This window comes from Phocoena sinus, chromosome 12 (genome assembly GCF_008692025.1).
Source record: "Phocoena sinus isolate mPhoSin1 chromosome 12, mPhoSin1.pri, whole genome shotgun sequence".
Lineage (NCBI taxonomy): Eukaryota > Metazoa > Chordata > Mammalia > Artiodactyla > Phocoenidae > Phocoena > Phocoena sinus.
Window position 1 is genome coordinate 8855034 of NC_045774.1, and position 254358 is coordinate 9109391.

Consider the following 254358-nt stretch of genomic DNA (forward strand, 5'->3'; position numbering starts at 1 on the left):
GAACCAAGGGGCACAATTCAGTATCTCCCTAGTGGCCCTTTCAGGGCCCTCAGCACCAGGCCTCCCCTAGGGAGGTCCTCACCAGGGGCTTGGGATCCTCCCAGGAACACACAGTGAGGCCCAGACCCCCTCCCACTTAGGCCATCCCCAGGTGGCTACCAGCTGTCCCCCTCCCATTTAGGTAGGGCCCAGGTGGATGCCAGCCTTCAGGGGCCCCTAGGGGACATGATTTGCTCTTTCAGATGAGATGAATATTCTCAGCCCTTGGCTTGTTTTTGGCAATTGAAATGACAAGAAGTCTTTTTGCAAGAGTTTAGAAGAGACGTTTACTCTTGTATATCACCTACCCAGCCAGCTGAAGTTCTATTCATGACCGCATTTCTGGATATGAACTCCCAACCCCTGGAGAGCACAGTCCTCAGGGTGTAATGTACTGGCTTCAACCCAGATGAATGCTTGGTTGACCCTAAGTGGTTCTCTTCTCTAAACTGAGTGAAAGGTGATGTCTAGGGCCCCCGGTGAAGCTAGAGAACAGAAATCTGGAAATACCAATTAGGGACAGAAGATGAGGTAGGTCAGAATGAGCCTGACGTCCTCAATCTCAGTTACCTTAGGAAAGACTGTATTTGTCTGAGTTAGAACTGCAAACTCAACGAGCTAAATATTTGCATCTTGGTGGGCTGTAATGGGCAAGAGCTCATTTCTGTTCCCAACAGCTCTGCTCCGTTAAGTACCCTGTAGAAAACAACACTCTACACCTTTGCAGCTCAGCAAACACACTTCACACTTGAACAAGGGTCTCTTGCCTACTTGCGCAGAAGCCAAGTAGATCTTTTATTCTAGCAGAAGAGGGAGAAAAGAAACCTGCCTTAAGTTTTCAGTAAAATTCACACAAGCACAGAATTCTGAACTCGGGAAGAATCTGGAGAGCATCCAGTCCAATTTCCCTAATCCTATCTACTCCTTGGGCCATTGGTCCTACAAGATGCTCCCTTAAAATAGGATTGAGGGCAAAAAAGTTTGGTATTTCCTCCTCTTGGTGGCCCACCACGCACAACACATTAGCATACTGATGTTTCCAGAAAATCCTACAGTAAAGGAACGTGTTTTCCTTTCGTCAGTGTGCGCGATTACTGGGGAAGTTTGGCCCACGCCTGGGGAATACTTAGTCCCGTCTCCATCTATGAGTTAGGCTGAGCAATTTGGTGACAGATCTGGGGTAAGCTCCTTCATCTCCCAGCTTGCACAGCAGTGCTCCTCGCCCTACGCCGCGCTGCCTCTCCACGAGGCCCGGGACAGTGACACACCCAGCCAGGTACTCTCACTGACCTAGAACCCGTTCACCGTTAATACAGTCTTGTCACTACTCATTGAAAGAGTGCTGTGACCCAGCCTTTACCAAGGACTTTCCATTCAAGTCTGGTCTCAGTTCTAACTCTGCCATCCAAGGGTGCCCACAGGCATTTGTTAAGGACATGCATACTTCATAAGTTGTAAATGAAATCTGAACTGTTTCCAAGAAAAATGCCTGGGTTTTAATGCTGGAATCCTGCTGATTGGCCACATCCCTTACCTGTAACCTTGGAGCTCCAAAGGTGCACAGCATGGAGCCTCTCCCAATGGAGCCGGCCAGGCACCAGATCTGGGCAGGGCTGAAGCGTTTAGGAGCCCAGGCCCCTGGGAGAGCACTTCGCTGCTTCTGTGACAAGAGGGAACAAAGCCTGGAGCACTTCATAGCACAAAGCAGCCTAAAGGAGAGCTCTGTGTAGGAAGGTTTGGGTCAGGCCCCTGACTCTTCTACCTCTAGCAGCTCTTCGTCTGGCCCACGTGAGAGGTTTGAAGATCAACTCTTTTCTCCCCTTAGGAGGGTGGCTGGTGTGGAAAATTCTGGGCGTACTGTCCTTTCTGGTTCTTCTCTTTGGGCTGAGCCCCTTTCTCGCACACCCAGGCAGGTCTTTCTGCTAGCAGCTCAGGCTCTCTGATGAAAAGTCAGCTGTCCTGCAGAGTGGCTTTCTTCTCTGAATTCTAACTCACTGAGTTTCTTGTCACTTCTGAGACGTCCTGGTCCGGGGTCTGGACAAGATGAACCTGGGTCCTTGGAGCACCACATCCCTCTTGGGAAACTGACCATCAAGGAGAAAGTAAGTGAAGGGCAAATGTTGAGGACAGCTCTCAGCCTCGCCCTGGGCTCTGGGTCTGGGCATCATTTCCCGGGGGAGGGCGGCTTTCCAATCGCCGGGGCTTGGAGGCAGGGAGGTGTCAGTGCTGTTGTTCTCTGTCATTTACGAAGCTACACAGGAGCCCTTTTCAAAGAGGAGTGGTGATTTGGCTGCTCTGAGATTTGCTCCTGGCTTTCTCTCAACACGCCTGGCTTGGAGCAAAGTCACTTAGGAATTTCTACCTGATTTCCCCATCTCTAAACTGGGACCAAACCTTCCCACAAAGGGCTTGTGAAGAGGGATTTATGATGCCACAAGGGCATACTTTCCCACTGTGGTTTGCAAAACTTGCTGTTTTTATGGGGTTGCGGTGTTGGTGTCATTTTTACCTTTGCTTTGGTTTTGGGTACTAATACACAGCCAGACAGCCTTGTGTTGCACCAGTTAGACAGGAGACCTTTAGCTACCTAAAGTTAGCTGAGTCTCTACAGTGTACTGAGGATAAAAAAAAAGTACCAGGCTCCAAATAAAAGTCTCTTGGTACGGATGCACTTGTATCTGGCTAGTTTTAAAAAATTATTATGCTTTCAAATACAGGTTTACCAGTCCTTCTTTCCACACAGATCACATTTTTCAAGCACGAACTTGAGAGACCAACACCATGAAAACACAACATTAAGAGACAGGCTGGCGTGCCCCGTGCTGCAATCCCCCTGGAGGGCAGGTCGCTGCAGGGACCCCATCAGGAGGAGTGTCACCATCACTGCTTCTAGCCGCTGGCGGGCAGAATCTACCCAGTGAGTTACATGCCAGGAACCGAGCAAGTTTGGGGAATGTGACGCTCTCAAGAGGTGGGTGTTATCTAGTCTGAGGGCTTCCTGGGGACACGGGCGGAGAAACCTGGCTGATCCCCTCCAAGTCTGTTGCACTCACTCTCTCAGCCTCCCAGGAGTTCAGCACCTGCCAGGAGGTATGGGTGTTGGAAAAGAGGATGCTTATGAACTCATCCCATGGGAGGGGAGCCCTGAAGCAAGGGTGAGACCCACTGGGGTGGAGCTCCTGGGAACAGAAGGAAACAGAAGGGCTAGCGGAAAGGAGGCCAACTCCACGTGGCTGAGTTGGGGGCAGAAATCCTGAGGGTTCAGTAAATCCAACGTTCTGCAGTTTTTAGAGCAACTACCTCCCCCATTGGCTTGGGATCCGTGTCAACAAATGAACCCTTTGGCGGTGACGGGACCTTCTCCCACACTGCTGGACACCAAGCCTCGGCTGGGGCTGGTTATTCTAACGGAATGAGTAGAGACAATCTCTTCCTGTCAGAGAAATGTTTTCTCTTATGATTTAAAACAAAGGAGTCAAGCTTCACTACTGGCAAAAAACCATAATCCTGGGACTTAAGAGCCTCCTGTAGTCAGTACAGGCTCTTGAGGAACATGTGACCGGGACTCACAGGAAGGACCCCGTGGGGCTCCAGCACGGAAAGAAATGAGTCACTCGAGGACAATCCTGCTTACAGCGGGAATCCATCACACGTTTGTGTCGCAAGCACTGTGGTGTCTGGGTCACTCACCTTACCAGGAGAGAAAGAAAAAGTAACACTGGTAAAGCCCAGGTTTCCGTGATACCAGACGTGAAAAGAACGGGATTCAGGGATGCAAGGATTTCTCCTCTTGCAACAGGGACTGCACCACTACTGGGTCGATGCAACACTGTGACAGGAGGTTCATGGCGGGCCCTCAAGGTGACACCTAGGGAGGGAGGCAGGCAACACCGAATTAATCCACGTGAAAGGAGAAACCACAAGACCGTCTGAACAAGCTGGAGGCCCAACTGAAAAAACGTGCAGCGACCCCCGGTTCCCCGCGCACACAATGGGGAATGGGGTCAGGACTGGCCACTTCTTCCTACTTTGAAGAAGAGTGGAAGAGAACTCATGAGGTTCTCTCTGCACCCTGATGGCTGAAGATGGGGTAAATGACTAAGGTAACCGGCTTGACTAAGAGGAGGCAACTTGATCAGTAGCTTGAGATACTGCTATGCGGCCAGCCTTTAATATCCAAACTCCCCCCATTTTTTTGGTGGGGGGGGGGCAGAGGAGGGAAGGAGCACAGGCAGTGAAAATGCTGCATAATCCTGGGACTTAGAAAGTGCCTGGAACAGAGCAACAGCTAAATGGCACATGGGCTACCGGAATTTCGGATCCGCCAAAGGCACAGATATTTCACATGGCAAAGACAAAAATGCTATGCAAAGTGTGTGCACGCTGTCCTGAAGGTGACTGAGGTTTAAGAAATTCCTCAGGCTTATTTGTCCTTAAGATAAACTCAATTAAGTTCTCTGCTATAGTTTTATAATTTCCCATAGAGCTTTTACTTTGCCTCAACAGCAAGGTTTCAAGGAACAAGGCTTGAAACTGCACTGAAAGCTCCCATCCCTATGGAAGGGAAGCTTCAAGAGAGTGGCTTTAAGGTCACCTAAAGCACAGAGAACGCACTCCCTATAGAGGGAAGCGATGTGGAAAGCAGGAAACTAAGAAAAGGGAAAGCAGAAGGGATGAGGTATAACTATTTTCACACCTGACTCAGTTTCCTGCCGGGGTCCTGCTTCTGTGCTGGTGTGCCTGTTATCATTTGAAGCTATCGTTCTAACAGGAACTTCAAGCAGATTTAAGAAATGAGTCCATTCTTCACGTGGATGGTTTCACCTTCTTTAGTGGACTGAGCAACTCTTTCTAAGATATGCAAAGAAACAAATCCACACAGACCTGCTCCTCTGGGATGCCTGGGTGAGTTAACTGTTCTATCTTCTGACAAGAAAGAGCTGTCGACAGGGTGAGCTCACCTGCTGATGGGCGAGGGTGGCCCACCTACATTGCCTCTTTTCAAGGGAGATGACTAAGTGTAAGTGGCTCAGAGCTCATTACAGGCAAATCATTACGAAACACCAGAGTGAGAAGCTGGGAATAAACTAGGCCTATTCATTAATGTGGCCCAGAAATCTTCAATTCTATTTCAGGATCATTTTTTTTTGTCTGTGGAATCCAGGAATCATTTCAACCTCTCAATGCTTCAATTTTCTTCTGAAAGGAAAGGAAGGCAAAAGGTAACCACTTCACAGTGCAGGTTGGAGAGTTACCTGTGCATTCTTGAAAAACTGCAATGCAGTCTCCACGAGGCAGTCATTTCTCTTCTACAATGAGTTTTGGGGACCAGGATGTGAGAGCTAAATTGATTCCCTCTTCTCTTAACACTACCGGGAAAAGAATGCTGAACGCCAGAATAAACATAGAATGCATCCTTTTCAAAATAAGTCTGTAGAAGGAAAGGGATTTGCCAAGTTTTCTTACTTAAAAAATAAAACACTTCTGGAGACACCAACTCACACTGAACGGTCCCAAAGCTGACCTTGGGGCTGGGCTGGTGGAGAAGGTAACCCCACTCCTACACATGGTCCTTAGCACCAACCAACACAGCCTGGCTGTTAGGGTCTTGGTCCCTTAATTTTGGGGGGAGGGGCGGAGGGGGTTGTTCCTGATCAGGTTTCCCTGCTACCTGATTTAAGTGATGAAGATACAAGCGATATTAACTGGAAGTTCACAGACTTTCACAATAAAACGAGACACATTTAGATTCGCATACGAAATTGGGGTTAGCTTCATATGGTTATTACTATTTAAAGCAGATTTATAGTCCTATGATTACTTTAAAACTTAATGAATGATTAGAATTTGTTAGAGATGACAGTCGTTTTTGGTTCTCTTTCTCCCAAAGCCTGAGTGACTACGTGTCTATTTTTTATCCCTGAAAAAAGCAAATGGGTGGTTCTGTAAATGCACGTGGGAACTATGGTGTTTACAAATGCGCCTCCTATGACCCCCAGTCCCTGCCTCCCTCCCACGGTCAGAGGGAATTCTAGGGTGGAGCAAGGAGGTGCACTAAGACTCCTTAGTAATAACAACAGTTGACAGTTATATTAGCACTTGTAGTGGAATTGCTCAAAACCCGGTTTTATTAAGTTTGCTACAAATTTAAAAAGGTGTTGATGCATCTAGCACCTCAGATCTTGTAGGTGCTATGACAGAAACACCGTGAATCAGATCCTCTTTTTTTTGGATGGATCATCAACATTTATGTAATCAGAATACACTGAATGATATGGAACAAAGTTCAATGTTTCTACCACGACAGTGTTCACTGCAGCACTATTTACAACAGCCAGGACATGGAAGCAACCTAAACGTCCATCGCCAGATGAATGGATAAAGAAGATGTGGTACACACAGGGAGATCAGCTCGGTGCTTTGTGACCACCCAGAGGGGTGGCAATAGGGAGGGAGGGAGGGAGGGAGATGCAAGAGGCAGGGAACAAAAAAAAAAGATGTGGTACCTACATATAATGGAATATCACTCAGCCATAAAAAGGAACGAAATTGGGTCATTTGGAGAGACGTGGCTGGACCTAGAGACTGTCATGCAGTGTGAAGTAAGTCAGAAAGAGAAAAACAAATACCGTATATTAACGCATATATGTGGAATCTAAAAAAATGGCATAGATGATCTTAGCAGAAATAGAGACACAGATGGGTCCTCTTTGAAAAAGCAAGGAAAAATAAAACAAAAACAAACACAAACTCATACCAACTCACCAAGAAAACAGCACAACCTCTGACCTCGCAGAAAGACCAATGATGATAAAGATCTCAGGTGTCAAAGCAACCCCTGGCAGTAACCCAGGGATCGGAGAAGCAGCTGGAGGGTGGGTCATGCCAATGGAGAGCGGTGATTTCTTCTCAAAGGACTCAAGACCGCATCTGAATTCTGCACACAAGTAACTGGTTTGTTTTTGATCTGTAAAATTTTATTAAGCAATAGCTGACAACTCTTGCAACTTCAAATCATCAGGAAAAAAATAAGGAGATTAATCCATTTCAGTAATAAAGACAGAAAATACTTTGGACAAACCACGCCATTTTGAATGCAAACCATTAATGCCTTCTAGAATACCTCCTGCACAACCTAATAAACAAAATACGTAAGAAGAGAGGAAATAAGGGTGAGCTCATTAGAATGCAAATCAGAAATCTCAACAGATCTTGCTTGGAAAGTAAAACAAAGCAGGATGCTGAGTTAAAAAACGAACAAACCAACATGAGAGGGATCAGGCACACACAGCAGTGCGCCACTCCCAAGGCAGGGACAAGAACATGCTGGTGGTCTGGTTTGGTCTGGGACCTGTGCACCTGCATCGCACACTTACAGTTGGGGGGGCGGGAAGGAAAAAGAAAATGCCAGTAGTAATAAACTCAGAAATTATATCCAAATTTACAGTACCAAAATAATGCATTTATAAACAAATGCAAAAGCAATACCCCTTTGGTAAATAACACAGTGCCTTTTTCAGTCAAACGCATAACCCATGCTTTTCTACAACACGAAAGAAATTTTATCTACAATAAACGAGATCTTAGAACCCTCCCCCTCCCATTTAAAAGAACATATAAACAGAAAATATAGGTACAAGTAAAGTTACAAGAAAATTGCACAAAGAAATGAAAACCATAACCCTTCAGAGCTTCATCAGCCAGGGACAAGGAAATACACAAAAGGTGAAGAGTTTTGAGTTGTGTGCTATGACAAAATTCCAGGAACTCAAACAACATTTGGACACATTTTGTTTCAGCTAACTTTGCTCACAACCACTGACTTGGCCAAACGATAGATGGCCCACAAGGGGACACAACGGGTTCCTTCTCGAGAAAACCTTCTGAACGCAACGCTTGTGCAACACTGCACTGCACGGCACGCTCCAGAACTCGAGCCGGCCTAGGCATATACTCCTTCGTTCTTTTTTCAACTCACTCTTCAGGGCAAAGTGGTGACTTATTTTAGGGCTGTTCTCTGGGGTGTCCACCGAGTAGGGCACACTCATGGAGAGGCTTCTCTGTCTTCCCTGGAATCGGTGCTTTTGTATAATTTTACGAGAACAAACATGATTCCAAATGCATTCGTTTCTAGAGGTAAACCTTCCAAAGATATTATTTTAAATGCACTGGTTTACATTCAGTAGGTAGCTCATTAATACAGGGAAAAAAAAATTTCTCTACAAAGGGCAATGTCTTGAAACCTTCCTTCCACGTTTGTAAAATGCAATTGATGAAACTGTTACATTTTGGGCCCTCAAGCCATTCGAGCTGGTCGACAGGAGTTTAGAAAATTGTCCAGGCCATCCTTTCTTTTACAGACAGACAAACGCAGGCCCACGGTCACCCTCCAGTTTTGTGGCAGAGCTGGCTTGATCCCGGGGGTCTCCTGACTTTCGTCTATGATTACACGTCTTCGCATGCCCTCGTGGGGCACTCGATGAGGAAGCAACAGCCGTGGATGAAAACACTGCAAACCCTCTGACCTATCCTGCCACGAGAGCGCTGACATCTTCCTGCTTTCTTGGTACCGGTTTTTCTTAGGATATACATACATTCAAATGGGCATATGCTATACTCAAAGCTGCGCCTTTGGTCTGATGAGGTAAAACCAAATTTAAAACTGGTTCTCACGTCTGTTAACACACCGCTTCCCTCAAAAAGGCCTGGATTCTGTATGTGGTTGGCTATTTACTGCGCTAATGTTTTTAACTTTACAGATTCACTGAGGTATCTTAATATTCGTAAGTTGCTATTAACGGACGCTAAATATGTAGAATTCTGCTGCTTACAGTACTGACTTTGGTAGCATTTAATAAATTGAGACTGACCGAATGGAAGCAATTTTTAAAGTAAGTGAAAACGTCACCATTAAGTGAAAAGACACGCGTTGCCACGGCCGCAGACGCCTGTCTGACTGGACTGGGGACTATGTCTTCCTTCAGGCCAGGGCCGCAGAGCTGAGCGACCACGACCACCACTCATGCAGAGACCGCCGCTCATCCAGAGGCGGGTCCAAGGCGGAGGCCTTTGTCCCCAGGTGGGGAAAAGGTCCTTTGGGGAGTGAGCTAAGAATTCAGGAAGTTTAGGTAATTGTTTGTGACACACACTCACTTTCTCTTCACTCACGCATCTGGAGTCTTCATTCCAAGGATTTCCCTCTGTATTTTGCTCTTATTAAGAAAAGTTCTAAAATGTGGTCTTTACATCTCAAAAACCAGTCAGAACTTGAAGAACTGAAACTTACTACTATAATTCCTTTCTTGTGCTACTCTCATTCTCTTAAGTCTCATTTCATTTCACCTTTTATTTTCATTAAAAATAAAGTTTTCAACAGAAGGGGAAATAATATTTTAGGATACGTTATCTCAAAGAAATCTTCTCCTTTTATATAATTGATACCACAAAATAAAAAAAAAAAGAATTGCTTTTAAAGGATCAATAGGAATTTTTCCCAATCAGAAAAAGTTACAAATTGTCCAGTAAAAAAAACCTTCTATCACATCCTTTTTATTTCTTGCAGCAAAATATACTGCCACCAAGTAAGTCATTACATACTATTTTTCTAAATAAATAATAAAGTGGGCATAACTCACCAGAACATAGTAACAAAATAATTCCTACGAACACTATGAAAGCAAGATAAATAATTAACTTTTGGACACTAAAACAGGGGAACTGCATTTAAATTATTTAGAAGTAGGCTATAACCATTATTGCACAGCTGATAATAAGCACTGAAACATCGTGTTAAGCTACAGAAACTCATATAAAAGAATCATATAATTCTGAATACATTGCTAAATTCTTTCTGGAAATATTTACCCACCAAAGAATCTGGTTCAATATTTTAAAATATAAAGTGGGACGCTCTGGTATTAGCTGGGAGATGTCCTTCACCATCTTTGAAACCTCACCTGTGTTTCTTCTGGGTCTGAAGAAAATGGTAAGTGATGTCATCTTGCACTGGGCCTGTTTCTTTTCTAATTTTTAAACTAAAACAGAAGATTGAAAACAAATTTTTTTGGGAAAATAACGTTTCTGCAGTATCTTCCACCTGTTTGTTTTCAAACAAAATCCAAATTTAGGACCCTAAACTGGTAGACAGTTCTTGTGTTCCTGCCCTAAAGAGCATCACAGATATCAGTAACTGAAAACTATGAACTGGGTCTTATTATCAGGGCTGAGTATTGCCCTCCGTGGAGGGGGAGGTGGGAAAAGAGAACCTCTGGATTTGTTGTTGTTGTTGCTGAAATTAACAAAGAATAGTCAACCAACTACATTAAGTACTGTAACTTTAACCACATCCTCCCAGTGGTTTATCTCCTCAGTAAACAGTCTGTAAGTTAATAAACAACTTTTTTTTTTCTAGAAAAGCTTGTGGGGCTCTTGTCAAGAGTTGATCATAACTCTTATCTTTTCATACCCTGGCAAATGCCTAACATTTCTTTTGCTGCATTTCTAATCTGTTGGAAAACATCTCTAACCAACTGAATTTTAATACAGCCCAAAAGAGGAAAGGAGTGCTTTCAAATCAGTGTTGTCAGCATTTTTAGAAAGAGCAAGTGTATAGAACAGTGTTACCTAATGGGGAAGACACCGCCTCCGGCACGGTTCCCAGGTTCAACAATGCGAGGGGAGAGGGAGTGAAGCCCACTTCTCAGCAGCGGGTCTCTTAAGGAGCCACCACCGCAGCCCAGAAAATCGCTGTCCCACACCACACTACTCGGGGATCTTTCTCCCGAAGTCAATCAGACTGAATGATCGCTGACCCAACGGAATTCTGACGTATTAGGAAACTAACGGAGGCTTCAGTGTAAACCTCCTCTGAAGAGGAGCGTGGCCCTCGTACTGCTTCAAGTCACACGACGTGAGCCACCTGCGTGAACATCTGCAGGAGATCCTTCCTCGCCCGTCATCCTTTCCCCTACGAGCTCACGAGCAAATCGTATTTATACCTGGTAATAGCACCCCCATAAAACGCCTACTTTTCTTAGTCAAACACAGTGCATTTGCCAAAATACCCCTCATTAATCAAGTCACCTCTGGGGGAATAACATAATATGCGTGAATTAAATGTTGTCCCCCCAAGAGAACCTGTACCTTCAGGATTTTTTGGTTGTGTTTTTCTTAACAAGTTTTTTATATTTACACTAGTAGTGATGTTGGAGGAATAATAAAAGCTAGATGTTGTGGAGAATGAAAACAATGCACACTCCTTGTCTAGAAGAACAGCAGGTGAGAAGGCAGTCTAACCTTCCCTCTGAAGGGCCCTTTGTCCCGTCACCGACATAAGCAAACCCAGTAGGACATTCCCACGGTGACCACGCCTCCTAACCACCACCAGATAGGTGCCTTGCACCCTTGGCTTGCAAACACCGCTCTCCCGTATTTTACTTTTGTTTAAAAAAATAAGAGAAGAAAAAAAAAATAAAGGATAATAAAAACCCAAACAAACAACAACGAAAGGTCAGTGCCCTCCCCTGGGCCTGACACGACGTTTCCAGTTTTGCCCTTGTCTTCTGGTCCCCAGGGCACCAGGCCGTGCAGGCTCCTCCAGCGTCTGCGATCAGACTGCTTTCTCCTCCCCACACCAGTCTCTTCATTTGAGGCGCTGGGTCACGTTGGCCAGGGCAACTGCAAAGGCCTGCACAGCGGAGAAGGGGTACTGGAAGTCCAGGATGTACGCGTTGCCGTCAATCCTTCCAAACTGCATCACCTGGGGTGAGGGTGGGGCGGGGAAGCAAAGACGTTAAAGGAAAACCTCCTTGTGGCTCCTGATAGAAGCAGACAGCGCGGCCTGTGAGATATTTCTGCCAACAAAAGCGACTCTGAAAAGCTTCTCAATCTAACTATGAGTTTGTCGGAAATAAACAGATGGAAGAACATGTTAAATCGTGCAGTGGGGAGGCCACAAGCAAAACTCAGAGCATGGAAAGCTCCGCGGGTCAAAGGAAGTGGTTTCTCCACCAAGGAAACAGAAGGAGAAAGAAAACGTAGAGAAAAAAATCTACAGGCTAAAAGAGGCTTAAGAGAACCACCACCTGTGATCTGTCAGATGTCACGCTGCTCAGAGAGGGACCAAGCAGAGCACACGTGGTCCCCCTTGCACTCCACCTCCTGCACCTGCTTTCCTGTCACCCCACTGCTTACTGTGACCACACTGTATCATGTTATTATATGATGTTACATGTATTTGTTTATGGTCTTTCTTCCATTTTTGTAAACTCCAGGAGGACAGAGATCTCCCTCCCTCTGTTTTCCTCAGTGCTCTAAATTTCAGCACTCAGAACTGGGGTTCCCAAACTCTCTGTAAAGGGCTGATGATAAAATATTTTAGACTTTGTAGGTCATATGGACTTTGCCGCAGCTACTCAACCTCTGCTGCAGGGCAAAAGCAGCGCAGACAGTACTGAAATAATGGGCGAGGCTGTGTTCCAGTAAAACTTTGTTTATATAACGAGGCTGCAGGCTGGATGGGCCTGTAGGCCGTAATTTCCCAACTCCTGGCCAAGAGGATTGCCAGGCATATAGCAAGCGCTCAATCATCATTTCTTGAGCGAATTAATGACGATGAGATTTAAATATGAGTGGTGAAGGGAATTTCCGGGATGGTGGAGAAGGGCAGTCCCAGAACGACAGCTATGCAGTGGGACCACAGCAACAATTCCAGGTTGGCGCAGGAAGAACTGACAAACTACGCAAAGCGCTCAAGTGCACCAAGAAAGAGAACTGGGGAAGGACTTAATAACAGAAACACAGAAACACAAGCAAATGAACACTGGGTAATTATTACGTCTCGAGTAAAAAGCCTACACGATAAAAAAGGAACTGTAATGAAACCCTAATACATGGCTCAGAAATGAACCATATTCAGTGGCACAACGAGGGGACCAATGACTACTGATTTACCTGCGAAAAGGGGGAAGGGAAAGTTCACATGTTGGGGGGCGTTGGGGTGAAGAAAATGAACCCCTATGGTGCTCAGGAAGAAGTCATTACATGCCGCCCCAAACTAAAAAATCAAGAGATAGAAGTAGGAATGTGTTCTTCGCAAGTACGGTGGCAAACACCAGAAGCAGCACACAGACTTAGTTGTTAGAGCTGGCCTCTGGAGAGCAGCTGTGGGCAGTGGGCAGGTGCCTGCTATTTTCCTCATGGGTCTCACAGAACCATCTGACTTCAAAAAATCAGGAAATGCGTTACTTTGGGGAGAAATAAAGAAAAGATAGCAATAGGCACACTGAAAATTACAAGCCCGACCGGCCCCAGCTAAGAGTCATCAGCCGTTTCCCACATTTCCCATCTGGCCTTCGTAAAAATGCTCCCGATGGCCAAAGTCCAGAGACCTGTCAGGACCAGAAAGTGGCACTCTGGCCACACCCCAGCACATGGCTTCTTACCTGCCGCCCCTCCAGCTCGATCTGGAAGTTCTTTGCCGACTCCTGGGTCACCCGCCCCCCGAAGTCCAGCTGGTACACCTGGGTGGCCTCGTTCCAGAGAGGCTGCTTGTTGGCCATGACGTACACGAAGCCCTGGCTGCCCAGCCGCCCGTCCTCTTTCTCGCTGGCTTTCCTGCACTTGAACTCCTCCAGCTCGCTGGCCGCCCTCAGGCTCCTCTTGCTCTTCCAGCCCTTCTTGCTGCCCTGGCTCTGGTTCATCAGCTCGTCCCCGCTGACGAACAGCTCCGGCTCGCTCTCCGAACTGTCCTGGAACTCATTTGTCTTATTCAACTTCTTCGACTTTAGCTGGTCTTTCTGACTCTTCACTTTCTTCTTCTCTCTCCCCAGGCGGGGGCTGGAGATCAGGGAATTAAAATCACTCAAAGTCCGAGCCTCCTTCTTCACTTTGCCTTCAGTGATGGCCTGAACATTTCCCTCCTCGGCCCGGCTGTCCAGCCGCTTCCGGTTCTTCTTTCCGAATTTCTCCGTCCGCTGGGGCACTGGGCTCTCCGTCAGGGAGAGGACTTCCTGGAAGTTGTCTGCTGTCTCTACCATCACCTCTGTACCCAGGTGGGTTTGAAGGTCCGTGGGCGGCGGGGACACGAGGGGCTTCTCCACCACCAAGTGCGCCTTGGGGGGAAGAGCGCCCTGGGGGTTCTGCACGGGCGGGCACGCGCTGTAGGAATTCCAAGGGTGCAAGGCGATGGGTGGCAGTTGTAAACTCGAGCAGGCGCTGCTTCCCGGATACATGGGGGGCAGGGGGCAGTAGGAGAGGCTGGGCGGGTAGGCCGTTTGAAGAACCACCGCGGACTCCTGTTGCGCAAACTGTGCTGGGGCCAGAGCGTCTTTCGGGGAGCAGGGAGCCTGCACCCCCGTCAAAGCGGAGGTGTTATAGCCTCCCGGATAGGGCACTCCCATGCCATAGCCTGTCTGGAAAGTGGCAGTAGGGCTGGCGGGAGGCTTGGGGGAGACGAAGGGCACTCGGGACACATCCAGGTGCTGGCTCTGACCTACCATCAGAGGGGACAGCTTCAGGGGGTTGGGCACCGCGGTCTGTGCTGTCCTTTCCTGAGGAACCCAAACATCCTCCCCCAGCACGGGATCCCACTGGTAGGGGGGCGGCCGCTTCACGGCCACAGCGGCTTCGCTCAGCTGGGGGTGCCTCAGCGGCTTCTCGGCCTGACAGTGCTGGGCCAGCGCCTCGTCCTCTGTGAAGGCCGAGTTGACGTAGTCAGCGCGCTCGCGGGCGCCGTCGCCCGCGCTCAGGAGGCTGTAGGACGACTGGGAAGTCAGCGGGGAGGTGCCGGCCGCGTGCGCCAGGCCGGCGCCCGGCTGCGACCCCGCGCCCGGCTCCGGCCTCCCCGCCGTGCCCGCGCCGCTGCACTGGCTGCAGGTGTACAGGGCGGGCGGGGGCCGCGCCGGGAACTGCGCCGCGCCCTTGGGCCTGGGCGGGTGCGGCGGCGGCCGCGGGGGCTCGGCCAGCGGCGCCGCCTTGAGCGCCGCCTCGCGGTTGTTCCTGCGCAGCGTGGCGTGGATGAGGCCGCCGTCGGGTCTCTGCCCCGCGCCGCGGCCGGGGGCGCCCAGCGGGCCGAGGTCCGGGTAGGGGGGCGGGTCCCCCGGGGGGATGGAGTAGCGCGGGACCGTCAGGCGGTTCAGGGTGGCGCTGGTGCAGGGCTGCGAGACCTTCTTCTCGGTGGCGGTGAGCCTCAGCGTGGCCGAGCTGCCCGGGCCCGGGAGCGCGTAGGTGTTCTGGGAGCAGAGCATGCGTGTCCGGGGCCGGCACACCTCCTCCACGTTGCCGCTGCTATCGAAGGTGGTGATCCTCTCGTAGCCCAGGGGCGGCTGGTAGTGCGCCGCCGTGGGGTAGGGCGAGAAGTCGCCCTTCCTCAAGCACGTGTCCAGCGGGGGCGGCGGGGGCGGCGGGGGCGGCGGCGGCGCCGCGGTGGTGGGGGCCGCGGGGATGGTTCCCGGGTAGGGGGGTGGGGGGTTCATCTTGGCCACCTGGACCTCCTGGGGGGCGCTGAACACCACCGCGTCCCCCTCGGTAGCCAACTGTGGCACCGGCCGCAGGGCCTTGGCTGGCTTCTGCAGGTGCTCGTGGTCTCGGTCCCCGTGGTCCAGCACGGACAGCTGGATGGCCCCCTGTGCTGGCGGCGGCAGGGACAGCTGAGGGGGGTTGGGGATGACGCGGCTCATCTCCACGCCCCCGAAGATCACCTGGCCAGGGCTGGAGTAGCGGCTGGCCACTGGGTACTGGGCGGCGCTGTCGCTTGCGTGCTCGGCTGCGCCCACGGCTGTGGTCTGATTGGTCAGGACGTCCAGCTGCACATTCTGGTTGGCCAGCAGGGACTGCACCAGCCCGATGCTCTGCGTGGGGGACATCGCTTGAGCCGAGCTGTGGATGGGGGCGATGGGGATGTTCACGGTGCAAGGTGGGTTGTTCTCGGGCACACCAGATGCTCCTGTCACTGAAAGGAAATTAGAAAGATGAACTGCTTACAAACAAAACACTGCCATGAAACTGGGTCAGAATAAGGAACACACCTCTACTCATCCAGTCCTTCTGCATACAGAATGCAGTCGCTACAGAGGAAGGTGTGTTTGCTTAGGGAAAGCTGGACAGTTCACACAAGTTACACAACACTTCCCTAAATGTTTCTAGGAGGACACACAGGTAATCCCAGTGGGTTCTTCAGGGCAGCCTGCAGTCGTCCGTAAGCTAAGGGCACTGCCAGAGCTTTTCAATAAATACCTCTGAACCTTCTGAATTTGGTACCATGTACCTGAATGGCACCATGGCAAACGATTAAGTGTTTAAAAGACGCTTTTAACTTGTGATATTCATAAAACGGCCCCCTCTTTTGTGCAAGAAGAGGGCCCTGGTACAGTATGAAACTCCACTGAGGACTCAGTGCCTAGGCTTCTTTAGAGTGGATTCATCCAGGGTCACGGACTGGTTAGTGTGGGAAGTGTCATGCAGCAGGTGTGTGTCTGAGATTTGTACAGCAATTAAGTTTCTGTCAATAGAACCATGGGAAATGCAGTAGAGAAACCAATGAAAAGACTCCTCTAGCAAATCTGCATGAGGGGAAGGGTCATTTCCTAATTTAGCTGCTTTTTAGCATTTCAAATGGTATATAAGGTGAGCCCCACTGAATAACCCCTGTAAATATATCCTATTTGTTCACAGTGGGGATTTAATAAAGTGTATATTTGAGCATTGATCTGCAGACCACGTGCATGTGCTCAGAGCCACTGTCTGAACTGCCCTGTCTGAAGTGCTCACCGAGCACGGCAAGCTGGCTCATGTGGGCCTCTAAGTGCTGTGTGGCAACCAGTACCCGAGCAGGAAATAGAATTTAACAGGCTAATTGCAGAGGCTGGCTGACCGTTCACCAGAACTTCAGAACGAAACCAGCTGGTTCATGAAAAGCTAAGCCCACCCTCAGCGCCTGTAACAGACTCTCCCCTTCCGGGGGGTCCTCTTGTGAGAGGTAACTATCTCCTGGCTGCACCAATCTGGGCCCTGTCCCAAGTTTTCTACTATTCCTGTTCAGCTTCCTCTTCCAGATGTTCTCTCCTTGGTACAGAATACTGACGACAGGTGTCTTCCCCACTGAACGAGACGAGAGTCTCTGTCGCGTCACGAAGCACCGAGTTTAAACTCTGAGACCAAACGTTCCCTCCTCCACAGGGAACCACAGATGATTACAACAGCTGAGCGTTAGAGAGAGCTCTGTCAGTCACGTTCTGGGAGAATGGAAGGCGATAAGGAGAAAGTGTAAAAGATACTCCCAGATCCAAGGCTGTGAACTAGCAGGGCACAGGCTACACGCTCAAGGGTGTGCAGCCTCACCAAACCGCAGGCTAACACGGTTGCAAGACCTTGCCCATCAGGGCCGCGTGAGTCCAGAACATCTGCTCCACCCATGAGGAGAGGTAAACCGTCAGAGGACCAAAGGCGGCTACTGTCAGAAAGCACAGTCATTTTACAGGTAAAAACCTGGGCTGAGAGAAGGCAGACAACTCCCTCACGTTCAGAGCCTGAGCTGGGATCAGTGTCTAGCCCATCCCATGGCAAGACTAGAGCCCTTCTGTTTGAGAATGACCAGGTACAGGAAAAGTCAGTGGCCCATGCAGGGTTCCTCTGGCTCAGAAACCAGAAACTTTCAGAACCTTGCTTGGTTGTAAGTAGAGGAATCTCTGTGTTTATAAAACTGTTGCAGGTGGACTTTTTTTGAGAATAGTCACAGACAATAATTGGGAGACTAATTAGAATTCATTCTAGTCTGTTAATCAAAATAGGACCCCCTGACTAGAAAGCACTTAAATGAACCTAAGATGCTATAGATATTTCAAAGTCTGTAAACTGGGATTTTAAAACCTTGTACCAGATTTTACTTTTAACTCACACCAGGCTTCTGTTCTATGCATGGAGACCTGCACTGCACTTAAGAGAGAGACGTTGAAATGCACAGGTTTTCCGCCCGGGAGACGGGGCATGTTTGAGAAACTGGGCTTCGTGGGCTTAGGGTCATCTGCCTGACGTCATTCTCTAAGCAGGGACAGAGAGGACGAGGGCTGGCCTAGGGTCCGTGAGACAGGGTTTCGTTTCTGATGTCTGATTGGTCCCGTTAACTTCTCTTTATGCAGGCACGTGACTAGGAGGATCACCCTGAGGGTGAGACGCGGTGGCAGCAGCGCTCACAGCCACCTCCACCTCCATCGTCCTTACTCTGGCAACTCCCCTCCTCCCCAAACTAGTGACAGTATGTGACCTTTCTGCCGTGACACCTCACATGCCTTCCAACCTTACTGAGGCAGCAGGCACAGGCTGACGTGCTGTAATCCTCAACTACTACCACTCTGTCCCCCAACACGACCCACTAAGAGAGGGTGTGGGCTCGTGACAAACCAGCTGACATGCGTGAACACACCTGGTAAATCATCTTCATCTTCACTGAACACATTTGGGTTGAAGACAGGTAAATTAACAAAGTCCATGGAAATCTTCCGAACCTCCGGGAGATAGATGGTCATCTGCCGCGGCTGGAGATGCAGGAGGCTGGTTTTATAGATTACTGGTGGGGAGGAGGAGGAAAGCACGGTCAACAGAGACACGCAGAGGGCAGCCAGGGTGCCAGCAGAGTCCCTCACGGGGAGAGAAATGGGGCTGCGGTGTCCCTGCCCTCAGAAGACAGATCTGTGCGGGCGGGCTGAGAGCCTGAGGGCAGCTGCGCATCTCCCCCTGGCGCTCGACCCGCCACCCCGGACACAGTGCAGATCCAGTGACAACAAATTCTCGGTCTAGCCCGCCCACTCTGCCAGTGGTTTGTCTACAGAACCACACATTTTAAATGTTAAAAACTTACACTCTTTTTTGGAATGAGCTGGGAATGATAAATATATATATATTTTAAAATCTCATTTGCAATCAGAAGGATAATTTAGTGAAAATAGTTGTGATAACCAGAGCGCCGAGCTCAGGGGACTCTCGGGCAATCAAGGAGCTGTTTGAAGGCAACTATGACAGAAGGGGTGACGTGACTCAGGTAGGAATGAAATGCCGCTTTTATTCAGGACTGAATTCTTATCTGACTGACTTTCTGTTTCAATTTCATGATCAGGATAGACACGGGGAACTGCCACGTGCTTCTTTAAATGCTGAGGTTTACTTTGATTAATGGGGACATTTAAGAGAAGGCCTAGATTGCAACTCAAATATTTAGAGACGAAATAAGCTGGAAAAAGTAACGCATCTGAATTTAAGTTTCACGGTAGATTAGAATCAGGATGAAGCTGCCCCGTCAGCTTTCCCTTTACACTCTTTCCTGTGACATATGTAGAGTTGCTTTAGTTATTACTATTTTAAGTTTTGTGTTACGATAAGCCACACCCTATCTCCACAGCTCTCACCTCCAACAGCCTGGTGGCTGGCTGGCCAGCAGCCCCAGGACGCAGTAGACTTCCCTTTCTGAAGGACCTCTGTAAGGTGCGTGCTTGGACTGGCGTGGGCTAAGATGATTTTTCCAACCCAGCAGTCCTTACAGGTCTTTTTCATCTCCCTTGCCCACGGAAGAGAATATGCATTTCGGCCTAAAAACTCTGGATGGCCATATAGCTTAAGAATTAATGCATTCATTAAAGTGCTATTCTTTGTCATTCAGATTGACAAAGAGAAATAAAATTAAAAATCTCAGGAGGGATTAAGAAATAACATCAGTTGCCTCCAGAGTGGGGGAGAAAAACCTAGGTGGCTTGGGGGGTGAGGACGAGACAGCTTAACTATACTCCTTTAAATCTTTTGAATTTATTCCATATTTTTAAAATTAAGAAATGTAAAAAATTAAAAATAGAAAATTTCACAGGCCAGATCATTCTAATAGAAAGAAACAAATTATTATCCAATTATCCAATATAAAGTAACCAACAGCACTCACTTTTTTTTTTCTTTTAATAACCACAGGCCAGGCCATACAGACTTCTTGCTTTCCATCCACACTGGTAAGCTTACCAGAGTATTTAATGGGGTGCCCATATGTAATATACCTTCTAAAATCCAAGAGTTAATTTCTTCTCTCTAGTAGAATCAAATGGAAAATTCTCTTCGCTTGACATATGGTACTAGCTAAAACCCTCTTTTTAAAAAGGTCAATGACTAGGACAGTGATTTCACCACAGTCATACAGAAGGCTTTGGTCTCGGGCACTCAGATTCCTCACACTGCGGCAGCACGGGCCTCAAAGGCACTATGGGCCCTCCCATCTTAAGGTCTCGTTGACCCACTCGTGGATCTACTCAATGTCCAAGAAATAAGGGCAGACAGAATGAAAAGATCCAGTAAGTAAATTCTTTCATTCCTTTTTTCAATGTTTATAGTCAGCAGATGGCTAAGTTCTCAGCTTACTGACATGGGGATGGTCACAACCCTCACACAGTGGTATAAGAACCCTGTGTACACCAGCAGTGCACTGCTGAATTACTGAAGAACAGGCTTTTGTGGTCTTCAGAGGGTGTCCAGGTTGTGGAAAATACCCTAAGAGATTTCTTTGCATTATGTACAGGGATAGTCTACTCTTATTTCCTAAGTCAGTTTTATATTTTACCTTTATTCCTCCTCTTCTTTAAGCTGAATAACTTCAAAATGAAAAATCCACCTGCAGCACTACTTAATAAGCCTCTGAAGATACATACACAGCAACATATCTTTTAACGTCTGCTTTGCAAGAATTATTTATTTTAAAGGATCTGTGTTTGAGACAGCTCTAATAGGCAGATTCAGAATTTAAAAACAAAAAAACAAAAAACATTTTTAGTAGGTTACACAGAGCACATTCAAGATGGGGCCACCAGCCATAGGCTGGCCAAGGCGGCCTTCTGGAGAGGTGTGTGCATGTCAAATGATCAGGCCACCCCACAAGGTGGGGGACAACACAGCCGCTCAGCCCATACAGGGCTGTGCCATCAGGAGGAAGCCACTTGGAAAAGGACCTCTGTCATTTCCCTCCCTCACTGTCCCAGAGTAAAAGTGACACGTTAGTGCTACTCACTCAAGTCGGGTACCGAGGAGGACGCACACTCTGGGTTCTCGCCCAGCTCTGTCCTCCGTTGGTTCCATTTTCCCCGATGTCTCAAGCTTCCAACAGACAGGATATTTATCTGGTACTTAGAAATGAAATCTACAAAGATTTACCACTAAGAACTGAACTAACAGTCGGCCCCTGTGTTCTAATAGCCTCCAGTACTCTCCTCTCGACTTTCTTCAGAAGTTTCTTTTGCCTCAAGAACCTAAAGACACTGGTACCAAAATCTGCCCATGGTAAAAGGCCAGAAATCAAACTAACCAGAAACCTATCAGAGCTTTTGGTTATTTCTGTCATTTTTATCAGTCAGGGCTTATAGAAAAAAATCAAAGCACCACTGGCAAAAAAAAACCCGATTCGAGCAATAATTCTAATTTTTACAACATCACGGTGGCTAACCTGGAGGTAAAGCACATGCTAACCTTTTGGTGTCGTAAGAGCTAGTGGTTTACTTTAGGCCACTGGAGGTCGAAATTGATTTCTCAGCCTGAGTTCCGACTGGGATGCATGCAGTGCTTACCTGCACCGAGGTTGGTTGGCAGGAAAGCAGCCAAGCCCACGATCTTAAATTTGGTTCCCCAGATGTTAGACGTGACCTGAGCAAGATAGTTGTGCTGTGGGGGGGGGGGGGAAAGAAGAAAAACCACAATCTCTTTCCATATTTTCTATCAATCACTTAAGAAGTAAGAATGCCAACACTTTTTGCTTAAAAAGTCACTGGTGGGCACTGACAGAAATATTCATTCTCTGTATCATGCCACCGTTTTCAATACCAGACGCCGACTACAGCATGCCAGGCCCTGTTTTTAAGTGGTGGCTCACGGGCTGTGATTCTCAGGTCTGGGAGTGAGGGGCGGACGGTGTCCCCGTGTGCCCGTGTGTGGGTAGCTTAGAAAGGTCACAGAAGTGACGTGGGCACATTTTTCTTCACCTCTCCTTTTGCCCCGGTCACTGATCTATTACACAAGGTACCAAGCTCTGACTCCATTCTTAGCCTTGATATTTCTCCCAGAAATATCAGTTGCATTGATACCACTATGTCCTGAGACCACCCAATTATGTTTTTTCATTCAATTAAATTTCAAAAAACTTAAAAAGTTATCACTGTGCTCAAACCACACATATGTGTAGGGTGTGTGTGTACGCACGTGCAAGGGCAATAATACAGATGAATAAAACCTAGCTCCTCAGGAAGAGGGAGCCCTCCAACACTGCTGGCAGAAATGCAAACTGTGCGGCCACTGTGGACCCTCCAACACTGCTGGCAGAAATGCAAACTGGGGCGGCCACTGTGGGAAACATGAAGGCTCCTCAAAAAACTAAAAATAGAACTACCATATGACTCAGCAATTCTATTTCTGGGTATTGTTCTGAAAGTGAAACTCCCAAGACACTAATTTGAAAAGATATGTGCACCCCAAAGTTCATAGCAGTATTATTTAAAATAATTAAGACGTGGAAGCAACCTAATTACCCATCAATAGATGAATGGATAAAGAAGCTGTGGTACGTACGTACACACACACACACACACACACACACACACACACACACACACACACAGGAATATGACTCAGCCATAACACAGAATGAAATCTTGCCATTTGTTAACAACATGGATAGACCTAGAGGGTATATGTTAAGTGAAATAAGACAGACAAAGGCAAATACTGTATGATTTCACTTATATGTGGACTGTAAAAAACAAACCAAATGAACAAATACAACAAAACAGAAACAGACTGTGGAGAACAAACAGGTGGTTGCCAGAGGGGAGGGTGGGGGGGATGAGTGAAACAGGTGAGGGAGATTAAGAGCTACAATTCCAGTTATAAAATAAATAAATCACAGGGATGAAATGTACAGCATGGAGACTACAGTCAATAATATTATAATAACTTTGTATGGTGACAGACAGTAACTAGATTTATCATAGTGACCATTTTGAAATGTATAAAAGTATCAAATCACTACATTGTACACCTGGAACTAACAGTGTTGTAGGTCAATTACACTTAAACCTCCCCCCCCCCCACACACACATACACACAGGCACTCGAGAGCTCATAAGCTAATGGAGGAGATCAGGCTTGTAATTATTTGCAGACAGAGGGTCACTGAGCAATGTTATAAGGGAGCTATAAACAACATGCTTTGGGGTTACTCTGGCTGAGTCAGGGAAGGAAGGCTTTGGCATGGAGGTGAACTTGTATCTGGAAGCGTGAAGGCAGAAACAAGGGGGAGGAGACGAGAGGATGGGCCCGAAGACCCAGAGATGGAGACGCAGGCAGGACAAAGGCACAAAGGTGGGAAGAGACCAGTCAACAGCGAGGCTGCAGCCCCCGGGGTGAGGGGGACCAGGAGGGAGACAGGCAGGCCAGACTGCGGGGCCGCAGCTGGGGCTGGGCTCCCGCAGACACTGGGAGTCACTGGGGGGTCAGGAGCAGTTTGAGGGAGCAGAGGTGGACATGAGGATATGTCTCAAGCAGAGCTGCCTGGGAGGAGGTTCTCGTGGCAGCAGCAGGGATGCCCGAGGTGGGAGGGAGGCCCAGCAGGATGAAGAGGTGGCAGGGGTACCGAGGGGGGCAACCAGGGCTCTCCTCCAGGGTGCCCGAGTCGGGCACTGCCGTCCCAGGCACGGAGACGGTCCCGAGGGCTCAGCCGCTGTCATGCATGCACGAAGAGGGGTGCGTGGTGGGGCTCAAGACACTACCTGAGTGATGTCTTCAAAGGGAAACTCCCTCCGCGTCAGGCTGGGCGAGCCGATGGACGGCTTGCGCATGGGCAGGCGAGGAGACCGGGATATCTCCTGAGCCGCACGCGACAGCTTGGGGGACTTCCGAGCCTCAATGTTGATCCTGCAGAGACGAGGCCACGGGTCAGGCACCCACCGGCGCTCCCGGACCCTCCTCACTTTCTAGCAGCCCCCCGTGGTGTCACTCTCTCCGAGGCTGGGCCCTTAATTTAATCAAGTCCCTCCCACCTGCTTTTGCCTTACGAACATGACGAAAGAAGGACAGAATCGTATATCAAATAGCATATATTTAAAGTATACTGCGGTTAGATGAAGCGATTCATTTGTAAGGAACCCCTGAGAATTAACTTTTACTTCCTATTGATGAAGAGTATGTTTAGAAATGCCTTCTGCCGGGGATTTACAAAATTAGTCCCGGGGAAAATGGTGGGTGGGAAGAGTTATTTCTCACCTTAAGACCACAATGATTTCACAATTCCTAATACATAATGTTTGGAATTCAACAGACTTATCTAGCATTTCACCACCTGCAATATTTAAATTAGATCTAAAGTTTGTCTTCAGTTCCTATGCTTATGACATGGGGAACATACGTGTTTAATGCCAATCTACCCCGAAGAGAGTATTATAAAAATGAACATGGTAAGGTTGATGGCGTTCTATGAAGGAAAACCATGAAGCCTCACATATACTGCTTGAGAGCTTGATAAGATATCTAGGGCTGAGGGAGACAGAGCTGGTTAAACCTCCGTGCGAGGACAACCAGCCTGGCTGCCTTGTGCAGGGGATTCAACGCTGGGAAAGACGGAAGGAAGGAGGACCAGCTCTGGAGACTGCCGCACCCAGGAGCTTCAAATGGACATTCACACGTGAAGGATTTGACTACTTATGTGTTAAATGGCCTCTCTGCTTAAGTAACGGGAAAAGCGGAAACACTGCAGAAGTGTAGGAAAGTTCATAATCTAATCTGCAAATTAACAAGCTTAGAATAAAGATGAGAAAAGAAATCAATCAGGTTGCTAGAGCAAATGGATATCTACGCGGGAAAAAACCCAAACATTTACCCCTAACTCATATTTACACAAAAATCAATCTGCGGTATAAAATTCATCTGAGAGTGAAATGTGAAAGCTAAAACTTTACAGAGCATCCAAAAGAAAACAGAAGAATGTCTTCATGACCTTAGGGTAGACACAGATTTCCTCAACAGGACAAAAAAAAGAAGAAATTCACATATTAGATTATATGATAATCCATATATCTGCCAAAGGACTCACAGTTAGAAAACACAAGATACCCAAATGGCCAACAAACATGAAAACTTGCTTAGCATCATTAATCACTGGAGATAACTAGGATTAAACTATTGGGTTGGCCAAAAAGTTTGTTTGGGTTTCCCATAAGATCATATGGAAAAACCCAAACGAATTTTTTGGCCAACCCAATACAACCAAATACCGCTTCCCACCCACCGGAATGCATACAATTTTTTAAGTGACCTTCAACTGCGGGTAAGAATGGGAGCAGCGAGAGCTCTCATACACTGCTGGTGGGAATTTGAAATGGCACAGGCACCTAGGAATGCTGCTTGGCAGCTTCCCATAAAGTTCAACACACGTCTACCCCATGGCCCTGCAACTCCCCTCCTGAACAAGTGCATATGTCCCCAGAAGGTCTTGTATAAGAACGTCTACAGCTGGATTTGATTCATAATAGCTCCAAACTGGAAGCTACCAAATATCCATCAATTGGTAAATGGAATACATTATAGTATATTCGTAACAAGGGAATTTCATAGGGCAAAAAAAGAGAAACTGTTGATATACGCAACGACATGCATGAATCAAAATCATTACGTTGAACAAAAAAGCCTAAAAAGAAAAAAGAGCACGTATTGTTTGACGCCATCTATATGAAGTTCAAGAACAAGCAAAACCAACCTACGGCAATAGAAGTCAGAATGGCGCAGGTATCGAACAGGAAGGGCCCAGGGAACCCTCCAGGGTGATGGAAATCTCATCTTCAACTGGGTGGTGGATACATTGGTTTATCAACTACACCGTGCTGGTGTGTTTAAGATCGGGCAGGACTCTATCTGTAGGTGAATTATACCTCGGTTTTGCACAGCATCACAGAGGGATCTTAGTGAAGATCTGGTCCACCCTTTAACTTCCATAGATAAGGAAAGTGGTGTCCAGGTCAGGGAGCCAGGATGGGGCATGTGGGGTTTCTTATCTACAACACCGTAGGCCCTTCCACCTCCTCTCAGCTTTCTGCCACTCCTTAGGACAAACTTTAGGATCTAATTTTTTTTAGTTCACTATTTTTTCCCTATTACAGAATTATAGGCATGTAATTCTGCACTTTCTTTAACACATTACATACACCGCAAAAACATTTTTCTTACTTTTCTCAAACTGGAAGGTAAAACAAGCTCCCTGGCTATGGCCACCCCATGCCGCCCACCATCAGTGCTAACCACCCCTGGAAGTTCTGCGGGTTTAGCAGACTTGCTACTGGATGTCTTTTTCTATCCCAAAGGCAAGGATGAAGGAAGCTGTGATTACTGCGGGCAGATCTTCCAGATGAACGGCGACGACGCCCTCTGGCTGTGCTCTTCAGCTGCTGGTTTCAGTGGGATTCTGCTGCAGACATAACAGACACACCTTCGGAGACACAAAAAAAGGGAGCGCACCCCTAAAGACAGAAATTACCTTGGGAGTTTGGGTGATTTGCTAGCTCGGGAGATTTTGGGAGACTTCTTGGCAGCCCAGTCATCACTCAGTTCAATGTCACTGGAGTCTGAGCAGTTGCAGCTGTCAATCATCGTGGAAATCAGGCTGTTTCCATAGATTTCATCTGGTAAGACACCAACCAGCAAAATTTAGGGGAGTAATGTCAATTAGACCCTAACAATGGTCATTACTAGAAACCAGAGGACAGACTGACTCTGACAGGCCATCAGTTTAAGTCTAGAGGTTGAAACAGAAAGGAGCAGGACATGGTTTTCCATCTACCTTTTTATGCTCTTACATTTCCTAAGCAAATGTAGGCACTTCTACTGCTATCAAAATGGGCATGAATTTTAATGCCTCTGGAATGTACAAAACAGTCTGGCCCTGTTTACTGTGCGGAAGGCTGGAGCCAAAACGGCTGTGCTGTTGCACCTCATGACACACCAGGCAGCCATCTGGGGCCACACAGGCTTGCGGCGGCCCCGGAACCCACGCCAAGCAAGGGGCTTGCTGACTCAGTGACTCCCCTGAGGGCGTGCTGCTGGCCTGGGACCTAGGAAGACCCCAGTTGGTTCCAGGCCTGCTCTGGACTAAGACCCATGTCAGGTCTATTTCAGGGACTCCCAGAAGTTTACGTCTGGATGCCAGGTGGTCTTGGAAGTGCCACAAGGTTGCCGGTGGGCCTTGGCTTTTCCACCTGCAGGAGCTGCTGGCTTGCTTCGAGCAATGGCTGGAATGAGACCCACGCAGTAGAACATTCGGCGGTAGCTGTGGGCGCCGCTGAGGTGCCTGTACCGGGGTCAGCTGGCCATCAGGCAGAAGGTGATGTGCACAGAGCAGGCTGTCACCAAACCGCAGAGCAGATGAAGTTCACGTTCAACAACCTCCCCAAATCCCTTCTCCTTTGCTGCCTTCCTCACCCCCTCACCCCCCAAAACCCCCCGAAACCCAGCTCTGCCCTCACTGGAAGTACCCCGTGCTTCAGAATCACTTTGCTGACAACGCCTCACCCCTCCAGGCTCCGAGAGCCTTGCCAGGTAATAGAAAAAGGCACGTGAACTAATTTATAGAACGTGAGTGATCAGATCGTTCAAAAGGGCTGTTTATACTGGAAAGGATGAGTCTGTTAATCCAAACTCGGCGCCGAGTTTCTGAGCATGTGGAGGTGACATCTGTGAACAGGGCCCTCTCGGAGGCCACGGGAGGCAGAGCGGAACGACTCGGCAGGGAGGCTGCTGACGCCCAGCCCGTCACCACCTCACCCCCTGAACCTGCTGCCTGCATCAGGAGGCACAGCTCGGGCGCCCAGCGAGCCAGAGTGCTGTGCACCTGAGCTCCACCGCGCCCCGAGCAGTGCTTCCTACTACTTCACTTATAATGCGTCGCAAATTATCCCTGGATCAAAGGACGTTTGGCCATGATTCAAACAGGCAGGTGACCTCACAGAACACTTTCGCGTGTTCACGAGCACAGAGCCAGTCCACAGACCTGAGGAAGTTCAGTAACACAACTCAACGCTGACCTACACTTGATAACCACTGCTATATACCATACCATCTGCTCGTTTCCTTCACTGAAGTCTTGGTCTGTTTGGGCTGCTGTAACAAAATACCACATACTGCGTGCCTTGTAAACAACAGAAATTACTGTCTTGCAGTTTTAGCGGCTGGAAGTCCAAGGTCAGGGTACCAACATGGCCGGGTTCTAGTCATGCCCTCTTCGGGACCGTAGACTGCTGACCTCTCACCATGTCCTCACGGGGCAGAAGGGGCCAGGGATCCTCCTGCAGGCTCTTTTATAAGGCACTAATCTCATGATTATAAAGGCTCTGCCCTCATGACCTAATCACCTCCCCAAGGCCCCATCTCCTAATACCATCTCACTGGGCGTCAGAATTTCAACACCTGAATCCTTTTTTGGATGGGGGCACAAACATTCGGAACTACTTTATTAGCTGTCTCCCTAGTGTGTAATTTTGCCATAATAATGAAAAATGAAATGGGAACATTAGAAAGGACATAATAAAACATGAGGAGTGAGTAACGAAATTATAAGGACTTTATTGTGAAATACAAAATATGTGAATGCATTTAAGATGTGTATCGATTCATGGCAGCACTGTGCAAATAACGATTTTGTAGGTTGTACGTAAGCACTTGTCTTCCAAGTCTTTTGTTCATAAGTTATTTTTTTTTTTTGCTTGTTTATTTGTCTCCTCATTTGACACTGCACTTTTTTTCTTGCCAAATTTCTTCCTTCATTAACAGAGATACGTTGGGACTTCCCTGGCGGTCCAGTGGTTAAGAATCCGCCATTCCACTGCAGGGGGCACAGGTTCGATCCTTGGTAGGGGAACTAAGATCCCGCATGATGCATGGTGCGGCCAAAAAAAAAGAGAGAGATACTGGTTTCCAAATACTAGGCTGCGTATCTGTGGCTGAGCTTTGTGTTGCACTGGAAATGCCCCTACACTGTTGTTCGTGTTCTTGGCATACGGTCCCACGTCCGCTGATAGATGTTCCAAAATTCTATGAGAAACATGGGTTCAGCTCTGCACCTTTGAGGCCCTCGGCTTCCTTCTCCTCCAACGTAGTGTGTTTCAAAATAGGAAACCAACTCTCAGGGCAAATCATCGTCATCTGTTAGCCCAATAAAGCCATCAGTAACGTTGCTAACTGGGAGAAATGCTAGTGCATTTCAACCAGCCGAAACCAAACTGTCAAACCAAAGTGTCAATCAGTTATTTTATTTTCCACAGCAAAGGTGTCTATGGCAAGAGGCTTGTGGCAAAAACACCGGACGTGGGCTTAAACAACAGAAATTTATTTTCTCAGTTTGGGAGGCTGGAAGTCCAAGATAAAGGTGCCTGCAAGGCCAGGTTCTGGTGAGAGCTCTCTTCCTTTCTTGCCGATGGTCCCCTCTACACCGTGTCTTCACAAGGACTTTCCTCAGTGCGTGCATGTGTGTGTGTGTGTGTGTGTGTGTGTGTGTGTGTGTGAGAGGGAGAGGGAGAGGGAGAGGGAGAGGGAGAGGGAGAGGGAGAGGGAGAGGGAGAGGGAGAGGGAGAGGGAGAGGGAGAGGGAGAGGGAGAGGGAGAGGGAGAGGGAGAGGGAGAGGGAGAGGGAGAGGGAGAGAGAGAGGGAGAGGGAGAGAGAGAGAGAGAGAGAAGAGAAGAGAAATCTCTTCTTTCCCTTCGTCTTACAAGGCCACCAGTCTTACTGGATCAGGACCCCACGCTTACAACAGCCTCGTTCCACCTTAATCACCCCTAAGAGCCCGAACTCCAGAGTCCACAGCATCCCACCCCTGCTGCCCCGCTCAAATTCATGGCAAGCTCCCATGCAAAATACACTCATCCCATCCCAACAGCCCCCAAAGTCTTATTACCTCATACCAACATCAACACTCTCATCTAAAGCCCAAAGTCTCACGTAAATATCATCTAAATCAGATGTGGGTGAAACTCAAGGTACAATTCACACTGAGGCAAAATTCCTTTCCGGATGTGAACCAGTGAAAGCAGACATGTTATGGGCATCCAAAATACAGCTGTGGGACAGGCACAGGGGAGGGATTCCTGCTCCAAAAGGGAGGAGAAAAAGGAAAGAAAGAAACGGTGATGGTTCCTACGCATGTCCAAAACCTAGTAAGGGGAATTCCATTAGACCTTAAGGCTCAAGAATAATCCCCTTTGGTTCAATACTCTGTGTCGCCTCCGTGGTATGCTGGGCTGGGGTTCAAGGCTCTGGGCTGAGGCCGTCTTGCCTGTTGAAACTGCGGCAGTGGCCCTGCTGACCTTTGAATTGCCGCTGGGGTCATTCTCCCTCTTGAAGAACAGAGTACGTTCCTACAAACAGCTCTCTCATCCCATCCCGGCAAATCCAAGATGTCCAACAGCCTGCCTTCACCTCGTCCTGTGTGGAAAGGCTGAGAATTTTCCAAATCTTCAAGTTCTGGTTCCTCTGTACTTAACAATTCCTTCTTCAATTCGTCCTCCCCTTTCTCGTTTTATTCGACGCAGTCCCGACGAACCAAGCCACTCCTTCCAAACCACTTAGAAATCTCCTGGGGTAAATAACCAGTTTCACTGGCTTGCAAGTTTTATCTTCCACAGAACACCAGAACACATTTCAGCCACGTTCCCTGCCGCTTTATAACAAAAGTCACTTTCCTCCAGTTTCCAATAACATGCTCCTCACTCTGCCCGAGACGTCACCAGAGATCGCCCTAACTTCCATATTTCCAAGGTGTCCCTCAGAACTCCTCCAGCCTCTACCCAGGACCCAGCGCCAAAGCTGCTTCCACATCTTCGGGTATCTGTTCCAGCAGCACCCCACTTCTCAGTACTACAGTCTGTATTAGTCAGGGTTCTCCACACACGTACAGGAAAAGGGAGTGAGAGGAGGGGAACTGGCTTGTGCGGTAATGTTGGCTGAGAAGTCCCAAGGTCAGGGGGCCAGCACGGCCGTGTCCTTGGCTTGCAGACCCACACCTTCTCACTATGTGCTCCCATGGCCTCTCCTTGGTGTGTGCACATGGGGGGGGGGTTAGTGCGTGCGCACGCAAGGGAGAGAGAAAGACAGAGAGACAGAGAGAGACAGCACGTGCGCGAGAGAGCGCGTGAGAGAGACAGAGAGAGGGAGAGAGAGGGAGGGGGAGGGGGAGGGGGAGGGGGAGGGGGAGGGGGAGGGGGAGGGGGAGGGGGAGGGGGAGGGGGAGGGGGAGGGGGAGGGGGAGGGGGAGGGGGAGGGGGAGGGGGAGGGAGAGGGAGAGGGAGAGGGAGAGGGAGAGGGAGAGGGAGAGGGAGAGGGAGAGGGAGAGGGAGAGGGAGAGGGAGAGGGAGAGGGAGAGGGAGGAGAGGGAGAGAGAGAGAGCTCTCCCTCCTCATATTCTTAGAACGCTATCAATCCTATCGGATTAGGAGCCCACCGTTATGACAGCGTTAATTACCTCCTAAAAGCCCTGTCTCCAAAATACAGTAACCCTGGGTTAGGGCTTGAACATGTGAATTTGGGGGGCACACAATTCAGTCCATCGCAAGCTCTAAGGATTCCTTTTGAGAATCCTTTGAGAACTGGTGGATTTCTGCTAAAAAAATTATTGGGATTCATGTTATCTATTATAAAAACATACAGCGGTAATTCTGAGGAACACATCTGTTAAGTTGCTTGGAGAACATCTACAACAGTGGATCACAAACTTTAGAACATAACAATCACCTGCACACCCATTAATCTGCAGATTTCTAGGCTTCCCTCCAGACCTGCTGAGTTAACCTAAGGGGCAAAAGCCCAGGAATCTCTATTTAAGTAAGTATTCCAGGTGACTTACAGGGAGGCGGCCCATGGACCACACGTGAGAAACAACGATGTGCAGGTTTGAAAGAGTTAATCCGCTTCTCGCGATGAGCAATTCCTGGCTTCTCCTAGTCAGGGAGCTTTTCCTCCTCTGCACCCGTTTACGTTCACCATTCAGCTCGCAATTAGTCATATTCTGCCTGTGATACGTCTTCTATTTTTGTCTCAAGGTATTTAAATCTTGACTTTTTAAATGAACTTTTCGAGTGTTGTCTTGCCGTCCAAAAGGGATTATAAACTCCTTGAAAGCAGAGACGCCTTGGCGTTGCTTCACAGCTGCAGGAGATTCAAGGACCGTGTACAAAGTCGGCACCAAACACACCTTATTGAATCGCTTTGCTTTACAACTTTTAACTTCTTTTAACTACAAAAATAAAACATCTCCTCCCCCCACCCCCCGGCTTCTGTCCTGTTCTTCAGCAGGGAATCCATGCACCCAGGGAACAGAAGCAAGCTCTGCACTCAAGTTCCCCTCAAGATGTCACCTGAGCATAGGCTCTGTGAAGTCACGTGCCCGGGAGGAACCTGGGAGGCAAGAGCGCCCGCGAGAAGCCGGGACGCGTGTGCCGCTCAGCCCTTCTTCACACGTCCCCTCGTCGGGCACGCTCATCATCAACAGCTCTCTTCTTTCCCATCCCCTGAAACGCATTTTCCTTCCAAGTTCACGTCCACTGCTCGCCTGTTCTCACTTTGCCTCCCTGCCTCCACCTGCCTCCTCACCAGCCTCCACTCCTTCTACTTGCTCTCCCTGCTCCTGAAGACAAAACTGACTAAGGTAAGTACAGCTGTACTGCTTTCAATTTTATACAGTAACACTGGTAGCAGAATGTTGCCACAGATGCTGAGTGAATAAAGGAAAGCAGACAGAGGTGGACTGACTATATAAAACACTAGAGGGGCAAGGAGGCTGAGAAGGCCCACTGCGCTGTGACAGTAGGATGACTCTGGTCGTCCCACGACCTGTGGCTTTGGGGACATAACGAGGGACAGAGCCCAGCCTAATGGGCAGGAGCGTGAGTGGGAGACGGGAAGTGGAGAGAATAAAGATGAACTAATGGAAACAAACCCAATTCAGCTCGTGTCGTTTCAAGGTCAGGTGCGTGCCAGGCCCTGGGGGGTACCACGATGACTCAGTTCCCTCCCCGCAGGCCCCCGGGATTCGGGGGCCAGACGGAGCCCTGGCATGACAACCACCGCGGGCCCTGAGGGACACGGCGACGGGCAAGACTCCACAGGGAGGCGGCAGCACCTTCGGGCCGGCAGGTCCTGCTGGCGGGGACACGCAGGCCATGCCAGTCACCAGGTGGGGGCCCCGGGCTAGCACACACGGTACCAACAAAAAGAACACGGCTCCTTCCCTCGAGGCTCCCAGAGAGAAGTACGCAGAGAGCACCTGGACACACCAACGAGTCATGAAGACCAGTCTAGGAGGGTTTCTGGAAGGCAGGGGTGGTTCACCATGCCAAAATCTCTACGGGTGAACAAGCAGTTTTCCTTGGAGGTCGGCTACAAAGCAGTTAACGGTGGATTAGAGAGGAGCAGAAGCAAGGTGCTAGCGGGAGGCTGGGGGGCAGGCTGAAGGTCTGACAACTCCAGTTCTATCGTTCCCTCTGGGGGGCGGAGACAGCACCTCACTACCACTTTCCGATGGCCTCCACCAGCACACGAAGGTCCTCAGTGAACACCTGATGAGTAACCGACAGAGGAAGTCGCCATTCCCAGAAGGCCTATGCCAGCTTCCCCCGACTGGAGCCCGCGCTGCCTCTACAGACCCGGCCACACTGAAGCCGTACAAAACGCTGTTAAAAACCCATCAGAAAGTACATTAAGAGAGTCATTAACTTTAACGGGATTTTGGAAATGGAGCAGCGTCAGGGATGCTCCTCGCCAGCCCAGACAGGCTCACGTTTCATCCATAGGCTCCCCCTCCGCACAGTTCGCCAGGAAGGCTATCCCACAAACACACCCGACAGGGCTTCAGTGCCTCCGGGGGAGGGGGCCCCACCTGATCTGCCATCTGTCCGCGGGTCCATGATGACGAACTCGGGCCGCAACTTGCTGATGCGCCTCCCCTTAAGGATGGGCACGAGCCCGCCCAGGTGCTCCAGGTAGAGTGTGTAGCAGGGGCCGCCCACCTCGGGGTCGTCCTCTGTGCGCTTCATGGTGCAGTGCAGACGCTCGCTGCCGGTCGACGGGTAGCTGACGAAGTCTCGCATGTTGCTGGGGTCTGGAATTGGGGGCTGGAGGCAGGACACAGAAGGAAGCGAGTGTGGGCACCACCGACACTCTGCACTGGCTGCAGCTCAGGAAGGGTTAACTATGTGCCGTGAAACAGGGACTCGCAGCTCTGGGTGTGTGTCAGAATGCCAGAGGTTAGGACTCGGCGCTTTCACTGCTGGGGCCTGGGTTCAATCCCTGGTCAGGGAACCGAGATCCCACAAGCCGCATGGTATGACCAAAGAATAAAAAAAGAATCTCCTGGGGGCTTTTAAAAAATACCTAAGCCAGGATCCCACCTCAGACAATGAAACTGGAATCTCCAGGGGATAAGCCTGGGCGTGTGCATTTTCTAAAAACTCCCCCAGGCGATTCCAACGTGCAGCCAGGGTGGAGAATCACTATTGCAAAACCAAGATTGTAAACCAACTAGAAAAAACCCATCATAACAGGTTCTAAAACTCTGACGTTTTAGAAAAAAAGAAACCAACAAGCCAATCTGATACTTAGAAGCAAAGGTTAAAAAAAAAAGAGAATACAGAAAAGAACCTAAGGTGCAGAGGGCCAGAGGCTAAGGAGGAAACCCACCCTTGAACAGCAACTGGCAGCTATGTTCCACACACTCCCACTGAGAACAGACTAGTTTCTGGGTTACAACCCGTATAAAGAACAGCTGACAGTGAGTGCTGGCAGGGGTCAGCTTCCTCAGCACAGTGGTGAGGAAGGCAGGCCCTAGGACTGAACTGAGCTCAATCCCGACCATTCTCGTAACTATCGATGGAGCGAGTTACCTGACTTCTAGGAACACGTTTCCCGCTGTCTCACGTGGGAACAATGCAGCATCTGCCCGCAAGTCAGGACTGACCGTCGGGAGGCCACAGCGGTCAGGCTCGGAATACTGCCTTTACCACAAGAAAGCTCACGTCCATCACACAAGGCGAGTCCCCCATGGACACTAACGCTAGGGACAGACAGCACACAGGGAGGACCACGGCAGAACTCTGGGGAGCCGCATGACTTCTGTGGTCCTGCTCTGGGCCTCTCGCCCATCTCCCTGACTCCGCCCTCCTCCCGGCGGCTGGTCCTTCCGGGGCAGGCAGGCAGCCAGCAGGGTGAAGAAGGAGGAGGGGGAAGGCTTTACCTTGATGGTGGGGATGAAGGCAGTGGAGAGGTAGGAGCAAAGGCGGGGGGGCAGGGTCAGCTTGCTGACGTCCTTGTCCTCTCGCAGGGCGCTGGCAATGGCCTGCTGGCACAGCAGCTGCAGGCTGGACACCCGGTGCTCCACACGTACCACGTACAGGGCCGGTCCTGACGCCATCAGCAGCCGAGAGTCCCGGTGTCCCCAGCAGATGGAGATGATGGGGCGCTGCCGGGAAGGGAAGGGAGACCATGCGTAAGCTTTTGCTCTTGTGAAAAGCAAAGAAAGATCATGCTCTCTGTGTCAAGCAAAATAAAATGATCTAACAGATTTTTAGAATGTTGGTTTTAAAAAGCACAGTCGAGGATATTAAATCCTACATTATAAAAAGTCGAAATTTTCAGGCTTTCCCTGGTGGTGCAGTGGTTAAGAATCCACCTGCCAATGCAGGGCCCACGGGTTTGAGCCCTGATCCGGGAAGATCCCACATGCCGTGGAGCAACTAAGCCCGTGCGCCACAACTACTGAGCCTGCGCTCTAGAACCTGCAAGCCACAACCACTGAGCCTGCGCACCCAGAGCCCGTGCTCCGCAACAAGAGAAGCCACCGCAATAAGAAGCCCGCGCACCGCAACAAAGAGTAGCCCCCGCTCACCACAACTAGAGAAAGCCCATGCGCAGCAACGAAGATCCAACGTGGCCAAAAATAAAATTAATTAATTAAGGAAAAAAACAGTCGGTATTTTCATTGAAAAGTAGTTAGATCCCCAGGCCAGAGCACAAAGCACCAGAATAGTGTTACCAAGTTCTTTTACATGTATTATCTCATTTAATTTGGTGACATAAAACCTAACCTAGCTCCGTATAATGACATCTCTGCCAGGAGATGCAAACAGCCTGCGGTACACAGTAACCCGTATTCCTTACTGAGGCTCTGGCTACCTGGATCCTCAAGTAACAGGGGTAGTTTCCAAGGCTTGGAGAGGTAGGGAGGAGGTAGACCAGATGGCCCTTCTCTTTTGTCCCTATAAGGAACATTTCAGAGTCAGATCAACGTTGGATTTGAGTCACAAGCTCATGACCCAGGGAATAATACAAGTCTCGTACTTTCTCATGAGTAAAAAGGGGGCTGTGAGGATTAAAGGAGATGAAAGAAATCAGAGTGCTTCTGGGACTCATCACAGGTGATAACCCACAGATATTCAATCACTGTTATTCTCAGCCATCCTTGAGCCGATGCGGCAGGAAAGGGGAGAGAGAGGGACACAGTTCCTGTGGCAGCTGCTCTAGGGGTTTGTGGTCATTATTTGCTTTGAAGAGGCAGGCTGGAATCCAAATATGCAAGTTAGAAACTGGTTGCACTGGGAAAAAAAATCCGAAGCTCAGGGGTGCCATCTAGGAAAGATTAGCCAAGGAAGAAAGGAAGAGGTGGAGGGTCGTGATGGAGAAGTAGCGAGAGAATTTGCTCATTCTGATCCAGACAGGTGGAGTTCTAATTTAATGAAGTCTTGAGGGGTTTCAAAGATCAGATCTTTTATAGGAAACAGGGAGAGAAGTTTCACAACACTTTAGTGACAGGCATCAAGATAAAAGAAACACATGAAGACACTTGCTTAAAACAGCCTCCAGGGTCAGCTAATCCTGGCTTCGAATTCAAAACAAAAATGCAAGGCTGAAGATAACTTCATTTCCATCATGGCAGGCCGCGCAGCCGCAGGGTAGGACCACAGCCGCAGTCCCCTGGAGGAGGGTCATAGGGCCTGGAGCTCGGTCTGGGGGCTTCAGAGTACTTCCAAGAAGGGCCTCCTTATAAAAGGATCCCTCACAGAGGGTAGACCCCCACAGAGGAAACCGTTAGGTTAGAGCAAGACATAATCACTGCCGAAGACACGGCAGACGACACATAAAAAATATACGAAGAGAGTTTCTTCAGTATGACCGACCCCCCGTAAGTGCAGTTTAGGACAAAGCTCTATTGGTTGCATAATCGTTGATCTTAAAGCTGCAAACCGCCCTGCGAACCCCCACGTCTCCGAAGATAATACTTACAACCTACAGCTCAAATCATGAAGAACCGTTTCCAATGAGCACAATCTGACTTGGTTGGAACTGGCTGCAAAAATACCAGACACTTCTTTCTTCCAATTTTCCATGAGTTTTGAATCCATCTACCTGATGTCCCAGTGGTCACAATGCAAGAACACATATATTCATCCTCTCTTCCCCTCCCTCCTCCTGGTTTGCTTTTCATAGTAATTACCTCTGTGCTAACAGCTGATTACATGTTTTGGGAGGGTCTTCTATAAGATTATTGTTATGATAAGTATGCTATAGCTTTGTAAACAGGAACTTAAACCACTTTATAGACTTTCAAGTCTATAAACAGATAAAAATCCTATCTGTTATGATTACAGGTATAATCACTACCCATCTTAACAAAAATTAACAATCAGGTCTTAAAAACGAACTACATTCCAGTTGCACATTAAGGTATCTTAATAAGCACCCGTATTGTCTCATTTAATCCCCTCAACTCTGCCACACAGGCATCATTATTCCCAGTTAACATATGTGGAAACTGAGACTAAGAGAGCTCTGTAACTCACAGCTGCTCAGCAGGAGAGCGCATTCTCACCCATCCCCCAACCCCACTGCTTATGCTCATCTTACTGCAGCGCGCTGCCTGTCAACCACAAATACAGTCACGAGCCCCGATTCTCCCCACAGTTCTCCCCTTAATCCGCTTGGTCAAGGCTATTTTACTCAGAAACAGACCCAACAACGGATGTGTAGAAAAGGCAACAGATAAGAGGAGAAACGAGCTGCATAAACCACGAGGGGACAATGACCGGAATAACTCATTGTGGCAGAAAAGAGCCCCCCGGTCACATGGGCCCGCGCTCGGCGGTAACCCAGCCACGCAGCGCTGCCGCTGCCGGGTGAGCGCGAAGCAGCAGAAGGTGGAGGAAGGGCCGTGCCCTCCACACCCGGCATCGCGAAATGAGGAAAACTGAGAATTCTCAGCAAGGAGGAGTGAGAGGACTGAAAACTAGACCCGGGAAAAAAGAACTGGAATAATTTGGCCTGGAGAAGTGATGCCTGCAGGGTCTCCAAGGACCTGTTATCTGGAGCAAGGTGACCAGGAAACCCCCTTTTCTAAGAGCAGGACAAGACCACTACCACTAGGAATTTCTAGTACAGTACAGTACGGTACAGCATTCACTTACTTGCCCAAGTCAGTGATGATTTATTTATTTCAGCAAAGGGGGAGATCACACTCATTGAATTTATTTTTACAGCATATGCCCCACGTAAGATAATAAAGTAGCAAAATAAATACTGGTGCCTTTGCCATAATAAATCTTAAAGCTGTATTAGAAAAGTAAGGAAAAATTTACAACTAGTGAAAGCTGATACTCTTGTCTGAAGATTCTGAGGTATCACTGACATGGGGAAACTGACTGTCATAGTTACCATTGAGTCTGAGGCCAGTAAATAGGGCCACGACCTCTCAGGGTCCCTGTAAGTCCTGTAAGCCCGTAGGAAGTCCTGCTACCTGGGATCCAATGCACAGCATGGTGATTACAGTTAACAATACTGTACAAACACCTAGAAGTTACTAAGAGAGAAGACTTTACATGTTCTCACCACAGAAAAGAAATGGTAATTATGTGACATGAGGGAGCTGAGAGCTAACTACACGGCAGTAATCATACTGCCATACATACGTATAGCAAATCCAGACGTCGTAGACCTCAAACTTACAAAGTGTCCATATCAAATATATCTTAATAAAACTGGAAATAAATAAATAAGAAAATGAACACACACAACAAAATCCTTTTATACCTTGCTTATACTTTTACAGTTTTTTACATGTCATCTTACTTTTTACAAGTCTCATTTCCTGCCGGTGCTCATCTTCCTGTGCTGTTTACTGGTGCTCCAGCCTGCAAAGCCCTCAGTACAAGCGTGCCGTTTTCTCAGAAAGGACAGGAATCAAGGCGGTGGTAAACACACGTGCCCGCAGACACAGGGTAGGGGCGTCCCGATTCAGCGGCCCCAGCCCCTGGGACCCGCTGCTGCAGGTAGAACAGGAATCCCCTGCTCACTGCCCCCGGCAGAGCGCGTCCAAGCTCATCTTCCCCAGGCACATCCCACCCACCAGGATTAGCTGCAGCGGAAGAGAACCGTGTCAAACATTCTCTTCCAGCGAACCTGGGAACACGCGAGGGCGCACACAGACGCGACTCCCGCAGATGAATGTTTTTGTTTTTGAACAGCTGCCATCTGCTAGGGAGAAACTCAGCTGTAAATGTGTGGACTTCATCGCTTTCTCAAATTGCACAAAATGACTATTTTTAGAACCGATGGCTAGAACTTAATTTGTGTAGGTATTCGGCATGTAAATCTAAGGCAAAAGGGCAAGACTACGAGCTGCATTTCGGGGAGTATCCGTGTGGCGGGAACCTGGTGCTTTGGTGAGTTTGCTGGCCCGATGCCAGGTGTCCCTGGGCCGGAGAGGTACGAGAGGAGCGGCCAATGGACAGTCAGGCTGTCCCTCTCTCTGTGTCAGACGCCAGCTACTTACGAGGAAAGCAGGTTAGTCTGCTCACCCTACTTCCGCTGCCACAGCATCATGGAAGGTTAACGGCCTGTTTCAACCCCTCATGGCACGCGAAGAGACACTAAATACCTCGCGACCTCATCTCCTGCTGCTACACGATCCGTGCCATGCATCCGTCCAATCACGTACTCGCCTCCTGAGCTGTCAATCGGTCAGTCAGTAAATCCCTGTCAAATGTGTGCAGTGGGCCAGACACATGCTGGGCGTTTGGGGACTGACGCGGAATAAAAGAAGCTCCCTGCCTTCACGGAGCTGACGCTCTGAGGAGGGACGGGGAGAGAGAAGTGCCTCAGGCTCTGTGACAGGGACGGACTACCTGACGGTGTCAGCTAGTGAAGAATGCTACGAGGTAACAACGGTAGGATAAGGGGCTCGAGGCAGAGCAACGGGATCGTTTCAGACAGGAGAGCAGAGAAAGCTTCCGTGCGGGAAGTTCCAGCAGAGCCTGAGATGAGTGAGTTGGTGACGCTTGTGGCCGGACCTGAAAGCTTGCTCACCACACCACCGTTTCTGTGTGCAGCAGTGCACTGCGTGGAGTCCTCGGAAAATTCAAAAGGGAATAAAAAGCGGGGTGTCCGTTCCATGTTAAAGATAAGCTCTTCAAGCAGGATTAGAGTCAAGAGACAACAAAAGGGTCAAACCAGCTACACTGGCCCAAGAGAGAGAAAAAGAGGCCATCCAGGTATGCGGCTGCTGGCTGATGGAGCCCCGGGACGAGGAGTGAGACCCCGGGAATGTCAGAGGGGTCTCCTGTCTCCCAATCGCTTTCCCTCCTTTCTGAGCTCCCCTAGAAAGAAGGTGGGGATCTCTGTCTTAGAGGAAATGCACTTCAAACGTTTCACAGCCCCTGGTATAGGGGGTGTTTAATGTTTGTACAGGCGGGTACACAGGAGGAAAGCCTTCCAGCAGAGTTCACTTTTAAATAGACCAAGGTGGTGACTGTTCACCGTAAAACTGTGTTGGCTGGAGCCATGGACAATTTTGAATATTAAGTTACGATGACCTGGCCACCAACTAAGCTGCAGTAATAAAAGCTAGCTCAGGATTCAGTAGCCCCAATCTCCGTTTTGAAAGAACAGGCCGTTCTTGTATTTTATAAGCAGACAGCCCCGAAGGGACTTTCTCGGCTACTTACGGCAAACAATGGGAAAAACACACATGTGGCAGCTTTGAGAGAACAGGTACAATTAATTCTCAATTAAAAAAAAGGCAAAAATAGTTTTGCTAAAGAATTCTCCTTCAAGAGCCTGGAAGTCTATGGCCGTAAATGCGCTCCATCACTTGATTTTTCGGTTCCCACACCTACCATCTTCCTCTTTTAATTTTTTTACCCAAGTATCTTACATCAACACCTGAACCTTACAGAATATAAGGCAACTCCACCAACTTGCCTGTATTGCAAAAAAAGTTCATAAAGCTAAAACACACACACAAACCAACCAACCCACCCAAAAAACCCAACCATCCAACCAAACAAAAAACACACAGACCTGAATTACCGAAGCCTGTGAACTTCAGTCAGTGGTGCTAACCCTCAAAATCTGTGGTCAAAGGATCAGATATGCAATTACATGTAGATGGTTACAGATAGCACCGAGTGTGATCAACTCTAGACTTTTAAAATTATGACAGGAAGGAAAAGTAAATAAGTTACAGTGTATTTCCTTCTAGGAGCTTCAGCCACAGGCATTGCTGTCATGAGTAACTCAGGAGAATGAGTTTTAAAATGAGGCTGCCACAAGTCTGTGCTGGGCAACGGCTTTGTACGCAATAACCTACAATCTCATTAACTTGGAAATAAATTATCCGATCTAAACTGCATTTAGTTCTTTTTATAAACAGCCCAATAAATTGCCTAACTTCCTTCCTGCTATAAAAACGTTCCTGCCTTTGGACAACTTGAATGGCACAGTACAGACATGTGATTCTAGAATCACTACAGACAACAGTTAAGTTGGTGCTACATATAATCAGTACTGTACTTGGTTTTTAATAGCATCATTATTTAACTTTATATTATGGAGGCGATCTTTCCAAGGGTTGAAACAGACCCTCAAATGAACAAAGAGTCAACAATTTATTAAAAAGCTGAGGCACTGTGTGAATAGCTTTCTCCAAAGGAAGGTGAGCCAAGCCCCTCTCTTATCCCTGAGCCACAAATGGTTTAAATTCAGGGCCTATGTTAATTTCATGGGATAGTTGATGAGAACTTTTGCAATGGTTAAGGCCGTCGAGCTTCTACTACATTCTAAGCACAGTGAAGGTCAGAAAAATGAACAAACCGTGGCCTCTGACTTTAAGAAAATAAGGCAAATAAACAGAAAAGTGTAACACGTGCCAGAGGTATTAAGCAATGCCCTGGCAGTAAGGTAACAATTACTGTGTAAACAAGGTAATCTCTCCTTCAATCCCAAATCCATAGGGACTCCAATATCCACCTTTATTTTGCCACACACCTTGGCCTCATGCTAACGGCCTCAACTCTGCTCCACTTGAGCTCTTCCTGGGTTCGCCTCATCACCTAGAACTACTTCACTTCTAAAATAGGAATCTGCATTTCCTATCCAAGCACAGCTTCCCGTCCTGTGTTTATCACTTCTTCCTGAACATGCCTTATGACGACTTTATATTACTTGCCAGTCTCAGGTCATAGAGCAGATGCTACCCACCAAAGTTCCCTGGCTGCCCATTTCTATACCATCCTTCGCAGTTCCCTGAATTCCTTCCAGTTTTGGTCTCTCTGCTACATGAATCTCTCCAGTTCCTCATTTCAGGCAGCCTGTACCACTTCTGCCTCTCGGGGTTGCAGAGGCGGCCTGGGCAACGTTGACTCTCACTTTAAAACCACGCTGTCCTGCTCTGGCCGGCGCTTGATTTCAGCTTGCTACCTTGAAGGGCTCCTGCATCGCGTTCTATGCACCAGCACCCAGAGCTCTGAGCTCAGGGCCAGCTGCGTAGGAGCCCCTCAAAATATGTTTGCTGGGTGCTTGAACAAACGAACAGACAAATACGCTTATCTGCCCGCAGAACATATTACGCTGTCAAAAGATACATTTAAATCCTATGACAACTCAGCAACCAAAAAAACTAGCAATCCAATGAGGAAATGGGCAAGGGTCTCGAACTGACATTTTTCCAAGGAAGATATACAAACGGCCAACAAGTACAGGAAAAGATGCTCAACGTAACTAATCCTCAGAGATATACAAATCAAAACCACCACGAGATAACACCTCATGCCCATCTGGACGGCTATCACCAAAAAACCAGAAAATAACAAGTGCTGGCGAGGGCGTGGAGAAGCTGGAATCTTTGTGCACTGCTGGGGCGAACGTAAGATGGTGCAGCCACCATGAAACAGTATGGCAGCTCTTCAAAAAGTCAGACACAGAATTACCAGATAGCCTAGCAATTCGACTTCTGGGCATTTATCCAAAAGAACTGAAAGCAGCAACTCAAAGAGATATTTGTATATCCCTGTTCGCAGCAGCTTTATTCATAACAGCCAAAAGCTGGAAGGAAACCAAACGTCCACTGATGGATGAATGGATAAACAAGATGTAGTGCACACATACAATGGCATATTATTCAGCCTTAAAAAGGAATGAAATTCTGACACAGGCTACGATGTGGATGAACCTCGAGGACATTCTGCTAAGTGAAGTAAGCCAGACACAAAAAGACAAACACTGTATGGTTCCACTTATATGAGGTACGTAGAACAGTCAAATTCATACAAACAAGAAGGTATAGATAGTTTCGGTTTTGCAAGATGAAAAAATTCTGGAGATTGGTTACAAAATAATGTAATACACTTAAAAATGGTTAAGACAGTCAATTTTATGTTATGTGCATTTTACTACAATTAAAAAAAGATACACTTAAATAATTAATGCCTGCACCTAATTACAAATTTCCCCAAATCTGGTATACCTGTCTCTCTGATGAGCTGGGTAAGGTTAGGACGTAAGTCCCTAGTTTATTATCACCCCCATCAACCATCAACTCACTCTCAGACTCCACTCCACTCCACTCCACTGTAGTGGAATTCTGCCTTCACCATAACTGATCCAGACCAGAAATGAGGCGGTCTAAAGCTTTCTGGGAGATACGAACAAATAGAAAGGGGCCCACATGTGCACACTTCCTTAAACACCTTTAAGCTTTTTTACTTACTGTTTAACAATAATTTAGTTTAACTGTAAAAGTACATTACTGGCATAACAAACAAAATCAGAGTAAATACATGTAAATTCAGCATTTACTTCTCTGCGAGTTTCTGATTTTTACTTCAGAATGATGATAAACACCAGCTCACTCTGCTTACTCACTGTGCACTCATTTGGGAATGGAAATGGGTGTATTTTGGTTAACAGGCAAAAACTTCTTTTTCCCTTACTTCTTCTGGTCTATACCCCATAATTTAATTCAGGTCAACAAAAGATTAAAATCTGTCAAAGATAATCACAGTGAGTAGAATCAGCTCACGAGCATTTAACGGAGGGTGGGTGCAAACTAACACGTCAGAGGCACGGCCGGGTGTCTGGCACACATCCTTACTTGCACAAGCGTGTCCAGTGTAAAGATGTGCTCCCCGCGAACATTGTAGAACTTGACCATGGCACTCTTCAGAAGAGGGCCATTGGGAAGGTCACCGAGCTGGGTCGGGCGCTCCATGCCAGCGACTGCCAGGAGGTCTCCCTGCGTGCACCACTGGGCCACCACCTCTGAAATCAGAAAGAGGAAAACGGTCAGCACGAGGGTGGGACCCTTGCTTCCCTGCAAAGACGCTCTGGCTCGGTCAGAGTCTGAATTCATGACTGAATTATTTTTCCTTGAAAGATAACAGAGTGTGCACCCCAAGATATGCCACATTGGCATGAGAATTACGTAGAGCTGAAGGTGATGGAGAAGAAGCAGATAGAAGAAAAGCTCTCTCCCTTCCCCCTACTTGCCTAAAAGCAGGACATAAATCTGTGAAGGTGTCTACCCATCCCCCACCAGGAAGGACAGAAATGAACCACTGGTGACAACGCTAGACCATTATCAACACCAGGGGACTCTGCATAACAAACTTTACTAACTGGCCCTTATCTTCCGTTAGCTCCCCCATATAACTACCTGCCCACAATGTGCTGTCCTAGGAACTTCAAGTCTGCTCCTTGTCACTTCTCCAAAAAATGTACTGTTCTTTTGTTAACATGCTATCTAAACCCTTTGAGCTACTCATCTCTGTGCTTCCACAGGTAAACACGGTGCAGGTGTTGCTAAGCTTCTGTGTGTTTTTCTCTGGTCAATCAGTTTTTTGTCAGTCTAACTTACAGGACCTGGTCTGAGAGCCTAAGATGGGTAGAGGGGAAATAGCCTTTTTCCCCCCTCCCCGCTACGTCCTCAAGAAAGAGGAAAGTCACAATAAAGGGTAAAAACCCCAAATGAGGTGAAGCAGTTTACAGTTCACTGTGTGATAAGCAGAATTCCCCGAAGCTGGGATACTCAGCAGATCTTTCTTCAAGGCAGAACTTCCTCAGCAAACGTCAGCAAGGCAAAGTCTCCCCAACCCCACGAGTCTGCGGTGAAAATGGAGTGGGCAGGGGTGGGGGAGGACTGGCCGTGGAGACCACGAGGGGCCCAGCACTGTAAGCTTTTGTGCACATGACACAGACTGCAGTGTTGGTGACAAGCTGGGGAACACCAGGAGTCACCTTTCTTCGCTGGAAAAGTTCTCTGATGAAGTTTCTTCGAGACAGTAAAGAAGAAATACTAGACCCTTTCGCTCTACAGATCTTCCTTGGCTTACAACAGGGTTACATCTGGATAAACCCATTGTAAGTTGGAAATGCATTTAATACACCTAACCTTCCCAACACCATAGCTTAGCCTCACCCACCTTAAACATGCTCAGAACACCTACATTAGCCTACAGTTGGGCAAAATCATCTCACACAAAGCCTATTTTATAATAAAGCGTTGAATATCTCACGTAATTCACTGACTACTGTACCGAAAGTGAAAAACAAAGTGTCCAGGTACAGAGTGGTTTTAAATGTATCGGGTTTTGACCCTCGTGATCGTGGCGCTGCCTGGGAGGTCCGCTCACTGCCGCTGCCCAGCATCACGAGAGAGGATGGGATTGCATGTCACTAGCCTGGGAAAAGATCCAAAATCAAAATTCAAAATACGGTTTCCACCAAAGGCATATCGCTTTTGCACCGTCATGAAGTTGAAAAACCCCAGGTTGAACCACGGTAAGTCAGGGACCGTCTGCACCTTGCCAGTCAAACGACCGATCTGTCCGTGATGGGACAGGTTACCGCAGATGGAAGAAGCTGCGGTGAGCCATCTTTGATGGCACCTGGCGACCTGTTCCCAGTATTTACTAACATATCCCATAAAGCGGTGAACAAAAATAAATAATTTTTCAAAAAACGACTGCTGTCCATACCACACGTAAGGCTGAAATATTCTGAAACCAAGACAGAAGAGAGAAACTGCCTACGTGCAGCACCTACTGGATGACACCAATTTACTGAAACATCACCTAACTTTCTGAAATTGGGAAGACAGTGCAAAAGCATCTCGTGTCATGAGGGCATAAATGATTGAAAACATCTTGAGATCAGACTGAGATTTCTAGTTAGGTCATCACAAGAATGCTAAATTTGCCTGTATTTTTAGGATAAAACTCAAGTCAAGAACTTTCACATTTGGGAGGGGTACTTTGGGTCACCTCCCCAAGTCACCTCACCTTCATGTTCCCAATCCTCTCATGCCCATTGTGGGAATGTGTTAGAAGGGCTGCTCCAATATAATTTAGTTTGATAGAGAACAAAAAAATACATCCAAGGAATAAAAAATAAAGTTTCCATAGGTAGTTTCCAAGATGGTGAAAAATCTGAAAAACTCACCCTACAAATAATACAAAGGAACTGAGTGGTAATTATGATATTTTCGGTCAGACACTTGGTAGAGAACAAAGTTCAGGACGGCAGAACTAGAGGCAGGTACTGATGCAATTAATAAACTTGGTTAAAAGGTTTAAAAACAGAATTTTAGAAGAACAAAAGTAGAGCTTGGATCACTAAATATATGAGAGAATTTATGATGACTACCTTTTTGTTTTAGCTCCATGAAAGACAGAAAATTCAGAGAATAATTTACAGAAAAGTCCAAGGAATTTAAGTTCATCATCATCGTAAAAAGAAACGTACTCAGCTCCTAACGGGTCCATTTGTGATAATAAAGAAGGACGTCTACATGTCCCTCCGGAATTTATAGGCTAAATAATTCCTTACAATTATAGTTTTGAAACAGCAAATGGGACACTTAAAAGAGGGAGTTTAACTTGTTTCCAAGAATATCCAATAGTTCTGAAACAGAATTAAGTGCTTGTGGGGTGTGCAGGCAGGTACGATGCATTCCCGCCAATCAACAGTTAAGTATGTGGACTTGATTCTCCATATCCCTGGCATTCCTGAACAATTCAGACAAGAAGCAACACGGCCAGGACTCTGGTCTGATGGCCAGTTTCGAAGGACAGCAGCAAGCTGAACTGAAGGTTCCGGTTTGCCTCCCCACCGCCGGGCCCCGCAATGGCTCCCATTCAGGTTATAGCAGGTCCCTTAACCTCGAGGACCAGAAGTAGCCCTGGAATTTCTACACTGCACCATTCAACCCTGAAGAGACAGAACTGTTTTTCCAAAGAACTCCTCAGAGGCACAACCTCAACGGTATTCCTGAATTGCAAAATTCAGAACACTGCGAATGCTTAAGGGTGCCTGTCTTCCCTTGAGACAGCGTTTCATTAACGTCCCTCAGGAAGGCATCAGCCCCTGACTGCTGACCTTCACACCGAGGCCTCGGCTGTCTTGTGTGTCACCTGCTGCCGCAGGCACGGCAGGTGCTGCCGCCCAAAACTCGCAGTGCTGGCTGCAGGCAAGCGGCCCACACCCGAGAGGATCGCTCCTGCCGTGGGGGAAGAAGGGCAGGTGAAGACGAAGGGGACTGTCAGGAATCCCTCCTCAAGGTGAGACCACATAGGAATCGACTTGTCAGCTAAGCAGAGGAGTGAACAGACTCCATTAAGCCTGGAAGAGGCCACTGCAGAGGTCGGGGGTCAACAGGCCTGGCTGTGACGGCCAGCTCGGAAGGCTGGCCGCTCGGGCTGATCCGTACCTTTCAGCCCCGACTGGATGACAGTAGGAGACAAGTCGTCATAGTTGTTCATCAAGCTGATGTCTCCTGAGGTGAAGCTGACGGTGAGCAGCGGCTTGACGTTCTGTACTGGGATGGGATACGCCGCCGGGCCATCTGCGGGGACAGAAGCGCCGAGTGAAAACGAGGCAACAAGCACGTGACCGGAATCCAGGCCCGCGTGCTGCAATCCTGCGGAGGGCCTCGAAACTGCCCAACAGTGCAGACCAGACTCTGGGCTGGGACATTACCAAGTAAGGCAATGCTGCACGGCACTCAGGAACTACACGGAGCATCCGGGGCGCTTCCCGGAGCCCCCTGGAATGAGAGGCGCTGGGGGCCGAAGCCCCAAGGGCACCGAGCGGGGCTCCCTGGGCTCTGTATGCCGTGCTGAGAGCGTGCATGCAGAGTTTATTAACCCCTGTGGTCACGGGTTTACATGGTTCTGATGATGTGCAAACGTAAATTATTTTAATGTCACGTGACGTATAAGGATGGTGCGAAGAGGGCCAAAAACATTTTCTTAATCCTGGTCCAATGTACAGAGAAAAGCTGCCTTTCAACACTGAACACACTTTCACTGAACATTACAGCCACCATGAGCTCTCTGCTTTTACCAGAAGAGACCCCACATCTGGAGAGAAGGCCAAGGTCGGATGTGGCTCACACCCAGTGCACGGCCAGCAGAAGGGAACCCTGCTTCGTGCGTGCGAGGAGACGGTGCATTAAGGAAGGAGCCGTGAGGGATGATGCTCTGTATTCTCCCACCCAGGGCGGGCCAGCCTGATCTCTGCTCGCTCACAGTGCTCAGCCCCGCCTGTGGAGGATCCCCAGTTATGACTCTCCTTTGCTTCACTTTTAAGATGCTGCAGGTACCTACCTCTGTGCTCAAATTCCCTAGGCCACCAAGAAACACCCTGCTCTATCTGAATGGTAAATCCCAGTCATCCTCCAAACTGGCCTCTGCTTCTGAAGAGGGCAACAGGTTAGCGTAGTAGCCAGGAACTGCGTTCTGCTCCGAGACTTACTCTGGACTTGCTTTAGCAACTTGGTCTCTGGATCTTGTTTCTTCCCCTAATAAATGTGGATAAGCAAATATGCATTCAATCTAGCAAAGTTCTGTTTTAAAAGGATGCCGAGTCCAAGGCTGAAAGACACTGGTTTCATTGCCACGAGGTGGAGGATGGATCGGCACTTCGCTCAAGGCTGGGGCCCCACGAGGTGATGGATTTCCAGGAGCGAAGAACGCTCTCCCTCCCGACACCCACCAATCCTGAAACACTACCGCCAATCTACACTTTTTTCACAGGGTCTGAAACAATCTCTCATTACCCGTCTGAACGCTGCCTTCTCCCTAACGGCATGAATGGCAATGTATATGTGTACGTCTCTGGGAAGCATGACACTTTATCACGTCTGGGACAAGAGGGAGAAGACTCCAAGTTCCAGTGAGGGCAGATGCTGATGGGGGAGAAAGTTAAAAATACTCTCCCTGGACCAGCCCTTCACAGGCTGAACATGCCCACAGTCACAGGGCAGGGTAGACCTCGTCCAGCGTGTGCCTTCAGCCCATTAAGGGCACTCAGCCAGCCGTGTGAGCACAGCTGCCCGGAAGCCCTGCAGCAGGTGACCACGGGGAGTCTCTTCCTTCCACTATTCGTAACATATTCTCCTTTTAAAAAAAGAGGTTGGAGCAGGGGATGGGACACTGGGGAAGAGCCAGAGCCCTGAGTGGACCAGTGCTGAGGGCCGACATTGGTGATGGCCAGCGTCGACACCAAAGGCTTCTGCTTTGGGGGCTAAGACACACTGCAAGGGGTGAAGGAAGCTGGAACCTGAAATTATCCCCACCAAGGGTCTGAAACAATCTTTCATTACTGGTCCAAATGTTAAAAAACTCTGACGTCATCTACTCTAATGTCACTGTGAGGCCTGGGGGCGGGGGGTGAGGGCGGCAGGTTCACCTAAACTGAGGAAGCCCAGACCTTCTGCCTGAAATAAGAAAGACAGGGGCATGGATACCAGCCCAGTGTAAACTGGCCTTCACTACGGGCAGAGCTAATCCTTTCCTCGCACAACTAAAGCTACGGGCTTTAATAACGTTAGGGATTTGAAACACCACAGATTAGGGTATAAGAATAATAGCACAGCATTTTTCATCGTCAGCTCTCTCTACTCTCACTAAGCAGCTAAGTCCCACGACACCCCAGGGACATGGAAACGGCCATAAGTCTTGTTTTATATCTAGGAAAACCTAAGCCAATGGAGCTTCATCAACCTGACCAGTGATTCTGCAAAAAGGGATGGCAGAGAGAAGACGGTCCAACCAAGAACAGAGATTAGGCCAGTTCTGCCTTGCACTTCCGTTGAGAACCCTGCCCAGTAGGTTAGGGAGCCGTGCGCACGGCGGGCCTGTCCCTTCCCCTGCGGATGGGTTCATTCTCCTTCCACACTCTTGTCCCCACGGAGCCCGCGAGCTACCTTGGGGCGGGGAGTAGTCATCGGAGTCGGTGTCACTCTCGCTGCTGTCCTCCACTAGGAAGGCGGGGTAGTTCCAAGACATGCTGAGGATGCCGTCTGACTCATGCAGGAGGACGTGGGCCAGCATCCTGCCATGGCAGTCCATGACGATCACCTGCCCGTCAGCCGTGCCAAACAGCACCTGCAACCAAGGACCAGGACCCGTGACGGACGGGGAGGAAGGTCTGTGGTTTCTGGCAAAGCTCACCACCTTGACTTGTCCACCAGGACTAAAGAAAGAGACCAGGTAAGCAACTGAGGAAATACACAGAGCAGGAAGTGGCGGAAGCTTAGCTGGCCTGTTACTGGAAGAATTTCAGTCCTCTATTAGTGAGACGTGACTAATGCTATAATAAATACATTCATTATGTTACGTGGACGTTTTCAAACACCAGCAAAATCACTGTTTCACCTTCTGTGGGTTGTTTTTCTTTGTTTTGCTTTTTTGGTTGAAGGAGGAGGGCTAAGAAGAGGATGATATTCTCTTATTTTTCTTGAAAAAAAAAAGCAGCAGCAGCGGTTCATTGTTAAAAATCTCTTAAAGAAAAACTGTAAGTGTATGTAGGCATGTTTGTCTCACGTTCTATTTCACTGAGACTAATAATGGTGTTGATGTATTTAAGTAATAATGTTACAATGAATTCATGATATTAACACATTCATTAAGTGCTTACTTTGGGCTACGCACTTTTCTAACCAGTTTACCTCACTAACTGTCAAAACAATCCTGGGAGGTAAGCGCCAGTACTGCCGGCATGGAGCTGAGACAGGCCTGACGCCTTGTGTGCTGAGGGCCGCTCCTAGGGCCCCCCCCAGTCACCCGGCCCGCAGGCAGACACACAGCCAGGGCTTAAGCACAAGCATGCAGAGGGAGACTGGGCGGCGGCAGACGCCCTCCATCGGAGCGTTAGAGGAGCTGCTCGTGGCTGCTCAAAGGCCCCCCCCCCCCCCCCCCCACGGGCGTCATCCCACTGGACGACCCTGAGGGGACGCTTGGGGCCTGGGAAGCAGGACCTCCCTGAGGAGTACACCGTGTTATCTCTTGCTTTGTGTGCTAGGCTCTGCGGTTTCTGCATCTGCCGGCATTGAAATCTTGGTATCTTTTGTGTCTAATGACATCTGTCTATCCACCAACAACTCATTGGGAGAACCATACCAGGATCTATACAAAGGGAAAGTTATTTAAGACTTTTAGGTCCATACTACTTTTTGCTTTCTAGATTTTGACACTGAGCTCCTTGAGGGCCAAGACCGTCCACAGCTGTACCCCTGGCACCTAACAGAGCTTTGGGTACAGTAGGCACTCAATAAGTATTTACGGTTACACGAGTGAATTAAAGTCAGTGACAATCAATAGGCAATTATCCTGATGATTACAAGAGATTAATTGCAAGGGAAGATGTATTTCATTTCAGCAGTAATATGCTCACAGAATTTAGAGCTGCTTTAGATAAACCAATTGTCCATCAAATATTCCTTTAGGGCTTCCCTGGTGGCGCAGTGGTTGAGAGTCCGCCTGCCGATGCAGGGGACATGGGTTCGTGCCCCGGTCCGGGAAGATCCCACATGCCGCGGAGCGGCTGGGCCTGTGAGCCGTGGCCACTGAGCCTGCGCATCCAGAGCCTGTGCTCTGCAACGGGAGAGGCCACAACAGTGAGAGGCCCGCGTACCGCAAAAAAAAAAAAAAACAACAAAACTTTAAACATGATCTACATTTTTAATGATTGTAAACTTAAAAAAAAAAAGAAGCTAAAACAGTTTTCCCCCAAGGCCAGTGATGAATCATCATCGAACGCTGCTTAAAGGAAAAAACAGATAACACATAATAGGAACACAGTAAAAATCATTTCAGAAAAAGCTGAATTCTTGGCTGCCAACAGAGAAAACAAACAGTATCCACCAGCATGTCCACAAAGACCTCATGTGACACGGGCAGAGAGAGGCAGACACTGGAGCAGTGGGTCAGAGCCACTGAAGCCCTGGCAGAGGCAGACACTGAATATGCTTCCTGAGCAGTTTGCAGAGAAGATAAATATGGAACGTGACCTCCTGTAACTTCAACTGAAATGTACAATTTACATATTTCAGAAGAAAAAGACGTGTGGGAACCCCACTGTAAGGCAACATCCCAGGAAGCAGGCTTTTCTTCTCCCCTTTCCACATCCTCACCCATTTGTTCAAGCATGTCTGAAGGGCAGCCCTGTACCATGGTGTACATGAAGGGGTTATTTCATCACCTGTGACTTTGTTTCTCCTAAACGTAGCTCATTAGCAGGCAAGAGCAAACAATCATTCTTCTCAAGTACCCAGGATTAAAACGTATCAACCCCAAACAAGTTCCCAGACCCCTCCTGTTATGGCTCCCACAGTCTCCACTGGCTATTCTCATATCTGACTGTGGGATTATTTCACTTGTCTGACTCCCATGCTAGGCTGCAAGCTTCTGAGGACATGGACTATGTCTGCTCTGATCGGGGCAATCTCCTCAGGGCCTGTCATATCCGATGACACATGGCAGGGTTTGTGAAGGGAAGGAGGAGATGAAGCATCTTTTGAGTAACACTCACATTTTTCCATTTTGGAGAAGAACAGACACCATCTAATTCCTGAATAAAGGCCTGGTGGCTTAATGAGTTTTCAGTGTTCAACATCACAGTAAAGCAAAAGAGGACAAAAAAAAAACCAGCTGCCAAATCCCCCATCATTAATCAACTCCGACTACATCTCTCTGGAGAGATAATGCACTGTTAAGATCAGAGAGAAGGAAAAAGGCAACCCTAACAGTCGGGTTGTCAAGCAGTGATGGAGGAAGTTACTCTGTTTTGGAACAAGTGTGTCAGATAACTGAAGAACACTGATATGACATAAAATCAGATTTTCAAAAATCTCCTCTATTACAAGTTCTTTTCATGCCTAATCATTTCCAATGAGATAAAGCTTCTATGAGCCAAGGACTTCAAGAGAACAAGACAGAAACGTCTAATAATAATAAATACACACGCTGGCAAATGCATCCATCTCTGCAGCTTCCACTCCTTAATTCTGGTGCTCTGGACAGAATGGTGCCGGCTCCTTTTTCCCAAGCTCTGTCTCCTCTTTTAGGCTTGGCCCCAGACCTCCTTCCCTTTCTAGGAGGTCAGACTCACATCCACAGCCTCAAGGACCCCATTCAGGGCTGGCTTCCTGCCCAGGCCATTCCCCTAAGCTCCAGACTCACAGGTCCAACTGCCTGCCAGCCGCCTACCCCTGGATGTGTCGAAGGCCAGGCCCTTCCGAATCAACATGTCCCAGATGAGATTCATAACCTCACCCATCGCCTGACCCCCACACACAGCAGGTCCCCTGCCAGCAAAGACTGTGGCTTTATCTCCAGTGTCCAGTATGGTGTCTGATACGTTACAGGTGCTCAGATGAGGCTTTTGGGGCCCCCTACACAGAATTAACCTCACTCTAACCATGGCTCCCACAACACTGTTTTTGCATGTCTGTCTTTCCCATTAAACCATGAGGTTCTTGAGGGCAGGCCTGCACCCCCAGGTTCTCCCATGCTGCTTGGCATGAGCGGATGCCCAGTGACTATTAGCAAACAAATTTCTGCCCAAAGCTTTGGCCTTTGCCCAAATTTTCCTACAAATGAAGCAACAACTTCTTTCCTTTCTTCTTTAAACTAAACCAGTGCTCAAATCCTCCCATAAAATTGGCCTCCAAAACACTTTCAGTTATGGATGATATAAATTTCTGTCTCATATTTTTCCTGCTGTTTTCTCTACTGGACTGCAGGCTTCACAGAGGGGCAGGGACAATGCTCCCTCTGTAACGGGTGCACTAAGAACCAAAGAAGGTGGCAGAAACCTGCTAGTCCTCAGGCCACACCAGTTCAACGGCGGTCCCTCAGGGACGGGGGACACTATTGCAGGGCAGTGCTTAGTATCAATGCAATGTTTAAAAAATTGTGGTATCCACATATAATCTCTCCATTTAAATGTACTCCATTCTAAGCTAGTTTTAGATGTAATTATTTTAAAATGTAACACAATTATCACCAGCAATTAAAAACGAACCAAGCCACAGACCAAAGGAGGTAGGAAGAAGACAGCAAATCATTCAAAAGATTTATGTTTTGGAACCAGTGATGACATATATCACCAGTGATTTTACCTTTGGAGACTGGTACGCATCTAAATTCTCGAATAAAGACCGTATCAGGAGATTTCAACTATAAAAATATGTGCTTCTATAACTGTTCACCTTTTTTGTAGTAGACTTTAACCAGTAGCATTGGAACTAGCTACAAAAGGAATTGACTTTGCCCCATTTATTTGCTTTTGTGATTTAAAGCTGGGGGAGAGGATAACAAAGTGATTACAAATTCCTACTACAGGTAGGCCTTATTTTATTATACTTTGCAGATACTGTGTTTTTTTTTAATAAATTAAAGGTCTGTGGCCACCCTGTGCCAAGCAAGTGCCAGTTTCCCAACAGGATTCGCTCACTTTGTGTATCTGTGTCATAGTTTGGTAATTCTCACAACATTTCAAACTTTTTCATTATTATATTTTTTAGAGTGATCTGTGACCAGTGACCTTTGAGGTTACTATTGTAATTATTTTGGGGCATCACAAACCGTGTCCACATAAGATGGCGAACTTAACTGATTATTTAAATGGCAACAACGGATCTAGAATATGACATAAACTTAGTTGATAAAGCAGGGTTTGAGAGAACTGACTCTGATTTTGAAAGAAGTTCTACTGTGCATAGAATGCTATCAAACAGCACTGCATGCTACAGAGACATGGTTCATGAAAGGAAGAGTCAACTGATGGGGCAGACGTCACTGCTGTCTCACTTTAAGAACTACCACAGGCACTCCAGCCTTAGCAGCCACCAGCCTGACCAGCCAGCAGCCACCAACACGGAGACAAGGCCCTCCACCAGCCAAAAGGTTACGACTCACTCAGATGATGGTTAGCATTTTTTAGCAATAAAGTCTTTTTTAGGGCTTCCCTGGTTGCGCAGTGGTTGAGAACCTGCCTGCCAATGCAGGGGACACGGGTTCGAGCCCTGGTCTGGGAAGATCCCACATGCCGTGGAGCAACTGGGCCCGTGAGCCACAACTACTGAGCCTGTGCATCTGGAGCCTGTGCTCTGCAACGAGAGGCCACGACAGTGAGAGGCCCGCGCACTGCGATGAAGAGTGGCCCCCGCTTGCCGCAACTAGAGAAAGCCCTCGCACAGAAACGAAGACCCAACACAGCCAAAGATAAAAATTATTTTTTTTTAAAAAGTCTTTTTTTTAATTAGGGTATGTTCATTGTTCTTTTAGACATAACGCTGTTGCACACTTAACAGACCACGGTATAGTGTAAACATAACTTTTATATGCACTGGGAAACCTAAAAATTTGTCTGACTCACTTTACTGCAGTGGTCTGGAACCAAGCCCACAACATCCCTGAGATACGCCTGCAGTAACTTCAGCTCCGTTGGTGGCAAATGTCTAAATGCACTACTGTGGAGGGAGGAGTGAAGGGACAGGCCGTGATGTCCCTTTGCTCTTTAGAAGGAACCTTCTGTCCTGAGATGCCACCAAAGTAAAACTTTTGTTTTGAAAAGACCTCCCTGTTGGGTTTCAGAACACTAGCTTGTAAATGTGCTTCAAGGCCAGATTTGAGTATTTTGCAACTAAGGAAATAGTCATTGAAATCAGACAGTTGTAAAGGACAGAATTGTTCAGTTGATTAACAGAGTATTTCCTGGTTCAAAAAATAAAGATGAAATATAATTTCACAATTGACTGTAACATGCATTTCTAAAATGGACATTTTAAGACTTATTCTGATAAATATGGGAAAGAAATCTCACCCAAAATATAGAATAAAAATTTGTATCTTTGGTCCAAACATGTAATTTTGAAGCCATTTCATCTCCTCACTGCAGAATAACTGCTTATAAACTAACCCATAAAGATGAGAGACTACGCCAAGTTCAAAGATTTTCAGAGAAGGAGATATTCTATCTGCCTCAGGTACTGAATTTAATGTTAGATAATTCCCATTGCTAGAACGTTCTTCCCCAAATCCTTCAGGCTCCATTTTAAAGTTTGTTCACCCTTTTAAGACACCTACACATGATTTCTGGGGGTGGGGTGGGGAACAGAATGACTAGAGAACTAATTTAAAAACAGGATACCTCCAGAAGGATACACAGGTAACTGGAAACAACAATTACCTCTGGGGAACAGAAGTGGGTGGCTTGAGGACAGTGGGGAAAATGGAACTTTTCATCATATAGCCTTTTGAACAGTTAGAATTATATACCATGTGAATATACTATTAAAATATATTTACTACACAGGGAATGAGGTAGAGAGAAAAGTTTCAGGAGCACAGCTCCATATCAGATCTCTGGAGCGGGGTGAAAACACCCAGGCCACTTACCACGTACGTGGTCCTTGGATTGGGAAAGAGGTGCTAGGTGACGCTGAAGTCTGCTTAACCTGTTTGGTAAAGACAGTCTTAAATCTTCTGGGGAAACATCCTTTTCTTTGCAAAGAACTCAGAACTGGGAGTTGGCTGGCTAGGGGTCTGGTTCTATTTTGACTCCTAAATACTTATGTAACTTCGAACTGATCGTTTACCTTCCTGAGTATTTGTTCTCTTCTGTCATCTAAAAGAGGTATATTAGATGCGCTCTCAAATCCTTTCCTGTTTCAAAATGCTCCAAATCTTTGAAACATATCTAAATACATTTCTCAGTATACGGAAACAGTAATTTCCTCCTGTGGCTACTAATAAACTTCAACAAAAGGGCTCAGAGGAAACGATTTCCTGGTCAGAGGACAGTGACGGTCTTCCGACTCAACGGTAGCTGTCAGGGTACACGGTGATGAGGGCAGACCCAACAGCACCTGTGACTGGTGTCAAAGATCAGCGAAGCCGGACACTAGTCAAGGAGGTAAGGACAGATTTTTACCCAGTAATCACTACTGCAATAAGAAGGAGGTGAACCCAACTTCCACTAGTGCAGACATGACTGTGCATTTTAAAGGGAGAATGAGAGAACAGCGAGGGAGGCAGGGGCTAGAGCAGAGCCAGGGAAGTGGAAATTTTGCCAAAAGTGGGAGGTGGGGACTGTCAGTGTCATTAGGCCATCTGGGTTTTGCTAGTTAGGGTCCAGAGACTGGGAGACAGGGGCCCTAGTTTTAGGTGCTGTAATTCTTCCGGCAGCCTCGAGCTTTCCCAGGCAAGAACATGGGAAGGCTGGAGTTGTCATCTTTAGCTACACAGCCTTGCGTGGACAGAAACTATGCTAGTGTTTGTTCAAGACAGAGAGAGAGAGAGAGAGAGAATGAAACATTTGTGATGTGAATCTAGTTTTGACAGGCCAAGGCTGAGGCCCAGTCAAGAAGAGTGGGGCCTGCCTAGCATTTAGTCAGGAGAGTGTCTGTCACTCTTAGTGACACACATCACCTCCCTCTAAAATGACACCAGGATGTATTCAATGCCAATGGTAGGGCTGTCAGAGCAGCAAGGCATTCGAGGTTTAGGAATGCCAAAGGGAACCCTGGGAAGCTCAATCCTGTAGTGCAGCCATCCGGACAAAGACCGCCATTCTTGCAAGGGCTCTGCGTCAGAACCAAGGCCACTGCCATGCTGTGGTATTAATATAAGCATATGAAGACAATATAACACTAAACTGACAAGAAATTGACTTTAAAATAATTTAGACTACCAATTTAAAAAAATACATATCTTTTTAAAAAAATTGTGGTTAAGAATACTTAATACGAGATCTACACTCATAAATTTTTAAGTATACAATACAGTTTTAAGTGTACAATATCATTCACTACAGGCAAAACGCTGTGCAAAAGATCTCTAGAACTTGTTAATCTCGCATAACTGAAACTTTATAGCAACTGAACTTCAATTCCCTGTTTTCCTTTCCCTCCAGCCCTGGGCAACCACAATTTTACTCTCTGCTTCTATGTGTTTGATTATTTTAGATACCTCATATACATGAGATCATGAAGTATTTGGACTTTAGTGACTGGATCATTTCACTTCGCATAATGTCCTCAAGGTTTTTTAATATATTATTTAGCCTTCCTTTTTTTTTTTTTTTTTTTTTTGCAGTACGCAGGCCTCTCACTGTTGTGGCCTCTCCCGTTGCGGAGCACAGGCTCCGGACGCGCCAGAGCTCAGCGGCCATGGCTCACGGGCCCAGCCGCTCCGCGGCACGTGGGATCTTCCCGGAACGGGGCACGAACCCACGTCCCCCGCATCGGCAGGCGGACTCTCAACCAACTGCGCCACCAGGGAAGCCCCTAGCCTTCCTTTTTAAGACAGTATTTCACTGTATGTGTATATTTCATTGTAAGAATATATGACATTTTCTTTATCTTTTCATTCACTGATGGACATTTAGGTTGTTTCCACATCTTGGCTATAGTGAATAATGCTGCAATGAACATGGCTGTGCAAATACCTCTTTAAGACCCTGTTTTCAATTCTTTTGAATACACAGCCACAAGCGGGATTGCTGGGTCATGTGGTAGTTCTACTTTTAATTTTTTGAGGAACTTCCGTACCTGCAACGTTTTACATTCTCACTACAGTGCACAAGGGTTCCAGTTCCTCCACATCCTTGCCAGCACTGTTTTTTCTTTTTTTAAATAACAGCCATCCTGACAGGTATAAGGTGATATCGGACAGTGGTTTTGATTTGTATTTCCTGATGATGAGTCACGTTGAGCATCTTTCATATACTTGTTGGTCAATGTAAGGACTCTTTCGAGGTCAATGTAAGTCTATTCAAGTCCTCTGCCCATTTTTTATTCTGGCTTTTCTCTTTGTTTTTCTATACTTTATTAATTTTTCATTATTTTTAATTTTTTTTGCTATTGAGTGGAAGGAGTTCTTTATATATTTTGGATACTAACTACTTACCACATATGTGGTTTGCAAATATTTTCTCCCATTCCACAGGTCGCCTTTTCACTCTGTTAATTGTTTTCTATGCTGTGCAGAAACTTCCTAGTTTGATATAGCCCTACTTCGCTAATTTTGCTTTTGCGGCCTATGCTTTTGGTGTCATATCCAAGAAATCATTGCCAAGACCAATGTCATGAAGTGTCCCCTATGTTTTCTTCTAGGAGTTTTACGGTGTCAGATCTTGTGTTTAAATCTTTAATCCATTTTTTAGTTGATTTTTGTATATGGTATAAGGGTCCAATTTTATCCTTTTGCATGTGGATATCCAGTTTCCTAGAACCATGTATTGAAGAGACTACCCTTTCTTCACTGTATATTCTTGGCACCCTTGCTGAAGATCAGTTGACTACATATGGGTTAAATTTCTGTTCCACTGGTCTCTATGCCATTGGTGTTTACGCCAGTACCGTAACGTTATATTTGGTATAGCACTGTAATGTACTTTGAAATCAGGAAGTGTGATTCCTTCAGCTTTGTTCTTTTTCACGACACTGTTTTGGTTAGTCTAGGACCTTTGTGGCTTCATCTGAATTTTAGAATTTTCTCCCTATCTCTGTATAAAATGCCATTGGGATTTTGATAAGGATTGCACTGAATCTGTAAATAGATTTGAGCACTATGGACACTTTAACCATAGTAAGTCTTCCCGTCCATGAACACGGGATGTCTTTCCATTTATTGGTGTCTTCTTTAATTTCTTTCCTCAATGTTTGATAGTTTTCAGTGTACGAGTCTTTCACCTCCTTAATCTAGTTTATTCCTAAGCATTTTATTCCGTTGGATGCAATTGTAAATGGGACTGTTTTCTTCATTTCCTTTTCAGAGAGTTCATTGCTAGTATATAAAAATGCAACTGATTTCTGTACACTGATTTTTGGATCCTGCAATTTTACTGAATTCATTTATTCTAACAGTTTTTTTGTGTATGTGTAGTCTTTAGGGTTTTCTACATATAAAACTATGTCATGGTTTCTATTTGAATGTCTTTTCTTTGTTTTTCTTGCCTAACTGCCCTAAGACTTCTAGTATTTTGTCAAATAAAAGTAAAGAGAGCAGGTATCATCTTGTTCCTGATCGCAGAGCAAAAGCTTTCAGTTTTTCACCACTGAGTATGATATTAGCTGTGGAATTCTCATGTATGGTCTTCGTTATGTGGAATTAATTTCCTTCTATTCCTCGTTTAGAGTTTTCTTATCCTGAAATGGTGCTGGATTTTGTCAAATGCTCTTTTTCTGCATCTATTGAGAACACGGTTCTTATCCTATATTCCGTTAATGTGGTGTATCACATTAATTGACTTATAATGTTGAACATCCTTGCATCCCAGGGGTAAATCCCACTTGACTGTTGTGTAAGATCCTTTTAATGTGCTGTTTAATTCAGTTTGCTAATATTCTGTGGAGAATTTTTGCATCTATGTTCATCAGGGATATTTATCTGTAATTTTCTTTTCTTATAGTGTCTTTGTCCGGCTTTGGTACCAGGGTGATGGTGGCCAGATACTATAAAACTCTTAGAGGAACACATAGGCAGAACCCTCCTTGACATAAGGAGAATAATCACAGAAATATCTTTTTCGATTCATCTCCCAGAGTGATGGAATAAAAACAAAAATAAACAAATAAAATAAAAAATAAACTCAAAAGCTTTTGCACAGCAAAGGAAACCACAAACAAAACGAAAAGACAACCCACAGAATGGGAGAAAATATTCACAAATGATGCTACCAACAAGGGATTAGTCTCCAAAATTTACAAAGAGCACATGCAGCTCAATGTCCAAGAAACAAACAACACAGTCAAAAAATGGGCAGAAGACCTAAATAGACATTTCTTCAAAGAAGACATACAGATGGCCAAGAGGCACATGAAAAGATGCTCAGCATCGCTAATTATTAGAGAAATGCAAATCAGAACTACAATGAGGTATCACCTCACACCAGTCAGAATGGCCATCCTCAGAAAATCTACAAACAATAAATGCTGGAGAGGGTGTGGAGAAAAGGGAACCCCCCTACACTGTTGGTGGGAATGTAAATTGGTACAGCCCCTATGGAGAACAGTATGGAGGTTCCTTAAAAAACGAAAAATAGAGCTACCATATGATCCAGCAATCCCACTCCTGGTCCTATTCTCTGGAGAAAAACATGGTTTGAAAGGATACATGCACCTCAATGTTCACTGCAGCACTGTTTGCAATAGCCAAGACTGAAAAAAAAAAAAAAGATACAAATGAACTTATTTACAAGACAGAAATAGACTCACAGACTTAGATAATGAACTTACGGTTACCAGCACTGAAGGGTGTGTGCGGGGGGGGGGGGGAAGGAAAGATTGGGAGTTTGGAATTGACATGTAGACACTGCTATGTTAAAAAAAAAATTAAGAAACAAATTAAGTTCATTAAAGTAAAAAAAAAAAAAAAGTCTTTTTACCCATTTTTGTTTCTATCCTCACATAAAAATAGCAAACAGTATGTGACACACTATACCATGTATACAATTATTATTAAAATAAACCTGATATGGTATTTAAAATGAAAAAAGTAAACACATCTGTTAGGTCCGCTTGGTTTACAGTGTTGTTAAAGTTCACTGCTTCTCTATGGATTTTCTGTCTGGTTGTTCTATCCAGTATTGAGAGTGGAGGAGTGAAGTCTCCTACCATTACTGTACTGCTATTTCTCCTTTCAGTTCTGTCAGTGTTTGCTTTACATGATAATTTAGTGTTTTATATACTTAGGTGCTCTAATGTTGTACGCATATATATTTATAATTGTTATTTCTCACTGGTTAATTGACCCTTTTGCCTTTATGTTTTTCCTTATCTCTTGTGACAGATCTTGACTCAACATCTATTTTGTCTGATATAATTATAGTCTTTTGGTTTGTTCTCTTCGGTTATCATCTGCATGGAATATCTTTTGCCAACCCTTCACTTTCATCCTATATATGATCTTAAATCTAAAGTGAGCCTCCTATAGGCAGCATATAGTTGTATCTTGTTTTTTTTTTCATCCATTCAACTACTTTGTGTCTTTTTATTAGGGAGCTTAATCTATTTACATTTAGAGTAATTATTGATAGGGAAGGACTTATTACTGCCATTTTGTTAACTGTTTTCTGTCAGTCTTTTAGTTCTTCTGCCCCTCTTTTCCTCTCTTGCCGTCTTCGTGTTTCATTGATTTTTTTGTATTCGTATGCTTTGATTCCTTTCTCTTTTTCTTTTGCGTATCTTCTATAGGTATTTTCTTTGGTTACTATGGGGCTTACATAAAAGAAATTATAGTTACTCTACTTGTAATTCTCCCCTCCCACTGCATTTTATGTTACTGATGTCACAATTTATATATTTTTATATTGTACATCCACTGGCATAGTTTTATAATTATAGTTATTTTTAATAGTTGTCTTTTAACTTTTATTATAATTAAAAGTGATATATCCATCACCGTTACAGTAACAAAATAGTCTGTATTTGTCTATACCTTTATTAGCGAGTTTTGTACTTTCATACTATTGTTTATCATCCTTTCCTGTCAACTTAAAGAACTCCCTTTAGCATTTCTTGTAAGGTAGGTCTAGTGGTGATGAACTACCTCAACTTCTGTGTGTCTGGGAAAGGCTTTGTCTCCTCATCACTTGTTAAGTACAGTTTTGCAAGGTATAGCATTCTTAATCGGCAGGTGTTTTTTCATTCAGCACTTTGAATATATAGTCACACCTCCTCCTGGACTGAAAGTGTTACGGCGGTTTCCTTACATGAGACAAGTTGCTTTTTTCTTGCTGATTTCAAAATTCTCTTTGCCTTTGGACTTTTGACAATTAGATTATAATGTATCTCAGTGTGGATTTTTGAGTTCATCTTATTGGGGATCCATGAGGAGTCCAGAATCTGGATGTCCATTTCATTCCCCAGATTTGGGAAGTTTTCAGCCACTATTTCTTTGAATAAACAGTCTGCCCCTTTCTCTCTCTTTTCTTCTGAGGCTTCCATAATACATATATTGGTCCATGCGATGGTATCCCACAAGTCCCTCAAGCTTTCTTCATGCTCTCACTTTTTTTCCCTCCTCTGACTAGATAATTCCCAATGGCCCAACTTCAAGTTTCCTGATTCTTTCCACTGCTTCATGTAATCTGCTGCTGAAACCCTCCAGTGTACTCTTCATTTCAGTTGTTGTACACCTCAGCTACTTAATTGCTAATTTTTGAAAAACATCTGAAAGCCTCGCTTGGTTCATGCTTTGTTCTCTTGAACTCACTGAGCATCTTTATGACTGCTGCTTAGAATTCTCTGTCAGGTAAATTATATATCTCCATTTCATTGGGGTCAGTGTCTGGAGATTTATCTTGCTAGTCCAAACCACTGTCTTTGTTCTTAGTGGCCTCAAGGTGTATAGAGTATGCTGGGTCATGTCAGTGCTCTAATTCAGAAGCCAGTCCCTTGGGCAGTCCTCAGGAAATCTGAACATTGGATACATGGTCCAATTCTCCCCGCCCCCCAACCCCCCCACCCAAAGTAGAAGCTGGAATCTGGGCTTTTTTTCACCAGCTCATTCTGTGTTGGGCCAGAAGGAGGGGCTGTGTTGAGGGATAGTTCAAACTGCCACCTCTGTTCTCAGTGGCCCCGGTGTTCAATCAGCCCTTTGAGACAGATGAGACAGAAGCCAGTGGCTTAGGCTACACCCAGGAAAAAAAATCACAATATTGGATGTATGATCCAGTTCTTTCCTTCTCTTCCCAGGGAGAAGCTGGGAGTTGTCTCCCAATCATATGGCACTTTGCCAGGGGTGGTGATTACGGCAAGAGGGTATCTCAAATTTTCCTACCAATTCTGATGTGGCTGGTTTCACACACACTTGGGGTGTGGAAGCCTCTCAACTGGTTTCTGGATTTCTCACAAAGGGAACTGGTCTGTGTATTACTGATTTGGTGTGCCTGTTGAAGAAAGGAGGGTCCAGAGCTTGCTATTCTGCCATTCTGCTAACATCACTCCTGCCCAACATAGTCTTTAAAGGGTGTATTTAATAACAGCCATTGTACACAAATAACTGCCTCCCGTCTTTCATTCTTTTTCTTTTTCTTTTTTTTTTTTTTTTTTGCCATACGCAGGCCTCTCACTGCTGTGGCCTCTCTCGTTGCGGAGCACAGGCTCCGGACGCGCAGGCTCAGCGGCCACGGCTCACGGGCCCAGCCGCTCTGCGGCATGTGGGATCTTCCCGGACCGGGGCACGAACCCGCGTCCCCTGCATCGGCAGGCGGACTCTCAACCACTGCGCCACCAGGGAAGCCCCCGTCTTTCATTCTTAACCTGAACGGCCAAATGTAAATTTCAAGGAAGATTTTCTATTTGGCATATTTTATAATTTATCTGTACTGAGTGTTCCATATAGTGATCCAACAATGATCTGAGTCTGGAGATAACAAAGAGCAATTTAATTTTTAAATGACTTAATTGCCAATGTCACTCAACCAAAACAGCATAAAATAGTACAAACAGTAGTTTCACCTGTTTTTGCTAAAGAAAATCTATTTTCTCCTATGAAGAGCTCAGCAGAATATCCAGAACACACACGTACAAACAGAATCCAAAAACGTTTAAACTGTATTCACAGTAGTGTAAAGATAGCCACAATGGGTGGGAGGCCATCTCCTGATCTCCTTTCCTGAGCATGTTTCCATTATTTTCCTTCATCGTTACTCACATCCTCCTTGCCTATTTTGGCAAGAAGCATTCCTATATATGTTCAGTTCAAGGCTTTAAATAAAGATGAGCTTCCCTTGTACAGTACTTTTTTAGTACATGCACCACTAAAAACTCATGGGAAAATCTAATGGGAAGAGAGGGAAGAGAATCACTTTTTCCACTGGTTTAGATTACATCTGATTTCAAAGCTATGTTTCCACAAGCCACTAGGCAGGAGCTGTACTCCACAGGTCCTTTAACCTACTTACAGTTCCCTCGCGACTGAGGGTCTTCAGAATAAGAATGGTTCACTGAGTTGTTACTCTAGTGAGTTTGTGGATTAAAAATAATAATAGTAATAAATAATTTGAGTACAAGAGCTTGTGTAAGAGATTTCCATGTTCTTCTCTCACTGTGTTAGCACAATGGCTTTCAAGTCTTTCCAGGAAAGCTAAGACCTATACAGTTCCTATAATTACTACCTAAAAGGACTAGATGCAGGCTCCCTGGAGAGGTGGGGGCAGCACTGTGGGGGGCAGTCAGCTGAGTCACTCCAAAAACCAGCACTTACACAGCCAGCAGAGCAGAATATTTTCTTATGGTGAAGAAAAGACTCCTTGCAAATAACAAACTGTGACTCTTTTTATTTTGGTTTTGTTAAGTCTGACTTTTTTTTCTATCAATGATCGGGCCTCATCTATGAGACAGTCATTTCCTGTATGTCAAATATCAGTAAATTACTTTTCATTTATAAAACTACGGTGGCAACACCACATTTTTAGCTGAGAAAGTAAAGATTTATGCTGCTTTTTAAAGTTTCCTTTATAAACCATTTCCTATCTTACAGTGCAAGACAAAGAAAAACTTCAGAATGAACATCTATCTTCTTGATGTAACAGATGCCCTCCTTTAAAGCCATGGCTAATCCAAGCCCCAGATAAATCATTTACTTTAATCTGACAAGACCTTCTTCAAAGTAAAGATAAGAGGTGGTATGACAGATAACAGCACTGTGGTTATGGAAGGAAATCCCACATTTTGAAGAGATTTATATTGAAATAAGTATGGGTGAAAGGACATGCTATCTGGGATTTGCCTTAAATACAGCACAGAAAAAAAAGAATAAAGGGATAAAATAGCAAATGTGGTAAAATATCTGCGTTCTTTACTTTTGACATGTTACTGAATTTTTTATAATCAAAGTTTTAAAATTTATAAAATTAAAAAACCCTACAGAATCATTTATTACTTAAAATACTTCAAGGGAGTCAGCAAATCTATGAGTTCTATGTTGGTACTTCATAACCTTATATTTCAGAATTAAATGAATAATTACTCTTTTCAACCGACTAATGTGTTAAAGCTTTAAGCGTATATTAGTACCATAACAGTTCCTTTTTCACCAATTCATGTCTCTGGAAAGATGCTGTACAGTAATGATTTAAATTTTTTTATTTTTAAAATTATTTGAACTAAATGAATTAATCCTGCACTGAAGTATCGCCTTTAACGATCCTGCTACACCACTCAAGTCCTGACTCCAGTCTACTCCAAATGAGAAATAAAGGTCATGTTTCTTACGAAGCGTGTACATAAAAACAGCTTTCATTTCATCGATGTCACAGAGGCACAAGGGGTGCTTTTAGAGATTTTCCTTGTTGTTGTCGTCCACGTCACGGCACCGACTGCATTTAAAGTTGTTGTAAAAACGCTGGTGGATCACTGATCACATCAGCAGACACTGGATCAGGAGGGACCACATTTTGTGAAAAACTTACTTTCAGCTGATGAGAGGAGGCTTGGAATCTACCATTTGTATCCAAAAGCAAAAAGAATAAACCTCTCTTCCTCGGTTAAAAACAACGAAAACAACACACCAAGATGGAGGCCAGAGGAGAAGATTTCACCCCACTCACATCTGCGTGTACTAAGACTTGAAAATTGGAAAGCCTTCTCTTGGGGCTGTTTAAGACATACCAACCCCAGACCCCTTCTAGTTTATTTGAAATCATGGCTTGAAGTGTCTAAGAAAATATCAAGTCTATTTAAGTATTTAGGACTCCCTTTGAAAAAGGTTTTAGTATCTAGTACCAGGTTTTAAGCTTCGGTATATAAACAAACATTACCTCTACTCGTGGAAAACTAAAGTCTGGACATTTAGCAAACAGATGTATTAGGTGAAGAATTCCCATTTCACACCAAACTGCCTTCTAAACGAGGCCAATTTCTACAGAATATTCTTTTAAATAGGAAAGACTTCCTTACATGGATACTTCAAGTATAATTATGATTACAAAAACTCAGTTCACCTACATTTTAAAATCTAGTATATAAAGTGAAGAATACCTGTATCTCTTTAGGACTGTTAACCTCAGTAGCAAACACTTAAATATTCCAGCTATGTGACAAATGTTTGTTTCCTAACAGAACATTCCAAAGGAGAAACTACTGGTTATTCATTATAATTGAAGGTCAAGCATAATATGTGTCTACTGAAATAATAGGTTTCACTTGTAAGACTGTGTCTGTAAATCCTTTGGAGCAGAAAATTTGTTTTCATAGTCTACTTCCCTCTCTTCTATTGTATAGGATCGTTCTCCTGTTTTTCTTTTTTTTTTTTTTGCGGTACGCGGGCCTCTCACTGCTGTGGCCTCTCCCGTTGCGGAGCACAGGCTCCGGACGCGCAGGCTCAGCGGCCATGGCTCACGGGCCCAGCCGCTCCGCGGCATGTGGGATCTTCCCAGACCGGGGCACGAACCCGTGTCCCCTGCATCGGCAGGCGGACTCTCAACCACTGCGCCACCAGGGAAGCCCCGTTCTCCTGTTTTTGAAGTTCATCATCATCACACAATAACCTCTGCTGTATAAGTTAATCATAGTTTGTATCTGTCGTCGCCTGGATAAACTCTACAAAGTAATTATCAGTACTTCCAAATTTTATGAAGAACAAGTATTTGCCTTTATGATTTTTAAAAATATTGACCTGTGTCCTCATTAAAGGAAAAGAGCCTTAAAGTGTCCCTCCTATGGCTATAGACTTCCTGAATGAAATTCCAGGATGTTCTTCATGAATTTTTATCGGGAATGATGTCACCAAGCTGGTGAAATTGTCATTCCTGACTTTGCTCCCCTGCACCAGAAGAATAACTAATAACTATTCACCATACCACCGAGAGAATCCTAGTGAGGCTAAGTACCCCCCCCCCCCCACCATGGAGACCCAGGTCTGCAATATGGTAACACTGGTGCATAATTCACTTACAACTAAAGTTAAAAAAATGAATATATGTCATAGGCACACTGGGGAAAGAGGAGAATTTCAGAATATTGACACTGAAAAGTCTGTTGGCTCAGGATAAAAAAATTCTCATTACTGTAAAGAAGAGATGGAAGAGAGGGAAAAAGAGGGGTCAGATATGACATAGGAAGAAAAAAGGAAAAAAATCTTAGGGCGGGGTGGTCTGTGAAGACGTCATCAATCCTAACCCGCTGTCCTCAGGCAGCACTGCAGGGACACCATGCCAGGAAATGGAGACACGTAATCTTGCAAAGGCCTTCCTCCAAGGAAACCACGCGGATTTTCTTGGTACTATATCCTAAGAGCTAATAGTTGTCACTGAGTTGAATTTTCTATACCGTGAATCAAGATGAAGCTGACAATTCATATTCAGAAACTGTTTTTGGATTTGAGTAGGAAGAAGAATTCAGTTATTAGGATCCTCGCTCAAACTGCTTTCTAAAGGAGGGATAACCACACAGCCTAAAAAATTAAGAAAAGAACCAACAACGCCCCACCCCACCCCTCAATCCAACCAGCCTTAAGTAATGAAAGATTCCACACAAGTATCAGGAGATGTGAAAAACCAAATAATTAGACTTTTCTGTATGAAACAGTTATGAATGAAAAACTAATGCTGGGCCCTCCCAGGACAGCCTGTGTGGGGTAAACCAAGAACTCCTCTCATGACTGTGTGGTACCTGAGGATGGGAGGAAATCTGGCAATTCCTCAGGTGAGGATAAGGACTTAATCATCACCAGGCAGAGAGGAGGGGGAGGCCGGCGCTTCCAGAGAAAGCATTCTTCGCGCACTCACTGCATGACCGCACTACTGCTGCACAGGGAACAATGAGGCGTGGCCCCTGCCCTCACATCTGGTAAGAAAGAAAATATGCAACCAACAGTTACAACACAGTGTGGAAAATGTTACAAAATGTGCTCTTGGTGTACAGGAGGTGCTCCTGGAACACTCCAGAGTCTAATTAGCTCTGCCTGGGCTGGAGTGGAGGAAGGTGGCAGGGAGCAGACTGTACAGAGGAGGTGATGTTTGAGTTGACCCTTCAAGGACGACTGGAAATTGACTGGACAGACAAGGGGCAAGGGCAGAAGCAACAGCACGCTAGAAAGTAGGAAAGCGATGTGAGCTCAGGAAATCAAACTAGTCCACTAGGGCGAGTGTGAAGGGGAGAGCAGGGGCAGAGAGAAGCCTAGAAAGGTACGAGGGCTTGCATGATGGACTGAACACCTGCCCGAACCCCACTCAATTGAGGGGTAATGAGCATGAAACTCTAACAGAGAACTGGAGAGAACAGGTCAGTGGAGAGGTCAGCAGACAGAGAGGTCAACACTTAGAAACTGACAGTACATGGGCACGTGGTAAGTGACAGAGTAGACCAGAGCGAGCTGAAGCCCAAAGCTACATCAGGAAACACATGAGTAAGCTGATTAGGGTCACCTTCCCAGAGTGGACTGGTTGGAAGCCTTGAAAAGGAGTGGTTAGCCCTCCGCATCTCCTCTCCTACCCAGGCAGGCGGGTACGCATCTTACTCTCTGTGAAGGGGCTGAACAGAAGGCCAGACACAGCTCAGGGCCCTAGGGTGAAAAACCCAGCAACTGAATGCTAAAACTGAGTCCACTTCAGCCACCAGGTAAGGCCCACAGGCAGCCAGCCTCCAGCACTGCCACGGTCAGGAAGAAGACTGCTCAAAGACAGACTCTGATGTCCAGATGGGTCTTCCAAGTAGAAGGACAGGTCCACTCATTACCGCATTCCACAGGCTTCCAATTACTTTTTAGTATCCACCTCTTAAATATGAGCAGCCAACCAAGGATCACCAGACATTTGGGAAAAGCATCTAATATGAAAAAGAGAAGCCAAAATAAAACCAGAAAGAACCTGGAGGAGAAAGACAATGAAGACTACAAAAGAATACTTCAAATCAGGGCTTCCCTGGTGGTGCAGTGGTTGAGAGTCCACCTGCCGATGCAGGGGACGCGGGTTCGTGCCCCGGTCTGGAAGGATCCCACATGCCGCGGAGCGGCTGGGCCCGTGAGCCATGGCCGCTGAGCCTGCGCGTCCGGAGCCTGTGCTCCGCAACGGGAGAGGCCACAACAGTGAGCGTACCGCAAAAAAAAAAAACAAAAAAAAAACACCTTCAAATCAATATCCTCACGTTGTTTTGTTCTCCATGAGGTAAGAATAAAATGATTTTTTTTAAAAGAAAGAACAATCAGAAAACAAAACAAAACAAAAAGAGCTCCTAATAATTAAAAATGTGATAGCATTAACTTTTTTAAAATCAAAGAAAACTTGGAGGATATAGCTCAGGACATCACCCAGAAAACAAGATTAGGCAAAGAAAAGAAACAGGGCGAGAAAAGATATTAAAATCAAATCATCAACCTAAAAGAACATCATCTGAATAATAAGATTTCCAGAAAGAGAAAAGAAAATATCACAGAACTAAGACAAGTCCTTGGAGGCGAAGGACAAGCTGGAAAATGACCACCACGTCCCAGCCAAACAGGCGAGAGAGACAAAGCACAGCATCTTGAAACATACAACACCCTGAAGACACGTTCCACCAAAATGAGGGGACAAACCACAAAAATAAAGGTGGTCGTCCCAGAAACAGGAGGAGATGAGGGAACGGGTGCTCAGGATGCCAGGCGTGCTGCAGGCCAAGAGCAACCGGTTCAGGCCGGAACAGGCAGCTGAGGGCCCAGGGAGGGGCAGCGCCAGGAAACAAGTGAGTCAGATGTACCACTTGGGGTGGTGGAACATTTCGGAGGAGATTTTCAATTGTTTGGAGAGCAGAGGGATTAATTTGTGATTGGTACACAGAAAACTAAGGAAATAAATAAAGCAACTTGACTAATTGTGGAAAAAGCAAATGACTGCATGAGGAAGGCAATGCTATCCTGGTTCTTCTGTGTGCGAGTCGGGCCTTCAGCGAGAAGACAGAGCACACTGGGAGGATGGGAGGTGGGGGGCAGGCAGCCGTGGAAGGGGGCCTTCTGAGAGAGCCAGTCCTTATCTTCCACGTGCAAAGTCGGCAGAGAAGACCTGAGTCCAAAGAAAGATCAAGATCTGGCACATAAGCCCGTAACTCAGAAATGCGGAGGGAAACACAAGCAAAGTGCTGGCCACAGGGAGCAGGGATCTGGGAGCGGGAGGGGCGGCACAGGGAGCTGAAAGGTGCTTGTGTTTTGTGGTTTTTAAAAAACATTCATTATAAACCCAGGAGTACTATTTGACTTTTAAAAACGACAGCTCTTTAATAAAAATTAGTAAAAATAAATAGGAAAGGAAGTTAGAGAGGAAGCAGACTGTGCAGAGAGGGAGCAGATTCCCATCCCAACAACACATCTAAAACTAACGGAAGAGGGGCTGCCCCGGGCTCTGCAGGGTGCTCTCCGCCCCCTCCTCCCCGGCCGTAGGCCACCCCCAGCCCCAGGAAGGCAGATGCACACAACTCCCTGAGGAATGCACACCGTGTGCAAGCCACTGCGGTGGCCAAGGGGAACCTTCGCGTAACTTCAAAGAGCTGAAGAGCCACTCACTCCCTCACTGGACATGAACCAAGGAAAAGGCAGCCCAGTTGGCAGAAGCAGCCACCGGACACGACAGAAGGAACCAGCCAAGGGACGAAGCTGCAGGAGAGGAGCGGTGGGAAGAACCTGGGAGTCCCCAGATCAACCAGCCCTACTCCAGAATTCTAGGTACGCGGAGCCTTACCTACCTTCACGGACGTTAGTCTGAGCACAGTCATCTGCCACTTTTAAATACAAATAAATCAATTCCTGGCCCTGAAGTACTTAGGAAGTGGACTCAGTAGGGTTTAGTGACTACGTAGAGCGTGCAGCTAAGGAAGAGGGAAAGTCAAGCACAGCTCCCAGTCGGGGGCGTAAGTGATCAGCAATTAGAGGAGCAGGGCGGGGATGAGGACAGACCCGAGAGTGCGGACCACACGGGATTCCAGCGGGGTCTGCGGGCAGCCGGGGCTCAGTGTGAAGGACCAGAGGGAGACGTGAGCATAGCACAGAGCTGGGGAGCCTGAGATGCACACGTGGCAGTGGAAGAAATCGCCCCGAGGACAGGCAAAAAGGGGGAAGGCCAAGGGTGGGAGCCCAGAAAGCGTGGAAGGAGCTCGGGAGCCCGAGGTGGCAGCGCCAGCACAGGGCAGCTGGGGAAGGTTTCCAGGAGCAGGCGAAGGGCGGCACTGGGAAGGGGAAGACGAGGCTGGGACAGGGGCTGGATCTGGCCAGCAGCGACCAGAGAGCACGAAGCCTGGACGTGTGGCCTGGGGCCGAAGGGGCCGAGCAGGGGGGCAGCAGCCAAGGGAAGCCGCGGGCTGCTTGGAGGACAGCCTTCACCCGAGGCAGGAGCCCAGAGAGAAGATGCTCCAAGACTCCGGGGGCCCGGGGGCAGGCAACCTGAGTAGAAGGTGTGGGGAAGTGGCAAGAAAGGCCAGCAGGCCAGGGCTGGGTTTAGTGGGAAGGACCACTGGCTCGGGGAGGGAGGTTGCAAACGCCGGGACTGAATGAGTCCTGTTTGATCAGGGGCTGCACTGACCGTGTGCAAGCAGGAGTCGCCAATGTGCCTCACGTGCACACGGCTTTGATGCCCGAGATCCCTTACAACGAATCCAAACACGGCTGGCGCCCCAGACCATACACGTGCCTCTCGTGGGAGCTGTGACAGAGAAGCAGCAACCGCGACAAGAACGGGACAAGGCCAGCAGCCTGAGAAGTCCTCTGCAGAACCCCTGGTCCCCACCGCAGAGGGATGTTTCTGGGAGCCGCCTTCTCGGAGTTCTCCCAGGAAGGGCGCAAAGCAAAGGAGGGAGGGTTTTCTTCTTGTGCTCAGAACTTCAACAACAAAAAGCTTCTTCATCTAACCTAAATCCGTCAGATGTAAGTTTGAGGCTTTTTCCTCTGTCCTGCTCTTGCGGACACGGATCCACCAGTTGCTCACCCTCCTGGGACAGCAGTGCTAACTCCTAGACACGTGCTGGCTCACGTGCCAGCATCTCTACCTTTTTTTTACATCTTTATTGGAGTATAATTGCTTTACAATGGTGTGTTACTTTCTGCTTTATAACAAAGTGAATCAGTTATACATATACATATGTTCCCATATCTCTTCCCTCTTGCGTCTCCCTCCCTCCCACCCTCCCTATCCCACCCCTCTAGGTGGTCACAAAGCACAGAGCTGATCTCCCTGTGCTATGCAGCTGCTTCCCACTAGCTATCTACCTTACGTTTGGTAGTGTATATATGTCCATGCCACTCTTTCGCTTTGTCACAGCTTACCCTTCCCCCTCCTCATATCCTCAAGTCCATTCTCTAGTAGGTCTGTGTCTTTATTCCTGTCTTACCCTAGGTTCTTCATGACATTTTTTTCCCTTAAATTCCATATATATGTGTTAGCATACGGTATTTGTCTCTCTCTTTCTGACTTACTTCACTCCGTATGACAGACTCTAGGTCTATCCACCTCATTACAAATAGCTCAATTTCGTTTCTTTTTATGGCTGAGTAATATTCCATTGTATATATGTGCCACATCTTCTTTAACCATTCATCCGATGATGGACACTTAACGGAAACACGTCTCAAGTTCTCCACAGCCAGCTGAAAGGCTCTGACAGTGAACTGATTCTCAGCTAAGACTCAAAGCGAGCTGGATGCATATTTGTAAATGTTCATCTCTGAAGAGGCACAGTGTTCACCCAGACCCCCCAGAAAACATGAGGAAAATATATGACAAACAGGAAAATGGCTAGATTTCAAACTCACTGCTTGTAAAACTGTACTGCTTACATTTTGAAGAGTTAACAGGAAGCAGCCTAAAATCCCATTACGATCAGAACTGTCTCAAGATGTGAGGAGGCATCCTGGAGGCTGTTCTACTCTACATCGAGGGCAGAAGGTTCTCCAGGAGAAGAGAAGAGATGTAGCTGGCTTCTTGCAGCCCACACCTGAGACTGTCCCAATGTCAGAGCTCAGGGCATTAATTACATTACAAACACTATACTGTCTTCACACTCTTTTCTCATCAATAATTTTCAAACTAAGCAAAAGATACGAAAGAATGACAGAGACCGAGGGAGGAATGTCTCACTTCAAACACGACCCATAGAGCATCCCACACACCTCTTCCCTGTGTTGAATTCCTCCAAGGTCTGCAATCTTTTTTTTAAAGGCAATGGAGCTCTTTCCTCAAATGAAATCCCACCTGCTGGCCCTCAATACAGAACCATAAAAACAGCCATCCAGACAAAGGTGTGGGCCAGGAGCCCAACCATCTGCAAAGCTGCTTTGGGGTCCTGCCGACAGGCCTAGGGGACTCAGCCGAAGCTGCAGCCCTCCTCGCTTCTGTCCCCCGCTCGACACCACGCTGTCTGCCACCTGGGCAACCATGCTGGACGCAGCACAAGGCGCCTGTGGGCCTGCCTCCTCCAGTGGCCCAAGGCCCTCAAAGGCACGTGCTGCATCTCACACACTGTGTCCCCAGCCTCTCTGGGTCCCATGCCTGTCACACTCCAGGTGTGCAGTCTGCTGGGGACACTGGCCAGCACAGCTCAGGGGGGACCGTGACATGAGCCTCACGGTTCCGTCACTCCAGGTGAGGGAAGAATGTGAAGCCGAGACTCCCTCTGACATTGTCTTAACTGCTTTCGCATCTGTTCCCTCTTCTGATCATTACAAAAGCCCTGGGAATTGGGCAGGAAATAATTCACACCCCTCGTCACAGAGGAGGAAACTGAAGCAGGGAGAGGTTAAGTGTGTGTGCAAGGTCGCTCACTGGGCCATGGCACGCATCTCTGAGCAGACTGCAGGGGCAGTAAAATCCTAGAAAAATAAAATGCTGTAATAAATAAATCCAAGTGCTTCACACAGAAACACACATGTGCTATTGGATACTAAGATGCCTTTGGGGGATGGGGAGGGAAGAAACTCAAGAGTTGAGACTACTACCGCTTTGTAATTCTCATAACACTAATTTTGAGAAGAGAAAAAAATACTGAGCATTTTTACTTGAAAATAAAATGGAAACATGAAATATACAGTGATAAGAAGTCACAAGAAGCAATTCATTAAGAAAAATAAAAAAGGTTCCCCAAAAAGTTATGGTTTCATATTATACTGTTTGATTTTACCACAATTAAACTGAAATCTCAAGTATAAAATGTTCTGGCATTTTAGGGATTCTCCTGTACTTGGAAAACACAAGTTTTACATTTACAACGGTTTTAACTAGTCAACCCTTATATTAAAAAATGAATTATCAATATATAATTTTATTAGGTTATTATACATCATTTTATCATGAACGTAAAATAGGCACCTTAAAGAAAAACTTGAAATTAGGTTTTAAAAATGACCCAGAGGCTCACCATAAAGTAACCACCTACATGCAGCATTTTGATTAATTTCCTTCCAGTTAGTTTGACAATGTGGGTAGTTTCCTTCGGTTGTTTTATGATGTGGTAATCACACCACATACACCATTTCGTATCCTGGGTTTTCTCCTTAACATTATATCATAAGAGCTCTTTCAGATTATTACGTCATCTTTATAACCACGATCTCTAATTTATTGAACTACTATATGATCCTTTAAGCGGTTATACCACAGTTTACTTAACCAGTCTTCTATTTTCGTACTAGTAGGCTGTTGCCAAATTTTTACTATCATAAAGAATGCTGTAACGACCACAACTTTTATTTTCTTCCCATTTTGTCTCTTTTAGATAAATTCCTAAAGCATATTACCAGGTCAAAGCAGATGATAGTTTTTTAGACTTGCTTAAAAATTGTATCAAATCTTTGCCACCCCAAAGATCGAATGCATATTATTACCAGCAATGAATGAAAATACTTATCTGATTAAACCGTTACGGATGATCAATAAAATCATGGGTATCGTTTTCTTTGTTAATAAGTGAAAACACACCCCCTCACTATGCTATTTCGTGTTTCTCCCTGAGAGTACATACTTTCCCACCATGACTACTGACTGGTTGAACTTCTTTTGTGAACGATTCATGTCCATTATCCATTTATCAATCGGCTGTTTATGCAGATTTTAAAGTAAATTTGTATGAGTATTTTCTATAATTAAACTGTTAACTCAGTATTCACAGTATCGGTGGGGAATGGTATTTCCCCAATCTATTAACACATGAAATTTCGGTGTTAATTTTTACCTGGACAAGCTCAGTGTTCTTTCCCTTTGTCATTCTTTACCAGCCTTTGAGACAGCTCTCCTGCACCCCCGCCCCCGGCCCCACTGTATTAGTACTTCACGCTTTTCCCCCTCAGCTCACGTCGTTTTAACATGACACATCAGGTTCAAGAGGCGTTACCTGTTGGTCATCGGGCGTCCATATGCCACATGTGATTTGACTTTCCAAGTTGATCTCAGATGACCAGTGTCTTTGTCCACTGACAGAACCAACCAGGACAAACCCATCTCGATACGAAATAAGTGCTTGAGTCCCATCGTGGCTCCACGTGAAATCACTCACCTTTCGGACACACAGATAAAAGGAGTCAATTAGTAATCTGAAAGGGAAAGCACTTTCATCAAAGACTAGACGTAGTCATTACCTTAGCCTTTGGCTAAGATCGAGATGGCCTTAAAGAGACAATACAATATGTTGTTGCACGTATTTTAACAATAACACATAAAACACATTATTTGAAAAGCATATGCCAGTGTGGAGGTGCTAAGTGTGTCACACATGGTAATTCATTAAGCCCATGGTAATACCTCCCACAGCGGAGAGAAGTAACTTCTCCTTGGTCTCACAGGGCTGGCGAGGGGCAGAGCGAAGAATGATCAAGGGTTGTGCGGCTCCAGCATCCTTGCTTTTAGACACTGTTCTACGGCCTGCCCCTTATTCTTAATCTGGAACGGCCTGTACCAGATTCTCCATCAGTGTCTCGGGGTCGCTTATCAAGATAGTAAAGCTCTCAGTTTCTGATTATATACGTTTCTCAGTCTTGCTAACAACATTCCCGCAATCAAAATGAGAAATAATCTCTAACCGGAACACATTACTTATACTTGGGTGTTCAGTTCTATCAAATGCATTTATTGCATTTATTCAAAGGACCACATGTTTTTCCTCTTTTAATCTATTACTGCAGCAAATTACTTCCATGGATTTCCCAGTTTTATGCCATCCTTACATACCTAGAAGAAGCCCAACTCCGAGGTCAAGTATTGTCCTTTACACGTACAGTTGAAGTTGATTACGTGTTTGGGATTTCCACATCTGTATTCACGAGTGAGGCAAACTTGTGATTTCATTTTTTATAACGTCTTTGTTTGAATTTATCAGGGTTAATGCTGACCTCTCGGAATGAGTTAGAGGGTAGTCCCTTTTCTTCCATGGCCAGGAAGAATTTGTATAAACTGGGCCGACCTGTTGCTTCAGAGTTTGGTGGAACATGCCTGTGAAACCATCTGGCTTTGCACTTTTTCGTGGGATGATTTTTAATCATTGCTTCAATTTATTTAATAGTGTTAGCAGCAGGCAAGCTTCTCTTTTTATTTCTTCTTGAGTCAGTTCTATTAGAATATTTTTTTAGGCATTTGTCCAGTTCACATAAGTTCTCAAAACTGTTGGCAAGTAGCTGTTAATAGTACTTATCATCCTTTTAAATATCACCTTTAGTGAGCTATAATTTATGTGCAATAAATAAAGTCCCCCTTGGCAGTCAATCCCCTGCCCTCACCCTGGGTCTGAGGCAACCAGTGACCTAACTTCTGTAACTAGCTGCTTATTCTAGGAATTCCGCATGAACAGAACCACACAGTACGCTCACTTTTCTTTATGATTGCTTCTACTCGGTGTAATAATTTTGAGAGTATTCTGATTTCTTGTGTGCATCAGTAGTTCATTCCTTTTTATAGATGAGTAATATTCCATGGTATAAATATACCACGATTTATTCATCTCCCCAAAGGGCTGGGCATTTGGGTTGTTTCCAGTACTTGCTTATTACAGAATTGCTATGAGTATGCACGTGCAAGACTTTCTGTAGGCACATGGTTTCATTTTTCTTGCGTAAATACCTAGGAATGGAATTAACTGCTGGGTCATATGGTAAGTGTATGTTTAAATGCATAAGAAGTTACCAAGCTTTTCCAAAGTGGCTAAACCATTTCACATTCCCATCAGCAATGTATGTGAGTAGGTCCACACCTCACCAGCACTCGGTACTGCCAGTCTTTTTTATTTTAGCTATTCTAGTAGGTGTGTAGTGGTAGGACACTGTGCTTTTAATTTGCGCTTCCCCAATGACTAATATGCTGAGCATCATTTCATGTGCTTATTGATCATATGCACATCCTCTTTTGGAACCTTTCTATTCACATCCCTTGCCATATATATCTATTTGTATATCCGTTCACGTTCACCTATTCATTATATACGTAAATGCACACACACATACACATACGTATACAGATATATAGACGTTTTTGACCTTCTTGTTGTGTTGTAAAAATTCTAGATACTACCCTTTATCTGAATATGTGCTGCAAATAATTTCTCCCATTCTGTAACTTGCCTTTTCATTTTCTTAAGGATATCTTTCAAAAAGTAAGTTTTAAATTTTGATGAAGTCCAATATCAAGTTCTTTCTCTTACGTTTCATGCTTTTTGTATCCAAGAAATCTTTACCTAATCCAAGGTGGCAAACGCAAACTTTCCAGAAGAAGTGTACAGCTTTTACATTTATGTCTATGATTCATTTAATTTTTGCACAGGGTGTATGGTAAGAATCAAGGTTCTACTTTTTAAATTTTAAATGCAGATATTCAGTTGCTTCCGCACCATTTGTCAAAAAGACTATTCCTTGGATGTCAAATAGACTTATCGTGGCGATCATTTCCCAGTAGATACAAATTTTGTTGTATACCTGAAACCAGTATGTTATATGTCAATTATACCTCAATTTTAAAAAAAGATGATTCTTCCCCCACTGAATTACCTAGGCATCTTTTATTTACCTTTGACTACCTTGTAATCTCTACCTTATCTACAGTTATGCTCAACTTTTCATTCATAAAATTATTTTAGGTTTCATCTTTCTTCTCTTACTCAAGAATTGCCAGCAGTTTGTCTACTTCATTAATTTTTTTCCAAAGAACAAATTTTTGAATTTGTTGATCTCCTCTATTGTATGATTTTTTCGCTATTGCATTAATTTCTACTTTTATTTAAATTATATTTTCTTTCTCCTTTTACTGGATTTACTCTGTTCATTTGATCAGAGTTTTATTCCTTTCTAATATACATAAATTAAGGATATATATTCTCTTTTTAAAAAAAATTAGTTTATTTATTTAACTTCGGCTGCGTGGGGTCTTCGTTGCTGCGCGCAGGCTTTCTCTAGTTGCGGCGAGCAGGGGCTACTCTTCGTTGCGGTGCATGAGCTTCTCATTGTGGTGGCTTCTCTTGTTGCAGAGCACGGGCTCTAGGCACGTGGGCTTCAGTAGTTGTGGCGTGTGGACTCAGTAGTTGTGGCTCGCGGGCTCTAGAGCTCAGGCTCAGCAGTTGTGGTGCACGGGCTTAGTTGCTCTGCGGCATGTGGGATCTTCCCGGAGCAGGGTTTGAACCCTTGTCCCCTGCACTGGCAGGCGGATTCTTAACCACTGCGCCACTAGGGAAGACCCTAGGATATATATTTTCTTATATCACCACTTTAATCCTATCTCACAGGTTTCGGTATGTAGACAGTCCATTATCATTCAGATCTAAGATTTTATAAATGGCCATTAAATTTGTTCTTTAACCCATGAACTATTTAACAATGCATTTAAAAATGACCAAATGTCCAAACATTTGGTCAGCAATTTCCTTTCTTTTCTTTTTTTCTGGCCACGCTGCATGGCTTGTGGGATCTCAGTACCCTGACCAGGGACTGAACCTGGGCCCCGGCAGTGAAAGGGCCGAGTCCTAACCACTGGACTGCCAGGGAATTCCCACCAATTTCTTAAATTTATGTTTTTGTTATTAACTTCTAACCCATTCAGAAATCATGGGCCATAATCATGAGAGCTACCAATGGAAATCTGTTTAGGTTTTATTAATGCCCCAAAACAGGCTGGCAAACTATGGCCAGTGGGCCAAATCTATTTGCCACCTATTTTTGTACAGTCCACAAACTATGGTTTTAAATGGTTAGGAAAAAATTTCGAGAGGAATGATCCTTTGTTGTATGTGAAATCATATAAAATTCAAATTTTAGCATCCATAAATAAACTTTTTAACTTTATCAACAAAAAGTTTTCTGGTTTTCTTTTCTTTCTGGTTAGTACTTACGTAATATCCTCAATTCTGACTCCTCGTCCACAAAGCCTAAAATATGTACTATCTTGCCCCTCCACAGAAAAAGTCTGCGAAACCTCAGAACATGATTAATTTTTGTAAACATTCGGTGTGTGTCTGAGAAAAATGTATGTTCTCTACTTGGTGGATTCAGTAACTACAAGTGTCCATTAGGTCAAGCTTGTTAACTGTGTTGCTCAGATCTTCTATATCTTTGCTGATTTTTTTTTGTTGTTGAAACTTCTCAGTATATCAATGAATTTATCAGTTTTTACTTTCAGTTCTGTCAATTTCCTTCATATATTTTGACGCTATTATTAATAAGTGCATACATATTTAAAACATCATCTTGGTAAACTACAGCTTTTATCATTATGTGGTAGCACTCTATAAACGAAACATTACTTTCTATCTTTAAGTCTATTTCATCCGAAAATAACAGTTGCTACTCCAGCTTTCTTTTTTCCTGGATAATTTGCTCAATACATCTTTTCCATCTTTTTACTTTAAACTTGTATATGTCCTTAAGTTTTAGGTGTGGCTCCTAATAGCATATAGCTATGTTTTTAAAAACGTAACCTGTCAAGCATCATCTTGATCGGTGAAGTCAGTTCATTTACATTTATTCTAATTATTGTTATATTTGGCCCTGTTTCTATCGCCTTAATTTACTTTTTCAGTTTGTACTACCTTTTAAATATTTTCTAACTTAAAAAAATGGATTATCTATCATCTTCACTGTTGCTTATACTTGGAAATGTTCACCTTCATTGAAATTTGTAACGTTACTGGACTTTTCACACTTCAGGTAGTAATAAAACAAATGAACACACACCAAAAGGACATGAACTTCTTGCTGTTTTCCCAGCAGGGGTTATAGGTTATCAGTGGTCAGCACGTCCCCCTCGTGACAATGGCATGGGGGTGTGAGACAGCTCCTCGACAGCTGGTCTGAAGGTACTGGAAAAAGCTGTTTGTTTTTCAACTCAGAATCTTGGTTTCTCTGACCTTATGTTTCAACCAGTTACGTTATCTAGTTTTTCTTAAGAACTGAAGAGTTTTTTTTTTTTTTTACAGACAACACATTAATTCTGCAATAAACTGTAAAAGTCCTTTCATTTTGCAAAGATAATGTTACTTATTTACATGGGTTTTAACTCATTTATCTTTGTGCTAAAGGAAAAACATCTCACTAGAGTGAGAAAACGTATAGCCAGTGACAAGATGCTTCTCCAAGGCACCACCCATCTTACAGTCACAAAAAATGTAACAGAGGATGTTCACATGATCTAATTGCGTTTATTAAATTAGGTTGGCATGGAGTGATAAGACTGTACCAAAATTGGAAAAACAAAACCAGGGGAACTGAGTCCCTAGTGTGTTAAGGAAATAAGCAGAAAGCCCTCTGCTGTGGCCTATCCGATGCGGGGGGCCGTGGCACTCCTTGTCCACGTTCAGGGCTCTCTCGACATGACTGACCGAAGCTGAGGAGCAGCCTGGACGGCCCGCCGCCCAAGACAGCCTTTCCTCTGACGGTCCGAGGCCTGGGCCTGGCACAGCCGGCCTGTGACCAATGCTATGAAATAATGCAGGCACTGTTCCAGACTCATTTTGGAAATAAAGGACTCATAATCATTTCCTGAAAAAAAGAGTGTTAAAGCTTCACTTGGCTTCTGCCAAATGTCTGATTACTTCACGACAATGAAAGGCCTGCTCTATAACAAAGATCACCTGTCACCTCTTCTAAAGAGTATCACTTCAAGGACGCTCCTCCTCCAGGCACAGAACCGTCCCTCCTGCCCCCACACACCGCTCCCGGCGCACGGACCCTCCGCTCCCTCCACCAGTGAGCCATCCTCACCGGTGCATGACGCTTCTCATACAGGACGTGACTCCAACACAATTAAAAGCAGCCAAATCTCCCCCAAATGCAAGTGCTTAACGATAACAAGTGCTCAATGGATTCTGAGGTCTGTAGAGTCAGAGTGGCAAACAGCAAAGCTATGTGAAGATCTGGATCAGATCACTAGATACAGTGATTACTCTGGTCGAACCTGAAAGGAACAGGCTTTTGGGAGATTCTAGGTGCTTCCAGATGTTCTGGTCCATGTAAGCTCATTCACTTCCAGGTCTGAATTCGTCCGTTCTAGTTTCTAACACGCTTTTCTTTTTGCCGAACTCTCAATGAAAAGAAAGGCTGAGGGTATATGACGGTGGCAGAGGCCACACGGCTCTGACGTGGAGGTGACAGATGTCTCCCTCCTCAGAGAAGCTGCCGTCAGCAGGAGACAGTGTGGCAGCACCACCAGGTTGGGGGGGCCGGACTCGCCAATGGCAGTGAAGCCTGAGCTCTCTGGATGTACTATGAGTATATGCACCTCTGCTAAAGAGAAAACAGTTTATTGTCTGGGAACAAGACAGAGTTTCGGACTCAAACCTGGGTTCAAATTCTGGCTTTACAAACCATGAACTAACTTCCCTGGGTGAGTTACTCAACCTCCCTGAGCTGGGGTTTTTCTTCCATTAACTGAGAGTCACAACATCTTCCCAAAAGGGTTCCTGTGGAGGTGAGGGATGACACCTGGAAAAGGCCAGCGCTGAGTGCCATTCTGTAAGAGTGACACTCTGTAAGACCTCTTGCCGGCCAAGGTCTGAAGACATGTCTCACGTGATCACTGGGCCTTTCTAGGGAAAGGCTTCACTCTGGTGGAAGGGAGAACAACGGCACTTCAAAGACCCTCATGGGCAAGTTCAGAAGAGTCTCCACTTCACGGGAAGCTGTGAAGAGTTGCCGCCTCAAGGCCTGAAGCTGGTCTTTGGTGATGACGTTATGGCGACGACTTAAGGGCAGGTACGCCCTGTTGTCGGCGGCTATGGGTGCTGGCACCTCGTAAGTGCTTCAGGCACCATCACAACTTGTGGGGACAACCATCATGTGCAGACAGTGGCACAGCATTTTCCACATTTAATCTGTTTTTTTGGGGGGGCTGTGCCACGCAACTTGCAGGATCTCAGTTCCCTGACCAGGGGCTGAACCCGAGCCACGGGTAGCGAAAGCCTGGAATCCTAACCACTGGGCTACCAGGGAACTCCCTTCCATATGTAATCTTCTGTAATCCTCCCAAGTGATCCGTGGAGGCAGGCACCATTAAACTCCCTGTGCACAGATGAGGAAACTGAGGCACAGAAGTAAAGTATCTCCGACTGAAGCGTGATGGACTGAGACGCTGACTCCAGAGCTCATGCTCTTGGCCACAGTGTCCACCTTCTAGGTGACATGAACTTCTTATGGGCATGGAGGTTTCCACATCTGTGGCTCAATTTCAAGGTTAGTTAGTAGTCACAGTGCAGGCGCCACCTCTGCCTTTTTCCACTCACGGTGGAATACAGGAAACCGGTAAGGCCTTACCAGAGTCAGTCAAAGTTATTACACCGACCCTACCAAATAAGTAAACTCACACAAAGAAGTTATGTTCTGTTTGCACCCAGAGGTAGCTTTGCCTTCTGTGATGACATCTTACAAAGTTCCTCAGCCTAGCAGTAACTGCTAGGAAGAGCTTCATTCCCTGCAATTTTACGTCACCTCACCGGTCTGCATCTTTCGAAGTTGGAAAGCTCGTAGCTTATTTAAGCACCAGATGGGAAGAGAGAGGGTGAGAATTCATTTCCTTAGGAATGTATAGAAAGGCAGTCACAGGGGAACCACCCCGGAGAGCCAAACAGACTAAGAAACCCCTTGTCAGTACAGGTTCCCCCAGCACTTGGGCCTGTCAAATCCTTGGCACGGGACCCGTGTCCTTAAACACACGAGACAGGAGCTCCACGCAGCCGTCCTCGTGGGGAGGAAGAGCCAGGGCCATACCATCAGCCACGAGAACCCACGAAGTGGTTTTTAAAAGAGCACGGCTCGGCAGGGCGTCCCTGGAGCAACTGTTTTCCTCAGAGCAGCGACAAATTGGTACCAGAAAGGGAGAGCTGAGTGATGACAACAGGTGGCCCCGCTAATTGAAACCTGACCGAAGGGACTGTGAAAAACTCGGCTTGGGGATTGGCTGTGAGAACGGTCATGTGGAGCTCCCCGTGAGAGAACTGGGAAGATGACAACACGGGAAAATACCTTCCACGGGGCAGCAAAGAAGCGCTATGCCAGGAGCGCTTCGTTAAATCAGAACTTAACAGGTAATCACAACACTGAGTGGTGAAAAACGACTTCACAGGTTTAATTAAAGCTTAAGGCCTGGAGCGTTCTCACAACAGCCGCAGAGTGGGAGAGAAGGAAGGACGATCCTTCTCTCGCTCTAGTGGTGTACTCAACGGGCAGCACGAGAAGCAGGATGCTGGTTTCATTCATCTGCCCTCCGCCCTTCCCTGGAGGAGCGTCCTGCCCGCTCACCTGGGCCCCTCGGTCGTTGACCAGCTCCACAGACCACCGCCCTTCGTACTGGATCCACACGAATATCCCGCCGTCTGCGTCGCACGTGGCCAGCTTCTGGTACGGCTCGTTCCACCTCACCAACACGACCTAGGAAACGACCAAAAAGACACTTACTGCAGGGAAGGAGCCCGTGGGCCGCAATCACGTCTACGACGTTATCAGACCCAGAACTAACTAGAACGCGTGGAACAAAGGCAAGGACTCGGGGAGGATGGGGGGTGGGGAGTCCAGCAGAGAGGACACACGGCAGCGCCTCAGGGGACGAGGCCCACGTGACGTGGCCTCCTGACCAACAGCAGGCACCTGAGCAAACCACGAACCACGGCGCCGCAGCGCCCGTCGCCGTGACCACAGAGCGGGCCCAGAGCCCACCCGTACCCGGCCCCGCCTCCACAGTGCCAGGCTCGCTCGCCTGAGGGCCCTGGGCGGTGGGGAAACGATTTCCTCGAAACCTACTGTGTGTACCTGAGTCAGGGCACTATTTGCTTGGTACAGATGGAAGAAAGGGTGCAGCCTATGTAATCTCATTTTCTCCCAAAGTGAAATTTTCTGTACCTTTGCCAGGCTACATTATTTCCAAGTAGTTCAGCATCTAAGCATGCCAATTTGGAAAAAATACACAGTTGAAATATCTAAACTGTTCAGGATTTATCACAGAGGAAATACGAAGAAACTATAAGCTTCAAAACGGATGAGTATGAGAACTTAATTTTTAAATTTGAAAGATCCTGAACGTGGACAATCCTTTTCATCTTTCTCAACTATCACTCGTTCATGTAAAAGGTGGCCGCAGGTAGGTGGTCTGTGGGATCAGCCCTCACAGAGCCCAGAAAAACCTGTAAGGGCACAGGGCTATGAAGTGGTCCCAGGAGGCACAAAACCAGTGCCGGGCTCCCCACGGGGAATGCTTCCGGAGGTCACCTGGCCCGCCCGCGCTGGTGACCGTGATCGTTTCCTTCCTTCAGCTCGTACTCATCAGATCCGTGCTGCACGCTGCCACGTGACCAACACGGAGGTGGAGAAGACAGGGCCTGCCCTCGGCAAGCGCAAAGTCCAGCTGGGAGCCAGAACAGCCATGGATACGTGGACACATACGCACGTATGTCAGTCAAACGAGGACTGTTACTAACCAGCAAGAGCACCCCTGCTGCTCATAAGATGCGAACCCCGTCTCCTCCCAGGACTTTGTGCCTAATAAGCTAACAACCCTCATGAATACGTGGCGCCAGTGCATATGGTCCCCAAGTTCCACTTATGTTCTAAACCACTGACAGCGAGCGGCTGAGGCCAAGGGCTGACCATCACAGGCCTCCAAAAGCACAGTTCCCTCCTCACGTCCATCTGCGTCCAAACCACAGACCGACACAGAAGCCCTGCCCCCTCTCAAAGTTGTACCATGGGCACCAGAGAGCCAGGAGAGGCCCCCCAGCCCTGATCCACCACACTTGGTGGTATCAGCATTTGTTGCAAGATGCATACTAAAATCCTCAAATTGTCCAAGAGGAAATTACTACCCACTTAAAATGTAAGGATACTGTAGCTTTTTTTTAAAACTGTGCATCAAGAGCTGAAAGGCTGCAATCTTTTGAGACCTGGCAATTGTCAGCCAAATCTAAGCTAGTCAATGGCCCGCCTGCAAAACGGATGCAAGTTCCGTGGATGCGGACACTGCCAGATGCCGGCAGCCCCATCTAGCTTTTGTCCCTCCACCGCGACTGCCTGTCCCTCTCTGGTCACTGCTCTGCAGGTGCCACGCTCACACCACCTGCCATAACCACAGGTTTACGTGCACCCTCCTCCCCCTGAGCTGGGCCACCGGAGGAAAAGGGCAGAGGCATGCTCACCGCTGAACACTGACACACAGGAACGCTGAGCATATCATGCCAAACAGCCACACGTAAGTTACTATTCTCACTGAGTTATGCTCTGAAATCTACTTCAAGTAGGTTACTTTCGACTCCCAAAGGCATTTTAACAAGAGCCAATACTGACAGACTGCCTATTACAAACCATTAGGCTGTGAGGATAGAAAGTTAGGAAATCTTTGTCCCTGCAGAGTTCAGTTCACTAACCAGACATAATACCCTGCTCTACATGCAAGTACAGAGTTGTGAACATACACAGGAGGGGCCTCAAAACAGGCGGACGGGAGGGCAACAAATCCAGATTCATGTTTTTAAAGTCTAGCTTTAAAGATTCTGCATTTAAATTACTGATCTAATTTTTTAAAATAGTAAAACCAACACAATTAAAGTCTTTAAACGCACCGCACTGAATGTATCATAAAATTTAGAATTTCCAAGTAGCCAGTAAAAACCAACTTCATAAACTTTCGGACCCAACAACGATCGGCCTGAGCAGTGCCGCCCACAATGTGCTGTAATATGGTCCCTCGACACACCTGCGTCACCTAAGCCCACAATCACTGATGCACTTCAGGATGGCTGCAAGAGGGCGGAATAGGACAAATAAGAACACCTATTTCCCAAGTTAAATACACTGAACATTCATCTACTATGACCTTCCTTAAAATATTTGATGACAAGGCATCACATTTCAGAGAACAGAGGTTAGTCACATTTTCTATACTTTTGCCTTTTTCCTTTAACAACCATCGCCACACATGACTGCATATTTAGTTATTATCAGTAACAAAACCTCTCTTCTTCATGAAGACAGCCTGCAAGTCGCAGCATGACACAAACACGAAAGAGCAGAGGCAAAAAAATATTTTAAAGTTATTTCTAACGTTAAAAATGTCTTGGTCTTATGACAACACAGAAGTAGTTGTTGGAGAAACAAAGAGTTCACAGACTCAATGTCATCTTTTCGTAATTCCTGATCAGTTGAGATGCAGCAGTAAACAGAAGTGCAGTCCCCACACACACACTTCTTTGCTGTGAGTATAACCGGTATAACTGAATATAGGTGGGTTGCTCCCCTAAATTAGAGAGAGAAATCTTTCCAGTGATCCTTGGTTTAAAACTAAGGTTAAACTGTGATGTTGTTTCCCTGGATTAGTTTTCTCATTTCCGCTCTCGTTTGCGATTCGGAGCTGCCCGTCTTATCTCCCGGCCGCTTATTTCCTGTTCTGCGAATCCCTCCAGTCTGCTTGGCAATGTCAGGACATACCAGAGTGTTGAGGAATTACCAAGCAGGGGCCAGCTGGGTTCTCAGTTGCCCAGATGACGTGGCAGGGTGCTAACAGCTGCCCAGGCATTCTAAGGCAGAGCTTCCTTCCCTTTTAAAGGAAAACGGGGCTCCTGTTTGCTTTGGGCACAAAAGAACTTCAGCATTTAACATGTTAGCTGAAGTATGTGTTCCTCTACAGACAGAGGCTAAGCCAAGTTTTGACCCAGGTCTTTGATTATTCCCCCAAAATGCTAGCCTGTCACCCTCTCCGATGTAAGGTTTCTATCATTTTATAGCTATTCTTATCAATAAATACTTATTGAGTACAATTAACAGTAGAGAAATCTACACTAAAAATACAGCGCAGGTCTGCTGAAGGCCTATTTGGGCTGTACTCTAATGCCCTCAATAAGTCACTTCACCCCCTACCTCTAGAACTATTTTTAGGCAGAACAAAACTCTAGTGTCAGTTAATCCAAGGCACCAGTTCATCCAAGAATGCTCATCGTTTGAGGCAGGAACCCTTCAAATGGTGTTGGTAGATATAATTTCTATTTTACAGATATATACAGGAAACCGCCACTGTGAACAACCAGTATCACCAGTGTTCAGAAATATTTCCCTTAACCCTAAAGGAATGTAATTTGGACATACGTTAAATACAAATAGCTCAAGTTATAAATCCCTGTAAGTGATTATTACCACTCAGTCCTTATTCTGTAATTTATTAAGCGAAACAGCACTAACTTCACTTGTACAAGAAAAACGAGTGCCAACTGAATTTTAGACACATTTAGCTGTTTTTTAACAAAGAACCAAAAGCACGCTGAAACAGAGGCTGGAAGAAATTCAATGTGGACAACGGCTTCATGCCCACCAGCAAGACGGTCCCGTGAGGTCCAGAGCTCAGCCCCGGCCGCACCGCTCACCAGCTGCATGGCCTCGGGCACCCTGTTGACCCGCTGGGGTCCCTTTTCCTCATCTGCAACGGGGGCAACAGCAGCAATCCTTCTAGAGCTACTGTGAAAACTATGATGAGAAAGGGCCTTAGGGCAGCACCGGGCACACAGCAACGTGCCCCTACCCAGCTCTGGTGCACGCATTCGCGCCCCACACACCATCTCTGGTTCTCACCAGCCTGACGATTTCTTTCCATCTGTACTCCTGAAGCCCGGCACGACGCCAGGCACACAGCAGCATTCCACAAATCTTTCTAAATTAAAATATTCCTGAAGGACAATTAACCATATTTCTTTAGAATTGTATACTGTTCTCTTTCAACACTAAGATGTTAAAACTAGCCCAAGTGAGATTTGGGGGGGGGGGGCGGGGGGGGCGTCAACAGTTGCACTGAGACAAAACTGACATACCATACAACCCATTTAAAAAGTAAAACTCAATGGTTTTTGTATCATTTATAGAGCTGTGCAATCATCACAGTAAATTCTAGAACATCTTCATCAGCCTCCAGTACTCCCTTCAGCCCCAGACAATCACTGATCTTTCGTCTGTTCATATTTGCCTATTTTGGACACTGCATAGAAATGCAATCATACCATGTGTGGCCTTTGGTGCCTGGCTTCTTTCACTCAGCATAATGTTTTCAAGGTTTATCCGTGTTGCAGCATGTGCCAGTACTTACTTCCTTTATATGGTCAAATAATATTCCACTGCATGGCTATACCATTTTGTTTATCCATTCAGTTGATAAATACCTGGGTTGTTTCTACCTTTTGGCTATTATGAATAATACTGCTGTGAACATTTGTGTATCAGTTTTTATTTTCTTGGGTATATGCCTAGGAGCGGAGTTGCTGAGTCAAACGATAATTCTATGTTTAACTTTTTGAGGAACTGCCGGACTGTCTTCCAAAGTGGCTGCTCCAGTTTACATTCCCAGCAACAATGTATGAGGTTCCAGTTTCTTCACATTCTCTCCAACACTTGCTACTATGTCTTTTTGATTATAGCCATCCTAGTGGGTGTGAAGTGGTTTTGACTTGCATTTCCCTGATGGCTAATGGTTTTGAGCATCTTTGCAAGTGCTTACTGGGCATCTGTTTACCTTTTTTGAAGAAATGTCTATTCAGATCCTGTGCCCCTTTTTAATTGGGTTGTCTTTTTTATTAGTGAGTTGCAAGAGTTTCTCTTCCTAAGCCTTTTGAAACACTCTGCTTGAGGGAAACTTTTGCTTTTATTTCCACATAATCTATTTCTCTCATTTATATGTTCACAGATCCAGTCTTCATTCATTCATTCAATTCAATATGCTGATAAGAACTCCATGAAGGAAATGGTTCAGGGACAATAAAGGAATTCGGAAAACACGGGCCTATGGTTTTCTAAGCCCTAGGCCAGGGACCAGGGTGCTGCTACGTGGTTCTAAACCTGAATCTGAATTTGTCTGGGGGTGACTTCCGCAGTCCTGGCTCCCCAAGACGCTTCTCAGGAAACTCACAGCTACACACTCCTTCCTGATGTTTTCCAAACCTTCTTGTTGGAAAATAATACATCTTCTTTTTGGGGAGAGTTTATATTATCAGGCAAGACTGAGTTAGGAAAAAAAGAACTCTATCAAGTCTCCTGATACGAATGCAAAATTACCGTCCCTAGTCTTCTCATCTACTAGGTGGCAGCGAGAGTCTTCCGCTAAAGCAATATATAAAATGCTTTGAATGGCTTCATCCAAAAGTACAGGCTTCATCCAAAAGTACAGTCTGTAGGAAACCCAACAGTCAGTACCTTCATCTCCTGGCCATTTTCTGATCTGTGCCTATCTCAAAACCAGTGCAGTGAATACTCCCTGTGACTCCCACTTCCATCCTTCTCTGTCCCATCTCAGTTGCCATCTCCCAAGCAGAATTTTACTGGAAAGTATGTTCAGTCACAAACACTGTTCCCCGAGGTTACAGAGCACCTTACCAGGGCTAAGCATGTGTTCTCCATCGTCACCTCCCACTTATTCTCACAAAAATACTCTTGGTATAGACAACGGTTACTGGCTTTAGCCAACTGAGAGCTGACACGACCATGCAGTCTCACAGATGAGGATGGGGGCAGCCAGCATGAGGTCACGCAGAACGCTCGAGGTAGGTCAGGCTCCAGGCCAGAGCCTCAGTCTCCTCACTCCGGTCCGCAACCAAACTGGCCCGGGGCCATCAATCCCTCAGCACCACCAAGGCGCTGCTCACGGGACACACACAGATGGAGCAGACGCCCTGCCCTCAAGGAGCGCCTGGGGGAGCTTGGAGAAGCCGCCTCACGTCTTCTTTCTTACCTGCTGTCAGACTTCTGCGATGCAGAAATATTCTCAAAAACAGCTGTACCAACAAACTCTAGTTCTGACAGAAGAAAACAAAAATCATATACTAAAGAGAAATAAACTAAAACATTAGCGGCGGTGAAGTAAAGGGATTTTCATCAGAATTTTTCTACATTTTCTGATCTTCGCACAATGAACGTATTTCCAGCTTCACCTATTTCTGTGGCAAGGAAGTTGAACACTTTCTTTTCGTAATAATAATAATAATCAAGAGTCTGAAAGTCAGTTTCACATTCATTAGCTTATTTTATCTTCACAGATATCTTAGGAGGAGGTATTACCATTATTCTAACCTCCCATTTCACAGATTTAAAAAGTGGAGCTGAGAGAAGGTACAAATATTTCCATAGCCTTTTTTAAAAAACTTAAAAAAGAGTTTTCACAATATTTATGGCAGACATAACAGTTTAAAGAAAAATTCACCTGAAGTATTGTCCTCATTCAGCTTAGGAAAATATCACCAGGACCATCGGAAGCCCCCGTGTGCTCCTCCCACACCTCAGCCCTCCCTCCTCTGAGGAAAAAAAACACTTCCTGGGTATTTCATGTTTTTAATTCACATGCATTTTTATACCCACGTATGCATCCTCACTTCAGTATTTTGTGTCTCTTTAAAAATTTTAAATATTACAGAAGACGCTAAACATATACCCAAGAAGAGCAACCAGGACAATAAGCTTCCACGTACCTGCCGTCCAGCTTACACATGACCAGCCTTTCTGCCTGTTCTCAAGCTTTAAAACCTCTATGGATTCTTTAGCTCAGCATTAGGCTGTGAAATTCATCCTTGTTGACAAGCGTGGCTCCAACTCGTCCGTTCTCACTGCTTCATCGCAGTCACTGTGACGACACCACAGTTTGTTACCTCATCCCCTTGCTGACAAACATTTAGGCTGCCTTCCCTTTCTTTCCCACTTTTATTACACTAGCACTGCTGCTTATAACCATGCTGCCACCAGCCCCCTGTGAACCAGAGCAGGGCTGCTCTGAGTCTGCACTGGGGAACAGCTGGACCAGAGGCAGGCGCAGCTCTGCCTTCGCCAGACGGTGCCAGGTCAGTTTCCAGAGTGAGCCGACAGTGCACATCCCAACAGCAGTCCAGCTGTGCCTTAGAGCCTAATGTACTCGACCCTGCCAGACTTCAAAATGTTTTCCAATCAGACACGTGTAAAATTATTTCAGATTCTGCTTCTGAGTTTTTCCGTATCTCCACAGACTTCCACATTCTATTCTACTTGACACGTCTCAGTGTCATGCTCTGAGGAGACAGACCGAGGCTCTTCCTTCTCTCTGCCCCTCGCCGCCCCTCCGCTGTGCTTCCGGACAACAGTTTCTCAGCTCCCGGCTGTGCACCCACCACCGAGGCCTCCCTTCATGGCTTCCTCCAAGAAGAAATCAGAGTCGTCTTATGAACCCGACAGGCATCTCTAGGCACCTGCCACACAGCCACCGCCGGGCCCGCCAAGGGTGAGCAGCGCAGGAGGTACAGCCGTGCCCTGGAGGAGCCGGGCTGTGGGCAGAGGGAGGGGGCAGACTGGGCAGGTGGTGGGCTCTGGTGGCCCAAAGACCCGACCGGCTCAGCACACGTCACATCACTCTTGAGGTCCTCCTCTCCATTCCTCTGGGCCGACTTGCTGTGGCTTGAAAGTGAATATCCCGCAGGGCCAGCGAGCCTGGAGAGCTCCCAAATGCGAGGCTGAAGCCGATAGAGCCGCAAAGGGGGCCCAGGGCCACTCCAGCGTGGATCTTGAGTTAAGTCTTGAAGCTGGTGCAGGATTTCCCTCAACGCGCTGTTCAAACGTCATTTCCTCTGTGGCAATGTCGCCACCTCTCATGGGCAGAACTGCGTCCTCTGTGTCCCCAGCCCCCGGCCCAGCCTGCCTCCAGCTCTGCCCGCAGCTACCCCGTCCTGCGGTGGACAGGCTCCAGGCTCCAGGCTCCAGGAGGGAGGTCTGTGCCCGGAAAAGGAAGAATGGCAGCTGACATTCACTAAGGCACTTGCCTCACCCCTCGGTAAGTCTTCTCTACCGGCGTCTTCGGTGATGGTCCCTGAAAGCAGAGCCTGGGACGGGGACCCGCGCACTGAAGCCTTTCCCTGTGGGTCCTCCCAGGACAAAGGCAGTGGGCGAGGCAGGACAGGTCTGGGGTGTAAGGGAAGGACATGTGTCTCTGGAGACCGGCTTCCTCAGCCTGACCCACAGGAACCCTGGTGTGTGGCTCCGGCACAGCTGGCCCTGCTCTGAGGCAGGGGTGGCCTCCAGTGCCACCCCGGGCGTTGGTCATGGGTTGCTGGCCGCTTGGCGGGAACGGGGACGGGGGAGTGGGGCAGGGGACCAGCTGGCAGCTGGACGCCTCAGTGGCCAATGCGCACCGCGGCCGGGGGACAGTGCACACAGTGGCCTCCAGTGCCCCTCAGTCTCCCCTTTACCAGCTCTTCCTCTTCCGTCCTCCGAGGGGCGCAGAGCTCCAGGCTCAGTCCTGACCCTGCCCTCTTCAGTCTACTCTGACTGCCTAGTCATCTGATCTAGTCTCAGCTTTAAATCCATGGTCTAACCATCTAAGCACGATGACTTCCAAGTTCTTGTCTTCAATCCCTTACTCTAGATCCTGTCCAACATCTCTACTTGGAGGCCAGACAGGCCTGGCAAACTCGGCACATCCCTAACAGGTCTCTTCCCCCACCCCCACCCCCCGCCCCGGTGCTCTTCACCCACGTGAATGACACCATCTGTCAACAGCAGGAACACGGACAGCAAAGCAGACTTCCCTCCCTGCCTCTCAGGCCCAACAGCTGGGTGGGGGGCCCGTCTGGGCACAGACACGGTGCTGCCCCCCTGGCAAGGGCAAGGCTTCCTGCGGTGTGGGTGGTGTCCCCTCTGTGGCTGTTAAGTAACGAAGGATGAAAACCTTGGCCAGTGCAGAAAAGATTACTCTCTGCTTGATCTTCACCACCCAGTTCTATGTCTTAACTGTGGCGCTAGCTCCAACGTGTTTCTTTAGATATGGCCTTAATGCTCATGAAAAACAATCCCCTGCCTAATTGGAAACTAGAGGAGAAACTCAAAGAAAGGAACTGAGAACGTGTTTGAAGACAATTGTGCACTATACAAATATCAGCTCCTGGGGTTACTGCCAAAGGGTAAACAACTCTTTAAATTCCTAAGACTTTAAATTTTAGAATAGTCTTAGACTTACAGAAACACTGCACAGATAGTACAGAGGTCCCATACATGTCCCATACTTAGTTTCCCCTATTATTAAGATCTTACATTTGCATGGTATATTGCCACAATTAATAAATCAATATGGATATATTATTATTGACCAAAGCCCATGCTTTATTCAAATTTCCTTAACTTTAATGTAGTGTCTTTTATCTGTTCCAGGACCCCACTTCGAGTACCACATTTAGTCATCACGTTTCCTTAGGCTCTCTTGACTACAACTCAAGAAAGTCTCTCAAACGTCCCTTGTTTTCATTGACTTGGACAGGTCTGAGGAGAACTCGGAGGTGTCCTCCAATGAGGGTGTGTGTGATGTTTTCCTCGTGATAGGCTGGAGTTAGGAGTTTGGGGGGACGACCACAGAGGTGAAATGCCATCAGTGGTACACTCTCAACATGACCTGTCGCTGTTGAAGTTTACCTCGGATCACCTGGTTAAGTAGTCTCCGTTCAGTTTCTTCACTGAACTGACTCTGCCTTTCCCCCTTTCCTCACCTGTACTCTTTGGAAGGAAGTGACCATGGGCAGCCCACACTTCAGGACCGGCGTTATGCTCCACCTCCTTGAGGGAGGCGTGTCTACATAAATTACTTACAACCCTTCTGCTCAGGAGATTTGCCTTTTCTCCACTAATTTTACCAGTATGGACACTAATAGAATTAACGGATGTCTGCTCTACATTCTGGGTTATAATCCAACACCACTCCATGTATTTTGCTGCTCAGACTTTTCCTGCTTTGGCCACTGGGAGCAGTTTCAGTTGGTTCCTCCGTCCCTTTGACACACCCCCGACACTGTATGGGTTTCGTTTTGTTTTCTGAGTGCCATCTTTTTTTCTGACACCACGAGATGCTCCAGACTCATGTGTATTTCCTGCTCCAGTCCTTGGATAAGACATTTCTCCATGGGACCCTGGTTCCTTTTATTGGAAGACGGTACTAGAAACTAAGGTCTGCGTCTAGATCCAAGAAACCAAGATCTAGGTGTGCTCATTGCTACTTGGGTAGGTAAATGGCTTTTGACATTAAAAAAATCAACAAATTACGAGATGAGCCTGGGACATCTTAGTATCCCACAAGGCAAAACAGATACCAAAAGACCTCTAGACCCAACTGGAAAGGGCTCCCAGTAACCAAGGACGGAACAATTTGAGCATCAAAAAGTGCAAGGTGCTGAGACAAGTACCTTAAAATTCATGTATGCTAAAATCCATGAGCTCACGACAATCCTAAAAAATAAAATCCTCACTGTTAACTTTTAGAGAATGGTATAGAACTTTCTGCCCTGAAAACAGGCACAAAAAGGGGGAAAACCCACATTTATCCTGCCATTATTTACAAACACTACCCCAAAACAAACAGTTGATGAGGCCAAGTTTTTCTTGGTGTAAGTATTCCAGTTAATAAATAAAGAAGGAACGACAAAATTAGGATATCACTTTGCAACTACTAATGGAACCATGGCTGTAGGTGAAAGGTTGATGGGACTGCAGTATGAATGGATCAAACTGACAATCGCTAACTAACTCATCAATGTAAACATCACAAAAAGGCAGACAATCATGTATTACATGCCTCCTGATGGAGGTGCATGACGCCATCCATGAAGCAATTCCAAAACAATACCCTCCCACCCCCCAAAAAGTCAAACTTGAAGTCTCTAGACCTTAACAACTAGTTTACAAGAAATACAGAAGACAGAAAAACAGACTAAAGAACATCCTGGGGATGTAATTAGGAAAATCCACTTTTCCTACAGAATTTCTCATGTTCTGGGTTTTCCTAAAGCAAGGAAAACAATAAAGAAATGAGGAACCTATAGATTAAAAGACTTAAAGGGCATAGCAACCTAATGCGATTCATGTAACGGACCTTGTTTGGATCTGACTCTCAGAAAGAACTCAAAAAAAAAAAAAAAACCTCAATTTTTTCTAAAAGGTAAAAGATTTCATAGACCTTTCACCAAAGAAGATATATAGATGACAAATAAGCACATGAAAAGATGCTCAACATCATCTGTTATTAATAAATGCTAACTAGAAGCACAGTGAGACAACCCGACTGCTGAGTCATTAGAATGACTCAAGTTAACTTCTGAGGATACTCATTAGCACTTGTGTTCAAGTCCCAGCTTTTTTTAACTGATCCTTGTACTCCTCTGACAGAAACAAAGGAAATATATTACCTGTTCCCCCTGCTGTAAATTTCATTAAGTATTAAGTCAGGTCCAACAGTGTCTTTCAATAGAAAGGCTAAAGGGACTTGGGCTTTCATCCTGTCGGTAATGAAGGCTGTTGTTCTTTTAACACAGGTATACTTTACACAGGTATCAGATCATTGTGATACAAATTATGCACCGAGTATTGAGAGCATTGTTTTTCAAGCTTAAAGTTACATTTTAGTTAGAATCTGTTAAATCATAAGATAATGGGCCAGGCAGTGTATCTCAAAGAAGGACCTAAAAACATATCAGATTTGGGGGCATGGTTTGTGGGGCTGGAATACGTGGAATTTGGAAAAAGCATATTAAGCATAATTAAAGCATACTAAGTACAACTGCTTTGATTTACTTTTTTAAAACTTGTTATTAAAGTATACTACACGTGCTTTAATTGATTTTCAGTCATTTCTTTTGAAATTTCAAACAACATTAAAGGAGGATGTAAGATTTTATCACTGGCTATCATACAGAACTAAACATTTCTTGTAAAACATGATTCACACACATACACAAAAAGCTCAAAACCGGTGTCACGTGCACCAAATTCGATTGAAACACTGTATCACTATTTCCTTTTACACATTTTTATTTCTTCCCCCCAAAACCGTGACTGTGAAACAACCCCACTGTATGGGTATTAATTCCCATACTTTGGAATTAACTTCTCAATAACTAATATGTTTCTGGTTGGCAAGAGAGAAGAAGAGTGTGTGAAAAAATGGACTCAGTGCTTGATTTTAAAAAGGAAAGGGAAAGGAAAAGAAAGAAAAAGGCCGCACGTCCACTATTTTCACAGTGGGAAGAGCACATCTTTGTGTTGTTCAGCCTTCCAGTCTGGTGAGCCTGACTGGAAGCAGACAAAGAGAACTCAGGTGCCAACAGCTGTAAATAAAGCAGATTACCTGAAGTACCAAAAGAGTAGAATCAGGCAGGAACAAATTAGAAATTAAAATATTCTGAATAAAAAGCATTAATCAGCAAAGGTCACTAATTTCTTAAAGTCATTATTGTCTATTAGCAAATGGTACTTTTTCCCCCTTGGATTTAGATCTGATTCTAATGTGGAGGTAGCAGGGATCCCAGCTAAAACCAGGATCTTCACATGGACCGCGCTAGAGGTATGCAGTGTTAATTTAAACCAACAAATATGTTATCTTCCACAATATAACTCATACATTTTATTTCTTCTTGAATTTCTTAAAATCTCTTCCCGGTCTCTAAAATAAAAACAGAAAAGCATAAACTGAATTGTCAATCCACCACATTCATGGGGTTTAGACTTCCGAGAAAGCATCATCTATCCTTTTTTAATCATCATAACTTGTTATCTAAGCCCCTGAAATATCAAATTTATAATTCAAAATGTTCCGTTCTAAAACAAGGGAGTTAACCTCCTATATCTGTAAGGAAATGGACAGACTACAAAAACAACTGATTCTCAAAAGGGCCTGGTACCTGGAGCAGGCATTATCATCTTCACTTTATAGAAAAGGAAACTGAGGTTCAGGGAGGTTCACTTGCCCAAAGTACCCAACTAGCAAGAGGCAGAGCAGGGGCCGGGAACCAGGTACCTCCATTCCTAGTCCAGCGTGTTTTCCTACCTATCAATACAAAGTGAAGTAAGGCAGAATCACTTCGTGATCCTATTTGGGGTGTGTGTGCGGGGGAGGAAAACACATATTCACCTTGGGAAAACTACTGTATTTGTGAAGGATGCTCAATTTGTTTTTTAATTAGAAAGCTGAAATCTCTAGTCTAGAATTTTTGACTATCCAAAATGAGCTATGAAAAATATTGAGAAAGCTAGAAAAAAGTCTTGGGGCAGAACCAGGAGACATAAGCGCAAATTATAAGCCCAATGTTTACTGTGAAAGAGAACTTTCTAACAAGGAGCACGGCCAATCACTGGAAGGGGCTGTCTTCAAAAGGCACCTGGAACACTGGAAAGAGTTTAAAAAAGAGGCTGGACAGCCAGCTGCCAAGGGTACCTGGAAGCAACTCATCTAACCAGTTGCGTGTGTCTGGGGGTGCTTCTGGATTAGAACTAGAGGACCTCCATATCACCATCCATCCAACTCCAAGATGACAAATCAAAATTAAACGCGGCCTTAGTATCAGTGATGCTATGGCCTCAAAAAAAAAAAGGCTGATATTAAGCTCTTAAGCATCTACCTACTGATAAACTGCCACTAAATTTGCTACAGGGAAATTCAATTATTAAAGTAGTTAACTTGGCTATTTGAATTAAAAATTTATATATTAAATATGATAGTAATCTTGTCAACCAGGTGTGTACTTCAGTCGTTTACATTTAATCTAGCAGATGCTCCTCTTCAATTCTCAGAGCAGTTAAGATAGCAGGATTCTCAACATCCTGCTCTTTAAAATCGCTATCTCTCAGTCACCACCTTTGATCGGTAGCCAAGTTTGCCAGGCTACCAACTGAAGATAGAACATCAGCTCATCTCCCAACAAGCTGACTCTCAGCCCAGCCTAAAGCACACTTCTCAGATCCAAGGGAGCAGGGCAGAGCCAGAACCGAGAAGCCCTTCTCACTGACAACAGAACACCCAAGTTCCACTCTGGCCTCTAACACCCTGCCTCTTCATTTTGTCTGAAAAAGCAAATTGGCCTAGACCATTTCTAAAGATACTTCCAGCTCTAATATTTTGACACATTGGATTCTATTTGGTCAAGTACTAAGCAAATACAGCCTAGTCACTCCTAAGTGCAATATCCTGCAAAACTTCAACACATTTACCACCCAAGAAAAAAAATCTAGCACATGGATCATGACATAACACCTGGTAGGAGGGCGGGTAGCTGATGGGAGTTGAGTGAATATGTTACAATAATTCAATCAGAGTTAGGAGCTAAATAAAAGTTTCCTCCTAAGCACTCATAATTTTAAAAACCTGAGAGATGTTACTTTTTAGGTAATTAGTTCAAGAGTTACATACAGATTGAGCTTCTATGTACAGTGATAGTTAATTTTATGTGTCAAATTGATTGGGCCCCTTTTGGATTTCGGAGGCAACGTGCTCCTAATCTGGGTGTGGCACTCTGGCCTATCTACCTAGTGACCCGAAAAGCTGACGGTTTTCAGTGGGGCCCAGAACAAGAGGAGGCTCCTCACGGGTCAGGCCACCACGGGAGCTGTTCTCCGCTCGGGTCACGTGATCCAGCAGCTCCAGTGGCGCCTGAAGCACCAACGGCAGAAAGGGATGCTGTTTGGAGCCTCTGGTGGATGAATCTCAGTGCACGCCCTTAGGGTTATGGAGCGAAGCCCTGCCATCCTCCACAGACAACCACTCTCCTCTTGAGAAACAGCTCTTGGCCTGAAACAGACTGAATGCTTAACCACGGTGACCAACAAGTCACCATGTGACCTGAGCTGCCCATCAGGACCTGGGTGTTACCTGATCCATCAGCCACAAAGCCGGGCGTGCAGAGCAGCACTCCACCATCGAATGGAAGCGGTACATACGTGATCCGCCCGAGCAGGCCCTTGGAAGGCTCAAGTCACACGAGGAAGTGGCCAAATGCCGCGGCCCCCACTCCCGCGACACTGCCTTCTCCTCCCAGCCCGCACCTACGGCCCCACGGGGAGCTCCCCGCGATGAGCCCAGGGGAAGAGAAGACGCCCGATGTGCGGACACCGCCCCCCAGTGGACAGCTGCAGAGCCACAGCCCCTCCCTGGACACCCCTGCAGGACAAGGTGACGGAAATCCCCGCAGTGGGCAGAACCTGGAGCCCCGCACCTGGCTGCTCACGCGCTTGGAAGGAGAAATGGCCTGATGTGCAACTGTTTACCGGTTCTTCAGCTGTGGCCACTGGTTTGCTGGATGGTCAGATACTCCGAAGGAAAGTGATTGGAAAACTGGTGACAAAGAAATCTGGGGAAGAGGTATGTGGCCTGACCTCTATGAATGGGCAAAAAAAGGGAAGATGTTTGTGTCCCACGTGAATGCTCGCCGAAGGGTGACCTCAGCAAAGGGTGACCTCGGCAAAGGGTGACCTCAGCAGAAGAGGATCTTAGTCGTCACGTGGAGAGAATGATCCATTCTGTGGATCGGTATCCACCCGTCATCGCCCAGTGGGCTCGTGAACAAAGGGGCCACGGCGACAGGGATGGAGGTGACACACGGGCTGGGCAACGTGGACGTCACTCACCAAGGCCGACCTGGCTACGGCCACCGCTGAGTGCCCAACCTGCCAGCAGCAGAGATCAGCACTGAGCCCGACATCACACCCTTCCCCGCGGCCATCAGCCAGTGACCCGGCGGCAGGCTGATCACACTGGACCACTTCCATCGTGGAAGGGGGCAGTGTCCTGTCCTGACTGCAAAAGACACTCTGGGTATGGATTTGGTGTCCAGTTACGTGGAGCCAATTCTCCCATAGCCGGTATACACAGGTCCAAGAATCAAGGGGTAGAAACGGGCATGGCACCACTATTACCCCAGGGGACCCACTAGCAAAATTTTTGCTTGCTGTTCCCACAGCCCGACGCTCTGCTGGCCTAGAGGTCTTAGTTCCACAGGGAGGAATGCTTCCACCTGGAGACACTGAACTGGAATTAACACTGCCACCCGGCTACCGTGGGCTCCTCATGCCTCGGAATCAACAGGCAAAGCAGGGAGTTCCTGCGCGGGCCGGGGTGACTGACCCTGACCACCACGGGGGAAGTGCACCCCTACTCCACACTGGAGGCAGGGAGGAGTATGTCCTACTGTTTCCGTTTCTCGGGAGAACCCCAATCAATACACTGCCTGACGTTAGAATTACGAAGATTTTTTGTTTTAAATTTCTGATTGCTCTGCATTTGGTGCAACGTTAAAGCATTAAGTTAAAATATCTTACAATTTTCTCAAATATTCATATACGATTTTCCCTCTTAATCTTCCTTCTAGTCGTGTAAATATACACTAAGTAAAATTCAGACATTACAGAAGTATGTAAGTAGAAAAGGAACATTCCTTGAGATGCTGCACTTCTGAAACAACTATGTTAACGACTTGGTGCACGTTCCTTCAGATTCACACTTTCCCTTCGCCGGTGAACAGACCTGCACGACTCCTTAATCCAAATAACTGTGTATTCGTCCTCCTCTTTCCAAAAGCGAAGTTCCTCACATCGCCTCACAACAATTCCATTTCCTGTCATCATCTCTGCACACACTAGTATCTTGTTTTCGAGCAATTTCTCACTTCTGAATTCTGTATTTAAACTGAACCACAAACTCATGGGCAGAGGGAACACCCCCCGTCCCCCTCTTGTTCCCACCTCACAAGACCCTGGTGCCCGGGAAGAGCAGCTCCTTAATACAGCTCATGTTAACCAGCCAGGACTTTCTTCAGGAGAGTGAGGAGCCCTCCCTCGATGGCGCCACTGACTGACCTTCACCAGAGTCCGTGAATGGTCGTCCTAAAGGACTGTCCCACCAGAGAGCTCCTCGGGGCTCCTGGAACTGACACAGCTTTCAGTTAGATGAGAGACGGCCACAGGGAAGAGCTTCCCAACGTTCTCAAGTGGCAGCAGCATGAGGGCATGAGGCAGCCCTGCTGACGGCTCAGCCTGGGGGCACAGAGGGACCAGAGCGCATGCAAGGACCGGCTTCACCACGTGCGAGCCACAGCTGAGCTGACCGCCCGTGGGGAGCTCTTCCTGCCCAAGTACCCGGTGCCCCTGCTTTGCCCCCGCCGCCCACCCCCGTTCTCAGTTACCCCACACGTTGCCGAATCCCCAGTGCAGCGTGTACCATGCTGTGTCGTAACCCTCGGTATCTCAGGGCCAGGCACAGTCCCAACCCCGAGGGTAGTGCCTGACTGTTGTTTGGACTGAATTGAAGTGCAAAAGCAGAGAGCTCACAGATGGAATCACAGATTGGTGTTTTGTGTTTTTTTTTTACTGAAATACAGTTGATTTACAATGTTGTGTTAGTTTCAGGTATACAGCAAAGTGATTCAGTTATATTCTTCTCCCTTACAGGTTATTACAAAATACTGGGTATAGTTCCCTGTGCTATAGTGTAGGTCCTTGTTGGTTATCCATTTTATATATAGGAGTGTGTATATGTTAATCCCAAATTCCTAATTTATCCCTCCCCCCCATTTTTTCCTTTTAATCAGTTGGCAGATAGCACTGACCATGGTTATTCTTTCAAAATTATAATATTTGTATCACAAAAATTGGGTAAAGAATGGATGTCTGTGAGAAAACAGAAACGAAGATGGTGCAGTTCTGTACAGAAAACCATAGTCATATTAAAATTAGCTGAACTTTCTCTTACTTCTCAGTTAAAGGGAGGGAGACCAGTATTTTAAAAATTATTGTTGGAGAATCCTTGGTTGCATTGCACTGTACATTTGGTTGCATTTCAATTTTTTAAAGCATGGTTATTAGGAAGACAATACCACATGGAAGGTATGAATCACCTATGGGAGGTCAACTCAGAACTAGGTTTTAGGCGATGTTTGTGCTTTTGAAGAATTCTAATTAACTTGTTCTCATAACATCCCTGGGAAACTTCACAACTTTCTCAGAAGTCGGGGAGCATTTTCACATAAGACAACATACATCAAAGTTTTATCTAAGACCTTTCCATGACTTATCTATAAGCCAGCATGAAGATTCAGGCTCCTAAAAATCGGTCCAGAATACCACACTGCTTTGGAGTGATTAATTTCAACCACATTGAGGTATAGATTGAACCACTTTTACAAAAACCAGATGGTCATTGAGCATTATGAAGAAGTCACATCCACCGAAAAAAGAAACAAACAAAAGAAAAGAGAAAGGAGGTGTAGTCTCCACCTACTAGGGTGATTCCGGAGAACAGTAAAAGTTAGAAGACAGCACTCTACGTGAGACAAGTGAGAAGAGGTCAGGCTCAGGTAAGCCACAGACCGGGGTGAATGAGTCTCTAAGTCGCGGAGAGCTGACTATCTGCTAAATGCTTGGAAGGCCCCGCCCACACCCTCTGACCAAGGCTCCACCCCACACGGGTCCCTTCAGCGGCTCCAAATGAAAGGGCCCAGCACAGCTCCATCTCTGGCACTCACCACTGTCTGACATATTCTGTCTACTTCTTTTTTTTTTAAGTATTTTAAATTAATTATTGGGTCTGTTGCTGTGCATGGGCTTTCTCTAGTTGCGGTGAGCAGGGGCTACTCTTTGTCGTGGTGCGCGGGCTTCTCACTGCGGTGGCTTCTCTTGATGCAGAGCACAGGCTCTAGGCACGCGGGCTTCAGTAGTTGTGGCACGCGGGCTCAGCAGTTGTGGCCCGCAGGCTCTAGAGCGCACGATCAGTAGTTGTGGCGCACGGGCTTAGTTGTTCCGCGACATGTGGGATCTTCCCAGACCAGGGCTCGACCTGTGTCCCCTGCATTGGCAGGCGGATTCTTAACCACTGCACCACCAGGAAGGTCCCTCTTCTGTTTACTTATTGGGTTGTGGGACACTTTACACTTACAACCCAGAATATGTGCAACAGGTGAAAAGTAAGCAGCATAGGCAAACATTCACTGCGTTTTATGCGAACAACTGGTCAACCTGAACTACCCCTACCTGCCGGTTTTCTCTTCTCAATTGAGAGGTCTTACTGAGACCTTATTTTCTGCTTACTTATTTCAATACACAGCTGAGAACACCACGTGGTCCCATCAATGAGTCCATGTTAAGAAATGAAACGTCATTATTCTTTTAAGTTATATGATACACAGAAATACACAAAATAAACACAACTTATAGGAGGGGAAAACCCAGCTGAGTTTCTTATCAAATTGATTTATGACTCTTTCACACTTTGAAAGGCTAGAAGTGAAATTCTGCGTTACCGAAACTATTACCAGGATGACTTACGTCATTTCCAACAACGCAATTATTAACAAAAAGTACTGGGGTGGCTAGCCTATAGAATTAATAGGGAAATGTCACTGGGCTTACACCCCAATTAAAATGTACAAGACATAGTAGAGGACCCTGAGGCACTTCTTACACTTAGCGGGCATTTGCCCCACGCCAGACACCATGCTGGAGCCTGAGAGACAGCCGAGGCTGGCACTTGGCTCACACGCCCGAGAGGCTCTCAGGACAGGGAGACAGGCAGGTAAGTAACTGTACAACCATGGGCTCAGCGAGGTGCCAGAAACACTCTGTGCAGAGAGAACGTGTGGGGAGGCCTCCTTAGCCACAGATCCCTGCGGGAAAGACATTCTCAGGTGTCTCCAAACCCCCAGGGCCAGGGGAGCTTAGCATTCCCTGCTAAAACACGAATTATCTAGAATTTCTTCAACAAGCAAGAGACTTCCCTTCTGCCCAGTAGTCCCTTTCAGAATGAAAACTGGGGTGGGCTTTTTGACAGCTACAAACAAAAAATTATAATTATATATTCCCTAATATATTTAGCATTTAAGATTTCCCCTTCAAAATATTTCTCTGTGTTTAGTTTCCTGTGCATATGTGCTTCTGCAGTACGACTTACCATGCACTGGATCTCAGTCGACAGCCTGAGACACCTGAAATGTACTTTCAACCCTTTTTAAACCTAAATTCCACTTTAGCCACTCGGTGTTTGCATTTAGCTCTCTGTTCCTATTTATTAACGCTCAACTTTTTTGCATCTTGCTGAAGGATCCACTGCTCTACACACTTCTGGAGCAAACCTTCTTTGTGAAGGGAATCATCAAAGGCAACGGTGGCCAAAGAATTCAGCCACTATTTTACTAACCTGTAAAAAACAAGAGTCAATTCTACTCCATCGTGAGTACCGTTAACCAAAAACGGGACACACGCCTCGCCAGCCTCTGGGTGAGTCACACAATCTCCCTGAGCCTCAGTTTGCTCCTCTGTAAACAGAGGCGTCAGCACCTAACTGACAGGACTGCTGCAAGAGTCAACTGCAGAGAAGCGTAATTACCATTCATTCTGGACTCACCATCGGCTCAGTTCTTCACACACAGCACCTCATTTAATCCTCACGCCAAAGCCCTACTGGGTATGGAGGACCATCCCACCGCAAAGATGAGGAAACGGCGGTTTAGAGGTGCTCAGCAGTTTGTCCCAAATCTCTCAGCAACTGGGAACAGAGCCAGGGATGACCCTGGTCAGTCAGACCCCAAAGCCTGTCTTAATCTCTAAACTGCCCTCTCCTTCCTGTTAGAGACAATGCAAGTACAGCCCGGGGGCCAGTGCCCGGACAGGTCAAGCCCCATAGACAGCATCCACATTAGTGGCTGCTATCAAGGAGCACATCGTTTTCTAACGCTGCTGAGAAAGCCTCAGCCAGGAGAGTGGCCTGGGCATCATAGCCCACCCTGTGTTCTCGTGATCAGACAAACCCAAGTCATTCCCTTCCTTTCAAGCCCCCAAGTCCACATGTGCCCCAGCTTGAATCACATCACCTGCACTCTCTCGTTCCCTCCCATCTGCTCCGCCAGGCAGTCTCCGAAATCCCACCCAACATTCCTCAGGGAGAAAACACGCAGCCCCGGGAGGTGATCTGTGCCCTCTGCCCCATTTCTCTACTGCTGCAGGGGTGAAGCTGGACCCCGTGCTGAGTCCGGCCCAGCTTGCCCCACGCCGCCTACTCCCTCTCTCCTGAGAGCCTTTTCAGTAAACATTCAAACAAGAATCCCCATCTCAGGCTCTGCTTCGAGGGCACCCAGCTCACCAAAGATGCTCTGTTAAGTCTGGAAAAATGAGACTGATGAGAAACTTGGTGTTACCACAGCCAGTGGTTCTCAAAGTCTAGTCCCAGGTTCACCAACACAGAACAACCTGGGAACTTGTGAGAAATGCAAATTATTAGGCTGCCACAGACCAAGTGAATCAGAAATTCTGGGGTGGGGCCCACCATCTGTGTTTTGGCAAGCCCTCCAAGAGATTCTGATGAAACCAGTTTGGGAGCTTACCTGCGCCGTGAAGGCAGGGCAGCAGCTGTACCCGTTTAGTGGAAGATGCTTCAGCTCCAGGTGCTGAAAATGCAAACCCAGCTCCTACCAGATGCCCCAGGGAGGGCGTTCCCGAGAGGCCTGAGCAGCAGGAAGACACACACCCACGCGGGAGGAAGGCAACAGGGAGAGGGGTCCTTTGTACATATTCGGTACATAATTATTTCTTCAGCAGAAGCCAGAAAGGCAAGATTCACTGTGTAAAATTTTTGGTAAGAGCAAGGGACTGACTTGGAAAAGGGAGGCCATTTGTAGAGTTAAACTTTACATAAAGTCAAGAGAAATCTGAGTCTTTACATTTCTGAGGCTGAAACTTACTGTTGTCCTGTGGAACCCTGACCGACGGTGCTGGGGAGACTGCAGTCACATCACGGACACCTGACCATTTTGAACATGAGGTCATTTTTCAAGAGGACAGAAACCATCATCGACCAAAGGCTGTAGTGAAGAATAGTACACTGCCATTACAAGGTAAAGAGAGCTGTGGTCTTGACTAGGACACAGCAATCACTGAGTTCCACTGCCACCCGAGGAAGCCTCCACGTCTGAGGACCGGATCAGAGCTCCGACAGGCAGACCCCGTAACCTCCTCCAACTGACCTGGCAGCTTAGCACAGGTGCCCCAAGGTGTACACAAGGCAATCCACTGGGAGGCGGGGAGTAAATACTTTTCCTTGTAACTATTTGAAGTGAAAGTAAACAAAAATGTTATCAATATTTAACATATGAACTATAGTGGGGGCCTCTGGTCCCCAACTCGGAAAGGTTACCCAGGTCAGGTTCGACAGGCCAGGCCCCAGAGGAGGAGGGGAAGCTGTGCAGCGCTGCTGCCGTCCTAGGCACACGCACGGACGCACACCCAGGGCTGCGTTTCTGAGTATGCACCCAGCTTACCCAAGCCAACCTCACAAAGAGGGCAACCAGTTTTAAAAAGACATTGCCAAGAAAACGAAGGTGAAGATAAAACTAATTATGCAAGCACAAGGGAAAACAAGAAAATGGTAGGACTGACATTTTTCCTACTGTCCGAATGGGTGCTTCACCAGTGACAAAAGTACAAGGCTGATCTAGACAGATCTGACAAGACATGGCCTGCATGTGTGTATTAAATAAACCTATATAAATATTAAATATGTATATATGTATAAACATACATATATTTCAAATTATCAAGAAAGAAATTACCGAGATGACCGTTGTAGATATTGATTTACAAGGACAACTGTGAATTAACAGAGGGCCTTCTAAGCACTACACCTTCAGACATTAATGATGGAATGAATCTACCAGATTGGCAAGACATTTGAAATTACTACTTATTTCACTGACATCGCATGCGTTCACAATTTCTCTTTTGTGTTTATGTTATAAGGTACACACTTTTTATTGGTATAGTAGCCTACAATATGTAAATAAATATGCCATCTACTGGAGTACGTGCTTTTTTTTTTTTTTTTTAACTGATGGGGATTGGAGGTGCTTGTTCAAGGAAAGTCTGTAGCTCATGCTAAGGTATAAAAAATACCTTTACATTATTTCACTTCAGTAAATTTTAAAAAGGTTTATAGATAAAATTCTTTAATTTTTTTTTTGTTTGTTTGTTTTTGGTTTTTTTGTGGTACGCGGGCCTCTCACTGCTGTGGCCTCTCCCGTTGCGGAGCACAGGCTCCGGACGCGCAGGCTCAGCGGCCATGGCTCACGGGCCCAGCCGCTCCGCGGCATGTGGGATCTTCCCGGGCTGGGGCACGAACCCGCGTCCCCTGCATCGGCAGGCAGACTCTCAACCACTGAGCCACCATGGAAGCCCTAAAATTCTTTAATTTGATAAACTTTATCAAAACGGTAACTCTGTGAAATGATAACATAGTTAAATTTCATGTTTATCAGCAAACATTTTATCTTGTTACATGTGATTTGGAGCATACAGTTCTGAGGCTAACAGACTGTTGTTAAGCAATGGCTATAACATGCTAGCACCTTCCCTTCTGAGTACTGGAATCTGAAAGCCCGGTCAGAATTACCCCAAGTGTCAGAACATCAGCAACCCCAGGCCCAGGGAAGTAGCATGCGCATGTCAACAGGCATCTCACCTGCGTGTTTCAGTCTGCGAGGCAGCGCCCTACAGGACTAGGCGTCCACATTGCCAGCTACGTGGGCACATAAAATGCTGGGACACCCACTCAGCATCCGGAAAACCCACCCAGGTGAAAGCTGCTAATAAGGGAGCACATTTAAGCCCACAAGGCCATTCCTTGCCAAGCACCAACCCCTCCTGTCTTTTCTCCTTTCTCCTGTTACTTCAGCAGTCCTAGGACAAGCTGCCAGCCTTTCAGATTCCCAGCAAACTAAGGATTACTCTGAACAGCTCCCAAACTGAGGCAGAGGAAGACATCTTTTTCCAAAGTGAACACTGGTGCCCATGAGAGGAAGGTGCCAGCAAAGGCTCACACCCACACCTGCGCACGCACATCGAGGGTGTTCTCTACTTAGAAACCCCCTGACCGACAGGTGGACGGTAGAAACTGCTGGACTCAGATGAGCACACGGCCACCACTCAGATGCAGCCATAGCAACGACCTGTGTTACCAGAACAGAACACACCAGTCACTGAGAGGTCACGATGGCTCTGTAATTTTGTTAAGGCATTTAAAAGTAAGAAAACTCATAATGGAAAAGAATCTGAAAAAATATATAGAGAGAGAACTGAATCACTTTGCTGTATACCTGAAACTAACAACACTGTAAATCAACTATACTCCAACTAAAGAAAACTCAACATCAGCTGTATACTAATGGAAAATGGTTTTGCAGAGTCTACACAGTGAAAGGTGTTTTGCTTGGGGTGAGGGCAGCATATTAAACTGTGACTACAGCTGCTCCTCAGCGAAAGGCACTCTTCCTACGCAGGACGGGGGCAGCGTCATTTGCAGCAATGTGGGTCAGTGTTGCAGGAAGCACCGTCTGGCCTCGTGGTAAAGAGGCAGCCCTCAAAAGCCTCGGGGGCCAGGCACTGGGCCGACCACCACTGGGAGCTGAGGACGCCGGCGCCGGGCCCCAGCGGTCACAACGGGTCGCGAGCTGCCATCCAGGAGAGGAGCCTGCCTGCCGTGAGCCTGGTTTGGAGAAGCGGTGAAACCTTCCCCACATGTGGTGTTTACCAGGGATAACTGGTTGACTTCCCAGATCAGATGGACGTCACGCTCCACAGGGCCAGCCCTAGGACCTGGTGAGGAAGGTGGGAAGCCTTTGGCTGTGTGTCCGGGCACTAGCTACCTGTTAGGTCATCACCCTGATGGGGTTCAGGACGCACTTCCCCAACATGTGCACACGCTGGCACGCTGGATATTTTACGCTGAAGGAATCTGAGAAACGGCAGGAGCGGGAAGGGCTCGGACCTTGCCCTCATCCTCCCCTGAAGCAGGTCATCGACCCTCATGTGAGAGGTGGCCTCCCCGTACCCCGAGGGAAGGGGCACCATCGTCTCCGAAGATGGAGGGACGTGAGAGGACTGGACGGACGAGCCTGGCTAACTCCCCCAGTTCCCTGCACTCAGCCACAGCCCTTCTGTTCTATCACGTTCCCACCACTTCCCGCGTCAAACCCAGCACGAAACACTCAGGCTTAAGCACTCCTTCACGGCTCATTTCCTCACGAAGGCTCTCGTGTCATGTAACACGTATATTAAATAAATGTGTATGCTTTGCTCTCGCTCATCTGTCCTTTAGTTAAGAGGCCCAGCTGAGAATGTAAGACGGGTAGAGAAGAGAGATTTTTACTCCCCTTCGACCCACTAGACTGCTGGAGCCCGAGGCAGGAAGGCCCAGCATGAACCTAACACTGGGTGGTTTTCTGGGACTGGATCCACCCTCACCACCCTGCAGAATATCTATTATCTATCTTTCTAACTCTATTTTGACTTTCAAAGTTTCATGACATATGAAAAAATAGGAGGTCATCAGTATATTTCCTACACCAAAATGAACCTATTCTCAATAAGCTAGGAGGGGGGCTTCCCTGGTGGCGCAGTGGTTGAGAGTCCGTCCGCCTGCCGACGCGGGGTACACGGGTTCGTGCCCCGGTCCGGGAAGATCCCACATGCCGCGGAGCGGCTGGGCCCGTGAGCCATGGCCGCTGAGCCTGCGCGTCCGGAGCCTGTGCTCCGCAACGGGAGAGGCCACAACGGTGAGAGGCCCGCGTACCGCGCAAAAAAAAAAAAAAAAAAAAAAAAGCTAGGAGGATAGGATTGCCAACCTGACAGAAGCAGTATTACAGTTCCACCTGGGCCCAGGAACAGGTGAACTGGTTCTGCAGGTGAGGACAAGGGCCAAGGCCACAAATCAGCCAAGAGGGGCGTGTCTCACTGCAATAACAAGTAATGTCCCGAATCTCACAGGCTTAAAATCACACAGGTTTCTGCCTTGATTATGCTTCACAGCCGTGAGGGTGAGTCGGAGCTCTGCTCCTCACTGTCTTCACCGGGGGACCTGGGCTGATGGAGCCTCTAGTGCCTGTTCCATCATCACCGGCAGTGCAGGGAAAGGGGGCGTGGAGAATCAAGCAAGCCTTTTCAAGGTTCTGCACGTATTTCATTGGCCAAGGTGAATTAACTGCAAACATCTAACTTGAAGGGAAGGAGAAGGGCAATCCTGCATGATCCTGGAGAAGTCAGGGCACCAGCGTGGGGAGCACAGCCAGATTCCAAGAGGCACTTCTGACTCTGACCTGGTTACTCTGAGACTCAAGCGCCCACAGTCAAGGCAAACGTTTCCATAAAGGCTGTCCAACAACAGCACCCTTGCTCCCAGGACCACTTCCTGAACTTCCCTCCAGCTGCTCTCCACGTGGTTGTCAGCTAACACCTAAAGTTCATCTTATTGTTGAAAATCCCTCTTGCAGAGCAAACACGTCCTCACTTTTCATAATTACATCAGCTAATCCCATCATGGTCCATTTTCCTCAATCCCTGGTTAATGTCCTGTGAAGATAAGGAAGCTGAAGCCTTACCACACCTCCAAATGCCCTCCTACAGATTAGACAGAAAGCAGGCTCGGCCAGTTTCTCCAGGGTTCTGGTTGCCTGGGCTTAAGAAAAAGGCATGTACATTTCTTGTAGGGAAGTTACTACCAGTAAGTTAAAAAACAAAACACCTCTCCCACTTATGACTACTTAAGTGAAACATCTTAAGTTATGTCACAACATATGTGTATGTGAATAAAAAAAAGCCATCTAGGAGATGGGATTATAAAAGATTTTTATATGCTTCCTGCTGTACATTTTTTACAAAATAAATATATTTATATAAATTTATATATAAAAGATTACATAAAAATTAGAAAAGCTGTATTAAATTTGGTCCCTTTAGTATATTTTCAAAGGACCTACTTCATGACAATGAATTCCTTTTGTATACATTACCCCTCTGACTGCCTTTTTAAAGTATCGCACCTGATGTAAAGAAAGCAAAGTTGACTATCACAGTACTTACTTGACTTGTAAAACTGGACCTCTGTCTCAAAGAAGGCATGCGGAGTTAAGCTTTCTGTAAATGTTTCTTCATAGTCTGACCGAATTGCCTAAAATTCAGGATAATTTTTGCCAAGAACATGCAAGTGATGAAGTCAGCATGAGGGCACGACAAAAGGGAGGAAAGAGGCAGAGCTCTGCTCTTGACACGACAGCTGTGACGGAACAGGCTAGAGGGAGAGGCAACACCGCGAACAGCAGTAACTACAGCAGCTACATTCACCAGGGCCAACACTCCGCTCGGCTCTCTGCTAACAGTATTACATGCGTTTTCTCACTGAACTCTGAGCATTACTTCACTAGTGAGAACTACTTTTATCCAGACTTTCTGTGATGAGAAAACGGAGGCACAGGAAGACTTCCTACTTTGCTCAAGGTCTCAGCTGCTGCAGGCCGGGCCGTGCTGTGAAGTCGGGGGTCTGAGTCAAGGGCCAGCTCTGTACACCTCGCCCGCATCACACTTCAGATCAACTCCAGGGGGACTGAGCAGAGAACGGAAATATCAAGCAACAGCACATCCAGCGTAAAACAGAATTGTACAGGTGTAACATCTTTGAAAACTGACCATTTTCTAAGCTTTGAAGCAACAGGAGAAAAATCAAAGAAAAACAGGAGACTCAACTATAGAATCACCCACATGCTCCTGTCAGGTCTGAGTGGACACCCCATTTCTCTGGGTCCAGCAACTCCTCATCCACCACGTGTGCTGGTGCCAGGACTGCCCATCATTGTGCCTCCCTGCCAGTTGGCCGGGACGACCATGACTCAGGCCGCCAACCAGGCCTTCCAGGCGGCTGCTGACGTCACAGCTCCAGGGGTAGAGGGTCTACTTTTCACCTGGCGCTAGGAGCCATTGAGGTCATGGAAGCTGGGGGCTATCAGAAACCACCTCCTGTGGGAGAAGCTGATGAGTGAATACAATCAACACATGGAGAAAGCAGAGCTGAGGACACCACCTGATGTGTGGACCGAAATACATCCAAGCCAGACCAACCCAGGGCATTTCAGTCGTAAGAGGCAATAAATTCTGTGTTTGGGGCTAGGTTAAAGTCAGATCTACACAACTGGCAACCAAAAAAGATATAACTAATGCTAACTGAAACTGCTAAATTAGTAAATTTAAAAGGTTAAAACAAACTAGGAAAAATGTGTCTATCAAATACAATAAAGGATTAAGAACAGAAAATGCTAAATAAATAAATAACAGGAAATGCTCAGTTTCCCTAGTGAGCAAAGAAATGCAAATGTAAACAGATACAGTGGCAGTGTAGGAGGGTGGATGACTTACTCATTATCATCCAGTCCCGACACACCCCCTTCCTTATCTGCCTCTGCTGATTTCCTAGGCTCCAACCCCCCCCCCCCGCCCCCCCCCCACCCCCCCCCCCCCCCCCCACCTCCCTTGTAGTCAGGACTGGTCATATATCATAGTTCTGGCCAATGAGATGTGAGCGGAAAGCAGCTGAAGCCACCCTGCCCTGCTTTCTCTTGCCTTATACTCTAATGCGGTGGAGCGAACTGCAGCAGTCATCTTATGGCCATGAGGAAAAGGCCAAGAGAATGGCAGAGATGCTGCTTCAGGCTTTTAAAAAAAAACCGGCAGCAGCCACTTGCCTCTGGGCTTTCTATGATGTGATTCAAAATCCTATTTCTATAAAAAAAAAAAAATCCTATTTCTATAAGCTACAGTTAGGCATACGTTGTTACTTCATTCAACATATTACTGAGTGCCCTCCACATTCCAGACACTATCCTAGGCTCTAGGAATACAGAGCAAAGCAGAAAGGGCCTGATCTTGTGGAGCTTCCTTACAGCACAGAGGAAAGCACATCTAAGCACTACAGACAGCGTTAAGCATCTATTCATAAGCAAAACTAACACCAACAAAAGGTCACTGTGAAATACAACATCCAATGCTGGTAAAGTCACAATAAAACTACAATCGGACTCCAAGACAGCCTGGTTCACACTGGAAAGCAAGCAGACCACATGTATCAAAGTAGCCCACTCCCACTCCTAACTCGTTCTCCTTAATCCAAGAATTCCATGTTTTTTACACCAGGTATGGAAATACATTTGGAAGCCCCTGCCATTCAGTATTTCTGGTCTAGTTTAAATTTTATCTTAGGGGAAACATGTAGCTGCTAAAAGAATTTTTTTTAAATACTCACCAAATTTGCTTCTTTATGTTTAAATTTCCTGAGCAAACCCTCAAAAAGTGCAGCAGATTCTAAACTGCTGCTAATGATTATTTGGCTTCCATCACAGCTCCCTGTGATCCTCTCCTGTGGGCATGATGAACTTTAAAAATGCAATTATTATAAGGAAACAGAAAATAAAAGCTAAAGACCTTGCTGTATACAAGGGCTGTACTTGTTATTCAATTTTCCAAGATATATCCATATTATTCCACTTCATAATAAAACACTTCCTTATGGTTTTTATTTTAAATTTTACAAAAGGAAATAAACACCAACTCTCATCCCCTACCTGCCCCCCCAGACATAAATACATCCACAAACACTATACTATCTAAAGAAAGAAACCCTAACAGTACTAAAGTTGTCTCCACGCTGCTATTTATTATTTCAAGTATTTCCATTTTATTCCTATTTTAAAATAAACATAGTACCCACACATAATAAAATAAATGTGCTAGTTGATGGAAATTCTTCACTCGAGTTTTTAATTTCCACAAAACCACTCCATAAACAGTGTGCTTCTCTCTATCATCTGACTTTTCAGTTACTTGATACACAGGCTGCGATCTTCTTAGATCTTCTGTTTGCTCCCTTTCCTGCTGTGATTTGATTTTCCCATCTGCTGGGCATAGTAACAACTTCTCCGTATCTAGGAAACTGTCACATAAACACCCTATAGACATTCTCTAACGACACTTCCAGTAACATAATGTATTTGATGAAATGAAGTATAAAGATTGATAGGCCAAACAGAAGGGGTCAACCTTCTATGCAAATGAAGTTGAACACTTTGCGGGATAAAGTTAACTGCAGGAAGAAGTCAACAGTACAATAATGTTCATAGACAGTTGCAGCTAGGAGTCCTTACTGCAGTAGCTGACAAATTGGAATCAGATTGTTATTTTTTTTAAGTTGAAGATGCTAACAAATCAATAAGGAGAAAACAACCTAAACACCCACCAATACATGGCTGAATAATTAAATAAATAATGGCCCATCCATTCATTTGAAGAACAATCTTTTTCTTTTTTTTTTTCCCTCTTTTTTAAAAAAAGTGTACTGATAAGAAAAGAAGTTCACATACAGTTACATGGAGAAAAAAGCAAGCTGCTGATCAGGTGTACCGTGATTCAACTCTGTTTTACAAAAAGCTGTGGACATTTACGTACATGTTACGTGTCTTTCTGCCTATTCTTGAATGCACAAAAAAATTCATGAAGAATATCAAACTGCTATCCATAGCCTGCTTCCCCAGATACTGGAGACGGTATTTCACTTCATGTATTTCTTTATTTCTCACTATGCAAATGAATGACTTATGTTTTAAACATGTTTTAACACTATCCAAACCAAATAAAACTACCTAGCCTGGTTGCTTATTCACGTGCACATCAATTTTTGTTCAACAACCTGAACTGGGCTATACTCTCCAACAGATACCCTAACCTTAAACCAAAGGCTCTTCCCATACTTGAGGTGTGAGGGGTACCACTGGGCTCTGGCCATCTTCTGGCCAAATCCATACTTATTAATAATAGAAATTTCATCAAAAGCATTGTTTGCCAACTCCAAGGAAAGAGGAACACCACACGATTCATATGGCCCTTTATACCATTTTGCGATTAATTATATTAATTAAAACCTAAGAAATAATGTGTACAATAAAATCCCCAAATCCACCTCTACTGATCTCCATTCAAAACATGTATTTTTATGTATATGATAAGAAGTACAGGGGAAAAAAAATGCTGTCTCACTTTTACCTCAGGGAAAAGTTGCCTTTTACTGATTTCAGTTGTAGGTTTTAGTGAGAAAATTAAATCCTTTGCCTATTAAGATACTTTCAGCAAAACCTACCATAGCTGGCAAAACTATGACACTGTTTACTTTGGTCTCATGTATCTCTTTGAAACATGAATCAGCAAACGCACATCATCCTGAGTTGGGACATTCCTCCTCAAACCTCAGATAAGGATCAGAGATCCTGAAGCTGGACAGAGTGACAACAGACCTGTGCTCTTCTCGGTAAATATTGGCAGTCACCATGGAAACTGCCCCGAGGTGGGAAGTGTCACCTTTGCTATCACCACAGAACTCAGAACAGCTGTGATCCAGTCTAGTCTGTGCTTTATAGTTCTTAGTAAGATTTCAGTCGTGACACTGACCATAATTTACAGAGTTAATTTACTTTTGACCATAATTTACAGAGTTTACTTTGATTACTTCAGGGGGACATTTTTTAATTTAAACTAAAATGTTTTTAGGCGACTGCTTTTCAAAATAATAACACAATTACACATGTGCAGAAAAACTGTACCTTTGATGAGGGCTTTCTTTGATTCATTAGAAAAGGAGTATATTATTTTTCTCTAAGAATCTTACTTGATAGATGAGACCAAATTTTATTACCAGTCTTCTATATAAACAAAATTTCAAGGCTTATTATTTGCTAGTTAAGCAGAGAAATTACTAAGTCCTATGCCGTATGAATTGGATGGAATTTGGCAATCTGCTAGAATAGATGGAAAACAGAAAAGATGTGATTATTTATATTTACTCTAGCTAAACCATTTGAGATACCTGAATCTCTTAAAGCAGCAATTTTCTCTAAGCAACTATGTTATATGCACTAAAATAGGACAGCAGAACTGATTATAGGATTCAATTTGGGGGGGGCTTCCCTGGTGACGCAGTGGTTAAGAATCTGCCTGCCAATGCAGGGGACACGGGGTCGAGCCCTGCTCCGGGAAGATCCCACATGCCGCGGAGCAACTAAGCCCATGCGCCACAACTACCGAGCCTGTGCTCTAGAGCCCGTGAGCCACAACTACTGAGCCCATGTGCCACAACTACTGAGCCCACGTGCCACAACTACTGAGCCTGCACCCTAGAGCCAAAACTACTGAAGGCCGTGCGCCGAGAGCCCAAGCGCCACAACAAGACGCCATCACAGTGAGAAGCCCGCGCACCGCAACGAAGGGTAGCCTCCACTCGCCACAACTAGAGAAAGCCCATGCACAGCAACGAAGACCCAATGCAGCCAAAAGTAAATTAATTAATTAATTTTAAAAAATTCACTTTTGGGAGGAATGAGTTAGAGTCGATCACATGCACATTCATGAATATGATTTACTATGAAAACTAAGTTCAATTTGCAAAGATTCAATGAAGGCAGGTCACTTAGAAAGATTTCAGTTGAACTGAGGGTGATCCGATTGTCAAAAATCAGAGACAATAATCTAGACAGAGTGCCCACTGTGAGACTTCCCTTCCAAGTGGCTTTCGTTCTGCTCACAATAAACGGCTGTAAACATTACACTGAACATTCAAACTTTAAACAGGTGAATTGTATGGTATGTGAATTAAAAAGAAAGAAGCGTGTGTGTGTGTGTCTGTCTGTCTGTCTGTCTGTCTGTCTCAGGGTAAATGGGGAGGGGGGGTAAGAAAGATAACCTGAAATCCCATCGGTATCTTTCTTGAGTAAAACGCTGGCAGTGTGGTATTTCATGGCAAGTAGCACGTGCCTTGGACAATGGAAAAAACATCATGGAATCCATGTAGCGAACATATGGAAAAAATATTTACTGGTTAATCTGCTGCTCAGAAATTACGCTTTAAGTTAAAGTAAAACTTTTAAAGTAAAATGTATCATTTTTTAATCGACTCCTTATCTTATCCAACTTTTCTCTCTCTTTTTTCTCTTTTGGATTAACCAACCACCTGCCAGTCTCAATTCCTTCAAATACGGACATCTACCAAGGCATGCTATGCTGGAGAACATCTTGAAGCTTTAAGATACACGTGTAACTGGCGGGTGCTCATTTAATATATAAGGCATATAGCAATTTTGATGTCCTACATGAGAAGGGATCTTCGAATTTCAATTTGCACTTTGGTATAATACAATCAACTTGCATTAAAAGCTTTAATTGACAACTATACAAACAGCTCCACATTTAGTATACGACAGCATGATTCCCTCTCTGCTTTAGCCCCTACCTGCTCTCCCAACTGTACTGTACAGTTTCTTCCTGATTTTATCCTCTGCTTTTACAACATTTTCCTATTCTGACTACCTTCTCCAAATTTTCCCTAACCTGTTTATTTCTGTAATCACTTTGAGATGAGAGAAACAAACAGAAAATAAACTAATTCTTCCTCAATTTTCAAAGTTTTAAAAAACAGGTAACACTGTGTGCTAGATATAATTCTAAGTACTTTCCAAGCTTTAACTCATTTAGTTCCCTTGACAACCCTATGAGACAGGAATGATAACTGTCCCCATTTTGCAAATAAAGATATAGAAAACAGAGACGTTTAGGAATTTGCCCAAGGTCATTCAGCTAATAAATGGTTACGTCCGATTTCTACTCCAGCCAGTCTGGCTTATGTCTGTGTGCTTAGATACAGCCTTTCTGAACAGGGACTGTCCTATCTGAACTTTGTAGCTATATTAAACTACAGTCAAGGAATTAAGGGCTCCTTCTTATGCATGAAGTAAGTTATGTCTGTAATATGTTATTTTGTTTTAAAAAAGAAATTTATATACATTAAATTAGTAAAACGATGGGTTTACTCCACTGTGTTTCTTAGCACCTATGAACACCTTATGCAGGTGTTGTTCTCTTGAAAGAGGGCTAGAGTACAAACCTCTTAGTAAATTTCACTGTGTCACCATGAATTATATCTAATTAAAAATTAATTATATCTAATTAATGTTTTACTTTGTTAAATTTTGAATATTCACTGTTTTCTTAAGGTCTGAGCACTGAAATTCCAAATTTATTATTCTAATTCAGAAATAAAACTTACAATTAATAGGGGCAGTGATCCGACAATTGTGGCTAAGATTAAATAAAATAATGTCTGGGGTGAATATTTCAGCTAGCCAACTGCAATCTTTATAATCGAGATATTATACAGAGTACCTGTAAGCTTTTCCTTAATCAACGTAAACTGAGCTACATGGCACCATATTTGTTGGCAAGATGACTATGGGGAAGACGGGAGAATCAAAATTAACACTGAATAAGGAACTTTATGTACCAAGCACTATAGTAAATGATACATACAATGTATAAATTATAATGTATATTTACATAGTGTATGTATAATTATATGGGTGTATACACGTAGATACAATATATGTATATATGATATATGTGCCTATCAGCTTAATCCTCACAACTCCTTGAGGCGGAGGTATCACCATTTCACAGAACAATCTGAGGTTAAAAGCTTGCTCAGGGGCTTCCCTGGTGGCGCAGTGGTTGAGAGTCCGCCTGCTGATGCAGGGGACACGGGTTCGTGCCCCGGTCCAGGAAGATCCCACATGCCGCGGAGCGGCTGGGCCCGTGAGCCATGGCCGCTGAGCCTGCGCGTCCGGAGCCTGTGCTCCGCAATGGGAGAGGCCACAACAGTGAGAGGCCCACGTACCACAAAAATAAATAAATAAATAAATAAATAAAAGCTTGCTCAGGTGACACATTTACTAAACTGAAAGGCAGGATTTGAAGCCAGAGTCTGCTGATCCAAGATCCCATGCTCTTTCTGCCACGGGGCATTGCTTGTTTTGACCAAAACCATCCCTTGTGGGCTATCACATATAGTACAACCTAATTAAAGGTAAGCTGGAAGCCCTGACTGCACAGGTGAGAAGTAATAGCAGCCAGAGGCAACAGAAAGTCAGCAAGAACGGCCTTGGAATGTTTGCCGTCATAAAATCGTAAGCCCCTGATAATTTTACCAAGATCACCATTTTAGTGGGTGATGGAAGTGGAAGGCCAGCAGGTGCTCATGCACCTTTTCTGTTTTTCTTGGTAATTACTGAGTGACCTACTGAAATAGAGCCTGCATTCACAACAGCACCTCCTGAGGCAGGTGAGGGCATCTGCGTTACAGATGAAAGCATCCATTTGTTTATTGTCGTCAACGGGCTCTTAACCCAATTAAAAGCCTAACTTTGGGGCTGGGTACTGGGAGATATAATCTGGAATTAATTTCAGAATTCCTAAAGCTACTGCTGGGAAGTTTTCCAAGCAGATCGTTTGATATTGCAGTCTCTTCATGTTAAACACTCTCCAAACATTTATAAGGTGAGCCCTTGACTACGTTCCAAAGCAATAAGGCCCAGAACGTCTTGCTCCTAGAGTCCTTCAGTGACAACCAACAAGGGCACATTCAGGCCCAACGCCAGACGGCTTACGGAGTCAACCGCTCATCCTAGTTTGGGTGACAATGCTACTTCACCCCATCTTAGACAGCCAGCTAATGGCCTGTCAAACAATTAAAATGCATGGCCTGAAGAAATGATCAACCACTGCCAACTAAGGAGAAGACAGAAAGGTAAGAGCTAAACAAGCATATAGTTCTTATACTAAAAGTCACATTTTCAAAATTAAATTACTTCGTCGTAATGTCTACTACATTCAGGGAATGAAAGAATTGGCTTTATATGCTAGGAAAAAAATTGTGTTCAGAATATCTGAGGTAATTTATTTTAAAGAAAGAATACTACAGTCATACAGAAGGTTAGGACAGAGCTCACGAACTTCACCAAAGTCTCCCCACCAATCCTACCAACCAGACTCAGCCGTCGCTGCTAGACCCACCTCCTCTATCCACAAGTCTTGTGATAGATAACGTTTGGTTCCGCAGTATGCATCCTCATCCATTTACTCCCTGCCAAATCCAGATATTTCTTTGCTCTCATTTTCTTCCAAAGCCTTATCTAAGCCACATCCAACTCCTACGAGGCAGTCACCCCCTTTGGAACTCTTTAGAAGGGGGTTCACCGAGTGTGCTCATCTACTCAGCCCTGCAGATCAGAACAAAGCCCCTTTGATGGTCCGCAGTTCCCACCCTCACCCCGTCCCAGTACACCCATTGGCCACGTTCCCAGGTTTTCACTCAGGCTCCACCTGCACACTCAGAATGGCCAGGCTGTGCTCTCCTGGGTCCCTCGGGCCTTCCAAGTCCAGCTCAGAGCACACTCCCGGTCGCTGTGGGCTCGCCTGTCATCCCCACGCTGGTGTGGGTTAGTCAGTTATCTGTCCATCCTATAATGTTAATGGTCCATTTCTTTTCACCTTTATAAGGTTCATCTCCAGACTAGCCGCCCACAGCCTTGAAAACAGGCACTACTCCAACTCAAACGATGTAAATCCACACCTTGGTAATAACAGCCGAAATATGTATAAAATTGCTGTGTGTGCCACATTTACTTGAATTGTTCCATTACAGTACTCACAAGAGTACGCAGAAGTAAATATAATCATTCCCGTGTTACAGGCAGGGAACGGGATACAAGATTTCACAGAATTCACCAAGTCGTGTTCTCATCATCACTGGCACCTGCTGAACGAACCCCGGGAGGTTCGTTACTCCTTACTGAGCAGGAGTAAGGCCGGCGGGGGGGGGGGGGGGGGGGCAGGGGGGAGGTGCCCGGGTCTGAAGTCACAGGACTGGGTCTGAATCTAGCTTCTACACCTTAAAGGCCACGGGACTTTGAGGCAGGTGCTGAGCAGAACGGTCCAGGGCAAGATGGGTTCAATTTAGTCCCAGATCCAACAAACTGTGCCAAACTGCTCCGGCAAATACTCCTCATGACGCACTGGGGGCTCAATCAGCCGTGTGACCTTGATTCTTCTCATTCCACTTTCAGCACCACCCCGTCTGCCTCTGAGGACCTCCTTTTTGATTTCCCAAGATTAATGGCATTTATTATGGTATTTGACTCACTTATGTGAAAAGGACATTGCTCTAATTAATATGTCAATCTTTGCTGTAATGACACCTCAACTTCTCACACAAATGCCAGAGTTCCTCTCCAAAGTCTCAAGGCACACACAGGAGTGGGGTCAATGATGGAACTTCCATTCATCCAGGCTTCCCTGGTGGCACGTCCTGCACCACAGTACAGAAATAGCTCATTTCATGCTTACTGCGGGCCTGTGAGGTAGAGCTTATCTGTTAATCAACATTTCAGAGGTAAGAACCTAGCTCAGAGATTCATGGTAATTCCACCAAAAAGAAACTAGTAAGGAATGGCAGACCAAGGATTCAACTCCCAGTCTGCTGGGCTCCAAAGCTCTTTCTCACCCATTCTACCACCTGGAGGAACATGGCAAATGGAGAGGGGAAAAAAGAGGGATCCTGTCATCCTCGTGCAGGGAGAGGTCTACCGTGCTGAAGGGACAGCTGAAGGCCCCCAAATTTCACAGGGCACTGAAACCTCCACTTCTCAAGGTTTAGCGGGAACAAGAGGCCACGGACAGAGTCCCAGACTAAACAGATAGAGATAGAGATAAAGTGCCCAAACCGCAGAGCCAGCCAGCCAGCCAGCCAGATGCAGCCTCAGAAATCTGTTTCTGAAAGTTTTGCTCCTGACCGTCAGTTCAGTACCAAAGAGCAGGCTGACACCTCCAGAGGCTTCAGAAGAACACCAGAGACAGCATCCCAGTGTCAGGCCAGAGCCACGTGTAGCCCTAAGTGTCCACTATGCCGACACCAGAGATAAAAAAGACAGCGCCTACCTGAAAAGGGTTTCCTGTCTAGTGAGGAAGACAAATAATCGCATTGCACATAATGAAATGCCATATCCAAGTAAACACAGATTATTGATATTAAGAGAGAATTCATTCTACTTGGAGTTTCATGAAGAAAAGTTAAATATTCATAATTTGAGCTTTCAGAAAGATAAATGAAACTCTACTATTGTCATTATTAAAGAATAAGTACGCCTGAATTGGTCCTCTTGGTAAGAAGCTTCTTCAGCTCAGAATGCAGGGTTCGTCCCACACAGCAAGTCACAAATTCAGTCACGTTACCCCCGCACTGTAAAATATGCCCCGCGGCTCTAATGAACATCGAGTCCGTAACAGAAGAAGAAAGTAGGAAGCAGCGCCCTACATTTGGAATACGGGTCAACAATCAATTATCCACAATTCTGAGCTCTAGAAATCTCTGAAAATCCGATGTTTTTCACTAACTCATTTGATGATAAAACCTAAGCTGACTTATGACTTGGCCACAAATCATGCTCTGAACTGGCACATGGCTCAGTTAGGCCTTTATTCATCCATTTAGGGAGCTGTGCTGAAATACTATGTTTGGTTACAGTATTACCCGGCCCTGCGAGGAACCTTTCACACTCTATGGTATGTGCGTCCGATACCTTCTAAAATTCAAACTATTCAGGATTCAAGAACAGAGTCTCAGATAAAATTATGGTGCTGTATTTGCTTTCGGAAGCATAGAGGAAGTAAGAAATCAAAGAAACACTACTTTTCACTGTCAAGTAAAAAGCATCTATCTTCCTGCCTGCAGACATTCCCCCAAATCACCAAGAATCAGAGCAAAACGTACAAACGAGTCACAGTGCGCCACACCTCTCCGGCTCCAGCCCCGCCCACCCCCCACCCCCCACGCTGCCCCGCCGTTACAGGGCTCTGAAAGGCCCTCCACCTGGCACACCCAGCGGGCCGCTGCCTGGGCCGCATCCATCTTCCTCACCAGACAAGAGCACAGCTGTCGTCGTCTTTCTGTCTGGGGCCCAGCAGAGTGCCTGGGCTCTTACCCAACAGAAATTCATCTGTGTAGCCCGTGAGTCACCCCAACTCTAGATACAAACCACCCTTCCCGAACTGCCCTACCCTCAGCAATGCTGAGCAACACCTGGGCCGCTGTGTTCCTCCTGGCACTCTGCTTTGCTTGAAAGCTGTGAGATAGAACCAAAAGTGAGCTATTTAAGGCCTGGCTGCTGAACACAGAAAGGCCGTTTGAGGGCTGAGAAACATCTGTTCAGCACAACTGTTTCCTAACTCTACGTTATTCCCAAAGCAAGGGGGTGTGTGGTCTGGAAGGTGGTGAGAGGCTGTGCAGAGCCTGCACCCTCTGTGAGGGTCTCGTAAGTGTGCTCCATTCTCACCAGATCACAGTTTTCATATATAAGATAGAGTAAAATTTAAAACTGTCGGCTGGGACTTCCCTGGCAGTCCAGTGGTTAAGACTGTGAACTCCCAATGCAAGGGGCGCAGGTTCGATCCCTGGTCTGGGAACTAAGATACCCCATGCCACAGGGCATGGCCAAAAATAAAAACAATTAATTAAAAAATAAAAGGGCTTCCCTGGTGGCGCAGTGGTTGAGAGCCCGCCTGCCGATGCAGGGGACACAGGTTTGTGCCCCAGTCCGGGAAGATCCCACATGCCGCGGGGCGGCTGGGCCCGTGAGCCATGGCCGCTGAGCCTGCACGTCTGGAGGCCGTGCTCCGCAACGGGAGAGGCCACAACAGTGAGAGGCCCGCGTACCGCAAAAAAAATAAAAATAAAAATAAAAATAAAATAAAATAAAATAAAAAACTGTCTGCTGACAAGACCTTAAGGTAAACAAAACCAGGAAGCTTGTCCTTTTTTATCTTCAAACTCCTCTTAAGATCAAGGAGGTATGTGTAAATCCTCCCTATCTTTAAGGTTTTAAATCATAACTATCACCAAGTCCTGTTCACTTTTCTTTTAAATAACTCTCGAATTTCCTGCTCTCTACTCCTACTGCCACCACCCTAACCCAGTCCCTAATCATCTATTACAGCACCCCTAGGTGATCTCACCCAATCTAGTGGGTTTTATTTTTAAAGTGGCTTTAAATACCAGTTATACAGAGCTAACCCCCAATTTTTATCTGCAGCCTGAATCCCCTCCCTGAATTCCAGATTCCTTTAGGAAGCTGCCCACCTGACATCACTGCTTGGATTGATAGCCAAGGAATCTCAAGCTGAAGCTCAAAGCATTAAGTCCTCAATTCTTGCCCCAAACGTGGTACTCAATCTTTACTACCCCAGTAAATGGCAACTCTATCCGTCCAACTGATCAGGCCAGAAAGCTTTGAGTCCTCTCTTTATCTCACGCCTCAAATGTGATTCGTTGGCAAATCCTGTCACCTCTACCAGAATCCACTCTCACCACCATCACATGTGCCACCACCAGCCTGTCTCTCTCCTAGGAGGCTCCTGCAGCCCTCACTGTCTCCCTGTTCCACTCTGGTCCTCCTACGGCCACTAGACAGCACTTAGATTTCTGCCCTCCACCCTTTTAGGGCAAAATCGTTCTCATGGCTCCTCCTGTCACCCTGGGAAGATGATTCCAAAAAGGTCTCTCTTGCCCCCTGACTTTTCCACGTCCAAATTTCCAGTTAAATACAAGTGCTTGGATAAGCCACTGTCACCTCTAACTCAACATTTCCAAACTGAACTTATCTTTCCCCCCAGAACTGGGACCCCCATCCCAATCACTCAATTTTTATACATGATATCACCATACGCCTAAGATAGAAACCCTACAGTTACTCAGGTCTCAATGCACTGGAACGTATTTCTATCATAACACTTGAGTCAGATTATAAAAATGGCCACAACTCATCCTCTTCCCCTTTGCAGTGTGACTCTGCAGCTACTCCATCCATCAGGAGTCAGAGTCTAGTCTCCATCCCTTGAACCGGGCTTGCTCTGTGACCGTGGCCAACAGAAGGCCGCAGAAGAGAGGGTGTGCCAGTCCCAGGTCTAGGCCTCGGAAGACCCTGCACACTTCTGCTTTCTCTCTCTTGGAATCCTGCCCAGTTGCCATGAAAGAAAGCCCAGGCCAACCTGGATGCCTGCTGGATGAAGAAGGATGTGTGGGCTGGTTGCCCCTGTTATTCCAAAGGACAGCCTACCAACCCTCAGAGCAGAGCTAGCAAGCTAGCTGACCGGCGGCTGGCCGCAGATGCATGGCTAGTGTGGCTAGTGTGGCTAGTCCGGTCGAGCACAGAAGAGCCGCCTTGCTCAGCCCAGCCAACTGCTTACGCACAGAAGCTTGCTCTAAATAAACAGCTGTTGTTTTCAATACTTCGTTTTGAAACGGTTTGTTATGCTACAATAAATAACCATTACAGAACTTAATTTGATGCATTAAAAGGGAACATATTAAAACGTCCTAGCTCACAGAAGGCCCTCGATAGATGTGTGTCGCATTCCCAAATGTGGTTACACGGAGGTCGGCCTCCCGCTCCATTTGGCTCTTCAAAGGCGCAGGTCCCATCATGTTTTTTCTCTGTGCTCTCAGCACCCAACACGGTGTCCAGCACACGTGCAGAGGCTCAAAATATAGGCTAAATGAATGTCAAGTGATGATCTGAAAAATGTGCACTTCCAGGGCGAATTCCTTTCACATTTAAAACAACAGAAAATCTTACAATTAAACGTAGGCAAGCTACTTAACTTTTCTAAGCATCTGTTTCCTCATCAATTAAAAAAAAAGGAGATAAGAGTACCTTCCTCACATAATAATTCTGAGTTTAAACTGAATAATTCACGTTATATCCTTAGCATAATACCTGGCACATAAAAAGTCATATGTATGTGTATTAATATTACCCACTTGCTTTCCCCTTTTCAAGTAAACTATAAGTTACTTAGTAACAGTGACGTTACTTGGTGCTTTTTTTATTCCCATCCTGCATAACACAGCTGAGCATGTAGTAGACACTGATAAATACTTCAGCAACAGACTGATTTCAAACTCTACACAAGAAGCTCAAATGGCTTCCCACTGCCTATTAAAATTTCAACTACTCTCATGCAGCAGCAATAAAAAAATCTTACCTCCTCTTCCATCCCATATTGTGTAATATCACATACTCTCTCATTAGGAAGGCATTCAGATTTGAGCAACAGAAACCTCAGAAACAGTGTCTCAGACAAACAGGAGCTTTTCTCTTCCATGAAACAGAAGCCTGGAGGCAAACAGGTGGTGTCACTTGTCCGGGGCTGTCTAAAGTTCCTACAATGAACTGAACGTGTCCCCCCCCCCAAAATCACATACTGGAATCCTAACCCCTAAAGAGATGGTATTAGGAGGTGGGGCCTTAGGGAGATGACTAGGCCATGAAAGTAGAACTTCATGAATGGGATTTGTGCCCTTATTAAAAGGACCCCCAAAAACCTCACCCCTAAGAACCTCACCACCCCTAGGGGCTTCCCTGGTGGATCAGTGGTTAAGAATCCACCTGCCAATGCAGGGGACATGGGTTCGAGCCCTGGTCCGGGAAGATCCCACATGCTGCAGAGCAACTAAGCCCGTGCACCACAACTACTGAGCCTGCACTCCACAGCCCATGAGCCAGAACTACTGAGCCCACGTGCCGCAACTACTGAAGCCCACGTGCCTAGGGCCCGTGCCCCGCAACAAAGAGAAGCCACCGCAATGAGAAGCCTGCGCACCGCAACGAAGAACAGCCCCAGCTCGCTGCAACTAGAGAAAGCCCATGTGCAGCAAAGAAGACCCAATGCAGCCATACAAATAAATAAAATTTAAAAGAAAAAGAACCTCACCCACTTTCTTCCAAGTGAGGTTACAAGAAGTTGGTAGTCTACAACTTGGAAGAGGAGGGTGACCAGAACCCAACCATGCTGGCACACAGATCTCATACCTCCAGCCTTCAGAACTGTGACAAATAAACTTCTGTTGTTTATAAGCCACCCAGTCTATGGTACTTTGTTACAGCACCCGAAACGACAGACAGGGCCAGAGCCAACCACTCTGATTCCCTTGGCCCTTCCCTCACGGTCACAAGATGGCTGCCACAGCTCCTGGCATAACGACCACATCCGGCAGGGTAAACACGAGGCAGTGACAGTCATGTCTGCTCCCGTTACGTGGAAAACAAAGGTTTTCCCAGGGCTACCAGCCACCTCCTCCTTATGTCTTACTGACATCCCACAAGAGAGGCCGAGAAAGTGAACAGGCTCTGTGGTTGTGACAGGTTGCATTTCCCAAAGATGGCCACACTAATATACCCCATTCCACATGCTCTCCTTAAACAGACACTGAAACTCCCCCTTTGAGACACAGGATCCAAGTTCCTTCCTCTTGAATCTGGGTGGGGTTCTGTGACAGTGCAGGTGATGCCGGTGACTGTCAAGGCTAAGTCAGAGGCTGAAGAGACCATGCAGACAGACCCCCCCCCCCAAGGTGGGGGGGCTGAGGAGGGCTTTCCAGATGACCACAGCCCAAGCCCCTCACCACTGGACTGAGGCCTCCCATCAGACCCTGATTCAGAACTGCCTGACGGGGCTGCTCCTGAGTATCGCATTCACAGAAACTGTGAGAGATTGTACACGATTACTACTGTTTTAAACCCCTGGGTTTTGGGGTGATGTGTTATGCATCAGTGCAGACAACTAAAACAGTGGGGGGCAGGCAAAAGAGAAGGGGCTTAGGAAAGGGAGCTGTCCTTCCAGCTGCGGTCCTCACTGCCCCAGATCCCGCAGCTGTTTCTGGCCTCCGTGCCTTTGTTCTTGCCTCACCTGGAGCTGCAGCCCCAGCCAGCACAAGCAGACACGGCCTCACATCCTCACGACAGGGCCCCGCCTCACACCCCCACAGTGATCGCTGTCCGTAACAGACATTTAAAAAACGGAATTACATTCAGTTACATTCTTCTCCCCCATTGTACTGGCTTCTTAGATCCAGTACGAGTTCTTGTCCATGGAGATCCCAACACATAACTGCACTATATACATTAGTTTACTCCTTACCAGGTAAGGAGTAGAAGTTTCGTAAGTTCTTGCGGAATGAAATTGAGCGCATCCTGTGTTTCACACAATGCTCAGTGTCTCTCCACCACTTAGTGCTGGGCTGTGTGTCCTTTTCTTCTCCCACCCTCCCTTCTCCACGCTCCTCAACTCCTTTCGGTTGTCCCGTTATCTTGGAATTGTGGGCCTGTCTCCTCACCAAACCACTTCGTTACTAAGGGAATGACCGTACTGCTTTCCGCTTTTTATTCCCCGCACCAAATGCTGACATACGGCAGGTATTCAGCAAACATTTGATGAGTGGAGGAAAAAGGAACACATACTGAATTGCTAACAACTAACAAAAAGGGGAGAGCTTAAATTAAAAAAAAAAAAACCTCCATTTAATTGCTTAAATTATGACTGAGAACCTGACTTTTTTTAACACTTAGTTTAGGTAAGCATAGCAAGGCTACTACTTTGAGGACAGAAATAAAACCCTGATAACTCTATAAACACACCAAGAAGCATCCTTAATAAGCTACTTTGGGAAAATATTACATTTCAGACCTATTTTAAAACAAAAAATATAATGAGTCCTAGGAGGTAACACTCGTGAATAAATTCACTGCTTTAGAGCTGAAACCTGGAACTCATAATGACGGCTGGGCCAGTATGATGTTTCCTACGTTAGTATTAGTATTGTTGGAATGGGCAATGTGCCCTATAAACAGCTTTAACCACTTCTAAGAAACTGAGTGAAACCGTAAGTATTTGGAGTTATATGGAGAACTTAAGGGATAAACCCTGTCACCTAAGGCAGCAGCAGGCTGAAAGCTAGACTCCTGACCCCCTCCTTGGTCCGTGCAACAGCTCCCACGATAGAATCCAAAATTGGAGAGCAGATCCTAAAAGGCTAACAAGGTAGTATCTTCTCTGAATTTCGTAATTCTTCTCCCATTTCTTTCCATTTTTGGAAAATCAATGTAAACCACCAAATACCACTCATATGTGCAATACGTCCACACTACCAATTCACTCCTGGAAAATGTCTACTCTTTACTTCTAATCAGCATTTGCATCTAAGCAGGCCTCTGCACTGTTCTGTTATTAAGAGTATCCTAATGGCACTATTAAAACAAGTCCAGAAACAGTCTGTGCAATCAAGATTCCCAAACAGCAGGATGTGTCAACCCAGAGATTCACAGTTTCCAGGTTTGAAGTATCTTACAAAATAAAGGAAAATAAGCCTCTCTCACAGTCCCCTCTGAACAACTGCACAGGCTGTTCTCCTCTAGTAAGATCGCTTGGTCTCTCCACCCACATGGTACCTACCTAGTCTTTGAGGACCAGTTTGGTCCTCAATCCCTCTCTCCAGGGACTGGAACACAGTAGGGGCCCAATAAACATCTGATGAATGCATCAACATGAAAAATAACTTTAAAAAACATGCCACAGTTCTTGGCAGTTGGTAAATAATTATCATGAATAAATTCTAAAGAAAAATCTGTGTGGCCTGAGAAAGTTAAAGGCAGCTTCTTGGAGGAATTAACCATTCAGGAACCTGGAGATGCCATAACCTGTTTATTCCAAATGTCCTCTCCTTGAAAAGCATGAAGTTCATTAAGACAGTATTATCAAGAGGAGATGAACTCCATAACTGTAAGTGGAACCAACCAAATTGTTTTTCAAGAAGTACCCATACCGTCCAGCCGGGCGCGGTGTTTAAGTCTGGCTCAAGGGCAAAGCCTTCAGGACGAAGGACCGCTTCTTCAGAGCTCCCCTTGGCTTTCTCAACGTGTCGCTCATCAAAGGGACCGTCCACTTGGGAAGAGAGACAGGAGGTGGTGAACAGCGTCAGTGCCCACACCTGCTAACTGGGTGCCTGGAGCAGGTCACCTCACCACCCCGTGCCCTGGCTCCCCTGCACCCGCCTCGGAGGCTGCTAAGAGGACTCAGTAGGTTAGTATATGCAGAGCATTTAGCACAGTGCCTGGGACACAGTGCGAGCTGTGTACGTATAAACCATTACCGCTGTTGTAGTTCCTCTTACCACTGTGGACAGACTCTACACTTGCTTCAAAGAACTCCGTCTTTAAGAACCTGACTTACCATTTAGTTATGGTCAAGCTCCCACCCTACTCTACTCACTACCAATTTTAATCTTCAGGTTCTTTCTCTCTGAGCAGTGGCAAGCTGACCAGACCTTGCTCACTAGTAGTGGTGCCTGCTGACGGAGTGCTAGCAACAGTTTCCATTATTACTGCGTGAAAATAATCTAGATATCAGCTTAATTTCCTAGTTCCTTATATTTATGCCTAGTGTTTCCTGACTGATCTGCTATATGCTATGTGCTACTTTTTCAGAATGTGAAAGCAATGAAGCAGCCAAAACAAAACCATATACTGTGTATGTTATATTTGCTGGTAACAAAAAAGATGACACTTCAGAAATATGGCGCCGGGGATGAGATAATCACATAAAAGCCCTAAGCGGAAAAAAGGTCAAGATTATTGCAGATAGGGGACATGAGCTCCCTATGCATTAGAAACATTTTTATTTTAAAAATCAGGTTAGCTGGAGGGTATAAAATGCTTGTCATTTCAGGGTTCATTTCTATCATTAAGAACAATGATCAATCATTACTGAAGCACTCCAGGGCCTTTGCAATTATCTCTCACTCTACTCAAATTCTCAAAATAGAAACTGATTTTAATTCAATTCAATCTTTTAAAAATATGCCACACTGCACTTTTAGGAGAGTATTGAGATGTCAGAAAACCAACAATGATATTTCTGCTATTATGTAATCCAACGGGTTCTGTGGTTCAATGCTAACAACCTAAAACAACACATTTCCATCCCTATAGTTGCTTGTTCTGATTTTTCTGCCTTGGAGGACCTGGTAGTCAAAATCATCATGCCGTCATGAGGTGTTGTCTTCCGGAGACCTGATCAGTCTTTGACATTCATTACTGTTGAGTTCCTGTTTTTTTATGTTTTTTTAAGTCACCCAACATAGCTTTCTTCTTCTTTTTTTTTTTTTAAAGAGCAGCAGATGGAATGGAATCGTACTTTTTTTTAATTCGAAAACAACAGGGAATTCAAATCAACTCTGAAACCTGAGCAGAGCTAGTGTTTCCCGGCTGCGATACACCAAAGAGACTTGTGTTTTATCTTAACACAGTATTTGGCCTTGAGCAGAAGTAGAGTGTACCTGTGCCAGGCCTGGGAGCTAAATACCTGTTAGAGTCTCTCTTGCTGTCTCTACTCCACCTCAGAGCAAGTTAATAGTAAAATGTGACTAAATATTCCAAAACGACCAACGTGCCATGCACCACACTCTGTATTAATAGATACGTGTCATTTAATCAACGAGTGATCCTAAATTTCAAATGCTAGATCCCTGTACCAGCTGGGATTTTGTTTTCTCACATACGTGACAAGAAACTAACTAAAGCCAGAAAGTGAATGTACTGGCCTGAGTACGTGAAGAGCCTAGTCAACAGCTGGGGCAGAACGAGCTGCCAGGGTCGCCTGATCCCCCACCTGTGGCTCCAGGCTCCATGCTCTCCTCCTTGTTGGCTTTTTCTCTGGTTCTTAGGGTTAGAATGTAGATGACTGCTATTCCAAACCTCACACCGTTTTTTCAGTCAAGTCCAGTGGGAAAGAACAAGAATTTCATCCTTGGATGTGCTAACAAAGGTCTCTCTACCTCTCACTGACTATTTCAAGGTCATGACCCTATTCCTGAGCCAATCTCTGTAGATCGGGGAACCATAAAGCCTAGCTCCAGGTCATGGGACCACCCGCAGCTGCACTGGAACCCTAGCAAGAACCCCTATAGGGCTGCCATAAAGGGTGCATGGATACTAGATGTCAAAAACAGCAGATGTCTACTATATTCTCCTTTCCCCTCTTCTGAGAAAACTGAGCCCTGAAGATAAATTAATTCCCTAAGATAAGAGCTATTATCTGACTCCACCAAGTCTTGTTACCAAGCACAAATTACCACAACCAGAGGCAACCACGGTTACCATTTTCTTGCGTAATATCTTCTGAAGATAGTCTACGTGTATAGAAGGATACATGTATGACTTTCCAAAACCAAATTATAGCAACATCTGCTTTGTACTATGCTTTAAAAAACATACTCAGCTCCCACCTTTGAAAGTCTCAAGTGAAGCTGTCCCAACGCAAGATGCAACAGAGTTATCCACCCAGGTGGTCTCTCTCCACTCCTGCCCTGGCCTCCTATGGCAGAGGCTAACTCGGAGCCTCTTAATATTGTCTCCTCCCTTGTAAAATGACATTTCATCACAAGCCATTATAACAAAATAAAAGCTGCACAAAGTAAGAGTTATCTTGAGGATAAAATCATGGCCTTTCAATGAAACTCTATTTGTATTCTTAAAATTGATTCTAATAAGATATAAAGGGAGACATTTCTTGCAATCTGGCACCATATCTCCTACAGTGGCTCTTTGGCACTATAAAATTCTAAAAAGTCCCTTCAAAACAGATAGAACTACATCATAGCACAGTTTTCTTCAAGATTATGGTTACAGAGAGGCCAAGAAGCATATGATAAGGATTCTTTATACCCTACCGAGTGAAAAAATAATCTGCTAAATACCGTACAAATACTGCAAAGATAAAAACGTATTTAAAGTTTAACTATTTGAGGGCTTCCTTGGTGGCGCAGTGGTTGAGAGTCCGCCTGCCGATGCAGGGGACACGGCTTCATGCCCCAGTCCGGGAGGATCCCACGTGCCGCAGAGCGGCTGGGCCCGTGAGCCATGGCCGCTGAGCCTGCGCGTCCGGAGCCTGTGCTCCGCAACGGGAGAGGCCACAACAGCGAGAGGCCCGCGTACCGCAAAAAAAAAAAAAAAAAATTTAACTATTTCCTTGTCCCACAAGAGACAACTATATAATTTTTATATACTTAAAAAAAGAGATTGTGTGTATATACATTTTAAAGAAAATGGTACTGACATACACACTATGCCCTAGTCGTGCACCCCGAAGTTGTTTTTATAATGGTGATGTGAGGATCTATTCCTCTTTGGGGACCAAGGCTCTGTACTCAGAAAACTGAAAGAAATTAACTGGCCAACCCAGGGGCTGAAGCAATACTCTGTCCAACAGAGTGTTTTAACCAAATGGGCTAATTATTAGCCCAATTCACAAATGCCATTAAAGACTATTAGGGATGGGTTTCTGATATGCTTTCAACGTAAGACAAAAGGCATATAGGATATTGTTCAAAAGGGCTAAGAACATTACACTGAATCCAGCAGTTAAACTAAAGAGTACAACTCAATTCTGTTATAAATCATTTTAGCATTAACGATCATAACTTCTCATGCAAAAAATTCTAATCATTTTATATAGATAGGTTTTTACTATACAGACAAACTAACCAAGAGGCAACAGAATTTCCAACAAAGGAAATTCATGGATAGCTCAAAGTTCCACTTGAGATCCGATAGGTCACTTCTGACGCCAGTTTTGAGGTCCCTATGTTCAGGTAGCACCTGTGTGTGTCAAAGATGTGGGGGCCACGTGAGAAGTCGGCCTGGGCATCAGGTCACAGCAGCACCACCCTCTCCTCCTGGGCTCCACTCAGGAGCCCATTTCCGTGCTCTGTTCTAACTACGTCCTTGTCTTTCTTCCTAATTAATGGCAGGCCCTCACCCCATTCTTCTCCTAGCACCTGGTTCCCTAAAAACTGCAGTCATCTGCAATTCTTTCTTCTGCTTAGAAGGTTAGCAACAGAAGAATCACTGAGAACCACTGGACTGGGATCAAATTTACATTTCCTCAGAACTTTTGCTTGCCAAATTTAATATGCTATTTGTAAAAGTTTAAAACTATTAGGTCTAATTTTTAAATTTAACCATAAATGGATAAAGACTATTTTTATCAAAGTGGGGGGGGGTTTGGTTTGTGTTTGGCCTTTTTGTAGGTCTATTTTTAAAAATAGATTCTACACCTCCAGGTTTAAACAAATACCATATGGTTGCTTCCTTGCTAAGTTATTTTTCGAAAAGTGTTAACTGCAATGTTGGCAGTTCTTCATTAAACATTATTCTTAAAACATAAACAAACAGCTCTACCAATCCTCCATCAAGAGACAGACTTCAGAAGCTTGTACAAAAGTAAATTCCGCCTCCTTCTGACTGACAAGGACCCCCAATTAATTAAAGGTAATTAATTACATTTAATTACCTTAAATGTAAATGGATTAAATGCCCCAACCAAAAGACACAGACTGGTTGGATGGATACAAAAACAAGACCCATATATATGCTGTCTACAAGAGACCCACGTCAGACCTAGGGACACATACAGACTGAAAGTGAAGGGATGGAAAAAGATATTCCATGCAAATGGAAATCAAAAGAAAGCTAGAGTAGCAATACTCGTATCAGATAAAATAGACTTTAAAATAAAGACTATTACAAGAGACAAAGAAGGACACTACATAATGATCAAAGGACCAATCCAAGAAGAAGGTAAAACAATTATAAATGTTTATGCACCCAGCAGAGGAGCACCTCAATACACAAGGCAAATGCTAACAACCATGAAAGGAGAAATCGACAGTAAAACAGTAATAGTAGGGGACTTTAACATCCCACTTACACCAATGAATAGATCATCTAAACAAAATAAATAAGGAAACACAAGCTTTAAATGACACAATAGATCAGATAGGTCTAATTGATATTTATAGAACATTCCACCCAAAACTGCCAGAATACACTTTCTTCTCAAGCACACACGGAACATTCTCCAGGACAGATCACATCTTGGGTCACAAATCAAGCCTTGGAAAATTTAAGAAAATGGAAACCGTATCAAGCATCTTTTCTGACTACAATGCTATGAGACTGGAAATCAGTTACAGGGGAAAAAAACCTGTAAAAAACACAAATACACAGAGGTTAAACAGTGCACTACTAAATAACCAAGAGATCATTGAAGAAATCAAAGAAGAAATTAAAAAATACATAGAAACCAATGACAACGAAAACACGATGACCCAAAACCTATGAAACGCAGCAACAGCAGTTCTAAGAGGGAAGTTTACAGCAATTCATTCTCACCTTAAGAAACAAGAAAAAATCTCAAATAAACAATCTAACCAAAAAAAAAAAAAAAAATCTAACCCTACACTTAAAACAACTAGAGAAAGAAGAACAAAGAAAACCCAAAGTCAGTAGAAGGAAAGAAATCATAAAGATTAGAGCAGAAATAAATGAAATAGAAACAAAGAAAACAATAGCAAAGATCAATAAAACTAAAAGCTGGTTCCTTGAGAAGATAAACAAAATTGATAAGCCCTTAGCCAGCCTCATCAAGAAAAAAAGGGAGAGGACGCAAATCAATAAAATTAGAAACGAAAAAGGAGAAATCACAACTGACACTGCAGAAATACAAAGGATTATAAGAGGCTTCTACAAACAACTATATGCCAATAAACTGGACACCCACGAAGAAATGGACAAATTCTTGGAAAGGTACAATTTTCCAACACTGAACCAGGAAGAATTAGAAACTATAAACAGACCTATCACAAGTAATGAAATTGAAACCGTAATTAAAAATCTTCCAACAAACAAAAGTCCAGGACCAAGATGGCCTCACAGCCGAATTCTATCAAACATTTAGAGAAGAGCTAACACCGATCCTTCCCAAATTCTTCCAAAAAATTGCAGAGGGAGAAACACTCCCAAATTCGTTCTATGAAGCCACCATCATCTTGATACCAAAACCAGAACAGGATATAACAAAAAAAAGAAAATCAGATAACAATATCACTGATGAACATATATGCCAAAATCCTGAACAAAATACTAGCAAACAGGGCTTCCCTGGTGGCACAGTGGTTGAGAATCTGCCTGCCAATGCAGGGACACGGGTTTGGGCCCTGGCCTGGGAAGATCCCACATGCCGCGGAGCAACTAAGCCTGTGAGCCACGACTACCGAGCCTGCACGTCTGGAGCTTGTGCTCCGCAACAAGAGAGGCCGCGACAATGAGCGGCCCACGCACCGCGATGAAGAGTGGCTCCTGCTCGCCGCAACTAGAGAAAGCCCTCAAACAGAAACGAAGACCCAACACAGCCAAAAATAAAATAAATAAAAATAAAAATACTAACAAACAGAATCCAACAACACATTAAAAGGATCATACACCATAATCAAGTGGGATTTATCCCATAGATGCAAGGATTCTTCAATATATGCAAATCAATCAATGTGATACACCACACTAACAAATTAAGGAATAAAAACCACATGATCATAGAATTACCATATGACCCAGCAATCCCACTACTGGGCATATACCCTGAGAAAACCATAATTCAAAAAGACACATACACCCCAATGTTCACTGCAGCACTATTTACAACAGCCAGCTCACAGAAGCAACCAAAATCCCATCCACAGACAAATGGATAAAGAAGATGTGGTACATATACACAATGGAATATTACTCAGCCATAAAAAAGGAACGAAATTGGGTCATTTTTAGAGACGTGGATGGATCCAGAGACTGTCATACAGAGTGAAGTAAGTCAGAAAGAGAAAAACAAGTATCGTATATTAACGCATATATGTGGGACTTAGAAAAACGGTACAGATGAACCGGTTTGCAGGGCAGAAACAGAGACACAGATGTAGAGGACAAATGCATAAACACCAAGGGCGGAAAGTGGTGGAGTGGGGTGGTGGTGTTGGTGTTAGGATGAATTGGGAGATTGGGATTGATATATATATATATATATATATATATATATATATATATATATATACCAATATGTATAAAAGATAACTAATAAGAACCTGCAGTATAAATAAATAAATAAAGATAAAATTCAAAAATTCACCAAAAGACCCCCACATGATCACCTCGATAGATGCAGAAAAAGCTTTTGACAAAATCCAACACCCATTTATGATAAAAACCCTCCAGAAAATGGGCATAGAGGGAACCTACCTCAACATAATAAAGGCCATATATGACAAACCCACAACCAACATCATTCTCAATGGTGAAAAACTGAAACCATTTCCTCTAAGATCAGGAACAAGACAAAGCTGCCCACTCTCACTGCTATTATTCAACATAGTTTTGGAAGTTTTAGCCACAGCAATCAGAGAAGAAAAAGAAATAAAAGGAATCCGAATCAGAAAAGAAGAAGCAAAACTGTCACTGTTTGCAGATGACATGATACTATACATAGAGAATCCTAAAGATGCTACCAGAAAACTACTAGAGCTAATCAATGAATGTGGTAAAGTAGCAGGATACAAAATTAATGCACAGAAATCTCTGGCATTCCTATACACTAATGATGAAAAATCTGAAAGAGAAATTAAGGAAACACTCCCATTTACCACTGCAACAAAAAGAATAAAATACCTAGGAACAAACCTGCCTAAGGAGGTGAAAGACTTGTACTCAGAAAACTATAAAACACCGATGAAAGAAATCAAAGGTGACATAAACAGATGGAGAAATATATCATGTTCTTGGATTGGAAGAACCAATATTGTGAAAATGACTATACTACCCAAAGCAACCTTCAGATTCAATGCAACCCCTATCAAACTACCAATGGCATTCTTCACAGAATTAGAACAAAAAATCTTACCATTCACATGGAAACACAAAAGACCCCAAATAGCCAAAGCACTCCTGAGAAAGAAAAACGGAGTTGGAGGAATCAGCCTCCCCGACTTCAAACTATACCACAAAGCTACAGTAATCAAGATAGTATGGTACTGGCACAAAAACAAATATAGATCAATGGTACAAGATAGAATGCCCAGAGATAAACCCACACACATATATGGGCACCTAATTTACGACAAGGGAGGCAAGAACATACAATACAGAAAGGACAGCCTCTTCAATAAGTGGTGTGGGAAAAAACTGGACAGCTACATATAAAAGAATGAAATTAGAACACTCCCTAACACCATACACAAAAATAAACTCCAAATGGATTAAAGACCTAAATGGAACTATAAAACTCTTAGAGGAAAACACAGGAAAAACACTCTGACATAAACCACAGCAAGATCTTTTTTGACCCACCTCCTAGAGTAATGGAAATAAAAATAAACAAATGGGACTTAATTAAACTTAAAAGCTTTTGCAAAGCAAAGGAAACCATAAACAAGACAGAAAGAAAGACAACCCTCAGAATGGGAGAAGAAATTTGCAAATGCAACAAACAAAGGATTAATCTCCAAAATATACAAACGGCACATGCAGCTCAATAAGAAAAAACCAAACAATCAAGTTAAAAAATGGGCAGAAGACCTAAACAGGCATTTCACCAAAGAAGACATACCGATGGCCAAGAGGCACATGAAAAGATGCTCAACATCACTAATTATTAGAGAAATGCAAATCAAAACTACAATGAGGTATCACCTCACGCCAGTCAGAATGGCCGTTATCAAAAAAGCTAGAAACAATAAATGCTGGAGAGGGTGTGGTGAAAAGGGAACCCTCCTGCACTGCTGGTGGGAATGTAAATTGATACAACCACTATGTTAAACAGTATGGAGGTTCCTTAAAAAACTAAAAACAGAACTAGCATATGACCCAGCAATCCCACTACTGGGCATATACCCTGAGAAAACCATAATTCAAAAAGAGACATGCACCCCAGTGTTCATAGCAGCACTATTTACAATAGCCAGGACATGGAAGCAACCTAGATGCCCATCGACAGATGAATGGATAAAGAAGATGTGGCACATATATACAATTCCATAAAAAGGAATGAAGCTGAGTTATTTGTAGTGAGGTAGATGGACCTAGAGTCTGTCATACAGAGTGAAGTAAGTCAGAAAGAGAAAAACAAATACCATATGCTAACACAGATATATGGAATCTTAAAAAAAAAACCAAAAAAATGGTACTGATGATCCTAGTTGCAGGGCAGAAATAAAGAGGGAGACATAGAGAATGGACCTGAGGATGTGGGGTGGGAGGGGGAACCTGGGGCGAAACGAGAGTGGCATGGACATATACACACTACCGAATGTAAAATAGTTAGCTAGTGGGAAGCAGCAGCATAGCACAGGGGGATCGGCTCGGTGCTTTGCCATGACCTGGGAGGGTGGGAGGGAGGCTCAAGAGGGAGGGGATATGGGGACATGTGTATGCATATGCCTGATTCACTTTGTTGTACAACAGAAACTAACACAGTATTGTGAAGCAATTATACTCCGATAAAGATCTAGTTAAAAAAGACAAAAGACTGACAAATACTCAACCATCAGAAAAAGATACTCCTGACAAAATGAAAACATGGCAAACTGAAAAGGACTGTAATATAAATGTACTAAAACCTTCAGAGAGATACAAAAGAAAAATAACCACCCCCAAATTTTTGGAACCAAAATCAGTCAGATAATGGATCAAGAGGTAGATTTGAAAACAAAAGTCTATTGGAAATCCTGGAAATGAAAAAAAAAAAAAAAGGTCTTGATTAAAAACTCAGTAGATGAGTGAAACTCAACACCAGGCACAAAGAGAAAACTAGTAAACTGAAGTTTGCTCAGAGTGGAGAAAAAGAGATAAAGTACATACAGAGAAGTTAAGTAACACAATAGGGAGACAGAGAAACACATCTAACAGTATTTCCAGAAATGAAGCTGGAAGGAATGGTGGGAAGCAGTGTTAGAAATAATGCCAAAAATTTTCCAGAATTGAAGACATGAATCTTGATACTGAAAGCCCACAGTGAGTGCCAAGCAGACTGGATAAAAATAAATCTCCTAGATGAATTGTAGTGAGGCTGAAAAACTCAAGGAAAAAAAGGAATCTTGAAAAACAGATTGAAAAACTGTGGGGAAAAAAACAAAGAGTTAAAAGAGTGATAATTAGACTGGCAGCAGACTTCTCAATAACAACAATAAATTTTATGTAGAAAGCAATAAATTCATATTTTCAGTTTTGAGGGAAAACCATTGTTAACCTAGAATCTGTAAGGAGGAAGAGTGAGAATGAAATAAAGATTTTTTTTAAATGAAACATGAAGACTCAGTTTACCTTCTACAGACAGTTACTACAAAAACTAATAAAGAATATACATTCAACAAAAATAATTTTAAAAACTGAAAGGTAATACAAGAAGCTGAGAGAGAAAATAAAAGATTTACTTTAGGTTTCATAACTAATTAATGGCTGAGACAAATAAGAACCCTGGTATGTTGACCGCCAGTTTAGTATTCTTTCCTCTCAACTAACTCTCTGCCTCTTAATTTTTCAGTTCTAAAAACCCCAAGTTGACAGCTCCTAAATACGAGCAAAATAGTTTTCACAACGTTCAGATTCTTATTTCTCCTTTTCTAAATTTAAAAACTTCCCTGGAGTATAATTATAAGGAGGAGGAATTCCAAAAGAAGTTATTTACTAGTCATTTAACTTTCTCTGCATTTCCTTGGTCAAATTACCTGGCCCTTAACAATTCATTCCATTTCCTCTATACTTAACACAAAATCATGATTTTTTTCACCTAATTCTAAAATGTGAAGTTTTGATAAATAGTTCATAATTGTCTTTGATTTGTATGCAAATGAAGAGAAATTCTGTCTATGGTGCATGTTCCTTTTACTATGACCCTAATTATTTTGCTATTTTAATATGCACTTATTAAAGTGGGTTTTGCAAATACCAACTGTGTACTGACTTAATGAAAACAAAACACATGTGACTATCATATCCTTAATTCAAAGGGAAATAGGAGTTGAAATAACAATAGTTAAAAATCTAGCTGGCACTCTAGGTGAATAAAAAAATAGACGCCCTCAAAGACGTAACAGCACTTCACATATAAACATCGGCTCCTGTGCGCAATCCTTGGTACATTCACACACTGCCTAATAAAGTCATCCCACAATCTCCACATCTGGACCCCAGAGCAATTGTCTGCCTATTTTAGGCTCTGTAAATCACTCGCAACCTTGTACAGACGGCCATTAAGAGGAGGGTCAATAGTTTTTCATGTGATAAAACAGGCAATAAAGGGAGTATTAATTTCAAAAGTGTATAGCTGGAAAACACACCCTGAACCTAATACAGAGACTGTGACACTGAATCTGACTTGAAGGTTCACTTCAAGACACTTTCTGTGTACCGGCTCAGTGCAGATATAGACAATCTTCAACCCCAGGCAACGAGACCTCAGAGAAGTATAAAAACAATTATGAAAATCCCTCAATGTTGGCAAGTCAGGCCTGGGCAGACACCAAGTGCTGTCCGTCTGCCGTGCCGTTAGTGACTACAACAGCATCAGACCGCATGGGAACAAGCTTGGTGTTTCCTATAAAGGATCACTTGGCGGGACACACTGGAAGCCAGTCTGTGGTCAGAGTCAGTACAAATAACCAAAAGAGTGTGTGTTCATATCTCTGGGCAAGAGCTGATGCTACTCGACCGTTATTTTTAGACACAGGACAGTTATGCAACAGCACTATTTCAATGGTGCTATGGGACCTTCTCTGTGGAAACCAATAAAACTAATCTCAAACCAATCTTTCAACTACCAGAGAGGTTTTCAAAGCTGCAGAGCTTGGATATTCTCAAGGCAAAACCAATAAGCCACCTAAAACTTTTATGTTGATGACTGGGAAATCTTCTAAGCTATAAGGAGAGGTAGATGGAACAGACAGACTCATCTATAAGTTAACCTCTAAAATCAGGAGGAAGTTGGTATTATTTGGAGGAGTACACACTCTTTGATAGAAAGAAAAGATGCAATGAACATGGAAGTGGTGAGAGACAGCAGCTCTCCATGTGCCACGAGACTACCCTTCAGGGAGAAAAACTCACATTTTACTCCATACGTTTATACAGCATCCAGGTTTTTACAGTGAGAATATATACGTATTAATTTCAAAAAGAAAATAAGCCACTTGCACCTCTAAAAGTCAGAAACACTTAAAAAGCTAACAGATTTGAGGAACAAGCTATAAGACAGGGATTTACTTCTAATTAAATGAAATATAACACTAATCCACCATTTCAGGAAAAACTAAGGAAAAGCCAAACAGTCTGGCACATTGATCAAATAGGCTTTTAAGGTTCTCTTTCAGGGACGCATCTCTCTCAATGCTAAGGAGCAACACATGCTATTTCTAAACAGTGAAAAACACTCTACTCATAGGTTTTTAAAAGAAAAAAACGTCATGAAACAAACTACAGTTAAACACCGCTCTGTTCAAGTCATCAGCGGGTGTGGACACACCCCTGGCAGCAACAGCCCCTCCTGACACTTCTCTGCTCCCAACTCCAACAGCCCCAACCCACTGAGAAGGAAAGGCAAGACCCCACGGCGACAGCACCAAGGATGAGGAGAGGGAAAATGGAACGGCGCTGCTGCAGGGCGCCTGGATCTGCCAGAAGTGACTGCATATTAACTTTAAGTATACTGTGACAAATCCAAAAATGAACGTTATAATCCTTAGAGCAACCGCTTAAAAAAAAAAAAAACCTAAATATACAGCAAAGAAACAACTAAAAACCACAAGTTAAAAGAACATAGGAAAACATTTTGGTTAACACAAAAGGCGACAGGAAAGGAGGATCAGAAGAATCGAAAAAGGAAAAAAGGAGGTAAGACAAATAGAAAAATAGCAGCCCTAAGTCCGACTGTACCGATAATTCCATTAAATGTAATTCTGCAACATAAATGCAGTCACAGGCTAATTTCTGATGGGAAAATGACCACATGGGCTGCAGCTTTTGCTAGACTTCTTTATCGGGGAGGGAGTCACTTGCTCAGAGCCTATTTGACCTGCTAAGAGCCTGTGAGAGAGTATTCTTCTAATCTTCCATCTTCCAGCATTCAGTAAATGTATGAGCAGCAAACATCTGTAAAATAAATATTACTGGATATCTTTCTTCCCCTTCCACCTAATATTCTGGTTATTGCTACTCACTCATTTTGTAATAGGACCCAATTCTTTATAAATGTCACATCTTTGTTGCTGCCACTGCAGGCAGGCCAACCATATTTTTAAATCAATCTTCTACATCACTCAGAAAAATAGCATCAACTTGGAAGAATGATTCTTAAGGCACATGCTATATAATAAGAATCCTCTTGGGCAGACACTAATAATCTCATTAGAGGCTGCAAACCCAGAAGAAGGTGAATTGAGGGTCTGTCAGTTCTTGCAGGTTTCTGTTTCCCTTGGACCCCGTCAAGCACTCCGAGATGGACAAACGGACACCAAGAATGACAAGGGTGCACAGGAGCAAAACACAGAGCTGCTCCCCGGCCGGCATGAAGACTGTAATTCCTGTTATGTATGATTACCCTAACCTCACACTTTGTGAGGAAAAGGGGGCAGGGCACAAAAAAGCTTCAATTGCTTTAGTTTACCAAAATCACAACGGTAACTTTAACCCTTCCTTAGTCCAGTGGAGCCAAATAAACAGCGAGTTCCCAGGGCCAGATGAAATGAAGCAAAGGACAAGAACTGGATAGAAACCAAAAGGTAATCTGTCGGGGCCAGGCCCACAGAGGAGCTCATCACATAATAAGCAAAAGTATAAACCTTCTGTGTCAAGGTCTATTTAACTGAGAAGAGAGGACAAATTCTGGGCATTTAAAACTTTTTAACTTACCAGTTAAAGATCGTATTATCTGCCTTTGAGATACCTATGAAGGAACAGAGCAATAATTACCAAAGAAAGATGCTTTTTCTTTTAAAAGAAGAGGGAGTGTCTCCCCCAGTTCCATGGGCATGCACCTCCTCTGTAAACCGTGAGACACCCATTTTCTCTCAGTTTAGTTCTAGGTAAATGAGGGAGGGGAGGGCGGATGGCACAAACCTACACAAATAAAAACAAAAAACTGGGGCAGAATCTTCCTATGAAAAGCTCTGTTATAACACAAGCACACCACATCTTACTCCTAATTTAACATCAGAGCAGCTGAACTGAAGAGAAACGTGCACGTATGAACCCAGCTCTGACAGCTCAGACCAGCGCCCGCTTCCAGCCTGGCCAGGCCCTCCCAGGCCCCAGCCAACACCAGCTGCCTGTCTCCTCACGTCCCTTGCAAGGGCCATGGGCTGGCACCACTTGTTCTCCATTCTTCAATTAGGGAACCCCCTCATTGCCTATCAAGACCCAGCTCAAATGTCCTGCTTTTGAAAGTGTTCTCTGACATCATCAGAGATGATGCCTCAGTTATCACAGCGCTTTAGTCCTTCATTTACTTAGAATTTTTCACGGTTTGTATATTACTAGCCTACAAGCATGTCTTCTGCTGTCAAGAGCCCTGTGAGTACAGAACCATTTCTCATACAGTCCTTTTTTCTTTTTTTAACATTTTTATTGGAGTATAATTGCTTTACAACGGTGTGTTAGTTTCTGCTTTATAACAAAGTGAATCAGTTATACATATACATATGTTCCCATATCTCTTCCCTCTTGCGTCTCCCTCCCTCCCTCCCTCCCTATCCCACCCCTCCAGGTGGTCACAAAGCACCGAGCTGATCTCCCTGTGCTATGCAGCTGCTTTCCACTAGCTATCTATTTTACATTTGGTAGTGTATGTATGTCCATGCCACTCTCTCACTTTGTCACAGCTTACCCTTCCCCTTCCCCATATCCTCAAGTGCATTCTCTAGTAGGTCTGTGACACAAATCACAGCAAGATCCTTTTTGACCCACCTCCTAGAGAAATGGAAATAAAAATAAACAAATGGGACCTAACGAAACTCAAAAGCTTTTGCACAGCAAAGGAAACCATAAACAAGACCAAAAGACAACCCTCAGAATGGGAGAAAATATTTGCAAATGAAGCAACGGACAAAGGATTAATCTCCAAAATTTACAAGCAGCTCATGCAGCTCAATAACAAAAAAACAAACAACCCAATCCAAAAGTGGGCAGAAGACCTAAACAGACATTTCTCCAAAGAAGATATACAGATTGCCAACAAACACATGAAAGAATGCTCAACATCATTAATCATTAGAGAAACACAGGACTTTTTATACCCTTTGCTAAGGACGTGTTGACTAGCCTTACAGAGGACACTTGTTTTACTGCGAGAACCAGTAAGTTCATTTGTTATTCCTTGTTAGAATGACACTGAGAAAGCCTTCACCCTCAAGTTCTCTTTGTAAAACAGGTGCTAACTGCCTAATAAGTAAGGCATAAGTCCATGTGAGTCAGCAAGTTTTTCCCAAATGGACCAATTCAATTAAATGAAATGACATCATCACGAGGATTGGTGGATTCAGATTTTTTTAATTAATAAACTACCTTCTAGGGCAAGGGTAGAGCATTCTGAGTACAATTCTGACACAATGATGACAAAGCACACTTAAAATTTACACAAAGAATCACCTTTGCCTCAAAGAAGAGTTCATACAGCTCTATCATTATCTTATTTCAACAGTCTTTAGTTTAAAAAATTGTCAGAGTTTCTCAGACACAATCGCTCTCCACTCCCCTGCCTGCGCCTGCGCCCCCCACGCTGTTCTGAGGAGGAGACTCTGAGAAACAGGTCTTTGGGTGGCATAGGAAAGGCGGAAAGGCTGAAAGTCAAGGTCTTCTCTGGACTTACAACAACACTAAAAACTAACATTTGTGCGGTGCTTTAAATTTTTCAAAGCATTTTGCTTAAACCCTCTTAATTAATGCCCAGGGCGTTCCAATGTGGTGGGCAGGACAGACATAATCACGACCCAGCTCCCAGAGGTGAACACTAGATGCAGAAGGTGAAGTGATATGCCCAACCTCACCTCCTCACTTACACTGGATCTTTAGAAACCCATGCTTTCTGAATTCAGCACATAACTGAGGTCCTAAGTTATACAAAGGAATCAAGAGGTTACAGTCCAGTAAGAAGCAAAGGTGGACGTGAAAGCTCTCCTCCTTGCTTCACCCAACGAACTCAGCAACTGGAAAAGGCCAGGCACATGGGAGTCCCTGGTAAAACTGGGCCATGCAGTGCTCACAGCAGGGCAGGGCCAGGCCTCGAACCAGAGAAACATTTTTGGTTCCAGAAAACATTTCCTTTTCTGGGCACAGGATCACAGAGAAAGGTGGAGCTCTCCTGCCAGCAACAACAAGAGCAGAAACCACAGCACTTTCTCCACTAAGCTGATGGAATTGCTGGCATCTGGGGTCCTGTGAGCTTGTTGTGGTCACTGCTACATAGGATCTCAGAGGTGCTTTATACACCAACACGGGTCCTGGGAAAGAGAATGTTCTCAGGGTGGTCCTCTAACTGGAAGCTAAGGTTTGCATTTCAAATGCCTGTTAGAAGACAGCACAAGTGACTCTCGCCTGATGGCTCAGCTTTAAGCCTGACATAAGCCCTCTGCCGGGGAACACCAACTGCTACTCCTTCAGCCTATTTTCATTAAAGAAAGCATATTCTTGGGGCATGAGGGGCAGTGTTGAAGGTGGTCAAAGTGAACGTAAGTTCTGGGAGATCTGATGCACAGCATGGTAACTATAGTTAAAAGCAGCACAGCACAGGGAGATCAGCTCCATGCTTTGTGACCACCTAGAGGGGTGGGATAGGGAGGGTGGGAGGGAGACGCAAGAGGGAGGGGATATGGGGATATACGTATGCATATGGCTGATTCACTTTGTTGTACTACAGAAACTAACACACCATTGTGAAGCAATTATACTCCAATAAAGATGTATTAAAAACCAAAAACTGTGTTGTACATTTGGAAGTTGTTAAGTGAATAGATCTTAAAAGTTCTCACCACCAAAAAAAAAAACCTGTAACTACATGAGGTGAATGACATGTTCGCTAATCTTACTGTCGTAATCATTTCACAATATATACATGAAACCAGTACATTATATACCTTAAACTCAATATACATGTCAATTATATCTCAATAAAGCTGGGGGTCGGGGAAGAGCATACTCTCCTCAGGCAAAAGGCTCTCATTTCTAGTCAAACAAAACCTTTATTCGGAGAGGCACAAAGTCAATTACAAACACGACCCCTACCAGTCTCACGTCCAGTGCGCGGTGGTCACAGATGGAGAGGGGGCAAAGGGCCCAGGACACGCCCTCCTGGACGGCGCTGGGGGCTGCAGACGGAGATGACCTTCTGCAGCACGTAAGGCAATGCCCCTTAGGAACCAGATTAAAGGGAATGTTAATCTGGCTACCTAGTCGCCTTGTGTCTTAGCTAGAGAAACCTGTGTTTCTGAAGGGCTGGGCACGGCGGGAGAAACGACAGCCCGTCCAATCCGAATCCCCGCAGTTTCTAATCTGTACGCTTAACTCCTCTCAGCAGCCCTGTGCTCCTCCGGGGCCACGTCCCGCTCCCGCTTCCTAGGCAGCTATTCCAAAGCTGCTCCACGCCCCTTCAGCCGGCTTCTCCACCCTGCTCCACAAGAGGAAACGGGTCCATCTGCATCCAACCTCATCTGCATCCAACCTCCGCTCTCCTAATGTACCCCACCCATTCACTCAGCCCCCAGACGACCACTGACCTGCTTTCTGACACTACAGATTGGACCTGTCTCTGTTACACTTTCACATAAATGGAATCACGCACTATGCATGCAGTTATCTGTGTCTGGCTTCTTTCACTCAGTATAATGTTCCTGAGATTCATCCATGTTGTCGTGTGTATAAATTTGAACCTGAATTTTTAATACATATCCTACCTGATCCTCAAATGCAACACGTCCCAAAATGAAGTCTACATTGTTTATCTCAGTCAATCACATCCATTTATAAATTTGGGAGTCATCCTGGGTTCCACCCTACTTGCCATCCACATCAAACCTGTCAGCAACCCCGTAATTTGATCTCCTCCATTCTTCCAAATTTGCCCTCTTCATTCCCACTGCCATGGCCTGAGCACCCCTTTGTGCCTAGATCCCTGCAGGAGCCCAAAGTCCCAGCCCCCAGTGCCTCTTCTCCTGCAGTTCAGAACGTACACTGCACAAACAGAGCTTGCGTAAACGCAAATGCTTCCATCCTTCAGCTGCATCCCGCCATCAACGGGACGACATGATCCCTCACTCGGTACACAAGGTCCCACCTCGTCCGCTTCCTCTCATGCTACACTGACTCTTGGACAAATGAGTCTCCTCACAAACCTCTGTTTACCCTTCAAAACTGCTTACAGTTCATCTGGTCTGAACCGCCCCTGAAGACTTCCCTCACATTCTCCTCACAGCTTCCAACACCTTGTACACACCTCTACCCAACTACTTCACTGTATGGAAATTTTTACTTATACTTGACAATGAGCATCTTGAGGACAAATATTTTATCCTTTATTCACCCTTGTCGACAAGTGGCCTCAACAACTATTTTGGGTTTTTTTTTAATAAGCCGTGAAACAAGAAAAAACTGACACTCTACTAAGCCTGCCCATTAGACACACTCCAAATCTGTCAGAGGACAGAGTTTTGTACCTGTTCATGGTGATACCAGTCAGCAAACACGGTCACAGAAAATGTTGGTACCAGAGCACGCACCCATGGCCACACTCGCTCAGTGATGCTGTCATGCAGTTGGACATTCTCCAGATGCCTTAGAGATGAACTAAAACACGTTAAAACACATAAAAGTTACTCACACTTTAGCTTCCAGCCTCACTAGTTCACTCGTTCTTTCTGCCAACTAACAATTATTAAATAACCTTTTTCCGAGAAGAAGTGCAAATACTGGGGGAAATGAAGACATAACAATCGTCTAATAAAATCCCTAATATACAGTGGGTGTATAATTACCCCCCAAATTCCAAAGGTGCTCCTTAGCAAAGAGTGGTGGTGGAGAACACTGATGGGCGTTCAGGGTAAGGACGCAGCATCTTCTGGGTCAACGGAAATGCTCCCTGAAGATTCCGGAGCCTACTCCCACAGCGACCACTGAAGCTACTTCAGAGAGGATGTTGTTCTCTGACATCCTTAACAAGTGCCCACATTAACAAACACACAAAAAAACAAACAAAAACCACCTGAGAGAATCTCAAAGTCAAAGGCTTTACTTGGGGGGGTTTTATTGTTAGAGAATTCATAGTATTTCAACCTCCAGGAAAAAAAAGAAATGTTAGGGACTTTAAGAATGATCTATTCTCAGAGATCTAAAATTTAAAGACAGAAGATACAAGTGGTACTGTATTTGAAGATATCAACTAACAAGCAATCCAGCAATTTAACACTCTCATTACCTGTCTCTCCACAAACAGCACCCAATAAAAGAGATGTCTGAACTAATTAAAGAAGATGTAAACTTATAGCTGGAAGTTGGAAAGGTATTTTCAGGTAGAGTAAAAAAATGAACACATTGCGAATTTTACTACGCAGACTGCTTTCAATTTATGAAGAGCATGTACTAAAATATATATACATACTGAATATGTTTATTGTTCTATGGCTCCAAATTTTTGAGAAATTATACATAGCTCTAGGACCGAAATGAAATTGTAAAGCAATTATAATTTGCAGTAAGAGCAATTTGGGGGAATTACCTTAAAGTAGGACATAAGCAATCTATTTAAAGAAAATTACAAAACTCTAATGGGAGATAAAGACAAATGGAGAGATACTGGAGGATTCTAACTGGAATTCTAAATACAGCAATGGAGACATGGCCCCATTTAATACACAGGTTTAAAGCATTATCAAACGCGATGAAAACTACTGGCAGAGCCAAAGGAGGTGGGAATCAAAGAAGCAGATGCATTACTGGAGCCAAGCCGTCTGGGAGGCAGACAGACCACACACCACAGATCAACATCAATCCCATGTAAAAATTTCTGGCTGGCTCATCCTTACTTGGGTTTGAGGCCCAATTTTTTTTCATAACTAGAACCTGCTCTCTGCAGCCCTGACGATCATGAATTTTTTTAAAATGACAGTAAAATTTGTCAGAAAAATTAAGTTGGCACAAATACAAAAGAACATTTTGAAAGGAAAAATATCTTATTTGCCTTTCCTTTGTTATTTAAATCATGATAAATATTTAGAAGGGATTTACGTATTTATTTTAAAACAAAGTTAAATGTGATCGTTAGAGATATGAAGGGTGTGATTAAAGATAAAATTTTTTTTTAATTTAAAAAATATTTTAGGGACCCCCCCCCGTGACACAGTGGCCTGCCAATGCAAGGGACACAGGTTTGAGCCCTGGTCCGGGAAGATCCCACATGCCGCAGAGCAGCTGGGCCCGTGTGCCACAACTACCGAGCCTGCGCTTTAGAGCCCGCAAGCCACAACTACCGAAGCCCGCAAGCCACAACTACTGAAGCCCGTGTGCCACAACTACTGGGCTCATGTGCCACAACTACTAAAGCCCACGCACCTAGAGCCCATGCTTCACAACAAGAGAAGCCACCGCAGTAAGAAGCCTGCACACTGCAACACAAAGTAGCCCCCGCTCAAGGCAATTAGAGAAACCCGTGTGCAGCAGTGAAGATGCAATGCAGCCATAAATAAATAAATAAATTTTTAAATAAAAAAAATTAAATTAAATTAAAATATTTTAATGGGTGGAGAAAAGTAATAAAATACAACATACAAAAATTCACTATATCTGAAAAGTTAAAGAATCAATATTAGTCCACATAATGGCAAGTTGATATTATTGTTAAATTTCAACCTAATTTTTATTAAATGAAAATATAAAACCAAAAACCATTATATACTACTTTACCCCTTAGTTATCCAAAAAAAAAAAAAAAAATTATGACTCCATATGATCTAGAACTTCTAGACTCCGGAAGTCTTAAAAAAAATCTGGTGTTCATCATTTTGCCAATCCTTCTGGAAAAAAATCTTGGAATATGCAACAAAAATTTTAAATTACTCAAGTCATTAATCTTATTAATCTCACTTTTGAAACTGTATCTCCAGAAACTAATCCCAAAGGAACTTCTACAAAGAGTGTGTTAACACTATTTACTCTAAGGAAAACTTGAAAACATTCTTTAAATGCACCCAATGAGGAAATGATTAAACGAATCACAGTACAGCCACATGAAAAGATGTTACTCAATTATCACAAATGACAAAATTCAGCTGGGCCAACGCTAACAATCCCTGAATGACACAGGGTAGCTAAGTCTGGGGGACCGTAAATACCACACTAGGTCACAGTTATAAAAGAGAGCACATCTACCAAGAGTTCTTCCTAGGAAACGCCACCAGCACTTCCTCATCTCCTAAGAACACGACACGTGTGATCATAAGTTGTAAATGAAACAACACAGTTTTCAGCAGCCTTACTGTGACAGCTGTTAACAGCAGCCTTACTCTCACTGCTACTGGTTCCCCCGAGCAGGTCGCTGAGCCTTCTCCACGCAGGAGCTGAAACTCACTAAGTCGTGCTCAGCCTGGGCCTCGAGAACAGACCCGACAGGGCGCTGAAGAAGTAGGTGTAAACGCCAGCGTGAGCGCATCTGGGTCCACGGGGCTGAGCAGCAGCCAAGACAGTGACAGAACCGGCCTAAGCAAGCATCCGTCCTTCACCTCTCTCTCAGGAGCCTACGTAAGTGCAAGCACGTGTGGCTCCGTACCAGAGAATGAGTCCATACCCCTGAGTTCTGTGACAGCCCCCAGACACAGTGAAAGACCACAACACAAAGTCACGCATATAGCCAGCCTTCCCAAATGACACTTGCGACATTTATATTCAGGGTTATGCTGTTTAAATGACCAACTGTTAGAAACAGCATCTCAGCAAGGAAAGGGGCCCTAGGTTTACTGTATAAAACATAAACGTTGGAATGAGAGAGCAAATCAAGAAGAACACCCAAGTATGAGTTTGCATTTGATGAGATAAACAATTTAGAGAACACGTCTAGATTTTTAATCAGGGAGGTAATATAATACAAATGTTGTGTCAGAAAAATCTAATCATAATAGGCAAGAAAGCTAGAGAAGGGGTAACTCATGGCTCAGTGGTCAGGACAGGCCTCTCTGAGGAAGCAACCTTAAACAAGGCGGAACCTAAGTGCAAGACAGCACTAAGCGGGCAGGCGGCGGACGTGGCTCAGCTCGGCCCCAGGGCTGTAGAGGGAGGTCAGCGGCAGGACTGCACCTCAGGAAGGCAGGAGGAAGCAGGCACTAAACAGGCAGACGGGTGACGGGATCACCTAACACTCAGAAATGTGATTCTGGCCGCGTGTGGACTAAAGGGACGTCTGGAGGAGAAGCAGGTGAGCAGCTAGGTGAGCACAGTTCCGGAAGGGTTAGCAGCAGAATGAGAAGAAGTGACTGGATTAGGAGTGTATGCACAACATTTCATATTTCTATATGTATAGCTATGTATATGTTAATGGATCATGCATTACTTTTTAAATGAGATGGTTCCCATATATATGAAAGATGCACATCTCTATTTTTCAATTATAATACAATAAAATGCAATGAACTAAAAAACTATACTTAAGATAATATTTCTTTAATGATTCAGAAGACACTTTGGAATATTGTAATGCCTTAGGATCATATGATCAATATCAACCACCCTTACAGCACAGGAGAATAGGATTTCCAATTCGTTAAAAGCTATATAAACTATATTTTATTGTAATGGCTTATTTCAAAAAAAGGAAAACAAAAAATTATTCGCCAGAAGGAAAAAAAAAACAACCTGACATTTTTACATTCTGGAATTTCATAATGAACTTTATCTTGCACGTTTGCTACAGCTATGTCATATTTTACATCCAAATTTTGATACGCACACATTAAGGTTAAAGTTCAATGTCAAGTTAGCACATAGCAAAGATCAGAGAATTATGAATCATAATTATTCCAGTCATGAGGAAAGAGCAGAAATGTAAGCCCGATTTCTATTTTAGGAAAGAAGCGGCTGAAGGGGGTTTGCTTTAGCAAAAGCTGAAACTCTAGACCAATCTTAAATCATTAAATACTCTGCCTAGGACTACCCTGGTGGCACAGTGGTTAAGAATCCGCCTGCCAATGAAGGGGACACGGGTTCGAGCCCTGCTCCGGGAAGATCCCACATGCCGTGGAGCAACTAAGCCCATGCGCCACAACTACTGAGCCTGAGCTCTAGAGCCCACGAGCCACAACTACTGAAGCCCGCGCGCCTAGAGCCCGTGCTCCGCAACAAGAGAAGCCACCACAACGAGAAGTCCATGCACAGAAGAGTAGCCCCCACTCGCTGCAACTAGAGAAAGCCCACGCACAGCAACGAAGACCCAACGCAGCCAAATAAATAAATAAATAAAATAAAATAAAAATACTCTGCCTAAATGAACCTTTAGAACCCAAAATATTGGACCTTTTAGTACTAAAAGAAGCCCAGGTATGATATTACACATCCTTTTTATATTCAGAAAGCTAAACAAAAGTGATAGGAATGATTCACATACTTAATTTTATTATGATTCTCTCTATGTACTTCATTTTATTACTATTTTCATTTTAAGTCAAACTACTTGTCCTGACAGATTAAAAAAAGAAAGAAAAAGACAAAAGGAAGCCAGTGAAGAGCCTTTAGTCTTTTCTTCATCATGCTCCCCCTCCCAGCATTAACTTGACTTGTGTTTTGTTTGGTTAGAAACACAACAAGAAGAAAAAGCATACGTACAATGATTTAACCAGGTAAAGTTTGGAGAAGCTAGATCACAACATCATTTTGGACCTAGTTTCAATCAGAATCTGACTTCTGTTCCAGCTCAAACCCTTGACAGGAACCAGAGCAAACCTCACCTTCGGAGTCTGAGCTCCTCCCCTTCACAGGCAAAGCATAAAGCTCAAACTCCCTCACAAACAGCTCCAAGGTAAGCACAGCTATAAGAGCACAACCTACGCACTCCTCCTGGGTCAGATGTGTGTGAGCCTCAGGCCATCACAGAGAAACTCCCAGCCCTGCCTCTCCCCCTGCTGCAGTGGGTCCATCTTCCCCCATCACCTGGGGCTGGTCAGGAGGAAGCACTCTTAGAGGAAGCGGGCCTGGCAGCAGACACATGGTTTTATGTGTTTGCACAGCAAAGCACTAAATTGATGGTTTTATCAGATGACAATTGTGAAGAAGTATCCCGAAATTTAAGTTTTGGTCCCAAAACATACTGTTTATTTTTCATCCCACTGTTCACTACAGGAAGCCTAGCGGTTACCATTTATTGAGCATCTTCTCAGGGTCAAACACTATACCAGATATTTTATATGTGAGATAAATATACACAGTCCTATTTAATCCTCACAACAGCCCAATAGGCTTTTAAAATCCCTGCTTCATAGCTAAGGAGTCATGGTGAGACTACACAGCTAGTACAGGACGGAACCAAGAGCTGCTGCAAGGTCCACCTGACTCCAGATCCTAAGTTCTTTATACCACAGTCTCCATTCATCCAACCCTTCAAAAGGTCAGCATTATAGGCAACTGAGCACAGAGACTTGCACTCTCACTGAGGAGTATCAAATACAAAATCTAAAACACGTATTATATAATTAGTTGTTTCATTATTCTAGAAACCCTACACGCTTAAGATACCAAGCTGGCTATGCAGTTACTTCCCTGAATGAATCAGCCGTTCAGAGCTAGTTTCCTCCACTGACAATCCAGGCTATATAAGCAAAACGGCTAGTTTTTCAGGATTCACATCTAAAGTATACAAACGAACCACAAAGGTAAGATGTGACTCATGGTGATAAATAGTACAGGCTTATGTAAATTAATGTTTTCAAAGTGCAGCAGTCTCTCTACATGTTTTCAAAACAGAGGCAGCCTTGGGCTTCCCTGCTGGCACAGTGGTTGAGAGTCTGCCTGCTGATGCAGGGAACGCGGGTTCGTGTCCCGGTCCGGGAAGATCCCACATGCTGCGGAGCGGCTGGGCCCGTGAGCCATGGCCGCTGAGCCTGCGCGTCCGGAGCCTGTGCCCCGCAACAGGAGAGGCCACAACAGTGAGAGGCCCCCGTACCGCAAAAAAAAAAAAACACACAAAAAAAACAGAGAAACAGAGGCAGCCTTAAAATTCCTTAACTCTCCCGGCTGACTGTGTGCCGGCTCCAGCAGCTCAGCCACCCCTCACAGGCTCTAACTCAGACAATGCAAACCAGAGGAGCCCGACGCGCGCACACCCCTGGACACGACAGAAGACGAGGAGTCCTACGCCTGGCGAGTGGCACGATTAGCGATGGGTGACCACAGAGTCACCAAGCGCTAAAGTGGGAGGCCCTCAGGGACCGTCGGTCCAAATGGTCTGGCGCTTCAGGGGAAAGCAGGATGAACGGGAGTCCTGAGAACGGACACCATGTATCCTGGTGATGAAAGAAAGAAGGCAGGTTCTGAGGAGGAACTCCCAAGGAAAGGTCGGAGACGGGAGCAGGACAGCACATCCACAGGAAGCGCAGGCCCAGTGCTGTTGCGGTGGATGGTTTGGGGAATGAGTCGAGGCTACCTCATTCCTCTAAGCGACGGTACCAGCAAAGCCGTTCCCACCTGAGGCTGCGTGCGTGCCCCGACTCGCCCCACATGCACACACACAGGAGTGGGGAAGGACACTCGGAAACTCAGGGACAAACTTAAGAAAATACAACTGAATTAATGGGGCCTTAATTCAGTAAACATGATTTGTACTCACTAGTTATGAGTAGCCCTATAGTTGAATGCCTACACTACTATTTGAGGTTTGTTGAATATAATGGCTAAATAAATACAAAACAATTCTGATAAACGCCCTTCCCAGAAAAATAACATTTTCACTAGTCACCGAATTACCAAAGTACATACCACCAAATGAAATTACACATCTCTGAGCATGCCTGCTAGTGGCCACTGAAGCAGCGTCTTGTGGGGGACACCTCCAGAGAACAAGCAGCTGCCCCCAGGCACCAGGTCAGACCACACTCCTGCTTCTGTCCTCACGGTGAGCCCCACTCAGTGCCCAGGAGCAGATGGACCTCAAATGCACTCAACTGGCCACTGGACTGACGTTCCCTGAGCTCTGCAATCCTCTCAGGAAGTCCTCCAGGTGAGCATGGGGAACGCTCGCCCACCCAGGAACGCTTCCACCTGCATGAGAAGAGCCATCCTCAGGGACTCCAAAGAGGGCAGACGGCAGATGAAGTGAGGCAGGGCTCCCACAGTCAGGAGGAACCTTGGTCATAATCAAGGCCTATCTCAAAGCCATGCTGTCCATGAAATGTTCTGTGATCACCCCTCCACCCCCCAAAGTCCCCTCTGCCATCACAGGGGCAGTGATTCAGGTCCCTGTGCAGACCTCATGTTGCAGCACACTTGCCTCTCTCTGACTAAAGGTGCAACATGGGTGGCTGACCCACTATCACAATACTGAACCAGCCCTCATTACGTGGAAACGTAGGATGTTCACCGTTGCAGGGAACACGGGATGAGAGGTCACTGCCCCGGCGGCCTGGGAGCAGTTCACGGTTGAGCCAGTCCTCTTCCAGCAGAGACCTGGCCAAAGAGAAAGAGCCGACAGGCACTGACTCAACCGGTTTGCTGCCCGAGAATGTCCAAAATAAGGTTAACTGCCACGTTCCTTCACCACATTATGTGTCCTTAAAACATGTAATTTTAAGGGTGCATTTTTGATTGCTGTTATTTGCTACATTTTAAAAAGATTTATACTGACGTGTTCCTGCCGGGTGCACCCACGGCAGCCTGTGTTTCCTCTCTCAGAGCGCCACCGCCCTTTACAGTCATTGCTGTTGAAATTCCGTCTTCCTCCACTAGGCTGCAAGGTAGACAATGGTTACTGCTGACTCCATTCACTCCCTGCTTCTAGGGCAGAGCCTGGATTTCCCCCCTGGGACCACTATTCCCTACTCTCAGCCGTCATGCTAGAAAAGGGACAACTCTCTCCATCTGGCTCAGGCCTGGCCAATCGGAGCACTGCCTCACTTTGGCCACAGTGACTGGTTCAGGTTTGGGCACATGACTAAGTCCACATTAATAAGAGTCAAACCCAACGTTTCACTGGGGAAGAGCGGTCTCTCTTTTTCATCAGAGTGAGAACTAGGAGATTATTAGCTTAGGTTGCCAAGGGCAAGCAGGTCAAATGAGCCTGCCTGCGAAGCCCACATAGACAGAAGCAGAGAGATGGAGAGTCACCAGGTCCCAGTGGCTCAAGCCACTACTCACACCTGATATCTCTTGGATGTTCTTAGTTCCATGAGCCAGCACATTCCTTTCCCTAACTGCTTAAGCCAATACGAGTAGGTTTTCTCTGCTTGCAACCAAACATATCGTAATTAATAAAACCTATGTTCATCCTGTTCACCCCTATCACCATAGCAGTTAGTATGGCAGCTAGCACACAGAAGATGCTTAACATTTTTTCAAATGAGCTGAATAAAAACCTAGGGTCAAAATATTTTACACGGGTATTTTTTATATATATAATTTATTATTTTTTTCTTTCCTCTCTCTCTTTTTTCTTTTTAGCCACACCACACAGCTTACAGAATCTCAGTTCCCCAACCAGGGATTGATGCCAGGTCACAGCAGTGAAAGCCCGGAATCCTAACCACTAGGCCACCAGGGAACTCCCTACATGGGTATTTTTACCTTTTAAAATTTCAACAGTAAAACAACCACCAAAATTCACTTTCACTAGGAAAAAAAAAAAGTTGACTTTACAGACATAATCCACATTGGAAAAGAAGCCTTCCATTTACAGTAATTATTATAAATCCATGGAACTTAAAAGAATTTTATATTACACAAAACACTTGGCATTTCCTTCCTGATTAAGCTAACTCTATGATAACCACTGACTGTTATATGGCAACATGAATTGTTTTGTACCTTTGGTCATTACAAAAGGGACATGGGCTACCTCAAGTGAACATCTGGCTCTGGGTCACAACTTTGAAAACTTAATTGGCTTTTTTTTCCCACATAAGAGAAATAAGATAGCTGCTCAACAATAGGGCCAAATGTTCTTAATAAATGTCATTCCAACTGGGAATGGATTTTCTTTTTAATAATTAAATTCTCCATTCTTCAGACATGAAGGAAATCCCATTTTACAAGTGAAACAGCAGAACATAAGCTGGGGGGCAGGGGGAACTAATACTGAATGTGGTTTCAGTATAAATTCATTACCATATTTTGCATTGTTTTTCAAGGCACTAGGATGGATCTGCAAGGATCAAGCAACCATTTCACCCAACCTTTCTGCACCCAACAATGAACTTTCATGATCGCCGGCCATAATTATGAAAGGGTACAACATAGGACCATGAAACAAAGATAGCTTACTGGTCTATATGGTAATAAACCTGAAACATTAAGGCCTACCTCAATATGACTAAGCCCCTAGAATTGATTACCCTTCTAAACCTAAGCCATACCAAGAAGAAATACACTATTTACCTTTTAGTTTAAGGTGCTAATGCCAAGTCCCCATTCCCATGGAGCTTACACTCAACCAGAAATGACAAAATATCAAGTACCAATCTACTTATCTGACCAATATTCTTAAGACCAAGAATGTTCAAAAAGAAAATTTTAGAAAGAAGTGAATGGTTAAAAAAAAAAAAAAAAAAGACGAAGACTCAAATGTGCTTAGCAGTTTGGGGACCATATTACAAGCAGGAAATAAAAGACACTAGAAGAATTTAGAACCTTGGAGCTGGGAAGGTTCTTGGAGACCACCTGATTTTAAGATAAAGAAAATTAAAGGTCAGAAAGTACTGGCCGACAGTCATACATCGGTGACTGTCAGCCGGAACAGAACCCAGGACTCCCTCCCACTGGTTCCATCCATCATGGATCACACGGGCAGTTTCAGACACCAGGGCTCAGCCTCTACTCATTGCTGCTCCCTGGCCCCCGTTTCCATACTTCGTTGTAAGAAAACCAATCACTACAACATTATTTTCACTTGTTCAGTAACAGAGGGAACCTGCCCTCTCCCAGCCCCTGGACTGCTGGGAGCTCATTTGCTGAAGGCGCCTTTCACACAAATCTCTCCAGAGAAAGGGGTGTGAAGACTGATTTCTGCACCCGCCCACACAGAGGTAATCACCATCCTAAGCCTCTGCTCAGTGGGGGTCACGAAGGATGGCTAAGAAATGTCACGGCCTGTAACTGCTCTCCAGATAACCCCGGCACACCCCGGCACTATGCTAAGACAAACACAGCTCTAAGACGTCGATAAGACTTGGCAAGACGCTCTATGAAATCAGGAAATAACCTTAAATGAAAGGACCCAGTTAACAAACAAGAATCTCAGAAACGAGTGGATTGGTCTTAGGGACTAACTCAAAATAGATGAAGAATACAAAGAGTTTTTAAAAATGAGTTACATTCTCAATTCTGTCACTGACTGAAATTCTACCTTAACCTGAATGGTTCTCTCTGTTCTTTAGTTTATCTGTTTGCAGAAGCAGTTCAAAACCCAACTGCCTGGCAGGTCCGAGAGTTCATAATTACCATTTGTCCTGCTGTAAGGAGGCCATGGGTGACAGATTCCACAGCAAGTACAAAGTATGTGTTGATTTCTTCGAGCAGTACTCTGTTACAAGTCTTCTCCTGAACCTACAGAAAATATGGGTGAATTTCTCTATAACCGAGGTATATAAAAAGGCTTTCTAACTATGACTCAAAATCCAGATGCAATAAAAGACTGATAAATTTGACTAGATAAATTTTTTTAAACTTTTGTATGGCAAAAGATATAATAAGAAAAGTTAAAAGATCAATAACAAACTGGGAGAAAACATCCGCAATATATATTACAAATAAAAAACGAATATCCCCAATACACCAAGAACTTTTAAAATGTAAAGGTGGCAAAGTAATCAAAAATCCTATGGAAAAACGGACAATGTGACTAGACAACCCATAAGACATAAAAATGACCCTTAAATATTTAAAAAGATGTTCGAATTCACTCATAATAAAGGATATCCAAATCAAAACTACACTGAGTTACCATTTCTCATCTAGAAGATTGGCAAAATTTTTAAAGCTTGAAAATACTTTTTCTGGTGGAAATACAAAGTGGGTCAATCATCATGGAAAGGAGTCTGGCAATATCCAACAAAACTACTTATGTTTTCACACTTGAACACAGCAATCCCACTTCTAAGAACTTATGAAGATACACCTCCAACAATACAAAAATACAGGACTTCCTGGTGGTCCAGCGGGTAAGACTCGGTGCTCCCAATGAGGGGGCCCGGGTTCGATCGCTGGTCAGGGAACTAGATCCCCCATGCATGCCGCAACTAAGAGTCTGCAGGCCACAACTAAGAAGACCACATGCCGCGACTAAGGCCCAGCGCAGCCTAAATGAATAAATAAATATTTTTTAAAAACCAATATGAAAATATGTATGTACAAGTTATTCACTGCAGCATTAGTTATAATTACAAACTACAGAAAACTCTCTAAATATTCAAACTTGGACACTATCCAAATAAACTCTGGTACCTTCACACAATGGAGCACCGTGGGCTATAAAAAAAAGATGAGGACATTCTGCATGAGCTGACATAGAGCCACTTCCAGATGCTAAGTAGAAAAGCAAAAGTACAAAAAAGCATATATATACACCCAACAGTAATACAATGTTGCCACTTATATCTCAATAAAACAGGAGAAAAAAAATACATAATATGCTCTCTTCTGTTGTGTCAGAAAGTAGAGGCACCCCCAATGACTGGAGTGCATCCAAAGGACACACCAGCTTGAAGGGACTTCCACTGGCCAAACATGGAATAATTTGAGCAAAACTGGGTCTCGGCAATTTAGTACAATGAGCACTGAAGAAAAAAATGGAAATCCGTAAGTTCATACTGGTAATATGTAAATGAATGGATGAATGGGGAGCTCTTGCTTACACAGAATGTCCACTGGAACATTCTGTGGAGGGAGTACTGCAGCTGAAAATCAGCAGTTCGCAACCATCATAATAAAAACTGGCTGAAGCGAGAATCATTAGTGGATGATAAACCTATGGAGAACATCCTGATAAGGAACAGGCTATCTGCGTGGTTTTAAAGTGTCCTCCCATAAAATGCCTGTCAAATGCAAGGGGAAAACATGGTAACTACACAGCAGGGAAACTGGACAACACTTTGGCCAGGTGATCAAAATTAACATCAGCAATGAGGGGCCAATAGATACCATGAGCCTCCACACAGTATCTGAGAAGAAGGCAACATCCAGTATCACTTACAGGGTGTTCAGCTGGGGACAATTAACCTGAATTAAACCCCAAATACAGAAACGTTCTATTAGAGATGGGGAAGGGTATTCTTCTAAAATGCCAATGACATGGGAAAAGAAAAAAGACTGAAGAACTGTTCCTGATTAAAAGGGTGTAAACATACATAATAACTAAATGCAATCTGTGAGCCTAAATTAGATTCTGTACCGGAGAAAAAATTTTGACAAAAAACGGAATATACCGCAGAGCAACTAAGCCTGTGTGCCACAACTACGGAGCCTGCGAGCCACAACTACTGAAGCCTGTGCGCCTAGAGCCCGTGCCCCGCAACAAGAGAAGCCACCGCAATGAGAAGCCCGCGCACCGCCACGAAGAGTAGCCCCTGCTCGCCGCAACTAGAGAAAGCCTGCACGCAGCAACAAAGATCCAATGCAGCCAAAAATAAATAAATAAATATAGAAAAAAAAAAAAATAACAATTACATACTCAGAATTTTAGCCCAGCTCTGAAAACCCCCCATCTGGGAGACCAAGCATCGGTCTGGTATGGCTTTTGAATGTATCACGATACAGGAGGCACACTGTAATAAATGACTCGAACGGTCTCCTACAGAAATGTTGACGTTTCAAGATTCCTCACAGAAACTGAAAACAGAGATAGATAATCACAATCTATTTTATTCACACAATTGTTTTTATTGTAATTAAATCGGTTGTAAAATCAGAAGAAGGAAATTCATTATTTAGTGTAGAAAGAACCAAGGTCATCTGAGGTGATGCATTTTTGCAGACAGTCGGGAAGCAAGTCTGTTGTATCCCTCCTCTCACACACACGGTGCTTTGGCTGTGTGATAATTCATGAAAGGAGAAAACAAGTACAGAATTTTAAAGTCAAATAAGATTTTCTCTTTGACTTGTGAATTATAATTGGCCAACCTCTAGCAGCTGCCTCTTAGAAACTGTATTTTCTAAATGTTAATAGGCCCCAAGTTAGCAATAAATATGAACATTTAGTGGGGAAAAAAAGGAATATAGACAGTACATTAAAGCATCGAATCAATGTTATCAATAAATCTTCCGAAGGTGATAACTGTACTATTGTGGTTATATGAGAGAATGTCCTTATTCTTAGGATTTATACACTGAAGTATATCAGGATAAAAAAATCAAGAAATATATTCTCAAATGGTTTGGGAGGAGAAATACACAGACACACACACACACAAGCAAGCACAAGTTAACCAACAGGTCAATCTGTGGAAAGACTGCGTGTTTAACCTTGCAACTTTTATGTATGTTTGAAATTATTTCCAAATAAAAAGGTTTTAGGACCTTGGAAAAAAGGCCTTTTAAGTCGTACATTAATAAGCTCTCTGGGGTAAGCATGCAGCTCTGCCATAATCCTCAAAAAGAAGCAGAATCGTCCAAAACGACACCATTCAATATGGTAGCCATGAGCCACACGTGGCAACTGAGCACTTGAGATGTGGCTAATTCAAATTGAGACGCGCCAACTTTCTAGGACTTGATATGAAAAAGAATATAAATTATCCCATTAAGAGTTTCTAATACTGATTACATATTGAAATGATATTTTAGACATATTGGGTTACATAAAATATATTATTAAAATAAATTTCACCTTTTTACTTTATAATGTAGCTACCAGAAAATTTTAAATTACACGTGTAGCTCATATTGTATTTCTCTTACAATGCTGATCTAAAATATAATAATACCTTTTTTTGAAAAGAGGTGTTTGTTGATCTCTTAAACAAGTATTTCATTACTAGAGAAAAATGTCAAGGAACATTACAGATTCTGACTCCCCTAAGGTGATTTCAATCTTGGAAATAAAGTAGATAATTAGGTTTTTTTAAGGCATAATTAAGGGAAAAGAAAAATTTAAGGCCTAGGAGACAAGAAAGAGCTCTCTGGTCATGTTGTTTAAGTAACTGCCCCATTAGCCACAAATCCCATCTGTAGCAAATTTCCTGAAGAGGAGAAAAAATAAAATCTAAACTCATGAAAATACCAAGCAAATGGGAAGACAATAGATGGTTTTCACACTTCTGTTTTCAAACTCTGTATGAATAACATCAATTTCCCAAATCCTAAACATTAACTTATAGTATCTTATAAACAAAGCCTTTAAACAGTTACTTCTGCTACCAAGGAGTTTATGAAATAAACTTGACTGACAACGATGTTATTTACAACGTTACTTATTTTTCCGTTTTAAGGTTCTGACTGACAAACGCTTCCTTAACTCTAAAGGTTTAAGAAGGACATAAAGAGGAGAACTGAGCTAAGACGGACAAAACTGGTTTTTGTTTGAAACACTGTTTTAGGGATTATACACCGGGAGGAGAAAGGAAGGTCGGGCACGAACTTAAACAGGATTATTTCGGGATAACGAAAAGGTCCCTGGGCCAGAGACAATTTCCTCTGTATTTTAGTTATCCAAATCTAACTAGGCCAAGCGGAGAAAACAACAAATGTCAGTAAGAATTCTACACAACAGCAACAACGAGGGAGAGAAACCAAACATGGGTTGCCAGAACGTACGATAAGAACACCCAGCAGTACAGTCTTGGGCAACGTGCATAGGTGTGTTTGTTTTGGAAGTTCGGAGTCAAGCATGTGGACGGAACCAATGAGAATCACCAAACTGACTCACAGCACAGGATCCGGGGCTATCTCTGCTGACCCACACTCTCCCCACCCACCCCAGACCATATCCCAGAAAGATGACTTCGATCAACTCTAGACAAAAATCTCCTACTAGAATACGATACCCGCTGCCAGCGCACATGGATCCATTTCTGCGTTATGTCTAACAGCCTCCCTGCTGAAGGGTCAACAGATGCGCCATGCACCCCCGAGGCCACGAGTCAGGCCCCGAGGACTCAGACAGAAGCTGACAGCAGGAATGAGCTCTGCTTAAGACGAAGTCAAGAGTGCCTTGCAGATAAGGAACCAACACAGATGAGGCGCCCTTAGTCCCAGAATCCCAAACCTATAATAGAACTACTGGCACGAGCCCAGCCTCCCTCGCGGCTGGGACGCTCCCATCCTGCTCCTAACCCCTCACCTGCTTCCCACCTCACGCTCCATTCCTGTGTTTTGCCATCATGAGGCCAACTCATGCGGTCTAAGAAAAGAGGCTCCAGTGTTCTAGCTTCAGAAGGAAATGCAGACGGGTGAAACACCCCAGGATGACAGTGAGTCTAACAATAATTAAGTAAGAACTAAGACTTAATGAGCTCTTCTACCAGTCAGCACAACCACTGTAGGTGGCAGGTGTCATGCTCCCTTAGAGAGAATGCAACCACAGCACACAGACGGTAAGTACTTGTCCCAAATCACACCAAAAGGGGGTCAACTCAAACCCAAGCAGTCTGGCTGAAGAATCCATAGGTTCAGCTATTAATAAATCATGAACACAGACTCCACAGCTCAGGAAGTATTTCTTTGCCCACGACTTCAGTAACAATCTCATTCTCATTTGCTCTCATTTTGACATCATGAAGCTTGAAGCTGCTGCCCTAGGAGGCTACTACCAAAAATATTATTGTCCTGTACTCACATCCCTCTCTCACTCTCTCTAGCAAAAATACACCCAGGGCTTCCCTGGTGGCGCAGTGGTTGAGAATCTGCCTCCTAATGCAGGGGACACGGGTTCGAGCCCTGGTCTGGGAGGATCCCACATGCCGCGGAGCGGCTGGGCCCGTGAGCCACGGCCGCTGAGCCTGCGCATCTGGAGCCTGTGCTCCGCAACAAGAGAGGCCGCGACAGTGAGAGGCCCGCGCACCGCGATGAAGAGCGGCCCCCGCTTGCCACAACTAGAGAAAGCCCTCGCTCAGAAACAAAGACCCAACACAGCAAAAAAAAAAAAAAAAAAAATACACCCAAAAGATAGCTTGCCATGAGTCTAAAGTACTTTCAGATATGATCATTTATTTCTATTAAGAGAAAAAAATTAGACAAACCAAAGTGCTAAAGGAAAAAAATGAACAATGCCATTATTTTGACAAATTCTATTTTCTTCATAAAATATAATTCTATTATAGTCTGGGTTTTGTTTAGGGAAAATAAATCTGCATTTAATGCCTTTAAGAATCTTTAAAAACTATGTTAACAGGAGATTTCGGATTTAAGACGTCAAAATAAAGATGATCCTAATCCATCTCGTAGAAATCACCTCAAAACAAGGAGCATGAGAACACACGCGAAAGCCATCTCCGAGGTGCCCTGACCACGGCACGTGCAGGCGGGAAATGGATAAGGGACGTAGAAGGGAGCCCGGAAAGGCTCAGGAATGAGTCTCAGGGACTGCGAGAGGTGCAGGCTGGGCTGAAGCCAGAGGGCCGGCATGAGCACGTTAGCACGGGCACCCACGCAGCCAGATGACGCTTCCGACCCCGGAGCCGTCAGAGCCGTCGCCAGGCAATTCTCACCGCAGCGTCAGAGCCTGAAGGCTTAATCCCCTGGCAGAGTGAACCACAGAAAGCGGTCTCGGGGACACTGGGCACAGAGAAGACAATAACGAGGCCTGACAACTGGGCGTTTTCCAAGAGGTTCAGAGTGTGGAATCTATCTTCCCCTACCCCTAGTAGCTTCTAATCTAGATTCTGTCTCTATGAATTTGACCACTGGAGGTAACTCCAATAAATGGAATCATAGAAAAAAAAAAAAAAAAAAGTGTGTGGAATCTGAGGGTCTCCAGGCTCAGTCTCAGCTCCATCGATTAGCACAGGTGCGTCACCTTAGGCAAGCTGCTCAGCATCTCGGCACCTCAGTTTCCTCATCTATAAGATGATGATAATAAATAGCTTCAAAGTCCTAGAGCCGATGTCAGGATTAAACGAGGTAAAGCTCTGACAGTGGGGCCAGCACACAGCAAGCACTCAGTAAGCATCAGCTCCTCCTCCTGCCCCTCCACTTCTACTATCACTACCTCTCCCCCAGCACACACACACGTGCACGCACACACACACACCCTCCTCAGGCTCTCAGAATGCTGACAGCAGGAGTAAATTCACAGGCAGGCAACCGGAGGGGCCTTATGTAGAGAAACTGAACAACCCCAGTGAATATGCTTGGCTGCTGGCATTTAGCAGTCAGCAACAAAACAGTTGATTCTCCCCCAGATTATTCCACAATAAAGCCCATCAGCTGAAATACCCGCCCCCGCCCATACACACAGAGGTGACAAAAAGCTTTCTAATACATTACTTCTAAACATCATCATGAAATTTCAGGATATCTGGGATAATGAGCGGATGTCAGTTTTTTTTAAAGGCCACATATCACTGACTTAGAATCATAATATAATAAGAGCCAATTTTACCAAGTCCTCATGATATACTAGGCACTGCTGTAAATGCTTTACATATAGTAACTCATTTAATCCTTACAACAAACACATTTCACAAATGAGAAGATTATGGTACACAGAAATTAAACAACACCCTTAAAGTCACAACACTACTGAGTGATAAAGCTGGGACTCAAACTGCATCCAGCTTCAGGGCCTGAACTCTTAACTAGTATGCTTCTCAGTAATAACTCTGCAACTTTGAAGACTATGGAAAAATGCCTTCAAAATTCTGAAGGAACCAACCTAGAAATATATACCTAGCCAAACTGTGCATCAAGAGTAAAGGCAACATTGAGGTATTTTCAGACATACAAGTCTTAAAATTTATGATTTACGAATTCTGTCTTAGGAAATTCTGACCTAAAGATCCAGAAACATGCCTATTTCTGCCTCTTTGCTAGAACAGTTCTCTGTTCAAAATAAGAACTCATAAGAACATTTATAAGAGCTGCTTCTCAAATACCTCCAGTTTGTAAGTGGCTGCACTCCCGTCTCACTCATAACTGTCTCTCTGCTCACTGTGGTTCGCCTCTTCTCGAAGCAGTGTCTTACAGAAGGAAAAACACACACGCATGAATTCAAATCCCAGATCTGTCACTGTCATTTTCTAGCTCTAGACTTTGGACAACTTCCATAACACCTCTGACCCTCAGGTTCTTCAACTGTACACCAGGGACGGTAAAACAAAGCCGTGGAGAGTTGTTCTGAGGGCTAAACAGTGGACATAAAGCACATAAAAAAATCGTGGCCATATAATATGTGGCAACTGTCATCAGCAGTAGCAACATTATTTCCTTACAAACCATATCCATTCTCTTGACACGCAGGTCATCTGGGCAGGAATGGCTCTTCTTTCATCATTGCGGAGCCGAAGTCCAGCAGCTTACAGCCTAGCGTGGCCCCTCAAGTATTTACAGAACCGAAAACGAGTAAGTAAATAGAGTATGAAATACTTGAACATCACCATTTATATACACTGCATTCGCTATTTTCGGAGTCCTTTCAAAGGCAGGGATGAAAGACAACAGACCTGACACAGATATTGGCAGTACTCTGTGGATATTCACCGTCCTGTATCTGAATGTCCAACTTCTTAATTGCTAAGAACATAGCTGGCTTCACGGGGTTCCACTGCTCGGTGTGCTGCAAGGGCTTACAGTATGACTGCAGATCAGGAGAACTGTATAAAATCATGAGTTTAATTATGGAAATGAAAATTAATAGAAACTTATGTGATTAGGCTAATAAAAGGTTCTTCAAAAAAAACCCAGAAGTCCTTTCAGAAATACACTCTCATCGATTCTCACGACAACTCTGAAAGAAAGAAATTACTATTTCAACTTAACCATGAGTAAAATAAGGACGTGAACAGCTTGGACACACCAGCTAGTTAAGTGGTAGAGCTAGAACTTCTTGGAATAGAGACATAGAAAAACAGGAACAGAGCGGGGAACGGAATAGGCCATCACCACAGGAAGTAAATCACCGTCCTCCCTTCCATCTATCACTGTGATACCACAGTGGGTGACCACAAATCTTCCAAAAGTCACTTTTTATGAAGAATTTAGAAGGAAGATAAAAGATTCCCTGTGTCTTCTCGCTGGCTTTAATCCAGAATTTGTCAAATTTTCTCTCTGGAATTAGTGTATGACCCTTAAATATGTTGAATCCTGTACAAATGTTTATAAATCGAAAGCAGTTTTCAAATCTCTTTTAAGTTTAAGAAAGCTGACCATCACCATGCACAGTGATGCAAAAACAAGCCCAGGCTCGGCAATCCACCCGGAGCCCTGGGGCTTCTAGAAAGGAGGGTGAACTAGACACACCACGGAGCATAACAGAAACCTGAGATTCAACTACAAGGGGAGATCATTCTTATAATCCAGAAATTCTCATTCTTTTCAGAATTGTGATCTATGTCATACAGCATTTTTAGGAAAGAAAAAAGAAAACTAAAGTACATCAGATATAAATCAAAATACTTTAACGATACCTGAGAAACTAAATATACCCTGGTAAGCAGAGCCCTCCACAATGGGTTAACAACAGAGTTTCAGTCAAAAGATCTGTGAGTAGGCTTGTACAGCATGGTGTGAAGGAGAGAGGAAGGCATGTTTCAGACATCACTTGGAAGTCGAATACAGTGGGAGGCCTTGCTGATGACTGGATCTGGGAAAAAGGAAACGGCAGGGAGGTTGCTGCGCATACAGCATACAGTCTGACTCACTGGCCAGCCATGGGGCCATCTCCTGAGATGGAGAAGACAGATGGAGGCTAAAGGGGCAGGGGGAAAAGGAGTTCTCTCTTAGAGGGCCTACAGTTTGAGAAGCCTAGTGACTGATGTCCAATTCTGTATCTCATATAACAAATCGAAGAACAGAATCTGGAACTAGAAGGTGATGGCAGGTGGAAGATATAAATTCGGAAACCATCAGCATATAGGTAGATTTAGCACCAACTTGGAGAGATTATCTAGAAACAGATGCATGCCTGGGGCCCTCCAACATTTATTAACAATGAGGTGAAAATAGGCAGAGCCAGCAAAAAGGGTGGAAAGTAGAGGCCAGGCAGGTAAGAGGAAAATCAGGAGAGCCTGGTGTCCTGGAAAGCAAGAGAAAATAACGTTTCAACTCCACTGAATGCTTCCAAGACAGCAAGTGCAATAACGTGGCCTACGGGTTTAGCAACGTGGGGTCATTGGGAATGTGACCATCTCAGTGGAGTGGTGGGAAAAGAAGCCCCACTGAAGTGGGCTAACAAGTTAAAGGAAATTAAAATAAACGAATGACATTTTAAACAGTAGGAGGTGAGGAAATTAAGACACGAGAACAGACAATCTTCACTAAGTTTACCAATCTACACAAGCAGGTAACTGTAATAAGGCATTACCAGGGCAAGCACAGAAGTCTGTTTGGTGTACAGTGTACAGCCTGGGGTGGGGAGTGCGGGGGGGCAGAGGGTCAGAAAAAGCTTCTCAGAGAAGAAGTAACCAGATCCAGGAACCCAGGAGACACCGTTCCTACAGTGGATGTGTCCCTGTAATGAAACAAATCCCACCAAACACGCATGGATGCCTGTCCGCACTTAAGTGAAGAAAATCTCTGTAAATGAAGAATCAGTGACTAACTTGCATGTCATCAATAATAACCGTGATGAACCGTTTTCTAGAAGACACACATTCCCAGGTTTTTCAGCTGTGAAACAGCAGATCACGAGGCCTGGCGTGCGCGGTTTGGCCATCCCACGGCCAGAAGACAGTAAAATCCTGCGACAGCTCTTGACTAGAGTTCTTAGGGTATGTCAGGGTGGGGGCAGGGGGACTTGGCTCCTCCAGTGGAAGGCCAGTGAAGATAAGGTAACTAAGCAGTGGACAGAGATGACTTAAACGTCAGCCTTCCTGAAAATGAAAAAACATAAAACTCTTCAGAGGCTGCTTTTCACGATTCCCTTAAAGGAAGATACAGGCTCATGATCATGTACTCAAAATCCCTGCAGCTAGGTAAGTTTTGAAATTCAGAGTTTTTGAAATTTTAGGTCTGAAAACAGGAGACACCATCAACATATAACACCCCCAGCAGGGTCTGGGCAGCACCCATAATAAAAAACATAAATATTTCTGCAGCTGACATGACAGGATGATGACAAAAAATAGCCTCACATCAGTTCATGTCTTGCCATTAAATGAGTCATGCGAAAACTTTCCATTTTCAGAGCCCTTAGATTTCACAACTGTGGTTAAGGGACTGAGGACTTACACCTAACACAAGTTTTAAGAAAATAAAGGTACACTGAAGGAGAACGGTGGAGCTCTGGGATCCAATTCCAGCTCTCCTCCATACGAGCTGTATGAACCTAGGCAAACCAGTTAGCATCCATAAACCTTAGCTTTCTGACCTGTAAAATAGGAAAGTGATATCTATCCCTAAGTCTACTGTGAAAACCACATGAAGTAATTTGGTTGCAAGGCACCTGGTACAATGTCTGGCCCTTAGCAGTAGGATGAATAAACATCCCAATTTGCCTGTGACTTTTCCAGTTTTAGCACTGACAGTCACACATGCTGGGAAACCAGGATGGCTGGTCACCCTACTTGGCAGGCACTCAATAAATAGGAACTATTCTAATGTTAAGAATAGATATTAGCACAGGAAACGATTACAGTATCGTGTAATAAACCATAACGGAAAAAAATATGAAAAAGTATGTATATATATATATATATAACTGAATCACTTTGCTGTACATCAGGAACACAATATTGTAAATCAACTATACTTCAATTTAAAAAAAGAACAGAAATTAAAAGTAAAAATACAAAATGGAAAAATCACATGAAATAGTTTCAGTAGTGAAATATCCGTGTCGCTAGGAATTATAATCACCTCTTTTGTGGTAGGCACAATTCTAAAATAGCAGCCCCTGGTGTGCACACCCTATAGGATTCCCTCACCTGGAGTGTGGGCGGGTTTGACCTAATCAGATGTACCCTTTTTCAGAGATGGAAAGTCAGACTCCAAGCTATAGCAGATGCTCTCCTGCTGGCCTTCAAGATGCAAACAGCCATGTTATGGAGAGGGCCATGTGGCAGGAGTGGTGGGCGGCCTCTAGGAGCTGAGGGCCTCAGTCCTACAGCCGCAAGGAACTGATTTCTGCCAACAACCTGAATGCGTCTGAGGGGTACCCCAGCTTCAGAGGAGCTCACAGTCCCTGATGCCACCATGAGACCCCATGCAGAGGACCCAGCCCAGACTTCAGACCTACAGAACTGTGAGATAAGAAGTGGGTGTTGTGAGCCACCAAGTCCATGGTGATTTGTTGCACAGCATTAGAAAAATCTCTTATCCCAGGGATGCAAGGATTCTTCAATATTCGCAAATCAATCAATGTGATACACCACACTAACAAATTGAGGAATAAAAACCATACGATCATCTCAACAGATGCAGAAAAAGCTTCTGACAAAATTCAACACGCATTAATGATAAAAACTCTCCAGAAAGTGGGCATAGAGGGAACCTACTCAACATAATAAAGGCCATATACAACAAACCCACAGCAAACATCATTCTCAATGGTGAAAAACTAAAAGCATTTCCACTAAGATCAGGAACAAGACAAGGATGTCCACTCTCGCCACTATTATTCAACATAGTTTAGCAAGCCCTAGCCATGGCAATCAGAGAAGAAAAAGAAATAAAAGGAATACAAACTGGAAAAGAAAAAGTAAAACTTTCACTATTTGCCGATGACGTGATACATATACATAGAAAATCCTAAAGATGCCATCAGAAAACTACTAGAACTAATCAGTGAATTTGGTAAGGTTGCACGATACAACAGTAATGCACAGAAATCTCTGGCCTTCCTGTACACCAACAACAAAAAATCAGAAAGAGAAATTAAGGAAACACTCCCATTTACCATTGCAACACAAAAAGAATAAAATACCTAGGAATGAACCTGCCTAAGGGGGTGAAAGACTTGTACTCAGAAAACTATAAAACACTGATGAAACAAATCAAAGATGACATAAACAGATGGAGAAATGTACCATGTTCTTGGATTGGAAGAATCAATATTGTGAAAATGACTATACTACCCAAAGCAATCTACAGATTGAATGCAATCCCTATTAAACTACCAATGGCATTCTTCACAGAATTAGAACAAAAAATTTTACAATTCGGATGGAAACACAAAAGACCCCAAGCAGCCAAAGCAATCTTGAGAAAGAAAAACACAGTTGGAGGAATCAGCCTCCCCAACTTCAAACTGTACCACAAAGCTACAGTAATCAAGACAGTATGGTACTGGCACAAAAAGAGAAATACAGATCAACGGCACAGGATAGAATGCCCAGAGATAAACCCATGCACATATGGGCACCTAATTTACGACAAGGGACAATGCAGAAAGGACAGCCTCTTCAATAAGTGGTGCTGGGAAAACTGGACAGCTACATGTAAAAGAATGAAATTAGAACACTCCCTAACACCATATACAAAAATAAACTCCAAATGGATTAAAGACTTAAATGTAAGACCAGACACTATAAAACTCTTAGAGGAAAACATAGGAAAAACACTCTTTGACGTAAACCACAGCAAGATCTTTTTTGACCCATCTCCTACAGTAATGGAAATAAAAACAAAAATAAACAAATGGGACTTAATTAAACTCAAAACCTTTTGCACAGCAAAGGAAACCACAAACAAGACAACCCTCAGAATGGGAGAAAAGATTTGCAAATGAAACAACAGACAAAGGATTAATCTCCAAAATATACAAATGGCTCATGCAGCTCAATATGAAAAAAACAAACAATCCAGTTAAAAAATGGGCAGAAGACCTAAACAGACATTTCACCACGGAAGACATACCGATGGCCAAGAGGCACATGAAAAGATGCTCAACATCACTAATTATTAGAGAAATGCAAATCAAAGCTACAATGAGGTATCACCTCACACCAGTCAGAATGGCCACTATCTAAAAAAGCTAGAAACAATAAATGCTGGAGAGGGTGTAGAGAAAAGGGAACGCTCTTGCACTGTTGGTGGGAATGTAAATTGATACAGCCACTATGGAGAACAGTATGGAGGTTCCTTAAAAAACTAAAAACAGAACTACCATATGACCCAGCAATCCCATTAGTGGGCATATACCCTGAGAAGACCATAATTCAAAAAGAGTCATGTACCACAATATTCACTGCAGCAGTATTTCCAATAGTCAGGACATGGAAGCAACCTAGGTGTCCATCGACAGATGAATGGATAAAGAAGATGTGGCACATATATACAATGGAACATTACTCAGCCATAAAAAGAAATGAAATTGAGTTATTTGTAGTGAGGTGGATGGACCTAGAGTCTGCCATACAGAGTGAAGTAAGTCAGAAAGAGAAAAACAAATGCCATATTCTAACGTATATATGTGGAATCTTAAAAAAAAAATGGTACTGATGAACCTAGTTGCAGGGCAGGAATAAAGAGGCAGACATAGAAAATGGACTTGAGGACATGGGGTGCAGGGGGGAAACTGGGGTGAAGTGAGAGTAGCATCGACATATGTACGCTACCGAATGTAAAATAGTTAGCTGGTGGGAAACAGCAGCATAGCACAGGGAGATCAGCTCGGCGCTTTGCGATGACCTAGAGGGGTGGGATAGGGAGGGTGGGAGGGAAGCTCAAGAGGGAGGGGATGTGGGGACGTGTGTTTGCATACGGCTGATTCGCTTTGTTGTGCAACAGAAACTAACGCAGTACCGTGAAGCCATTACACTCTAACAAAGATCTAGTAAAAAGAAAAATATGTCTTTTAAGAGAGCATCGAGTTCAAAATTACAGGGGTGTGTGTGTGTGTGTGTGTGTGTGTGTGTAGTAAGGACAGAAGAATCTGTAAACCAAAATTCCTTGCATAAAACTACCTTTTTTTAATATGAAAAGTTCAAATCCAAAAGAAGTTTCTTACACAACTGAAACTTTTCATACATCCATGGTAGGGGTATCAAATGGCACAATCACTTTGGAAAACTGTTCCTGGCAATTCCTGTTACACCTAAATGCATGCCCACTGTGCAACGTGGAAACCTGTCGTGAGTGCACAGGTCCACAGGAAGGCACGCACACGAATGTTCGGAGCAGGTTTCACCAAGACAGCGAGAAACTGGAAGCATTCCAAACGCCCACCATTTGAAGAATGGAGGAATGGAAAAACTGTGGTGTCCTCCTTCGGTGGAAAACTAACATCAGTTAAAAGGAACAAACTAACAGCACACACGACAGGGATGAATCTCACAGACACAATGTTGAGTGAAAGAAGCCAGACACAAAGAGAATAAAATGAATGATTCCGCTTACATGAAGTTCAAGCACAGGCACAACTGATCTGTGATGACACAGCCAGAGTCTGGGTCACCTCTCAGTGGGCTGTAGGGCCTGGGAAGGGGCAGCAGGTACCTGTGAGAGGTCCTGGAAATGTTCTACACCCTGATCTGGGGGAAGGTTACACAGGTGACTGCGTATGTAAATAATCACTGAGACGTACGTATGCGTACGGTTAATGCACTTTACTGTATGCTACCCTTCAAAAATACTCTTCCCCTTTATAACGACTAACCAAAAACCATCTAGTGACAATTTAAGGTGGATTCCTCATAAGAAACTAGTGAACAGTGAAGCATGAATATGGTTAACACGCTACGCAAGTACAACTCTTCTTGTAAACACACTGCTCACTAAATGCTGGTTGAAGGAATTTCAAAGATAATGACCATGGTTATGTTTCAGAAGCCCAGAGGAATCTATACGCATGTATACATAGCATAATGCCCTCCACAGAATATACCCCATAGATGTGAAAAACCATGACTCTTGTCCAATTACTCCTTTCACCTCTGTCCAATTAATTCCTTTGTTTACCTCCCACTACAAGAATACAAGCTAGGTGTTACACCATCACAAAGCATGCAGATGTGAACTGTGCACGGCCAAGACAGCACCACTTCCATGGCCTGCACTCCCCGTCTGACACTGGGGCAGTGACTCTTCGCCATGGATACAGGCGACCATAAAGGCTCAGAGCGTGACAGGCAGGTTAGGATCGTCCCATCCAACCTCACACCTGGTCAGAAAGCCGCCCTGGTGTCCCTGCCAGGGGGCAGCCCACCCACCGCAGGGAGAGGAGGACCAGGGACGCTGGAGAGGTGACACAGCCCGCCGGGAACTGTGTCTCCGACTGGGACACACACACAAGACAGGGACACACTTTTCACGTTTGAAAAGTCTCCCTCAGCAGCAAGTCTGAGAAACTGGAATCCAGGCAGGATGGGCTCAAATCCACTGCTAGTGACCAGACCAAAAGTGAAACAGAAGCCCGCTCACCTCGCTATTGTGGCCCCGAAGGTTGAAGTTGATTCTCTGCGGAGTGTTCCTGTCCCGGCGGCAGTGGCTGGAGGTGAAGGTCACGCCAACAACACCGCGCCCGTTACCCGTGGCCAGCCAGCCCTCCTCGTAGTAGCGCCTTCTGCACACGGGCTTCTCCTTCTCACTCTTGGGGACGCGGCCCTTCCAGGACAGGCAGAGGATGTTGGAGTCACTGCACAGGACAGGCCCATGCTCCACCGCTGCATACATACTTTTTTTTGAAGAACCGTTTTACTTAAAAAGTAATGCTGAATGCTGAAAAATTGCTTTCACTGACAGATCGATGTTATTTTTGTGGTTGGCTTGCGCTGTTTTCCCTGACCCCCTTTTAAGACTGACCCGGTTCTAATTAGAAGGTCAGTATTTTATAAAGATCCACCAAATGCATAGTGAAAAAATTCCTCTATAAAAGATGACGGCAGTCCGCTAAGAAAAGGTAATGCTTAAAAACAACGTGGGGTCCATTTTTATTTTCAAGTCCTCAGAGGAAGAGGGGGCTGACCCTTTGGAGAAAGAGCATTGTTAACAAGTGGTGATAAAGAAACTGAGTGTTCTTCTTTTCACTCAACTTGGTTCTTCTTATTCAGCCTGAGATTCCAGTTTAGTGTAATGTGATTCCAGAGACAAAGGGCTGCAAATACATAGATTTCAAGTAACTTAAGGCTTTGAGAATCCCTCGAGCTGGAACCTTCTCTTCAAAAGCTCAGATGCAGAGACAGAATACATGGGGATCATCTTCCTTCTGAAGCCACCCTCTGGCTTGTTTTCTCAACTAGACAAATCTCTGCTGCTAAAGCTGAAAAAGATTGCATAAAGGGAAAAAAAGGCACACAAACCGTGCAAAACAGACCAGAGTTTGTGCAGACAGCAGTCCAAATTTTAGGAGAAAAAAGGACTCTTTCCCCACTGTTCAGAACCAGAAACCTCCAACTTCAGAGCCCAACCTGGCTTCCCAGCAGGTGGTTGTGTCCCCGGGGAGGGCCCCTCTGCAGGCCGACGCACCCCTCGGTGCCATAGAGGCGGGCGAGAAAGCCCCTTCCCTCAGCAGAGCCAGAAGGCTCTAAAGCTCTCACGGGAGGGAGTCTGAGTGTGGGCCCCCCGCGAATCCTAAATACTCCTGCTGGCAAACGGAAGCCAAGCTGGGCTGCAGGCTGTGTCTCCTTCCCTTCCTACCCTAGTCACTTCTCCCCTTTCCGCTCATAAAGATTACATACTTTTCCATCTTGAAGGGAAAAAACTAATCTCAGAATTAAGTCTATCAAGTAGCCTTCCTCTTATATACAAAGATTCCTAGACTCAACACGGAAAAGAATCCCTTAAAACGGAAAACACAGGTGAGAGTCAGCTTCTTCCCCACTGTCTCCCTACAAAGCGACCATGTTTGGCTGACGGGCACCTTCCTGATCACCTCCAGAGACCTTCTCCAAACGCCACGTGTACAGTCCAGGGAAAGAAGCTTTACTCGGATGCTCCTTGATAATTAGTTTGTAATTATCAGTTTCAACTGCTCCCTTAAGGTATTATCCTATAGGTATAGGAAAGGAAAAGGGAAGTAATAAATTAAAATTTCTGGAATACAGTTAACTGAAAAAAGGCAAAGGAATCAGTTCACTGTTCAAACTTGTCCCATCATACCCTAACTGGCTTTCCTCCAGTCATAACCACACAGTAAGAGCCACTCTTCAGTCCAGAATTTTCACCTCTGTCCAAATCACCAGACCCACTGAAAAATAAAGTGCAAAAAGCACTGCATGCTCCCCTCTGCAATGCTTGAAATCACACTTCTCCCTCAGTCACCTTCTCGCTTAGTTCCTTCTTTAAACTGGAGAGGTATTTTTGAGGCCTGATCTGTGCAAGTTTTTTTTTCTTCTTTTTGCAAACCTTCTTCACCCGTGAAGACCATATGGAAAACTGGCCATTACTGATGTATTTTTCTCCCCGGGCTCCCAAGCCCAGTGGTGTCAAGTTGCTCCATCTGATTCTTAAATTAATTTTCATCAGTTGTAAAACTCTTCAAGTGCACACAAGAATGAGCCTGCCTTCTCGTGTAAATGTGTATGCACAGAAAGAAGGTTTTAAATATACATAGACATACACTCTTCAACTGGCACACAAAACGTCTGCTTTCCCAGTCATTTCAGGAACCATGGGATTAATCACAGCTTGAAGGCCCTGGGGTCTTACAAATCTGTAAAACAAAATAGGACATAAAAAGAAGAACTTTAAAATATTGAAGAATAAAGGTTCTAATACACCTTTTTGCATGAACATATGAACATCATATAATAACATCCTAATCACTGTAACTGAAATCAGAGACCCGTCTGGACACTTACATATATCAAACGGAGCGACGGACTGGTAAAATTTGCACAGTAAAAGGGTGCTCCTCCCAACTTACAGACAACATGCAACAGGAGGCGTCTGAGTGCCAGGTACCATTTACTAAATGTGCCAGCAGCTGTGCATAGTGAATGAAATAACACCGAAGGCTGTCCTTCCTAGGACCGTGAGCCCTGAAGGTGCACCTTTACCACCCAGAGGTCATCAGCCTGAGTTAAGCAGGCATCTTCAAAGAGGAGGCAGGAGAGCCTCAGGCAAGTTCTCTGAATTGACGTTTTCACTTTCAGTAAAAAATAATCCCTGAAGACACAAGGCAGCAAAGGCCTTTAACTGCCGGCAGGTCACAGAGCAAGGCACAGCTGTCTTCTCGGCTTTTACATCGTCTACCAGCAATACAGTCCTAGAGAATCTACCTCCAGCAAACCCATCCCCTCTTCCTTCCTGCTGCCTTCAGTCCAGGCCCACATCACATCCGCAAAGACACTGGACAACTTGATCCCTAACTTCCCCACACCACCCCACCTTCCAGAGGACCCTCAGAGCGATCTTTCTAAAATTCAAGGCTGCCCCAAGAGCCTGGACTGCTCTCGCCCCGCCCAGGCAGTCTCCCACCCCCACCCCGGAGAGCTAGCTGAAACGGACAGCCCAGCCCCACCCCCAAATACCTGACACTGAAGGTCAAGGGCTGGGCCTCGGTATCTGCATTTCTAACAAGCTCCTGAGAGACGCTAACACTGCTGGTCTGGGACCAGCTTTGAGAACCACTGGCCTATGAGATCAAGTCCCAGCAAGACCCCTCAGGATGTGATTTCAACCTGTCCTCTTCTGCCACAGCCTCCACGTCCAGCCTGTGCTGCAGCCGTCGCCCTCTGGCCACTCCCTGAACCATGTCCCCAAGTACTGAGTGCTTGTCTCCACACCTGCTGCTCCTTTGCCCAGCCAGCCCACACCCCCTCTAACACCCACCGAACACCCCCTCTCCCGTGAAGCTTCCCAGAGACTCCGTACTAACCCATGCAACAGTCTTCCTCTCGCTGCGTCTAGAGGCTGGGAGCCTACCCTTCTCGTCCCTGGCAAGGAGCTTAGCACAAACAAGTTACTCAGTAAAAGTCTGTAAGAGGATGCAGGCTGGGGCAAGCCAGCAGCTACAGATAATTTCCTGGAGATACCCTAATTCAGATGAGTCACAGGACATATACTTCCTGTGTGTCTAAAATCAAAACAGATTCTCTCAGGAAGCACTTGTACCCGAGGGGAAAAAGTGAAAACAAATGCTATAAAATACAAATTGTGCCATGTCCTTCCTCCCGAAATTCTAATGTCAGTGTATAATACTCCCTTAGTCCCTACCCTGGCCTGGGGACAGCACCACAGAGGGGAAAAGCAAAAGCAACTTCTCAAGACCCAGCAATATATACACAGGGTTTAAACTATTTAAGAGCATAATCCACGATTACTAAAGCACCCACATTAAACACGACAATGTAAACCAGCAGTTCCCTCACACTGTCCTGGAGGGAGAGGGGTCTATAACGTCAAAATTATTTTCAAAATAAAACTAAGACATTATTTGTCTTCTTCACTGCATTGACAATTTCTATCAAAGGTGCGACAGCAACAGTGGGTCAAACGATCAGCCAGCTCTGTGACACAAATAAAGGCCCAGCACCAGCCAGCACCAGTGCTCATCAGAGTTTTTTAAATGCCAGCTTCACTTAAGAATGTTCTTGGGACTTCGCTGCTGGGCCAGCAGTTAAGACTCTGCGCTCCCAGAGTCTTAACAGGGGGTCCCAGGTTCGATCCCTGGTCAGGCAACTAGATCCTACATGCCGCAACTAAAGATCCCGCACGCTGCAACTAAGACCCGGCACAGCCAAGTAAATAAATAAATATTAAAAATAAAAAAATTCTTAGTGCAGCAGTAAAAATTATTAATTTATTAAATCTCACCCCTTGAGGACATGGTTGTTTAATATTCTGTGTTTCAAACAGTAAATACACACATAGCACTTCTGCTGACTATGGCACTACAGTGGTAATCCTAAGAAAAAGCACTTGTGCTATAGTTTAAGTTATGGGCTGAGCAAACTGCTTTTTCATGAAATGCCATGTTTACTGGAAAGAATGAATGACAAATTATGGTCATTTAGGCTTGGGTCTTTGGCAGACATTTTTCTCTAATGTGAACAAAGGGAGCTGTCACTTTAAAGAAAACAACTGATGGTATTTGTTGCTGATAATAAAAGTAGAGCTTTCAAGTTAAAATTGGAATTGTGGGAAAACCAGCATCTATCACTATGAGCTTGATAGCTCCCCAAGATTTAAAGACACTCTGCAAGCAACAGAAGGTGATATTAATAAATGTGGATTTCTGACAGTATATTTCACAGTGTGTCAATATTCGGAAGATTCGCATAATTTGCTGAAGCAATATTCTTCAAATGACCAGTGAATGATGATACCAATTATGCTTGACAGAGCCATTCAAGGTGCAAGAAAGACAAATGGATTTTAATGTAACCAAGTACAAAAAAGTCACTGATATATTTAAAATTCTACATTGCTACTAACCTTTAAGAAACTACCATTTGTTGAGTTTAGTACAGTATCAAAGAAAAATATTCATGATTAGCTGAAAAGACTATTAAAATACTCTTCCCTTTTCCAGCTACGAATCTGTGTGAGGTCAGATTTTCTTCAGACATTTCAACAAAAACAGCATATTGTAACACTGAATGCAGAAGCATATATGGGAATTCAACTATCGTTTCAATAAGTCAGACATTAAAGATATTTTACCAAAATGTAAAATAATGCTACTCTTCTCAGTAATTCTTTTAGTCAGAAAATAGTCATTTTTCATAAAAAATATATTATTTATAATATTTATAGGTTTATTGTTTTTAAATGAATCAGTAATTTTTTTTTAATTTCTCAGTTTTAATTTCTAATATGGTAACTATCAAGAGCTAACACCCACATAATCAAAAGCTCTTTTCGGACTTCAATAATTTTTGAGAGTACAAAGGGGCCCTAAAACCAGAAAGGTTACAAATCACTGACATATGCTAACTCTCCAGAATATAAGCCTTAAATAACTGTTGAAATAAAGTATGTAGGATACATTTCCATAGTAAAAGCACAGACAAAAGTATTTCATTTAATATATGCTGCTAATGGTTTTTAATCAAACTTTTAAAATTACAGAGTGCCATATACGCTAGACAAAATAAGGCAGATCATTTAAGGAAAAATGACATGCTCCTTTATTATTTCTCAAATGGATAACAGATACAAAAATCTAACAACAAAAAAAACTACCATCATAGTCTCCTAATTACTGAAAGGCTGATGCCTATCTTAGTGCTACCGTTAATAGAAACAGGTGATGTTGGATACTTCCCTTCTGTCTTATTTTCTCATGAGGATGAGAAAATAAGGCTCTAACTGATTAACTAGTTTCTGAGGGAAGCTGACTGTCAAATCAACACTAGTAAAGGCGTTTGGTATAAAAAGATTAAAAAGCAACTATTCAACTGAAAGCAGGGACTCGGAACAGATATTTGCACATCCATGTTCAAAGCAGCACTATTCACAATAGCCAAAAGGGGTAAGGAACCCAAGTGTCCTCAGACAGATGAAGGAGTAAACAAAATGTGGAAAAACATACAATATTATTCAGCCTTAAAAAAACTGGAATTCTGTCTGACACATGCTGCAACATGGATGAACCTTGAAGACATTGTGCTGAGTGGAATAAGCCAGACACAGAAGGACAAATACACGTAAGTATGATTCCACTCATATGAAGTATCTAGAGTAGCCAACTTCATAGAGACAGCGGAAGTGGTGGCTGTGCGGGGCTGGGGGCGGGGCGACAAGGGAGTCATTACCGAATGGGTACAGAGTTGCAGTTTGGGATGATGAAAAAATTTTGGAGATGGACGGTGGTGAGGGCTGCATAATAACGGGAACGTACTTCTATTAAGGCCACTGAATTGTACACTTAAAACTGGTAAATTTTGTTACGTATATCTCACCTCAATTTTTAAAATCAGGTGAGAAAAGCAACTATTCATACAAAGTTTTTTGATAACAGACTGAAAGTAAATACTCAGTTTGGCATTATGATGTTTTTTACCCTAAAACTGTAATACAGGCCCATGAGCCATCCTTGGAGGCTTTCATTAGGAAGAAACAATGCTAACCTCTGCATTCTGGCCCAAACCTGCTTCTGTTAATTGCAGCTTATTTTCAGACTATTCCGATAGTAAATCACTGAAAAATCTATTCTATTCTACCAATTCTACTATAATCTGCTTTTAGAAGATTACAATCTTAAAGCAAATAATACATGTGCCTGATTGAATTAATAACCTGACAGCGATCTAGGAGACAGTAAACATGTAAGATGCCTCACACTCTAACTTCCCATACTATCCAGTTCTAATGGCAAATTAGGAGCCCGAGAATTTGGGAAAGTACAACTTAGGGACAGAATTGACATCATCAAGAAAATTCTGCACTAATTACAGGCACTCCTGGATTAATCGACCAACAAATGTTAACTGAACATCTATTATACAGGAGGCCCCTGTGATGCACTTGCTGCCCCTCTTGCCCCCGGTTAGATATTCTGTTTTCTAACTAAAGTTATTTCACTACAGGTTATTCTGTTTTATCTGATTCCTACTTTCCACCAACATGGATAAAATTTACTATTGGGGGGAATAAAAATGCATTTTTCACTTGTTTTAGTAGTCACCTGAAAGGGGAAAGGGGGCTGGAAACTGTGCCTGGGGAGGGCGCACACAGTGGCACTGCTGGGACGCTGGCAATATTCCATATATTCCATGTCTTGATCTGGGTGGTAGTTACGGGGTGTTCACTCCATAGTTATTCTTTACTACACCTCTATGTCTGACATATTCTTCTACATGGATGGTACATCTCACAATAAGCAGGTTTAACTCACTGTGAACTATATTAGGCATCAGTTCTCCGGGGTTTTTTGATAATTTAAATCAATTATTAAGAGTTTTTTTAGTTATTATATACAACCTTAATGAGTACTCTCTGAATCTAGAAAATCCCAATAAAGTATCAAAAAAGCTATTTTAATTCTCAAGCTAAGAAAGTATCCACAAAGAAAAAACATATTAGGAGTAACAAATGGATATAAGAAAATTTCAGAATAAAGCTCTATTTCTTTCTAAAGGATAAAAGTTTATACAGTAGTTAGGCAGAAGACTGAGATGAGAAGCGGAAAGTAGATTTTAGGAAAAAATACATAGATGTTGTTAGATAAATGCAAAACAGGAAAAGAAAAAACAAAGTAGAAACTTTTGAATAAAATATTCCCAACAATCTAAGCTTTTGACTACAGAGTTGTTTGCAGGTTTGAGCAAAGAAAAGGATATAAACATGTGTTTTGCTGATTGGTGATGTAAATTAAGCACACCCGCTGTCCTGGGCTGAGCTCCACGGCAGGGTGGAGGGAGGGTGGCTACTGCCGCACCGGGGCTCCCCGGATACCTCCTTTCCACAGACAACAACAGGTCCTGAACTCCACATTTACTTTTCTTTTCTTTTTTTTTTTTTTTCTTTTGCGGTACGCGGGCCTCTCACTGTTGCGGCCTCTCCCGCTGCGGAGCACAGGCTCCAGATGCGCAGGCTCAGCAGCCATGGCTCACGGGCCCAGCCGCTCCACGGCATATGGGATCTACCCGGACTGGGGCACGAACCCGCGTCCCCCAGCATCGGCAGGCGGACTCTCAACCACTGCGCCACCAGGGAAGACCTCCACATTTGAAAGTAACTACACTGACCTGCCTCTAATTATAGCCACTCCTTTCCCTCGGGGATTTTCCACAACCCACAAACATCAAGGGAGTTTTAACTGGCTCCTAATTAGTTTTGATAGCTGCCTGGAGGCTAGTTCAAATCTGCCTTCCAAGACTGCCTTTAAAGGTAGGGATATTCTCAGATGGACCTAGAGAGTATTACGCTTAGTGAAATAAGTCAGAGAAAGACAAATACGGTGTATGTTATCACTTATAAGCAGAATCTAAAAAATAAAACTATTGAATGTGTACAACAAAACAGAAACAGACTCACAGATATAGAAAACTATTTACCAGTGGGGAGAGGTAAGGGTAGGGGACTGTGAGGTACAAACTACTATGTATAAAACAGATAAGCAATAAGGATATATTGTACAGCTCAGGGAAATACAGCCATTATTTTATAACTTTATATGGAATATAGTCTATAAAAACACTGAATCACTATGCTGTACACCTGAAACTAATATTAATATTATAAAACAACCACACTTATTTTTTTAAAAAATCAATGTCAAACAGCCTAGGGGACAGGAAGAGAGGGCGAGAAGGTCCAGACACTCCCAGCAATCAACTGTCACTTGGCTGCTACCTACATATGCAGGGAAACAACTACACACACGAAACATCTACAACACCACTGCAAAGATAATGGAGTTTAATAACGATTTAATATATTTTATCGTGTTATTCTCTAGATCTTAATTCTCAAAACATGCTAGTGAGATAATAACTAAAGACACATATGCATGGTTATACCCAGGCTTATTCAAAAGATGCAATCTTGCTACAATTGTGTGTCACATCACTTTCCTGTTGACTGTAAATCTTAGAGACGCTTCCCACAGAAAAGCCGTCTTACTCCGAACAGCACTAGCTCCTTTAGATGCTCGGAGTACACAGAAGCACTGCCCAGACTCACGTGGCAAGGGTCTTCTCTGCTCACAGTACAGCTATTATTCAGTATAACCCACCACACCTACCAAACCACAAACACCCGAACTCCAGTTTTTATCTCACCTGCAGTACCCACCAGTAATGCATTTAATGAAGTGTTCAACACTGTATTAAGTATGGTTCAGAGTCCCAAACAGTCGCCTACGAAAAAGGGAAACTAAATGCCGACTGAATGAGGTTCTCCTCACAACCACCTAGTGGTCACCAACACCAACCATTCAGATCTGGGCCTTCTGAAAGCCTGAGGCCCCCAGGCACTGCAGCCCATGCAACTGAAAGAATTCAGGGAGAGGACTGCGGTCCACTGCTGTGTTCAGAGAACAGCAAAGAGATACATTCTCAGGGAAGGTTACTCCTATTTACTCTCTGTGCCTGATTTCTACAGCCATTTCTAAGAACATGAACATCTAATTATCTGTACAGAGACAGGAGAGCATGGAGGCTGCAAGACAAACAGACTGATTACAAGTTTAAAAGAGTGGGAACTAGATACTTCTGAGAATGAATCCACACTGGAAACGTAGACGTTAAAATACTGTGGTGAGCTTCCAGGTGTCCGCTCCTCTGGTGAGACAGGGCCGGGAAACGTTCTCCTCAGCTCCTTGCCTGGGTGGGCAAGTCAGGCTCTAAGGCCAGCAGAAATCCTTGTTTGAGGGTCCCACCGAGCTCCCTGGTCAGAGTGCTGCACCTGAGTGGAGTGGCTGCTTGGGACTACTGCTCGGGAGCTGCAGAAAGCCTTCTTGGATTCTGACATGTTATCACTTTGGGACCACTGGCCAGGTGCTCCTGACTTGGCCACATGAAGGCTCAGACTGTCCCAGTCTCTGAAGTGAAGATAACCAACACTATTAGCATATCTCTCACCACCATGAATGCAACATATTTCAGTGAAGAGTATCAGGAGATCCCAGACTGGCAGGTGCAAGTTCCGAGGAATGGTGGAATAGCCCAATGTATCTGGGTGACCTTTGGAGACAGATGAGACAGAGCTACAACAGGGCAGTGGCTGACACCCAACTCATAGCCCATCTTCCCCAGCCATGTGGCTGACAGGGTCTTGGTGCTCCGGCCGGCTGTCAGGCCTGAGCCTGAGGTGGGAGAGCCGAGTTCAGGACTGTGGTCCACCAGAGACCTCCCGGCCCCATATAATATCAATCAGCGAGAGCTCTCCCAGAGATCTCCATCTCAATGCTAAAACCCAGCTCCACCCAACGGCCAGCAAGCTCCAGTGCTGGACACGCCATGCCAAAAAACTAGCAAGACAGGAACACAACCCCACCCATTAGCAGAGAGGCTGCCTAAAATCATAATAAGTTCACAGACACCCCAAAACACACCAACAGACACGGTCCTGCCAGGAAGCCTAAACAACCCACTGAACCAACCTTATCCACTGGGGGCAGACACCAAAAACAACGGGAACTATGAACCTGCAGACTGTGAAAAGGAGACCCCCAACACAGTAAGTTAAGCAAAATGAGAAGACAGACAAACACACAGCAGATGAAGGAGCAAGGTAAAACCCCACCAGACCTAACAAATGAAGAGGAAACAGGCAGTCTACCTGAAAAAGAATTCAGAGTAATGATAGTAAAGATGATCCAAAATCTTGGAAACAGAATGGAGAAAATACAAGAAATACTTAACAAGCACCTAGAAGAACTTCAGAGCAAACAAACAATGGTGAACAGCACAATAAATGAAATTAAAAATTCTCTACAAGGAATCAATAGCAGAATAACTGAGGCAGAAGAACAGATAAGTGACCTGGAAGATAAACTAGGAAGATAAAATAGTGGAAATAACTACTGCAGAGCAGAAAAAAGATTGAAAATAATTGAGGACAGTCTCAGAGACCTCTGGGACAACATTAAACGCACCAACATTTGAATTATAGGGGATCCAGAAGAAGAAGAGAAAAAGAAAGGGACTGAGAAAATATTTGAAGAGATTATAGTTGAAAACTTCCCTAATATGGGAAGGAAATAGTAAATCAAGTCCAGCAAGCACAGAGAGTCCCATACAGGATAAATCCAAGGAGAAATACACCAAGCCACATATTAATCAAACTGTCAAAAATTAAATACAAGGAAAAAATATTAAAAGCAGCAAGGGAAAACCAACAAATAACATACAAGGGAATCCCCATAAGGTTAACAGCTAATCTTTCAGCAGAAACTCTGCAAGCCAGGGGGGAGTGGCAGGACGTATTTAAAGTGATGAAAGGGAAAAACCTACAACCAAGATTACTCTACCCAGCAAGGATCTCATTCAGATTTGACAGAGAAATTAAAACCTTTACAGACAAGCAAAAGCTAAGAGAGTTCAGCACTTCCAAACAAGCTTTACAACAAATGCTAAAGGAACTTCTCTAGGCAAGAAGCACCAGAAAAGGCAAAGACCTACAATAACAAACCCAAAACAATTAAGAAAATGGGAATAGGAACATACATATCAATAACTACACTTTAAATGTAAATGGATTAAATGCTCCAACCAAAAGACACAGACTGGCTGAATGGATACAAAACCAAGACCCATATATATGCTGTCTACAACAGACCAACTTGACCTAAGGACACATACAGGCTGAAAGTGAGGGGATGGAAAAAGATATTCCATGCACAGGGAAATCAAAAGAAAGCTAGAGTAGCAATTCTCATATCAGACAAAATAGACTTTAAAATAAAGACGATTACAAGAGACAAAGAAGGACACTACATAATGATCAATGGATCAATCCAAGAAGAAGATATAACAATTGTAAATATTTATGCACCCAACGTAGGAGCACCTCAATACATAAGGCAAATATTGACAGACATAAAGAGGGAAATTGACAGTAACAATCATAGTAGGGGACTTTAACACCCCACTTTCACCAATGGACAGAATATCCAAAATGAAAATAAATAAGGAAACAAAAGCTTTAAATGACACATTAGGCTTCCCTGGTGGTGCAGTGGTTGACAGTCCGCCTGCCGATGCAGGGGATGCGGGTTCGTGCCCCGGTCCGGGAGGATCCCACATGCCGCTGTGCGGCTAGACCTGTGAGCCATGGCCACTGAGCCTGCGCATCCGGAGCCTATGCTCTGCAACGGGAAAGGCCACAACAGTGAGAGGCCCGCGTACCGCAAAAAAAAAAAAAGACACATTAAACAAGATGGACTTAATTGATATTTATAGGACATTCCATCCAAAAACAACAGAATACACATTTTTCTCTAGTGCTCATGGAACATTCTCCAGGATAGATCATATCTTGGGTCACAAATTAAGCCTTGGTAAATTTAAGAAAACTGAAATCGTATCAAGTATCTTTTCTGACCACAATGCTATGAGACTAGATATCAATTACAGGAAAAGATCTGTAAAAAATACAAACACATGGAGGCTAAACAATACACTACTTAATAACGAAGTGATCACTGAAGAAATCAAAGAGGAAATCAAAAAATACCTAGAAACAAATGACAATGGAGACACGATGACCCAAAACCTATGGGATGCAGCAAAAGCAGTTCTAAGAGGGAAGCTTACAGCAATACAATCCTACCTTAAGAAACAAGAAACATCTCAAATAAACAACCTAACCTTGCACCTAAAGCAGTTAGAGAAAGAAGAACAAAAAAACCCCAAAGTTAGCAGAAGGAAAGAAATCATAAAGATCAGATCAGAAATAAGTGAAAAATAAATGAAGGAAACAATAGCAAAGATCAATAAAACTAAAAGGTGGTCCTTTGAGAAGATAAACAAAATTGATAAACCATTAGCCAGACGCATCAAGAAGGGAGAAGACTCAAATCAATAGAATTAGAAATGAAAAAGGAGAAGTAACAACTGACACTGCAGAAATACAAAGGATCATGAGAGATTACTACAAGCAACTCGATGCCAATAAAATGGACAACCTGGAAGAAATGGACAAATTCTTAGAAATGCACAACCTGCTGAGACTGAACCAGGAAGATAGAAAATATGAACAGACCAATCACAAGCACTGATATTGAAACGGTGATTAAAAATCTTCCAACAAACAAAAGCCCAGGACCAGATGGCTTCACAGGCGAATTCTATCCAACATTTTGAGAAGAGCTAACACCTATCCTTCTCAAACTCTTCCAAAATATAGCAGAGGGAGGAACACTCCCAAACTCATTCTACCACACCACCATCACCCTGATACCAAAACCAGATAAAGATGTCACAAAGAAAGAAAACTGCAGGCCAATATCACTGATGAACACAGATGCAAAAATCCTCAACAAAATACTAGCAAACAGAATCCAACAGCATATTAAAAGGATCATACACCATGATCAAGTGGGGTTTATTCCAGGAATGCAAGGATTCTTCAATATACACAAATTAATCAACGTGATACACCATATTAACAAACTGAAGGAGAAAAACCATATGATCATCTCAATAGATGCAGAGAAAGCTTTCGACAAAATTCAACATCCATTTATGATAAAAAACCCTGCAGAAAGTAGGCATAGAGGGAACTTTCTTCAACATAATAAAGGCCATGTATGACAAACCCATAGCCAACATCATCCTCAATGGTGAAAAACTGAAACCATTTTTACTAAGATCAGGAACAAGACAAGGTTGCCCACTCTCACCACTATTATTCAACATAGTTTTGGAAGTTTTAGCCACAGCAATCAGAGAAGAAAAAGAAATAAAAGGAATCCAAATCGGAAAAGAAGAAGTAAAGCTGTCACTGTTTGCAGATGACATGATACCGTACATAGAGAATCCTAAAGATGCTACCAGAAAACTACTAGAGCTAATCAATGAATTTGGTAAAGCAGCAGGATACAAAATTAATGCACAGAAATCTCTGGCATTCCTATATACTAATGATGAAAAGTCTGAAAGTGAAATTAAGAAAACACTCCCATTTACCACTGCAACAAAAAGAATAAAATATCTAGGAATAAACCTACCTAAGGAGACCAAAGACCTGTATGCAGAAAATTGTAAGACACTGATGATAGAAATTAAAGATGATACAAATAGAGGGAGAGATATAACATGTTCTTGGATTGGAAGAATCAACATTGTGAAAATGACACTACTACCCAAAGCAATCTACAGATTCAGTGAAATCCTTATCAAACTACCACTGGCATTTTTCACAGAACTAGAACAAAAAATTTGACAATTTGTGTGGAAACACAAAAGACCCCAAATAGCCAAAGCAATCTTGAGGACAAAAAAATGGAGCTGGAGGAATCAGGTTCCCTGACTTCAGACTATACTACAAAGCTACAGTAATCAAGACAGTATGGTACTGGCACAAAAACAGAAATATAGATCAATGGAACAGGATAGAAAGCCCAGAGATAAACCCATGCACATACGGTCACCTTATCTTTGATAAAAGAGGCAAGAATATACAGTGGAGAAAAGAGAGCCTCTTCAATAAGTGGTGCTGGGAAAACTGGACAGGTACATGTAAAAGTATGAGATTAGAACACTCCCTAACACCATACACAAAAATAAGCTCAAAATAGATTAAAGACCTAAATGTAAGGTCATAAACTATCAAACTCTTAGAGGAAAACACAGGCAGAACACTCTATGACATAAATCACAGCAAGAACTTTTTCGAGCCGCCTCCTAGAGAAATGGAAATACAAACAAAAATAAACAAATGGGACCTAATGAAACGTCAAAGCTTTTGCACAGCAAAGGAAACCATAAACAAGACCAAAAGACAACCCTCAGAATGGGAGAAAATATTTGCAAATGAAGCAACTGACAAAGGATTAATCTCCAAAATTTACAAGGAGCTCATGCAGCTCAATATCAAAAAAACAAACAACCCAATCCAAAAATGGGCAGAAGACCTAAATAGACATTTCTCCAAAGAAGATATACAGACTGCCAACAAACACATGAAAGAATGCTTAACATCATTAATCATTAGAGAAATGCAAATCAAAACTACAATGAGATATCATCTCACACCAGTCAGAATGGCCATAATCAAAAAATCTACAAGCAATAAATGCTGGAGAGGGTGTGGAGAAAAGGGAACCCTCCTGCACTGTTGGTGGGAATGTAAATTGATGCAGCCACTATGGAGAACAATATGGAGGTTCCTTACAAAACTAAAAACAGAACTACCATATGACCCAGAAATCCCACTACTGGGTATATACCCTGAGCAAACCATAATTCAAAAGGAGTCATGTACCAATATGTTCATTGCAGCTCTATTTACAATAGCCAGGACATGGAAGCAACCTAAGTGACCATCAACAGATGAATGGATAAAGAAGATGTGGCACGTATATACAATGGAATATTACTCAGCCATAAAAAGAAACGAAATTGAGTTATTTGTAGTGAGGTGGATGGACCTAGAGTCTGTCATACAGAGTGAAGTCAGAAAGTGAAACACATATGTATGCTAACACATATATATGGAATCTAACAACAACAAAAGAAAAGGTCATGAAGAACCTAGGGGTAAGACGGGAATAAAAGGCACAGACCTACTAGAGAATGGACTTGAGGATATGGAGAGGGGGAAGGGTAAGCTGTGACAAAGTGAGAGAGTGGCATGGACATATATACACTACCAAACGTAAAATAGATAGCTAGTGGGAAGCAGCCGCACAGCACAGTGAGATCAGCTCGGTGGTTTGTGACCACCTAGAGGGGTGGGATAGGGAGGGTGGTAGGGATGGAGACGCAAGAGGGAAGAGAAATGGGGACATATGTATAACTGATTCACTGTGTTACAAAGCAGAAACTAACACACCATTGTAAAGCAATTACAGTCCAATAAAGATGTTAAAAAATGACAGGTAAATTAAAAAAAAAAAAAATATATATATATATAAAGACACATATAGATTAAAAGCTACATCTACTGAGAAAGATATACCAGGCTAACACAAATTTAAAAAGTGGGAGAACCGATATTAATTTCAGACACAGCAGACTTCAGAATAAGGAAAATTATCAGGGATAAATAATGGCTTTACATAATGATAAAGGAGTCAATTCCCCAAGAAGACGTAATACTCCTTAATGTATATGTACCTAACAAGAGAGCATCAAATTACATGAAGCAAAAAGTGACAGCACTGCAAGGAAAAAGAGATGAGACCACTATCATAGTTGGAGTCTTCAACAGTCCTCTATCAGAAATGGACAGATCCAACAGGCAGGAAATCCATAGCAATTTAGTTGAACTCACCAGATTAGGAAGGGAGAAATAAAATAATTAGTTAAATGTTTAAAGGAATAAAAAAGCAAGCAATAAGACACTATCTAAATTGACCACAGAGACACAAAAGGAAAGCCTAATCACTAAAACAGAATGCAATATATGAGACATCAGCCAAAAAAGGAATTAATGAACTGGATCTAACAGCTCAAGAAATCTCCCATGAAAGCTTCTGTAGTACAGAGGCACAAGGAGATATAAATATAAAGGAAAGATTAAGAGAAAAGTAGGACAGATCTAACTGGAATTCCAAAAGGATAGTACAAAGAATATGGAAAAGAAATATCTGAAGACATAATGACAGAATTTGCCAGAACTGATGAAAGATCCACAAATACAAGAAGCACTACACACACACACACACACACACACACACACACACACACACACACCAAGGCAGATAAATAAAAAACAAATCCACACCTGAGTACATTTTAGCAAAACACAGAGCCAAAGAGACAGGGACTTACAGAGCAATGACAGACTGAGAACAGACATCTCAACAGCAACAATGGCAGAGATCAATGAACTAAGATCTTCAAAGCACTGACAGAAAATATAGAATTCTATTCTGGATATGTAACACAGAACTATATACCCAGAAAAACTGTCTTTTAAGAATTAAAAGTTAAATAACAAAGATGATTAAAAAGGGCAAAAGCTAAATTTTAAAACCAGCTGAACTCACAAAATAAATTCTAAAGCATATTTTTCAGGTAGGAGAGTGACTCAGAAGGAAAGTCTAAGATAGAAGAAGAAATGATGAAAAAAGAACTTGTTAAACACGTAGGTAAAATTAAACACTGTCATTTCAAAAAAGAACAATAATAGCAGACACTTGCACAGCACCTGCTAACCACCAGATACAGTTCTAAATGCTCTATAGGTACTGCATTTCTCATTCAAAACCCCTGGCCTCAGGAAAAAAGTCCTTTTACTGTCCATACTTTACAGATGAGGAAACTGAGGCACAGGGAAGTTAAGCACTTTGCCCAACTTCACTCATCTGGTAGGTGGCAGAACTGGGGTTCAAACAGGCTGTAGGTTTCTAGCCCCTGTGATTAACCACTGACCTGTGTCTATTTGAAGGGGGAAATAGAAAACTAAAAAAAGAAAAAAAAAGACAATTGGGTGAAAAGAAGAATGATCAGAGCTATACCCTAAGGCCCTCATAATGTTCAGAAAGTTAAAACACTAGTTAACTTTACACTTGATTAGCTTAGGTAAGCATGGTGAATTGTAAAGGGCAATCTCTGAAAGACCAGAAACAAAGTATACAACATCCCGGGTCACAAGACAGAAAAAATGGAGGAGGTGGGAGTGGATTCAAATCAGTCCTCTGAAAAGAGGAAAACCAAACAAAAGGCAGAATAAATGAAAACAAGAGACAGAAGTTAAATGCAAATATATTAGTCATCACAGCACATCAATGATTAAAAGACCTAGTCTTGCCAGTTCAAAGAGTATCAGATTACACCAAAGGGAAAAAAACCCAGAAAAACAGTTAAATGCTTTCCCAAGAGACATACCCAAAACCTAAGATCAAGTTAAGAATAAAAATAAAAGGATTTTAAAGTGAGAGAGTGGCATGGACATACCCACACTACCAAACGTAAAATAGATAGCTAGTGAGAAGCAGCCACATAGCACAGGGAGATCAGCTCAGTGCTTTGTGACCACCTAGAGGGGTGGGATTGGGAGGGTGGGAGGGAGGGAGATGCAAGAGGGAAGAGATATGGGGACATATGTATATGTATAACTGATTCAGTTTGTTATAAAGCAGAAACTAACACACCCTTGTAAAGCAATTATACTCCAATAAGGATGTTAAAAAATAATAATAATTAAAAAAAGAAAATGATTTTTTTTTTTTTTTTTTGCGGTACATGGGCCTCTCACTGTTGTGGCCTCTCCCGTTGCGGAGCACAGGTTCCGGACGCACAGGCCCAGTGGCCATGGCTCACGGGCCCAGCCACTCTGCGGCATGTGGGATCCTCCCACACCGGGGCACGAACCCGTGTCCCCTACATCGGCAGGCAGACTCTCAACCTCTGCGCCACCAGGGAAGCCCAAAGAAAAGGATTTTTAAAAGAAGATATGTTATGTATACAGAAACAAAAGGAAAGCTAGGGTTACTCTATTAATATCAAACAAAATACATTTTAAGGCAAAAGTAGTTAACATGGAGCAAAGAAGAGAGCTAGCCACAGAGTGATCAACAGTCCTATTCACCAGGTGCACATCACAACTCTAACGTGATAAAACTCAAAATGAAATAACGTTGAAACACACAAGGCAAAAAGTGATGGGGAGAAATTAGTTATCCACCATCAAAATACAAGAGTTCAATTAGCTCTCTCAATTACTTATAAATCAAGCTGGGGGAAAAAAAAAAGTAAACATTTAGAAGATGTTAATGTCACAATTAACAAACTTGGTCTTAATGAACAAATACAGAATCTTGTATCCTATTTAGAGAATGCATATTCTTCTCAAGCACAAAAGAACATTAAAAAAATTACCATGTCAAGCTGAGTCTCAACATATTTTAAAGAATAAGTGTCAAAGAAATATGACTACAAAGCTAATAAGTTAAAAGCAGTTACACAGGGCTTCCCTGGTGGCGCAGTGGTTAAAAATCCACCTGCCAATGCAGGGCACACAGGTTCAAGCCCTGGTCTGGGAAGATCCCACATGCCATGGAGCAACTAAGCCCGTGTGCCACAACTACTGAGCCCACGGGCCACAACTGCTGAAGCCCACGCACCTAGGGCCCGTGCTCCGCAACAAGAGAGGCCACCACAATGAGAAGCCTGCGCACCGCAACTAACAGTAACCCCCGCTCGCCATAACTAAGACCAACTAAGAGAGAGCCCGCACACAGCAACAAAGACCCAATGCGGCAAAAAAAAAAAAAAAAAAAATACCCTAAAAGTAATTACACAAATATGATCATAAAACTATATATTGGAAAATTTTAAACAAACACATTTCTAAATAACTTATAAAACAAAGAAGAAATTATAATGGAAAATGTAAAATACTCAATGTGAATTAAAATACTACATGCCAAAACTTGTCATCTACAGAAAAAGCAGTGTTTTGTTTGAAATTTATTTCCTTAAATGCTTATAATAGAAAAGAAAAAGTGTTACAAATTAAGAAGGTAAATGTTCATTTTAAAAGTACAGAATAAACCGAAGGACAGTAAAGGAAATAATAAAGATAAGACGAGAAATTCATAAACGAGAAAAAATAACATTAGAGAGGCTAAGCAAAGTCAAATGTTGACCCTTCAAAAAAAGTAATGAAAGACACAAACCTCTGGCTAGACAGATGAAGAAAAGGGAAGCACAAATAAACAATACTGGGAATGAGAAGGGGGGTAAAACTATAGATACAGTGAAGATTAAAAAGATAAAAGAATACCATCAACAATTGAATGTTTAAATATTTGATAACATGAAATGAACCAATTCCTAGGAAACATAATTTAATCAAACTAATTCAAGAAGAAAGATAAAAGTCTAAGCTGTGCCATAAACATTAAAGAAAATGACTCAGTAGTTTAAAATCATCCCACAAAGAAAACATCAAGTCCAGATATTTTCCAGATAAGTTCCACCAACATTCAAGGAAAACACCACTGCAGTATTAGATAAACTCATCCAGAGAAGAGAAAAAGTGGTAACACCCACAACTAATTCTATGAGGCTATTATACTTTGATACCAAAACCAGATATGGAGAGTACAGGAATAAAAATTAGATAAACTCATCCAGAGAAGAGAAAAAGTGGTAACACCCACAACTAATTCTATGAGGATATTATACTTTGATACCAAAACCAGATATGGAGAGTACAGGAATAAAAATTAAAGGCAACCTGGTGGCACAGTGGTCAACAATCCACCTGCCAACGCAGGGGACACGGGTTCGACCCCTGGTCCGGGAAGATCCCACATGCCATGGAGCAACTAAGCCCATGCGCCACAACTACTGAGCCTGCGCCCTAGAGCCCACGAGCCACAACTACTGAAGCCCGCGCGCCTAGAGCCCGTGCTCCACAACAAGAGAAGCCACTGCAACGAGAAGCCCGCGCACCACAACGAAGAGTAGCCCCTGCTCGCCACAACTAGAAAAAGTCTGCGTGCAGCAACGAAGACCCAACACAGTCAAAAATAAATAAATAAATAAATTTTTTTTAAAAGGGGCTCAAATGGATTGCTGAAATGCAGCCAGCAACTGAATGAGAACAGAGTCCTGGCTATTGCCCAGCCTCAGTTGGGTTCTATGGGAGGGATAACTTCCAAGTGATTCCTTCTTGGTTCCAATGGTGAGCAGGAATGCCTGACCCGCAGCCAACAGATGGACAGGGCAGACACAGAGAGCACGCCCGACTGTCCATCAAGGCCATGTCCTGGGGCAGAGGGCAGGGCAGGAAGGCAGGGGACCAGAGCTGACTGATGGCCCAGTGCCCATACAAGTGGACACATTTCCAATCCTAAACATGTGCTTAGGACTACACAGAAATGGCTGTGGGGTATTCAATAATTTCCAACACACGGAGAGTCCGAGCTTGGTGAGCAGCACTTACACACGTGCCTGGCCCTGAACGAATGAGTCGTCTTGGACTCAAAAGGACACTGCAGCAGGAAGCCAGGTGGGAATCATCTTATCCGCCAGGGATAGAGCGCAGAATACAGACGTCTACATCATAAATGGCCAGCGAAAGTATTTTCTTACTTTGCCAAAACTCTCACATTATGACCGTAATCACTTTTTTGGACAGAAATATTTTCATTTCCTCATAACAATGGCATTACATGCTTAATCAAGCAACAATAAACAAATATTATAAAACCTCTACCAAGTAACCAGCCTGAGACTAGATAATACAAAATTAATATAAAAATACAAGATCTGGGCTTCCCTGGTGGCGCAGTGGTTGAGAGCCCGCCTGCCGATGCAGGGGACACGGGTTCGTGCCCCGGTCCGGGAAGATCCCACAGGCCGCGGAGCGGCTGGGCCCATGAGCCATGGTCGCTGAGCCTGCACGTCCGGAGCCTCTTGCTCCGCAACGGGAGAGGCCGCAACAGTGAGAGGCCCGCGTACCGCAAAAAAAAAAAAAAAAAACAAGATCTGGTCCCTGACCTTAAACAGTTCACAGTCTAACTAATGGAAGCAAAACTCACAAACATGAAATAATCAGAGAACAATTAAGCGTGAAAGTGTGGGACTCTGTACGGGTTTCAACAGTCTAAGATCTCATGGAGTTGAACCAGTAGTAAAAAAGCATTTAGCCTGAAAGTCAGGAGAACCGAGTCCGTACCATGTGTGACTATCAGTGGCACAGAAAAGGAAGAACAGGCGTATTTGTGGCAGGTGACGTGTAGGTTAACCTTTCATCATGATAGCACCCAAGATGTAGGTATTATCCCCATTCTACAGACAAGGAAACTGAGGTTCATACCTTGGGCAGGTTACTTAACCACAGTGGTCTCAGTTTTTTCACTTGTAAAATAAAGGTCTTCTGGGGACGAAAAAGCACCAGAGTTTCCTGGAAGTGACTCAGAAACCTGAAGTGGGCAGGACTCTGGGGCAAACGTACCAAAGCCTCGCCTCGGGTCAACAGCAATACCCCCTTCCCCACAGAATATTTTGCTGTTATAACCTCGGCACTGAGAAGCGCACCTAGTATACAATGACCGATAGATAAAAATTCGAGGAATGAATGGATGAACAAACGGCACATCACAATGGGCTCCGAGGTGACTCTCCTTATGGTGGCTCATTTCCTCATACATCTAGTTTTTGTTGTTTGTCCGAATTTCAGAGCTCTTAATCAGTGGGTTGAGGGCGGCATTCTTCCAGAGGGGATTTGTGTTTACTTCTGCCAAGCCCTTGGGCACTTCCAACCCAGATGCACTGAAATGAGCTTCCCATCTTGGGTTTTCCCCGACCATGCAGGTGGCATAAATTCAAATCCCAAATCCAACAAGATTCAAAAGAGACTGTTTTTTTAAAGCTAAGAAGACACCTCCTCCCTTTGTTAATGGATGTTCCCACCCCACGCATACTCCCAGACTAGCCCTTCAAAGAGGTTCAGATGAAACCGTCTCCCTGAAATCTAGGTCCCCAGAATCAGCAGAAGTCCCCTCACTGTCATGTCCCACTCTGGTTTTAGACACCCTCTCTCTCTCTCTCTCTTAGAAACGTTTACTCCGCTTTATCTTTTTCCCCACCTGTGGGTTTCTCACTTTCTTATAATAAAGATAATAAAAGGGTGTTTGTTTTATTTTCTCCAGTATTTCTAGTGTAAGTGTTTCTAGCAGGAAGGTGTCCATAACATCTGGTCAGCTTCCATTTCCAGGAGGGGTTCACACACTACCACCTACCACCTTCCAACGTGGGTTTAGAAATCATCCCTAAGGTGAGCAAGAGCTGAAACAAGGTGAGCAGTCAAAGCAGGATATGCCCAGCGCAGGCGAAGGAAACGCGCAGGGCCACGTGAGAGGCAGCTAGGGCTGGCTGGGCAAGAGCAGGACCCAGGGTGCGGCGCAAAAGACCTGGAGGGCACAAGACAAAACGCAGGCGTTGACTTCATAATGATAAGGAGACCAATGTGAGCTTCAGAAATTAGTTCTGAAGGATGACTGGAAGAAAAAGAAAACAATGCTTATCTTTACCGGTACTTCCACCAGTTGAAAAGGACAGTTTGGGAATATAACTCTGTCGTTTGTATATATAACTTATCAAAAAAATTCAAGACAAGCACACAGATATAAAGTTAATTCAAGTAGGAGATATGGCATAGGAAACCCCATGTACCGGAAATGAGATCAATGAAGTGGATGTTCCATTATTGGAGGCAAACTGTCAGTTGTGTTATGCTACTGTGAAATCATAAGATTCACAGCACAAGCCAAACCTTGTCACATTCCATATCAAGGTGCTGCTTTACAGAGGAATTTGGTTATAAAGATTGGGGAATAAGTGGACCATCACCAAGGGCTTGGAAATGCTTATTATTTTAATTCAATTATTACTGAATGTAGTCAAGCATACTGCTTCAAGATTGTTTTATTATTTATTTATTTTGTAATAACCATACATGGGAGATAGTCATAATTAGCAAAATGAAGCTCAAAGAAGCTGGATAAAGATCCAGTGTCACACCACCACATCCTAGCACTTACAGGCACACAACTCTGTAGCTTTTCACATAATATAACGTTCTGTATATGAAATAGCTGAAAGAATTCAAAACTGAGAAAAAGCTGATATGAAATGGGGTTCATCCAGGAAAGCGTCTGTGTCCCTGTAGGATCCAGATACCTGCTTCCTACAGGCGTTGTTACAGTAACACTAACAAGAATGAAAAGTGTCAGGGAAAATTCAGTTAATTCATAGGCTGAGTAAGTGTGCAAATAAAACATGAGAAAATGAAGTGCAGAATTTAAATCTCCACTATGATGCTCTCTAATCACTGGAGTAACCCTTCTTCCCAGAAAACAGCATTACCTCAAACAAAAGAGAAGACACTGGGTAGCAGGAAAAAGGATAGTGATCCAAACCTTCCCTTAAACTGCGTTTCAATTAAGGGCAATAATCACAGCTGGAGATAATGAACATAAGTCTTGGGTTCGGGCAATGATTTATATCACCCAGGTTCTCAGAAGGGATTCAGAGTAATTTATCAAAAGGTTAAGCTTTCAGAAGAAACAGATCAGTTCTGTTTCCTTCAACTTCTTATACCACAACCTTAAGATCTTAAATAAAATAGCATAAGTATACCTAAATATGGAGATACTAAGCCTGGCCCAGGACTAAACAAGAAAGAAAAGTCGATTGGAGTTAGCAAGAAAAGAGGGCTGTAGTACAACGAGCGTAAACTCAAAGCAAGTACTTAATGAATAATGAACATGCACCACTGTTTTAATGAGTCTATTAAAAGCACAAATCTCGGGGCTTCCCTGGTGGCGCAGTGGTTGAGAGTCCGCCTGCCGATGCAGGGGACACGGGTTCGTGCCCCGGTCTGGGAGGATCCCACATGCCGCGGAGCGGCTGGGCCCGTGAGCCATGGCCGCTGAGCCTGCGCGTCCGGAGCCTGTCCTCCGCAACGGGAGAGGCCACAACAGTGAGAGGCCCGCGTAACGCATAAAAAAAAAAAAAAAAAAAAAAAAGCACAAATCTCTCCAGAAAGAATTTAAAGCACCTGATTAAAAAGTGCATACAAAATAAGATTATTTATCACCTTAAAACAGTTTTAAAAGAAAAAAGTTAAGAAAAAGGAGACAAAAAATGTCAACACTGAGCACAAAAATCTTGGCCATAAGCATGCCTGCAACCAGGGCAGAAGGAGACCCAGGATGGCTTACATAAATCTTATTATCAGAAATGAGGAAACTGTCTATTACCCAGGAAAGAAACATTTTCCCTATTACTGTATTCTGAAAAAATTTCAATATCAAAGCACTACAGAATGGCCATCAGATGATGGAAAAGATAATGTCTGTAACAATCTCACACAAATGTAGAAGAGGATTTACAATTATTTCCTATAGTGAAATACGAATAAAAACTTAACCTTAATAGGTAACAGCAGTTTTTTGAGGGCTAGGGTACTGTGGACTGAAATGTGCTATGAGGTGAACAGAGAATATGTCCGTCCCAGTCTTCCTAAAAAGCGTGACTTTTTTTTTTTAACATCTTTATTGGAGTATAATTGCTTTACAATGGTATGTTAGTTTCTGCTTTATAACAAAGTGAATCAGCTATACATATACATATATCCCCATATCTCCTTCCTCTTGCGTCTCCCTCCCACCCTCCCTATCCCACCCCCTAGGTGGTCACAAAGCACCGAGCTGATCTCGCTGTGCTATGCAGCTGCTTCCCACTAGCTATCTATTTTACATTTGGTAGTGTATATATGTCCATGTCACTCTCTCACTTCGTCCCAGCTTACCCTTCCCCCTCCCCGTGTCCTCAAGTCCATTCTCTAAGTCTGCATCTTTATTCCTGTCGTGCCCCTAGGTTCATCAGTACCATTTTCTTTTTTTTAAGATTCCATATATACGTGTTAGCATACGGTATTTGTCTTTCTCTTTCTGACTTACTTCACTCTGTAGGACAGACTCTAGGTCCATCCACCTCACTACAAATAACTCAATTTCATGTCTTTTTATGGCTGAGTAATATTCCATTGTATATATGTGCCACATCTTCTTTATCCATTCATCTGTTGATGGACACTTAGTGCTTCCATGTCCTGGCTATTGTAAACAGAGCTGCAATGAACATTGTGGTACATGACTCTTTTTGAATTACGGTTTTCTCAGGGTATATGTCCAGTAGTGGGACTGCTGGGTTGTATGGTAGTTCTGTTTTTAGTTTTTTAAGGAACCTCTATACTGTTCTCCATAGTGGCTGTATCAACTTACATTCTCACCAACAGTGCAGGAGGGTTCCCTTTTCTCCACACCCTCTCCAGCATTTATTGTTTGTAGATTTTTTTTTTTTTTTTTTTTTTTTGCGGTACGCGGGTCTCTCACTGTTGTGGCCTCTCCCGTTGCGGAGCACAGGCTCCGGACGCACAGGCTCAGCGGCCATGGCTCATGGGCCTAGCTGCTCCGCGGCATGTGGGATCTTCCCACACCAGGGCACGAACCCGTGTCCCCTGCATCGGCAGGCGGACTCTCAACCACTGCGCCACCAGGGAAGCTCTGTTTGTAGATTTTTTGATGATGGCCATTCTGACTGGTGTGAGGTGATACCTCACTGTAGTTTTGATTTGCATTTCTCTAATGATTAGTGATGTTGAGCATCCTTTCATGTGTTTGTTGGCAATCTGTGTATCTTCTTTGGAGAAATGTCTATTTAGGTCTTCTGCCCATTTTTTTTTTTTTTTTTTTTCTGCCCATTTTTGGATTGGGTTGTTTTTTGATATTGAGCTGCATGAGCTCCTTGTAAATTTTGGAGATTAATCCTTTGTCCGTTGCTTCATTTGCAAATATTTTCTCCCATTCTGAGGGTACCACGCACATATGGTCACCTTATTTTTGATAAAGGAGGCAAGAATATACAATGGAGAAAAGACAGCCTTTTCAACAAGTGGTGCTGGGAAAACAGGACAGCTACATGTAATTAGAACACTCCCTAACACCATACACAAAAGTAAACTCAAAATGGATTAAAGACCTAAATGTAAGGCCAGACACTATCAAACTCTTAGAGGAAGACATAGGCAGAACACTCTATGACACAAACCACAGCAAGATCCTTTTTGACCCACCTCCTAGAGAAATGGAAATAAAAACAAAAATAAACAAATGGGACCTAATGAAACTTAAAAAGCTTTTGCACAGCAAAGGAAACCATAAACAAACGCATGACTCTTAATCAGACTAGTTACAAATTAAGATAAGGGCCCTAAGGCTCACACTCCATCTCCCCGTTTCCCTCTGTCACCTGTGAAGTGCTCCCACTTCAGTGCCTCATCCCTTTGAGCTGATGGAAGGATTAAACGCCAGGATGGGAAAAAAAGACCCCACTATTTAGGCTGGTTCTGTAAATAAGGATATTAAAGCAAGGACTTCAGCCCAGGGAGCCCAAAGTCTCAATTAACTCTCTCAGATACCAGTAAAATTCATGGAAACTAATGACGAAATTCAGTTTCTTTCTCCTGCCTTTTTGAATATCCTTCCCAGAACATTCCCAAGCTGAGGCAGCTAGCTCTACCAGGCCCTATGTGATCATCCATATCCTTCCCAGCCACTCACCCAAAAACTTGGGAGCACGAAGGATTCAAAGTGGCTCTTTTTTCTCAGATATAACGTATCTGCTATTTCTTCCTAAATAAAATATTTTAAGAATAAAAATCAACTAAATTTATTTATCCGTACATCTGTCCCTCTATTAGTTCACTGAACAAACACCTGCGGACTAAGAATGCCACCTGTCATATCAGCAAACAAAGGATGTTGCAGCCATCAAGCCATCAGCCACTACAGGCTCCCCCTTTTCCCCGCCTTCCCACAGTGAGTCCTGAGGGAACTCAGGATGGATACTGGCCCCAGATAAAGTGCATATCAAAGGAATGATTTCAATGAGCCCAGACTCTTGCACCTTTCCATACATAGAAAAGTGCTAAATTTATTAATTTGAGATGTCTGGTTTTCTTTAATTAACACTAGTATTTTGATGTTCCCACTACTCGTTTTTTGTTTTTTTGTTTTGCGGTATGCGGGCCTCTCACTGTTGTGGCCTCTTCCGTTGCGGAGCACAGGCTCTGGACGCGCAGGCTCAGCGGCCACGGCTCACGGGCCCAGCCGCTCCACGGCATGTGGGATATTCCCGGACCGGGGCACGAACCCGTGTCCCCTGCATCCGCAGGCAGACTCTCAACCACTGCACCACCAGGGAAGCCCCCACTTCTCGGTTTTTGTTGCACAAACCCCTATATATTCCGGCTCCTCCCATACCCTTGGGAGCAGTTCCTCAGAGCAATCTGAGAGGCTGTCTTCTGGCTTAAGCCCTCAGAAAATCAGCCGAATAATCCATAATTCTCAACTTCTAGGCTGAGCATTTCTTTTCAGCCGACAACTTGAGCACCTTACACCCCAGCCTCTGTGCTAAGCAGTGAAGAAACTATCAATAAAACACATCCCTGACTTTCTAACTTAGATGACAAATGACAGTGTTTCCCTCTCCCAATTTAAATGGTTAAAATGTGTACTGCACGATAAGAATGCACCTTTCAAATAGCATCAGAACGTAAGACTGTCTCCTGCAAACTCGATAATGGCTCGGGGACTCAAATACAAAATCACCCGACTAGGGCCACTGGGCAGCTGGGCTCTCATCTCTGTGCCCGCTGCCAGCAGGCACTGTGCCAAGAGCTTTCCTGGCTACAGAGGCACTGAGGCAGCCATTTGAGGGGGAGATCAAATCGTGCGGGGACTCTTCCTGACCATGGTTTTCTCCTTTGGTGTGAAGCAGTTTTTAATCTCACTGAAGAATTTCCGTAAGAAACTAACCTTCACTGTAAAAATAAAATCTACGTTCAGGCAGCCACTTACTCCAAGAAGCTAAGAAAATGGGTTCCTGGTGAAGGAAAATGAACAAATGTTAAATAACCAGGGAGGATAAGGTGATAAATGACCAGTAGAAAGTATTAAAAATAAAAAAGCAATACCAAAAAAAAAAAAAGATACAATGGCATAAAAGCATAGTACCGTGCACTTGGCATGGCTTCAATTATTCACTTTATAATGTATAACCATTCCTTTTTAAAATGCATTCATAACACATTGGGCTTGCTACCACAAGATTAATGTTGTACCACAGTTCTAATTAAAATTCACACCAAGGTCTACCTCTCAACAACAAACACTGAAGATGATCTATAAAAGGAAATGAAGAGAGAATATATTTTTAAAATATGCCATTTTCTCACTTACTGAATTATCCATTTTGACTCCCCAGTTACTGAGAAAGCCAAACCCTTTCATCTACTGTGATGCATCTCCTGGCTATCCACACGGTTAATGCCTCAACATTCAGCCTGCTCATAAAGAGGCATCTCCTAATTTCAAACACCGTTTTGAAGCAACAGCCCTATGTTCTAGAGAATGACTTTCTAGGGAGAGAGGTTCACATGCTAATTCCAAGCCAAGCAAGTAACCAGTGTTCACAGTTGTCTGCTGCATCTGAGAACTTTCTGGAAGAGAACGAAGAGGTCTACTTGCTGTATGTCTCAGCAAGAACACAGGGTAGCCCATACCATGCCAGGGGCAGAGGAAGGAGACAGGCCAGGGACACTGTCCCAGTTACGCTAGCGTCAAATGACTGGGCTGGGAGAGGGAGATTCTTCGTTTCTTCCCTTTTTTAACATAATTATCTGAAGTTAAATACTGATGAAGTCATTTGAAACTTATTTTTCCATAGTTTGAGCCATATATTAAACGAAGACTTTCCTCACTGATGCATATAGAATATCATATACTTAGGCTAGGAAGCATTTTCTAAACATATTACTACCAAACTCTGTATTATTATCTTCCCACGACATTAAGATTAGATTATAGCAGGGACTTCCCTGGTGGTCCAGTGGTAAAGAGCCTGCCTTCCAATGCAGGGGACGCAGGTTCGATCCCTGGTTGGGGAACTAAGATCCCATGTGCCGCGGGGTAACTAAGCCCGCGTGCCACAACTACAGAGCCCACGCGCTCTGGAGCCCGCGTGCCACAACTAGAGAGAGAAAACCCGCACGCCACAACTAGAGAGAAGCCCGCGCGCTGCGACGAAGAGCCCACAAGCCACAACGAAAGATTCCGCATGCCGCAACGAAGATCCCGTGTGCCGTAGCTAAGACCTGACGCAGCCAAAAATAAAATTAATTAAATAAATATTTTTAAAAAGAAGACAATAGAAAAATAAACTCAGAAAAAGATTAGATTATAACAGAGAAAGGAAAAGAACATCTTCTATCATACCTGAGCTAAAGCATAGATATATACTAATGCAGTTTATGTGTAAATTTAACAGTATCTTTTTAAAGTTTCAACTAGATGGTAGCAAACAAACACAAGACTTAAACTCTGAACAATTATTAATTGTTCTACATTATTAAAAACTATGCCCAGTCTTCTTGACCACACCCCCTCCCAGAGTCTGTGTAAAGGAAGGCTAAACCTCACCTAACGACTCCCTAATACGGAGACTGTGACTTGGGTCTGTATCCCCTAACATAGTGCCAGTAGACCCTCCAAAAGTATTTGTTCAATTAGAAGTTTAAAGGGGGGAAAAAATGAGGATCAAATAAATACTTACTGGCATCTATTAAAAAAGAAAATAGGTAGAATGATCAAAAGAAATTTTCACTCCTATCAGAGCAACTGTTCTTCTAAATCCATGACGTAAAAATTTTCTCAGCCGAAAAGTATTATCAAAGTAACATCCTAGGAGAGAGTTAAGCATGTCAATAAAATTCAGCATTTCAATCAATTCAATCGACATGAGCATAAACACCGTCTTTTGGTTCTAATAATAAAAACATATTTTGGAAATGCTGGATCATTTTACATTCAAAACAAGAGGCCAAAAAAAACCCCAGTACCCTACTCTACATTGCCCCCTCCAAACACTCCAAAATGTACTATATCAAAACAACTGAAGGGAGAGATCAGGGGCTGGACTTGGCTCTTTCTTTATGAAGTTGTTGTCAATAAAATTCACTATACCATCCACCAAGACTGGACACCTTGAAGAGTCTGAAAGGAGCTGTGAAAACAGACTCTACCCTTCCCCCAGAACTTCATCTAACACAAATACAGTGCAGTCCACTTGATTGACAATCGGCAGATTTAAGATCCCTTGAAGTTGTCACTCCACAACTGTGATGATGCATTTAGCAGGAGAGGGAGGGAGCCCACAGCTGCCTCTGCCTCTTGCTGAGAAGGCCCCAGTATAAAGGAAGTGGAGGGACTTAACAGGAATTAGGAGACAGGGGCTGAAAGGATGATCTCTGAGTGAAGAAAGCAGAGCTGCCTCAAGCCAAGCTTGAGATGCCCCACAGAGCCCACAAAGATGACTGCTGTCAGAAAAAGAAAATGAGGGATGTTTCTGGTGCCCACACACCGGGGACTTCTGTAGGAGGGAGTGAGTGGTTTCAGGATATGCGCATCACTGACGCGAACGCTCCACAGCTGAGACTCATGCCGAGGTGTCCTGTGTAAGATCTAATGCTCAACGTGCACAGCAACTGCTTCCACACAAAAGCCAGAAGTTACCCTCCAGGCCACCAAGAGGTCAGAGCCACCGAGCCTAGCGTGACAGGAGAAACAAGATCCTACGCAGCCCACCCTGAGCTCCCCCAGACCAGGACGGCGGCAGCAGAGGACCGGAAGGAGGGGCTGCTGCTGCCTGCGTGGCCCCGGCCAGTCCCCTCTTCTGGTGGCCCTGCTGCAAACTTCCCCGTTAGTCCACACTCTATGCCGTTACAGTCTTTGTGAGTGGATTGTTCGGAACTCTGAATAAATGATCCTGACGAAGTAAAGTCAAGCATTATCACTGCTACGCAGGCGAGTCCATAAGTCCCGCACCCCACAATGGACTGGGGCTAACACACCAGCACCTGCCCCCACACGCTTTACCGTCCACGAAGCCGTCTCCTTTCCCTGGCCCTCCCTGGCTACGGGGTGGTTACAGGTGGCACTCGGGACCAAGAGGAGCCAGGCAAAAGAAGAGCTGCAGATTCCAATAGCTTAGGCCCTATCTGCACAACAGAAACACCTTGGGGCATGTGCAGAAAAAGTGCTGATTTACACCCACCACTTCCCAGTTATTCCAAATTAGAAACAAAAGAGTGCTGTGGGAAGGGGACCCGAAGGCTGTTACCTGTGTAAACTGTGAGCTCAGGACCAGAGAACAGCTGAAGCAGTCATTAATCAGGGTCGTGTTTACTCTTCCACTGTCAACTAAGAACATGTTTTTGTTGCTTCAGAGGAAGGGTCTCCCCAGGTCACTGCAGCCACTACTGCTGCTCAGGAAGAGCTGAGTGCCCCAGTCTAGGAGTCCATACGCCAGCACACTCCTACACCTGCCGCCGGGGCCCACCGCATCCCGTACTCTCACAGGATGTCAGTTCTTAGGAAGTTACAGGGTCTTCGACAAGCTGATCGCTTACTGTCCTCCACAACAGAACTACAAGCAAGACTGTAATTAATTTGCTAACAGTTACTGCCTGCTTACTAATATTAGCCCAAATTTCATCTTTTTGCTTAACTACAGGAATTCTCAAAAGGCACATTTCCTTGGACCCATCCTGGGAGAATGTGTTACTAAAGAAAGTCAAAGAACTTGCCGCTAAAGTGACATGCACATTTAAGGTCGTTCTAGAAGAATCCCCAGGGACAGTGACCTGGAGCTGCCAAGGGACAGAGCGGGCACCCAGACAGAGTGAAGAGAGGTCATGGCTGTGGGAGAACCCGAGCTGCAGGGAGGGGACGGGGGTCTGTCGCAGGCAGGCCCAGCTCACCTGGTGAGAGCCCCCCCACCTGGCTCCCTTCCCCCGGCCACAAAGTGCCTGAGGCTTCGGCAGCAGTGGTGCCACAAGGTTCAGACCCTGTGGTGCGTGAGGAAGCTGGTGGGACGTCGGGAGCCTGGCGCCTGCGCCCCCCGAGACAGAAGCACACGAGCAGCTGCAGCGAGAGGTGGGCTGTGCCCCGGGCTCCGGGAGAGGCAGCTCTGCTGGGCTCAGGACACACCTGCACCTGGAAAAAGCCAGCTTTCTAAGGCAGCCAAAATTCAATCTGTGTTTCTTTCTTTCAACAAACACCTGTTGCACTCTAGGCCCTTAGGGAGCTTACATCCTTATGGAGAAACAGCAGCAAAAGGGCAGAGATAAGGAAGTTAGGGCCACGGGTGATATGTGCCGAGCCGAGAACTCCGGAGCAGCGGGGAGGACGGGCCTGGGGAGAGACTGCAGCGGAGGCCAGACGAGGCTGGCGGCGGGTGGGAGCTTCCCTGCCAAGGGGATGCCATGCCAGGGCCCAGAGGCAGCAAGGACAGACGTGAGGACACGAAAAAGACTGGGGCGGGGGGCAGTGGAGACCAAGGGCATAAACAAGGTCTAGGGGGCCCTGAGGGCCACAGAAAGGAGAGCACGTCTACTTCTGAGCACAGTGGGAGCCCCTGCCGAGCTTTCCGCAGCGGGCGGAAATGTCCTGGTTTTCAGGCTCAGCCAGAGTGGCTGCTGTGTGGAGGAGCCCTGCAGGGGACAGAGAGAAAGCAGAAAGCACAGGCAGGGGCTGTGGCCGCCGTCCAGGGCGAGCCCACAGTAGCTAAACTACAACACTCACCAGACAGACGAAGTGGAGCACAACTGGAGACAGGTGTGGGGGCAGGATCGACAGAAATTCTGACACACCGGATGTGGGAGAGGAAACGGAGGAGCTGCCTCCCGTCTGTGAAATGGGGACAGTCACAGTAACAAACAGCACCAGCGCAGTGCGCATGCTCCGTCTCTGCCGGACTTATTTCCAGCTCCACACGTACTAGCTGGAGTGCGGTAGGAAGAACGGAATCTCTCTGTGTTTCAGTTTCCGACATTATCTGTCAACGAAGGACAGTAAGAGTATCTACCTCAGTGATTTGAGAATTCCATGAGTCAGTATTTACAACACGCTTACGACAGTGCCCGGTATGCGCTAGGAGCTAAATCATCTATTCTCATGACGACTACTACTACCATCACCTACCTCGTGGTACTGCTGTTAGAACAAAACAGATTGAGTTAATTCATGCAATGCCTGTAAGGAAGTCCCTGGCACATAATAAATTCTCAATAAATGTCAGCTCTTACTATTATCATCATGGATGATTCCCAGTTGGTGCTGGCAATAACTGAAGAGCAGGGTGGGGGAGAGGGGTGCTATGAACAGGTCCAGAGGGCCTACGGAAGAGCTTCCATTTGGCATGTTAAGTTTGCAGCGTCTGTGAAACATCCAAATGTCAAGGTCAAGTAAGTAGCCGGACACATGAATATGAACCTCAGAGGAGAAGACTGGAGTATTAAGTTAAGAATCATCCACGTCAAGATGAGTTAAGTACAAAACCTGGTGAGTCAGTGAGGGAGAGAATGAAGACGAAGGAGGAAAGAGGGTCTAGTGGTAAACCCTATGGAACCCCAACACTCCAGGACAGACCAAGGCAGAGAAGCCAGCAGGGCAGACCGAGAAAGAAGAGTCAAGAGGAGGAGGAAAGCCAACGAAGAGTGGAGTCTTCACAACGTAGCAAGAAGGTCAGCTGGGGCGTCAGGGTGGATGAAGACACTGGATGTGGTCCTGTGGAGGTGACACCAGTGATTCTGACGACGGCATTTTTAGCATCTTATGTGTTCACTTCAACTCTACCTAACTTCCATTTACAACACTATCTATAAAAGAAAATGCGTTCCAAAGGCCATGTACAGTGAAAAAAAACTTGACCCTGGAGTCAAAAGACTGAAGTCCACTCCAGTGAGGTCTTGGGTAAGTCCCTAAACAACAAGGGTGTCCGTTCTCGCCTTAGGTAAAATGGCAAGGTTGGACCAGATTCCCAATCACAGGTCATGAGTACCCGAAGCACTAAAACCCACTAATCAAAACCCATTCGCTAGCTTTCAATATTTAAAACATGTACTGATCACTCCCCAGCCTTTCGGCTGAGATAAAGTGTGTGGACGAAAAACACCGCCTGCCATATCAGTAAACAAAGGATGCTGCCGGCATCAAGCCAGCGGCCACTGCAGCCACCCCCAAATGGAAAAAAGCACGGGATTCCAGATGGAGAAAAGCAGGATACTGGCCGTAGACGGTTAAGGCGCGTACCACAGGAATAACGTCAACGAGCCCAGACTCCTGAATCATCAAGTGCTGAATTCATTAACTTGAGCTATCTGGTTTTCTTTAATTAACAGTAATCCTTTGATGTCCGAACTATCTGGTTTTTGTTGCAAAAACCCCTATATACCCTGATTCCTCTCTTACCCTTTGGAGCAGTCCCTCAAAGCTATTTGAGAGACTGTCTTCCGGGCTTAAGTCCTCAGTTTTCTCTGCCAAATAAATCAAAATTCTCAACTTTTAGGTTGTGCATTTTTTTTCAGTCCACAAATGTAAAACACGTACTGAGAGCTAGGGATCTACCTAAGGTAAAGTTATACAAACTAAACTGTCACATTTCTTTGCTTCTGGGTGAAATTGTAACTGGGTATGGAAACACCTGTACACCTGGGAAGCAGCAGTGTTTAAGAAGGGGGACTCCATCACTTACTCCTCAGGGCGTGACCACAGACAGCTGTGTCATTTAACCACTCAAAAGTCTCAGCCTCCCCATCCGTAAGATCTTGGCAGGAACTCCCTGTTGGCTTTCCTCTTCCCTCCTGACTGTTCTTTCTCTGTCTCCATTGCTGGTTCCTCCACCCTGGCCTGACCTGGCATGTTTGGGTTCCACAGGGCTCATTGTTAAGTACCTAATGAGTAAGAACTATTAATACCATTGTCTTAGACTGAGCAAAAGTTCTTAGCTATTAATCAGATTAGTCATTTCTGGGGACAAAGAGGGAAAATAATGAAAAGAAGAATATAATGGTGACCACTGGTGACTCCCAACTCAAACATTCTTATTCTGGGTGCCTGAAATACATGTGCCATCCTATCACATGAAACTCAGCATCTTACTGTAATTAAAATCTAGTAGGGAGGGACTCCCCTGGTGGCGCAGTGGTAAAGAATCTGCCTGCCAATGCAGGGGACACGGGTTCGAGTCCTGCTCCGGGAAGATCCCCCACGCAGTGGAGCAACTAAGCCCATGCGCCACAACTACTGAGCCTGCACTCTAGAGCCCGCGAGCCGCAACTACTGAGCCTGCGTGCCACACCTACTGAAGCCCGTGCGCCTAGAGCCCATGCTCCGCAACAAGAGAAGCCACCGCAATGAGAAGCCCGCACACTGCAACAAAGAGTAGCCCCCACTCGCCGCAACTAGAGAAAGCCCGTGTGCAGCAATGAAGACCCAACACAGCCAAAAATAAATAAATTTATTTTTTTTAAAAATCTAGTGGGGAAAGCTTTGCTCCCCCCTAACTGTAACCTCCCCAAGGGCAGCATCCACATCTGACTCAGAGATAGCAGTTATTGAGCTAATCTCTTGGTATTCAACCCCTTTACTCCTAAATTCCACTCCTAAATTTCTAAATTAAAAATTAAAGACTCTAACATTATTTCTGCAAATACTTTTAAGGTATCCACTGCTTAGGTGCCCTAATAAATCCTTTCAAGGAGCTCCCCCCTCCCCTGCCAACCCTTTACACACACCCTTTACCTCGCCTTAAACGCAACCATACGGATTCCCAAATGTAGCCTTCCAATAAGCTCTCCCTGGCACAGATTCACTCTCAGTGCTTTCTAACTTTAGAATCCAACTTTTCAGTACTTTTTGTTTTACTTGGGGAGGATAGTTATACCTGAATCAAAGCTCCCTTTCAAAATTTCTAAAGGGCAATACAATTAAAAAAAAAATCTCTCTCCGCTAAGAGACAAAGCATATGTGGGTTAGATACTTCTCTGCCCATCCTCCTCAATGCCTCATGACACAACCCTGAGGAGCTGGACCAAAACAGCTACCCACCTGAGAAGGATTCAAATGCTTTCGTGATTACCACATGATAAGCAACAACTGAAAACAAAATAAAATAGGGCAGAGCAGAGACTACTACAAAACCGCTTACATTAAATAAACCTATTACAGCCTATGTTTACAATAAGCTGGCGTATAAGCTGAGACAAAAGTGAAGGCAGCCTCGAAAGATGCCACACTTAGGCACAAGGGAGGCTGGGGTAAAAATTACCTCTAATTCAGGAGACATTTCATCAGTGAAGGATCCAGAATTTCAGGAAGAAATTTTGAAAGCTTAGGAAGGCTTTAAAAAGGGCAAGCATCAAATCAATAGCTCATGTGTGTTAATTTTAGCTGCAAGAGTCCAAAGTGAGATATGAAATGAGGAAAGCAGCCGAGGAACACCCAAACAAGAAACAAGAAACGAGGTGTGGTCACTGGGTACCCACCACCCAGGCCCAGACACTCAGGGGGAGCCAGCACTGCGAAGTTTAGTGAAATCCAGTCCCTGCCCTGAGGAGCTCCCCGCACGGTCGGAGAAGATGGGCGAAACACGTAAATTTCAACATTACAAGGTATAAGCTATAACCAAGGGCCAGCAAGTGCACTGAGGCAGAGCTGAGAGCAGCGTGACTGAACGACAGATCCTGGAAACATAAAGCCAGTGTAGATCTTAAGAAGATGGTGCAATAGCAAAGCAAAAAAAAAAAAAAAAAGATTTTAACCATGGGCCAAAGCAAGGAGAATATACTGACAAGACTGTCCAGATAATGACATGGAAGCAAACCAAGTGTCCATCAACAGATAAATGGATAAGCAAAATGTGGTATATACATATGATGGGATGTTAGTCTTAAAAAAGGAAGGAAATTCTGACACATGCTGTAACTTGGATGAGCCTCGAGGCCACTGTGCTAAGTGACATTAGCCAGTCCCAAAAAGACAAGTACTGTCTGATTCCTTATATGAACTATTTAGGTTAGTCAGAGAGAGAGAAGGTGGAATGGTGGTTGACAGGGGCTTGGGGGAGGATGCTGTTTAATGGGTACAGAGTTCCAGTTTCACAAAATGAAAACAGTTATAAGGATGGATGGTGGTGACAGCTGCACAACATTATAAACGTATTTAACACACTGAACTGTAACTTAAAAATGATTAAGATGGTAAATCCTATGTTAGATATATTTCATAATAAAAAATTTTAAGAATACCCCAATAACGAGGACTTTATGATAATCTAGGACAAAACGAAACCAGGCTTCTAGAGACATAGTAGAGGGATTCAGATCTGAGTGGCAATTTCAAGGGGGGATAAATCAAATTAGACTGCCTAGGTAAGGAAAAAGCCTTAATGGTACCGATTAGAATTAACATATTCAATAGATACGAATGCTCTGTATTTGACATTTGCTATCTAACTTCGTAATAACTAGCCTTTTCAAAAACAAAGATTTTTTTTCTACATACATATGTATACACACTCACACTAGAACGGGCTTCAGGAATACAGAATAAAGGGAACAAACCCTTCAATACCACGATGGCAGTCCAGAGGCGGCAGAAGTACAACTCCAGAGTCAGACTGCCAGGATGTGCAGCCTGGGTCACACGCCCAACCTCGGTGACCTGTCTCAGCCTCAGTTTCCCACGAAGAAGGACTGCTGGGACGATTAAATAAATATATACAAAGTACTTTAATTACCTGCCTGTCACACAGTTATAATAGTTGCTCAAAAAAAATGCTAGACATTGCTGTTGTAATGTTATTTATATTATACCCACTAAGCAATTAAAAAACTGGAATAAAGTAAATTATTAAAAAGATATGTAAAAACAACCATCATTCACCCAGATTTCAATTGGAAAATTAGGGACAAAGAATCGGAGTGGTGGGGAAGTAAAACTTATCTCTGATTAAAAGTAAAGTCTACCAAAATCGTGGCCAATTCTTGCTGAATGGCCTTAGTATGTTAATAACCCACTGGGGAGAGAAGAGGCAAGGAGCAAGAATGATTTCTACATTACTAAGAGCCCTCTTTGCATCTTCCTCTACATTCAAAGCCACTCTGTAAGACAGTAAAATCCCTACTTCACAAATGATTAAACCAAGACTCAGAGTTTAAGTTAAGCCTATCAAAAATCATCGGGCTATTAGTCACAGAGCTATGATTTGATACCTGACTCCAAGGCCCATACTTTCTCCACCAAACTGTGTTGCCAGTAATTTCCACTCCACACCCAAGCTGCTCTGGAATAGGGAGGGAAAGCTGTGTATAAGTATTTGATGAGAACAAAATGATGTGAATAAAGCCCAACTCTGACTGTTCTCAGGGACTCCAGAATGTCTACAGGAAATAACCAATGACCAAACTCAAATTTAATGTTAAAATGACAGAACTACAGATTAAGAAGAGCTTTGGCAGTACTCTGGGCACTCAACACTAGTGAGGCTGTAGGTGACATGTACACTCCAGTACGAGTCCCAGTTTCCAGAAAGCAACTGGGCAATACGCAGACAGTGATTAAAACCAACAGTGCTGGGCTTCCCTGGTGGTGCAGTGGTTGAGAGTCTGCCTGCCGATGCAGGGGACACGGGTTCGTGCCCCGGTCCGGGAAGATCCCACATGCCGCGGAGCAGCTGCACCCGTGAGCCGTGGCCGCTGAGCCTGCGCGTCCGGAGCCTGTGCTCCACAATGGGAGAGGCCACAACAGTGAGAGGCCCGCGTACTACAAAAAAAAAAACAAAACACCAACAGTGCTAAAGTTTGGCTAACGTGAGGATTAAGCCAAAGATGTTCACCAACAGTGTTGTTCAACATCACTGCAAAAATTCCAAGAAGTATATTATGACAGGGGGAAAAAAAGTCATATAAAAATGGAAAGAGCAAAAAATCCTTATTTATAAATAATTTTCCATCTGCAAAACACACAGAATTGAATGAAATTAGTACTATTAAGAGAGTTCAGTAAAATGGGAAAACAAAACACCCACGAATAAATTCAAAGTGATGAATGAGCCTATGTGTTTACTCAAATTCCTATGTGTCTCTCAAATTCCTTTAAAATGATCAAACAAATATAAAAGTGCCACAAGAATTTTTTGCACAAAACAGACAGGCACTACTGACAGGCCCTTGAGGAATTTCTAAAAGACATGGAGCAGATAGGTTTAGACTGACAGAAAAGTAACAAAGAGCCTTAATTCAGCCAGGAAAGGCCAGCACACCACTGAAGCGCTTTAGGCAACGTCTGGCCAAAGAACGGCTGTCTGCACTGGGTCGCCGAGACCGCACAGGCCTTCTTACTGCACCCCTGGGCAGGGGAACGACACTCCAGGTCACGGTGGATGCCACAGCAATGAGATGCCTGGGAAAGGGTGGAGATCAGCCTTGCAAAGAAGTGAAGCTCCCCAGCGATCGGAGGACTTACCATCAGACGGCCGCGGACTGTACGTAGAGGCCTAAGGTAGCAGCAGCTGATGCGGGGTGGGGGGGGGAGGGCAGGATATCAAACTGAAGGCCCTCTTCTGGAACGCTCTGAGGGCCTGCCCTTCTCTCAGTCTAACAGCTATCCAAAAAGCAAGGGAGGCCCGCTTTTGCTTCCTCTGTAGGAACCCAACGCCGGCTTCTCTCACCACTAGCTGCTCTGGTTTTCTAACTGTTTGACATGGTGGTATGACAACCTGGGTGTAAGATCTCTGAGGTCAAGGATCACATCTTTCACTCCAGCTCTGTATTCACAGACATGCCAAAGACTGATAACAACAAAAACAGGAACAAAGGTACCAATTCTTCCCCAACATGACCACTCCGTCTTGTAAAAATTATAGTTTCACCGCTGGACCAATTCTCAAAGATCTGATCTTTTCATCAGCCCATAGACTCTTCTTGAATATTGTCCCAAAATCAGTTCTTCAACTACTGAAACACCAATCATCTCTGACATCTGTAAACCACTGCACCATGCCCTCCCACTGAGGAGGCATTCTACTGACCGATGTAATAAGAATTCTTTCGATGGCCCTTCCTCATTAAAACTAAGGCATATTCAATAAAATGCAGAGTGATGCTTTTTATTTTCAGCATACACCTAAATTATTTTCATCCAAAAGTTTAGCCTAAATTCTAACTCAGTAAATGACAAACAAAACAGAACATAAGTATTTGTATAATCATTGCAAAGAAACAACCCAGAAGGATTTTTTTTTTTAAAAGTACGATGATATTTACTACATCTTTACTTTAAAATAGCCCCCAAATGGAAGCAACCCAAACAGCAAACACTGAAGAATATCACTATATGATTTATCTACTTGGTGGGATATTATACAGTCCTCAAAAATGTGTAATTACCCATGTGTCCATCAACAGATGAATGGATAAAGAAAATGTGGCATGTACATACAATGGGATATTGTTCAGTCTTAAAAAGGAAGGAAATTTCTGACACACGCTACGACATGGGTGAAACTTGAAGACATCATGCTAAATGAAATAAGCCAGGCACAAAAGGGCAAACACTGTGTGGTCTCACTGTAAGTGAGTATAATGTGGTAACTGGAGTAGTCACACTCCTACAGACACACAGAAGAAGGGTGGCTGCCAGGAGTGGGGAATGGGGAACGAGGGTTTAACGGGTACGGAGTTTCGGTCTGGGAAGACAAGAAGTTCTAGAGGCGGAGGGTGGAGATGGCTGCACGACAAGGTGAATGTCCTTCAGGCCACTGACCTGCACACTTTCAAAATGGTTAAAAGAGTAAATTGTATGTTATATATTTTGTCGCAATAAAAAGCTATAGTTATGAAGACTATATAGAAACACGAAAAATGCTTGTGCTATGTTCAATTTTCAAACGCATACAAAGGTGTTTGTAGGAGAATTCAAAATAATGCTATGCTTAAGAGTTATAAAAATGGTGGAGATCGCAGGTGATTTTCCACCGTTTTATAAATGTACTGTAATAGACTGCTGCTTTTTATGCTTACACTTATAAAGACACTAAGTATAACACCAAAAGAGCGAAGCTCAGGTGTCTGTAACCACAAAGCTCCCTCATGTACTACTCCTTTCTCCATTCATACAATCCTAAACTTGGGGCACGAAAAAGGTTTATATATGCTTAATATCTGGGGGCTGTGCAGTGACCTAACAACTGCTGGGGAGCTCTCGGCACACAGAGAGGATTTAATTTTAATCTAACAGTTTTCCTCTTATCCCCATTTGCAAAGTTTAAGAAGAAAACGGGCCTTACTTGAGCCAATATTTTCTATCAACATAATTTCCTTCTTAGTCATTACTTTTAAGCCACCTTAACTCTTTTGTGGGAGAAGGCTGGGCTCTAAATAAGTAAGTAAATAAAGTTATCATCAAATAAAATTTCTTTTAAAAAGGAGGGTCAGAAAAAGTGAAATGGGAAAAGCATCTGAGCAGGAATTGGAGGAGGAGCTCCAGTCAGCTGTGCTAGTTAGTGGCGGGGACACGCCAGGGGTGCACAGCTGCTCGCAGACTGCTTCCCATCCATAAATGGAGAGTCGATTTGCTGCACTCTTTACCACCTTTACTGACGACACTATAAAGATCAAAGGTGACAACGTTTATAAAAATGCTCTGAGGAATGTAACATGCTTTATAAACTAAAAGGTGGTGCCTTATCAAATTTACAATACTAATTTGATTTTTTCTGGGTTGTCATAAGGCACCACATGAAATCGGCCCCCTCATATATGCTTTCGTTTTTCCATTATTACTTCTAACTTCTGTCGTTCTGAGAGCACCGAGTCTCCCCAATCCTCAGAGCTCCCCAGCTCTGCATTTTTGAGACAGAAGGACGGTTCAAGGCATTCTATTTAAGACAAGACATGTCAGAGGCATCCCCCATGGTATGTAGAAAGAGGCCTGCACAAGGAAAGAAAGGTCATATGGAATAAAGGGTTTCCCATAACCCACATGCAGTACTCCCAGGTTTCATCCAACAGCAGGGCTCTTTCAGCACTATTTTAGAACGCCAGTGGCTTCTAAATTCTTTAAAGCAGTAATAAATGTTTCCTATCCTTCTGAGGGCAGGAAATCTAGTACAGTGAGGGGCATGTCAGATAGAGCAGGCTTCCAGACGGTGTCATCTTCCACTACGCCAATATTTACTCAGGTGCTAACCATGCCCTTCCCCTCAAGGCCAGTGATACTCATACTTCCACACAACCCACATTTTCTGAGGAGGGAAACTGAGTTTTTAATTTTAAATACACTAATAAGTCAAATAGGTAACAAACCACCTTTACGACTGATGTGCAAATACAATAGATCCTGCACATTTGACAACATGACCAATTCCCAAATTCTCAAATGGCGCTAATTCCTGGAATTGTCAGACTGCTCTTTTTCTTGCAATCACTAAGTGATACTTTCGAACCTGCTTGGATTATTGCATACAGGCAGAGTGTTTAATCCCCATTTAATTCCAACTCACAGAGGAATTCTCAGATTCATACAGGGGATCTATGGGTGTAACCAAACAACTAAAAGAGGAACTGTTATTGTTCATAACCTCAGAAGTCGGTGGAGCGTTCAATCTGCCAATGAGCCAGTGACCCCGACAAGATAATGACGGCAAGGAAGGACAATCCACTGGTGCACTTTGATCTTAGGTAAATGTGATATAGGAAGATCCAAATTCATAAGGTTAAAATTACTGCATTTTAGAAAAAGATTTACAAAAGGATTCCTTCTGATAGCAAGCAGTCAGGGCCTTAACCACTGACTCCCCTTGTATATTTAAAATATAATTTAATTTTAAATATTTTATTTATACTCGGGTTTTCGGGAATCTATCTCCCACAACAAGCTCCCCTGCTGAAGTAAACTTTGGCCACAGTTTCTCTGAGTTCAAACAACGCTGACATAAAAATAGGCTCTAATTTATTTCACTGAAAAAGAAATTTAATTTTAAAAAAGGTGGTTCCAGGATGTGTTTGGCAGGTCCGTCTCCTCAACTCACTGGGTTTTTTGTTGGTAGTGGAGATGTCAGCACTTTGTTCTGGTTTCGTTTGGGGTCTCACTGTTCTGTGTAATTTTTAATGCAAAGCTTATTAGGTGCTTTCACAGCCTGGTTCCATCTTCTGTGACCACTCATCAGTTCTTCCCAGGAAATTCTGGAACAGAGAAAATAGTCTCTAGACACCTGAATCATAACAATGAAGAACATGGGTGCTGGCAGCCACGCTGTGCCACATGGACCAGGGAGCAGAGGATGCTGGCCTGGAACAAAGAACTCGAAGCACTGAAGGAAGCTAAGAGATGGGGACAGAGAGAAGGAAAGAGCTTCCCAGCCCCATCCACAGAGTGTTCCAGTCTCTGGCTCCTGGCCTGAAGCCCAGCTGTATCCCTGCAGAGATTTTAGGACACAGCCCAGAATCCTTCCAATAAATTGCCTTTAGTGTATAAACGAGTTCAGTTAGGTCTCTCTAACTTATAACCAGGAGTCCCCTAACTAACAGAGGGCTCTGTGGTCCTTTCTGTTGATTGTTTTGAAGGAGGCAAGCTAGAAACCTGCAGGTGGCAGATGGAACCCAGCCGGGTCTGCAAGTCAGAAAGGCAGGCAGCACCTCAGAACCTGATGCAGTGGCAGGGGTTGAACAGGGTGACTCCAACCTCACACATCCTCGGCAGGCCACCCGAGGGCAGCTCCTCTAGTTAACCTACTAAGTAATGCTAGGTTAAAAGGGGAGTGAGCTATTCTCTATTCCACACCCTTGCTTTAAAGTGGAATACAGGAGAGGCAGAGCAGCTTTCAGGGTACCGTCAAAAAGCATTGTGCCTGGAGGGCAGAGCTTCCCAGGTTCAAGAACAGCAAACCAAACCCAGAACAATGGGGGCACGGCACCTCTATCCCACCAAGTCAACTCCCAAGCGGAAAGGAAGCAAATCCCAGCTTAAAAACCAAAGGGACAGCCATCAGACAGAGTATGCTGATGATATTTTTATACATATATTTGGTCAACAGAGAAGAAGCGTCCACTATTTTTACTTGGTTAAAACATGACCCATCATGATGGTCACACAACAGCATAAATGTGCTTAATGCCACCGAACTGTACACGTCATAAATAGCTACAATGGTAAATTTTGTTATGTACATTTTCCCACAATTTAAAACAACAAAAAAACATGATACCTCAAGAGTCACAGAGACTGAGCCCCCCACCCTGCGACAAACACCATGCACGGTGTTACCTGAGACAGTCATGTCAATAATGTGTCCCCTTGCCATGGGCAACTCAGTACAGAACCGGGGTGACGCGAGTGGCCGTTTGGGTGGGTACAAGAGAGCTGCGGTTCGGGGAGGTGGGAGCGGGGGCTGCTGAGCCCAGGCAGCCACGTCCTGAAACCAGTAGTGATGAAAAGCCACTCCACAGTCTATCTCCCCTACCTCCTAATACCTGATCAGCATAGTCTCAGCATTACTAATTCCTAAGTATTTCAACATGAACTCCTCAGAAGTCACTGCTGGTTTCCTATCCGCCACAAACAGATGGCAACCCAGAAGAGTCCTGTTCCCATTATGCCGACTTGGCGGGAGGCTCACCTGCCGCCACCTGAAACACCGATCCCTCCCACCTGCACACAGAAGGCTCCCAAACACAACTCAAATCCCGCCCAGATGCCCACTGATCAGCATCCTTAAAAGCATGGGGGGGAGTCTCATTACAACTCCACTAATTAATAAACATAGGGAGGGACCACATCGCATTCTAATATGATTACAGGGGACTCTGCAGCTTTCGTTGCAGTTCCACTCTGCAGCTCAGGCTGGTTCCCGGCCTGACTACACTGGGACGGAATCCAGTTTTCTAATATATCCATATGTATGAGAATCAGAGCAGATCTTATTACATCAAACCTGGAGGAAAACCTCTGGAGATGCTAAAAGTTCAATTTCAGCCACATTAATATATCCTTAAAATTTTATTTACAATGAAACTATCTATCCTGTTTTTATAACTCCAACACAGATTTCTTAGCTGCAATTTTTTAACTTAAATAATCAAACACTAAGAGAACGACAGACTGTTCACAACTTACGCCTAAATCAGAGAACATGAAAGCTGCCTCTGTGCGTGGATATGTACATATGTGTACACACACTGGCAAGGAGGAAGAAAAGTAAAAGTAGATTGTTTACTTCACCAGATTCCAAGCAGAGATGTTCTTTCATGTTTTGTGGACACACCTGACAATCACCAGGGCCTTAACCACTGACTGATCCTTGCCTGCTCAGCAAATCAAACGGGACTCTTTGGAATGTTAGGCCAAGGTTTTCTTTAGCAGAGACGGCTTAAATTAACTACAGCTCCATGTTCTCCTGCCACTCTCCAGTAATGAAACCCTTCAGTGGCTCTGCTCCTGCAATAAAGACCAAAATCCTTAAACACGGGATACAAGGCCCAGCGCGAAAAGGCATCTCTTTCACCAAGTCCTCTGCGTGTCCTCAGGGAAACCATCTCTGACCTTCTGACCAGATCAAATCCCACCTTTATACCCTGCATTTCTCCTTCGTGGTATGAATGAATGAATGAGTTAGCATGTCTTTCAGTGCAAGTAACAGATAATCTCAACTCAGGTTGCCTTAAACAAGAGGGAAATGTATTTCACATAATAAGTCCAAAGGCAGGTGCGTGGTTGGCTCCGAGGAGTTCTCGCTGCTCTTTTCTCGGCTCTGTCCTCTCCCCTGCACCAGCTTCACGTTCAGATTGTAGAAATGCAGCTGTAACAACTCCAGGCACCACATCCAGACAGGACTGTACTCAGAGGAAAAGGACTATCTTTCCTAGTGTTGTCATTTTAAGATTGAGAAGTGCTCCAGAACCTCTGGCAGACCAGAACCAGGTCTCTTGCTTATCCCTCCAGCAGTCACCGACGGTGAGTGGGACCTGCAGGACTGGCTGAAACAGATCAGGACTTACCCCTGTGCTGGGGATGGATCGCCTTCCCCACAGCACATGCAGACGGGGAGGGTATCTAAACCCCAATTCCATGACGAAGGGAAGAAAGGATGTTAGAAATGCACTCAACAGGGTCGGCTAGTTATCAATCTGGGATACGTGCTGGTTGTTGCCAAGAGAAAACCCCACTAGCTTCACCCACATGCACCTATAAAACCAGCAGCAGCAGCTTGGACGGGAGGCCACAGGGCAAACGAGTGGGTAAGAGAAGAGATGCGGACTTTCGATCAGCAGGTGCAGACTTAGGTCCCAAGACGTCTGCTTAACAGTTATGTGACCGTGGGCAAACCCCCGACCTCAGCTTTCTCATAAAATAAAAAAATACATGCTTGACATAATGTGCAAGGTTACTGTGAAGACCAGATAAAACGGTAGATGTGGAAAAAGGCTTTATAAAAACAATGATTATAACTAAAACTTGCAAAAAGTCACAAGCCACCAAGAAAAACTCCTCAAAAAAAAAAAAGTTGTCTGTCTGGCCAAACTGAAGCAGGTATAATCTACTAATGGATCTCTGCTTTAAAAATTATATTTCTATTGATTTACTTGTGACTTGGTTGGAGGCTTTCCAATATGATCTACCGATTGTCTCTGAGTTGAGGTGGAACAGAACAACTCTATAGAAACTGTCTTAGGGGTCCGTAGAAAGCCAACCCAGGGTCCTCTTCACTTTTTCATCGATCCCTCCTCCTCAGGCATGCACAGCAGTCATATTCTCACTGCCTTCTAAATCGAAAGGCAGGGTGGTGGTGGTTTACAAGTCAGAAAAGGCTAAGAAAACCTAAGTGTTTTCAGTTAGGAGAGGGGAGACAGATTTGAATGCACAAGTAAAAGCCAGTGGTTACCCAGGAGACAGCTCAGCCCAACTCACGTGAACGTGTGTGAGTCGCGATGCCTATAGATAATAAGTGCAGAGGTATCTAAGGCCTCCCTGCTAATGCTATTTCTATCAGGCAGTGTGGGCCAGGAGCCACCCAACATGGCTTATGTTCTACCTAATTTCCCACCTGCCCGCCCCACCTCTTACTTCATTCATCTGTCTCCACTTACCGTGGGGTAGAGATGGGCAAGCGAGCCACAGAGAGTCTCAAACCCATCTAAAGAGTGAGATATGCGTTCACCTACGCCAACCACATTTTTTTCTCATTAGGAACGTCACCCTTCATCTGGGCAATAAAGTTAGAAGACTGGCCGTGCCTAGTACTGTGATTCTAGAGGGTGGAAGCAGTGATATTCTGGGCTGACTTTGACGTCTAGGAACTTAAAACCCTTCCTCACGATGAGGGTGCCTTTCTCTCCGAGACTTAAAAATCAACAACATATGATTTTCCACTCCAGTCCAGGCAGAAGAACCAGGTAACAGTGTGAGAGCAAAGACATGTTAGGGAATTACAATGCAGGGAAAACGGAGGCAGCAACTGGCAGTCTGGACAGTTTGAGAGGTATTTCTCTGCCCAAGTTCCCTGTGGTCGCACACATGCAGAACAGCGCCACTCCCAAGACACACGCTTCCAAGGGGCAGGTGTGTCTAACAAGACCGATGATCAAGAATACTTTCCATCTAAATCATGTGTATGTATGAAAGAATTCTGTAAACCATAAAGCTGCCATGTCCCACACCAGTGCAGTGTCTCGAGCTCAGCTTCTCCCCAGAGCACGTTGCCATGTGTGGTCCTGCCTCTTCAAAACCCACACCATTTAATGCAATGTAGTGCCCTGAGGAAGGACATCAGTGAAACTGGTGCAATCAGAAGGAAGTCTAGAGTATAGTTAATGACAACGTATCAATGTTAATTTCTTAGTCTTGAAAATTTTCTATAGTTTTGTAGGATATCATTAGAGGAAGCTGGGTCGGAGGAACTCTCTGTACCGAGTATCTTTGTACCTTCTGTAAATCCAAAACTATTCTAAGATACGAAGCTTATTTTTAAGAGTTTAAAACACCTGTCTGCTTAAAAAAGGAAAAAAAAGGGCTTCCCTGGTGGCGCAGTGGTTGAGAGTCCGCCTGCCGATGCAGGGGACACGGGTTCGTGTCCCGGTCCGGGAGGATCCCATATGCCGCGGAGCGGCTGGGCCCGTGAGCCATGGCCGCTGAGCCTGCGCGTCCGGAGCCTGTGCTCCGCAACGGGAGAGGCCACAACAGTGAGAGGCCCGCGTACCGCAAAAAAAAAAAAAAGAAAATATTTCAGTAAAAAAGGAAAAAAAAAAAAAGAAGGGAAAAAAACACACTGCATGGGAAAAGACTTTCTAAGCAAACCATCAGAGTAGAAACTACAGAAAAAAAATTGAAAGACTTGACTACATAGAAAATTTAAACTTTTATACATAAAATATGCCATGAATAGAGTTGGAGTTGAAAGGCAACCAAGAAACTGGGAAAATATTTATAATATACATGCGAGAAAAGGGGTTGATATACATAACACAGCAAACTTCATATATTTTTTAATTTTTAAAAAAAGGCCACATGCCTAGGTACTCCATCTGCTACAACTGCTTTCACACATATCAAATCTGTATGTCCAAACTCGAATTCAGTCCCTTTAAACCACGTTTCTTCCCATTCCACCCACTGCCTCTGACAGCCCCCCACACCTGGGGGCTCTGCTAGAGAAAGCAGAGCTTCAGTGCAGCCTTCCCCACAGCGGCTAACCCTGTTCAATTTGTTGGACCGCTCCTAACCAAAGTCTCCTTCTAGAATCTAGGACTCTTTTCTTCTTTATGAGCGCAATATGTCAAGCTTACCTACTTGGTGCCCACAATACTGAAAACAGGTCAAACCACAACCAGAAGTGGGAATCCTGAGAAAAGACTCAGGTGTGCGAAGACCTCGCAGGGCAAAACCAGATTCAAATTTCAGCACCAGCCAATCAAAAAAAAAGGAATCAGAAAAGCACTCACCACAGGTGGGCAGTCGCCTCCCACCTGGAGCCCCATTTACCTGGATTTCTAGAGAGACGCACCTATTCAAAGAAAAAGCACCTTCTTAAAATAAAATACAGTTACAACTAACTCAGCAGTTTATATTAGAGCCAACCAATCTTAGTAATTTTTTGGTTGTTGTTATTTCTGTGCTTTTAAATTTAGAAAGGGACCAGAGAATCTGAAGAAAGAATATACTTCTTTCAAGGTGTCTCCATATATGTAGAGTTTATGTCAGTTAGAATTATACTAAGAATTAATATTAGTCATATTATATTAAAATTAAGAAGCAAAAAGAACATTGAAGTTCCATACATAAAACAATATAGAAGTCAAGAGATAAAATATTTTTCACACAGAATAGTGTGACCATGATTAAAACCACTAGATAAAAATTCAGGAGCTAAAAGTTTGCATCCCAGTCGATTACATTCTTCCATTAACCTTAGGCAGACTTCCTGTTGCCCTACTTACCTGGAGTTTCCTATGCTACAAGATAGTAGTTCATGTCTTAAAATAACTCTATGTACTTAAGACAGTACTTAAGGCCAAGTAGACACAAAATGAAGAATAGAATTAAACCCAATCTTAATTTCTTGAAGCTCATTCATGATCTAATTTGTGAATAACTCCAGACTCCCCAGCAGGCTTCCTTCCTTAGACATCTCACCTTGGGTCCACCTTACTGCTCATTAGCACCAAAGGAGGCTTAACTTAAACCAACTGTGCTCGTCATCAACCATCTAGTAAAAGGTTTGAAGCAAGTGGCTTATATTGACCTCCGGTGATTATCGGTATAGTTCCCATGACAGTGCCTACCTCTCTCCCACAAGTTTCAGCTGTCTTACATACACCAGAGAAAGAGCTCAATTTCCCAAAGCCAAATACACGCACATCCTTCTATGTCACATGAAATAGAAAAACTTCACCATCTGAACACGGGTGAAGGACGGCCAAGGAGATTCCATTTCTATGACCATTAATCAGCAGAGATCACTGTTGTTTGCAAATCACAGGCAGCAAAGAAAGGGAAGACAATGGGATATCCCAAGGCTCTCAGAATTAAAAACAATACACCATTTCTGAACCATGCGTTAATCCTGAGACTTCTCTACTTATTTACAATAAACTTATTACATTAAATTCACAGGAGACTGATGTCAAAGCACCTCATAAACATTATTGCTCCTATGAATACCTCTGTGAAGAAAAGCATTTGTAGCCTAGGAGGGACCTACAAATGGTACCTAATGTTTCTCTATCCCATTTCTTGCACATAAATACACACAAGTACAAGTCCTATTCACTGTACTGTATCACGAAATTTTTCAAAACAACGTTAATTAGTTGATCAAAAACTTAAATAAATCTATTCCATACAGCAATGTAATTGTGCAGCTTGTTAATGGCCCAGAAAAGATTCGGTGCTGATTAGTTAAAATTAAAGGTTGACATAATTAGATAAAACTGAATTATGGTGATAACTTGTGGACTTCATATATCAGCACTTTGCTCTCCACTGATAACAGAGACCTGGCTGTCGTAGCTGTAAGAATGGTGAGGAGGAAGCAGATGCAAAATCAAACACAAACAGGACGCCATAAATCCACAAAGGCTGGGAAGTGATGCTCCAGTTAGCTATGACGGATGGATTGTGGGCGGGACCCCGATCCCACGCTACTTAATTTATCCCCAAGTCCCTCAAAATCAAAGCTGGGTGAGGAGACAGAACAATGTGTGTGCCACTTTCATTCTCACTCTGTCATAGTATTAAAAATTACTACTGTTGGAATAAAATAAGCAAACTGTGAGCTTTCTTTTACTGAGTTGCTGTATTTTATTCTAAGCATTTCAAATATTACAGAATTTACTTCATCATTCAGATATCAGAAAATTCTGAAAAGTTAACTTCCTACAAAGGAAACACAGACTGGGTTTCTCATTTCCTGGGAAAAGACGGCAAGCACAAAAACAAAAAGGGTTCCAACTATTTGTAGGCACTGGAAAATGTGACCTGGGTTTAGCCACATTCATCCACCTAGCTGTCCCCATGATCCAACCTCCTTAAACGTCTTTCTTTCAGGTAAGTTAAATCCAGGAATGACTTTTTGAAGGCATTCTTGTGTAATATGACAGATGTTAATACATATACTTCCTGATGATTTAACCCAACAGTAACTATGGCCACCTGAAATGTCAGCTCTGGTGTCCAGGGTTTTCACCCACAGCATCAGGCTAACTTATCACGCATGTTTTGATATTCTAACCACGGGAGCTGAATTTGTCCATCTGGTTTGTGTCTAAGAGGACTGTCTGAAGCTTAAGAAACTGATTTACATGTGAAGACAATCCTGTATATTCTCAGCACATGATAAAGTCACTACTGATCGGCTTTTCTGGAATATTAAAACTGTCCCAGTACTAACCGGCCTGTCCTCATGGAGCACCTCTGGCACTGACACAATGCCATGTGTTTCCCCAGGACAGTATCATATACTCTTAAAAGCCAAAGATGAAGGAAAGGTTCATAGCAGGCCAACAACATGGTACTCAAAGTATGTTCTACACAAGACTCTTCACTTCTCTTGCCAGAGACTGAAAATTACACACACACACACACACACACACACACACACACACACCAGGTGTAACTGCCTCCGAAATTTAAACTAATCTTCCCTTGCTGATTGCAAGAAACTGGTCAAAGAAACATTCCCTTAGGATGAAAAAATTCTGAACCCAGTACTTTTTGTCTCTATCAAAGGAGAATTTGAAAACACTGAGCAACAGTTTTAGAAAGTAGATACCAAAGAGCCTGTAGAACCAAGTGTCCCACACAGTAACTAGCTTGGGATCAACAGGTGAGACTTAAGAGGAAAGGTTGAGACTGTCATAAAAATTATTCACAAAAAAGGCTAACTTCTTAGCCTTAACCAGACACGAACAGATCTGATACAAGAAAAACTATAACCCAGTGGTTCTACTATGCCCATTCCAAACTGGGAGAAAATGTCCAAGTATTAAGACTACCAAAAAAAGACATAGCAGAAATAACTGTAACAACATAATAACTTATATTATGCATTTCCAAATCCTTTCACATCCATTAAGGTCTAAATTAAGTCTTCAATTTTTAAAAAGTGAGAAACTGTAAATCTTAAGTTGTAGTGTGTTATCTTTCTCAAAGCTCTTTCACATCCATTTTGACTTTGTGCTTTTGATTAGAAATAATACCAGTGAGAAAGATGTTCAAGTGAGTCTGTATTATCTGCACAGCACCTCTGCACACCTACAGAATAATTTTCTACACTCTACAGCCTCCTACGCCATTACTAGGAGGCTTTCCATAAACACTACTTTTCCATTCTATGCTTAAAATACTTTCTCTCAAAGGTGGTATCCTTGTCACCACATAAGCGCAAAGACTTCTACTTCTACTTACTGACATCAGAGAAATATATTTGATTCTGAATTAACCACATTTAAAGGGAAAATAGCATAATTTTTGCAATCCAACAATAATCCAAAATTTTAATTTTGACCCATTTTCTATGAAAGCCAGAAATCAAATAGAGTTGACCCACTGGTATAGGTCCTAACATGCCCAAAACAGAAGTTAAAAGGAAAAGAAAGCCCAAGTTTATCAGAGTCTGTAGTAATTTATGGAGATGCAGTAACTAATTCAATGTTTATGAGCAGAGAATGTATTTAATTTTAACTGAATGTGTAGTGGGCATCTATCGCCTTGTCTTCCTGGAATGTCTTCCCTTTCTTTAGTTAAAAGCACCCCAACTCACCTTGTGAGTCCTCCATTCTATATCTTTGTGGGACTGTCAACTGAGAGCAATCCTACACACACACACACACACACACACACACACACATACACTCACACACACACATACAGCCAAAGGGCAAATTACCTAACAAGGCCAATCACAGTCTCTCCCCAGGAAAACTAAATCTTTCAACACAAGAATGAAATCAGTGGGTGCTGTCTTCAAGACCACAGCACCTGAAACAGACTGCCCATTAGGCGGTTCCTGAAGCCTAGCTCCTCGAAGGTCTGATTCTTGACCTGCAAAGCCTAGTCGTTCAGCATTTTCTATGCCTATATTATATGTAATTGCTATGCCTACAGTTCTGTAACCTCTCTTTTTCACTCAATAATATATAATGGGCCTCCTTCCAGATTGGTTAATATAGATTTATATCATTATTTTCAATGGCTGTATGCAAAGAAGATACCCTAATCTATTTAATCAATTCCTTACTTAAGGTTATTTACTAAATAACCGTATACAGTAAATAGTTCTTTACTGTATACATATACCTTTGCTAACTTTTCCTACTATTTTTTAGGATAAGTTCCTAAATGTGGGCTTGCTGGGTTAAAGGTTATGCAAATTTTACGTTGTGACACATAATAGTAGCTATTTAGAATAAGTGCATTGGACTTCCCTGGTGGCGTAGTGGTTAGGAATCTGCCTGCCAATGCAGGGGACACGGGTTCTATCCCTGCTCCGGGAAGATCCCACATGCCATGGAGCAACTAAGCTCGCGAGCCACAACTACTAAGCCTGTGCCCTAGAGCCCGCGAGCCACAACTACTGAAGCCCGTGCGCTCTAGGGCCCGCAGGCCACAACTACTGAGACCCGCGCACCTGGAGCCCGTGCTCCACAGCAAGAGGGGCCACCATAATGAGAGTCCCGCACAGCTCAATGAAGAGTGGTCCCTGCTCACCGCAACTAGAGAGAGCCCACATGTAGCAACGAAGACCCAACACAGCCAAATTAAAAAAAATTTTTTAAAAGACTAGAATAAGTGCATCAATTTACACCTCTACTGAGATCAAAGAGTATACATGTCCCTTCATCTTCACCAGCACTGGGAATGACTAACATCCTTATTCCCACTCAAAATTAGGAAATGCCCAAATATTAAGACTACCAAGAGAATGGATACCCAAAGTAATCATAACAATACTTTATATCAAGCTTTACCAAATTGTTTCACATCTAGTAAGGTCGAAATTGAGTTTACATTACATCGCCAATATAATCATTGAAATACGGTGTCTTAGTTGGCTCAGGCTGCCATTAAAAAATACCACAGTCTGGGGTGGCTTAAACAACAGAAATTTATTTCTCACCATTCTGGAGGCTGAAAACTCCGAGATTAAGATGGCAACAAGGCAGATTTCTTTTGTGACCTCTCATCTTGGCTTGTAAGTGGTTGCCATCTAGCTATGTGCTCACATGACCCCTTCTTTGTGCATGGTGAGGGGCGGGGAGGGAAGTGTTTTGGAAGGGGTTGGAGAGCTCTCTGTTGTCTGTCTCTTCTGATGAGGGTACTAATCCCATCATGAAGGCTCCACCCTACCCCTAATTACCTCCCTAAGGCCCCATCTCCAAATACCAACACACTGAGGGATAGGGCTTCAACATAAGAATTTGGGGGAGAGACATTCGGTTCATAACAAATGGTATCTTATCTTTGCTTTTAATTTCATTTCTTCAATTACTAGTAAAGTTGAATATTTTAATATATTTATTGGTCATTTACTTTCTCTTTTATTTTTCTTTTAAGAAAGGTCTGTTCTGATTCCAAACCCGGAACAGGAAGGCTACAGGATGAGCCTGGAACATCTTGTCACACCAGAAAGCAAGGAAGCTACTACAGGCTACTAGAGCTGTGTCATAAGGACTCAGAGCCAAACTGAATAAGTCTATCTGCCCAAAGATATGGCAATTTGAGCATCAAAAGGACAATAATTGAAATGGACTGAAACGCATCATATATGCTAAAACAGAGAAGTTCATAAAGATCCTCAAAAAGAAAAAAAAAAAAAAAAGGAAAGAAAAGACCCTAGCTCCATTACCATTGGAAGATGGCAGGGAACCAACTCATGATTTTGGAGAGTGGCAAATAAAGGGAAATAATCAAACATTCCTACACAGTGTATGTATACCTCAGGGTGAGTCCTTCATGCTCTTCCATACAGCAAAATATACCACCATTATAACATTAGCTGAGGAAAAAGACATCATCTGCATCAGCTGCAAATTTCAGAAAGATGCACCATACGTCACCATCCACGTGGAAGGGAAATTAAAGGACCCAGGAAGGATATAACATACATATTAGTTTCAAACCCCATGGTTCCCATATTTGTAAAAGGTACTGTGCATTCTGTTGGTGGGAATGTAAATTGATACAGCCACTATGGAGAACAGTATGGAGGTTCCTTAAAAAACTAAAAATAGAATTACCATATGACCCAGCAATCCCACTACTGGGCATGTACCCAGAGAAAACCTTAATTCAGAAAGACACATGCACCCCAATATTCACTGCAGCACTATTTACAATAGCCAGGACATGGAAGCAACCTAAGAGTCCATCGACAGACGAATGGATAAAGAAGATGTGGTACATATATACAATGGAATATTACTCAGCCATAAAAAGGAACGAAATTGGGTCATTTGTAGAGATATGGATGGACCTAGAGACTGTCATACAGAGTGAAGTAAGTCAGAAAGAGAAAAACAAATATCGTATATTAAGACATACATGGGAAGCTAGAAAAATGGTACAGATGAACCAGTTTGCAAGGCAGAAACAGAGACAGAGATGTAGAGAACAAACGTATGGACACCAAGGGGGGAAAGTTGGGGCGGGTGGGGGCGGGGGATGAATTGGGAGACTGGGGTTGACATATATACACTGATATGTATAAAATAGATAACTAAAAAGAACCTGCTGTATAAAAAATAAAATTTTTAAAAAGGTACTGTGCATTAAAAAATAAAATTAAATAAAATTTTAAAACAACTAATTTGATTTTCTGTTTTAATTAAACAAATCATAGTTAAATAATTTCCAGTGAGAGCTCTTGATCATCATGAGATTACCTCAGTTGCTAACACTTAGTATGTTAAAATTTAGAACCTTTATAAACAAAATGTAATGTATACACACAATGGAATATTATTCAGCCTTAAAAAGGAAGCAAATTCTGAAACATGCTACAACATGGATGAACACTGAAAACATGCAAAGTGAAACAAGCCAGTCACAAAAGGACAAATACTGTATGATCCCACTTATATGAGGGACCTAAAGTAGTCAAATTCATGGAGATAGAAAGTAGAAAGCAGAAAGGTGGTGGTCAGGAGTGTGTGTCGGGGGGAGGAGGACAGAATGGGAAGTTATTGTTTAATGGATACAAAGTTTCAGTTCAGGAACATGAAAAGGTTCTGGAGATGGATGGTGGTGACGGTTGCATAACAACGTGAACGTACTTAATGTCACTGAACTATACACTTAAAAATGGTTAACACGGTAAATTTTACGTTATGTATATTTTATCATAAAAAAATTAGTATTTTAATATGTTAAAATTTAGTTGACTAAATTAACATTATCCCAACCAAACTAAAAGAAATTCGACATTTCAATTACATATTCCCTGCAGTCTCACTAAGGACAGATGTACAATTTGGGAAAAGCTTTTGGTAATACTGAAAATACTTCATAGGGTAGGAACCAATAGAAACCAATGCAATAACTAAATCAAGACATTTCATAACAGAAGTTTTACTCAGTTTTTTTTTGCCATATGCGGGCCTCTCACTGTTGTGGCCTCTCCCGTTGCGGAGCACTGACTCCGGACACGCAGGCTCAGCGGCCGTGGCTCATGGGCCCAGCCGCTCCACGGCATGTGGGATCTTCCCAGATCGGGGCACGAACCCGTGTCCCCTGCATCAACAGGCGGACTCTCAACCACTGCGCCACCAGAGAAGCCCTTACTCAATTTTTTAATGCATTTGATGAATCACATGCATAGTTGGGTCACTCAATCTATCTTCAATCTTTCTCCATCCACAGAAGAGAACAGGAAAGAGATCATTGATACTGTAAATGCAGTGAAACAGATGAAGAACAATGTCCTAGCTTAGCCCTGCACATGGAAAGCACTGAAGGAAGGTTGCTGTCTCTTTATTGTTCTTTCATCACTGGGGATCTCAGCATCAATGTTGGATGGTTCAATATAAAACAGGTTTCATGAACCACATATCCTCTTATGGCTTAAAAAAGTTTTTTTCCATGCAGGGTTTTGGTGGGGAAAATGTAAATAATCAAACTACCACTCATATAGCTCCATATTTTGGAAAGTTCAATATGATACACACATCTTTTCTAAATGAAAGGTTGGTTTTAAAATAAACAGTAGTAAATACATTACTATTTCTCGGGCACAGGAAGTTAACTTGGGCTTTCTATTCTTCTCCCACGTCATAAAGCTTCACTGTGTTAAAAAAATTTTCCCTATATGATCCCTCTAATTCAGTACTACATACTTCCAACTCTAGAGGTCAACAACACCTCCCCCCATCACAGGAAAACACTGCTACTTTCACAGCCCTTACTAAAATAGAGCACTTAAAATTCTCCAAAGAAATTCACATCCTCTAGCAACCCTCTCACACAAATTAAGTCCTATGCTTAAATACTAGATTTAGCTCTTCACAATTTATTCATATACTCATTTCCACAACAGTAAACTATCAAGAAATAGAAAGGGACGGCTGAGTTCCTCCCAATCTCAGCGTGGCTATCATTGTACAATGTTGAGATCAGCTTCCAAACCGCCCCACCAGATCACCAAGAGTCCAGGCAGTCGCCTCTGGTTCGCAGCGTGGCTATGTGCAAGGAGCCCTGTCACTTTCCATCCATCACAACCCCAAATCCCAGCAATCAGTGCTGCAGGGCCTGGGGATGAGCATCCTCCAGGACCATAGCACCATCCCCTGTGGCCTTGCCTGCAAGAACTAAACTCCAAGAAATACAAACCTGAGACACAGACAGAGAGGCACAAAGAAAGGGACTCCCAAATGCTTTTTTACATTCTTCAAAACTTTAGAAATAAATTATTTTCCCTGTGCTTTTTTAAGAATCTGCCTACCGGGTATCCTTAAGGTGCTACTAAACTACTGCAAAATACAAAGAGGAGGACAATCCCCAAATAGAGAAATCCAGGGCAGAGCTCCCTGTAAGGGGAGCTGACTGTCCACCAGGGGAGAAGTGTTAGAAGACTTTCTGATCACCATGGCAATTTAGCAGATAAGTCACATCCATCCCCGACAGAACTGTGTCACCCTTATTTCCTTCCACAAAGCTAGATGAACCTCACCTTTCCAACCTGAAAGTGGTGTGACAAGATAAAGTAGACACCTCTCCCTACTAATTGCCCGAGCCGGTCAAACTTCAGACGCAGCATCATGCACTTTGTTTTTAAGCAGAGAGAAAAGAGGAAGGGTTGGCATTCTGAGCGGAATCCCCGTGATTTGCCAGAGGAAACAGCACAGACCAAACAGCAGAAGCGCCAGCATTTCCATGCAGCTGCCACGACAGGTGACCGGGCCGCTGTGCAGACACCCCGCTCGCTCGGGGGGTAACACGGAGGTGGGGCGGCAGGAAGGCCAGGCGGGAGGGGGACAGCCTGGAGGACGAGAAGGTGGGCAGAGGCCGGGAGGGAAATCCACTCCAACCAGACGCCGGGGAGGAAGAGGAGGAGCACAGTTTCCCCCGGGAAACCGTTTTTTCTGTCTCCACAATTAAAGTGGTTTTCTGTCTCCACAATTAAGGCGTTTTCTGTCTCCACAATTAAGAAAAAAAAAATGGCTCCAAGCCAAACGCCTCCTGATTTACACACAGACACACATACACTCACGCGCGCGCGCGCACACCAAGCTCCTCTATCGCCCCATTTTCTTAGACACTGAAACAAAAGACTAAAACCGCTAAACGGCAGCAAGCGCCGCCCGGAGCCGGGTGTCGGCCACCGTCTCCCCACCGCGCCCTCGGGAAAGCCCACCCGAGGGGGCCGCCCGCCGCCCCCCCCGCCCAAGCCCCGGCCGGGGGCCGCCCGACGCACCCCCGCCCGCGCCCGGCAGAGGGGCCTGGCCGGGGCTGGGGGCCCGAGCGCCCGCCCCGAGGGGACAGGCGCCCGGCCCGGCTCCGGAGGGCGCTCCGCCCGGCGGTCGGGCCCGCCACCTCCTCCACGGGAGGGCGGCAGCGCCCGGGCCGGGACGGCGGTGACAAGAGCCCAGCTCCCGCCTCACCTTCGGGCGCCGGTGGCGGCGGCCCCGCGCTCCTCCGCGCCTCTCTGCCTCCGCCTCCAGCAGCCCCACGCCGCCGCCGCCGCCGCCGCCGCCTCCCCCAGTGTCTCCGCGGAGTCTCCGCCTCCCTCGGCCGCCGCCGCCGCCGCCGCCGCCGCCGCCGCCGCCGCCGCCGGGCCCGGCTGTGCGCCACGTGATCGCGCCACGTGACCCGGCGCGGCTGGCAGGCGCCTCCGCAGCCAGCCTCGCGCCCTCGCGCCCCCGGGGACCTGCGTCCAGTCCGTTGACGCCCGCTGGCTCCGTACTGGGGTCGCGGCCCCCGCCACCCTCGCCTCGCGCTCTGCCGCGGCCCGAGCTGCTGACGCGCTCGTCACCTGCTTGCTGCCACGCGCGAAACCCCCAACTCAACAGACCCTGCAGCCACTGCACACTCGCGAGCACGCCCTCAAAGCGCACACACAACCGCCGAACACCCACTCGCGCGCCCACCCGTTCTCACGCACGTGTCACACACGCGCACCCCGCAGTCTTCGTCCCTCGGGGCAACTACACAGCCTGGACAACAGTGAAAACAGTAACTACTCCAGTCTGAACCCCACCCCCTTGAGGAATCCTTCCTACCCGGTAATGTAATGATTTGTGTGCGGTCCGAACTTAATTTGAGCCGGAAGTGGATATCACACTCTTGAAGTTGAAAGTCTCTAGAAAGCGCACGTTGCTTGTAGTGTGAACCACCGTTTGTCTGCATGAAGACAGTCACTGAAGTGTCTTTGATGGTGACGATCTGATCTCAGATATATCGTATCTTTTTCAGTTGGTCTTATGGGGAAAGGACTGGATAGAGTCATTTTAACTCACACAGAGGAACAAGAATTCACAGCCTTTTTCCCCCCATTAAATTGATGTCCTTCTAGGAACGGAAACTTTATGTATCCGTCCTTCATTTTCCATCACGTACACAGAAATGACACTGCTGATTGTGTGACTGTTTATGTATGTGTATTTTTTAAAAAATAGACAAGAGCAGCATCCTTTCTTTCTTGATTTGAGGCATAACATGCCCTATAGTATAGCAGCTAATCTTTGCAAGTGTTCCGCACTTTTTTCTGTTTTGCCTATTTGCCAAAATTTTCACATCAGCTTCGGCTTCAGAGTTAAGAATTCTGTCTTCTGTGAATTTCTGGTTGTCAGAAAGAAAATAAAAGAGTTGGACTAGAGTCTTTAAATCCTGAAATTACATACCTACAATTTCACAAATGTTGGCAAGTGCTGCCTAGATTGTTTTAATTTTTAAAAAGTTTTTAAACGATAATATGTGCCTCATTAACATATGCACATAAGTATAATGTGTTCAAGAGAAGTATTAATATGAGCATTATTTAATCGCATTTTATAACATCTCTAAAATTAATTTTGACACCTTTCAGAAGTAAAACTACATTCAAGTCTTAGAGTACCTTAACCATAAAAGATAATCCTCCCTCATTGCAATGTAATGAGTATTTTGCTTCAACTGCATTAACTGGGGTCAGCAATCAGGACCTGGAGCAAATTTTGAAAAATCTGACCCTGACTGTTAGACCTTAAATAGTAAACTGATGAAAGATGAAAATATGCAGTTGAAGAACTTTTCTTTTCTTTTCTTTTCTTTTTGCGGTACGGGGGCCTCTCACTGTTGTGGCCTCTCCCGTTGCGGAGCACAGGCTCCGGACGCGCAGGCTCAGCGGCCATGGCTCACGGGCCCAGCCGCTCCGTGGCATGAGGGATCCTCCCGGACCGGGGCACGAACCCGCATCCCCTGCATCAGCAGGCGGACTCTCAACCACTGCGCCACCAGGGAAGCCCCTAACAGCACTTCTTTAACAGTACATTCAAATAACAATATCTACCTCACAGGGCTGCTGAAAGAATTAACTGAAATAATTTATGTGAAGCACTGAGTATAGTGCCTGATACATAATAGGTACTCAACCAAAAATAAGAGCTCCAGTGTATTAAATGCTTGCCACGAGCCAAATGCTGTGCCTTGCTGGTTCTTATTTTTACTATTCTTTCTGTTCCGTTACTCAGGGTGGGTGCCCTTCATCCCCCGCCGTACCTCCACCAACCCCTTCCCTATTCCCTCTCTCTGCCTTTTCAGAAGGAAAATGGTTTCCTTAAGCCATTTTAACTTGAAGGCTCATTTACAGAAATCTATTGAATCAGTTGTGAATCAGCATTTTAAGCTTAAAAAAAAACCTCGCAAATTATGAAATAAAAATTGACTATAATTTAGAAATCTGAGGCAGCTGGGGGCCATTAAGAAGGAGATTTGGCAATGCGGACCCTACCACTGGCCTTTGAAACCCCCTGGTCCAACAATTCTAATTTTGTTGTGTTTAAAGTACATCGTTGTCTTGGGCAAACTTTCTTTTTTTTCTAGTGAGGTCCTAAAACTGCCTCACTCTTGAAGGAGGAGGAGTGAGTGGAGAGCAGCGCCCCCCACACACACACACAGCTTCTTCCAGGCTCAGTGTCAGGGCCATGACAGGCCAGCCACAGCCGGGAGGCCTTGGAGGTGAAGGTGCCAAGAGCGCAGAGAAGATGGAATCGTGGCCTCACCTAGGGCTGGCCAGGGGCAGCTGTGCGCACAGCCGGGGCGGGGCTGGAACCAGCTTGGTCTCAAACCTCACAACGTTGGCTGCCCTCCAGGAAGCTGCTGGGGATGGCAGTCGTGGAGCTGAGAGCCGAGGGCTGTCGGTTGGGACTGAAGATGATCAGGGTGTAAGTCTGGTAGCCAAAACATAATACAGCAGAAACGACTTTACTCCAATATCAAATGCCTTAAACACTTGCGTCTCAACTGTTACTCTGTCGTATATAACCTGTTTGTTATATCTTTTTTTTGTCTCTGCTTTTGCCACCACATGGAAGAACTAGTTGGAACTTGGGAAGAACAGACATCATCACAAGGCCCAGGGTTATCATCCGTACCATCACTTGGTGACTGGGTGAGCTTGGACAGATACTCCGCCTCTCCGATCTTCACTGCTCAGCCTGTAAAAGGGGGAGGGGGTGTTGGTCCCTGATCCTTCCCCACTCTAAAACTCTATGACTCTTTCAATGAGATTTGTTAATAGAGAGAAATGCATAGGACCCTTTCCTAACCTGTGGCTTCTCTATAGTTTGGAATATTCATAACAACCCACTGTCAGGAATATTTCATTTAACTTGGCCGTGCTAAGTGAAGGACAAGATGAACTGCCAGGGGGTGGGGGCTTGGCTGCACGCAAGTGTAGACCTCAGTGGACTTGTTAAAGTATAAAGTGCCAAAATGAGTTTGCAGAGCGTAGACCTCCCCCCTAACATTTAGTTTCTTCATGTCAAATTCACCCAATTTACATTTCTTAAGCTAGGAAAGCTGTAGAAGAAGAAAGAAAGAGCATTTTAAAATCAAATTTCTGTCTCTACCCCATCCTCTCCTTTTCTGTCCCTCCTCCCTCACTCACCCTTTTCTTCCCTTGACCATGAATCCAAAATATACTTGGTCACCAGTATAAGGTCACGAACAGGACCAATGTTCAAGTATTTCTCCATTTTGCAGGCATCTACCATAAATTTTCTGAGGCTATAAGTACAGCAAACACGGTTGGACCAACCACCGTTCTCCCCTCTTGCTTGCTAACAAACCCCAGAGTGTTAAGCTGTCCACGTCCTCCACTGACCAGTGCTCCCGGAAGCCTGGCCACTGCCCACCCCCATCCAGGTCTCAGCCACCCGTTCTCACAGTGGATCCCAGGCCAGCCACAGCAGCACCTGGGAATTGTTAGAAACACACATTCTTAGCCTCCACCTCAAACTTTCTGATGGAAACCCTCATGTTGGGGGCCGAGCATCCCGTGTTTTAACACACTCCACAGGTGATTCTGACCCACACGGAAGAATCACTGGTATAAACCAATCTTGACAAGTCTATTCTCTTTTCTTAGAAATAGGCAAGTGATCCTGTTCTGGCCAATTAAACCCGAGTGATAGTCTGCAAGGGAAGCCTTTTGAAAACAGCTTTTTAGCTCCTAAAAAAAATATGAGGACATTTTCCTGGGCAAGTTGTGGGTCTGATTTCTTAATAATATTAAGATGTCATTTGCATTTTCACTCGCATTCCCTCATGAATGTACATTGGTCTTATCCAGAGGTTACATGCTGTGCAATATCACAACAGATTGGGTGCAGAAGTAGATACGAGAACCCATGTGTTCTCTATTAAGAAAGACATTACAGGACTTCCCTGGTGGTGCAGTGGTTAAGAATCCGCCTGCCAGTCCAGGGGACACGGGTTCGAGCCCTGGTCCGGAAAGATTCCACATGCCGTGGAACAGCTAAGCCCGTGCGCCACAACTACTGAGCCTGCGCTCCAGAGCCCGCGAGCCACAACTACTGAAGCCCACGCCATGGAGCCCGTGCTCCACAACAAGAGAAGCCACCGCAATGAGAAGCCCGCGCACCACAACGAAGAGAGTAGCCGCCCACTCACAGCAACTAGAGAAAGCCTGCGCACAGCAACGGAGACCCAATGCAGCCAAAAATAAATAAATAAATAAAAATTTAAAAAAGACATTACAGAATTTGTAAAAAAAGTAAAACAATGCCACTCTTCCCACTAGATTTCTTTGTTTTGGAAAACATAGTTGTTTTTTCATTAAAAAATGTGTGATTTATATTAACATATAAAGATGTACTATTATAAACTAATAAATATTTTTTAAAGTTTCTCAGTTTTAATTTATAAAATGGTAAACATCGATAGATATAACCCGTATAATTATATTTTAAAAGCTCTTTGGGGCCCTTAATTCTTAAGAATGTAAAGGCTGAAGTCCTGAGAAAGTCCGAAGGTTGCTCCTTTGGGCGAGGATGCAGTGTCTGGGGCTGCTGCTGCCATCTTGTGACCACCAGAGGCGTCAGCTCACACAGCCAGGACGGCAGGGTAGCGAGAACTGGTCTGTGAGGCCACTTTGACCCTCTGAAGATCCAACCCTGGTATGTATTCTACAATCTTTCACTATCTTAAACTTCCTGTTCTCTGAGATGATAAATCCCCTTCTTGCTTAAGCAGTTTTAGGTTGGGTTTCCTCTTGCTAGCTGAAAAATCTTCCTAACCATTGTAATTTACATTTAGCTCTGAGGACCTCAATGATGTTTACATCCATTTTGCTTATGTTTCCATAAACAAATCAGTGGCATTACTTACAAAATGAAGACAGTGAAGCCCCAAGACAAAAATTGAATAGAGAATAAAATGTGATAAAGTTGTCATTCATGAAAGTTAACAGAAATTATCAGCACTCTATATAGCCAAATCAGTGAAAATATACTAGAACTCACACACATTTAGGAAAATAAATCTCTGATTAAGACCATGTATTAAACCATTACAGTCTCTGTGTTGTAAAATCGATAACTTCTATGTAAATGCTAGCCATTTTCAGTTTAGCTCCGTAAAAGCTTAGATTTTGTAACTGATAATTCTGAGAATCAGAGACTCTGATGAAAGTGATGTTTACCAATAAGACCAATGAATACAATTATGAAGTCATACCTATATAATTAAGCATTGCTCCAAAGAGAATCACTTATTAGATACTCAATAACTTTTGTTATACAAAAAAAATTAGAAGGAGAGAAGCTTTGAAAGATTTAAGTATTTATGTACTGTTTAAGTACCAGGCTACAAAAGAGATGCATCCCAGCAACATTACATTGAAATAGGCACGTGATCCCCATTGCTCACAGTGAAGTAACCTTACTCACACCTGAAAAATAATGCAAGAGTTTGGGATAGTGTCGCAGAGGTGGCTAGTTGTCTACCCTAAGATAAGGCTGTAACTAGGAAGTCTCTGCCTGGCCAGGGACAACATTTCCCAGAACCCCTCTCTACCTAATTGGGGCCATATGACTGCTGCTTGCCAATGGAATGTGAGAAGAAGTAACATGTGTCACTTCTGGCCACAGCAGTTAAGAAATGGGTGTGCTTCTCCACCCTAACTCTTCCCCTGGCTGCCAGCTCAACACAAAGAACTTGAGGCCCCAGAGAACAAAGCCACCAGATGGAAAGGGCCTGGATTTCTGAATCACTCATGATGGAGAGCTGACTGCCAACAAGAAATACCTACGTGGGACTGCTAAAGGAGTACAAAATAAATTTCATTTTGTTAAGCTTCTGAAAACTGCAGCTAATGTTAACATAGATGCTCGGCTATCTTGAACTGTTGAAGCTCTAAGTAGACATCAGAAAATTTTTTTACTTTAGGAGGAAAAAGAGCAAGTCTCATGGTTTACTATTGTATCCCCATCTCCAGTGCCTAGAGTGGTAGCAGGTAGTGATTAAATATGTGATGATTAAATGAATGAATGAATGAACAAATTGATGGGTGGATGATGCATGAACAAGTTGTGTTCGTGTGAAAACTGTGATCGTTTGGGAAAGATAACACTAAGTATTTGTGGGAAATGTTCACGTTAACTAGTATTTATTTCTGCATATCTTGAGTAAAGGAATAACTGGAGGTATTAAAGAATAAATAGACTGGGCAACCACTTGGCAGGGGTGTGAGATGTGATAGAGCTTGGAAAGGTGATTGGACGATGAGTTTTATCTTGCTATTCTCTGATCTTTTAAATGAGTGATTAGATATATTAGTTAAAGATTCTGTATCTATCTATTTTAATATGAGTACTATTTTAAGTCTTTTAATTATTATTTTAAGAAGTAAAAGTATACGAGATGAGAAATCATTATAAATTAAGTACATATAATTATAGGCAAGCTACCCTACAGGAAATCCTCAGCTTCTGTTCTGGCCTTGCAATCCTAAACACATACAGTGACAATTATGAATATCAACTGGTATGACAGTAAGAAAAAGGTTTGGTTTTGATATTAGTTTTAAGAAAAACTTTAACCTTTTTTTTTTTTTTTTTTTTGGCCGTGTTGCACGGCTTGCAGGATCTCAGTTCCCCGACCAGGGGTTGAACCCTGGCCATGGACAGTGAAAGCCCAGAATCCTAACCACTAGGTCACCGGGGGACCCCCAAAAAACTTAAATCTTACATGAAAAATTTTTAAAGGATGAGAGAAAAAAGATATACATTTTAAAAAAGTATTTATTTAGGCTGCGAAGAGTCTTAGTTGCGGCACACTGGATCTTCATTGCAGCATGTGGGATCTTTAGTTGCAGCATGTGGGCTTCTTAGTTGCAGCATGTGGACTCTTAGTTGCAGCATGCATGCGGGATCTAGTTCCCCGACCAGGGATCAAACCCAGGTCCCCTGCATTGGGAGCGTGGAGGCTTACCCACTGGACCACCAGGGAAGTCCTGAGAAAATATGCTTTGACATTCATTTCTCTAAAGAAGAATTCTAAATATTAATTTTATTTGTCTTAATAAGGTTGAAAGATGGAATAGGTAGTTGGCTTGGAGAAATAAAGGAACACAAAGTCCACAGATTGGATAGTCTTCCTAGAAATTATTCTATTAAAAAATATATATTTGTGATATGTAAATATGATCAATATAATATATATTCAATATAATTATAATAATTTAATATTATATATAGACACGCACATATATACATATATATATTTGTCTTAAATGGTACATACTTTCTGCTAACCTTCCAGAATCTCCTGAACAAAAGAAGAGATGCTGTGGAGAAGTAGACTTGTTGCTTAGCAACCTGAGATTATGGGACATGTCCTCTTTCATTGACTTGATTTTATTTTATTTTATTTATTTATTTATTTTTCACGGTACGCGGGCCTCTCACTGTCGTGGCCTCTCCCGTTGTGGAGCACAGGCTACAGACGCGCAGGCTCAGCGGCCATGGCTCACGGGCCCAGCCGCTCTGCGGCATATGGGATCCTCCCGGACCGGGGCACGAACCCGTGAGCCCTGCATCAGCAGGCGGACCCCCAACCACTGCGCCACCAGGGAAGCCCCATTGACTTGATTTTAAATCAGCCTCTTCAAGGGCAACTATGAGATAAACGACAAAAATGTAAGAACTCATAATGCTAGCATAGGGCAATGATCGTTAGGAACAAACTACCTATGTTGTCACCGTGTTAGGATATTGAGGTTAGTTTGGAAAATATTAATTTTACTCTGGAATACTCTCTCTTTTCCCTGTAGTGATTATACTTATTTAAAATGGCTCTTGCTAAAGTGAAACTATCTGAAGAGTTAGTTGAATATGTTAATTAGCTCGAATGTGTTGATTATTTCACAATGTATAGCTATATCAAATCATCAAATTGTACACCATAAATACATACAACTTAATTATCAAATACACCTCAATAAAAACAAAAATATCACACTTCTAAAGACTACATAGGTTAAGAAGTCAAAATAAAATAGGAAAAATATTTTGAATTTAATAAAAATTAAAACACAACTACAAAAACGCTCTTGCTGATGAAGGCGTGTTTCTCCAGAATCTCTGTGTGGGGCTTTGTTTTTTGTTTTTGTTTTTTTTTAATAGTAAAGGGAGTGTGGAAACATAAGGATAAATTTGAGGTCTGAGGCCAAGAAAGCATTTGTAAAGTTTTCTATACAGTGGTCTTAAAGGAAGGAAATATATATAAGTATATATACTGTTTGAAATCCTCAAATGTGGATGTTTATTAAAGTAGGAAATTATGCTTTTTTGGCAAAACAAGATAATTGCACTATTTCTCTGGTAGAAATTAAATCTGAAATCCAAGTCGAGTTCATTTATTCCAATGTACTGCTTCTAAGGAGAAAAAAATATAGTTTGCAGCAGTATTTTATTTCACTGACGTGACACAGGGAGCAAGGAAGGACAAATTCTAGGGCATGGAAGGTCTGGATCCTCAAAGCAGAGATAATACGTGTCTGTGCTTTTAAAACTCTTGGTCAGGGCTCCTCCTACTGGAATAACTTATTCAGTACCATGATATCAGACTCCTGGTCAAGATTCAATTTTTTGTTTATTTATTTATTTATTATTTATTTTGGGCTGCACTGGGTCTTCGTTGCTGCGCGCGGGCTTTCTCTAGTTGCGTTAAGCAGGAGCTACTCTTCGTTGCGGTGCGTGGGCTTCTCATTGCGGTGGCTTCTCTTGTTGCGGAGCACGGGCTCCAGGCGCACGGGCTCCAGGCGCACGGGCTTCAGTAGTTGTGGCACGTGGGCTCATTAGTTGTGGCGCACGGGCTTAGTTGCTCCACAGCATGTGGAATCGTCCTGGACCAGGGCTTGAACCCATGACCACTGCATTGGCAGGCCGGTTCTTAACCACTGTGCCACCAGGGAAGTCCTAAGATTCACATTTTTAACAAACCTAACACAGTGTTGCATATTCAATAAGTCACAAATTTTTTTTTTTGTGGCAGGGAGAAAAATTTCACATTAAGTGCTGATTTAAAAGGTCCGTATCACATCTTCCATTTACCCCATAGTTGATGTTTACATTGAGACTTTGGTTAACATTTACATGGCACTTATGACCTGTCTGGCAGTATTCTAAGTACTTAAATATAGCTATTCATTTAATTCTCACAACAACTATATGAGGGAGGACTGCTATCATCTTCATTTCATGGGTGAGGAAACTGAGATACATGGATGGCTCTATTTCCTAGGTAACTGATATTTTTCATGCTATTGGAAATGGCATTTCTAAAATTTCATTTTTTCATTGCTAGTATGTAAAAAATGTTTTCTGTTTATTGATCTAGCATCCTATGACTTTGCTAAATTGTCTTTTTTTAAGATTTCATAAGGTTTTCAACATACATAATCATGTTGTCTGTTAATACAACCGTTTTACTTATTCCTTTACAACCTGCATGCCTGTTATTTCTTTTTCTTACTAATTGCACCAGCTAGGATTTCCAGTATAATGTTGAGTAGGAATGGTACAAGTGGATATTCTTGCTTGTCCCCAATTTTAGAATGGAAGCATTCAGTCTTTGCTATTATATGTCAATTGTAGTTATGTCAATAGATGCATTTATCAGGTTGAGGACATTCCCATATTCTCCTGGTTCGTAGAGAGTTTTTATCATGGATGAGTGTTAAATTTTATCAAATACTTTTTGACATATATTTGATGATCATATGGTTTTTCTTCTGCATTCTGCTAATGTAGTGAGTTATGAGTTACACTGATTGTTTTTCTTAGTTCCCCGACCAGGGATCAAACCTGGGCCCCAGCCGTGAAAGCGTGAGTCCTAGCCACTGGACCACCAGAGAATTTCCAACACTGATAGATTTTCAAATGTTGTTCAATTGGTCATGATGTATTATTCTCATTATATATTACTGGTTATATATATATTTATTTATTTTATACATATATCATATGTATAAATATGCTTGTTTTATATTGCTAGATTCCACTGGGTAATATTTTTAAAGGATTTTTGTGTCTATGCTCATGAAAGATTTTAATTGATCATTTTTGTGGTAATATTTGTCCTGGTTTGGTGTCAGGGTTATGTTAGCCTCATAAAATGAGATGGGAAGTGTTCTCTACTATTTTCTCAAAGAGTGTGTGTAAGAAGGGTGTTATTTATTCCTTAAATGTTTAATAGAACTTCAACTGGGCCTAGAGTTTTATCTGTGGAATGATTTTGATTAAACATTCACTTTTCTCAATAGTATTGGGCTGTTTAGCTTTCATATTTTATCTGGTGTTGGTTTTGATCCATCACATTTTTTCAAGAAATTTGTATATTTCACTTACATTTTCAAATTGATTGGCATAATGTTCTTTGTAATTTTCTTTATTAAGCTTTCAATGTCTGTAGGATCTCTAATGATATTCCTTCTTTCACTCCTGATATTTCTAATTTGTTTCCTCTCTTTTTTTATCCTTTGAAGTTTATTAAAACTTGTTTTATGAACCAGCATATGCTGTATCTTGGTGAATGTTGTGTACATACTTAAAAGAATGTGTATTCTGCTTTTGTTGGGTGAAGTGTTCTGTAAATATCAAACAGATTGAGAGTGTTATTCAAATCTTCTGTATCCCTTCTTTTTTTAAAATTTATTTGATTTATTTATTTTTGGCTGCATTGGGTCTTTGTTGATGCATGCAGGCTTTCTCTAGTTGCAGTGAGTGGGAGCTACTCTTCGTTGCGGTGTGCGGGCTTCTCGTGGTAGCTTCTGTTGTTGCAGAGCACAGGCTCTAGGCATGCAGCCTTCAGTAGTTGTGGTGCGTGGGCTCAGTAGTTGCGGTGCGTGGGCTCAGCTGCTCTGAAGCATGTGGGATCTTTCTGGACCACGGCTCAAACCCGTGTCCCCTGCATTAGCAGGTGGATTCTTAACCACTGTGCCACCAGGGAAGCCCCCTTACTCATCTTATACTTTCTTTACTTCAACTCTAGAATCAGCCATTTCTCAAGGAACTTATTAGTATAGGATAGCATTTAGAAACCAAGATCTGGTGCTTTTGCTATGAGGATGTCATTGCTTCTAGTCTGTTTCTGGAGACAGAGATAGGAAATTCTCTACATACATCTGTAATTATTTCTAGAACTATGTGGATGTATATAATATATACATATCATGAGTTTATATCCTATTTCCAATTCCAATCCAACATTCCTGTCCTCTGGTTTCCATTGTTTCTGATGATGTATGTAATAAATATTTTTTTCCCCTCTGGCTACTTATTTTCCTTCATCTTTGGTTTCAGCATTTTGACTCTATTGTGCATACGTATGTCTTTTCTTTGCACCTATCCTGCTTGGAGTTCCTTGAAACTCTTAGATCTGTGAGTTGATGTCCTCCAACAATTTTTGAAAATTCTCAGCCCTTCTGTGCTCGAATATTTCTTCTGCACAATTTCCCCCTTCCTCTCCTTCTCATTCTCCTTTACACATCCATTAAACCATTTGATATTGTTTTGCAGATCTTACGGGCTCTGTTCCTTTTCTTCTTTAATTCTTTTTGTCTTAGTATCTCAGCCTAGAAACATCCTATTAATCTGTATTCATGTTAAGGGATCCTTTCCTCTGTTGTATTCAGTTTTCTATTAACCCATTGAATTTTAGTTTCTGATATTAAAGAAAATATTTTTAGCATTTCCACTTTTGCAGTTACCATCTCTTTGCTGTATATCCCCATTTGTCCATGCGTGTTGTCCATTTTTTACTTGCTCTTTTAATATATTTATGATAATATATTTAAGTTCTCTGTCTGATAATTCTAACATTCAGGCATTTCTATGTCTATTTCTATTAATCATTTCTTCTCTTGACTATGAGTCACATGTCCTTGCTTCTTTACATGTGTTGTAACATCTGTCACATTTTCATTTACATGTGTCATATTATATGATTGATAGTATGAGCAAAAGAACAACAGAGACTGAAATAAAAAATATTCAGTCCCAGAAAGGGATATGCCCTTCACCTGTCATGCCACGAATGAGGGAGGAGACTGAGTGAAAATAATCTGTAGCTGAGCTAGGTCTGGGCTTTGTTGCAGCTTTGGTTAGATTTTCCATTATCTTCAATGTTTTGAGATCAGAATTAGGACTTTCCTTTTGATCGGGTTTGTAACCTGAGCACCAGTGAGACTCCAGAGATCTCTTTATGCTTTGCAACCCAGCCAGTGGCTCCCTGAACTGCAGCTCTGTGTGCTTTATAGTTAAATAATAGCCTGGCTGCTAGCTTTGTGGCTGCTAGAGGGTTCTCTTTTTTTCTCAAGTCCTGTTCCTGGCTCTCTGTGTTTGGGAGGTCTCTCTTCATCCTGCTGCCCTAAGCCCAGTTTTTCACAAGGCCACTATACTGTACCTGGTGAAGGCCAGAGAGGAACTGCTTTCTGCTCTGCTGCTTGCCCCCAGACTTTGGAGGATCACAGGAGTTCACTAGGCACAGGCCCAGATGCTTCAGCAGGATCTTTCTCAGGTTTCCTGCCCTGCCCCCAGCCTCCAACATACTACCCTTGTGCACTTTGGTGAAGGCCTGTGGAAGACAGCTGGCGAATGGGTGCAGACTTGCTGGATGACTGGAGCTCAATCCATCATGCCAGCCCACACGTGGCCATCAAGTTTATTAAAAGTTAGGCTGATTTCTCCATACCTCCATCCATAGCAGGTTCCTCCGACTCATGTCACTACGCAGACAGTGAAAGTGTTTGTAGATCTCTTCTGTCCTAGGAAGGGCTCATCACTTTCCGGAATTTAGTTCATTTAGGTTTCTTTGTTACCTCAGCTGCCTGATGAGTTTATGAAACAAATGATTTTTTTTACCTTAGCTAGCTTCTCCTCATTGTTAGAGTGAGAGTGATGCTGTCTTACAACTTTTACTAAGTGGAACTAGAAGTTAAAATATGTCTTTAATCTTGAAATTTTGTTTGATCTGAAAAGTTTATGATACAAATTATTATTTTGAATTAATATATATGTGTATATATAATATTCAGATTAAAACTGCCCATAAAAGAATCTTTTGTTAAAACACAAGAAGTCCTTGTTCCTACCTCCTTATTGTCCAAACCTTTCACATCATTAGAGAAGCAGAGGGATGCACCCACTGGAGCAGGGGAATAAAAATGAGGCAAAGGTCCAAAGCTCCCGGCTGTGTGGAGCCAGTGATACCATAAGAGAAGGAGTGGGGTCAGGGGAGCAAGCTGTGGGTTGTTGTGTTGTCTAGGACTTTGCTCCATAAACCCCTGTCTTCATATGCTACCCCTTGATTAAGAACACAGGATCCAACTTGCTGACAGACAACACCTATGATTCTGTGCCCTGAACTGGTATCATTCCACGTTGCTTTTTTCTCTTTTGTGGCTGAATGTAAGATGTGTACTATAAATCTTCATCTCTCATGTTTTTGACTAAAATATTTTAATAGCTATTTCCTATCTCTGTCTCTGTATTTGCAGCTCACACTACTTATTGTCCCCATACACAACATTAATTTATCATATCTTTATTTTCACTCAACATGAAAGGATTAAAATAGAAATGAAAGGTTTAAAGGGACATCTAGTTTTGGGCTAGTACGAGAGACAATATTATAAAATAAGTTCACCCAAATTTGTAAGAAAAATATCAAGACCCCCCAAAAGATAAATAGGCAAAGAACATGCCAATTAATTCATAAGAGGGAGTAGTCAAAGCTATAGGTACGTCCCATACAAATGTCCAAATTTCTATTGCCACCCCATGTTTTTCCTCCTGAATGGTAAACCATGTAACCTAGTGCCCTTGGATCTCTCCACCTGCATGGACTCAACTTCTACATTCCAAAGTCAAACGCATCTTCCTCCATAACCCTCTTCTCTTGCTTGTCTTGGTGAATGGGCTAACAAATCCTCTCTCTCTTGTCCCAACCACAACCACTTACTAGCTCCTGTCAACTCAACCTGCTAGATGCCTTTTTCTCTTTTCCATCTCCATTGCAACCTCAATAGTTGAGACCCCCTCATTTTTCACTTGGTATGTTGAGACAACTTCTTACCCAGATCTTCTGCCTTTGGTCCACTCCCGCTCCAGTTCACACTCCTGCCAACTGTTCCTTGAGCCTTCTAAACAGATACCAGATATTCATTTATCAAAATAAATGAAGGCAAATCATGAAATTATTTTGCTTAAAACTTTTCTGGGGCTTCCCATTGCCTCCAGGATGAAACGCAGATACTCCATCAGAAAACTACAAAGTTCTACGGGATCTGCTTTCTTGCCATTCTCCCAAACACACCCTGTCTGTCCTCTAGCCTTACTAAATAGCTTGTAGCTCTTCGAATGTGGCACACTGCTGCACACCTCCATTGCTTTGCCCATGTTGTCGTTTCTGCCTGAAATCCCTCTCCTGTCCTGTTTCCTGATGAACTACTCATCCTTAAGTTTCAGTATGAATGTCACCTCCTCTGTGAAGTTTCAGGCAGAATTAGGTGTTCCCACCTCTTTCACATGGCATGCTATAATAACTTACATTTTCTGTATTTATCATGTTGACCTCTCTTTCCTGCACTGGAATCTGAGCTCTGTGGCAGCAAGGATATTATGTCTATCTCCCCACACCCGAACCTGCACCTAATGCAACACTTGGTTGAATAATGAAATGAAGACATTCTGGTCAGGGTGCTGTGGAACTGGTACACTTAGACACAGCTGATGGCACTTTCAGTTGGTACCATCATTTTAGAAAGCAACTTTAGAAACATATATGAAGGACCATAAAAATATTGATATTCTTTAACCCAGTGAATCTACATCTAGGATTCTTTCTTAAGGAAATAATCCAAAACTTTTTGTACAAGTTATTCATCACTGCATTACTTAGGTACTCAAAATACTGGAAACCACCTAAATTCCAGCAATAGGAAGATGGCTAAGTAAATTATGACATAGTAAGACAAAGTGCAGTCATTAAAATTTGTGATTTTTAGCTAAATACTGGGCAACATAGAAAACTGCTTATATTACAACACCACTGGACACTACAATTACAGTTGCCCCAGGACCTAGCTAAGACTTAGGTCTGCTTCCAGGATTGTCTGCAACAGGCAGAACTAATCAACTTGAGTAACTTGAGTCCAAACAGAAATCCTTCAAAGGGAGCTGAAAGTCAGAAGCCAGAGAAACTAGGCACAATTGCTAAGTTCAAAAAGAACAATGCAATCTTTTTTCTTTTTTTGAAAAGGCATTTTAAAAAATTAATTAATTTATATTTTATTTTTGGCTGCGTTGGGCCTTCATTGACGCGTGCAGTCTTTCTCTAGTTGTGGTGAACGGGGGCTACTCCTCGTTGCAGTGCACGGGCTTCGCATTGTGGTGGCTTCTTTTGTTGTGGAGCATGGGCTCTAGGCGCGCAGGCTTCAGTAATTGTGGCACGTGGGCTCTAGAGTGCAGGCTCAGTAGCTGTGGCACACGGGCTTAGTTGCTCCGCGGCATGTGGGATCTTCCCGGACCAGGACTCCAACCTGTAACCCCTGCACGGCAGGCGGATTCTTAACCACTGTGCCATCAGGGAAGTCCCAGAACAAAGCAATCTTGAAAAAGAAAATCAGTGGTTGCAATGAAGGCAGAGTGGGTAAAAACAGGAGAGTCTGGGTACTTGCTGTAAAAGCTGTTGGTCTTCTGAGGCCCTGAAGTTGAAATGAGTTAAAATACAGGATCAAGGCAAACAGCAGTTAAGTAAAGACAATAGATGCATAAGGGAAAAAGAACCCAAATCCCACGCTCTGGGCTCAAGGCACAGAGGGAATGGTTCTGGATTATACCATTTAAAGAAAGTAGAGTTCATGGTGAGCTGGGTTCTGGATTGAACCAAATGGTAATTCTCTCCAGGTCTCCAGGTCTGAAGAGGCACTGGGCTATGTGGGAGAAAGCAAGTTGGCAACCAGGAGGTGGAGGGTGTGTGTGTCACAAGCTGGGATAGGAGCCTAAGTTGTTGACTGCCTGGGCTGTTTCACTGAGCCAGGGGACATCCACAGAGCTGTAGAGCTCACCTGAGATTTGCCCGAGATACACCAAAAGGCTAATTTTGGGGTGAGGATGGTGAGGTGTTGGCTAATATTAAAAAAATTTTTCTGTAATATGATATACAGCTTTTAAAAGGACAAAATTAACATTTAAAAACAAGAAGTGGACATCTAATGATTCTAGATGCAGTAACAGGCTAAATCCTGTCCCAGTGTCGTGTAAGATCAGCAAATGAAGCAGTTTACCTGACCGGCATAGCCTGTGGGAACTCGAGTGATCCGGCAGGCAGGAGTCAGCTGCCCTGTCACCCTGTCACAGCGTCAGTTCTTTTCTGTGCTGTGGGTTTCCAGGTCACTGCTTACTGTGCCATCCTGCTGACAGGGTAAGCGAGGGCTGAAGTCCTGTGGAAGGAGAGGTGTCTTTTTCCTCACCCAAAGGCCCTGGCCAGTAGCAAAGCCAGTACCTGCCACCTTTCTCTGAGTTGCACAAAGGCACTGGACAGGGCAGTTCTGTGCTTCCCATCTGCAAAGTGGGGCATCTCAGAATCCCTATTTCTTTTACTAACAGAAATTTGACCCTATTTCTTGTGAAGTAATGAGGCTGATTTTATTTTGGTGAAGGTGTCTTTGCCCCTGTCTGGACCGGGTGATATTATGAAGCTTCTTCGCAGAACACCATAGCCGTATCACTGTCGTTAATCCCCAGGTTTCTCCCCTGAATTGGGGTGGGAGCAGAAGGGAGCGTGTCGGGCCACAGCTTGTATCATACTAAGATGATTTAACAGCCACATAATGTGTGCTGGGAAGACCCTCATCTGATCCCTTATCTGCTACCCCTCTGGCTGCCCAAGTGGGTGTTCGAATCCTCTCTCCCTGGCCCCAGGGTGGCTCCTTCAGGGTAGTTCTTCTCCACCTTCAACGTGTGTAAGAATCATCTTGGAGACTCATTAGAGTGTGATTCTGATTCAGAAAGTTTGGTGTGCGTTGCCAGGTGCGGCCGATGCTGCTTGTCTGTGCATCACCGTGGTTTATCAGGGCTCCAGGGCCTTCCAAACATCTGGGGCAGAGGCTGGAAAGGAACTGGGGGCTCCCCAAAGTCTGGTTCCTGGAGGAAGAGGGTACTTCCCCCGTGGGGGCCTCTGCTTCTCAGAGCAGACTATGGACTCGTGTTTGGGGCATCACAGAACACTAGTGTAGCAGCCACCCAAACTTGGCTTTCCAGGGAGGAAGAGGCCCCTGCGGTGGTGAATCTGAGGCTCCTGTCTTTACAAGGAGGGAGGAAGGTGCACAGGGGGAGGGGGAGGGAAAGCGTTCTGTTCATCAGATTAA

The 254358-nt window shown here is 44.3% G+C and overlaps 1 protein-coding gene across 3 annotated transcripts; it reads right to left on the reverse strand.

Annotated features, from left to right (window-relative positions):
• Positions 1-10039: 10039 nt before the first annotated feature.
• On the reverse strand, positions 10040-236709 carry TULP4 (TUB like protein 4). Of its 3 annotated transcripts, none has more exons than XM_032651095.1 (16): positions 236588-236700; positions 210243-210495; positions 176942-179171; positions 85347-85475; positions 76976-77137; positions 50603-50783; positions 48104-48238; positions 44492-44658; positions 35309-35533; positions 33956-34190; positions 26573-26717; positions 23817-23961; positions 21624-21717; positions 18458-18601; positions 13482-15988; positions 10040-11797 (listed from the first exon to the last, which is right to left on the reverse strand). In XM_032651095.1, exons 3-16 carry the CDS (start codon positions 177191-177193, stop codon positions 11681-11683), a joined length of 4638 nt encoding a protein of 1545 aa, XP_032506986.1. In that variant the 5' UTR covers positions 177194-179171; positions 210243-210495; positions 236588-236700; the 3' UTR covers positions 10040-11680. The 3 variants fall into 3 exon arrangements, with proteins under 3 accessions (XP_032506986.1, XP_032506987.1, XP_032506985.1); XM_032651096.1 differs by lacking the exon at positions 236588-236700 and adding an exon at positions 216966-217511; XM_032651094.1 differs by lacking the exon at positions 210243-210495 and having other exon boundaries at positions 236588-236709.
• Positions 236710-254358: the final 17649 nt, after the last annotated feature.

Excerpts from the sequence above, each read along its gene's own strand:
- TULP4 (XM_032651094.1), bottom strand. The coding sequence starts at position 177,193 with ATGTATGCAGCGGTGGAGCATGGGCCTGTCCTGTGCAGTGACTCCAAC. Across the intron at positions 85,476-176,941 it reads TTCGGGGCCACAATAGCGAG|GTCGTGTTGGTGAGGTGGAA; the intron begins GTGAGCGGGCTT and ends GTCGTTTCCTAG. Across the intron at positions 23,962-26,572 it reads AAATCACCCAAACTCCCAAG|GATCAACATTGAGGCTCGGA; the intron begins GTAATTTCTGTC and ends TCGTCTCTGCAG.